We start from the raw sequence: 283,802 nt of genomic DNA, 5'->3' as shown, positions 1-283,802 counted from the left end.
CTTTACTGATGTGTCTATATGACCTTGGTCCCATGTTCGTGTCCATGTCATCAGGCTGATGACTACTTGAAATGTGCATTTGTGATACTGTTCCTAGTAAAATAATTATTCCCACAGAGCAGAAACTTTTATGTGCTCATTGCTCAGTAACTCCTTGTTCTACCAGATATGGTTCAAGCACTACTGGCCTCAGAGAGGGTGTCTGCCATCGTATCCACAGGGAAGTGTGGAATCCACAATTACAACCCAACACGTAGGGGAACGACTTATTCCTTTGGAGGAAAACACTCCAGTGTTACCAGAACCATCACATTTCGAGCTGGGCATTAAACACTTTGATTTGGAAACAGAACACAAAGAAGAGAAATGAGGGGTCATTCCTAAGTCACCAGGCACCAGGTGCATTTAGCAATGACGCTGGGCTTGAGAGCAACCGTTAGACAGGGGTTCTCCACCTTCCTGATGCCGCGACCCTGTGATACGGTTCCTCACGTTGTCTGTGGGCGTGTCTGCATGTGGGCGGACCCGCCTGGAGACGGACAGAGGAGCGGTGTCTCGGTTCCTAAGACCAACGGAAATATGTGTTTGCCGATGGTCTTGGGTGACCCCTGTGAAAGGGTCGTTTGACCCCCAAAAAGGGGTCGCGACCCACAGGTTGAGAACCGCTGTTAGAAGATTCTGATGTAATAACAACGGTAAGGATGATGGCTATTGATGGAGCGTGGACTCTGCAAAGTCAGGTGCTCCACCCATAGGAGCATTTCCTAACCGGGGTGACTTTGTGCTGCATGGGACAATGTGCTGACATTGTCTAGGGCATTTGGGGATGTCACACCTGCAAGGTCAGGGGTGGGGGGCAGGGCTAGTCTGCAGAGGCAAGGATGCTGCTGAATACCTGCAACACCCAGCACAGCCCCCCCACCACGGAGCATCCTGCAGCCCAGAATGTCAACAGTGTGAGGGTGAGAACCAAGCCACCTGCTCTCATTTATTTAACCCGGCCTACAGATAAGGAGACGGAGTTTCAGGGACAATAAATCATGTGCCCCCACTCCCAGGGCAAGTTTGAACTCCTTAGTATGTAGGGATAGAGAAGAAAATAACAATCGTTTACCAATAATAGGAACCTGGAAATGGATTCCAGACAGAGAGAATCTACAAATACCCTTGGTGTTGGCCAGCACGTGAACATGATGTGGCCACGTTCGTGTACGTGCCTCCGGCCGCTGACCATGAGGGGATCCCAGGACCAGGGGGAAACACGTTCCTTATAACCTGCTGACCCGAGTCTGCCTCTTCTTGGATTTTTTTCTCTGCTTTATCATCCATAATTGGATAACTTTTCTCCCATTTTCTCCTTGGAACAGTGAAGATAAGGTTTCTGTTTAATCATCCTCCTCTAAGCACTTGCAATCAGGCAGGATATTGCTGCTTTTAAAATAAGACGATGACATTTAATGACTTTCATTTCTTCCTATACAAAAGATTAATTTATATGCGGGAGTCACTGGTTCATTGGAAAACTGAACCTATTCTTTGTGAAATGCTGCAATATGATTAACAACTTAATCCCTCCCTTATATTTTTTAATTTTGTGGCTTTCTCTGCGTACATTTACCTTCCCAGTCAAATTCAGCCTTTGCTTTAGCACCAGGATAATATGAGCAAATGGGGCAGAGGAGGAGTCCGTGTCCCCTCAGGACCATCCGGGAACCAGCCTTCCCATCTCCAGGTATGGCTGGTGCATCAAGGCGGGGTGGTCATGGGGACGACTGGAGTGTTCGGGACTCTGCTTGAAATGCCTGCTCAGCCCAACAAACCAAGGCCTCCGTTGACCCTACATGAAATCCCGCCTCCCATTGACCCTTCCGCACACCCTTGGCTCTGGCCACGCCCGGCAGCTCCTTCTCCCAAAAACATCCAACATATCCTCACAAGTCTGCATCTCTTCTCCAGACGTTTTCTTCTTGCCAAATGTCTTCTCGCTCTGTTCCTCCATCAAAACCCTGTTACCCTTCACAGTTCATCTAAGTGTCTCGTCCCTGAAGACTTCGCCGAGTCCCTGTAGAACGATTCATTTCCTCCTGGGTCTCGTGGTTCTCATGGCTGAGGTTCCTGTCTCGTTTGCTTTTGATGATGATACGAACAGCCACCACCTGCTGACCACTCTCGGTGGCCAATCACCGTCTTGTCGCGACAGCCCAGAGCTACCAAACCATTTGTATTTCTTTATAGATAAGGACGTCAAACTCTCAGCCACATGCTCAAATCCACACAGTTATTATTATTTTTTTTAATCTTTTTAGAGAGGGAAAAAAGGAGAGGGAGAGGGAGATAGAAACATCAGTGAGAGAGAACATCAATGGGTCACCTCCTGCATGCTCCCCAACTGGGGATTTGGCCTACAGCCCAGGCGTGTGCCCTGACCAGAAATTGAACTGGTGACCTTTGGTGCATGGGTTGATGCTCAACCACTGAGCCACAACGGCTGGGCATCCACACAGTTATTAAACGGCGTAGTGAGCTGTGGTTTTAAACACCTTGAAATGTGTTTCTCCTTGTAAAACTCAACAGAAAGCCCCTTGCAGTACAGAGAGAGGGAAGGGTCTGAAAGTTCCCAGCAGAGAGGGGTCACCATGGCTGAACCCCGATGCCTCCACCAGCAGTGTGGCCACCTGTCCCAATTCACAGCAAAACGTGGGCCACACCTCCCCCAGGTCCCCTGTGGACCTGATTCCATTTAGAAATGATCACGTGAAACACGCAAATGTGAAACCGTCTAAAACTTCTAAGATGGTGCCATGAATCAATGTTTGTAAAATATCTTTATTTATCACCTACGACGAGATTTGGCCCACCAAAAAAAAATCACATCACTTTGTGTCTCAAGCAAAGGGAAGGATTTCAGCCCATCCTCAGCCCAAGTCCTGGCCTCAGCATGTGCTTCTAACTCTTCCTGATGTTAAGGGAAGAGGGGCCCTTTGGGGATGGTGCCTCCAGTTCCCATTGTCCCAGCGCTCACAGATGACTTGATCCACTGTGACTTCTCGGTGCCCCCAAAGCCATACACTGCAGCAATTAGGATTCTTACTGCACGAGGGTTGAGTACATGCTGGCAGGAAACAGGAGACCGTGGTCGTAACAGTTTCGCCTGAGAAGAGAGACGGACTGACCTCCGAGGAGCCCTCACCACCTCTCTGCTCACAGTCCCCGGAGATGGCAGGGAGAAGAGGGGTCCCATCTCCCCTTCCAGCGCCACCCCACCCACCCTCTGTCTGCCACAGACTGCTTCAGACTCTGTCCACCCCGACTTGGCACCCAGCGTGCAGTGGGCCTCCCCCAGATCCACTGCGGAAGCCACAGCGGGCAAAGGTGTATGGGCCTGAGGGTGATCGATCACTCCCGTGGCTTTCAAGCTCTGAGGTTCAGGACACCCCGAAGAACTGGGTAAAAGCTCGGCCCTCGCCCTGGCTGGTGTGGCTCAGTTGGTTTGACTTCTTCCCGTGCACTAAAGGGTCTTGGGTTCAGTTCCTGGTCAGGGTTCGATCCCCGGTTGGGGTGTGTATGGGAGGCAACCCACTGATGTGTCTATCTCTCTAGAGTCATTGAAAAACACATCCTTGGGGAGGATTATAAAAAGAGCTGTAGCCCTCGCCCCAGAAAAGTACGTGTGCACAGGCTAGCGGTTCCCAGTTTCAAGGTGTCTGCAGACAGACCTGCAGAGCCCATCCGTGAAGCCCGGGGGTTGAGAACCCACCATCCAGTCCAAGAGAGCCCCCAAAACTGTCACACTGGCCCAGGTCCTGCAGCTGAGGGCAGAAGGTAGGTGAGAGTTCAGACCCCGTGTCTCAGGCTGCCCCCCTCCCCAGGGTCCACCCTCTGCTCCTCCCTCCCTCATGCTCCCCTCACACTGATCCAACCAGACCTTTCCCATGATCATAGGAGTCACTCATTAAGCTCCTTAAAGAAAACTCCCTCATGCAGAACAACACACATACAGACAAATACACAGCTCAATGAATGATCACAGAGCAAACTCACCAACCAAATCAACTCACAGACCACGGGGCATCCCACAGACCCCTCACCCACCATGGCAGCCGCCCCACCCGTGGAGATAAACTCTATCCTGACTTCTTATCACTGTAAGCTAGGCTTGCTGAGTTTGGAACTTCATACAAATGGAATCAATCAGTATGTACCTTCTTGTGCCTGGATTCTTTGAAAATCACGTTCGGCAGTTCCATCCACGTTGTAGATAAGTGTAGGTTGTTCTTTCTGATCCCCGTAGTCCCGCAAATTAATTATCTGCCCCATTGTGGATGGATGTGTGGGCTCCGTCCAGTGTGGGGTAGTGCAGCCTGTCTGAACTCGCTGCTCTGAACTTCCTCACACACGTCTTTAGAGGAGTAAATGCCCTTAACTACTTTGAGCGCACACCTAGGAGTTGAAGCACAGGGCATGTGTATGTTCAAATTTAGTAGGTGATGCCAACATGTTTTCCAAAGTGGGTTTCCCAAATTACATTAGTAAGCGTTCCTGTTGCTTCACACACTCTCCAACACGCGGTGATGTCAGTCTTTCTCGTCTCAACCGTTCGGATGAGTAGCTGTGGCTTTGCTATGCGTCTTCCTAGTGACTGATGAAGTGAACACCTTTTCAGAGGTTAACTGCTTATCTGGGCATTTATTGCTCCTTTGTGAAAGATGTATTCAAGCTTCTTGCCTAGGTTTCTCTTGGGTTATTTGTCTTTTTCTTATTAGTTTGTGGGATTTTAAAAAATATATTCTGGTATGAGTCCTTAGTCAAATATACATATTGCAAAGATCTTCTCCCACTCTGAGAAGACTTCCTCTTCTCTTCTTGGTGAACAAAAATGGTTCATTTTAATGTATTCCAACTTATTAACCCTACCCTAGATAATCGGTCCCTTAGTGTGCTGTTTGATTTTTATTTTATTTTATTTTTTTAGAGAGAGAGAGAAACATCAATGAGAGAGAACATCGACTGGCTGCCTCCTGCATGCCCCCGACTGGGGATCGGGCCCACAACCTGGGCATGTGCCCTGACCGGGAATGGAACCGGCGACCTCTTGGTGCAGGGTCAACGCTCAACCACGGAGCCACACCGGCCGGACTAGTGTGCTGTTTTAGAAATCTTTGCCTAGTCCTAAGGTTATGAAGATATTCTCTACATTTTTCTTCTAGATGCTTTACTGACTTATTCTTCCCGCTAGGATGAATTGTCATCTGCGTATGGGAGGAGATAGGAGTCAGGCTTCCTCTGGTCCATGTGGACAGCCAGCTGGCTGAGCACCACTCACGGAGAAGGCTGTTGGCCCCATGCTGCGTGGCAGTGCCCCTCACCTTGACACGACAACTCGCCTTGACACGTGGCTCTGCTCCTGGACGCTCCTCTTCCGCCACACAACTGGTTCCCTCAGGCCAGCACCACGCTCCCGTAGTTACTGCAGCTGGACGATGAGTCTTGCTGTCGAGTAGGGAAAGTCCTCTGACTTTGTTCACCTTCTGCAAGATGGTCTTGGCTATTTTAGGCTCTTAGCATTTTCATCAAAATGTAGGAATCAGACTGCAATGTCCATAAAAATCACCCTAGAATTTGGACTCAGATTGCATTGAATCTATACTTCAATTCAAGAGAGATTTAATAGCTTTACGGTATTAAAGCTGTGTAATTCATGGTATATACCTCTATTATTTAAGTCACCTTTAATTTCGTTCAATAATGTTGAATTTTCAGTGTTGAAGAGTTACACATTTTTCATTAGATTAATTCCTGGATATTTGAAGTGGGGTTTTGGATTTTGCTTTTGTGTGTCGGGGGGCGGGAGGTAATACTACTAGAAATCATTACTTTATTTTATGATATGTTTTGTTATTGCTATAAAGAAATATAATTTATTTTATACATAAACCTTAAATCCAGACCTTGCTAACTTATTAATTCTAATAATTTATAGATTATTTTGTATTTCCTACAAAAACTGTCATGCCATCTATGAATAAGAATAGTTTTTCATTTATGTCTTTGTTTTTAATTTTTTTGCCTTTTTCTCTTTTTCTTGCCTCGTTACACTAGCCAGCAGAGTGTAGAAGTCGTCACAGAGACATCCTTGTCTCATGCTATTTCAGGGAGAAAGCTTTCGATATTTCACCATTAAATGTGATGTTTTCCTGTAGGATTTTTATCCAAATTAGGAAGTTTCCTTCTATTCCTACGTTTAATGTTTACTTTTCATCAAATGCTTTTCTTGCATTTAGTTTTTCTCCTTTATTCTACTAATGTGTGGTTATAGTGATTCCTGTTTAATGCTATACTAACTGCATTTCTGCATAAACCCAACATGGATAGTACATCTCACTATATTCTAGTTAGAATATTTTTGTTTAAGATTTTTTTGTTATATCCATGAGAGAAATTCACTCATAATTTTCCTTCCATTATCAAGTTTTGGTAAGATTATGCCAACCTCATAAAGCAAGTTGGGGAGGGGTTCATTTTCTACATTTTGATACAACTATTGGGCTGTTTCTTTCTTAAACATTTGGAAGGATTTTCTAGTGAGGTCATCTGGATCTGGGGCTTTCTCTGTGGGAAGAATTTAACGACACGATCGCTTTCTCTAGTAGACATCGGACTATTCGGATTATCGATTTCTTTTCGCATCACTCGTGATGTGTTATTTTTGTACCATGTGGTCTGTTTTGCCTAATTTTTAAGTGTATGGGAAAAAAGATGTTTATAGTATTATATTATACTTAATAAGTGTAGGATCTATGGGGATCTATTTTTCAATCCAGATTTTAGTACATGGTGCTCTCTCTCTCTCTCTCTCTCTCTCTCTTTCTTTTTTTTTATTTTTTATCCTTACCCGAGGATATTTTTCCATTTTTTGTACAGATAGAGTGGGAGGGAGAGAGAGGAAGGGAGAGAAAGAGAGAGAGAGAGAGAGACATCGACATGAAGGGACACATCGAGTGGCTGCCACCCGCACGACCAACCAGGGCCGGGGACAAACTGCAACCGAGGTACGTGCCCTTAGCGGGAACCAAACCTGGGTCTCTCCGGACCGCAGGCCGACGCTCTAACCACTGCGCCAAACTGGCCAGGGCTCTTTCTCTCTCTTTCAATCTTCCTAGGGTTTTATCAATTTTATTTTTTCAAAGAAGAAACAAATGTCTTTACTAACTTATTCTATTATTTGTTTGCTTTTTATTTTCATTTCTACTCCTATATGCCTCATTTCCTTCTTTCTACATTTTTCCAGATTCCATCAGTCATTCCTTTTGTAACTTCTTGAGATGGATATGCAAATCACTGATTTTTAGCCATGTTTGTTTTCTTACTTATTCTAACCATATAAATGTGCCCCGAAAGAGAGCTTGAGCTGCATTCCACAAATTTTGATGTCTTATTTTCATTTCAGTTTGTTCAAAATATTTTATAATGTTTATTGTGATTGCCTGTGTTTTACCAATGGGTTGTGTAGAAGGGTATTCCTTTATTTCCAAACATTGGATAGTTTCTACTTAACTTTTCAAAATTGGTTTCTAGTTTACTTCTGCTCACATTAGTCAGAGATCACAGCTGGCTCGCTCTTCAAGCTTTAGTCTGGGCATTTTCTCCTGACCTGTCTTCCGGTTCACTAATCCCTTCTTTAGTTGTGTTAAACCTGCTATTATATATACCTTAATTTCTTAATTTAAATTATTGGGCATTTTCTTTCAGTTCTAAATGTTTCATTTGATTCTTTTTATGAATTTCAGTTTTCCGAAGAAATTCTCTATCACAGTATCTATTTTTTAGCATATCAATTATAGCTATTTAAAGGTCTGTGTCTAAAAAGTACAATATCTAGTTTTCCTGAGTCTGTTTCTATCATCTGCTTTTCCTCTTTCTGATCCTGTTTCTTGGTGTGCCTGTGAATGTTTGATCGGCACGCTGTATGAAGGAGTGGACACATTCTAGATGGTGGTATCTTCCTCCAGAGAAGATTAGCCCCACCATCTGGCAGGCAGCTTGAAAGAGTAAATTACCCCAATCCCAGCAGGGGCATTACTGACCCGAGGCTGCATTACAGTCTTTGTAAAGCTCTAGTTTACCCTACCTACACAGGTAGCCCTTCAAGGGTTCGATCCAGAGCTTGGAATATTTACCAGGGCCCCTCATCCTGGGTGGCTCCTGAATACAAATATTTGTTGCTGAATACCATAAAACTGGGACCCTTAGCCTCTTGCCCTGTGTAACTATGACTTGGTAGGTGTCTGAAGGTGAAAACCACCAAGCATTAGGCTCACTTACTTTCATTTCTTTGTGATCTAGATTCCTTAAATTCTGGCTGCCTAAGCAGCTCCAAACTCCCATTTTTCTCCCCCAGTCCTACAAGACTGGCACATTTCTGCTGGCTTCTTTGCCTCTTAGCAAGTGCCTTTGCCAGGTTTTTCATTCTCTTGTTATAGCCAAATATCAATCAGGTACCCAAAAGCAAAAGTGACATATAGAATGCTCTGCCCTCAATGATCCCTTCAATCCAAGATCTTTGCCCCTCAAAGGCTAGCTCTACGACCTCCAAACAGATGTGTTTGAGGTCTCAGGGTTTGTTTGTTTTTTAATTTAATTTTGTGTGGATTTTCTAGTTGTCCCTGTGGGTCTGTTGGCCTGATACTAGCTTCTCCATCAAACACTGAAGGGGAAATGGGAAATCGTATTAAGTTCTATTCCAGCGTGGAACTCGGGACCTCAACCACGACTGTGCTATTCTCCCCAGCTTTATCTCCTCGCTCCCCCCTGAATGTTAGCGCACTCTCTTTCCCCAACAGCTTTGGCTTCCACTGGTGCTTTGCAAGAAATGCCACCATGTGCCAATTTCACCTGTCAAATTCTTGGTCGTGGTCCTAGACTCATCACAGATGCCACTTCTTTTATGAATTCTGTGCTCATCCTCTCCACAGAATGTGATCTCTCCTTCCCTGACCACCACCCTGCACTGCCTTGTCTGTGAGACCCGTGTCCCTGCCCCACCTGCAGGTGCCTCGGGGGCGGGGCCAGGACTCATTCATCCACCTGCGGAGCGAAGCGTGGGACTTCGCCGGTCCCCACAGGCTCCGCAGCAGTGGAATCCCAGTTAGATCTCCGCGTTGAACTGAAACTTTGTATCACTGTGGTACTCAGGAATACTGAATGTAAGTGGCAGAATCCCAAATCAAACTGGCTTAAGAAAAATAAATGTTACTCAAAAAACTATATATGATAAAGATATATATTCAAAATACATGTACATGAAAAATAAATATTCAAATAATCAAGAACTCCGGGGTTAGCTCTCCTGTTTGTCTGGGTGCAGGAACTCATTATATCTTCAGAAAGCATACTTCCTTATCCCTGTGTTCTTACACCTCCCAACTCTCATGTCAAAGAACATTTTAAAAAAGAAAAGCACCTTTCAACAGTTGCTCAAGCAGAAGTTCTGAGATTCACTCTGTGGATGAACTTGGGCAGGTGCCCATCCCAAGGTCAAGGGTCAGGGAACCGGCATAGTCTGATTGTCCGGTCTCGGTGGTGTCATCTCCTGAATCCTAACCCCTGGACTGAGAGTGGGCATAGTGGTCACTCAGAAAAGTGAGGGGCTGTTAGCAGAAGACACGAGTGGGGGGCTGCCTGCTGGGGAGGCAGAAACCACGGCCTCCTGGGGTGGTGGAGGCAGCCCATTAGGACACAGAGTCAGAACCAGCCAGTGAATGACACCTGGTGGTTCAGCTGTCCCCTAATGAACCGGAAAGAAACAGCTTTGTAGCCAACCTGCTGCTCCCTTCTCAAGCTGGTGTCCCACAGAATTGACTCCATGAAAACCTGACACTCTGTAGCCTGGCCGACTGAACAATGCTTCTGGAACCTTCCATGCACATGCTTCTAGCCACGGGGCTGCTGCAGCTCACCGCCTCAGCCTCGTCTACACAGCCCGAACTCGGTCACCTTTGGCAGGTGGACTCACTCCCCACCGAGGACTGCCCGCCGTTCGGGAAGGAGTGGCTGTTTCCTCCCGGGGGAACTGCGGCTGCAGGGTCCCATTGTCCCGCTCCGTGCGGTCTCCGGGGGGAGAGGCTGGTGCCACGCTGCCGCCAGCCCTTGTCGGGAGAAGTGGTCAAGGGAACACCACCACAAGTGCGCAGGTCTGTCGTGAAGCAACTGTTCTTCTGACCAAGGACCGTGCTATTTTTTTTTTTATCCTCACCCGAGGACATTTTTCCGTTTTTTGTTCAGATAGAGTGGGAGGGAGAGCGAGGAAGACAGAGAGAGAGAAACATCGACGTGAAAGGGACACATCGAGTGGTTGCCACCCGCACGACCCAACCAGGGACAGGGACAAACTGCAACCGAGGTACGTGCCCTTAGCAGGAACCGAACCCGGGTCTCTCTGGACCGCAGGCCAACGCTCCAACCGCTGAGCCAAACTGGCCAGGGCGGACGATGCGATTTCTAAGAGGAATGAGTGCTGATGTCCACCTTGATACAAGAGCCCGTTTCCGAGAATTTACCTCCAGGAAATGTTAGCCGACCTGGACAGAGACACCCAGAGGAGGCTGTTCACTGAAGCAGCAACCTTACTAGTAAACTTTGTTTTAAAAAAGGAAAGCGCTGTCCTGGCGGTTTGGCTCAGCGGTAGAGCATCGGCCTGAGGACTAACAAGTCGCAGGTTCGATTCTGGTCAAGGGCATGTCCCTCGGTTGCCGTTCGTCCCCAGCCCTGGTCGGGTTGTGCAGGAGGCAGCCAGTCGATGTGTCCCTCTCACGTCCATGTTTCTCTCCCTCTTTCTCCCTCTCCCTCCCTCCCACTCCATCTGAAGATAGATAGAAAAATATCCTCAGGTGAGGATCTTTTATAAAAGGAAAGAGCCACAAGTTCATCAGTAGTTGGAAGACCACAGACGCCGTGGTCTCTGCTCAGTGATGGAAACTTCTGCAGCGTGAAAAATCACCTGCTCAACTATTTGAGGACTGGGGAAAGTGTTTAAAAAGTGGAGTACATGAGAAGAAAGGTGGAAATACTAAGTTCGGTGTGCTTTTCAGAAGATTCATCTTTACATATAAAATACCGACGGAGCGGGCCTGAAAGACACACAGGGTGTGACCGGTGGTTGCGCTGGCCAGCGGAGCCGTGGTTGGTCTGGGGTTTGTATGTGCGCGGCCCTCATCTCACTTCCTGCTGAGGAGACGTGGAGCTCGACACCGTCCCGGTCACTACCGCCTAGTCCGCAAACACATCTGTTTTAAAGACGTTGCTTCTGGCCCAGCCGGTGTGGCTCAGCGGTTAGAGCGTCGGCCTGTGGTCCAGACAGACCCGGGTTCAGTTCCCGCTAAGAGCACGTACCTCGGTTGCAGTTTGTCCCCGGCCCTGGCTGGATCGTGCGGGTGGCAACCACTCGATGTGTCCCTTTCACGTCGATGTTTCTCTCTCTCTCTCCCTCCCACTCTATCTGAACAAAATATCAAAAAAATAAATAAAAAACTAATAAAGACGTTGCTTCTGGCCCAGCCAGTGTGGCTCAGTGGCTGAGCCTTGACCCTGCACCAAGAGTTGGCTGGTCCCATTCCGGTCAGGGCACATGCCCAGGTGGTGGGCCCGATCCCCAGTAGGGGGCGTGCAGGAGGCGGCCAGTGGATATTCTCTCTCATTGATGTTTCTCTCTCCCTCTCCCACGCCCTCCCTCTCTTTAAAAAAATCAATAAAGGAAAATATTGAGTAAATAAATAAATGGTGCATTCATAGTAGCCCTGGACATGGTTTTATTGGTGGCCAAAAAAGAAAAAAAAAAAAGTCAATGATATAATGTTGGGGAGGGACCCACTTTCACAACCAGCAGCAGTCTCGGGGCCACGAGCCGCAGCTTGGACACAGACGCCGAGGCAGCCCTCAGGCCTCGGAGCCGACCCCTTTTCGGGGGCTACGCCGGGGGCCCGTTCCCTCCTGTTTCGCACACTCTGAGATGCTGTTCCCTTGTCTCCAATCACACACTTCCAAGGATGAACTATGTGACGTAGCCGAGACTCCAAGCTCCCTTCCCAGCCCATTCTGCTCAGAGACGACACAACCCTGACGGAAGCTGAGCCACCGAGGGGAGGTGGAGAAGGACTCAGACGGCCGGTGCCCCAGTCCGCAGGGGGCGCGAGGAGCCTCGTTTTCTCCTCCCTTAAATATCTGACTTCGACTCTCCCTGGACCCTTTATTGTTTGTTTTTCCTGCTGCTTGCTGCATCTTACATGTGAGCATTATTTTAAGCGAAGTTGTGGTATGTTAATTTACTTTGCCAAACGCACACAGAGCCGTCCCGAGAGCGGACGTGATGGATGGAGGGGGGCCGCCGAGTGGCCCTGAAGGCGGTGATTCGTGTTTAGAAACCCCTTAATTACATATGTGCGCAGAGACTCCAACAGCCCCCCAGAGGCGCGGGCTGGCCGGGTCCCTGAGCACTGCCCCCGAAACAGGAGTAAAAACTTATGAAGAAAGACCCTCCATCAGGGATGGGGATAAATCATATTTTAAAAGTCTGTGGTAGCGTACACATGACATTCTAATCACCACATCTATGATTACAAAGAAGAGTAAATTACTAAAAAAAAAATTAAGTGTCCTGGATACAATAAAGAAGAAGAATTAACGTTTGACTCGGAGCTGCCACGCTGATGTTGGATGGCTTTGGCTAGCCCCGGGAGAGGCAGGATGGCAGAGGAAAGCCGCTTCCAAAACTTGAGGAGCATGCCCGTGGCTTCCACGGGGGTTCGCGTATTGTCTCTTACACAGCGAGACAGATAGATGAGCAGCGACAACCCCCCAGCCCGGGAGACAGGAAATGAGCAATTCCGACCCACCGTGTGCGGGCGTGATTGATCAGTAGTGCGCACAGTACGTCCTCCCAACGCACAACGCGTTTCCACGTCCCTCTGTTGGCGTGGGCGCCCGACAGCCCCGTGGGACCAGCTGGGCAGACAGTGTGGCCCCACTTTACAGACGAGGAAACCAGAGCTCAGGGGCTAGAGCCTGGTGGACGGTCTCCGTCAGGAGTGATGAAGCCAGGACCAGACTCCAGGCCTCTGAGCTTGGAGGGCCGTCAGTGCAGAGGACAGGAGAGAGGCCGTGTGCTGGTCACCTGTGCCATGGGCACCAGCCCAGGGACGGTGGATTTCAGGGGGGCCCAAGGGCTGGAGCTCAGAAACCACCGGCCAGCCCGCTCCTGCTCCCTGGGCTAACTCTCCTCAGGAGGCAGTAGCAGCACCCCGGGGACAGATCCCAGTCTTGCCATCTCTTCTTGGCAGCACACTTAATCCAGGTTCGAACCAGAGGCCCCTCCTCGCAGGCAGGTAACTCACAGGGTCACTGCGATGATGAAAATTAGAAAATTCGCCCCGAGCATGGAGGTCGGGAAGAACCGTTGGCTTCATCCGAAGAGAAGTCACGGATGATGAACTGCGTGTGGAGGTGCCTGCGAGCTGTCAAGTTGTCCCGCCAGGAAGGGCTCTTGTTATTCCTTCCGCCAGTGGTATTGACAGCTCGTGGCGCGCTGCACTGAGCGGGGCACCTAGCAGGTGTGCAGGGTTGGTGACACCCCACCCCATGGGAGCACAGCTTTCTGCCATCAAACAAAATGTCCTTAAAGATCAAAAAGTGGCCCTGGCTGGTTTGGCTCAGCAGTTCGAGCATCGCCCACGTACCAGAGAGACCCGGGTTCGGTTCCCGCTGAGGGCATGTACCTCGGTTGCAGTTTGTCCCCGGCCGGGTTGGAGTCGTGTGTGTGGCAGCCAGTTGATGTGTCTCTCTCACATCGATGTTTCTCTTCCCCCCTCTCTCCCTCCCACTCTATCTGAAGATAAATGCAAAAATGTCCTCGGATGAGGATAAAAAAAAAAGATCAGCCCTGGCCAGTTTGGCTCAGCGGTTGGAGCACCGGCCTGCGGTACAGAGAGACCCGGGTTCGGTTCCCGCTAAGGGCACGTACCTCGGTTGCAGTTTGTCCCCGGCCCTGGTTGGTCGTGCGGGTGGCAGCCACTCGATGTGTCCCTTCACATCGATGTTTCTCTCTCTCTTCTCTCTCTCCCTCCCGCTCTATCTGAACAAAAAATGGAAAAATGTCCTCGGGTAAGGATAAAAAAAAAAAAAAAGATCAAAAAGTGTGAGCAACAGAAACCACAATACCAGACTCCATCGGGCCCGCAGGATAAAAGCCTTAGAAAGAGTTTCAGAGGTGGATGTAGGAGCCGGTCCCGAGGAACTGAGGGGTCCCGGGATAAGGCAGCGCCTCACAGGTCATCTGGTCCTTGTGACTCGAAGGTGGGACCTTGCTGGCGACAGACTCTCAGGCTACCTTGCTGAGTTGGGGTCCGCACTTGGACAAGACCCCTGGGGGCTCGTGGGCACCTTGCAGTCTGGGAAGTACTGGGCGGGTGGAGCCCGACCTCTGCAATCCCGGGCTGGGTGCTGGGAGCTTCCCTAAAGAAACCCACCGCACTCCACGGCCTCAGGTGCCCGCCTGGCATCGCGAGGGGCCCGTTGAGAAGAAAGTTGGCCCCTCGCAGGCTCCGTCCTGACTTTGGGCTCAGGGCTCATATTTGAAGGCACCATTCTCTGGCTGCAGTGTCTTTTTTTATTTTAATTTGTTTTTTCCTTTATTGATTTTAAAGAGAGAGGAAGGAAGAAGGAGAGAAAGAGAAACATCGATGCGAGAGAACATCAACTGGCTACCTCCTGCATGCCCCCCACTGGGGATCGGGCCCACAACCTGGGCATATGCCCTGACTGGGAATCCAACCGGTGACCTCCTGGTGCAGGGTCAGCTCAGCTACTGAGCCACACCCCGGCCGCAGAGTCTTAATCGTAGGTCTTTTTCGCTAGCAGTGGTTACAGGGGCTTCCCAATGCTGAGCTTGGCTCTTCCAGAGGTTCGGTGCTCAGTTATTTGAGGGGGCTCCCCCTGGTTCCCCCTAAATAAGTTTTAGACCAGCTCCATAGCCTCTGGGTCAGACCACTACAAACACACCCTTCAAATACGGGGAGCGTCCACACAGCCGCTTCGCACCAGGCAGTCACCAGTGGAAGTGGGTTGTGCTAATGAAGACGAGGAAGCTGCCACGCAGAAAGCGAGCCACACTTAGTGACAGAGCTGGGGCCGTCTAGCAGCAGTGTCCACCTGGCCTCCGCACATGCCCGCTCATGGCAGCAAGAGGAGCTTCTGCAACAGCTGCTCAGAGGAGCGAGCACCTCTGTCCAGACCAGCTCCAGGGGCCTGGCAGCGTGGCGGGGGTGGCAGGCACTGGGCTCCACGAACGTGCCCTCGTGACCTGAAGTGACTATAGGGACATCTCAATTCACACCCAGCGGGATGGCTGTTATGAAATTCTAACACAGCAAACAGAAGTGACAGGTATCGGCAGAGAGGTGGGACCATCGGAGCCCCTGTGTGTCGCTGGTGAGAAAGCAGAATGGACCGGCCATGGCGAAGATGTCTGGCCATTCCTAACAAATCAGCAGAATTGTCATGTGACCAGCACTGAATGAAAAGCAGGGTCTCAAGCAGCTATTTGCGTGTTCGTGTTCATAGTTCGTGATAGTCAAAAGGTGGACACAACCCGGTGTCCCCTGCCGAATGAATGGATAAACAAGACGTAGTCCACAGGGCGGGCAAAAGTGGGTGTGCAGTGGTGAGTGCACAAGATGGGGCGCGTTCTTGTGTTATTATTTATTAATGATTGCATTATTTTCCATACGAACGACTACACACCTACTTTTGCCCCACCCTGTATCCATATAGTGGAATATTATTCAGCCTTAAAAAGGAATGACGTACCCAGCCGGTGTGGCTCAGTGGTTGAACGTTGGCCCCTGCACCAAGAGGTCACTGGTTTGAGTCCCAGTCAGGGCACATGCCCAGGTTGTGGGCCAGATCCCCAGTGTGGGGTGTGCAGGAGGCGGCCGGTGGATGTTCTCTCTCATTGACGTTTCTATCTCTCTCTCCCTCTCCCTTCCTCTCTGTCTAAAATCAATCAATCAATAAATAAAAAGGAATGACATTCGATTACCTGCTACAATATGCAGGAACCTGAGAGAAGTAAGCCAGTCACAAAAGGACAAATACTGCATGATTCCATTTATGTGAAGAACCTAGATGGTCAAGTGCAGAGTCGGATATTAGAATGGTGGTGGCCAGAGGTAAGCGAGGGGGGTCTGGAGAGCTGCTTAATGGGTCCAGAGTCTCAGTTTTGCAAGATAAGAGTTGTAGAGATGGATGATGGTGATGGTTACCTAACTATATGAATATACGTAAAACTACTGAACTGTACATTTAAAACGGTAAATTTTAGTTATGTATATTTTACCACAATTAAAAATGTATATATTGCAAATTTTTTTTAAATACGTAGAAGAGCCCAGCTGGTGTGGCTCAGTGGATGAGCGTCGACCCTGCACCAAGAGGTCGCTGGTTTGATTTTCAGTCAGGGCACATGCCCAGGTTGTGGGCCTGATCCCAAGTGGGGGGCATGCAGGAGGCGGCCAATTGATGTTCTCTCTCATCAATGTTTCTTTCTCTCTCTCCCTCTCCCTTCCTCTCTGTCTAAAATCAATAAAGAAAAATATAAAAATAAATAAAATATGTAAAGGACATCTAGTTCCACCACACCACCCTAATGACAGGTAAAAAGCTAAAGAAACTGAATTATCCACAACTCTTCTTAGACCTGTAAGAGCAGTGAGGTCAAAGGGCAAACTGCTGCTCCCCAAATTAGACAGACAGAGGGACAGATACAGAGACGCGCCAATCTCCATGGGAACCCAGCCTGTCGCTGACAAATCGCCGGAGGCTCAGAACGAGTCTGAAAGGGCAAACCCCCAGGAAGACCCGGCCACGAGAAGGCCCCACACTGTCGTGAGCTCTACCTCCAGGAGCTTGACCAGGTTCTCACAGCGAATATCAGAAAAAAATCCCCTCGTGCTTTTGGTAGCAGGAGGGGAAATCAACTTTTTCGAAATACATCAGAACGCTCCGTTCTTCTTAACAAGGCCCGCGCTCCAGAGGAACGGGTTAACCAGAACCCAACCTGCTGGGGTTTGATCCGAGCCAGACTGACCTGCAGAAAGGGAATGACCCAGGTGCAGCTCCCCTCGCCACGCTGTCCCACCGACCGGGGAGCAGACGAGCTGAGAAGCGTTCCTGAAGCACAGGCTCACCCTCGCCCCACCTCCCCGCCACACTGTTCCAGGCCTGTTTACAGCAAGCAGTTCCCTTGACTCAGTACATCGTGTCCAAATCTCGGCTTTAAAATGATGAGGCATACTACCAGGCAGAAACACAGTGTGAAGAGACAGAGCAAGCATCCGAACCAGACATGGCAGGGGTGTTGGGATGATCAGGCTGGGAATTTAAAACAACTATGATTAATAGGATGAGGGCTGTAATGGATAACACAGACAGCCTGCGGGAACAGATGGGCAATGTAAGCAGAGATGGAAATCCTAAGAAAGAACCCAGAAGAACTGCTAGAGATCCGAAACACTGAAACAGAAATGAAGACTGCCTCAGATGGGCGCTCAGTAGCTTGAATATCACTGAGGAAAGAATCCCTGAGTTAGAAAATATGACAAAGAAACTTCCAAAACTGAAAATCAGAGAAAAAAAAAGACTGGAGAAAAAACAAACACTGAACAGACTATCCAAGAACTGTGGGACAGTTACAAAAGGTGTAACAACATATAATGGGGAGACCAGAAGAAGAAAGAGAGAAAGAAACAGGGCAATATTTGAAGAAATAATCACTGAGAATTTTCCCAAAATTGATATCAGATGCCAACCAACAAATCCAGGAAGCTCAGAGAATACTGAGCAGGAAAAATTCCAAAAGGTTATATACCTAAGCATTCATTTTCAAACTCCTAAATATCAAAGATAGAGAAAAAATCCTGAAAGAAACCAGAGGCGAGAAAACCTTACCTACAGAGGAACAAAGATAAGAATTACATCCAGCTTCCCTGAACCATGCAAACAAGAAGCAAATGGAGTAAAATGTTTAAAGTGTTGAAGAAAAAACCACCAATCTAGAATTCTGTACCCTGTGAAATTATCCTTCACAAGTGAAAAGAGATAAAGACTTCTGCAAACAAAGACAAATCGAGGGAATTTATTGCCAGTAGACTTGCCTTGTAAGAAATGTTAAAAGAAGTTCATTAGCAAGAAAGAAAATACTATAGATCAGAAACTCTGATCTATATAAAGAACAGAAGAGCATCAAAGAAAGGATACGTCCAGGTACAAGTAATACATCTTTTCCTTATTTTTCCCTAACAAGTAACTTTTTGTTCAAAATAATAGCGACAATGTATTAGATTATGTGTATATCTATGGGCATATTTATACTTATATATAAGTGAAATGAATGAATACCATGCAAGGGAAGGAAGGGAGGAGTTAGAATTATCTTACTATAAAGTACGCACACTTCCCAGGAAGTGGTATCATGTTCCCCGAAAGTGGGCTGGGATTAGTTATGAATACAGTCATGTGCCACACAACATGTCCATCGATGACAGGCCGTGTTACAACAGTGATATACCATGTAGCCTAGGGGTGTAGTAGGCTGTACCATCTAGGTTTGTGTGAGTACACGCTATCATGTTCACACAATGCCAAAATCGCTAATGACGTGTTTCTCAGAACATATTTCATTAGTGCTCCAAACATGAAATACTTAGGTACATATCTAACAAAATATGTACAAGATCTCTATGAGGAAAAGTATGAAACGCTGATGAATGAAATCAAAGGACTAAATAAATGGAAAGATATTCATGTTCTTGGATAGGGAGACTCAACGTTGTCAAGGTCTCAGGTCTGTCAACTTTGTAGATTCAGTGCCATCCGGATCAAAATCCCAACGATTTATTCTGTGAATACCAGCAGGTTGCTTCTAACGTGTTCGCGGAGAAGCATGAGACAAGGACTAGCCAGCACAGTACCTCACCGAAGATTCGGACGGCAAATGCATCCATGGAAGGAGGCTGCACGGCACATGTCGCCAGGGAGCCGCAAATGAAAACGACGAGAGACCACTACTCACCCACCAGAGTGGCCGACATCTGGAACACTGACAACACCGGATGCCGGTGAGGCCGGGGAGCTACAGGAGCAATTGCTGCCGGTGGGAATACAAATGGCCACTTCGGAAGACAGCTTGGTGCTTTCTTACCAAACTCAACATGCTCTTCCCATGCAATCCAGCAACTGAGCTCCTTGCTATTTACCCGAAGGAGCTGAAAACTCATGCCCACACAAAAACCTGCGCACGGATATTCATAGCAGGGTTACTCCTGAAATGGAGATGACAGCACAGAAAGGGCTGTGGAAGGGTCCACTTGGGTGGTGCCCAGTGTTGCCCAACAGTTGGCGAGTGTAGCTATCAACTCAGCCCACGCTGGGCCAGGAGGGAGCTCCCGTTAAGCAACCCATCCAGGCCCTTAAGGGCAGGGTTGCCAACCTGGGGGAGGAAGAGTGTGACCCAAATAGGTCACACGGAAGCTGGGGTGGCCAGACCAAGGCCAGCTAAGGTCAGAGGCCAGAGAAGGACCGATGAGGGCAAGGTGGGGCAGGGCCGACCCCAAGGGAGCCCACGGGCACTGAGACCCTGCCGGTACCCAGTCTCTGAAGGCTGCCTCTCCCTGCCCAGACAGCACACGTGCGAGCAGTAAATCTGGTGCTGAGGCCCTGGGTCAGCCCCAAGCCACCTGGCAGCTCAGGAAGGCCAAGGTTGTTCATACCCAAGCTGGTGCATGAACCAAGATCCACCCCGGCTATTGGCTGTACAACACGTGTGCAAGCTCACTGGTGTGCACTGACCTGTCTTGACTGTGAGGCTGTGCAGCCAGAGCCTCTGCCCATTTCTCTCAGATACCCCCCTCCCCAGATATATCCCCATGCCCACAGTGCCTGGCACCCAGAATACCCCACCAAAGGCTTGATCAGCTTAGGCAGGGTGGCCTGTGCCAGAACACAAGAATTCAGGGGCAGAATCCAGCCCTGAGGCTCTGTATGTCCCCACCAAGGCCACCTCTCCCATCCCACCAGGGGCCTGGCTGCCATGGGACCCAAACCCAGAGACCTGGGAGCCAGGTGGCAGAAGGTGCTGATCACATCGCCGGCACAGCTCTGTCCGTCTCATTGTCCACCATGGTGGAGAAAGAGCGGAGGACAGAGCTGAGGGGAAGGGGACGCGCTCCTGCGGGAAGGGCAGGCGCTTCCCTCGGAAAGGAAGGGATGGATGTTGAGGACGAGGATCAGAGCACCAGCTGCCTAACGAAGCAATAAAGGCCTTTGTCCTCCCCACCGCGCGCTGCCCGGCTCTTCCGCGTACAATTATTGCAGAATCGCAGAGAGGAATGTTGCCCTGAGATATGATTTCCATATCGGTGTGGGTTTTATTACACACGCAGCGCCACGCGCCCCATCATCGTTCCGAGCGTGTGTGCCTTTCATCTGCGCGATTGGACCATTATCTGCCGCACATCCATTACGTTGCCAGGAACTGGAACTCCGTCCTCCAGACGAATGGTGGAAAGGGGTTTCCATCGCTGCAGACTGATGTTTCGGAGGAGCACGTGAAACAGCAAACATTATTTGCAAAGTTTTTTTGTTGTTTGTTTTTAATGTAAACTCTTAAAAGAAGGAAATAACCCTGATATTTCTAGCAGACAGAAAAGCCCCAGGCTAGATGGCGGCAAGGATTGAGAGGCAGGATGTGCGAACTGGTAGAGGCCCCTGATTAGGCTGCAAGTTCCCGGGGAGAAAGGTGAGCAGAGGCAGCTGGGAAGTCGGCCTGGTGGTGCGGAGCGAGCAGGTCTCGGGCTTGGAGAACGGAAGGCGTGGTGGCTCTCCCCCTGCGCTCCGGACGGGGTGAGACTCAGGCAGAAGGGACTGTTCTGAAGGGGGGGCGGTTATCCCTGAGTCTGGCTGGGACGTTTGACGTAGCTGAGCTCATTTCTCCCATGGAGAGACCCCCGGAGTAGGAGCCCCTGGTGGTGACTCAGGAGAGCCCGGTGAGGTGCCCAGGGAGTGGGCCGGAGAGCACCAGCATCAGAACCCCGGGAAGGGAGGGAGAACCGGACGGGACAGCAGACAGCAAGAGCTGCCGAAGGTGGGTGCCAGAGCGCGCCCCACATGGCTCCCGCGCCCTTCGCCCTTCGGGGAGCCCGGCCTCCAGATTCCTGCTGCGGGGCTCCCCGGGGACTTCCTTCCAGGCAGACCCACCCCAAAACTTGGCTCTGCCACAGCCTGGGAGCTGTGGGCCCTCGGACAGATCCTTTACCCGCCGACCCTGTTAGCTTCCCCGTTGATAGAGGGCAGCTAACATCGCATCTAACGTGGTCACGATGAGCTAGAGGGCAGCTAACGTCGCATCTAACGTGGTCACGATGAGCTAGAGGGCAGCTAACATCGCATCTAACGTGGTCACGATGAGCTAGAAGGACCCAGTGAAGCTCCGGGAGGGCAAGCCTTGAGAAAGATAAAACGGTGCGTTATATTAACAATAATAATATAATGTATGCCCTACTGCAAACATAATTAGTCTTCCTGACCCAGTAATTAGTCTTCCTGTCTCAAGTGCAAGCATCAGTCTGTCCGTCATTCGGGGCCCAGCTCAAACGCTGCCTCCTCCGTGAGGCCCTCCCTGCTCTCCCAGCCAGAGCCCCCCGCGCACCCCCACCCCGGCTCCCTCAGCAGGTGCTCGCTTTCTGCTGCATCACTTTCACGGTGATGCGCCCTTCTGCCGCCGAGTCTGGTCAAAGTGCTTGAAAGCCTCTTCACAGGGGAGTCTGAGCTCCCTGTGGGCCCAGCCCCGAGCTCCCGAGCGTTCTGTCTACCCAGCCCAGAGCAGGTGCGCCTCAGCAGGGAGTCCGTGGCTGCTTGTCCAGTGAATCTTTGCTTCTGCAGCTACTGCACAGTGGACCAGTTAGACTGAGTGGGGTCAGGGACTGTGCACACCTGCGGTGCCAGCCGAGGGCAGGCCCAGGTTGCTCCTCTGTTCCTGCAGAAGCCCTTGGATTGCCGTAGGAGGGTCTGCACCCGCCTGCAGGCTGGCCCAGGCCCCCGCCCCACCCGCCGCAGGCCTGGGAGGACTCAGCAGCGCCTCCTGCCTGGCTCAGGCAGCGCGCCCTCGGCGGCGGGCTGACTCCATCTTTGGAAGGTCCTGCGATACACCATTATATTGATTTTTAAAACATTTTTGTCGACACAATGAAAAGTCACCCAGGGGTCTTCCTTCAACTTTGAGTTGAAATCCATATCTTAACCCCTTACTGCCTGGAACCGACCTGGCCCCAGGGGCCTCCAGAGGCCGCGGCAGGACGGGCCTTGACTCGTGTGCTTCTCTAACCCCTTTTAGGAGAAACATATTGATTTTTTTTTTCCATTTTTTGTACAGATAGAGTGGGAGGGAGAGAGAGGAAGAGATAGAAAGAAACATTGATGTGAGACACATCGAGTGGCTGCCACCGCACGACCAACCAGGGCCGGGGATGAACTGCAACCGAAGTTCCCTTAGTGGGAACCGAACCCGGGTCTCTCCAGACCGCAGGCCGACGCTCTAACCGCTGAGCCAAACCGGCCAGGGCGAAACATATTGATTTTTGAATAAACATTTTCACTTCCCGCCCTGGCCGGTTTGGCTCAGCAGTTAGAGCGTCGGCCTGCGGTCCAGAGAGACCCGGGTTCAGTTCCCGCTAAGGGCGCGTACCTCGGTTGCAGTTTGTCCCCGGCCCTGGTCGGTCGTGCGGGTGGCAGCCACTCGATGTGTTCCTTTCACGTCGATGTTTCTCTCTCCCTCTCTGTTCCTCTCTCTGCCTCCCACTCTACCTGAACAAAAAATGGAAAAATGTCCTCGGGTGAGGATAAAAAAAAACAAAAAAAAAAACATTTTCACTTCCCCACTCTCTCCAGCTTCCTAATTGCTTGACGTGGAGCCTCTTGGGTTGTGTTACATGTTGATCTTTACCTTATTTTAAAATAAACCTGAGAGTTATTTTTAGAGTTCATAGCTCTTTATTTATAAGAATGTACGTCTCAAGTGCGAGTTCATCAGTTACTTTAATTCCCACTAAACGAGGAGTCGGATTTCGAGCGGAGCTGGAAGGTGAACGCACCCCGTTAGTCCTCTCCCCCTTCTGCATGCCCAGGGCCAGGCCCAGGCTGCGAGAGTCTAACCCGGGGGGAGGGGGCTGGTGGGGAGAAGGCAGCACTGCCCCCCTCTGCCTCTGGGGCAGCTCATGCAGCTTCAGCCCTGCCCAGGGCAACAACCCTGCACAGACGCCCAGGCTGCCCACCCGACGGGGTGCCCGGCTGCATTGTCCACTTTCAAAGCCACCTGCCTGGTACCAGCCTCCCCTCCACGTCCACCTTGGCCTCCGGAGCCCACCTGAGGACCTTCCCTGCCCCACCTGCTCCTCTGCACAGCGAGTGGAGACCCAGAAACTGTAGGCAGCCAGAGATGAGGAAGGAGGAGGATGCTGATGGGGGGGGCTGGAGACTCCCGACCACCCAGTTACCCTCACCCACCATGTGCCAGGCTGCAGTGGATGGAGAGGCATAGACCCTGAGACGGGGGCCGGTGCTCCGCTGGAGTGAGCACAGGGCGCCCCGGAAGGGGCAGGGAGGCTCCCAGGACCGGTGGCCCTAAGCTGAGGCTGAGAACATGACAGAGGAGGGGCATGGGTCACGCCAAAGGCCTCTCGGACTCAGACAGGAGGGTGACGAGGGGTCTGGGGTCTGGGTGCTCAACAGACCAGCTGCATCTCAGGAGAAACCGTGGGACCCCAGAGTTGGGCTTCTGCGTGGAGGAGCCCCTCCTCCCCCCCACCAGGAGACTAACCAGGGAGCTGGGCGGAGGGCTTAGGACAGAGGCCTGAAGAGGCGCCGGGCTGGTGGACGGGGGCAGCAGCCAGGAGGAGGGGCACAGGAGGAAGCCGGCAGAGGGGGACAGCCTGAACCACAGACACAGCCGAAGATGCCGCTGGATCTGGCAGAGGGCAGTCCGACCTTAGCCAGCATGTCCGGAGCACGGAGAGCAAGAGCCGGCTGCGGGGCTGCAGGGACACACGCCCTCAGGGAGCTGGTCTGTGAGCAGGAGGGAACCAGCCGCCCAGGACAGGTCTTCCAGGGAGGGAGTGTGGCTTCGGGTGAGGAGCGGCCAGGACAGAGGAGGCGGAAGGTTCGGAGATGGAGGGGGCCCAGGCGGCGCCGGGCTGGTGGCAGGACGGGCAGCCATCCCCGACCAGTGTGTCTCAGACCCTGGTCCTCGGTGCGTGTCCACTTGTCAGCCAAGAGCAAGGAACAGGGGCTGCCGAGCCGCTGGCTCTCTGTAGCAGGACGAGCGTGCTCAGGACCCGCTCAGGCACCTTGGGCCGGCCACACGCAGAGAACCGGTGGCCTGACCCGGACAAGGAGGAAAGGGAGAGGAAGGGGCAGGGACAGAGAGGGAAGAAGGAGGGCGATGGGAGGGAGGAAGGGGTGGGAAGGAAGGAAAGAAGGAGGAGGAGGAGGAGGAGGGAAGAATTTAATTCTCCACTAAAAGTCCCGGGGGGGGGGGGCACTGCAAGACTTGGCGGGTGCTCTGAAGAGCCTCTTCCCCACCTGGCTGAGTCCTGACCTGCGCAGCTGCTCCCTCCGGAGTCTCTCCCTTCCTCTCTCCTCTTCCTGCACCTACAGGTCCTCCCCATGTTCATCCCCAGGGGCCGGCCTCTCGCTGCCCAGCTTTCTGATCTACGTTCTCCTCGAGCATTTTGGGCCCTTTCTAACCTGTCCACCCAACCTGTCCCCTGCACTTTCCAGTAGAGAGGAGGGGCGGAGGGTAGCACGTCGGTCTGCAGACGGGCCCCCTGAGGTTTAGGTTCGGCTCACAGGCCCCTGTGCACGCCTACCTCTAGGAGGGCTGCGCGTGGGCACCGGTCTGCAAGCCTCGTGGGCCGAGGGATGCTTTCCCCGCTCACCTGTTGCTGAGCGCGTGTCCTGCCGATGGCCGTTTAGGGACAGCTCTTCAACAACCAATTAAGGCGATAGAAAGGAAGGTGGTCAACCATTGAAGGGGTCCCCACCTGTGGACCCCACTGTCACTACGAAATGGGTGGCAAGGCCCTCTGTCGCAATCTCGTGGGAGCTCGTGTGGGAGGACACTGCCCAGCTGAGGACTGCCAGGTGGGTGGACCCGAAACCACCGCAGAGGCCCGTTCTGACCCAGTCGCTGGGAGGACTTCCTGCAGCAGCGCTGAGCAGGGCCCGCTAGGGGCGCAGGGCCAGGCACCCGTTCTACAAGCAGCTCACCTCAGGCGTGCAGCCGCAGCCTCCGAACCTCAGTTTCCTCTTCTGCAAGCTGGGCTCAGTCGGGCCACCCTGGCTGCCACCAGGGGTGTGGCAGGACGGCGGTGCTGTGGGTGTCCCCAGCACCCACACTGTAAAATAGGGACAGGGCTTTGCTGGAACGTGGGCCGTCTCCTTTAGGTGCTCATGGGTCTCCAAGTCCAGAAGTAATTCAAGCTGTTTCTGATGGTGGTCATCCCACCAGCATCACCAGAGAGCTGCCCCTCGGACTGCTGCAGTGCCGACGATGCTGTTGTCCATGGGTCCAGCCCCCAAAGCCCGGTCTCCGTGAAGGGGGCGGAGGCCGAGCTCGGAGCAGACCTGCTGTCCCGGGACGGCTCACACAGCTCTGAGCAGAACGAGGGACCGCTGTGCCGTTCCTAACCAATCTGGGCTAAGTCAGAGACAGAGGATTTTTCCCCACCTCTGGGAAGATTGTCAAGTGAAACAGTGTGGCTTTGAGCTTCCGACAGATGCTAATGAGTTGTTGTTTACATTTTTGATTTACTGCCTAAACAAAGATAAGACACGCTCTTGAAAACACATCCGATGCACAATCCAAACACATCCATTAACTCCGTCACAATAAACATGACAGCTTTCTTCTAACCTAACAACTGGCAGGCCTCATTTGCATATTAATGAGAAAACAGGGATCAGCCTGCACGAATTACTTATATCTCACGAAGGGGTAGTTCCTGAGACAGCAAAGCAGTTGGGGTGTAAATACATCAGGTTCACCCGGTCTTGATGCCTTTTCCGTCTCTGTGCTTGGGCAGCCCTGAGGCCTGGGGCCGGTTACCTCTGCCAGGCGTGGGGTCAGGGGACCCGAGGTGGGGGTCTGTGTGCACTCAGAAAGAGCTGGGTCCACCTCTAATCCTGTTGACACTCTGGGATACTCACTGAGCGTCTACTGTGAGCTGACCAGCACTTTCCAATCAGGGTTCTAGCTTGATCATCAGTGGCATCAGAATGACCCAAAAGAAAGACGTTAGATACTTACTGATTAGCAACCAGGCGTGAGGAACTTCTCCATGTGTCATCACACTCAAGCCTCATAGGAAGCCTCGAACAGGGTTGACAAGAGGAAAGGTGTCCGTACCCCCATGACTTCCCTCACCTGTGGCAGACATAACTAATCGATGCAGAACCTGGACTCAAACTCACAGTCCTTCCCAGCAAAGATTCCGGGAGGCTGACACCACCCACAAGGGTCCACACAGGCAGTGAAGCCCACTGGGGTCGGCCTTTGGGTGGGTGTCATTCGAAAAAGGAGGACGGACTCTCTCAGAAAAGTAGGAGACCTGCCCAGGCCACCCAGGTGGTAAGAGACATTGAAATTCAAACCTGGACCCTCCAGCCACCAACCCAGTTCTCTCTTCACTGATCCGTGGCTCCCCAGAGCACCTCACACCCCTACTCTTTACATGCACACACATACACACCCCTCCCCCGCTCGTGCTCTTGGGTAGGAATTGGTTGGTTATGATGGAAGAAGGTACCAGCAACAAGATAATTCAAATGTAAATGGCATGTCCGGGAAGATAGTGCTTCCAGTAGGGGCTGGCCCCTTTCCAACTCGACCCCCCCCAGTGATTTCCGGGGGGGGGGGGGCACCAGTGCTGGAAGTCTGCAGGGAGCTCTGCCCTCCTGTCCCTCCCAGACAGACTTGAATTTGCAGCCGCGCCCTGGGTGACCTTGGCAACTCGCATCCTTACTCTGAGCCTCACCTGTAAAAGGGACACAACAGCTCTCACTTCCTACCACTGTTCTGAACAAAAAAAAAAATAAACAAACGAAAAAGAGGTCTTGCTCTAAAGAACTTAGCAGAGTACCTGGCACATAGTAAGTGCTCAATAAACTTGGCTTTAAAAATGCCAAACCATCAACGCCCATGTTTTCCCTAAACCATCTCCTCCAGCTGGGTCCACCCCAGATCCTTCCTCCTTGATCGGAACCAGAGTCAAGGGCACGGCAGGTGCTCTCATCAGAAGGAGCCCCCCCCCCGCCCCCCGCTTTCCTCCACACCTCCTGTGTCTTCTCCCCGCAGGGCCCTTCTCTGAGCCGGGAATTCCAACTGAAGGCAGCGCTGGCCCTGACCACCCTTCCCCCTTCCCCTGGTTTATCCCTTTCCAAGTCCCCATCTTCATCCACACTGTACAGCCAGGCTTTGGCCCCAGGCATTGAAAGCCCCCGAGCCAAGGTCTGCTCCAGGCCAGGGGCCGGAAGCTGCTGACTGTAAGGGCCCAGCTTGTACGGTGGAGCCAGCCAAAGGCATTCCAACGGAAGGTCGGCCCCCGGCCCTTCTTCCAGCTCATTCTGCTCCTGCCACCTCACAAGGAGAAAGGTCTGTTTCAGTCGAACTCATATAAGTAGGAACACCTCTAGTGTGGCGATTCTTTCCCTTGAATGAACCTTTCCTGAGACCAGGGTGCCACCTTGCAGCGGGCAGCTCCTAAGATGAGCCCCGGTGTCCCCTGCCTCCTGGTCTTCACGCCCTTGTGTGATCCCTTCCTTTGAGTACGGGCTGAAAAGCTTGCTTCTAACATAGACTATGGCAGGGGTGGTGAAGGTCACTTCCAAGGTTGGGTTATAAAGAGACTGCGGCTTCCATGCTGAGTGCGTGTTCTCTCTCCCTCCCTCTCAGATCGCGCACCCTGGGGGCAGACGCGCACATGGGAGGAACCAGCCAACAAGAAACGGGGCCCTCATCCCGTCCGCTCCTACCCACTCCTTTGCGAGTGAGCCCACCCTGCCGTCAGCTGTGGACGCCCCACTCAGTCGAGTCTTCAGATGAGACCACAGCCCTGGTAGCAGCTCCCCTGCAGTTTTATGAGTTTTATGGAGGCAGAGCCTCCCAGCTCAGCCACACCTGGATTCCTGACTCACAGAAACTGTAAGTTAATGAACATTGGTTGTTCTCTGTTGCTAAATGCGGGGCAATGTATTATGCAGTAATAACTAACTAATACATGCTCGGTGGAGCCATAGGAAATGGATATTTATTAAGTTTTTTAAATAACGGTTCAATATCAGCAATTTCCCAGGGGTCAACCTAAATACTTGATGCATTTTATTGCCCATAACGTCCTGGAAGCTGCGGGCTATTTCACCTCACTCCAAGCACGTGGCAGTGGCCCGAAAGGTCGAGTCCCCTAAGGTTCACGTGGCAGTGAGCTGCGGTGGGGACCTGAGCCCATGACACTGGGACCCACCTTCCTACCCGCAGCACGGCGGGACGAACACGGCACACCTGCTCTGTGCCAGGACCCGAGCTGGGCACCGCGGGACTGATGAATGGGGAACAGTCACTGCCATGAGAGAACCGGCTTGGGACACAGAGGAAGTTCAAGCCACTGCGACAGGTGGATTCAGAGACCCCTGCGAGGCCCCTGGCAACCGCAGGGTGGACCTGAAACACACGGACACCCGATGGTGGCGATCTCGGAAAGACTGACCTGGGGCATTTCTGCAAGGAGACCGAGTCCGTCCGTTAGTCACTCTCGCACAATCGTTGTGCCTTTTCTAATCAGCAAGCCGGCGTCCGAAGCCCTTTCTTAAACACGTTTATCATCTCCAGTACGATGTGGAGAGACTCGATTTTATTTACCCTCGGCGAGCCTCCCAGGATCTCATCTGGAACCGGAGGAGCGCGCGTGGGGGAGAGGGTTTGTGTCCCTAAATTAGGTCAGCCGCGCTCACCCTTGGAGCGAGGGGTTGTCTGTCACACGCCGTCGCTGCCAGCTGCGGGCAGGCTCGGGCTGCTGATCAACTTTTCATCAACATCCATCGCTCTCTTTCCTAAGTCGCCTCTGGGGTGGTCTCCTGGACAGGGGTCCCCCGATGGAGTCGGGTTGATTCACAGTATGACGAATCCTTGTTCCAACTCCCTTTCCAACCCTGTAAATCCCCCATACAGAAGTGACAGCTGTCTTGGGACCACGTCCCTTACCCCATCTTTATTTGGGGAGCATGCCAGGAAGGGAAAAAAAGGAGGCACGCCCTCTGACATCACAGAGGAGAGGACCAGCCGGAGGCGGCGCCCCTCCCCCACTGCCCTTTTCGCATTAAAGGCGTACCTCCCGGTGCACCCCATGGAGAAGCCTCATCAAAATGAAGATGCTCCAGATATTCTTAGGGAAATGAAACGGTGAGGAATGGCTCCCTGAGCTGAAAACGGCGGAGCGTGTGCGGAACAGACTGGAGCCCATGTCTAAAAGCCTGGAGTCGTAAACGGGCTCTGAATGGATGGACTGCGGAGCTCCGCCGGCGGACTTCATTGATGTCAGCGTGAATGATGGGTGCTGCCACTCTTTCTATATATAACGCGAGACAGCCACGGCCCCAGAGCTCACTGCAGGAGCTGTCGGGCCCTGCGCGCGGCGTGAGCTATTTGTGCCGCCGGGAGACGGAGGCTAAGAGATCTTTATCGTGCTGGGACACTGAGGAAGCACACGGACGACCTTGCAGATAACCCGTGACATTGGGGAGCTAAGGTGCGATGAACCGTCGGAGCCGGGTCTGCCTCCAGACTGTCTGTTTACCCCGACGCCTCAGCCCCCCAAACACAAGTGTTTTCTCGCTTTCCGTGTGCCTCACCCACTCAAAATTTTATAGATTCACGCATGATCCGACAGAAGTTCACGCTCCCCTTCCAGAGCATAGAGAGGTCGCCGGGAACAGATGGCCGGGTAGGGAGCAGGTTTCCCTCCCCTTGGCCCCTGGCGTGGCTGTGGGCAGTGTGAGGGGTCAGCTCCAGGCGCCCGTTCTTTAGAAGCAGCTGTGCTCTCTCCAGACTCTTCTGTGCCTGGAGGCAGACTTCCTAGGCCCTAAAAGAAACTGCTTCCACCAAGGAACCCCGAGCCCCAGGTCATCCCTGGAAACATGACTCCCCCAGTCCCGGACCACCTACATGGCACTTAACAAAAAGAAGTGAACTTCTGTCCGGCCGGTGTGGCTCAGTCGACCCTGCACCAAGAGGTGGCCAGTTCGATTCCCGGTCAGGACACATGCCCAGGTTATGAGCCCAATCCCCAGTGGGGGGCATGCAGGAGGCGGCCAATTGATATTCTCTCTCATCGATGTTTCTCTCTCACTCTCCCTCTCCCTTATTCTCTCTCTAAAATCAATAAAGGAAAAAAAATTTAAAAAGAGGTGAACTTCTATTTCACTGTTAAGCCAACGGAAATGCAGAGGTTTGTTGTTATAGCAACTGGTGTTATCCTCGCTGGTATAATTTGGCACCTTCCTACGGGTCTCATTCACGCAGTTCTCCGTGCATGCGTTCAGTGAACGGGAAACACGGCAGAGCGGCCTCTGGCGGCTTGGAGGTACAGAGCAGTCCTGCAACTTCGGGCACTTCAGGGAAAACTGCTTATTTGCAGCTTCCATGTCCCTTTTCTGGAAAACAAAGATTCTAAAGATCCTGACCCTGACTCGGAATAGGGCAAAGGTGGATGCCGTTCAAGTGTCCATCCACAGGTGACTGGGGAAACAGGACGTGGTCTGTGTGCGCCGTGGAATCCTGCACGGCCACAGCAGGGAATGGAATTCTACACCTGCTGCACCGTGGGGAACCTCGAAGACATCGCCCTAAGTAAGATAAGCCAGACACGAAGGACAAAGAGTGCACGATTCCACTTACCGCACGTGCTAGAGCAGGAAAGGTATAGAGACAGGCAGGGAACGGTGGGAGCCGGGGCCGGGGGAGGAGAGCGGAGAGTTAGTGCGATGGGGCCCGGGGCGTCTGTTTGGGAAGACGAAAGAGTTCTGGGACAGGGTGGTGATAGGTACAGGAAAAGATGATGGTACTTAATGCCACTGAAATGTACACGCAAAGGGTGGAAATGATAAATTTGTGTTATGCACGTTCTACCACAATTTTAATCCTAACCTTATGGGGTTGGGGTGACTATTAAGTCAAATAATCTCCGTGAAGGGTTTAGCGCAGAGCAAGGCAACGGAAGCAAAGCTCTTGAGAAGTGGTAACTACTGTACGCATTAGGTGCCTACTGTGTGCCTGCACCTGGCTGAGTGCTGGGGGTAGAACGGTGAACAGTACGAAGATTGTCCCTGCCTCCGCGGGGTTGGGAGGGGACGGCCAGGCCAGTGAACAGACCACAGGTGATGTGGCCTGCTCCAAAGAAGGGCATGCGGTGGGCAGAGAGGCCCATGGCCGGGCACCCACCTCAGCCTTCCCGCGGGGACCTCAGCACAGGTTCCCGGGGAGAAGAGGGCCCCTGGTTCTGGGCGCAGGTTCCCAGCCGCATGGGGACACCGGAGGCATTGTAACACGTTTTCCTCTCTGTTTGCTTCTCTGCTGGCCTCACAGAGTTCTCAAGCCTGTGGCAGTCCTTAAAAGCAAGACTGAGATTTTCAAATTCGAGCTTTGGAAGGAAAAGTCAGATAAATGTACACAGAGGCACGTGGCATCCGTTGCGAGCACCCCTCCTGAGCCAGAACTCAGACCCTCCTGGGGGAGAGCGTGGAAGGCCAGCTCTGTCCGCCAGGCCCTGCAGGGCTCACAGGGTAGGAGGAACAATTAAAAGGCTGTGAGAAAAGGTTTCAAAAAGGTAACAGGGTGCCATGAGGGCACAGAGGCACACGCCCAGCCCGCCCTCGGATGGACCGGGGTGAGGGTCCAGGGAAAGCACAGACCTGACAGATGAGCCGGGTCCCTGCCGTCTATGCTCAACCACCATCCTCACTTCCACGCAGTGATCCCTGGGGGCCCTGTCCCCCCAGTCCCCGTGAAGCTGACTGTGCCCCTGGATGGAGGTTTTGGTACATGGCCCAGGCCAGGACAGCCAGGCAGGGAGACCAGTCCCCAGGGACCTTGCTGTGCCTTTAGGATAGGGGAGGGACCCCCTTCCACAGGGGGTGCTGTCCTCACAGCAGTTCAGCTGCCATCTGTCCCTGCCCCTCCAGCTATGCCTGAAAGAAGGCAGATGCTACCACTTGGGTCACCCGAGCCAGTAAGTTCCCTTTCGCCTGACTATTTAAGTTGAGTTTCCATAATTAGCGTCAATCTCTCTGTCTCCCTCCGTCCAATCCTGTTTCTTCCCCGCCGGAACTGGCTCAGGGACATGGGGCTAGAAGGCACAGCAGAGATGGTCACACGAGGCATCACCTTTGCCGGTCACCAGCCATCCTGGGTTTCCTGGGACGAAGGGGTTTCAGTGCTTAAACCCAGACAGACCCAGGCACACCGGGCCAGCCCGCCCCCGGAGCTCACTCCCGTTTCTCCTTGCCCTGTGCCTGCTGCCCTGTCCCAGCGGTGGGCCCTTCCAGGTCCAAAGCAGTGGAAACCAGAAGGCCCAGGCCCAGAGAGGAAGTGCTCCAGAGAGCTCCTTCCAGACCCAAGGCCACATCTGAGCCCTTCCTCCCAGGGACCCGCGTCTGGGAGGCTCCAGCCCCTGCAGAACTGGGTGTCACAGGTGAGCACTGGGACGCGGCTGAGCACGGCCAGGACCATGGAACAGGACCTGACACCAGAACCCTGCCCACCACAGGTGCACCCATCCACAGGTGTGCCCGCGCCAAAGCAGTCTCTCTCCTCGCGGGCACACCCAGCCTGTGCATGGCAGCCAGTGCCTTCCCCCTGCAGATGGGCAAGAAGTTTCCAGAAAACAAGGTTCTTTCTGGCCTCGTGGTGTAGCACCAGCCTCCACTTCAGTCCGGATGAGTGTGGCATCGGAAGAAGAGTCCCCTTCACATTCTCCTCTGGATTCCTAAGGAATCCCCTCGGACCACAGCCCCCAGACACGGGCTGGGCCCCCGCGGAGGAGCAGGGGCCGCCTCCGCCCCGGAGACAGTTGTCCGAGCAGAGGGAGGAAGAAGCGGCCGACGCTGGCCGACAGGAAATGAGTGTGGATTTCCTGCTGGCAACCTTCGCGCCGAGAGGAGCTCCCACTCACCCACCTCCCTCTCGCTTTCCCTTTCTGTCAATACGCTTTGTCTCCAGTGACTCCTGCCCTCCCAAGAAAAATGAGGCAGGAAACAGACAACATATTGTTTCCTGTCAACGAGCTGCCTCCCTAATAGATCGGCGGACGAGGATTTTATTAGGACGATGATTATGACAGCGAGGGTGTTTCCAGAGACACGCGGGGGTGGATCGGAGTTAGAGGAATGTGGAGAGGCCTTTTCCCCAAGAAACATGGGTTTGAGGCCGGGCTGCGGATCTGGGAGCCGGAAACCCACCCGCTCGAACCTGAGATGGGGCTCCGATCACTGTGGCCGTGAGCATGGATGTAAACATCTGTCCGCTCCCTTCCGCCTCTCTGCTCGGAGGTGGACGAAGCCCCCACGCCTCCTTCCCCCACCGCCTGAGGACGGGGAGTCCAGTTCAGTCTCTGTGACCATACGCTATGGGCTGAGAAACGGGCAGTATATTTCAGATGGCTTTTCCATGACAGGAGCCATTGCCACAAGCTCATGCACAGACAGGCCAGCAGCAGTGGATCACTAACACTGTTTGCTGTCATCCACCCAGCATTTCCTTAAAAACAAAAATGAGCCAGTGGGTGACGCTGGGGCTCTGAGCTCTGCCTCCTCCACACGGGTCCCATGCCACCCGCGGAGCAAGCCCGGGCTCATCCAGCTTGCCTGCAGCCCACGTGGATGGACCCCGTCCAGGGACGCAGATGTCTTCAGGGTGCGGTGGGAGGGGACGGAAAGGGCACAGAGTTTATGAAAATGCTTCCCTTTCCATCCCTGGAGCGCCCGGCCTGCCTCCGAAAGCAGCTGTGTTGTCCCCATGTCGGGGACTCTGCAGAGGACCCGCGATGACGGGGCCACGCATGCCCACGGCCGAATTCAGGACCCGAGCCCGTGACCTGGGGCCCACAGCTCCATATCAGTGCTTACCATAGTCCAAAATACCATTTGTGGGGTTTGCATAAATGCCCCCATCCTCCCACACACAACCCCGTGGAACTGGCATTCCATGAGGACCCCTCACCCTCCCAGAGTCTACAGCAGCCCCTGGTCCCTAGGAAGGGCTCAGTAAACATTTATTGAGTGAATGAATAAGTGAATGAATGAATGAGTCGTCCACTGAGCGACTGCCCTGGTTTGGTTACAGTTGGAAGCAGAGAGTCTCCTATCATCTCACAGGACAAAAATCTGCCATTTGTCCCCAACCCAAATGTTCAGGGTCCAAGTGCTTTTCACCTGCCCCAGAAAACAGAGGGAGGCCGCCTTCTCCGATGTGGGGGAGGACACAGATCCGGGCACCAGCGATCTCTGCGTTCTCTCGGCCTCTGTGGATTAATGATCTGGAAGGTGCTTCTGTCGGAGGAGGTGAGAGCCAACGAGGTGGAATGGGGGGCCCGTTTTCTTCAGCATTTAGAAGGGCGAACAAGAGACAGACGCACGCTGGATGGTGTCTGGGATCGAAACGGTGAACAGAAGTGGGGCACGTGTCTCATGAGTGCCGAGCCAAGGGACGAGCAGAGGGCAGAGGACTGGTCAAGTCCACAGGGTATCTTAATTTTCTTAATAGCGCATTTCTTTAAAATGCTTCATCATGAAGTGAGGACGGCCTCTGTGTGTTCAGTTTCAAATTTCATCGGATTCCAGGGTGAGAAAGCCATCCATTTAGCAAAAATATGAAAAGGGATGAGGGAGATGGTTTGAGGGTTTTACAAAAAAAAAAAAAAAAAATGGCAGAAATGTAATCTCCAGAGCAGGGTCTTTTAATATAATAGACCCCAAAAAAAAATCATCAAGTGCCCCAGCAGGTGTGGTTCAGTAGTTTGGCCAGCAGACCAAAAGGTCATGTGTTCGATTCCCAGTCAAGGGCATGTACCTGGGTTGCAGGTTCGATCCTCAGCCCTGGTCGAGGTGAGTGCAGGCGGCAACCAATCAATGTGTCTCTTTCACATCAATGTTTCTCTCTCTCTCTCCTCCCTCCCTCCTACTCTCTCTAAAAATAAAAAAGCAATGGAAAAAATACCCTCAGGTAAGCATTAACAACAACAGAAAACTCAGGGAGCCACAAAAATTGAACGTTACGCAACAATAAAAGTTCTTAAAAAACAAAATGAGTTTGCGCGGCAGTCAACTACTCAGCTTACGGGACGTCCCCAGTGAGTAAACGGAATGACCAGAACCGAGTTCCCGCCGAGGACTGGTGGCCCGTGCACAGTCGCTGATACCAGGCACCCTCCCGAGACCCCAGGGCCCCGGGGCTGATTTCAAAGAAAGCCCATCCAACCCCTTTAACTAGTTAACAAGAAGATCCTACTATGTCGAAGGATGGATTGGGAATTTAGGGGGCCCCTAAAGTGAGCTAAAAACAAAACCAGTCCTTCAGGGCATTTATTGTCGAATGGAGCCAAGTGCCCTGAACCCTGTACACTGTAGCAGGAGCGTGCCCCCTAAGAGACAGAGCAGCGCCCCGCGTCTCTGGAAGAGACAGGAGTTTATTTATGACCATAAAGGCAACACAGATAGAAAGCTAGGAAAACACAGAGGGGCATAAAGAAACAATGTTGCATGACCTGTAAACCACCAACTAGAAGTAATCACTGCCCACCTTTTGACCTATTTCCTTCCAGCCTTTGCCCATTCACAAAAACATTTGTTTTATAAGCTGCCTACCTGGTTCAGGAATTGTGACACGGCAGGTGACCGTGCCCCTGGGAACTCTCTGAAAACGTGGCGTGTAAGAGGTTGCAGAGGACATCCGTGGCCTCGCTCCCACGTGGCCTCTCCTGATGGGCGTCTCGAGTCTAGACGCCAGGCTGACTCCATGTGGGGACCACAGAAGTAACCCTTCAGGACATCTCCTTACGTAGGCGTCTCTGATAGCAGTTCCGATGTTTCCATTGTGTAGATGTTCACAAGAGGGCTTACCGGGAAAAGGGAGAACATTCTAAAATCTCCTGATACTTATGCCAAATTGGATTCTGAACGACTGGATTAGTTTCGACTCCCCAGACAAGAGAAGAGGTTGCCTGCTGGCCAGCCTTGAGTGTGCTCATCTTGTAGAGTGTCTGTCCTCTGAGACTGTAGACACAGAAGAGGCCCTTCCCAGTAGGCGTACCGGGAGTTTTCCTGGAGAAAGTGGGGTCTGCCATGGGGAGGAAGGGATGATGATAGAGGAGGAGATGGTGCTGCAGGCCGAGGGGGTTTCTGAGCACAGGGTCCAGGCAGGACTGGGCCTCCACGGTCCATGAACGGCAGCAGTCCCATTCTGCTGTGAGGCAGGGGTGCAGGATGAACTAGGAAGAAGCTGGACAATAAGAAGAGGCTTGCCAGCCGGTGTGGCTCAGTGGCTGAGCGTTGGCCCTGCACCAAGAGGTCGCTGGTTCGATTCCCGGTCAGGGCACATGCCAGGTTGTAGGCCCGATCCCCAGCGAGGGGCACGCAGGAGGCGGCCAGTTGATGTTCTCTCTCATCGATGTTTCTCTCTCTCCCTCTCTTTTCCTCTCTCTCTAAAATCAATAAAGAAAAAAAAATTTTTTTAAAAAGAAGAAGAAGAAGAGCCTTGAATGTCAGTCAGTGTATGTGACAATCTGTGGCTGATGCACCAACAGTGGGGAGACAAGAGCTGGGAGGGCCGATGTTCCTTCAGGAAGACTCCTCCGGCAGTGTGCGCTGGAGACACAGGAGCCGACAGATGCAGACCAGCTCTGAGCTGCCCAGGTGCTGCCCAGGAGCGGTGGTGACAGCCAAGTCTTCAGGGATGAGCATCGGAGCCCCGGCGTTTGCACGCCAGCCTGGGGCGTCGATGTGTGTCCTCCCCACAAAGCGGTCAGCTCCCAGTGGGGTCGGTCTCACGCTCGGTCATCAGGAGCTCCGAGCATCATGCACGCAGAACGAGCCCAACACCCCCTCCACCTTGTTTCATTCACTCAGCAGACACGAGAAGCAGCGTGTGAGCCAGGCACACCCCGGATCCCTGAGGACACGGACACAGCCTCAGCCCCAGGAGCCGACCCGGGAGGCAGCATCTCAAGGCCTGCACATCTGCTTCCGGTCGCTCTGCCAGGCAGGAGCGGAGCGTCGGGGAGGGGTTGGCTGGCGGCCCCTTGCAATGGCGACGTGCTCATCAGCCTCGGTGCGATCTTCCTCTGGGGAGAGGCCGTGGCCAGGGAGACGCTGTGACTCTGGCAGAGGTTTGGGAGGAGAGGGGTGCTGATTGGTGTTTGTTGGCCAAGGGGAGCCACTCACTATCCCAGATACGGCAGTCATGCAGGGGCCCTGAATCGTGGGTGACAGCCATGAGCAGGTCACGCAGGGCCGATGCAGAGGGAGTAGGAGAAGGTGGGAGGAGGGTGAGCTACAAGGAAGGAAAGGACAGAGGACCCAGCAGTTAGGTCCCAGTGGAACTGGGTGCAGGGAGGGCTGGGGACCATGAGCTGCAGACCTGGGAGACAGACTAGAGAGATGAAGGTGGGCATGCGTGAGGCCTGAGCCTGCATGGGCAGTGCTGACGCCAACTTGGGAGCCACAAAGCTTCCTAGGGAGGTCACGGAACACAAAGGGGATCCCTTACTGGGATATCTTGAGGAAATCCTCAACCTGTCCCCCAGGTTGCTGCGGGGCCCAGCCTGCATGGGGGGGGGGGTACGGTGCACCGTCCTGGAGTGGTCCCCGGGAGCCCACTTCTCAGAACCACTGCTCTCGGCCTTTTAAGGCAGTGGCCTGGCTGCACATTCAGAAGAGGTGGCGTTTATTAGGTGTCTACCTGTGCTGAACATCAGGCTACACGCTTTACACACGTTATTCCTACGGTCCTCACAACAGCGGCGCGTTGTCCCCCATTCACAGGTGAGGGACTAACACCAAGCGAGTCACATGCGTAGAATCATCCTGTCACTGCATCACGTCCCAGCAGGGCAGAGACCCCGTTCAAATGGGTCATTTCAGGGGAGTTTATTAAAGGGCAAGTTCACAAAAGTGGGGGCAAGGTTGAGGGAGACCAACAAGAAATGGTGCTGTCGCTCACCGAGGGAGCCCTGAGCACCCTGGGCCTGACGGAGTGAGGGGTGCGGGCCACGGGGACCCACAGAGGGCAGCTACATGCAGAAGGCCTCTGGGAAGGGGCCTCGGTCTGTGACGGGGGAGGGGCGACGCAACCAGAAAGGAGGAAGCTGAAGAAGCCTCCTCCCCCTCTCCTCCGCGGCCCATCTCTGGTCACTGCCCCCAATGGCTAAGGTTGGCCAAAAGCCAGAGGGCAAGGGAGCCCATAGATGTGAGCACACAGGCCAGCCTCCAGGGCACAGAGTAGGTGTGGGGGGTGGAGCGAACCTGAGAGCCAGGCGGGAGGCCGAGGACCCCCCCCCAGCCAGCAAGCGGCAGAGGCAGTGACGTTGCATCCAGACCCTCCCTCACTGCCCTGCTCCGTCTGGTGCCTGCAGGAGCGCGTGGTACCTGGTAGCCCACGCCTGTCATTTGCACGAACGAACGAACGAACGAATGAACGCGTGTGGACATTGGAATCAGACCTGGGTTTGAGCTTCACTACTTAGGACTATGTGACCTCATGTCTCTGAGCCTCAGTTTCCTGGTCTGTGAAATGTGGGCGATCACAGTACCTCCCTCGCAGCTCTGAGGTGAGGAGCACGTGAGATAATACACACAAAGCACCAGCGACTGTTGTCGTTGATGACACAAGACATCGCTGAACAGATACATTGTGTTCAGTGACCTGGACTGAGCCTGCTCACGGGCTGTGTCACCTGATGTCCGACATGCGGCGGGCGGCTAGACAGGTGCGGAGGGCCAAGTGGAGGAGCGTCCCCGACGTCCAGGGCTGCCCGACCCCCGTGGCTCGCTCTGTGTGGGAAGAGCGCCCTCGAACTTCATTAGTCATGAGCGCGGCATCAAGCAATAAGTTAATTTCTAACTGTGGCACTTGATAAATTTTCCATTTACCTCATTAGTTTTTACTGCCTGCTATATTGGTGAGAACACTTCCAATTAACCATATGGGGAGCTTCAGTATGGAATCACAACAGCTTTTTAAAATGTGTTATTTAACCAAATAAGAATCACAGCCCCCAGGAATAAAGATGCCCTAGACCAGCACAGGAGTCCCCGGGAGAGCTGGTTCCAGGAGACCTGCCCATCAGGGGCTGAGGCTGGCTCGCCTGGAGGGGAAGGGGCTGGGTCGCACACCCCTCCTCTTCCCTAAGGGACCCCGGGAAGGACCAGCAAGGGAACCCAGGCGCCTGGCATCAGGCCAGACCACGAAAGTGGGTGTCAGGGGACTCCATTCGGAAATGTAACCAACAGCCCCACTCGCTCTTTCTCCTTGGTTTAGTTAGGAAGCATTTCTCAACATTTTATCTTGTTCACGATCAGAAGGCGTCTATGAGATATAGGTGGTCTCCCTGGCTTGTATCTGGGGACCCCCAAAATCCGAAGAGATGCCAGGACTTCCGAGATCAAATGGAAGCACAAGATCCAGCTGACCCCGCTCGCTCCATCACGGGACCTAGAACAAGCACAGGCTGGAAGACCGGGGTCACTCCTCGCGCCTTCCCAGGGGTCACGATCGCATTCTCTGGTGTCCGCCCCGCCCCCCAAGTCCTGACTGAGCTGTGCCGAAGGCTGGGCCGTCAGACATCCCAGCCCCCTGAGGCTGTGAGCAGCCCAAGCGCTGGGTGTAGGACCCACGTGCGGCCCCAGGAGTCTGCAGCCTAGACGGAGAGAGGATTTGGGATTCTGTCCTTGAGCTGAGCTGGAGAGGCCAGTCTGGAGACCCCGGCAGCCGGTCTTGACTGTAAGGAGAACGCAGTAACAGGGGCTGAGACCGCCCAGCAGGGCGGGCCGGCAGCTGTGGGTGGGTGGCGGCGGGGAGAGGAGCCGCCTGATCGTGCTCTGGATCCAGCCATCCCTGAAACCAGCCTGCCCTCCTGTCCCAGTGTTGTTAGATGAGCCACAACCCCTGACCTTACCCTGAGTAAGGTCTCTGTCACTGCGCAGCTCAGAGAAAACCCGTCTCCACCTCCTCAGCTAGAGACAGGCTTGGGCGCTCTCACACTGTTCCCTGCGCACTGGGGACTGCAAGACTGGGGTGCAGGACGGAGAGGGGTGCTTGCCCCCCCCACTTTGGGCTTCCAGGCAAAGTCTTGTTTGATTCTGAATTTTGACAAAGTGTGAAAACTCCTGGCCCAGGTCCCATCCAGCTGACATCCCAGATTCCACGGACTGGCCCCAGGAAAACCCGAGGGTTACCCCTGCGGGCCCCTTCTGAGTGGTTCTGTTTAGGGGCCACCAAGCTCCCTTCCCCTTCCTTTCTTTCTTTGCTGTGAGTTCCTCAGAGCAGGTGTTCTTTTGGGGAACTGGGGGTGTGTGTCCCTCCTGCTGACTCAAGACCAGAGCTCCACCCTGGCCGGTCTGGCCAGCGGTTAGAGCACCGCCCCGCGGAGCAATGAGTTGCGGGTTTGATTCCTGGTCAAGGGCATGTACCTCGGTTTCGGTTGATCCCCGGCCCTGGTCGGGTCGTGCGGGAGGCAGCCATGCGGGATGTGTCCCTCTCACATCAATGTTTCTCTCTCTCTCTCTTTCTCTCTCTCTCTGTCCCTCCCACTTTACCTGATGATAAATAGAAAAATATCCTTGGGTGAGGAATAAAAAAAAAGACCAGAGTCCCCCAGGATCTCACGTGATCACTTTCTCTACTCTGCCTTTGCCTGAGAGTGAGCGTCAGACTCAGCTCTCCGGCCTCGCTGCTGTTTCCCCTGCTGGAGCAGCCCAGACCACAGGCTGCAGGGGGAAGACCGGGGTTCTGGTCGGATGCAGCTGCAACAATCCGATCTGCCCAAGTCCCAGTGGCTTTAAGAATTTGGACCTTTCTTATCCCCAGTGTCTGGGCTTTTATCACATTCCTTCCTCCTCTGTCCCTCCAGTCCTGCGATGACTAACCTCCAGGATGGCGGTTGGGGTGCCTCACCATTCCCTTTGACTTGTCACCTCTTCCATCACTTCTGTAAGCGATCTTTGCACTAATTTCCTCTGTGCAAAGCACGTAGAGTGGCTCATGTTTCCTGGCTGGACCCCAGCTGAGACAATGGTCATTCTCAAGCTTCACTTGCATGGCTACAAGATAGCTGCCACAGCTCCAGCCATCACATCCTTACCACTGCCACATTCGAAGTCAAAAAGAAAGTTAATTTCTCCTTGCTTACTTCTTGCTGCCAGGGAGGTCCCAGAATTGGGCAGAACTGAGTCAATGCCCATACTCTAGCCGGAAGAGGGGGTGGGGAAGTAAGTAAAGCAGCATTGTTAACCCCAGTAATGTGAGAGGGGCACTTCAAGCAAGAAAAAGGGAGTTGGGCAATGTTTGCTGAGTGAGAAGCCAACCACGTCCACCATATTTACGTAGCACGTGATCCCAGTCAAGTCACTTCCTCCCTCCGGGCCTCAGTTTCCTCATCTGAAAAATGGGGGAGTTTGGTGAGATCAGTGGTTTCTGAGCCCTTGAATTTCGAGGAGGTGACTTAGGGGCCACTGAGGCACAGGGAAGCAGGTCTGAGTAGGTGGGATCCTGCCCCAACTTCAACGAAAACTGCCTCCTTCTGTCTTTGTGGGAATGAATGAACTCTGCTGGGTTTGCTGATTTCTTGCAGCCCTCAGGGACCAGGATTCGACGCTATCGGTCCATTTATAATAATGAGGAATTAACCAGGATGATGCTCTTGCTGAGAATGATGCATTGACTTTGGGGGTGATTCATAATAAACTTTGGAGACTGGTGCAGCTCCTTGGATTTTTGCCCGCGCCCGAGCCGTCCACAGGATGCTGCAGACCCTGGGCCGCTCACCCTGACTTAGTCTCGATTCCTTCTGTCCTCTCCAGGTGGGAGAAGCAAGCCCTGTGCAGACGGTTCCTCTAACCCATTTGTCTTGCACAGAGGGGTTCACCCTCGCGGGTCTTTCTCACTAGTCCGGACACTGACGGATCGCCTCGGTGGTCGCAGAAAGGGGAGCTGTGCCCTCGACGGATGGCTCTTCTCATCTCCAGTTTCTCCCCAGAGGGCTTCTCCTTTGGAATCTTCCTTCCTGCCCTTTGTGGATCTAACTCTGCAGGTGCCATGCTGGGGACAACACCCTTCTGCTCCTGACGTCCCAAGACCGCTTCTGGGTCGAAGGCTCCGAGGCACGACGGGAAACCCCAGGAGGCTTGGCCTTGGCCACGGCTCGGTCCTCCGTGGAGAATCCCCAGCACGCAGACAGGTGTCTGCGAGGAATGGTCACCGAGCAGCTCTCTGCAACCCGGACACTCCGAAGACAAGTGGAGCCTCCTGGGCTGAGGGGCCCTTTCACACGCCCCCCGCGGGCTCCTTGAGGCGGTTCTGTTCCGGGGCCCCTGCACGCTGCCTGACATACGTTAGGCGGGCCAACTGATACTCCCATTTTACACATGAAGGACCTGAGGCCCAAAGAGACTCAAGGATTAAATGTCTCTCCCAGGGTCACACAGGTGACAAATGACAAGGTCAGCCCAAATTGCGCTCTGATGATTCCAAGTTGAAAGTCCACTCAAGGACAGACCCTCACGCAGGGTCTGACCCGGAAGAAGCGCCATGCATCCCTCTTCCCTCCCCCACCCGTCTTCCTCTCTCCCCGACTCTGAGTCCCCTCTCGGATTCAACACAGATGAGCCAGGTGGGCCCACGTGGGCCCCGCCGAGCTCATGGGATTCTCTGGAGTCTGGGTCACAGGCCAGCTTCTCTTTCTCATTACGCCACGTCGAGTAGGGCTACGTCTGTCTGGTTCAGGCTGCTGTAGCCAAGGGCCCCCGACGGGGGGCTCACAGACAGCGGGAATTCACCGCTAACCCTTCCGGGGGCTGGGAGCCTGAGGTCAGGTGGCCAGCACGGTGGAGTCTGGGGAGAGCCCTCGGGGCCTCGAACTGCCGGCTTCCTCTTGGATTCTCGCATGACGGGAAAAACAGAGTTGAAACCATCTCTCTTCCTACAAGGTCGCTAACCCCATTCAGGAGGCTCCACCCTCGTGACCTAATCACCTCCCAAATGCATCTCGGATTAGGATTCAACACATGAATTTTTTTCTCTGGTTAATCTCACCCAAGGATATTTTTCCATTGATTTTTTTTAGATAGCATGGAAGGGAGGGAGGAAGAGAGAGAGAGAGAAACATTGATGTGAGAGAGACACATTGACGGGTTGCCTCCCGCATGACCCCGACTGGGGCCGGGATCAGGCCTGCACCTAAGTACATGCTCTTGATCAGGAACTGAACCTGAGACCTTCGAGCCAGGGCTCAACATGTGAATTTTGAGGGGACACAAGCATTTGGTCCATAACACAGTCTTCTTAGGAAATATTTAAATAATGTGGATAGAAAAATGCAAATAACTAAACTCAAGTCCCCTGGCGGGTCTACCTGCAGTCCCAGGCTCTTGCCCGGAGTAACAACTGGCCTCTGTGGGTGTGGAGCCCTCCAGACCTATCTCTATGCACTGATGAAACGTGCACGTAGTCCTGGCCGGTTTGGCTCAGCGGTTAGAGCGTCAGCCTGCCAACCAGAGAGTCTCAGGTTCGGTTCCCGCTAAGGGCACGTACCTCGGTTGCAGTTTGTCCCCGGCCCTGGTTGGGGTCGTGTGGTAGCGACCACTCGATGTGTCTCTCTCACATCAATGTTTCTCTCTCTCTTCTCCCCTCTCTCCCTCTTGCTCTATCTGAAGATAAATGCAAAAAAAAAAAAAAAAAAGTCCTTGGGTGAGAATAAAAAAAAAAAAATGTCAAATGTGTAGCTGAGGTTTGTTTTATCCTCTAGGGTGTTATTAATTTGAGTGGTATACCATCCACATCCAACTTGCTTCACACACTGTCCCGACACTGCACACGTTGGCCTCGTTGTCTGTTCCCTGCCGCTTGGTGGTCCACTTAGCGTGGATTGGGGGGGGGGGGTCCCTCACGGCAGGGTTGTCCCAGCATCTCTCCGCTCCTAACAGGGCAGCGATGGGCTTCCCGCCCGTGAATGAATATTTTCTGGAGAAAGAAGGTGAGTATTTCCGTAGGAAGAAAGGAAACCCTAAACTAAGTTCAAAGAGAAGTCGACCGGGAGAAAATATTTGCAACATGCATATGACCAGATTACATGAAGAAATGCTTCCATTTGCTAAAAATGGACCCAGTAGAGAAATGGGTGAAGAATACAAGTCAGTTCCTAGAAGACACACGAATGCCGTGTGTGCCAGGAAAAGTGCTGCATCTCACCAGTGGTCAGGGAAAAGCCAACCTGTGCCTCAGTCAGACGCCTTTTCACTCCCAGAAGGGCCCAGTTTGCAGCTGCATAAGCTTAATCATTGGCGAGCGTTTGGGGGACGGTCCTGTCGCACCTGTCAGGCGCACATTGAGCCGGTCCCTTTGGAGGGCCGTTCAGAAGGGTCTCACACCTCCAGAGGTGCCCACCCACTGGCCGCCAAGCCCCCTTCTGGACTTTACCGTGCAGAACAAGTGTTGTTTGTTTGTGGGCACTACACAAACGTGTGTCCGAGCCACACACAGCCTGCCATCCAGGTCAAAGCTGGCCCCGTGGGCCCGGAACGGTCACCGCAGGAGCTGGGTGCTCTGGTGACCGCGAGTCAGGAACGGTGACCCCCAGTTCCGGTCCCGGGGCCTTTGAGCAAATTCTTCTTGTTCCCAGGGCGGGCGGTGACACCACGAGGTGGCAGAGGCGTCTCGTGGGCTGGGTTAGGTGGTTCTGAAGAGACCACACACACGACGTCCTTTCCTGAAAAACCCGAAGTGCCCCAGTCCTGCCCTGGCGACAGGCCTAGGTTCAGAGCAGCGGGTAGCACTCGGCTCCTTGGGCAGAATGAGCAGGGCTCCCAGGCACCCCCAGGCTCGGGCAGTTCCCTCGGGTAAAACGCACCCTACCCCCATGGACAGATGGCTTTGACTTGATGCCCTCCCTGTCTCCAGAGTCTCTGTCCCCTTACAAAGGACTCGGCCAGGCTGCAGCTGGGCTGTGCCACCGGCGTCTCTCCCTGGGGCCGTTCGATCCCCCCTAGCCAAACCCCGGAGGATGGCCGTCCAGCCTGGGCCATGCAGCAGTCTTGCACACGTGCTCCATGGGGGCCACATCAGGCCTCTGCGGGGCTTCAGTTTTGAACTTGAAATAGTTGTGTCAGTGACTCAGGGAGGAGCGGTGAGGAACAGCCTGGCTCCTTGTAGATATTACAGGTCTTTCCAAAGGACCAGCAAAGGGAAAAGCTAGTGGAGGCCACAGAGTCCATTCGTGTGAGTGGAATGACAACCCACGAGGTCAAACAGGAATGAACGACTCAGAGTCAGACGGACGTTCTACAGCCATAAGGATGTGGGGTGCGGAACGGAAAGACACAGGACTCCAGGAAACTTCTTTCCTGGGTTCCCAGGACTAGGCTGGGGACGCCCCATCGTGCCCAGCCCCCTTGTTCTGAGGCTTCCGCAGCCCCCCCCAAGCCTCCCCTCCTTGACCAGGAAGCCAGAAATCTGGATTTCACAAGTATCCTCACAGCCAACATTAGGTTCTCTATAAAAAAAAAAAAAAAAACAAGAACAAAACCACAATGATCTGAAATATCCCTGCAAATATTTCCTATTTTCAATAACATGGTATCAATTTGCAAACAGAGTAATGATCTCTGTTACTTTTCAGGAAATTATGTTTAATATACTTTACTAGAGCGAAGGAAGAACAATCTAATTGAAAGAGCCGCATTGAACCGTATTTAACCTCAGATGTACTAAATGGAGTGTCTCGGAGATAAGTTATGGTTTTTAATTTAACGTAAACTATTCTGTGCATAAGCACTGTGTTTTTGCCACTCTAATAACGACTGGTTTGGGTTTATGAATTATTTTTTCGATCATCTCTCTGCTCCCTTGAATACTCCTCGTGAATGTTAAAACAGTCCAGAGGTTTTCCCACACAGAATCGGGAACGAAAGGCCCTACCCGCCAGGCGACTCCGTCGTCTGGGAACAGCTGTGCCTCAGTGGGCCGCATCTCACCCCGGGTGGGGGTCCCCCGGGTTTTGAGAAGCGCCCCTATTTCACCTCTCAGACTGGTCCTGCGCCTGGCTGGCTTCTTCACCCCTTGGACTGATGGATTCCAGCCGCCGTATGAGTCCTTTACATGAAGTTTCTGCTCACCAAGATTAATTGCTGAATGAAAAATATCGGAACTTTATTATTCATGTAATTCACTTGCGGGGATGATGCAGGAGAATGCACTGTGCCCGAAGTTCATCATCTGACAGTGACCAGAGGGAAGGGAGGGAAGGCAGCGCTGGGGGTGCCCAGCCTGACAGCGTGTTGCTGGGTCCCAGTGAACCACTGGCCTCAGAGAGCTGCTGTCCGGCCCATCGCGGTCTGCAGGCCCTGGCTTCTTGGGGGCTCCCTCTTCCCAGCACAGGCGCCGGTGGCCGGTTGGCTCTTTTGCCAGCAGGGCATCTACGTCCCCTTATTTGGGTAAGACTGCCAATATCCCTTTGGGAAGCTGCCCCCCAGAGCTTCAGAGGGGACTCATCGGGGAGAGCATGTGAGCAGGTGTTAGCCAATGAGATGCCTGCATTCCTCTGGCCACCGTGATTGGTTCAGAAGGGACACGTGACCTCATCTGGGCCAAGGCTGTGCGCCAGTCTCTCCCAGGGAGGGGCGGGGTGCGAGGCCCTCGCGCCCTGCAGCCAAACAAAGGGGACAACGAGCAAAACCACAAGGCACGCCCGAGGGAGAGATGGGAGAGAGAGCGTCCTGGGGACGGCCTCTGGGCCCTGATCAAGCCATACCTGACGTTGGCTCTCCTTTTGGTCGTTGGACGCTTTAGTTATGTGAACCATACAGTCTGTCTTTGCTTAAGCCGGTTTGAGTGAAGTTTTCTCCCAGGGACTTTGCATCGCAGGTGAGATGCAAGATGCAAAAGAACAAAGCATGTCAGCAGGAAGGCATTCATCCCGGTGGCTTCATGTGAGGCTATGGATAGGTTCCTGCCCCCCCCCCCCCCCCCCCGCCCTGGAACTGCCCTGTTACTGCCTGTTCGGGTCTGTTCTTACATCTGGTTCTCTTGCCTCCCTTCAATAATTTATGTGACCTGATAGCCTGTCAATAAATTCATTTTCCGCTTAAGTTAGCCGGGTGTCGGCTTCTGTTGCTCACGACCGGAGATGCCTGATGTAATGCAGAGGGGGGCAGTGTGGCGGATTTCTGGCCGCTGTCTCTGGCGGAGGGCCGGGTCCGCGTCACCCGGCCCATCTGCAGACCTGGACCGCCATCCCGCTGCGGGCCGGGCGCAAAGACAGACGGGGACGGGGAGGGGAAGGCTGCAGGTGACTCCACTGGGGCACATTTTAGAAACACACACCACTCGCAGTTGTTCCCAGAGGCAGGCGTGTAGGGAAATGACTACAAAGCAATGGGAAGCCCTGGCCAGTTTGGCTCAGTGGTAGAGCGTCGCCCGCGGACCAGTGAGTCGCCGGTTCAATTCCCGACAAGGGCACGTACCTCAGTTGCGGTTCGTCCCTGGCCCTGGTGCAGGAGGCAGTGTCCCTCTCACGTCAATGTTTCTCTCTTCCCCTTTCTCTTCCTCTCTCTCTACCTGACGATAAATAGAAAAATGTCCTTGGGTGAGGATTAAGAACAAAAAAAGGCAATGGGAAGGTGCTCAGCCAATTCATGTCAGTGGTCCCCTCTGCGGAGGCAGGAAGGGGAAGGCACTAATAAAACCTAAAATCCAACAAAGCCCCTGTTTTACGGTACAGGGAGTAGTTGGCTGAGATCCTGGCTGGGCCCCAGTGGGGACCTGCAGGGTACAGAGGGGGACCTCGGGGTCCAGCAGTTCACAGACTATTGACTGACTGTCACTCAGGCCGGGACAAACCAGCAGGCAGAGTGTCTCACCGGGAGATCAGAGAGCGCGGGCAGCCGGGGAGAAGATGACCACCAGGAGGGCAGGCCTGGCGAGGGGCAGGAGCTGGGCAGGACTCCCTGGCAGCATGACCGTGGTCTGAAGGACACCCAGGCGGCATGCTGGTTTGCAGAAGGCTACCCCCACGGGCTGGAGCTCCTGCGTCCTCCTCTTGTCTTTGTTTGAACATTGCCCATTTTAAAAACAAAGACCAAGGAAAACTAAAAACTGTGAAACAGACTGAAAAAGACAAAGAACAAAATGACCACCCATAATCTCATCACGCAGATGTAAATAACCCCTCGGGGCTCCAGTGAGGCCCCCCGCCCTGCTATACGGACAGATGTTCCTCCCTGCGTCAGGGAGCCGCGGGGACTAGGGCGTGTTGGCGAAGTAGGTGGGTTTTTCTCCAGAGACACGTGTGTGGCCACGGAAGGGACAGAAGTGACGGTAGCAAAGACGTGCAGTGGTGACTGTGGACAGCATGCTCTCAGCACTCCCCGGAGCTGGCGCTCGGTTCTCGCCTCCCCCGCCTCACAGAGACACGGCTGCGGCCGCGGAGAAGAACCGGCCCCCGGTGACACGGCAGATGTTCACATTCAGGTTTCAAAACTGGCGGGTTGGCTCCAGTGGGCTCTCCCGTGATCACCCCACCCCGGGTACCGCGCCTCAAAGCTGACTGGCGCCGAGCCTGTTGTACAGGTGACATTCAGAGGAGCCCTGATCTGCCCGGTCACACTGCTGAAGGGCAGGCTTGGACGGCTCGGTTCGCAGTCCTTCCTCTGCCTGTCCACCAGGCCCAAGGCCACAGGCCTTCCGGGCTGGCCCTCCCTCGGTCCACCCAGTTCAGCAGGCCCAGTTCCCGCCACCTAAGGATTTCCCACGCGAGCCGGGCAGCAGAAGGCCCTGTATCCCTCTCACATTCTCCTCGCTGCGGGTGTCACAGACCCCTCCGTTCCGGCCATCCCCGGGCCAGCGAGTTCATCTGAGCACAACTCCAGGCATCCAACCAGTGAGCGACAAATTTAATAATTAAGGAATAATTAATCACACCTGGAACTTCTCACCGGGGGGTACAACTAGCCTCTGGCACCTTCAGAATGAGTTGCCAGTGACTAATTGTGCCCTCAAGGAGGCATTTGTAAGTACAATTAATTGTGTGCAGAATGGAACCCATGAATACTTGGGAACATAAAATTTATTCCCACAAAGAGAGTTTGTTCACAACCCAGGCCTTTTTTAAGCCCTGTGGTGGGTTCGCCAGAGCACTCCAGATGAGCCAAGGTCTCTGTAGGAGGCCGCCCGGCCCCCTGCATGAGGTCACCTGAGCCTGGAGGGAACCCCCAGGCAGCCCCACACCGGTGACTTGAATACTTGCCCAGCTCACACGGAATCATGGAGACGCAAGAGCTTGCAGGACAAACCAAGAGCTAAAGTGCAACTTCCCAGTCAACGTCAGAGTCGCCCAAATTGGAGGACGGGTCTTCTGGGTCTTCCCCTGGCCTTCCGAAACGCACCTGCCCGTGGCCGGTCTGGGTCAGCCACTGCAGGGCAGCGCTCGGGGGGGGGGGGGGGCGTTGGTGTTGGACTTGGACCTGCTCTGGCTGTGTGGCCCCCTTACTCAGAGCTTCAGTGACGCCCAGAGCCCAGAGAGTCAGTCTGGTTCCTCAGGTGTTCTCCAAGGAACGAATGAACTCAAAGACTCCACCATCTGCTCCCAAACCCCACACCGTTGGCTAACACCAGCCCCCACCAGCCCACAATGACCCACCGAAAGCTCTCCATCCCGTCCACAGGCTGTTCCCGTTCACTGTGCCCTTCCGGCTACACACACATGAACACACACGACATACACACATGCATGCCGATGTGCCTATACAATGACATGCTCCTTTACACACATGCAAATTCATGCACATGTACACACATGCACATATACACACATGCATGCTCTACTCATACACATATACATGCATGCATACCCTCACACAGCTCTGATGCCCCTCTGGGCTGGGAGCTCCTCGGGGCAGGTGGTGACAGTGCTCTCTGTACCCCAGCTCCAGCACAATGCCCGACATGTGGGGAATGTTCCGCAGGTGTTCGATGAAGCATGAATGACAAAATGAATGAGGAAGGAGTCTGAGTCCTTGTACTTGCATTGAATCCCTCTGAAAAGGCCCTTTAAACCATACCTGTGGGGGACACTGAGGAGGGACACTGTCTCGAGTGTCCCGATGAGTAGGAGGAAAGAGCAGTCAGAGAAGCACTGGGTCATTCCCCCGACTCGGGAAGGGGGTCTGAGGGCTGCCCCGTGCTCCCCCAGCACAGGGAGGCAGTGTCTGACCCCTGGGGAGGACTCGTCCCGCTGGGGGATTGCTCCAGCATCCACACTTCCATGGGTGCCCACGGCTGGGTGCTGACGGGGCTGCACGGTGACTGCAGTTAGTCCAGTCTCGTGGGAGAGAGAAAGAAGGAAGCCCTCAGCAGAGGTGGAGGAGGAGAACATTCCAGACAGAAGGCAGGAGTCTGGGGTCGTAGGAGGGAAGAGATGACCGATGCATGTGTCGGGAGGAGTTATACCTCCCGGATGTCCTTGAATGTGTGTGCTAGGAGCTTGTACTGAGCTTGGTAGCAGTGAACTGGGGAGCCATTGAAGACTCCAGAGGGAGTGAGCAGCCCAAGTAAGAGGCCTTCAATGGCAACAGAGGAATTTGGACTGACTTCGATAGTTAGGGATCAGCACTGATCCTTGGCATTCTGTTTGTGGTCTTATTCTTCCTTGTCACTGAGCACAACCCTATCAATGCATCCAAATGCCACTCAGATGTCCCTGCCCCCATGAAGCCTTTGCCCTTGCAGGCGATGGGGTACCCCTCCGGGAGTGTCTCGGAGCCTCTGAGTTACTGCAACAGCTCTCCTGTGTCTCTTGCAGCCACTGGCTCCTTGGGAGGGAGAAGCCTGTTCACCTTCTCTCCCCGGGGCCATCAGTGTTGGGTAAGACATTTCTGATAGCAAAGGTGGAAAGAGCTGGTCGGAGGAAGAGGGTGGCATTGCATCACTGCCTACAGCCCAGGCAGGAACAGCCAAGGGTAACAATGTTACAAAGCCCAGTGCGGATCATGGCTATTTTTCTGTTCTTTCTGGAAGCGAACCCGCTTCGAGGACGCCAGCATTTTGTGCCCTGGTCTCTGGTTCAAGGCATTTGACATTCTGTTTGATGATCCCTCAGTATGTCACCCCATTGTTTCCTGGTGCTAGTGTGGGGTCGCGAGGGCCGCCAGTCATCTAGAAGCCCCAGGACACGGACCACAGAGCTGGATCGTGCGGCTTGTTCCTGGCTTGCAGTTTCAGGGCACTGGGGTGGCCTCAATGAACCCCGGGACAGGTTCCAATGCAGAACGGGACCAATAGCTTAAGAAAGCCTGATGCCCTTCACCATGTCCTCCTTCACTGAGCACGTAGGACTCACCTGTGCAATGACAGGCCCTGGACAGGATGCTTCAGACACAGAGATGAGGTGGGGCGACCAAACCTCTCCCCGGACGCTCCCAAGCTTGAGGGGATAATTCCAAAGTGATAGAGCAAGGAGCACCTACCTCTGCTCATTGAACTCTGACTCCCCTCCCCCAGCCCTTGGCAGCTCCCTTTCTCCTTTGTGTTGTATGAGTTTGACTCTTTTGGAGACCTCGTGTAGGGGAATCATACAGCATGTGCACTTTTGTGACTGGTTTATTGCACTGAGCACAGCGTCCTCGAGGTTCATCCAGTTGCAGCAGGTGTCAAAATGTCCTCCCTTTCTGAGGCTGATATTCCATTGTGTGCGTGTACCAGGCTTTCTTTCTCCACCACTCATCAGTGGACCCTGGGTGTCCCCACCTCTGGGCTGTGAGTCTGGTGCAGTAACGCGAGTGTCCACCCTCCCTTCCAGACCCGCTTCCCACCCCTTTGCGTACGTGCCGGGAGTGGAGAGGCCGGGTGGTCTGGTAATTCCCCTTTTGACTTTTCAAGAAGCCCCCATACTGTTTTCTCGGAGTCTCTGCACCACTTTGCACCAGCAGCAGCAGTGCACAGGGGCGTCCCTTCTCTGGGTCCTCACCCACATGTGTCCTGTGCTTCCGACAGTGGGTACAGGCCGTCCCAGAGGGTGTGAGGTAACAGCTCATTGCGGTCTGACCTGCATTTTCTCTGACGGTGAGTGATGTTGAGCATCACCTCATGGACTCAGCCGTTCTGTGAGCCTTTGAATACATGTTGCCACCCCCTCCTCCCACCGAAATGTTGGACCAGCTGAAACTCCCATCAGGAATGTGAGGGCCGTTCTCCCTCCCAGCCAACACTGTGGGCCCCTCCGGTTTTCAACTTCCCCCCAAATGATGCAGATGAAATACCAGGCAAGCCGCTCACATCTGCCTTGGAAGGGTAACAGCAACCCGCCGTCCTTGACAATAACATTTCCTTGAACCGGGCAAGGGACTGAGCTGACCTGCATTCCCTTCTACCAAAGAGCCCTGGGATCCACGTCTCTGTTCCGGTGGGTTTTCAGAATCCTTTTCCTGTTCTGGTCGTGTGGCTCCGGAGCTTTATCACGAAGCCCAAACGGCCATGGCACTCGGAGCCTAGGACACACCGACATCAAACGTGATCCAGAAACAAGCCCCCGGGTTTGAATGACAAGTTCAAGAAAGCCCGGCCTCGTTCCAGGCCCTCCGCCACGGCCATTGTCTCTCCGCTCTTCCTGCCAAGTCTTCCATAACACAGGAAAATTCAAAGCTCTGAGTAATAGGAGGTTATTTGCAAATGGTATTCTTTTTTTTTAAATAGAGCGGTTCCTTGTTAATACATGAAATTTATTGAAAACCCTTTGAGAATCCGCAGGGGTAGCCAGAGGCTGGACAGCCTGTTCTCAGCCACCAGGGCCCAGGAGGACAGCCAGAGCACGACCCTCCGGCTCCTCACATTCCTCCCAAGGAGCCTCTTTTCAACGATGGGCTCTGCGCAGTTCCCAAGTGGACCTTCCGTGTGAACCTCGAAGTTGTGCCCGCCTCTCAGCCTGGCCATTTGCTAGGAATGCCATTTATATTGTCCTGACCGGCTCCTTGCAAGACGTGGCCGAGGGCCAGGCTGTCCCCGACGGGGATGTCCAGAAATGGCCGGGGTGGAGGGCGTCGGGCCCCCCATGAGTTCTCAGAATCACTTAGTGACTCGCTAACAGGCAAGGGCTCTGAGGAAGAGCCACCCACCATGTTTCATGTCATCAGCAGACCTATTATGCATTTACTTCTGTCCCCACTCATCATGGAAAAGTATGGGAGCCATATTCTGGAAAGTCACACGACATATACACTTTGGGCGAGGAAACGGGGTCTCGGTCAGAGTCCCAACGGGAGACATAGGGTCATTTGAGGAGGGTTTATTTGTAAAAGTGGGCGTGCAGGGCCGCTCCGGAGGTGCCGCGGAGCCTGCATGAGCAGCAACAGCCCTCCAGTCAAGGGCAAGGCAAGACAGAAGTTACTAGAAGACCCGAAGAGAGACGTCAGGAGTGTCAAAGGAAGCTTGAAAGAGGGTGGCACAGACATGCGCTACTGCGTGGTGCCTCTTTTATTTATTTATTTTATTTTATTTTTTAGAGAAAGAAGAAGGGAGAGAGAAACATCTATCGGCCGCCTCCTGCACGCCCCCTACTGGGGATCGGGCCTGCAACTGAATCGAACTGGGACCTCTCCATCCAGGGGACGATGCTCCATCCACTGAGCCACACCGGCCGGGGCCACGGTGAACCTTTTAAACACAGTTATGCACAGTGGAGGCAGCCAGGCAAAAGGCCCCGTATTACGTGAGTCCGTTTGCAGGACACGTCTGGAGCAAGCAAATCCGTAGACACGGAAGGTAGATTCGAGGCTGCCCAACCCCGGGGAAAACGAGGGCCCCGGAGTGACTGCCAACTGGGTCCAGGTCTCTCTGGGGGTGATAAAAAGTTCTGGAATTAGGGAGGGGTGATGCTTACACAGTCTCATCCATGTCGGCACACTATGGACCATGAAAATGGTGCGCTTCAGAATGGTGAAGTTTATGGTATACGAGAATTATATCTAATAAGGTTCCAAAAGGAGGGGACGGCGTGGTCTCTGGTGGGGAGGCAGGTCAACCCAGGGCTACAACGGGGTGGTGGTGGGAGCGGGTGGAGGAGGATGGGGAGGAGGGGAGACCAGGGAAAAGGGCCCGACTTCCTTCCCCTCTCCCCCTGTAGTTGACTATGGCTCCCATTGGCCAAACCCACCGTCAGCCAACAGGGGAGCGAACGTCGTCGTCCATACGGTCAGCCTTTCGGGCAGAGCGGTGTAGGAAAGGGTGCGGAGTGGGTCTGGGGGAACGGAAGGCAGCTGGGACACCAGGGTGAAAGAGATATAAGAGCACGTGAGCGAGACGAAGCCAGCAGTAGAGCGTTTATGAAATGCACCCTTTAAGGTCCTCTAGTTGCTGGACTGAGTTCAGATTTGGGGATGAGCTTCCCCGACACTGGCACAGAGGGGGAACTCGACCAGAAGGGAGACGTGTGGTTTTCGTGCGGTAAAAACAAGCTCAGGGGAAAGTCAGTCCACCGAGGGACGGACACTGAGATGCTTTGTGTTGGACGTGTTGCCGTTACAGCGTGGGAAAGATGCCAACAGGGAGTGGGCGAAGAACCACGGCCCTCTCAGAAGATTCACGGAGACTCGCAGAGACGCCCCTCCCTGCACTCGCCTGGTGGGCTGCTGTTCCCTCTGGAGCCACCATGCCCAGGGGGCATCTGACGCTCTGGTGAAGGGCTCCACCCTGGGGTCAGACCACTGGCGTTTAAACCCCAATGGAAATGGACTTGGTTACTCTGTGCCTCAGTTTCTTAATCTGTAAAATGGGAACAACTAAAATCCAAAGCTTAGCCCTGGCCGGTTTGGCTCAGCCGTTGGAGCGTCAGCCTGTGGACCAGAGAGTCCCGGGTTTGGTTCCCGCTAGGGGCACGTACCAAAAAAATAAAATAAAATAAAAATGAAATCCAAAGCTCCTCAGGTGGTCATGACAATGAAATAGAAGGATGCCTGGCAGGACTTCGTGCTGTTCCTCACGGTGACTGCTGAGCAAATGTCTCGGTTGGCCACAACGATGCTATAAGAGTTTACAAGCCCTGCACGATGATCTCCCTTCATCTCAATTTTACAGAGGAGAAAGAGGCCCAGAGAAGGCTGTGATTTCTCCAAAACCACGTGGTCAGAAGAAAGGCAAAGTCAAGGAAGGAACCCACCTCCAGTCCCAGCGCATCACGGTCATTCTCAGCGGGGCTCCCGGGCAGCCTGTTTGCAATGTGGCAGCAAAACCCTCGGAACCAGTTTGTGCTGTGCATGTAGCAGGTACTCAGTAAATGCTCATGGCACGAACTTGTGGATTTTTGTTACCATCCAGGACATACCAGGAGCTTTTTGAGGGCAGGGTCTGTGCTCGATTCTTCTTTGTCTGTTTAGTGGCTGGCACAGGACCCTGGCATAAATTAAGTACTTGATAAATATTTCATGTGTATTAATTATTAACATCTGAGGCTGTGTGTAAACAACTATGTGGGAAAAGCCCAGATGGGATTCCGGCCTGTATCAGAAGCTCAGGTCTCGGCCCGCTTACAAAAGGGCCATGTGAAACAAGCCGGAGAATCCATCCTCCGTGTAATGACAAAAGTGAAAATGTCACTTAAGGTGACGTGTGACCTGATCCCAGAGGTACAAATTTTCCTTTGGCCTGAGCTTGATCATTCTGCTGTTTTATCCAGGGAAAATTAAGCCCGGAGCCCACCTGTTATGCATTTATTTTGAATAAATTTTAATTTCCATCTGCAGTGGGTAGAATGGTGTCTCCACCCCCGCCCCCCCAAGCATGTCAGGTCTTAACTCCTGGCACCTATGAATGTGACTTCTTTGAAAACAGGACTTTGCAGATGTAGTCAGGTTAAGATGAGGTGGTGCTGGGTGAGGGTGGCCCTGACCCAGTGGCTGGCTCCGTCCTGAGGGCGGGGACACAGATACAGACACACAGGGAGATGGAGCCAGAGACTGGAGCGATGCACAGGCAGCCACCAGACGCTGGACAAGGCGAGGGAGGACCCCCCCAGGTCTTCAGAGGAGGCACAGCCCCCCACACCTTGCTGGCAGATTGCTGGTCTCGGGAACCGTGAGAGAATAAAGGAATTAAGAATGGACACGGTCCATCCCTGTCGCATGAGTCTTTACGTCTCCTATCGATGCAGACACTGATGCAGACACTGGAGAGGTAGGGCAGGAAGTCCTAACAACAGCCACCGCGCAGAGCGCCTCCTGTGGGCCAGGCTTTGAGCCCGACGCTCCCTGACTTATCTCCTCGACTCCTGTCACTTGTCCTTTGAGCTCAGTGCTCACTTACTCATGCAGCTCGTTTGTGGGGCACCCACTACTGAGACTGTTTTAGCATCTAGGGTTCCCCGGAAAGCAGGCCTCAGGGGAGCAGAGGGTTTCTTTGGGAAGAAGAGGTGAGGGTGGGGGCAGGGGATGGGACCCAGGGGCTCAAACCTCCTGGGATCTCTGAGAAGCGCACAGAACACATTTCACAACTGAGTGTCCAAAGAGCTGGAGCATTTGCCCCCTGCTCCTGTCCCAGTGGTGACGTGGCTGGTGGGGATGCCCCCCTCCCCCCGCAACCTCCCAGGCTGTACCTGAGTGCAGGTGAATGGGAGGCAGTGTTGAAGGAGCTCAGGGGCGGATACGGAAAGGCGCGCTGTGTGTACGTGCATGACGTGCGTGCTGTCATCACGCGGGCCCCCGGACCGTGCCCACCATCCGCCTCACCCGCTCCGGAAACCAGACGTGGGCCCAGCAGATCTGGGGAGTGATGGCACCAGCTGCATGATTTGCAAACGGAAGTGCGGGGCTCCTGGCTTAGAAATCTCCAGGAATTCAAGATGACCACCGTAGAGCATTACACCAAGCAGAAGGCCCTTCTTTTATTTCTTCTATATAAACATTTTTTCATTGATTGATTTTAGAGAGAGAGAAGAAGGGAGAAGGAGAAGGATCGAGAGAGATTTGTTGTTCCACTTATTTATGGTTGATTCTTGTGCCCTGACTGGGGATGGAACCCGCAACCTTGGTGCACGGTGGACAACTCTCTAACCACCTGAGCCGCCCCGCCAAGGCCCAGAGAGCCCTTCTAAGCACAGGCCCGGGCAGCTGGTTAGATTGCAGCCTGAAGCCAGCGTGGGAGGGAGCCCAGTGGCATTTGCTCCAAGTGCCCACGATGTGCCAGGTACCATGTTGAATGTATTCCACGTGCAGTAATTGTTAGTTGTTTGCATCAGGCCTTATACCAAGCACCTTAAACCTCTCTCTTTGGCGGTCACGAGTTCCTGGCCGAGGAATCCCTAAACCCACGCTGGGCCTGTGACCTGCGAGCTGAGATCCAGGAGCGCACACCTGATACCTTGTGATCTCTGTGCAGAGGTCTCCAGCCAAAGCCCCAGCCTGCAGAAGCATGTTGTTACGGTTTTCCTGACGACCCTCTGCAACATCAGAACATCACACGTCTCTGGTTTGGCCGAGACTGAGCACAAACACAGGTTTCTCCTCCTTACCCGATCAAACGGCCAAAATGCCACATACATGTGCTAATTTTCTCCTATCATCAAGAAACCATTCATAGCCCTGGCCAGTTTGGCTCAGCGGTTAGAGCGTCGGCCTGCGGTCCGGAGAGACCCGGGTTCGGTTCCCGCTAAGGGCACGTACTTCGGTTGCAGTTTGTCCCCGGCCCTGGTTGGTCGTGCGGGTGGCAGCCACTCGATGTGTCCCTTCACGTCGATGTTTCTCTCTCTCTCCCTTCCTCTCTCTCCCTCCCATTCTATCTGTACAAAAAATGGAAAAATATCCTCGGGTGAGGATAAAAAAAAAAAAAAAAAAAGAAGAAGAAACCATTCATATAAAATTGAATGATGATTTATCAGGTCGTTGGCATCCGCTGCCATAGCTTTAGGAACAATCGTTTCTACAGGCCTCAGAGAGCTGCAAACCTTCCCCGATCCAGATGCCCAGACACTGAAGTTCCTGGCTCTTCACCGGGCACATCCTCAAGTTCAAAGGGAAGCAGGAAGATGGCCCAGTGCCGACTCAGAAAGGCCGCGGACCTCGTGACAACCCCAACTCGGTCCGGGATCGAAAACAATCTACAAAAGATGTTTTGAGACAATTGGGAAAATTTGAAAATGGTCCGGGAATTGGACCTGGCTTCTCAAACTGTCAGTGGTGAGGGACTAGCTTCTGCTTTTGTTTTGCAGGGTGCCTCGGACTGACGCTTTTGCAAACCATAGTAAAAGTGAATTTCTTGAAAAAAATGTATAACATGCAGGCCCAGAATGTTTGCTATTAAACTTCACAGGTTTCAAATGACTGTCAAATTGCTTGCTCTCAATTTCAGAGTCGGCTTGCAGACCTGTACCACTGGTCTGCAGGTTGGTCCCAGAACACTGACTACACATTGAACAGCACGGAATTGACAGCCCTTGTATTACGAGGTCCTGCTGATTTTCACAAGTGTGCTGAGCTATTAAGGTCTCGGAGTAGGCAATCTTTCTTCTTAGTACGTGCTGAAGTATTTCGGGGTTAAACAGCAGAATGTCTGCAACCTACTCTTAAATCGTTCCAAAAAAGTATTTATGTACAGATAGAAAAGAAGAGCGAAAGCAAATGTGATAATACGTGATCAAATGGTCCCAGTAGGGGGCAGGCCTATGGGTGTTCACTGTACGATGAAATCAGCTTTTCTATAGATTTGAACAATCTCGAAGTGAAATGTTGGAGCAGGGAAGAAACACGAGCAGGACACAGCTTCATTTCTTCCTAGCACAAATGAAACGTGAGGGCAAGTCTCCAAAGATGCAGGCGCCCGGGGGCCAGGGGCCCTCACCTGTCCACATTGCGGTGAGCAAGCAAGACAGAAGAGCCAGGGAGGCCTGGGAGGCCCCCGACCTGCAGTTTCCACCCGGGCTCCATGGCTTAGCTGCTTGGAGACCTGGGCAAGTGACCCAACCTCAGCAATGCAAGGGCCGCCCTGGGTCACGTGAAATAATGATGCGTTCCCAGGACAGTGCGTGCATCGTGAATGGTGGTGAGTGACGAGCACAGGCTCCAGGCCAGCTGACCTGATGCACATGAGCCTTTTGTGTATGTTTTCAGGGAAAAGGATGGATGAATTATTTTCTTTGAAAAATGCAGAGTTGCCCTGACCGGTTTGGCTCAGCGCTTGGAGCGTCGGCCTGCGGTCCGGAGAGACCCGGGTTCGGTTCCCGCTAAGGGCACGTACCTCGGTTGCAGTTTGTCCCCGGCCCTGGTTGGTCATGCGGGTGGCAGCCACTCGATGTGTCCCTTCACATCGATGTTTCTCTCTCTCTCTCTCTCCCTCCTGCTCTATCTGAACAAAAAATGGAAAAATGTCCTCGGGTGAGGATTAAAAAATAAAAAAGAAAAAGAAAAATGCAGAGTTCCCCAGGGAGGACCGACTCGCCGAAGTCAGCTCCGTGGTTAAAGCAGGTGCCCGAACTGCTGGCTACATCGCGAAGTTCAGACCTCAAGCCAGTTCTGGTTGGAGCTGAAAAATGTCCTTTGACGATGGATCTCCTGTCCATTTCCAGTCTGCGCTCTCACTGGCTATTCCCACCGTGGCCCCACTGTGGCCTGGCTGCGGGCTGAGTCACTTCAGTACCTCTGTGACTCCGGTGTTAGTCATGGTTGCTCACACGTCTGAAGGTCTGCGTGCCACGGGCCTGCCCTGCTGTAGGAAAATGAACATTCCAAGAGGAGCGTCCAGGGCTGGGCCTTCGACGAAGTGGCCTCACAGGAAGCCAAGGGACGTTTTGAACTCACGTTGGCTTCGATTTGACCAGGTGAGCCACTCACAGAGACTTCTAGGCTGTTCCAGTTTGTGTTCTGCTGTTCACAGATTAAGCACGTTTTATCTAGTATTTAGATTAGTTTCCCAAGGAGGTTGAAGTACGGTGAACTTGGAGGTTTGAAGAACCGCCCTGCATACTAGGCCTGCCACTGGCTGGCTGAGGGACCTTCAGCAAGATGCTTGATCAGATCCATCTACCTAATTTGTGGGCCCAGTGCAAAATGAAGATGCCAGGACCCTTGCTCCAAATTGTTCAGAATTTCAAGACAGCAGAGCAGTGAACCGAGTGCGGCGTCCCCCTGAGTGCAGGGTAGTGTGACTGTACCCAGCAGCCGTGTGAGGGCCCTGCACCTAACCCTCCACCTAACCCTCCCGCCTTCGCCTCTCAGACACCGGGGTTTACTCCCTGCTGATCTGGTGAGCATTAAATGAGGGCATGCTTGAGCCCCTGCAGTTTCCCTGAGATCCTGTCCTGGGAGGTAGCGACCAGCTCCGGTCCATGTCTGTCCGAGGGTGCCAGCCTGGCCGGTGCGGAGCAGGCTCTTTCAGTGTTTGCTGAATAGCCCTAGATCAATCCGTTTGTTCATTTCCTCCACGTGTCACACTGCAGACGCGCATTTCTGCTGATCCGCCCGCTTGTTTTGGTTTTCCTGGGACCAGAGTCACTGTGGATTTACTTAGGCAGAGTGTGCATGTGTGAGTGTGTGTGTAACTAAAAACTCAAATCCATGGGCTTAAAACCAAATGCCATTAAGTCCCGAAACAGCTTCCACCACCGACCTGTGCCCTCACCGCGCAGACGCGAGCGCACGGCTGCAGCGGAGGCGAAGGGGCCCACGGCCTCGGGACAGGCCCTAGTGCCCACTGATCAGGGCTGAGCATGGCACATGGTGACTGCTTTGCAGCCGCCGCGAGTGCAGGCGTTCTCCAAACAGTGCGTGCAATTCCCACCTCCACTCAGGACCGCGGCGGAGAGCCTCAGATAACCGCGGAAGCAGAGACGGTGAGTGGACAATGCGGTCAACTCCAGCCCCCGCAACCTCGAGGCCGAGGCCCTGAAACCCTCAAGGGCGCACAACTGGTCCACTTTATCGCATAGAATGGGGAAAGTAAAAGGACCCCTTATTATCTAGCGCCACTCTGTTTTTGACAGCCGTGGGTTCCGGACATGAAACAGGGGAGCTAGGGAGCGGGAAGGGGCCTCATCGGAGAGGGCTCGGCAGAGGGAAGCTCCCTGCGCTCCTGCGCGCCTGGCCCAGGGCCTTTCCCAGGCCGCCCTCGCTCCCGGGAGGCACAGAGCAGGGAGGGCATCATTTCGCCTTCCTGCTAAACGGGTGAAAAGAACCTTACAAATTCAACACTTCACACGGGGGCTGTGGATTTTTTAATAACAACTTTTGTTTTTAAATAGTTTATAAAGTTACTGCTAAGTTGTTAGAACTCCCATACGTCCATCTCCCCAGTTCACCAGTTTTCAACATTTTGCCACATTTGCTTCCTCTACAGATTTTTTCTGAACTCTTTGTTGCATAAGTCATTTCCATTTGCCCCTTTATTTTTACAAATTATAAAAATAATAAAACAAAGTATAGGTTAAACAAACCTTTAAAGAGAAACTCTCTAATACTACTATGTTCAATTAAAATTATTCTGTCTGTTTGCATATATAACTTTTATGCAGCTTGAATCACTTGAAATATAGTCACTGAATAATTCATCCATTTATCTATCCATGTATCCATCCTTCCTTCCATCCATCCTTCCATCCATCCATCCATCCATCCATGCATGCATCCAAGAAATACTTAACCAATCACCTCCTACCGCCCAAGACCCTACAAAACTGAGTAAACCATCACGTAAGTTCACAGTTACAAAATGTGATAATTGCCATTGAGGGCAATTCTTGTTCCTCTGACCATTTGTCCCCTAAAAAAAAGTCCCTTGCCCTAAGTCAGAGATGTTCACATGACTGGGATTTTTATGTATTTATTAATACTTTCCCACCTTCTCCAAAAAAACTATTTTAAGTGGTTATAGTAAAAACATATACAACACTCCAGTTGATTAAAAAAAAGTCCAAATGGGCATCAGAAATGCCCCCCAAGTCCCGGAAGTGAGCCCCAAGTCTCCTGTATGTCATCACCAGCCAGAAGAGTTTATGGAGCTTAAGGTTCACAATTTTAACGTTAGAACAGGTGGTATTTTGTTCTCCAGATGTAAAACTACATAAAAATATTTAGTATGCCTTTTCCAACAACCCAAGCCACTCCTCCCCCGCAGCAAGGTCTCAGTCACTTTCCACGGAGGAAGCACATGTCGCTTCCTGGAATGTGCCAATAGGCTGGCTGGCACCCTTGAGCGCTCCATGTGACTCTGAGCTTCCTGTCAGCCAAGGTAATGAGGAATCGTGATTTACCCAATTTTAATGATCTGTTCAAAGCAAACCATTAGTTCTCCAAGAGATGCACTTTGTTTTCTTCCGACGGAGTGCAGAGCAGAAGGCCGAGGGGACATCTGGACCAACTCTTGCTGTGCCCATGCTGCCACCTCACTGTATGAGTGCGTGCATGCGTGTGTGTGTGTGTGTGTGTGTGTGTGTGTGTGTTGGGGGATGGTCGAGAGAAGTGACTGGACCAATGGCCTGTGGTAGGAGTTCTCCCCTATGCTGTGGCTTGGATGGAACCCAAGGATTCTTGAAGGACAGAGAAGTCACCTGTAAATTAAGAGGTACTGTGCATTCATGAGCGAGGGAGCCGTTTGGGGGGCTGGGGAGTTTTGGAAGACAAGGCAGCATCTTAGAGAGGTAGCTGCGCCAGGTCAGCAGGGAAATGGCTGGGCCCCCAGAAACAAGCCCTGCCCTCTCTGTGCTGAGAATTATACCTGTGCCAGGTGTAAACCTGCCCCCTCACTGCAGTACTGGGGTTCCCTGGGCCAGACCCCCAAACTGGAGAGCTAGGACCTGCCCACAGAGCATCGGGGCAGAAAAACACCCCCTATCTGAACCCCAAATTCTAGTACCCAGAAAGGAGAAGACAGACTCCCTGGAAGGGGGAAGAAATCACTTTGACAAGGAGTTTGAACTTTATGTGCCAAAAGAGACCTGTTAACAGGCCGGTTAACCCGGAAGAAACAGAATCCAACCAGAAGACATGAAGTCCTCATTGGCAGCATTAAGTTGGAATGGAGGCTCCTGGGCAGCTGAGCTGAGTTCCCCAGAGCAGAGAAAAAGCCTCTTTTCCACACAGCGGTGCCATGTGGCCTTTTCAGATTCCTCTCACGGAGGAAGCTCAAGTCACGAGAGAACCTAACCCATGGAGTGTTTGGGTGATCAGACTTTTCTACTGAATTCAGGCCATCAGGAAAAAGTGATATGCATCTTTTCCAGGAAGTCAGATGCAATCTCTTTGAACTCTTTGAATTATTTCTTTTTCCTCAATATGAAAGTACTATGGGGAACCTTGATTCTCAGTAACCAATCATTTATTTTCTGCTTTCTTATTATCACAGCTTTGCTGTTGTTTTAAAACGGACTCTCAGGAGCTTTAAAATCCACCATGCCCGTACCTACCTGTGTTTAAAATTTTTTTTTAACGTTTAATTCTTGGGCTTTCTTTCTTTTTCTTCAATCTAAGATTAGATTGAAGGCTTACTACTAAACAAAGAAAAATTTTCCATAAAAAGATGCTAGTCTGGCTGGTGTGGCTCAGCAGTTGAGCGTCGACCCTGCACCAAGAGGTCGCCAGTTCGATTCCCGGTCAGGGCACATGCCCAGGTTGTGGGCCTGATCTCCAGTGGGAGGCATGCAGGAGATGGCCAGTCGACATTCTCTCTCATGGATGTTTCTATCTCTCTCTCCCTCTCACGTCCTCTCTCTCTAAAATCAATAAAGGAAAAAGAAAAAGATGTTAAAAATTTGTTTCAGAAGTAACTAATTTTACCTTTTCTGAATCTAGACTAATAATGAAGATAAGGGTAGGTAAACAGAAACCCTTCTTGAATTGGGGAGGGGTGTCAGAATCAGATAGGAAGGGGTCCAACCCCAGGTCCTTACTGGCCAGCAGTGTGACCTTGGGGAAGTCACCCAGGTTACCTCCTCTGTAAAATGAGGAGGATACTATATTTCTCTTCAGGGACTGCTAGGAAGAGTGAAGATGCATGTCAAGGGCTCAGCCCAGGACCAGGACCTGGTGAGTCATGGACAATCATGTGTGTCTACTGTGACACTTCTTTTTTGTGACTGTCATAGTCCATGTTGGGACACCAGAAACTGAACCTGACCAATTAAATAGGACCAGATGGGAGAAAATCAGATGGGAGAAGACTGCAAAATGGGCATTTCAGCACTATAGTCTACAAAGGTAACACAGTTAAAAATTAGTAAAAGGTGTTATTCTGTAAACGAACTGAAATGTATTTAAAAGCAGAACATCTTGTCTTTATCTTATTTTTTTCTCATTAAAAATTACCTTTTATGTAGTAATAAATGTGAACCAAGAAGTTTGCAAGGCGAAAGCTACTTTGCAGTCTTGTTATAGTGCTCCGGTAAGACATACATAACATCAGCCATTTTATTCAGTGTTAAGTGGACAGTTGTGTGGCATTAAGCACATTCACAATGTTATGCAACCTTCACCAGCATCCACTTCCAGGACTTTCCATCACCCCAAACAGAATTTCTGTGCCCATTAAATAGTAACTCCCTTTCCTCCCCTCCCCACAGCACTTGGTAATCTCTATTCTACTCTGTATGAACTTGCCTATTCTAGATGTCATACAGGTGGAATCAAACAATATTTGTCCTTCTGTGTCTGGCTTATTTCACTTAGCGTAATGTCCTCTAGATTCACCCATGTTGTGGCAGGTGTCAGCATGTCCGTCCTTTTTAAGGGTGAATAATATTCCATTGTGTCTATACCACATTTATCCTTTAAAGGACATGTGAGTCATTTCCACCTTTTGGCTATTATGAATAACGCTATGAACATTGTATGTACAAACTGGCTTCCATTCTTTTGTGTATATACCTAGAATTGGAATTACTGGGTCATATGGTAATTCTGTGTTATTTTTTGAGGAACCTCCATACTATTTTCCGCAGCAGCAGCACCAATTTACATTCCCACCAGCAAGGCACACGTTTTCCAATTTCTCCACATCCCTACCAAAGGTGGTTCTTTTCTGTTGTTTTTCTCCTGAGTTTTTGTTTGTTTGTTGTTGTTGTTGTTTTATAACAGCCATCCCAATGGACATGAAGTGGTATCTTACTATCTTACTATGGTTTTGATTTGTATTTTCCTAATGATTGGTGATGCTGAGCATCTTTTCATGGGCTTGTTGATCATTTTTGTATGTCTTCCTTTGAGAAATGTCTATTCAATTCTTTGCCCACTTTTGAACTGGGCTGGTTTTTGGTTTGTTTAGATTTTTGCTGTTGTTTGGAGCATCTTTTAAAAAATACATAATTGTAGTTTAAATAATTCACATGTTGGGGACAAATGAGCTTAATATTTTAAAATATGGGGTGTTGCCCTGGCCAGGTGGCTCAGTTGGCTGGAGCATCGTCCCATTCACCTAAAGGTTTAGGGCTCCATTCTGTCAGGGCACTTACCTAGGTTGCTAGTTCCATCTCCAGTGGGGAGCATACAGGAGGCAACCCATAGATGTTTCCCTCTCACATCAATGTTTCTCTCTCTCTCTCCCTTTAAAAATCAATTAAAACATACCCTCGTGTGAGGAATAAAAAATATACAGTGTCAAGTTGAAGTGAGAAATAACTTTTGGCTCTGAGGATGCTACCTGTTTAACATTCTCAACACAAAGAACAGCATTTTCTAAGTTAGGTCAAATTCATAGTAGACATTCAAGTTGAATATAGAAAAAAAATCAGCTGACTTTTTGTGGTTTCTGGGTGAGAATAGAGGGCCACTCAGAACCAAAGGTCATCTTTGAAATAAGGAAGCAGAAAATCTTTATTTATGGTGATTATGGCTATAGTTTATGCCAAGATCTATCTTAGGCGCCATGACCTTGAAGCAAAACTGCTGGAGAGAGGAGATATTTTCGGGGATACCGGGTCATCAAGATTTGGGGACACTCGACAGGCGCGTAGCTGGCCCGGCCTGGGCCTGTTAAGGCCACGTAGAACACGTGCTTGGGACGTCTTAGTAACCTTGTTACGCGACCTATCGGGTGAGTTGCCCGAGTCCAGCGCTGACATCGCATCTGAGAGGTCCTCAGTAGAGTTTTAAAACCTTACTGTTTTATGATGAAACAACCCTCAGGAGTCACAGCCCCCACAAGGCCGGTCGCACAGGCCACAACCTAGCACATTAGCAAACGAGAAGGGAACACCTACTCCCTGCTGCGGGCCGGAGCACTAGTTCTTAAAATGTTAATAGACAGGCCTGGGGAAGCGCTCTTTGGGATGCAGAAGGGGGCCCAGCAGCTCGGGGGCCCTTCCTCTGGCCCCCAGGCCCTAGCGCGCGTTTCCTCCGCTCGGCCGGGTGTGGTGCACTCCCGGGCCACTAGGCTCCCGGAATGGCCGCAGGGAGCGGAGGCCGGACCTCACCCCCCTCCCCACGCCTTTCCTGCTCGGCGTCTCAATCCGGCTCCTAACATCTCAATATGGTTTTTAAACAGTTCGAGACTGAAGGCTCAGTTCAGCCCACACAGGGGCGCTTGGAGGACGCGCCGCCAGCCTCGGGGAAGTGAGATGAGTTTGGGGGTCTCGGGCCCAGCCAGAAAAGCCCCCCGACCTCGCAGCCGCTGACTCTCTTCCGCAAACCCAGGCACGGAATTCGGTCCAGGTGCGGCGGGCGCTCGGCCCGGATCCCCAGGTTTGGTGTCGGCCCTAACCTCCAGGCGCCCGGAGGAGCGGGCGAGGCGGCGGAAGGGCACGCGCGAGCCCCGGACCCCGACTCTCAGGACCCCCAGGCCGCAGCACGCCTCTCCCGAGAGGCCCGGAGCTCCCGCCCGAGACAGCTTTAAAAATAGCCGGGCGAGATCCAGGCAACAGAAAGGAACATCTTTTCTAACGTGTAAAAATGTTTTGCTTCTCATAGGGAACACAACCGCTTCAAGTTCCAGCACACAGGGCCCCCCCCGGAGCACCCACAGCCAGTCCGACTCCCGGGCAAGGCGCGGGCACCGTCTCCCGGATCCGGTTTTGGGGAGCGCAAGTGCCCCCTGGGGCCGGCCCGGGGCCTGAGAAGGCTGAAGCGGAGGGCGCGGGGGCCCAGGAGGAAGTTGGAGCCTCGGGGCCGGTAAGGGGGCAGGTCGGCGCCGCGGCCCTGGCGGGGGCCTGATGGGGCCAAAGCCACCCCGGGGCGCTGCGCCCAGGCTCGCCCGGGCTCGCATTCCCCCATGTGGCCGGCCGCCCGGGGCCCCACGTGGAAGGGGCGGAGGAGGAAGAAGGGCGAAGGGAGGGCCGGAGTCCGGGCCGCAGCGGCGGGACCCCCGCCCCTGCCGCCAGGCCCCCGCGCTTCTCGAGGGCCTCCCGGGCGGGGCCGGGCCGGGGAGTGCCCGCCGCGCCAGTGTGCACTTTCGCGGAGCCACTAATCCCCCGAGAGAGCCGATTTGTAGTGAGGAGTAGCTCTAGGGGGCGAGGCCGGCCCATGTGGGGTTGTGTCATTGGTTTGCAAAGAGAGACCCCGCCTTAGCCAAAAAAAAAAAAAAAAGGGGAGCGAGGAGTGAGCGAGCGGCGACCCTCACCTCGCCTCCCGCTTCGCTGCCGAGCCGCCGGCGGGCACCGGAGACGCGGCCGCGCAGCTTCTTCCCCTTTCCTTTTCTCTCCGTTTTCCTCCTCCTTCCCCGGAGGAGAAAACAAATAAAGAAGAGCAAATAGCCGGGAGGCGCTCGGCGTCCAGGACGCTCCCTCCCCCGATCCAAGTTGGAATTAGCATCCTCTTGGGGGTGAGCGCGGCTCGGGGCGCGCGCGGGCCGGGGACCCCCAGCGCAGCCCCTCCGGGCGGGCGGGCGCGGGGCCCGGACCTGGGTGGGGAGGATAGGGAGCCGGGTGGGCGGAGGAAGGGGGTGGGGTGGGTGGGGAAGTAGGAAGAGGCTCGGCGGCGAGGGGAGGAGGAGGAAGGGAAGGGGAGGGGTAGGGTGGGGAGGGGAGAGCTGGGGAGAGCTGGGGAGAGCAGGGGAGGGAAGGGCGGGAGGGGGAGGGGCGGGGAGCTGGAGAGATTAAGTTTTTGTGTGTGTGTCCCTGTGTGCGTGTGTCATTTTAAGGTGGCCCGGGAGCGGCCCAGAAGAGCCGGCAGCGGCCCGAGGAGCTAAGGACCGAGCCGAGAGCCATGCCGCGCTGAGAGGGGGACCCACACAGCCACCGCCACCGCCACCGCCGCCGGGTGGGGTGGGAGGGGCGGGAGCCGCCGCCGCCGCCTCCCGGGTGGGCGCCCTTCGCCGTGGACGCCGGCGGCCCGGGACGAGGTAAGAGGGGCCCCGGGGGAGGGCTGGGGCCGCTACCGCCCCCGCCTCACCTGCGGCGGCGGGCTGGGGCGCCGCGCCGCGCCTCACTGCGCCACTCGGGGCGGGGAAGGAGGGCGAAGGACACGGAGCCGGCATCCGAGGACATCTTTGGTCTGCGCCCCCGGCCCCGCGTCCCTGCTCGGAGCCCAGCGGTGGACGCCGGCCTGGGGGGTCCCGGCTTGCCGCCCCCCGCTGCCGGTCGCGCCTGCTGGCCGCCGTTTGCGCCAGGATTTTTGTTGTTGTGATGAGAGTTGATGAATGCGAAGTAGGCGGTCACCTTCCTTCCCATCAGGAATGGCAAAGCGAAAAAAAAAAAACAAAAAAAAAACCGAAACCCCGAGCGCGGCGGCGGCCGGAGGGCAGCGGTAGCGGCGGCTTCTCGGCGACGGTTTCCTAGGCGCCCCCGGCTCCTGCTCCCCGAGGCCGGTGGGTGCGCGCACCGGGACCGCCCGCGACCCAGGCCGAGCGCGCGGCGCGCCGCAGGGACAATATGGCCGGATCCCCCGGGACCGGGAGTCCGAGCGCGCGGGGCCTTGCGCTTGCGGGGCGGGGGCGGGGGAGAGCGGGGGTCCGCGGGGAAATCGGGGCGCGCGCGGCGAGGGGCCCCCAGGGGAGCGGCCCCTACCGGCCGTGGATTCCGCGCGGCGCCCCGGGAGCGTTAGCTAAAGACGGGAAAGGAGGAGAAGTGGAACCCTTTTGTTTTGCCGGCCCCGCATTGTTGGCTCCTCCGGGCAGCCGGGCCACATCTGCCGCCGCTGCCGCCAGCACTGCCGCTCTGGGCTCGGCCCGCCAAAGTCGCAGCGGGGCGGGGGCCCGGGGTGGGCCGGGCGGCGGGCGGGGGCCGGGCGGGCCGGGCATTTCCTCTGCCCGGCCGCGCTCCCGCGGGCACCACTTCCTCCTCGCCAGTCGCCGCCGCGAGCCCGGCCGGCCCGCCTCCCCCGCTCGGGCCGCACTTTTCGGGTGGGGCGAACCCAAAAGAAAAAGTTTCGCAGGAGGGGCTGGCGAGGGCGCGCCCTGGGCTGCGGGGACCCGGCGCGGCGCAGCTCCGGCTGGGCCGCGCGTCGCCTCTTCCTTCCCGTGCTCCGCAGCCAGGACGGACCGCGAGGCCGAGGGGAAGCGCCTTTCTTTCTCTGCCTCGCGCTCCACCAGCGCCCGGGGCAAGTTGGGCAGAGGCGCGCGGGAGCCCGGGCGCGCGGGGCCTTTCTCCAGCGGGAGGCCCCGCGCCGCGCGGATCGCCCGCAACCCACGCAGCGCCTTGGTGCCGTGAGGCCGCGCGGGCCGGGCAGCTCCGCGCGGTCACAGGCGGCCGCGGCGACACACACACGCGGACACATGCTGCCCAGTGCCTCGCTTTCCGCCGCCGCGGACGGTCACGGGCACTGAGTGTGCGTGTGCGCGAGTGTGGTGGTCTCACCCCTCCCCTCCCGGCCCCCGAGGAGTTTCTCCGGAGGCGGCCCGAGCAGCAGTTGGCCCCAGGGGTCCCCATGCTTAGTATTTTACAGGGAAAAGGAGGGATTTTTCGTAGAAATCCCAGTTGCTCTGCGTCCTTACGGGGGAGGCGGCTGCCAGTGGCCTACGTCGTCATGCCGGGCTCACTGGCGCTCTCCGGGCCAAACAGATCTTTCTGGATTTTTCCCCTCGTTTTTCTTTAAAGATGGGAGATCGGGTTAAGTTCTTAGAGAGTCAGATGTGAGTGGCTTGAAGGGTAGACAAGAGAATTCTATTCTATAAATATGCATTGGGAATTTAAAATGCTAAGTGCCTTATTTGCAATTCTGTTGGATATTCTAGAGACTAGTATATTTTTATCTGACATGGATAATTTGGAGGGGACGTGTATTTTGGTTAGTTTACACAGGGACTGTGCCTCCTAACTTTGGTAAAATATATCAAACTCTCCTACTAGTCTTTCAAAGAATATCTTCCCTGCTAGGTTCTTGGGTTCAAAGGCGTTTTAAGAATTACCTCGTGCTCAGTCCCTGAGACTGCTGCTGTTCTGCCTCTAGGGTTCTCAAAGTAGAATTAGTTTCCTTGTACTTCGGAGAATTGCACTGTTTTGAATTTTTTTTTTTAAACAAATCTTTCACGTTTTGAAGTAATGGGACTTTAAAGGATCTTGTTTTTATAGTCATTTGATTTCAAAGAGCACTTCTTACCGCAATTATCAAGCGATATCCAAAATGCTAATCAAACACTTTTACTCAGAGCAGCTTTAATAGTGAAACAGGGTTTTTTTTTTCCCCTTTATTGTAGGTAACAGGGGCTGTGTCCTAGAGTGGAAACACTAAATATGCTTTTGTCTGGCATCAGATCTCCGAGCTGCTCTGACACTCTCCTGCGAAAACCCCTGGTGCCCTTTTTATTGCCCCCCAAAGAAAAGTTAATGAGACGGTGGGTTTCGAGCAAGAAAGCAGACCCTCCTTCTCGCAAAATATGCTTACAGTTGCCATTGAAGTTGCATGTTAGCCGTGAATGCACTTGCCTTTAATGAAACCAGTTTAATCGTTCACACTTGATCAAGTGTAACAGGGCCAAACAAAGGAAATAAGCCAGCATATTTCTGTGGAGCATTGAGGGGCTTAGTGTAAGTGTTGATGCTGGGTCACCCCCTCCCCCCACTCTGCCCGAGTACAAGGGAGTGAGGCTTGAAGGCAAAGGGGATTTATGGCTCTGATTGGTTCTCTGTGCCCCAGGGGTAGGGGACCCAGTTTGTCCCTGTAGAAAGTAGTTATTAGAGGGAATTTAAAAATCTTGGGTTTGGAGCTTGCTTTGAACCTGCCAAGGTGCTTTTGGGTTTAAATCTTTTTCCAGTTTGGAACGATAAGGCTAAGGGAGGGGGTACGTGGTCGCCTTCCTTCCTAATTGTACCTTAATGAGGCTGAGTGGAGGGAGAGAGGAGGCTTTGCAGACTGTGCTCAGGGCCCTGTGTTATTTACGACGGGGGATCTTTGAAACTGGCCCCGGAATGGGTGTTCTCCTGGGGGAGGGGCAGGGTAAATTACCTTTACTTACTGTGATTTCATAAAAAACCTCTTTGTCTCTAAAATATATTTTTTCCCGCTCAGCACGAGTTTCAGCTGATGTCTAGGACTTAGCCATTGACTTAGAGAAGAAGTATCTTGCAATGCTTGCGAAGCGTGTCTTTCTAAAGTTGAGAAAGTAAAAAAGTTTGGCCACTTAAAAACAAACACTCCTAACATTGTAAAAAGACACCAGTGACATATTTTGGCCCTTTAAGACTCAGGGCACACCTGTTCCTGTCCCTGGCATTGTTCATCTGGTCGGTACACAGGATGAAGGAGGAAAACTCGCTTATCTGTGTAATTATTAACCAGCCCCTTGGTTCCCCTTTCAGGGAATAATCAATAGCTTTGCTCTTGACTCTTAAAGCTCCAAACAGAAATCCTATTCATAAGTCTGAAAAGCGAGATGAAACGAAACAAACAGCCACCACCACAACAAATAAAACTACAAAACCAGTGCCACTTTGTCAGTGTCTATGAGTAGCCCGCCCCAAGGTACAAAGTGGGAGAGTGTGAAATACCCACAGACCGAGCAAAGCGCTGGATTTGGAGAGGCTGTTGTGCTGGCCGCAGCTAAGATCTGTCTGCAAGCAGGGAGCTCAGGATGGCTCCCACCGTTTAGATCCGGCGATCAAAAACAAAAAGGGCTGCGCCTCCCAGGAGGCCCCGCTGAGACGGAGTACCAGCCTGCCATTGGCCAGCAGCCCTCTTCCACCATGAATCATTTCTGAAGGCAAAGTTATACCCTTCGCACTTAACGCTTTCCCTAAATGGAAAAAATGTAAAGAGTTTACAGCTACGCTAGAATGGCCACCCCGGTTGTCATTTTTTACCTCTTGTCATTTCAATATAGAAGGCTGTCACCATAATGTATGTGAGCGCAGCCTGGGTCCCTCTGTTAATAATCTTTCTATCAGTGGAGAGCAGCAGCCCAAGTGTCCCCTGTCCCTGATAACAGGCCACAAATAGAGAGTCACACAGTCTACGACTGGGAAAGGAAATTTATCTGTTAGGGCACTACTCAGGTGCGCTTTCCACCGTGTCTGGCTGCTGGTTCCGCTGCAGAGCGTGGGACCCGTTTTTGTAGGAATTAAAAAATTGGAGTGTGGTTTGCCTGACCCCTTGAAAAGACATACTTGTCCTTAACAGAAGCGATACCCTATGGTGAAATGTTTGGGGGGCGGAGGGGGTGGCTCATTTCCCTGCAGTGTTTCTGTGAGTCGCTAGCTAAGGAAGGCTTGTGTGGACTCAACTGAAAACTTCCAGCAGACACATAGAAATGCTGGGCTGGATGGCTCTGAGGCTGTGCTGCGGACACAGATCCGTTCCCTGGCACAGCTGGTAAGCATGCCCTAATTTACAGTGCTACAGTTACAGCACTTTGGGGGAGAGGGAAAATGCAAGGCTTCTCCCCTAACCTAATCTTTTGAAGTTAATTTTTATTCAAGTCCGTGTTTGATGGAATATGTATCAAAGACTTATGAAAGGTTTTTGTTTTTTTTTCCTTTTTTTAAAAAACCCTATCTCTGGGTTTGGGAAATTATACGTAATAATCGCTAAAAACTTCAGAACCATTTTTAAGGTGTTCGGTGTTTCTTTTGATCCTGGTTTAATGGATAGTACCCAGAAGCCATCGGTGTGGCTCTAATGACGTTCACAAATTAATGTTTGGGCATAATCTGGAGTTTGCTTTTAGCTATCATTATGAACGTTGAAAGCCTCAATGACGGCTGCACTCTGGCGTCCGGGACTTGCCCAGTGAAAAGAAGGGCTTTGCACATTGTGCAGAAAAAGAGGGATTCACGAATGGATACAGAATGGACAATAGGGAGAGAGCCAGGCCATTGTTTGTGGGGCATGTTGACAATGGGAGCCAAGGGCCAGCCCCGCAGCCTTCATCCTTCATTCTTCTGGCCGCAGGAGCACAGAACTCCAGGAGCTGCAGCCTGGGTGGGAGCCTGGCACCCCTCGCAGCGTGGGCCACAGCCCTCTCCCCTGCCCGCTGTTCTTCGAAGGTGCTCTTTCTGGACTCTTGGGGAACTTTTCTTGAGGAAAGGTTCTCCAAGCAGAGAGGAGGCTGCTTCAGAGAAAGTGTAAAAGGCAGACTCCCCCCCCCCCAAGTGCAATTTTAAGAAATATTCACCGTTTCCCAGACATGGATGCATCCCAAGTCACGGGACGAAGTCGTGTTTACTTGTATGACTCCTCGCGTTCAAGGCGTCCGCAGTCCGTTTGTAGTGTCCGGGAAAGTGCACTAATGGGAGGGTTGGTTGCATTTTGGTGTTTTGTGCCACAGCTGCTGCCTTTTCTGAAGACGCTCATCGGTGTGGCAGCTCCCTCCTCCGATCACCAAGCACCCCACGTCCACGCGGGAGCTGAGGTTGCAGAATGGAGCCAGCTCTAGCCAAAGGGACAGGCCCTCCTGCTCCCTTTCTTCACCCTCTCCCCTAACTGGAGGCAGGGTGGACAGGGACCACTGTTGGGGGCCCATGCCAGCCGGGTCTGATTTCAGCCAGGTCCACTTGGTCAGAACTTGGGGGGCCAGCGGACCTTCCCATCTGTATCTAGCCTGGCCCCTCCCTGGGTGACTGTTTCAGAAATGACCTGGTTTACCTGTTTCAGATTTAACAGATGGTTGCCTGTTGGTTTAATAGTCACAGAAATGTTGATGAAACAGTTGGGTTCTTATTCATGAGGCAAGTGATGCTTTTGGGTTTATGGAGAGCAGAACTGACTTCTTTCCCGGAGAATAACAGCCTTCCTTTTCCCCAAAGGTCAGGTGGTGTTTAGAGGATGTTAATCCCCAAGGGCTCTCCTCTGAACCTGGGCAGTCTCACCTTCGGCTGTTTTCTAGGAATTTAAAACAGGTCGGGGAGGGGGCGGGGTGCATCCCTGTGGCTCTTAAAAAAAATTTTCCCACTTGTAAAATGTAAAAGTAATACACCTTTCATGTTGTTGCTTTTACGCCCTTCAGAAGCGCTCTTCTGATCAGAAACGTGCTTTTTGCATTAAAGGAAATCCTTAATTATTACTTGAAAGATACTGTTATCTGGCTTGCAGGGTGATTGGAAATAATGGCAATAATTCTGTGTGGCATCCCAGCCTGGGTTGTGGCAGGAACCTGGAAGGGCCCTTTGACAGGCTGTGTAACATAGATGGTGTGCGGGTCTTTCTGCAGCTAGCCAAGGGGTTGTGGGCTCACTGCTGGCCTCCAGCAATCTGTCCCCAGCCCAGGACAAACAGAAACTTCATTATGGAGCCACGGAATCCCAGGAAGTTTCTTTGGAAGCAACCATAGACCTAGATCATAGAGTTCAACTCCTCTGGCCTAATGGGATCCCCCCCCCCACCCCAGTATGGCAATTTAAAAAGTCTACCTAGTGTCTAGGCTAGCAGACTGTGTAACCGTCCTCAAACCTGAATGGTGTGTACCCCCCCCCCCAGGTGTAGTGGGGGGGGGTTGGCGAGGAGGGGGAAACAGCAGGTGAAGCTCCTTTGCTTTGGAGGTTTGAGAGGCCGGGAAAGGGTTTGTGCACCTTTCCTGTTGACTGCACTCGGCTGACGCATGTCTTGAATGCTGTCCTCCGGAAGTGCAAACAGTCAGTTTGTCCTCTGCTGTTCAGGCCCAGTGGGTCTAGGGAAGGCTGGGGAAGTCCCACAAGCCCTTTCGGGTGGTGGGGACCAAGGGATGTTGCAGCCCCGGGCCCTGGCCACCTGGGGTGAGCGGGGAGGGCCCTCCCGAGCTCTTAGAACCCAGTCCAGGAATGGTCGAGGGGAGTGAGAACGGCCACCTGGACTGGAGCGGCCTGGCCTGGTCACTGGTGCCTGTGCTTGTTCTGCTGGTGGTGGCAGCAGGGGGGCCTCGCACTGGCTGAGCGCGGCTGCCCTGGGTCCCAGGTGGGGCAGAGCTTTCCAGACACGGAGACCCCGAAGGTGTCCCGCACTCTACCTGATGAACTGGTGTGGGGTGTGGGGAATGCTGTGTTTTTTCCAAGCGGGGGGCAGATATTTTTTTAAGATTTTCCTGCCCCTTGTCCAGAAGTCTGCACCTCTGGCGGGTCCATGCCCATCTGCCCTTCAGGGCCTGGACGGAGCAGGAGCTGGGCGGCAGCTCAGTGGGAATGACATTTCTGTCCCCGTTCTCTGGTGTCACAGGAGCACACAGGTGAACCTTTTCCTCAGCACTTGCAGGTTATGGGCGGGAAGTCACTCCGAGTCCATTTTTCGGTGCCGTTATCAGTGTGCACATATAAGTGCCTACAAGTGAAATCGCAGAATGTTTTTGATCTTAAAAACATTTCACAGTTGTTCATGTTCACGACGCTCCGCGGGCGGGTAAAGAGCGATTCCTGTGCCACGCGCGGAAGAGCTGGAGCTGCCGCGAGTTCTGGAGAGGCTGTGCTCGGCCCGGTCCGGCGCGGGGCTGGGCCCTGGCGGAACCGCTGCGACCGTCCAGGCTGCAGCCCGGGCGACCTCGGGCGCCCTGCGCCACCTTCCCCGCCCTGCGCCACCTTCCCCGCCCTGCGCCACCTTCCCCGCGGAGCGGGCACACCTGGCGCGCTCTGCCTGCGGGGCGGGGCGGCTGCGTGCGGGGTTCCAGGACCCCGGGCTGCAGGGAGGCTGGAGTCGCCCTCCCCCGCCCAGGCCGGCTCCCTGCCCCCACCCCTTTTCCTGGCTCCGCGGGAAGCGCCCCTCCCTTGCGGCCCCCTTTTCACTTGTAAATCGGCATCTCCTCCCGCCCCTGGAAAGTCCTCCAGGGTGGTAGAAAGCCCCCTCCCCCACGAACCCCCCACTTCCTTTCTCTGAAGGGTCACCCTGGGCAGACGGTTCAGGCCGGGTGCCCTCGGGGTCACCCAGACAGGGAAGAGGCTCTGAGATGGCAGCACCTCCAGGTGGGTCCAGAACCAGGAAACGGGGGCACCCGCCTGAGGCGCACCTCCTGATCCCAAGCCTGGGGACGCTTGTCCCTGTTGTGTCCCCGCACCAGCCTTTCCCGGTGACACGAATGTTCGCCAATCAATCGCTGGACGATGGTCAAGACGGAGCAAACGGCGGCAGCGCTGTGGGCACCGGGCCCTGCAGGTGCCGAGGCGGGGCTTCTGCGCCCCCTCAACACGTGGAATTGCACGACAGGCCGCCTGGTCGCTGCTGCGGGACATGGCGGGGGTACCCGGCCTTCCCCGGGGTCTGCGCCGGGACAGGACGCCAGCGCACCCGCTCTGCCCTTCGGGTGCAGTGCCTGTCGGGCGGGGAGCGCGGGCAGCCGTGAGTAGAAGTTGCCCACCAGTGAGTGGTAGAGCCCGGACGACCTAGGGCGTTTGCAGCTGCTGGGCCCTGGGAGGAATTCCTGTGTCCACCAGGCCATTTCAGTCGTCCTTGCTGTGAAGGCTGCAGTGCAACGTGCAGTTACTGAGCACTTACTGACTTGGTGTCTGTGTCACGCTTTCACGAAACACTTGGTGTGTGTTGCGTAGGATTTTCACTAGGGGGTGTGAAGGAGGCGCCTCCAGGCTTGCCCATGGCACCCTGTGTCCCAGGGCAGCAGAGCCGGGATGGGAACCCGACTAGGCAGTGAGGTTCCAGTGGGATTTCCTGCCCCGAGAACCTCTCCTCTTGCCACCCCGAGAACAGGGAGGGGAGAGTTTTCAGTGGCCCCGGAATCTAGCATGTTCTCCTCAGGATTCAGATGGGCCACTCAGAAACAAGGATCTGTCGTGTGTCAGGCCCTGAGTTGCTGTCCAGGTCACCGGGGCTCCGAGAAGTCTGGCTTCTTTTCATTTCCTTCTTTGATTAACGCTCTTTTGTCAGGATCTCACCATCACGGCCAAGGAGGGGTTTCTAGATAGTTTCCCGGGCCAGGCCTGTTTTAAGTTCACGACACTTTCTGGGTTAACGAACAGCGTGGCTCCTGGTCCGCAGCTTGCATGGCTGCCTCGGTGGACGGGCCGGCTGGAGCGCGGGGTGAGGGCGGCCCTCCTGGATCGCAGGCTTCCCACGTGGCAGGACCCAGGCACGGTGTGTTGCTCCAGCACATCCTTGTTTGTCCTCACATTCTCCCTGAGGTGGAAGTGAGTTGCTGTTTGACCGATGAAGATGCTGAGGGTCAGGAAGGTTATGCAAAGCGAAGGAGCCTGAAGGGTTTCCAGGTCTAGCTCCATGTGGCTCTCTCTCCGTAACTGAGAAGTCGTTTGGCTTTGGGCTGGCACTTGGGTACATTTGGGAATGGTGTTGCCACACTAGGCAAGAATTTGCTCCCTGTCCCTCCATGTGGCTGTCCGATGCACAAACCCCCCCCCCCCCAACACACCTGCCTACACCCTGGGATTGTGTGGATGGCTTTCCCAGTGCTTAGGGTTTTGTGGATCAGTGGCCAGGTGCCACGTTATTAGTAGATAGACTGGAATCCCGTTTGTGGTCAGGATTGGTGAACTTGTCTTTGCAGCAGGCTCTTCCCTTCCTGTTGTGAGTCCCTCCCTTGGGGGAGGGGCTGCAGGTGGATGGGATGCTCCCCTCCCTCCTCTCCCTGGCTGTTGCTCACTTTCCACCTGGACTCGCTTTGTCCGTCTTACAACGTGAGTAGGTTCCTGTGTTGAACATTAGGGGTTTGGGGGGAAGAGGCAGGGAAGACGGTGAGGATTTCACCTAAGGGGGATGGTCTGCACCGCTCTTGTCAAAACCAGCCAGGAACTCGATTCAGCCAGCCAGGTCAGCCTCCTCTGGGTTGCTGCCCTGCCTGTGCCTTGGCCTTCGAGAGGAATTCGAATGAATGCTCTCAACAAAAGAACAGCCTTCTTTTCAAAGAGGCGATCTGAATGGGAGGGCAGGGCGCAGAGTTGGGTGTGTCTCGAAGTCTGGAGTTGAGCCCTGCTTGGGTGATTAACTCACCTGAAAGGCACCCAGAGCAGGTGATGCCGGAGCTCTCCGGCTGACCTTGGCTTCCTTCAAGGTAAGGTCCCCACACGGTGGAGATTTTCCTGAAAAACAGGCTTGCCTTTAATTACGAGATTACCTTCCTGCCCTACAGTGCATCTCTTCCTTTTTCCAACACGTGTGTGCTTGCAGGCGCAGGGGTGCTTGGGAAATCCTGAAGCCTTGGCTGGTATCCCAAGGCCCCACAGGGGCTGGGGGTGGAGGGGACACAGTGTACACGCTGCCTGGGCCTGTGGGTTCTGCCTGGTCTTCTGGAGGGCTGAGGGGACGGCCAGGGGTGGGGGTGTCTCTTGACCAGTGAGTCATGTTCACCCCCATGTGCTGGCTCGGCTCCAGCTTGGGTAATGATTATGCTCTTTGAAGCCCCACTGTGGTGGGCTGCAGGGTTTCAGGGTCAGCCCTGGGCGGCTCCCTCTCACTTGTGCTCCTGCAGGACTGAGAAGGGAGGGCTGCCCTCTGGGCCTAACTGTCCGGACAGTGGAAGTGAAAGGGTCCGAAGGCATCTAAGCAAGGAACGCTCTGACATCCGTGGCGGTTTTGTCTTCCTTTGCTGGCTGGCCACAGCACGCAGGTTCTTGATGGGAGCCACGGTTTGTGGGGGGGTCCGAGATCCCTCTGGGTCTGTGGTGCGGGAGGTGGGGATCCCTGTCCCATCCCGGATTTCAGGGATCCCTGGCTCTGCAAGAAAACCCCTGCTCTTGGCATCCCAGCTGCTCCATTAGGACCTGAGGGCACGCTGATAGGTTCCCCGCGTGCCCACGCTGGTGCCAGAGGAGCCCAGCGTTGCCCGAGACCCTGGTTTTCTCGCCCTGGCTTTTGTGTGCTCCTCCAAGGTGCTGGTGCTTTTCACTCGGGGCTGAGGGGTGGGTTTTCCCCCCACACACACACCATCCTTTCTTCTCATTTCTCCACTAAGCCTGGGATTAAGAATGTGGCTCCCACTGACAAAAGCCAGGAGATTTCAGCATTAAAGTTGGAATTCTGTCTGTAATGATGTCTTCCTGAGTATTTAAGGAGGACTTTGAACGGTGGGTGATTTTTTTTTTTTCCTCCCTAATCTGGCCAGATGTGCTCCAAGTGGAGTGGACAAAGGAGGAAGCTTCTTTGCGGGAATTGTAAGCTCCCCTTGCTCGTGTCCCTGGTCCCAGGGCGGGAAGGGAGCAGGGTTGTGCCTAGCAGTTTGGATTGTGCTCTTACTGTGTCTGCCAGGCCTGAGAGCTTAGCCCCTCGGAGCTCAGCAAAAGCACTGGAAACACGCACTGCAAATGTAACTCTGGTTCTTTAAAATGTCTCTGCAAGGGAGATTAAATGCCCCCCCAATCCCTTTCATCTTCTAAAGCAGCAGTGGGCAAGTGGGGGTCTTAGGGAGAGAGACTGGGGGGTCGGGTTCCGTGTCATTTGTGGGAAGGGGGCGGGTCAGCTTTGGGCCATGTCTGTAGTTGGGACTACTTGGCAGGTGGGGCTGCCCGCTCAGACCCACGCTCTGGGTGCCCCTGCTGCCTTCTTTGAGCCAGTGGGCTGACCTCAGTGTCCTCTGCACTTTGGCGAGGGTGAGGTCCCACCGAAATATCTGCCCTCAGAGTGATTCCTACAAAAGGCACACGGTTTTATCCTCTGCACAGCAAGGATGAGCTGTGCGCAGCCCCACGGAAGGGGAGGGGCATAGTGAGAAGGTTGGGGTGGGAGAGGGGCACCCAGTGCCCGGGCAGGGAAGGGGCGGGCCTGCCCTCGCCCCAGAGCCGCCCCTTTGCTCCTGGATTCCTGGGGCCAAAGTGATGAACTGAAAGCCTTTCGGGAGGTTGTTTTTAGACTGTGGAATGTTACTTTGTATTAGGTCACTCAAGAAATGCCTAGTAAAATATTTACTTTCTATTTCAGACCTGCTTTCCCTTCCCAGAGAAGAAAGGGAGCAGTTGGTGCTGCCTGCCTTTGTCTGAGGGCGGCCAGGTGGGGCCCAGCGCCGCCTCCCCAGCTCCCCTTGACACACAGCTCTGCTGGGGAGCTGGCTCAGCACCCTGTTTACAGAGCAGCCAGAGGGGTGGAGGGGGCTTGACCTGGCCACATTCCTAGGCAGGGTTTGTTTAGAAAGAGGCGCTGTATCTGACCCCTTCCTCTCTCCAGTCCGTGTGTCCGGAGTGGCTTGTTGGGTTTGTCTTCCTGGCGTGTGGTGGGCATTGGGCATCAGCAGGTCTGGTGACGGCCCGGGTCGCACTGGGTGGCCAGTCTGCGGTGGGTGTTCGTGAGTGTTCCTGGCCCTGAAGATGGGGGTGCTTAGTCACCTCCAGGGCATTCATTCAGTCGCGGGGGCTGACCTGCGCAGTCTGGGTGCCTGGGTGCTGGGACTGGTCTGCGCTCCTTGTTGGGCTCCAGGTGCCCTTAGTGGGCTCCTGTGAGTGAAATGGGGGGGGGGGGCGCTGAGGGGACGTGTTTGGGAAGATGTCCTTCCAGGGTCTGTGGAAGAGACCGTTTGTCTTGTCTCCTTCAGGGCGGGCTGGTCATTTCATGGACCAGCAGTTTCTTGGGGCTGAATTCATGCCCTTAAAGAAACCTCACTTGGAAATCGAGATGATCCATGGAAATGACCTTGGGGAGGTAGCTGCAGTTGGAATGCACAGGCAGTGGGGGTCAGGGGTCAGGATGCCCTGGCTCCTCGGCTTCGGATCCTGGGTGTGTGCACGGACGTGTACGCGGATGCAGGGGAGCTGCTCCGATGTCCCTGTTTGTTACCGTCATTGCTGGTATCACTGGAGAGCAGCGGAAATGGGGCACAGCAGCGTTCTGGGGAGTCCGGGTGATTGGCCCCCACGCCCCCTTCCCGCCTCCGCCTTGTCGAGCTCTACCTCCCTCTAGAAAGGAAAGTTGGGACTCGGGTCTCCCCGAGGACATGGAGAGGTCCTTGCTGCCCCGTTTCATCAGGAGGGAGCTGGCACCCCTCAGCCGCCCAGCCCTGCCCTGGCGGAGTCCCCACGTGAGTTTAGTGTGAGACACTGGCTGTGGGCATGGTGGTTTTCATGAGTGACTCACCAGTCTCTAGGGAGGAGCCCAGGTGGTTTGAGAGGGTGGCTTCTGGAGCAGGGGGGATTCCCAGGGCACCCCTGGCCAGGAGTGCGTCTCCTGGGGCTCCAGCCAACGCCCTGTTGGAGAAGCTCCAGCTGGGACCAGAACATCTGTCCTGATCACATCCTCCGGGTGGCTTTGTGCAGCCAGCCCCGAACCCGCCCGGCAGCAGGCAGACTGTTCCCTGCAGAACCAGCTGCTCCCAGCACACACCCACACACCCGGGGCTCAGTTTTGAACATTTGACACAACAAATGATTGAAAGATTTTACATAACTCGGATACCTCCCACCCAGCCGAAATCTGAATGACTACGATTTGAAAGTGGAAATAGGATTTCTGCCCGACCCAGTCTCTCTCTCTTCAAGAGGGATTCTCCACCCCCTCGAACAGCACCAGGCATTCCTGGGGACACGGATCCCATTCCATGCGTGTCCATGAACATCGCTGGGTCCGCATTCTGACACACTTGACATTTAACTCTTCACCAATGGGCAGCATTTGCTGAGAGGGGGCTGGGCTGAGTGTCAGCCAGGAGAGAAATCGTCTTTGCAAAATCAGTTGTCAAATACGGGCCACCCTGTGCCGCACAATTCGTTTTGTTTTGTTTTTTTCTTTATTGGTTTTCTTAGAGAGGAAGGGAGAGATAGAGATGGAAACATTGATGAGAAAGAACATCGATTGGCCGCCGCCGCCTGCATTGCCCCCACTGGGGATCAGGCCCACAACCTGGGCATGTGCCCTGACTGGGAATCGAACCTGCGACCTCTTGGTGCCTGGGTGGATGCTCAACCACGGAGCCACGTGGGCCGGGCAGCACACGTTGAAAATCTATACTCACAAGTCCAGAATGGGTGCGGTGGTGTCTGACCACCACCAAGCATGAACTTGGGATCAGCACAGGGCACATCCACCTCGTTGTGCAGGTGGAGGGGGTCCCCCTCCAGGGGCTCACTGGCACCGGTAGCATCATTTCATCGCCGTGCCAGACTTGGATTTGGGGGCGGCACCTTCCGTCTCAGAAACGAAAATAAACACATTTTGCTGCAAACCCTCTATCTTGATGGGTGATGTTATTAATTCGGAGGCTTCAGCGAGGCCGATAGCTTTCGATGCCCTCTGACCTTTGCTCTGTGGGCAGAAAGCCTCTGGGGTACACGCACTCATTTTGTTTTTCGTAGCAGCCCTGATGTGAGACAGGGAGGCCCTGTGGTCACTTCCGCTTAGGAATCGACAGACCAGCCTCCCCCTGTGTTCGTGGGCTCACAGTTAATGGATGATGGAGCAGGGTCTGAACGGGTCCTCCTCCAGTACCAAACTGGGACATAGCCCAGTTCTAGGGTTGAGGGGGTGTGTGTACAGGTTTGAACGCCGGGAGGGGCAGGGAAGTCCATCCAGTTAGGAGTCTGGAGCCTTCCTTGGGAGTCATTTCTGCTTGTTGAAGGCAAGCTTAAAGGTGAGTTTGAAAGGACATGCGTGTTGTCCTCAGACGAGAATGGCCTAAGGGGCCTTCATCTACCCTCTGATACGAGCCCGCTGTCTTGGGCACAAAGGATTTGCCCTTTGTGGTTTGGGTAGCTACTTCTGGGGGAGTTGAGGTACTCTCTGGTACATGCAGAACCATCGACTGTGAGAGAAACCACTGCCATTCCCTTAACCGACACCTGGCAGAGGGGCGCAGGGCTGAGTGGGCAGGGCCACAGGTCAGGAGGCCCCCAACTCGGCTCCAGGATGAGGAGCAGAATCTTTTGGGGCCCTAATACTTTCTTTCGGGGTTGCTTTTGGACTTGGGGTAGCAGAGAACGGACTTTATGACTTACGGTGTTTATGAAGCCTCGCATGCCTGTCCATATCCTTCTAGACATCTTAACAGAGGTTAGATACAAAGTAAAGCAGGGCGCAGGGACGGAGATACTCCCATAAGCAGTATCAGAGCGTTAGGCAGTGCAGTTACATTGTGTCTACTTCCTAGTTAAGCAGTTATGCGTTACTGAAGAACCACCTGTAAGAGATTTAGGGAAGCTTTATAATTTAGTAGGCCAAATAAGAATAGATGTTTTAGACTTTGACATTGTGGTAAGGGGATCCCGTTTGGATTGACCTGTGGGAGTCTGTGCAGTGACACTGAGGTAGATTGGCGTCTTCGGAAAGCGTCCTGTTGAAGGAGAAGGTGCTTCTCCAGCACACACAGCTACGCCTGCGTGCGGAGCCAGGAGGGTTCACGCTGAAGTTCGGCAAAGCACTAAGGGTGGGCGAGCTGGGTAGGTGGCAGGTGCTCAGGTGCGTGGGTGGAGGGCGGGGTGTTCCCGGCTGAGGGGCGGGGAGGCTGACCACTGAGCGCTGGAGGAAGCTGGTTGCTCCCCTGTGATGGAGAAGTGCAGCATGACGTGTGAGAAAGCAGCATCCGAGGGCTGTGCGCTGATGGTCCCAAGCCCTCCCCCGCCTCCATCCTGACGAGCTGAAGGCCTTGGGCAAGGGACCCCACCTCTGTGTGCTCTGTGCCCTTGTGGGTGGGTGTCTGAGGGTTCGCTGACAGTGCGTGGCAAACCCTCGAGCGAATTCTCAATGTGGGCATTACTGTTTACGTTGGCGTAACGAGAATGGGGTGTGGGCAGTGGGAGGGCTGGATCTGCAGGTGAAAGGGTGCCACAGGGTCACGGGGCGGCCCTGAGTTCAGTTACCACCATCAGACACGCCACCTGAGAGCCACTGACAGCCGTGGCTCCTGGGAGAGGGAACCAGCCATGGACTCCGCGTGGGTGAGGGCGGAGGGCCTGTCAGGCGTTTGGGACACAGACCCACAGTCCAGGTGCCCAGCTGGCTGCGGGCAGAGAGGGGGAAGGTCGGGGGTCAGCTCAAGTACTTGGGTGCGTGGTGGGTCAGTCACCATTTCCACCCAGTTTGTCTCGCGCGGAAGCTTGAGTTTCTGTCTGGGTACCTGGGCATGGTCCTGCCCTGTCCTTCAGCCCAGGTGGCAGGGCGGGGATAGGTCATTGCCTGGCTCTGCCTCCCGAAGGTCCTCTGCGGGGCAGGCGGTGGGGGCAGCCCTCTAATGGAAGGGACCAGTAGGGGAGGCTTCTCTGCAGCTCTGATACTGGGTTCTCTGCACAAGGCCCTCCTGGGCAGGCGCTCCTGGGCGTCAGCGCCACCGGACGGGGGACCTGCTTGGCTGGGTATGGCCTCTGGGGGGAGCTCAGAGGGGATGCTGGTGTGGCCCATGCACCCATGTCCCGGACTCGCCCGGGATGACCACGGCGGCTGTTAGCAAGTGTAGGGCCGGCGGGAACCTGTCCCATCTGCTAACACGTGGGTTTCGGGTTAGGTTGAAGGGAGAGTCAGGAGGCTCAATGTGATGCATGCACCCCGAGGTAAGAGCAACTGAGGAACAGTATTTGAGGGGAATCTCATTTTTCACTTCCTGGCCACAGGCTGCTGCAGGTGCAGGGTCTGGACCTCGAGAGGACACACCCCTTTCTGTCCCAGGCTGGTTCCGAGGTCTCAAGGCTGGTGGGCTGGGCTGGGTGTCTGCAGGGGTCGCCCGCCTTTGGTTGGGGTGCTCCCCTGGCTGCGGCGCGGTCAATTTGCTGCACAGGGAACCTCATTTGTTTTCATTATTTGTTTTGGTCCTTTAAAAATTTTTTTTAAAAGCTGATCTTTATTGTTAAGTATTACAGATGTCCCCCCTTTCCCTCCCATTGACCCCCCCCCAGCCCGCTCCTACCCCAGTTTACACACAGGGCAGTGAACCCCGACCGTGTGCCGTTCTGCAGGTCTTGACAAGCGGTGTGTGAACACCACGTGGTCACAGAACAGTCCTGCCACCAAGGAAAGTCCCCCGCTCCACCACTCCTCAGGTCGCCCCTTTCTGAGTAAAAAGACTGGCCTCGGACGTGTGGGGAGGTAGGCAGATGCTGGTGCGGTGCCAGCATTTTCTGGGACATCTGTCCTAGGATTTCGCGTGGCCTGGGACGACGCTGCAGTCACAACAGGTGGACTTGTTTGAGTGACACCACCCAGGCCATCCCGGGGGTGCCTGAGGATGAAGGAAGTTGGCCTGGGCTGGGCACGTTGGCTGGAAGACCAGCACTGTATGGGCATCTTGTCTGCCCCGTTAACAGGCCCCTCCCCCACCCCGCCCCCAGCCGGGGCAGTTCTGGGTCTACATATTCAGGCCTCAGTGCATCTCAGGCCATTCTCCCCGGGCCTCCTGGGGACACGGCAGCTGCTTGCTGCGTCCTCCACACAGTGTCCCGCCAGCCCCTCTTGGACGGTGCCTGGGAACAGGTGCCTCTGTCCCCCGGTGGCAGGTCCAGAGAGCTGGGGAGTGACCACGAGGCCACTGGCTGCTTTCTCCTTTCTCCATGGGGACGTGGCTGCGGAGAGCGCCGCGCGGTGGACTCACTGTGTGCTGTGTCCTGCGCCCGGTCTGTGTTCCTGAGACGCCCCCGAGGCGCAGAGCCGCGGGCCTTCCTCAACCCTGTGTTCCTGCAGGGAGAGGCCAGCGCCTTCTGGGGGCCAGGAGGGTGGTTTGTGCAAAGCCTGCAGGACTGGAGAACTTGGCTGCGGGGAGGGCGCCTGGCTCCGGGTCCCCCCCTGGCATCCTGGGTGTCTGGGTGTCAGGATCGCGGCTTCCCTCGGGTGGAGCTGTTTCAGGAGAAGGTGCGGGACGCTCGTGCTTGGCAGTGTGTTCCCTGCTGCCCGCTGAGCGAAGCCACCCACTCGCTTTCTCATCGTTTCTAATATTCTCTTATTTCTATTCAGTTGGGGGAAATTTTTTGAAATGAGTCTCGGAAATTTTTAAATTGGTATCTGGGGATCGCTGCATGTATTAATTTTCTGGTTGTTGCTGGAAATGTCTTCGTGGTGCTGGCCGTGTGTCCTCCCCGCTGGCCCCAGCGCCGAGGGCAGGCGACAGCAGCCCTCACGCTCGGCGGCTCATGGTGCGTCTTCTCTCGTGTGGACATTCGCTGTGAGGAAACCTTTTACGCCTGTGAGCTCAGACTAGATGCGACCTTGGCTTCTGCCCTGAAATTCATGTCTCAGCATCCGTGGCCTGGTTGGGGTGGCCGTCTGAACTGCCACGTGGCCATTGCCGTGGCGATATGGTCGCATGGTTCCCGGAGTTGGGGGTCTTCCAGGTTCAGGGGGCTGGAGCCTGGGTTAGTAGCTGAAAGGTTGGCACCCCGGCACGTCCTGAAGGCTTTAGGAGACGGTGGGACAGGGCGGTTGGAACCGCCATCCTGGACCCTGAGCGGAAGGGGTGTGTGTGTGTGTGTGTGTGTGTGTGTGTGTGTGTGTGGCCTCCAGGCTGCTCTCCGGCCGTTCCTACCGCTACAGCCGGTGGGCATACCCAGGTCCTCCATGGTCCTCACCAGGGAGAAAAGCTGCCCAGAGGCTGGAGTTGATTTAAACATAAGGGAGACACATGTTTGATGTCCGGAAGGGCGACCACAAGCGTGTTCCGTAGTGCCCTCTACACAGTGAAGGCACCCGTGGGTGCTCAGCAGCTGCTGTGGGCACAGCAGGGGGCCCCGCCCCCGCCAGGCCCTCGGTCAGTGCCTCCCCTGGGGCCCCACGCCGGTCTCCACAGGGTCACTTGCAGGTGGGCAGCCGCTGCCCCGGCCGAGCAGCTTGCCGCCATGTGCCCAGGCCCGTGCTGGGCTGGGAGAGCTGAGGCGTGCGAATCGTCCAGGGGCGTCCGGAGGCCGCGGGTGGGAAGGCCTTTGTTTCAACCAGGGATGATGATGATAATGTTCATAATACAGCTCCTTTCTCTTGAGTGCCAGGAGGGTGCCAGGAGGGGAGAAGATACAAAGTGTTCGGTGTGGCCATCGTAGCGGCGGATGTGCCTGTCCCTGGCCCGGGGCGGCTCGCTAACTTGCCGACGCAGCTCTTGGGTCCCAGCTGCTGCCGGGGGGCCTCAGTGGGGCTCGGATCCAGATCCCGGGCCTGTGCACCGCTCAGCGACCTCGCGACTCTGTGGACGCACCCGAGGCCGTCTGGGGCTCGCAAGCTGCGCTTCTCGCCCCCAGAACCAAGGTCTCGGGGTGAGGTTTCAAGGCTCCGGAAGCCGACAGGCGTTTCAAGAGGCTGGTCCTTTGTGAAAACAGACATTTTTGTTTACATGTGGGTGGTGGTTGGCTGGTCTGATTTTTTTTTTTTTTTTGAACCTCTGGCTTGGAGAAGTTTTCCCTTTGGTGATGGTAATTATCCTTTCCTGGTTCGTAAATTGATTACAGCAGCTCGTTCAAGTCTTGCACGTTTGATTATCCTCCAGCCTCCTTCTGCCTCTTATTTAAACTTATTTTTAGCTCAGTCTTTGAAACCTCCACGGTGAGACTGTCCATCTTCTGGTGTTTTCCGAGCTGCCGAAGGCCGTTGTAATCAGCCCCATCCAGGGTTGCCTTGTGAGTCATGGAAGCCTGCTGGGACGTGGCCGGCTGGACGAGGCCTGGGTTTGGGCTGGACGTGTCCATGAATGAGCTTTACCAGGAGCCACAGGGATGACGAGGGGGTGAGGTGTGACCCCAGCCTAACCTGGGTGGAAGGAAGTGGGGCAGCCTGTCACTCTTTGCTTCCTGAGGTACCTGCCCAGGGCTTTGCTAATGGTTTGCTGCAGGTGAGTTAGTGCTGTGTCCTGTGGCTGTTGGGGACCCTGGTCCCCAAGCTCGGTTTTGCAAATCAGTGAGAGCAATATGCTGGTTTTTGGGGGGTGCAGGGGTACCCTGGTCTGGGCCTCCCCTGCCTCTGATCTCAGAGGCCCCTGAAGGCTGCAAGCCCCGCGGACTCCCGGATGTTTTCTGAGCCTTACCTCGAGAAGAATGAAAGCCTCTTTGGTGCTTGATTTGATTTGTTTGCTGGAAGTTTTAGCACAAAAGCAGGAAGGAAAACGAGTGTGTTGGAGGTGGTTGCTGGACGGGCAGGAGGTTATTTACGGATTTTTGCTGACAGTCCTTGTTTAAAGGAATTCCCTGTGAGATTTATGAAGCCTTTCCAATTTATTGTCTTTTCAAGTGTAAGGTAAGCAAATAAATAGGTTATTCTCTTTTATTATAAACCCAGCCAGTGTGAGATTAAAAATGGGAGGAAGCGGGGCTCCGTTTTTCCAGCCCAGTGTGCTTCTGGAATTTGGAAAGCATCTTGGAAAAGCTTTGTTTGGTTTTTGGCTCGAGCACATTGTGCGTTTAAAAGATAAAATTTGACTCTTGATATTGTGTGCCGTCCCCTCCCCATCCTTGAAGGGAACCGGCTGCTGCCTCCGGGGACGGCTGGGCCTTGAGGACCGGCCGCCGTGGTCAGCAGGGACACACAGGCCCCTTGGGAACCGGGATGACGGGTTCCCAAGACCCTGCTCTGGGTTTGGTCCCAGCTGCTTCACCCAGAAGCGACACCCTCCGTGGGCTGGGGTCATCGCCCCTCGTAAGAAACAGCCCTTGCTGATCAAATGGTGAACTTTTCCCCCCGGACCCGGCTTCCCGTCTCCCTGATTTCCCCGTCCCTGTCCCTTTTCTTTTTAGACCCCACCTCTGGAATTGCTGGTGCTTTCGGTGGATGGTGATTTGGGTGATTTAGGTCGAGAATAAGCACAGGAACACGAGACCTTGTAAAAGATAAACACCTCATATCCTGGTGGTGGCTTCGGTGCTGAAGATCAGGGAGAGTTGGGTGACCCCCCCCCAACTAACTACAGACCCCCCTTCACCCGGAGCCCATTGACCTCGCTCCTGCCTCTCCCACCGCCGCGGGCAGCCCCATGGAGACACCCTGCTAGTGCGTGAGGACCTGCGGTCTCTGTCCCGGGACGCCAGTGGCCTGGTGAAGGTGTTCCGGGGGCACTGACCCTCAGTGCCGAGGACAGTGCTCTGTGCAGCCTGGGTGAGGTCACCGGCCCCTGGCATGTGCTGGGTGCACTCGGTGGGTTCAGGGACGGAGTTCTGTGCGGGGCTGTCTCAGGAGGGAATCAGATCTGGGTACGGTGGCCTGAAGGGAAGAATCCTGCAAGAGGGGTCTGTCCTTGACACCTTTCTCCCCGGTGGCCGCGGAACAGTGGACCTTTTGTTACCTCGAGCCTTGGGGGCGGGGGACAGAGCAATATGACCGATGCTGTGCGGCACCCTGGGATGGTGGCCTGAACAAGCCTGGCCAGGTCCTGCCCTCTGAGAGGACCACACAACCAGACAGTGGTGACCAGGGAAGCCAGGCATAGAGGGTCGTGGTGATCCCAGACTGGCGACCCGGGGTCCCATCTATACACGTTAACATCCAAGGAGGCCTCTGGAAGCGACTTGGGATCTGGGCTGTGATGGGGAGGGGCCCTCTGGAGTCCCTCCAGCTCCTCCTTCCTAGGACGCTGCCCCGCCCTCCGCCCGACCCTCCAGCTTCTTCTCCCTCCTGTCTGGACCCAGGATCCCCTGGGAGCTCTGAAGGAAGACCGCGGCCCTCGGAGTTCAGAGTCGGTGGTCGTGGGTGGAACTTGCCCAGGGTAGTTCTAACAGCTCCCAGATGAGCCCTGGCCGGTTTGGCTCAGTGGTTAGGGCATCGGCCTGCGGTCCAGAGAGACCCGGGTTCGGTTCCCACTAAGGGCATGTACCTCGGTGGCAGTTTGTCCCCGGCCCTGGTTGGGTTGTGCGGGTGGCAGCCACTCGATGTGTCCCTTTCACGTCGATGTTTCTCTCTCTCTCTCCCTCCCGCTCTGTCTGAATAAAAAATGGAAAAATGTCCTCGGGTGAGGATAAAAAAATAATAAAAGCTCCCAGCTGAGGGCGCTCTTCTTTCTGCCCGTGGCCAGGAGGGCACAGGCCCCGAGAATCGGCAGATCCTAACTTCCCTGTCCTTCCAGCTGGGGGCAGGGGGAGGCTGGCCCCTCGAGCACGTGCCCGACGTGGCAGGTCCGCTTCTGCAGGCCCCAGTGCCAGGTGACCCAGAGCCGGTCACCGGCGAGTGTCACGGACAGGACCCCCGTGTTTCCCAGCAGCAGCTGAGGCTCTTTGGGGCTGTGTCATCAGCTTTCGAGGCTCTCCTGGAGCCAACGTGGAATCAGCTCTGCGGGAAGGTGCCCGTGGGTAGGTGAGGGCGGGACAGGTGCCCGTGGGTAGGTGAGGGCGGACAGGTGCCCGTGGGTAGGTGAGGGCGGACAGGTGCCCGTGGGTAGGTGAGGGCGGGACAGGTGCCCGTGGGTAGGTGAGGGCGGACAGGTGCCCGTGGGTAGGTGAGGGCGGACAGGTGCCCGTGGGTAGGTGAGGGCAGGACAGGTGCCCGTGGGTAGGTGAGGGCAGGACAGGTGCCCGTGGGTAGGTGAGGGCAGGACAGGTGCCCGTGGGTAGGTGAGGGCGGACAGGTGCCCTTGAGTAGGTGAGGGCGGACAGGTACCCGTGGGTAGGTGAGGGCGGACAGGTGCCCTTGACTAGGTGAGGGCGGACAGGTGCCCGTGGGTAGGTGAGGGCGGACAGGTGCCCGTGGGTAGGTGAGGGCGGACAGGTGCCCGTGGGTAGGTGAGGGCGGGACAGGTGCCCGTGGGTAGGTGAGGGCGGGACAGGTGCCCGTGGGTAGGTGAGGGCGGACAGGTGCCCTTGAGTAGGTGAGGGTGGGGCAGATTGAAGGTGGGCAGCTGACCACTGGGGGTCCTGCCCCCCACAGCACCCTCCGGTGCAAAGGAGGAAAGTTGGTGTGTCCGCCCCTTGAGCAGGAGCCCCGGGAGCCCCAGAATCTCCCTGCCTGGGTCAGTGTGCCGCTGGAGGGAGAGTGTGGCTGTTGCCTAGGAGACCAAGCTGGGGCCCGACTCGGGCCTGCAGGCCTGTTGGGGCTCTGCGGCGGAGTGGGGTGGGGAGGGTCCTGTGTGCCTTTTTATAGGGAAATAATCCAGCTTATGCAAGTGTCTCTTAGGGAGTGTGTCCTGACATTGTTCCGAGCCCTGCGTGGGCTTCCTTGGCCTGGGGGGGGGGGTGCTAATGTGTTCTATGGATTGGCCAGGAGAGGAGAGAGGGAGAGAGCGAGGGAACCAGGGGTACGAGGGGTGCAGTGGGTGCTGAAGGGCAATAGAGGGACCCCTGGAGGTCTTTCCAGCAATCTTGCTTGTGGGTCAGTGGGCCTTTGTGGAAGTCTGGGGGAGGGCAGATCGGGGGTGTTGGCGACCCAGGGAAGAAGAAGTGAGCCCACAGTAATAGTGCAACACCTGGGCCAGGGGAGACTCCTCTAGCTGCACCCAAGGGGCGGGGTGTCCCATGGCCTCCGTGGCCCTGTCTGGCTTCAGCCTCTTAATTACAAATGAGGAAGAGGATGAGATTCTAAAAACCACAAATCAGGTCCCGGGTGACTGGTTGTTGGGATGACCCCTCAGGGTGGTCAGTGTAGCCGGGGCAGGGGTATCTAACCACCAGGCCCAGAGAGGCCTCAGCTGGTGGGGGGTGGGGTGTTGAGTTGAGTCCAGGTGGGGGAGGGAATGAGGGACAGCGGGAGGTTCAGACTGGAGGTCCCTCGGGGATTCCCTCCCTGAGCACCTGGAGGGGGCACCTGGCTGCTGCTTGGCCTCCATTCATCAGACGGGTTCTCCGTGCTCTACGGTGGCAAGTGGCAGATTCCCAGCCAGGTTCTCCTGGGTCCTTTTGCCCTCTTGGGAGCTTGGGTCCTTCCTCACTGAGGGAGTCTCAGCGCCGATTTCCCAGCCCCCGGGGGCTGCCTGGATCAGCCCTGAGCTCAGAGCTGCAACCATGCTTGGTGTCCCTCTGCCCTCCTGGGTGAAGGGGGGCAGGAAGCGCAGCATCCCCAGTACTCCACGAGGTTCATCTTGAGGCCCAGCCTCTGTGGGCCTGCAGGTCACGAGTGGTCTTCCAGGCACCCTGAGTTCGGCGCGGTGGGGTCTCTGCTGCTCCTGCCGTGGACTCTGGCATGAGGCCGAGCTCCGTCCCCACCCGTGACTCGGGAGTAACGGCAAGTCCTCGATGGAGTGACTGTGGCATGAAAACGGGTGAAGGGTCTGGCCACTGGGGGCCCTCACCTTGGTGTGCAGGTGGGAAGTGACCAGGGCTTTGCATGTCTCCCTCTGGCCACATGCTTTCAAAATCTGACGTGGAGCCGTTGTTTCTCTGTAGTCTTGGTTTCTTGCTGGCGAAGTCTGGAACTAACCAAACTTTATTGCCTGTGCAAAAAAAAAACAAAAAAAAACAAACCTCTAAGCGTGGGGCCAGGAAGTGAGGACGTGTCTGCCAGACACTCCGTCAGTCCCCACGCTTTCTGCGCGCGTGTTCCGCTCGGGAGAAGGATGTTGAGAACAAGGCGCTTCCCTGTCCCCAGGGAGCTCGCGGTCCGGAGCGATGGGTACGCTCGTGTTTTCAGGAAGTTAGGGGGCTTTGGGGTTTGAACAACTCAGAATTGGTTTATTATCAACATAGAAACATCAGTTTGGAAGATCCGCCTGGTCTTTGTATGATTCACAGCGTACAGTTGTGTGAGGATTTCAGCCTCCAACCAACCACCTGTTTTCAGATGAGCGAACACAGAGCTCAGATGCAGTGACACCCAGACCCCCTGGGAGAGGTGGCCTCGTTCCCCTGCCTCCAGGGCTGTGCACACTGTAGTTGGACAAAGTGGGAGTCAGTCACTGTTGAGGTTTAACTTGGGTACCACTTTCAGAGTGATGATAAGATGGAGACAATAGAGGGTGGGCGGGCAGGTGAGCAGGCTCTGGGGGAGTCTGGGCCCACCTTGCCTTGTATCCCATCCCCATCCCCATCCACCTCCCAGTGGGCTGCCCTTGATGCTTTATTCCTACTGAGATTACCCATCTCTTTATCCAAGACAGGAGGCTGCCCTGGGCATGAGCTGGACCAGAAATCTGTCGTGTGTCGTGGGTGCTGACCCACATACTGTACCCGTACTGGCACACACCAGACACCTGGTATCGGGGTGCCTGGCAATTGGAGCAGGACCCCGGCCGCCGGTTCCCCTCTTATTGTTTCACTCACAGTCCAAGGAGCTTTATACGGGGAGCGCGCTCGGGGCCAAGCTCAGACCCGTGGGCCACAGCGAACCCTTGGAACGGAGTGACCCCTTCTGGTTTTTCTTTTTTCTGGTATCTGTCACCGGCTGAAAAAGAGTTTATTTTCTGGGGCCGTCACTCAGAGTATCATTTTGCACCATACCATTAAAGTTTCCAGAGTGTTTGCTGATTTGTTTATTGAAGCTAAATCCATTAGGGCGATGTGGAAACAGCACTCTGCTGTTTACCCGATCCGATTCTTGGTTTTGATATTTTAGTGCCTCGTCTGTTCTCACTTGCATGTTGTGGAATTTGTTGGTAAAGTGTTATGCAGATGAAAATCCATATTTCAGTGAAGTTTTGTTTGCTTAATTCAAATGGGTTTATAAGAATATTACAGTGAAGGTTCTTGACTTGCCGCGGGAAGCAGAGTCTGCATGAAAGACACTGGAGAGCGGCGTGGTCTTTGAGAGTTTGGGGACGGGCTGGGATCTGGACCCGGATCTGGGTGCTAAGTCAAGCCGGGTAGAAACCCCCTCTGCCAACACTGCCCCTCACCATCTGGGTGGCCTCTGGCAAGCCACCCAGCCCTGGGCCGCAGTTCCCCATGTATGAAATGGCGATTTCTGCGTTGTTGTTGGAAGACTTCGACAAGAGCGCCATATTTCACGGGTTTTCGGCACTTTAACATCTCTGGAATGGAGTTATCGTAAACTTGATTGTGTGCCATGTGACAGTGTTTTTTCTTTTCCTTTGTTTTCTTCGTGGCTTATACAGTCATTCTGGGATGTGATGGCCTCTCAGACTTGTTAGACGCAGAAGCGTTTTGCAAACTCGAACGTTTAGAGTTGGGCATTCCCCCAGAAGAGGATGGTTGCTCAACTTTTTAAGTTGCTCAGGGAAAGTCCAGTTGCGACCAGACTTTCACTTCAGTGCCTCGGCTCTGGGGCAGCAGGAGAGGTTAATGAGATGCATTTCTGAGAGCTGTTGGCATCTGTGTTCAGATTCGGTCCATTGGTCAGATGACCTTGGATTCCTGTGTTCAGAGAGACCTGGAGGCCTCTGCTGCCTCCAAGCAAAACAAGCCTGCCCCAGACCAGGACGGGAGGTGCCTGTGGTAGAGCCCCCAGATGTCCACCAGAGGCCACGCCCCCCTTCGCCGTAGGGGGGGGGTGTTACTGCTGGAGGGGCTGTCCAGCCTCCACCCAGACCTCTGCCCAGGAAGGTCCTCGCAATGCAACTCTGTGGGAATAGGTGTCCCTTCCTGGCAGAAGTGGGTAGAAACAAGTGTGTTCTACCAGGTTCTTCCTTGATTGGCACCTGTATTCAGTGAGTCCACCAGAGATTGCCCACCATCCCGGGTCCCTGAGTCGCCTACCTGCCCACTCGTCAGGAGCACCGACCTTCTCATGATACAGAGGTAAACTCGGGTTGTGTTCAGCTGATCCTCCATTTGGGGTTTGATTGTTAAAGCAGGTAGCTTTGCATGGTGCTAGCTGACGTGTGAAGGTGGCCCCTTCTCAATCGCCAGCCCCGCCACGTGGCCTTCCCGTCTCCACCCACTCGTCTGTGTACTCACGGAGTCCTGGAGATGCACTCTCCTTCCCTCCCTGTTTGGGTGGACATCCCTGCAGGGCTTCCTACCTCACACCTGTGAAATGACATCCCCCCAAATGGCTGCGAGGTACCAGGTGGCCCCGAAAGTCTGATTGTCACTCAGGCTTTGGAGAAGTTCAAAAGCGTGGCTCTGGTGGCGGACTTGTAGCCATGGCCTGGCCTGGCGTGTCCACCGTGAAAGGTGCCTCGGATCTTCTGGGAGTGGAATGGACTGGTGGCCCACTGCCCTGGTCTGAGCCTGGAACCCAGGACTCGTTCCCCAGGCCTGAGCCTGCGGGGGGTGCTGGGCTGCTCCTGCAAGACTGGGAACTCCTTCCCGCAGCCCATCGACGGCCCAAGGACGGATTCCCCGCCGCCTGGAACTGCCCTGCAGGCAAAGGTTCCTGCTGCCCACCCCCTCCTGTGTCTCCTACAGGAGCCTGGCCGGGTCGCCCTCTGGCTCCCTCTTCCCACCCCCGTGGCGTCTCTTGCACAGCTTCTCTTGGCTCGGATCCTTTTCCGAGGACCCGGACTAACAGGTGGAATTTGAAATAAGGTAGGTCCGAGAGAGACGATGCCCGGGGCGTCCCTCCAGTTTGGGCCGCAGGCCCTGTTACTTTCTGTCCCGGGTGGCGGCTGGCCCGGGCTGAGCTCCCCAGGACGAGCCCAGACCGGGGAGCTGGAGGGCGCCTTCAGGCGCGGTCCTGCGGCCCTGCTTCCCGGCACCGCGACGCTGGCGAGCGCTCCCTCGTGGCCTCCCCGCAGCCGGGCCGCGCGTCGTGATGGAAGGGGAGTGGGTGCGGGGACCGTCCCGAGTGTCCGCGCACCATTCGAACCGGGAGGCTGCATGTGTTTTCTACACTTAATACTTTAAACGCCTCTTGGGTGACGCGACAGGTCGCCGAGTGTGGCCCGTGTGTGGCCCGCCCTGGGAAACCGCTTGGGCAGAGGTCTGACTTGCACGGGGCACAGCCTGAACCACAGCCCCGTGGAGTCACGTGCATTCGGTGGTGCGTTTCCAGTGGACCCGTGGTCATCGGTGTGCTCTTTGGAGCTGTTGTGGCCGAAAGGCTGCACATCCCCTGAAGTTGCGGAGAGGAAGGGTCGGGAGCCAGTGGGCTGCTCCCGGGTTCTCTTCGGCCACCTCAAAGCCCCGGAACCCGCACGGTGCAGATGGGCCTGCCCCGGCGCCCGTTCCCACAGGGACCTGACCCCGCAGTGCAGGGACCTCCTGTCCTGAGCCTGCGTGACCACCCACCTGTACGAGGCCTAGGCCTCCTCGGGCTCACAGGTGTTCACGGAAAGAGTGGCCCGCACTTGGGTTTCAGTGGCGGCTCTGTCTGGGTGTCGGGCTCCCAGCGCGCTGGGGAGGTGGCACCTGCCTCGCGGAGCTTCTCCGAGGCAGGACTCTGGACTGACCCGCGCAGAGGTGCCCAGAGTGGACGTGATTGTATAGTGGACATGCACACCCACCCCGGGCCTGACACCGAACGCTGTGTCCATCGGTCCATCTCTCCCTGGCAGCGTTTTTCGGCTGCATTCAGGCCTCGCTCAGCTCCACCCCTGCGTCCTTCAGCAAGTGTCCCCTTAGCCGGAGGTGATGGTGGTGGTTCCCTTTGCTTTGTTTTTCATCGAGGTCCAGCACGGGGCAGGTGTTCAAGGGGCTGGCGTGGGGGCATGCGGTAAACTCAATGTGTAGATCCTAAGCATGCCAGGCAACTTGTGTTGGCCAGTGCTCACACCTGTGCACCCCAAATCCCTGTGAAGATGTAGAACACCCTATAATCCAGAGAAGAAAGTCCCCCCGTGGCCCTCTCCCGGCAGCACCCACTCCTATCATCCTGATCCCATTAGACAACCACTTTTTACCCCAACATGATGGATGTTACCTGTTCCAGAAGGTAATATCATGTAAAGTATACATACACACACATGCTACATACACATGCCTGTGTGTGTGTGTGTGTGCAGTATTACACAGATGTATATTACACCATCTGTACCTTTATGCAAACGCTTTTTAAATTCAGCACGTTTGTGTGTGTGTGTGTGTGTGTGTCCGTCCCCCGTGGTTTAGCCTGGACTGATTGCTCGTCCTTCTTCCTTGGTGCGTCGTACTCCACTGTGGGAATCCGATCACCCCCGCGTTGACTCCCCTGTGGAAGGACAAGGGCTGTTTCTAGCCCTCGGCTCCTGAATACAACTACTGTGAACCATTCTTGTACATGTCTTTTTATGGACATATGTTTTCATTTCTCTTGGATAAATTCCTAGACGTGGAATTGCTGAGTCGTAGAATTAGGTGTATGTTTAGTTTTATAAAGCAGCTATAAAATTTTACACTGCTACCAATCATGTATGGAAAACGGAGCTATTATTTTAAACCATTTAACAGACAGTTGACTTTCTGCTTGAGAGGTGGGTGGGGGTGGGTAGGGATGGGTGGGGGCGCCCTCCTGCCCTTGGCTCCTGCTGGGGTGGGCTGTGGAGTTCACCCTCTCTGTGCAGATGGGCCTGCTTCTCAGCTCTCCCTAGACATCCAGAGCGATGACTGGGTTTTCCTGGCCCTGCCTCTCCCTCTCCCGCCTGCCTCCCTCCCCAGTGTCACTGGAAGGGGGTGTCTTTGCTTCCTGGTGTGCCCCTGGTCCTCCCTGCCACCTGCCCACCTTTCTGTATTCGTGACTGACAGTGGCTGGTTCTTGGACCCCCGATAACTGGAGTAGCACATGCATTTCTGAGTTTCACTGTGAGGGTGCTGGCTAAGCGTGTGTTCTAGGCGGCTACCTACCCATCAGCCCCCGCGTGCCGGCCACCCCACAGCCCAGCGGTCTGGGGATGCTGGCAGCGTCTCCAAGCCTCTCTAGGGCCGATGCTCTTGGAGACACGGTTAATACGGCCACCAGCATGGGCTCCATCTCACTGCTTCCTGTCCCACCTCTTCCGAGTAGGTGCTTTGAGGAGCCAACACAGTAGGGCTCTGTAGGGAGACGAGACTGGGGAACGGTCAGGGGCGCTCAGATAGGCAGATGCCGCGACCGCGCGTGTCCGGGGAGACGCCTACTTTGAACAGCTCTCCAAGTTTACGGAGACAGTGTGGGTCCTGCTGACCACAGAGAGATGATCCAGTGGATGGCCATGCTGGGAACACGGGGCAGGCCTGGGTCCCCACCGCTGCTGCTGGTGCTGAGTCTGCGGCCTCCGCCAGGACCAGTGTTGAGGGACAGTTCAGGGGACAGTTCTGTGCGGAGCTCTTGTAGGATACCATTTGATTCGGGGTGGGTTTAAAAGACCCCAAGGACTCAGACGATCGATATTGACCGATTGGATTAGATAGGCCCATCTCTCTTCCCAGAAATCCCTGACGTGATCTCAGCCAGGTTTCTGATGGGTTTTGGAGACAGTGGTTGGCGTTTCCTTCCTGCCCAGGGACTGCCTGCTGGCCTCCAGATGTGCAGGTGGGCAAGAGCAGCGCAGGGTCTGGTTGGTTCTGCCTGGAGGCGAGGGACCCCAGGGGTCAGGCCAGAGGACAGTGGTGGCGGTGGGCAGCTGAGGTGGGGGCGGGGTGCAACATGCTGTGGGAGCGGAAGTGGGAGAAGGCAGAGGGGCCGAGCACCCGGAGGCCTTGGGGGGCTTGGCAGGACTGGACTTGGGCATCGGAGTGGGGGCTTGCCTCCAGCACGCGGTGTCTGGGCTGTTCCTCTTGGGAGCTCCTCGAAGATTTCGTTCACCTGCAAATCGGCCTGTCAGTAGCACCTGGCTCTGAGCTGGTGTGTTTTCAGAGTGGATGCCGTAGAGAGGTGCGCGTGTGTCCGCGTGCGTGGGGGCACGGCTGGGGGGACAGACGGCAGCTGAGAACAGGATGTTGACGTTGACCGGCAGGAGCCCACGCGAGCTCTTGGAGTTACGGGTACACACGTATGTGGAGATACGTAGGTAGATGTGTCTATATGAGGCCACGGTGCAGAGAGAAGGAAGTCTTCTCAGCTCAGAGCAGCCTTGGCGCCCCGGAGAGCTGACTTAGGGGGACTTGGCCGGTCACTTCCGCAGGCTGAGGGATGGGGTGCAGAGGCCGCGTGGAAGGGCCGGCGCGGCCAAGAAGGAGCAGCACGTCTCCCTTATTGAGAGGCCGCGCTCCACACCCTGCTCACCCGCGCCCCGGCTGGAGAGGCTTCTGATGCTGTGTCCAGGGGCCTGGCCCCCTGAGTGGTGCTGACCGGCCCTTCCCATCCAAATGCTGGGAGCGGAGTTTGCCACCCACGGCCGGGAATCGACCTCCCCGCGAGAGAAAGAGGAAGTCCACACTCTTGATTCTTGATGTGTTTCGAGCCCTGGTGACTTGGGAATGGCCTTTGCTGGGTCTCACAACGGCCTGTTTTTATTGTTATATTTTTAAAATATATATTGATTTTTTTTTCTTTATTGATTTTAGAGAGAGAGGAAGGGAGAGGGAGAGATAGAAACATCGATGAGAGAGAACATCGATTGGCTGCCTCCTGCACGCCCCCCACTGGGGGTCGGGCCCACAACCTGGGCATGTGCCCTGACTGGGAATCGAACCGGCGACCTCTTGGTGCAGGGTCGACGCTCAACCACTGAGCCACACCGGCCGGGCTCACAACTGCCTGTGTTTAAGCGGAATCAGAACTTGAGCTGGAAAAGGGTGGTGCCTCTGGGTGGCATTCCTTCCTCTCTTGCACCTGTGTGAAGTTGGTGACTGAGGGGTGAAGTGACTTGCCCAAGGTCACATGGTTGGACAAGGCAGGGAGTGTGTGCCGCTGAGGTTCTCGAGCTCTGGCCCAGGCCCAGGCTTTGGTTGTGAACTGTGTCCCCCTGCCCTGGCTTTCTCCCAGGCTGCCCACTGCAGTCTGTTTCCAAGATCCCCTGGAGTCGGGCCGGCACGGACCTGGCTTCGCCCTGCCCTGCCCCCATGTCCCCCAAGGGCAGCTCCTGTCCGGGGAGGAAGGTACCTCTTGTGATGGGCAGGGATGGGGCACATCTTCTGTGTGGACACACATTCTGTGGGGTCCGGCCAGTGTGGCTCAGCGGTGGATCATCGACCCCTGCACCAAGAGGTCGCCCCGGTCAGGGCACATGCCCAGGTTGTGGGCCACATCCCCAGTGGGGGGTATCACAGGAGGCGGCCGGTCGATGTTCTCTCTCGATGTTTCTCTCTCTCCTTCTCCCTTCCTCTCTCTCTAAAAGTCAATAAAAATAAATAAAAGTAAAAATTCTGTGGGGCTTCTTTAGAGGACTTTAGTTTTCGTTTTCCAACATCGGTGGCAGGGTGGGGGCACTTAGCTTGATCCAGTTTGGGCAACATAACGAGATTGCAGTGAAAAGCCCCCCCACCCCCACCCTGAACAGACCCTGAGAGGTCTCTGTGCCTTTCGCTATCACCTCTGCTGGCTCCAAGGTTACATGGGTGTTGGTCCCAAATCCCAGGGTTCAGCAGTTAGGAAGCATTTCCACCTGCTTTGGATACTTCCTCTGTGACGCGCTTGTCACCTGTGCCTCACAGACGGCAAGGCACTCACTCAGGCCGTTTTCTCGCTGAGAACTTGCCGTTTGCCTGGATTTGGGGAGGCAGGGTGGACCAGGCTTCCCTCTGCTGGTGCTCTGGTGGGGTGCCACTCCTGTTGGCCTGTTACAGAAATGACACTTAGTACCTTCTCAGTACAACGATGGAGACGTGGACCATGCTGTTCCCTTCAGAGTTCCCCAAACGGGGTGTCGACAGGGCTTACTTACATCCCTTAAGCTGAAGGAGAGGAAGGCCGAAATGTAAGGCTTATCTGTATCTAAGTGTTTCAGAAGAAAGATATGTCTGTGCTCTGTGTTTAAATATAGCACGTGTTTGCTACCGAGTCGGAGAATAAGCAACTGAATATGTAGGTCATCGACTTGGGAGAGTGGGTTCTGAGTTTTCCTTGCATCTGATCGAACGCGGTCTTGCAGCTGGGCCGTGGCGCTACCCCGAAGTCGGGTTATGCTGAGTTCCGCGGGGTATCCGGGAGGGACGCTGGAGGGGTCCTCAGGGGTACCTTTGCCCCCTTAAGGCACGAGGGGTGTGACTTGGTGTTGGGCCCTGTGGTGCGCGGCCAGCCAGCCGCAGGGGGACGCACCGCTCTGGGGTGCACAGGAGAGATGGGCCGGCGCCGCGCTCCGGAGCAGAGCGTCCGGGGAAGGGGAGAGGGCTGTGCTTCAGGATAAATGCCAGCTGCGGATTTTCATGCGGGCTTGATTCAGACGCACTGCTTGGAATTGCATATTGAAGAGGAAGCTGCCACCCCCTTTTGAAGGTAGGTGACATTTAAAAGATCCGCCGCGCGAGATAGGTTTGACAGCTTCGAATTATGTTTGAAAGAGTTTTTCTTTTAAGAAAGAAAATGATTGCTTCTATTTTAAATGTCATTGCAAAGACATAAACATGTTTAATCAAATTACATATTTAATTCATGTAGAATGTAATTTTTATTCCTGTGGAAGCCACTGTTCTTTCTTTCTCAGCCTTGAAGCTGGGCACTGCCGGTGATCTGAACGCAGTTTCGTTGTTTTGCGTCGACGGCTATGGAAGGGTTTATGGAATCCGGGGGTAAAGAAGTATTATTATTGAAATATGTTTGTGTCTGCACACGTGTACCTAATGGCACCTTTTGGGGAGAAGGGAGGCACTTTCGTGATTGTCACCGGGAACCATCAAGGAGGACTCCTGTCGAATGAATTGAAGCGGGTGACCCTGAAGACAATAAAGGCAGAAATAGCGAAGACGCTTCTGTAATTTTCTTCTTTTGGCTTCTTTGACTCAGCAGGGAGCTATGGGGAGAGCTGGGGGCTGTGCCAATGTCTCTCCTTAAAAGGGAGGCCACAGGGGATCTCGGAGGACAGACAGAGCCACAGAAGGATTTTCAGGTTGATACAGTGCGATTAAGTTTTATCACAAACGCTGACAAGGGTTCGAGGGCACCGGCTGGGTCCCCCGGCCGCTGGATGAGCAGGACTTAGCTGTGGGTCAGCCCCGGAAGCAGGCTTGCCTGACCCTGGTGGTCTGCTAGGACACTCCCGAACCTTCTCGGAGGGAGCTGGGTGTTGGACGGTGGCCAGCCCCAAGCAGAGTGTGTGCGTCAGCCCGGAGGGCCTCGGCCTGTTCCAGCCTGCTGCCTGTAGTTTCGATTTGGCCCGGCTGGGTCCGGGAGTCCTGGAGTTCAGTGCCAGTGTGCCCACTTGCCCGCACAGACCCGCCCCGGGACCTGGCTTTCTCTCTTCTCCGGGGCTGGTGGGAGAGGAGGCGCCCTCGGTCAGATGCGACCCTGGGGAGACTTCCCCGTCTGGCAGCAGCTGGGAGCAGAAACCAGCTCGTGGTGCCCATTCCCAGGAAAGAACTGACGTAGCAACTTCTGTACCCAGTGCAGTGAAGGTCAGGGTTCAGGCGCCGGGCTCGGCCTCTGGAGAGGAGGGACAGGCCCCCGGGCCCCTGGCAGCCAGAGAAGGCGGATCTGGTGGCAGCAGGGTTCTGAGCACCAGGCCCCTAAAGGAAGGGTTGCCCTATTTATTGGTCCATGCTAGCCAAATAAACCCCAAAAGGGGCAAACCTCCCTGTCATTTTTGTAATTGAAATTTTTTGGAATCGGGCATAGAATTGCGGGTCGTTGTAAGGGAAGTGATGCCCTTTAGCTAATCGCCCCAGCGATTGAGACATGGCAGCACATTGGCATTGATGCTCTGATTTCCCGTGTTGCACGGATTCACTTGGGTGTGTGTTTACTTCTGTGCAGTTATATGGTGTGTGGGTCCCGTATGCACCACCACAGCCAAGACACAGGACTGTCCCGTCACCCCAAGACCCACTGTTGGCCATCTGTAGCCACACCCACTTCAGGTGGCCAACACACACGGGTGTACACAGAGCTGGCCAGCTTCCAGGACCCAGCTTGCTCAGAGAAAGTTCCAGAGCTGGTGGCCCAGTCCCTAACCCCGACAACCACTAATCTGTTTCCTGTCTTTGTTACGACTGTTACATAAATGGAATTGGATGGTACGTAGCCTTTTGGGAGGGAGTCTTTTTCGGTCAGGACAATTCCCTTGGAGGCTCGGTCACGTCTTTGCAGGTATCGCTGCTTTGTCCCTTTTTATTGCTGAGGAATAGCCCCCCTAAGTTTTGGACCCTGTTTTAGCCCAGAACTCGGGGTGAGAGAACACCCGTCCTGGAGGCCTGGAGTGGGAAAGCGACCCTCCTTGCTTGATGTCCGGAGGAATCTGGCATCTCTGGCCTCCGCCTAGCTCTCCCCACTTCTCAGCAAGTGTCCGTGGGGTGATTTCGGAGCAGTGCGTGCCACATCAGCTCGGCTGGTTGGGAAAAAGAGCAGAAAGCCTCCACCTCGCGAGCTTTGTTGGTCTGAGTGTGGTTTTCCCACGGTGCCTACTGACAGACACTGGAGGAAGTAGAGTCGCCGTTCTGTTCGGTGGTCAGGCTGTAACGGAACGGGGGTGGGTCTGGGTCCCTCGGAAGTGCAGCTGCACCAGCCTGGCTCCTGGAGCAAGCCCTGGGTTCGGCCTGCCTTCCTGAGACATGACCAGTGCCGAGCGTCGAGTTTCAGGTTGAAACCTGGGGCAGTTCTTCCTCCGGGAAGCACCTTTGCGCTGTGCTGAACGTACATGTGTGTGGGTTGTCACCTTCACCGCATGGGCGAGGGCGGCCTCTGTGAGCCACGACCCCTGTGAACATTTCTGCCAAACACTTGTCTGTACTTTGAAAATTAATGAAATGCCCCGAGGGCTTGGGCACGGGTGGAAGTTGGTTCAGGATTCCCAGGCTTACTGACTGGATGCCTGCGATCAATACAGTGTTTACCTGCTCCTTAGGGACCCTGGGCTCTTTCTCTAGATCCGGACTGTTCAGCCGGGGCTTCTGGGACCTGGGGGGTGCCTGGGCTGGCGTTTGGTTCTTCCCTCTGTGCCCTGGACTTCTGGGTGAGGGCGGTGGGCAGCGTCAGTGCCCAAGGCCATCGTAACGGGGTGGTCTGGCTTCGGTCAGACAAGAAGGGCTTGTTGGGGGTTCACACCACTGTGGAGTGTTTCCGACTGTGTGTTGGGGTGGGGAGTAGAAAGGACCAGGTCGAAACGGTTGTGACCTTTGCCACTGAGCTGGGTGGGGGGCCTGGGCCTCGGTCTCCCCGTTCCTGGATGAGACACTGGCTGGAGTCTCACCTGGTTGTGAGATGCTCTCCTGCAGCGGCTGCGCCTCCAGGACATGCCTGTGGACCCGCGACTCCCGCGTGAGCTCGGCACGGATGTATTTGCCCTTCGTCTGCGCTGTTGTAACAGACCCGGCCCTGCGAAGGGGTTTCACAGTGAATTCGTCCCTGTGTCTCAGGGACAGCCTCAGCCCCATGTGTTGGCAGCCACGCACTTCATGTCAGACCTTGAGCTTCGGGGTCTTGATTTAGTTTGAAACAAAACCTCGTTTCCCTCGGGGCTGTCCCCCAGGATTCCGGGTTCTGAATTCACCTGGCCGTGTCGGGCGATGGGCTGTGGGGTGTCTGGGGTGCCAGGCAGCGCGGCACGCAGGTCCCACGGTGGCGCAAGGAGGTACTCGCGGGCACCTCCTGGGTCATGGTCGAGGAAGCGAAACTGACGGCAAGGGGATTTTTCTAGGCCACACACAGCCTCGTTCTCATCATCTTCGCTATTAGTTGCTCTCAATTCCCCGAGGGGAAGACGGACTCGGCCCCCGTGGCCAGGGGCTGACCGCCCGAACCGCTGCCGAGCTGACCCTGTCGGGCACCGCGGGCTGGGTGAGGGCCGGCCGGCAGAGCAGGGTCCCAGGGCCGCGTCCAGGCCCCGCACGGACTCGGCCTCGCTGCCCTGCTCGGGCTTCTGCACGGAGCCAAGCGGTCAGTTATGCTGATACCTAAAGCTCACCCCTCGTCGCGGCGTAACGATTCACCTGAAGTCCTACTGCGTGTTTACAGGGCTTCTCCCCTCTCCTCCTGCAGCCTCATCCGTGGCCAAGACCTGGGCTGGAGGCTCCGCAGAAGCCCGCCCCCCCTCACGTTGCCAAATGCCATGCTCTCCATCCCCCGCCTCCCCGCACGGGTGCCCACGGCCCCGTCCCACTGTCCCAGGCCGGTGGCACTGGAATTCAGACTGCACATTGGGATCCCAGGAGGGACCCCCTTCTGTGGGCCCGGCCGCCCGGGGAGGGAGGGGATGCCCGCCTTCTTCAGCCCCCCTGGGCCGTGCAGCGAGGGCTTTAGGACCTGCATCTGGATGGAGCCGCTGCATGGGGCTGGGCTGGGACCCCAGCAGGGCACCCGCCACCACCCCGAGCTGCGCTGTGTGGGCATCTCCCAGGTCGTAGTGAATCTGTCTCTTCGCAGAAAATGGAGACATACAGGGAAACATGAAGGAAATGAAAATAACAAATAGTTTTTCTGATCTGAAAGACGTAGTTTAAAAAATCACCTTTAATCTTAGTATGGAGAAAAGACTTGTGACACTTTGGATGCAGTTTGTTTCGGGCGTATGTGTATATATCAGAAAAAATGAAATGAACTGCTTAAGGAATAGTTTAAAATTTATATAAGATGTGGATTTTTTTTTTAAATCCTCACCTGAGGATATTTTTCCATTTATCTTCAGATAGAGTGGGGGAGAGAGAGAGAGAGAGAACACAAAACATCGATTGGTTGCCTCCCTCATGACCCCAACCAAGGCCTGGGGCTGAACTGGGGCTGAACTGCAACTGAGGTCCGTGCCCTTGAGCAGAATCGAACCCGAGACTTTTTGGTCTGTGGGCTGACGCTCTAACCACAGAGCCAAATCGGCCAGGGAAGATTCGGATTATTTTGTATTAGTTTTTCCATTTAACCTATAAGTATTCTTCCTGCGTTGATAAATGATTTTGAGTTTTCTTTTAAAACACAATCTGTTGAGATACAGTATCGTAATAGATACTATGGTGTAACAGGACAGCTATACATCTCTGTGGTGTATCAGGAGAGGTAGTTATCCAACCATTTTCTTTTTCTTTGGCATCTTACCTGGTTTCTTTTTATGTAAATACTGACCACTCCTCTCACTCTGCTTCGGGGTGGAATGGGGTGGGGATGGAATCTTCCGGAAAGGTGCCCCTTCGCCACTCCGAGTCTTCATCACTCCGGTCATCCGTGGGGTTGATTTCCAAGGTCGTCCGCACAGAGCTTTTGTGTCCCTGTGCCGAGCATCGGGAGTCCCTCTGCTTACCGCCTAACCCCATTCTTGTCAAGCGGGGTGTCGATGGGGGACCTGGCAGAAAGCACCCCTCCGCACCGTCCTCTTGAAAAGGGGGCTCCCAGGCCAGCACACTCTTTCCAGAGGCCCTGATGGTTAGTGGGGCTGTGGTCGCCGCACCCCTCTCTCCTTCCACTCCTGGCAAACTCGGGGCGCTCACAGAGGTGATTGGCTGCTGTTCGGAAACAGGGAGGCCCCTGAGGAGACACCTGCAGTGTCTGAGTTGTGACGTGAGTTTACACCTGTGTCTCTGTCGCAGGGCCTGTCCGGCCGCCAGGCTTCCCTCTGAGCCGGGCTGATTTCACGGGGGCCTGGCCCCCGGGCGAGGACTCTCGCGCCTCCGGCCTCGGCAGGGTTAACAGGGCAGCTGCGTGGCTCCCTGGCTTGTCTACCGACACGTGGGACACAGCCAGGCTTCTGTGCGCCGAGGGTCAGGCTGCTCAGACCAGCTGCCTTCACTTTCCCGGCCAGCTGGGCAATTCGGGGTGTGGGAACACAGCGTGAATTCACAAAATGACGTTGTTGTGTGTGTGGGTTGCTGCTCATGGAACCTCTTTTCTGCTTTCTTTCAAAACTTGGCCTGTGTCGGGCCTGATCAGCAGAACCCATTTATTGATTTTCTTCTGTGTTTATTTTTCTAGTCCTTTCCAAGCCCCCTCCGCCCCCCAATCTGGCATCCTCGTGTCTTGTTTATTTCTCCTTTGCTGGAGCCACTCAGAACGGTTCACCCGCGGCCCCGATGCTTCCAGGCTCGGCCGCCCCTGCTCACCTCCCAGCTTTCTGGGGCAGAGGGACAGGCTGAGAGATGGAGCAGAGGACAAGTTAATGGACTTCATCTGGGACAACACAGAAAATAGCCTGTTTTGTTTTTCTTTAAAAAAGTGGCAGAGTTCCAAGACTTCCTTTACCGTTTTCCACTCGCTGTCCCTATATTTTAAGACAAGGGTTCTAAAATCCTGGCTGTTGGGTCTTTTCACATTTTTAAAACTTAAAGCCAGCTGAACATAATTAATATTACAAAATTTCCATAAACATGCTCCGTCCCGAGACCATGTATGCACGGTCTCTTCCTGGGGGGCATTCTTCTTACTGAAGTTGAAACTCTCGGCCAGGGGGTGGAGGTGGGAGTCTGGGGGGGGTGGTAATGACGTGTTGCTTTGACCCGAAGGGTCTCGACGCCAACGTGGGCTGTATGGCCATGGAGGGAATGAGCTTTCAGGGTGGTGGTTCCCCCCCCGGAATAAAGGACAACTGTTTCTAAGCTGATGAACGTGGTGTGTTTGTTGTTAGGCAGCAGGAAGTGGAGCTGAACCCCGGAAGGGACAGCCTGGCCGCAGCAAGGTGAGGACCTTGGATCGCACTGAGTCAGCTCTGTCCAGCGCGCAGGGGGCAGCTCACTCCTTGGCAGACACGGGCTCCTTGATTTTTTTCACGTGACAGCCGAACCAGCTTTCCACACTGCTTCCTGCCTGGGGGGCTGGGCCCTTCTGGGGCGAGTTAATAATCACAGGCCGGGCGGTTGCTTACGTAACATGGGAGCGAGTGGGGGCGCCGTCCCCGGTGATCGGGCCTGTGCGGTTGCAGGACCTGAGGTCCTGCTGAGAGGTTAAGATCTGACCTGCTGCCCAGTGTGCTCAGCGCTCGGACAGGTGGGGAATGGTCTGTGCAGCAGCTGCCAGCCCCCCCCCCCCCCGCTTGTTGCTCACAGATGCCCCCAGCAGTCCCCAAGCTTGCAGAGCACCTCTCCCTGCCCAGCCCCGATGCCATCCCACTTCTTGTTGGGGGTCGCTGGCATCGCCCTTCCGCACAGTGACTCTGAAGTCAGGGCAGACGGGGGTGGGAGCGGAGCTCAGGAGGTGAAGGTTACCCTCCCCGTGAGGGCGCTGCTCAGGGTGCCAGGCTGACCCAGGGCTGGTGAGCGGGGGGGAGTGGGGAACACGGGGAGCTGAGAGCCCTTCCCTTGTCATTTAGCATCAGGGGCCCGGGCTGCTCTTGGTGCCCCGGGAGATACCCTCCTGTGCTGCCGCTGCCTTGAGCACATGTCCGCCGCGCTCTGTCTGTGCAGATGTCTGTCTGTCTGGCCGGACTTCTTGCTGACGCAGGCAGGTCGGTTTTCAGGGAAGGGCATTGGGTTTCTCCGCGAACTTCTGGTTTCCACCCGCCATCCTTGAACTTGGGACCGTTGTGAGGACCTGCTGTGCGTGCGTGGGAAAACCCCCGGTGCCCACTTCCTGTGCCCTCACATCCCTGTCTGGTCCTGTCACCCAGGGCCCTCTGCCTCTCGCATCAAGCACCCAAAACAGTGCTGTCGGCCTGGTGTCTGGCAGGAGGGGTGAGCAGATGGACCTGGGGCCTGTGTGGAGACCGACGTGTAGGAGTCTCCAGGTCATGTCGGGGCTCCGGGGCGGCTCAGCAGCGTGGGGTGAACCTTCTCTGGAGCTGTGGCTCGGGCTTTGTTTTTGTGGGTCCCTCCTGAGGGCTGGGTGGCCCTGGCCTGAGGGACCCGTGTGTGCCTCCTGCTAGCAGGGCTTCGCAGCACGTGTGATGACAGGTGCCTCTCGGGAGGGCCTGCAGCAGCGTCTGTGCCGAGGGCACTCGTAAGGGAGTAGGCTGGGTTCTAGAAGGTTCTTCCTGTGCCCCTTGTGCCCTTCCTGCACGCAGGACTCACTGAGGCAAGGGCGAGGCCACCCTTCCTGGGCGGAGGGAGCGTGTCGCTCAGCTCGGTGACCTGGTCAGGAGTATTGGACATTTATGCCAAATACGCACCACTCATCCCAGGATTTGGGCAGAGACGGGTGTGGTTCTGAGAAGGATGACCTGGTCCTGCAGTTGTGTGTCACGTCCCATGATGACTCGCCTTCACCGAGGACCTGCTGTTTGCAAGCCTGGGGCTTATCTCTTTGGAAGGGCCCTGCCCCCTGTGATACTCACCTGGGGATGCTGTCTGCTCCACCTGGGAGAGCGCGGCGTCCCGGGGAGTTGGTCAGCGTGACCCCCGGAGCCTTCCTTTCTTCTGTGTGGCTCCTGCTGAGTCTGCCGATGCTCCATCCCTCCCCGGGAGCCCTTCACTGCGGTGGATTTGGGATTTCCTAGGGTGATTTTGCGGATTACTCTCTAAGACCTGTGGAAGCCTCAAGCAGGCTCCAGATGAGGCTGGTGCTCTCCGGAGCCCGGGCCTCCTGCTCTGCCACATGGGCCCCGTGGAGGCCCTTGTCTCCTCTCGAATGGCCTCGCCAAACCTGGAGGTGAGGGGCAGGGGCGCTCCGCTTGAATGCAGTGGGTCAGGCAGTCCCCTCTGCCCGCGATGACACGGGTGGCATTTTATTTACTTTTTTGTGTTTGTTTCTTTATTTTTGTTAATCCTCACCCAAGGTTATTTTTCTGTTCATTTTCAGATAGAGTGGGGGGGGGGGGCGTTGACGTGAGAGACACATCGATTGGTTGTCTCCGGCACGACCCGACGAGGGCTGGGGATCGAACCTGAAACCCAGGTACAGACCCTTGAACGAGAATCAAACCCACAGCCCTTGGTTGGCGGGCCGACGCTCTAACCACTGGGCTCAAACGGTCAGGGGGGCAGGTGGCGTTTTAAACCCTACATTGCCCACGGGTGCGTCAGCGCGCGGGGAGCCAGGCGGGTTCAGGGGGCCCTGGGTGGTGGAAGGAGCTGGCCCTCGGGCTCAGGCGCAGGAAACTGCCTTGGAAACACTCGTCACGCACAGCAGCCGCGCCCGCAGCAGGGCCTGCCTGCCACCCAGGGCACAGGCGCAGTTCCAAGAGCACGCTGAAGTTCACGTGTGGGCAGGACCCTCTTAGGCTCTTCACAGATCTTCCAGGGGCTCATCTTACTCGATTTCAGAAAAGTAGACTAACTTACGCACCTAAAATGTGATTTTCATATGCCCAGCTTAGTACAGGAAGAAACGGACAGTCCCGGCGGAGGGGCCCTCAGGCAGCATGTCCTGAGTTACTTCCTGGATGTAGACCCGAGCCCGGCTCCGGCTCCTCCAGGCTCTGGGTACCGCTGCTCCTCTCCTGTCAGGGGTTTTGGGAGTTGGGGTGTGCACCCCTCATTGTCGTCACGTATGGGCAGGACACATTTGCCAAGTGATATTTACCAGATACACCCAGGTTGGTAGTACGGGCCCAGAATAGGGGTCCTTCTCCTCCTTGGCCAGAAGCAGCCGAGTCCACTTGGAGCTGAGCGCACGTGTCGGCGGGGCCGGGCCACTCGGAACAGCCCACTCGGCTCCTGGCTGAGGAGCAGTGATGATTTTAATCAGCTGAGCTATTTCTGCGTCTTGCTGTGTAGCCCTGAAGTTCTGAGAGAAATCCTGCCAAGAAAATGTCCCCCGGCGATCCACGGGGGACCGTCCCACACGGCACTGGCCTCAGCATCTGCAGAGCAGGTGTCTCTGAGCCCTCTGCCTGCGTGTGCCCTCCTGGCTTGATAAGGACTCTCCCTTCGGTAACGCCAGCCACCCCGGCCACTCTTCATCCGGCCTCCGAGCCCTTCAGTGTTCTCCATCCACCCAGCTAGCTGTTGGTGTTGGCCTGGGCAGTCTACCTGAAGAGGCTGGGCACGCTCAGGGTGGAGCGGCCTCCGGCCTGGGCAGTCTCTCCGTAGGCTCTCAGGTTTCCGTCTTGAAATTCCATCAGTGGTCACCTCCTCCATGAAGCCTTCTACACAGGCAGTTGTCTGTGCCCGGGCTCCTGAATGTTGCTGGGAAGCATCTCAGAGTAAGACTTTGCCCCCCGCGAAGATCAGGTCGAAGTTCACAGATCCATTTGTCTTCAGATCTTCGTTTAAAAAGACGAAGTAACATCACAGGCAGTGCTACGTTTTACTTCACATGTGTATGAAGTGAATATTCCGAGCGTATCAGGACACGTTATATATGTATGAAATATCCTTAAGTAGTTGAAAACCCATTGCTTACATATATATACATAATCATAAACATTGGAGTGTCGACTGTGGAAAGCATGAGAAATAGAAGGGAAAAGGAAGCCCATGGCCTGCTGAGACCAGCCATACTAATCAGGGAACATAAATTCCATTATGTAGTTAGTTAAATATTTGGTCTCCTACTGTGTTCCATTTAACCTTTAGAAACTTAGAGGTGGGCTGGGTAGACAGCAGCCTGGCATTCAACAGGGAAGGTGTTACAGAAGATACTTAATGGGTTTTGAAGGGTGCATAGGAGTTTTCTGGGCAAGCTCTCATCACTTCAGAAGGATGGTTCATTGGCCATAGTAGATGCTTAGTTAATGTAAAACTGTTGTGTTATCAGAGGCTTGGGACTGCTGAGAGGCTCTGCCCATCCCTCCTTTCCTGGCACTAAGAGGCTGGGATGTCTCTGCCCCCTTTCCTTGAACTGGAAAATTAGGGGTGTAAAGTGGTATAGGGGAGCAGATTCCTTCTTGAACTTGGGTACACGATAGTTGTGATTACAGAGGCGCCACCCTGTTCCTGAGTAGGTCTTCAGAGCCATTCCTGCCGCTGGCTCACCTCTGGCTGTGAGGGATGAACTGGTTTGTGTCCGAGCCCCGAGGGTTCTGCTTCCTCACATTAAATAGAAGGACGCGGGGGGGGGGGGGGCAGTTTAGCGGTTCCTCTCTGATTTGCTACGTAACCCGGCAGGATGTCACAGGACTGGATCTCAAGGTTGTTTTGAAAAGAAGAAACTGTATTAAGAAACTCTAGTTTCCTAAGGTTTGAATGGTTTGAAAGTAGAGTGAGGCTGAGAAGCTGATGCAGTAATTGCAGACCTTTTGAAAACATGAATCAACCCTCGGACCTCCTGGTTGCTTATAAGGGGGGCTTGGCAGTGGCCAGGGTGGGCTGCAGCCATTCATTTTCACAAGCTGCCCGGCTCCTCTCTCCCAGCACTGGGGAAACCCTACCTCACAACACGGACTCGCCAGTTGCATGGCAACTCTAGTGTTCGGTGGGGAAGCCGCAGCAAAGACACCTGGCCATGCTGCTTCCCAGGTGTTTGCCTTTTCTGTCCGCCCCGGGCTGAATCACTTCCCCTCCTGCCCCCTTGCCGCTCTGGGTGGACAGGAAGTGGTTCCGATGGTGTGGAAGTCCCCATGCATCTGCTCTTCATTCCACGTATCAGAAAATAAATGAGGGTCCTGTTTAATGCATCACCTCTTTTCATATTGCATTTGCCAAGAAAGTGCAATTTTATTGAACATTAGGATTGAATTCTTAACTGAGTAATCAATTTTAGTAGTAAGTTAAAATGCCTCCTATTAATGGACAACTGCAACCGTTAATCAGCGTTACAGTGGATTAACAGTTGTCAGCATTTGCGCTAATGGAACCTGCAAACCATGGGCTCGTCGATTGCACTGCAGACCGCCACCCTCCTCCTGCAGTTGGTGATACTTTGTGATACTTGCTGCTTGGCGGGATATTGATTGTTTGGAGTTCTCGCTGGCGACTTGGAGCTGCAGAGAAGCTCAGTGCCATTTTCACGGCGACGGCGCAACGTCCCCTTCTGTTTTGCACACTTGGGTTCCGTGTCAGAAGAGATGGGAAGGTCCATTTGTTCTGCTGCTCCGCTGTTTAATTTCATCTGGGCTGTGACTAAAGCAAGACAAATAGTATTTTTAATGAAACCATTTAATCACCTCTAGTAGCTTCGAGTGGAAGGCATTGGGGAAAAAATGCAATTAACGGATGGCTAGATGTAAACAACAACAACAACAAAATCACTGCTTAGCATCACTGACCCGATTCATTTTGCTTTCAGGGTTTCGTCGTCGTAAATGGTCTTGAACCAATGAAGCCAGATTCCCTTCAAAAGACGGACAGCCCATCGCGTGAGCTCTAGAGTCTGTGGACAGATTTATATTGGTGAGTTACTGTAAAATACCTCCAGGTAAAAAGTTCAGGTTTTCTGAAACCCCCTTCGGAACGTGTTTTCAATTAGTGGAGACTGCGGATGTTTCATTGGGATGTCTAATAGCAGGACCCTATTGATTGCCTTTCAATTAATTGCATCTGGTATTTTCATTTATCAGACGCAAAATACATGTAATTAACTCTGAAGCAATATAGTTCAGTGCAAAGCGATGGCTGCTGCTGCTGCTATAAAGATAAGTCGATGGAAATTGTGCAGCACGGAGCTCAAGTCAGAATAGAAGTCGCGTTAGGACTTCCCGACATATTAATTACAAAGAATAAAGATGAGTTAGGGAAACAGTCTCGTGTGTGCCCCCGCCCCCCCACCCCCCTGTCGACGGATCACAGTGGTGGTGGATGGGCCTCTGTTAGGGAGCAAGGGGCTTGCTGACGATGGCGTGTCCTCAGTGAGCTTACGTGTCCGGTGACAGCCTCTAGACGTCTTGAGCAGGTGGCGATGGTTCTCTGGCGGAGTCGATGGGGAGCGGGGGGAGTGTGCGGCGGACGGAGTGCGGTGGAGGACATGCCGGTGGACGGAGTTCAGTCCTCCACCGGAGGCTCGGGTCCTGAGTGTTTCAGTGTGCATTTAGCCATTTTTCACAAAACCTGGATCTCACTCCACGTCTCCAAGTGGCAGCTTCTCAGAGTGATTGATTTTTACCTGCTTTAAAATCGGTTTCCCCCTTGAGCTAACATCTTTTTAAAGCAAGAAGAAAGCGTGTGAGCGAATTTTCTGTCTTTCTGTCAACCCCGAAGCTTGTTCTCTGAAGCGTTACAAAGCTGTAAGGAGGGGCGGCCCTCGGGGCTGTGAGCAGGACGGGGCCCGGGGACAGGCTCACTGTCCCCGTGTCTCCCTCTGTGTTCCCACAGAGGAGTGTCGGCTGGGGACTACCAGTCACCTCCGAGCCATTTGGAGGCTTCCTTGTGAGCGGAGCAGTTGGACTGGGATAGTCTCAGAGATCCCCGCCTCTTGGGGTTCGATGGAGAAGCCTGGACATCTTTCCTAGGAGTGAGCTCAGAGTGACAGAGCTGGCCAGTCGGTGCGGACCGCGTATCACGGGAGGCCGATCATTGAGCCAATCCAAGAACCTTAGCATTGGAGCTGGCGAGAGACTACAAATACCATTGGACCTTTTGGGGGGGAAACCTGGGAGTTTTTATTAGTACGTCGCGCTGGCCCCTCTCGACTGTAGACACTCAGCCTTGCCTTCAAGGCCAATGCTCCTTTCTTCTCTGGCCTCTCCAGGTGTCCTGGTACAGACCCCGTGTGCGGGGATTGGCCGGGGCTCGGAGACATTGTTTGCTGGGTGTTAGTTCCCTGAGTTTGGTGGGTGTTAGTTCCAGTTTTGGGTGCTGCCGTTGAAGATGTTTTCAGGGGTGATGGAAGTAAAACCAGTGGACTCCCATCAGCATGAGCCCATGGACGTCCATTTCCGTGTCCGAGCCCTGGCTGTGCCCAGTGCCCGAGTCCTTCACCGAAAAGTGCCCGAGGCTCCCCTGCCGGCCAGGGGGTCCCATATGGAAGGGCAAGACTTGGGAGCACTGCTCGGTGCAGTTTACAAACACTGTAGGTTGGAAAACTATTTCCTCTCACGATGCGAAGGTGGACATTCATAGTGCAGGGATGAAACGGGCTTGCGACACAGCAGCAGTGGTTGAGGGACAGCATTGTCGTTGGACTGAGCCCACGCGCCGGACCCCTGTGGGTGTCGTGTCGCGGTGGTTCCGATCTCGGGAACCCTGACCTTGCAGAAACGCGTCTGGCGTCAGGACCGGGTTGCAGCACTTCCCGACCGTGTTCCTGAGCACAGCGCCCTGCCGTGGGCTAAGCACACGTAAACTCTCTCTTCTCCGTGGCTCGTCACCGTGTCCAGTAAAGTGGACCCCACTTTTTGGAGGCCCCCACAAAGCAGCTGTACCTTGGACTACAGCCTGAGGAAGGGCCCCATGTTGACTTCAGCTTGGTAGCACACCTGCTGAGGGCTCTGGTCTAGACAGGTCTTTTTTTTTTTTATTCCTCACCCAAGGATATTTTTCCATTGCTGTTAGAGAGAATGGAGGGGGAGGGGGGAGAAAGAAAGAAATATCAGTGTGAGAGAGACACATCGATTGGTTGCTTCCCACACGACCCCAACTGAGGCAGGGCTGGGGATTGAACCCACAACAGAGGTACGTGCCCTTGACCGGGAATCAAACCTGAGACTCTTTGGTCCGAGGGCAGATACTCAAACTGCTGAGCCAAACCAGCCAGGGCTAGACAGGTCCTTTTCTCTTTCTTTTTTAAAAATTAATTTATGTATGTATGTATTTATTTATTTTAAGGGGTGGGGGAGAGAGAAACATTGATTAGAGAGAGAAACATCGATCGTCTGCCTCCTGCACACCTCCCACAGGGGATCAAGCCTGCAACCTGGGCATGTGCCCTGACCAGGAATCGAACCGGGACATCTCAGTCCATGGGATGATGCTCTATCCACTGAGCCACACCAGCCAGGCTGGACAGGTCATTTTTTTTAATCCTCACCCGAGGACATTTTTGCATTCATCTTCAGATAGAGCGGGAGGGAGAGAGGGAGGAAGAGAGAGAGAAACGTGGACGTGAGAGAGACACATCGACTGGTTGCCACCCACACGACCCCCACTGGGGCTGGGGACAAACTGCAACTGAGGAACATGCCCTTAGTAGGAACCGAACCCGGGACTCTCTGGTCTACGGGCCGACGCTCTAACCGCTGAGCCAAAAAACAGGTTTTTTGTTTATTTTTTTAATGAAGGGCAGAGGGGTAGGAAGGTCAGTGAAAGACACAAAAACTCCCGAGGTCCCAGCCTTGAAAAGACAAACCTGGGAGGTGCTGGAACCTTTACACGTCACTGCTGTCTCCTTGGTCATTCTGAGTGTGTCCTCACTCTAATAGCATTATGTATCTATTAGTCTAGACTTGGCATTTTTTTATTGTGGCTTTTTTTTTATACAATAACTCCAAATCAGACACTTCCGCTTCCCCCCTCAGAGAGGAGAGAGGGTGCCTGTCACGGGCCGCGAGCAGAGGGTAGATCTGCTTCCTCTCCGCTGTGCGTGTGACTTGCGCCGCACACTCCGGTTTGCTTGCCGCCGCCTCCGAGCCAGAGGCACGTCTCCCCGGGCGCAGGTGCACTGCACTGTTTGTCTTGAGCGGTTTGTCATCAAGCATTAATATTGATAGCGGCACCCGGTTACCTTGTAATTTTAACAAAAGTGTCAGGTGCGAATACATGTATTTTTTTTAAAAAAATGTCTACACACGAGTGGAAATGGAAATCAAAGCCCTTGGCTTTGATTCTGTAAGATGATGGCGGGGTAGCGGTGGCTGTGGTTTGGCAGAGACGGGGCGGTGTATCCGGCCGCCTGCACCCAGAGGAGCTCCTGTGCTGTTGTTTTGATAGATCACGCTAATGAGGTAGAGGCTTGACCTGCCTCACAAGGCCCCAGGGAAAGGCGGTCTGAGGTCCCAGAGCGCCTGGGGGCGGGGGAGGCTTGCCACGGTCTGCCCTGGGGACCAGGCTGCCAACCCTCTGAAGCATGACTTTAGTGGGCCAGCAGGGTTGGTGAAGTCTGCACCCCAGTCCTTAGGGCCTCACCCTGTTCCTGCCAAGACAGACTTCTTTCTTGAAAAGCAGAAGGGAGAGTATGACCTGGCCTTAGACACAAAGAGCCAACCTTGGGTGGCTCTGGCTGCTGAGGTGGCCGAGCTGGCCCTGCCTGTGGCCTCCTGGCCTCCTCCTGAGCTCTCGGCCTGCCCGGTACGCGTGCCCACGTGCCCACATGAGAGCCACACACCAGAGGCAGACTCGGGGCCTGGGTCTGCGGGGAACTCTCTGGAAGAGAAGCAGCCCGGAGCCGCGGCGGGGAGGAGGCTGGAGGGGAGCAGGCAGGAGGGGCCCCAGCTGGAGCTGTGGGTTCTTGGTTCTTGTTTGGATTTTGTTCCTGAGCCACAGATCCAGGGTCACGTGGGAACCATTCTCTGGAAGGTGCTGACTCAGCTCTGTCCTTTCCTCCTGGTGAGGACCAGAGAGATCACCCACCCCGTCCCTTTGTTCTGTCCTCAGTGTGTCCTTGCCCTAGCCTCACAGGGTCGAGCCCCCAGCCCTGACTCCTCTGGGTGGGCTTTTTGCTGCTCTGTTGGTCCGTTCCCCTCCTCCTGCCCCTCAGGACTGCTGGTTCTAATCACAGTCGGTTTGCCGGCCAGGGAGGCACAGAACCAGACAGAGGGTCTTAATTTTCTCTCTGTCATCCCTGTGTCTGGAGAAAGCCTGCCTGAACTTTCCCTGGCTCCTGGCCGGGGGCGGGGGTCTCTCTCTGCTGCACTGTGCTCCACTGCAGGGCCCTGCTGGGGAGGGACGTGGCCCCCTCTCCCCTGTGTGGGGTGGGAGGGGTATAGTCATCGAGCACCCCCCCATTGAGATGTGATGCTGGGTAACGTAGGCGCGAGGTCTCCACCTCCTTCCCGAGATTGTCCTGACGCTGGCTGGGATCCCGTATTAGCCACGAAGGACGTGATGCTCAGATCCATTTACTTGCCAGCACCTGGGGCTCAGACAAGGCCGCCCTGGTCCCCTGCTGAAACACTGCCGTGGTGTGACCTGCCGGGTCCCTTTGTGGTCAGTGATGGCGCCTGGGGTCCATGGCTCCTTTGGAAGTTCACACTCTCAGGTGTGTGATGGACTTGGTCCCCGCCTCAGGCATTTGGTCTATGCACACTGGGGCCTGACCATGGTCTGCTGTCCCCAAGTGTATGGCCTGGATGCAGAGAAAGGCCCCCTAAGGCCAGCCCCAGACAGAGGCGTTCCTGCCCCACCCCGGGTCTCCCCGACAGACTGAGGAACAGCAGCCAGGTGAGGGGACAGCCCGAGGTGAATGCTGGTCGCCAGTCTGAGGCTCAGAACGTGCGTGTGTCACGGGAGGAATAAGGAGGGTCAGGGCCACCCTTGTTGCAGGACATGCTTGTTTTCTACTCACTGTGAGTCGGGTTGAGGGTGTGGGGGTGTGGGGGTGTGGGAATGGGCAGGAAATGCGCTTTCTCCTACGAAAAGGGCGGTGTCCGGTCCGGTGTGACGGATGAGAAAGGACAAGGTGGTTCGTGCGTGTGACCACTGTTTAGTGCTGACACGTTCACACGGCCGTGGTCACTGCTCCCTGGTAACGTGGCCTCAGTTTCAGGCCGTGCCTGTTTGTACTTCCGTCGGGGTTTCTACGGGGGGATGCACAGCACCCCCCAGGTTCCAGTCACCCCAGAAGCCGCCCGCATGGTGTGGACAGCACCTCTCCAATGTCCGGACCCCGATTCCATCTCCTCCTAGAGCAAGGCTGAGAAGCCCGTGGTCCCCGCGGGGAGCGTGTCCCCACGCCCGCTGCCCATGGCTTCCTTCTCGCCTGACATTGAACACCCGCTGAACTCATCGGCTGGATTCACTGGTCGACTCATTTATTTTTGGCAAACTTGGCAACTCCCACCCGGCCCCCATGCCGTTAAAAATAAAGCCGTCTTGGTTAACCGAACGCCGTGACAATTCGTTCCTGCCACGTAGCAATTAAGATAATTCCCCTAGACTTGTACCAGTTAAGGATAAGTAGGAGGTTTTAGAAGAAAGTGCTGTGTAACTCATCGGGGTTGTGTGGGCGCAGGGGTAGCACGTGGGAACATCTGGGCGGACCCCGTGTACGCAGGTAGAAGGAAGCGTTCGTTTGAGCTCATCCTAAGCAGCAGCCCGAATGGTGACATTTATGCATATTTCATGATGCGGTTTCCTTGGGCACCGGGCGCAAACAAATCAATTTCTCAGCAGTATACTATTTAAAAGAAACAACAACAACCTGTGGGGTGGGTTGCAGACGCTGTGAAAATTAATTATATATGGCAGAAAGATAGAACAATAGGAAATAAATGTGGGGGGGTTAAAAAAAATACAAAACCCAAACCCAGGGATGAACAGCAGTTCCGGGCGTCTGATTACCGTTTCATTTCCGTTTCTTCATAACTGTACCCTGAGGAACAATGGCTCTCACAGGACACCCCCGCCCCCCGGCCGTCTTCTCCAGGCTGACGGATCAGATGTCCCCGCGCGCTCCCATCCCGGCGGATCTGCGGGGAGTGGGCCTTGATTTACTGGGCTGTGTGGCTGCCTCCGAATCTAAGGAGATATGCAGAAAACGTGGCAAAGCTATCTGGTTCCCCTGTCCTGTAACCCGACACCCTTTCTGTGGTCGCCTCCCCCCTTCCGCTCAGCTATACATTGTTCAACTGAAAGGAACCCTTTGTTGGTCTGGCTGGGTGTAACCTGCAACTCCTTGAAAAATTCAGCTGAAGCCCTGCAGGGCGATGGGTTTCCCTGGGTCTTAGGAGGAGGCCTTCAGCTGGGTGGTGCTTTCTCCGCCCAGGGACCCAGAGCCTCAGAGCAGACCTCGCCCCTCTCCAGAAGGAGGGAGCTTGGGACTTGGACTGGGCAGTGCCGGTCACCTTCATCCAGGCCCTTCTGTAGGCTGGAGATGCACGTCTGCTCCCACGGTTCAGGGATGCAGGGATGGACGCGTCCTGGGGGCAGCTCTGTGCAAGGGCGGTTCTGTGCCCAGATGTAGATCGGGGGCCCTCGGCCTCGTCTGCATGGTATTGGCAATGTGCTGGGGTTGGCGCTGCTGGGCCCCTGAGCGCGGGAGGGTGTCCTGGGAGCTGGTGTGGCCCCTGTTCATTGACCCAGAAACCCAGGGGGGGCGGGGTGTCCTCCATGGTACCGAGCTTTCTGACTCCACGGCTTGAAAGCAGGTAAAGGTGTTACAAGCAGACTTGGCTAAAGGAGCAATAAATACTCTGTTAACAGAAACTTCCCGAGTGCTATCCGCAGGCTCCCTGAGGCCGAAGCCCTGTGTGTCTCCCTCACATCTCCTTATTGTGGACCCGCACATTCGGGGAGCTACCCTACTGGAGCCGGGGTGGACGGAGTGGCGGGCCCCTCCCGGCGCCTGTGTGGAAGGCAGGGCTGACGACGTCCACTGGGGCCGTTTCCTGACGACAGAAGGCGAAGCGGCAGGTTTCATTACCTGCTGGGGAAGGTGGACATGTTCTGAAACAATAAAGCATGTTCCTGAGCTTTCTGAGGCCCGGAAGCAAAGGCGCACCTCTGGCCCCCCACCTGCGGGCAGGGCTGGGAGTGTGAACACGGAGGAGCTTGGGGACCCACTGTGGTCTTGTCACCGGGGTGTGGTGCTTATGGGGAGCAGCCTCCCGGGTGGGTGAGGGGTGTTGTGGTCCAGCTGCGTGGATTGCATGCGAGCTGGGATTACGAGGCTGCAAGGAGGCCCCACTGGCTCCCAGGCCCACCGCCCCAGGTCCCTGGGGACCGAAGGACAGATGGCCTGTGTATCAGATTCCTTTGTGACCCCGTCTCGGGGGCCGCCTCCCTGCCCCCCTTGGCAGATTCGGGAGCTGGTATCTCCCGCGTGTGTGACGCGTGGCCCCAGGCCCACGTTTGTTAAAAACCTTAACTCCGAGGGGACTGTACCCCTGGCTCTTCGTAATTCAGTGAAGACTCTTCTGCTTCCCAGCCACCGCCGAAGATGACCTCCAGACCGCGGCTCAGCTTCCTCTCCGAGGGCGGGTTCCTATTGATTCGTGCTCTGATCTCCCGCCGGCTTAAACGGCAGCACCGCGGAGGCCTGTTCAAAGCCCGAACGCCTTCTGCCTGCGTTTCAACAGCAGATTGACACCGCTCGGCTTGGGCAACGGCCCGGCTTCAGTCTGAACGGCATCAACGGCCGCTCCCTCCGGCAGCCCCGGGGCTCTGGCACCTCTTCCTGGTGTTTACACGGGGAAGGTGGAGCCTTGGCCGGGGCTGGGGGGGCTGGGGCAAGGTCCTGACCTGCCTGCAGCGTGACCTTGGCCCCTCTGCTGGCACTGACCTTGGGCCAGCTAGGCCCCTCGCTGCTTACTGCCTCAGGTTCCCCCTGTGAAATGGGGGTGCACGGCATTTCCTTATCACACATCTCCAAGTTGTGTGGGTTCAATGAAGCTTAGCAGTCCTTGAGGAGGGCTTAGCAAGGACCTGGTCCCTTGTGAGGGCTTAGTAAGCAGTGACCACTATCGGCATCACTGAGAGCGGCAGAAGATGAGATGGCGGAGCTGGGAGGGGGCAGGGCTGGTGACCTGCACATGGCTGGAGGACGGATGCGGATGTGTCTCTTCTAGGAGGCTCCTGGGCTCTGGTCTGTGTGGCTCGGGGTTGGAGCCTCAGCCTGCAGACTGCAGGGTGTTGGGTTTGATTCCTGGTCAAGAGCACGTACCTGGATTGCAGGTTGATCCCCGGCCCTGGTCGGGGTCATGCTGAAAGCCAACCCATCGATGTGTCTCTTTCACATCAATGTTTCTTTCTTTCTCTACCCCCCTTCTCTCTCCCTCCCTCCTTCCCTCCCTCCTTCCCTTCCTTCCTTCCTTCCTTCCACTCTGTCTAAGATCAATGGAAAAATATCCTCATGTGAGGATTATAACCCCCGCTCCCCGCCACCAAAGGAGACACCTGGAGTCCGGTGGTAGAACTTGCAGATGAAACATGACGGTGATGCTAGACTTCCTTACTCATAGCAGACAGATCTGTCCTGTATTCCTCCTGGGACTTTGGGATTTTTCTGCCGACCTGGTACTGATGTTTCCTCATCAAGTGATGAAGGGTTTGGGGTCCCCGAAGCCTTGTCCTCGAGAGGGAGCTGATCCCAGCCGCAGGGGTGACCAGGACTGGTCCAGATGTGACTGCTCCCTGAACAACTGTTTAAAAATGTGCTTCCTTCTCTGGAAGCAGGTCCCCACTCTCCCGTCGACGGCTCCAAGATTCTAGTTTGCCCCGACATTAAGTGTGACCAGGGGGTGAGGCCAGCGCAGTCCCGTCTCCCGGGCGGTGACCGGGTCACCATGGAGAGGCCAGCGGGGGGCTTTATCCTGAGAGCTGGGCTGGGAGAGGCCCGCCAGCGTGGCCACTTCACTTGAAAGGCTGTTAGATCCAGGTCACCGGGTCTGGACTCCTGCATTTTATGGCAAAGTCTAAAAATGCAGATTTGTAACAAGCAGTGGTAATGAATTCAGACTGTTTGAATTTCACACTGAATAATGGCTGGAGTTATCAGAGCCTGGGGCTTATGAGATCCTTGGATCGCTGTAATCTTTTCTCAAGATTCCGTTGATAGCATGATGTAATATCGCATTACTTTTATTAACAGTCCTGGCCGTAAAAGAAACACACCTATTAGGAGAGGAGACTTCAGTAAAAATAGTAGTAATAACCAGACAATTTGGAACATGTAACCTACTCAGTAAATTTCGGGAAGCGGCGTCTTACTTAAAATGCAGCCCTGCACTCAGAGAGACTGGACGCAACACCTCTGTACCCCGGGGCTGCTTCTCTTCCACCTCAACTATATGCTGTTTAAATGCAGGTTCTGCCCTGGCCGGTTTGGCCCAGCGGTTAGAGCGTCGGCCTGCGGTCCAGAGAGACCCGGGTTTGGTTCCCGCTAAGGGCATGTACCTCAGTTGCAGTTTGTCCCCGGCCCTGGTTGGGTCGTGTGGGTGGCAGCCACTCGATGTGTCTCTTTCACGTCGATGTTTCTCTCTCCCTCTATCCCTCCCGCCCTGTCTGAACAAAAAATGGAAAAATGTCCTCGGGTAAGGATAAAAAATATAATAAAAAAAAATTAAAAATTAGGGCAGGTTCTGATTTGCGATCGAGGAAGCGGGTTCGGGAAGTCTGGGAAGAGGGACAGCGCGCATCTATGAAATCCGTTTGGGTCTTGTGTTATTCTTGCTCATGTTCTGCCTACCTGCTCCTCCCCCAAGGGGTGATTATAAACATCCAAGTAAGCACCATGCACAAACTTTCAGCGGATAATAGTGTCGTTACACCTCTGTCTGTCTTACAGTTCTCCACCCTCCCCTCCCCAGAGAGCCAAGTTGAAACGCAGAAGGGTCCCCAGACAAGCTGAGAACGCGTCCTTTTAAAACTTGATTGTCACAGGAGGGAATGAATACGCGTCCTAAAACTCCGTTACTATGTACACACATTTGGGGCACTTAAACTTCTTAAATTCTAGAATGTGTTGTCATTCATGTGTGCGTGGGTGCACTTCCCCCGCCCGAGCTCCAGCCTGCCGTGGCTTTTCCACGTGGTCTGAGGCCCCTGCGTGGAAAGCCGGTGGAACAGCCACCTTGCTGGGTGCCAGCGTCGGAGACGCCAGGGCCTCCCCCCTTCTCGGTGCAGAAGTGGCTTGTTTGATGTCAGTCTTCGGTTACCAAAGGGATGGATTTATAGCTTTTGACATTTTGCTCTTAGAATTAATTAGGTGGCTAATCATTATAAATACCATTTTCTTTTGCCGTTGTCTGCGTGTCACAGAGCCTCCCCGGCTCTGCACTTCTCAGTTTCAGACTCAGCCTTGTGTTTTGGCTTTTATGATCTGTCAAGGGAAAGGGAAGTAAATCCTTTATAATATGCTAATTGATCTATTTGGGAATTTTTAGACGGAGACAACATCTGTGCTTGCCAGTAACACAGCTAATGGCTTCCGCTCCTCCGCAGATGAGGAGGGTTTCACAGGCTGTACGTGACCTTGCTGGGTTGCCCCGTGTCCTCCCTGGGGTTTGGCAGTGTGGAATTTGGGGGCCTTTTCCTGGTGCCTAGGGACCGGGCCCGAGACCTCGCAGGGTTCTACTGCGAGGGCACCTTGGCCAGAGTGGGCTGGTGCTGGGAGGAGCCGGGATGGCCAGCTCTAATCTTGTGCCCATCCCACCCCCAGCCTAGACCAGGCTGGCCGGAGTGATGCATTCGGAGCTGGTGGCCTTGGTCCTGGGCAGTCCCCAGAATCCTTCGGCCATTCCTGCTGATGCCACATTTTCTGGGAGCTGGGCACCTCTGAACTCCCCCTCAGGGCCTAGGCGCTGTTTTGAGCGGCTCAGGAGCCGGTTTCGTACCCCCCTGAGCCGCCAGGAAGGGGCTTTTCCTGCTCAGCACCCACGGCTGCACCTGGGAGCGTCACCTCCTGAAGGAGCTGGTTCCCCAGCAGCTGCTGAGAGATGCTTCAGGTGGAGTTGAGGAGTGCGGATCCTTCGTGAGCCTCGGTTTTGGGGTCCCAGGCTCTCCCTGGTTGTCGGGGGCAACGTTGACAGCAACTTTTCTTTTCTGGTGGCCCAGACTGGTCCAGCACTTGCCCTGACTGAAATGGAAACTCATTCCATACCCTGTATGTGACGCAGTCCTGCAGGCTTGGGGGGGGGGGTCCTTATTTATTCTGACTTGAATGGATGATAGGGGTGGACCCACACACCCAGAATGCTCTGTTTCCTCACCACTCTCCACACAGTTCAGGTGATGTTGATGTCACGAGATTTGACACTGACTGCACCTGAGCAGCTGTTGACTGGCTGGGTGTTCTGTAGGCTATAGACTCCCAAGTTTGTTGACCGACAGCCTCTAGGAAGAGGGAGGCTTCCCGACAGTTGAGGCGCAAGTGTGGGGCTCGGAGCTCTGTCCCCCACAGACCAAGCCTGGCTGGGGGTGGCCCTAAGCTGGACTAATGTTTGGGGAGGAAGGTGGGGGTGGGGGGGTCAGTTCGTGTGTGTCTCTCTCTGTTCAGCACAAGCAGCCCCCTCTGGGGTCACTGCACTGTGAGGTGTGGCTGGGGTGGGGGACAACTCAGGACAGGAGTGAACAGGAGGATCTCCCCCACCCTCAGAAGCCTCGTCCACTCATCCCCCAGGTCCTGGGCTTCTACAGGCTGTTAGACACGACGACTCCAACTCAGCGACGTATTCAGGGCCGGCCACGTCCCAGGCACCCCACTCAGTGCTGCCTATTCTGTTACCACTAGTTCTCGGCCACCAGTGACCATGTGTGCGAATGTCCAAATGATCAGCGTACGTAAATAGGCTGTGAGTCTGGGGTAACCTGCCCGGCGCCTGCAGCCTGTTCCCAGGGCTGAGCACACACTACTCACGCCTGGGCAGCCCCAGTGTGGACAGGGTGCTATGTGGATGCCGTTGGCATTTTTCTCTCTCTCCTTTTGGTTGCTCCTGTCAACCCTTTGGTAGAGGCAGTCACTACACGGGGGCTATCATTGAGTCACCAGCACCCTGACCTCATCTCCGGCCGAACTTGCACACTCAATCAAGCACACTAAGATGCGTGCGCGCACACACGCACACACACTTGTGCATGTACTGATACTGCACGTATGCACACATGCACACGTTGGGGGTATGGACCTTAATAGTGGCATGTGTGCCCACGGGGCACCTGCCGCTGGGCGGGGCGAGGGACTTCTTGGACCCCCATCCTCATCTGGGTGCAGCTGCTTTCGTAGATCCCACGGGAGAGAACTGAGATCTTAGTCTCCCACCTTCTCTGTTGGCCGACATGTTAATAGGCTTGGGGTTCGGGGTGACTGGCCTGTGCTGCATCTTCCTTTGCTCCCCAGGCCCGCACATTTGACTTGCAGACGAGTCATCTCGATGGCTGGATTGAGAGGGACAGCCAGTGGACCGCTTTGCCCAGTCCCATGACCACGTGCTCAGCAAGAAGGGCTCCGACTGTCTCATGACGCCGACGTTAATACTGGGGGCACACCGTCTAGTCAGCAGGTTCATACACTACTATCTCATTAAAATTTCAGGCAAAAGCTGCAAGAATTAATTGGAGGCGTGTAATAGTTTAGAATGTGACTTGGCTTATGGTAATATAAATTACCCGACGAGAGGACAGTTTTATATACTGAGAGGGAAGCCGGTTTACTTTAATGAGATAGAAGTGCAGGCTGTTTTTCCATTACGGATGCGCTCTGAAGGGTTCGGACTGAGCTGATGAATAGAGTTAATTCACCCCTACAGTTCCAATAATTCACGTTGCACAGTTTAACGACTTCTAGATAAAAACAGGAGTGAACTGTTAATTCCTCCGAGGCAATGGGGCACTTGTGTATCAGGCCTTACCCCCTATTAAACCACGAGTTAGTTTCGCTAAACAAGTCTCGTGGAGATGTCTCGTGCCGCGGGGACTTCCGTGTTTCTTCCCTGAGTTTGAAGTAGTAACTTTCTGTGGTTTGAAACCTTGGTGTCTGCGAACCGTCTTAGATGTGAGTTTACCAGGTGGAGTTCCGTCTCGATCACTGGACCCAGCAGAGTCTCCGCACCCTCAGCTTGGTAAGCGGCCGCGTGGCCTACTCTGCGCTCTGGCGATGGGGACCCTGTTTTCCTTTGCTTTCTTTGGCTGCGGATGGGGGTGGGTTTTGAGCTGGGAAATAACAGGTGCGGATCCCTCAGTGTTAGGTCCCTGAGGCTTTGGTCTCGGTCCATGGAGGCATTTCAGGGTCACTGTGTTGTTTTAATTTATTTTACATTTGTCTTTCCCTTTCTCCTCAGTGTGCTCCCAGGAAAGAGGGCGGGGCAGGAAGTACCGGGCACAGTGACAGAGTATTAACTGACTGTTCTGGGTCTTACAGAATGTTCACATTTTCTTATTTACTCCCAGATATTTTTTTTGTTATTTTGATAAACATTGTAAACACGCATTACTTTTTTCTTTTCTTTCTTTCTTTCTTTTTTTTTTAACAAAGGGCACAAAACCAAATCTGCAAGTATTTAACGGGGGGGTGGTAATGGCCCACCTGTTCTCCATTCTCCTGGTTTGCCTCTAGGGGTGCTATTCAGGGGGCTTCCTGGGGAGGGGCTGCAACAGGGCTGAGGAGGTGGACACCTGGCGAGACCGAGCTCAGCCTGCAGCGGGGAGCAGGCCCTCCTGCCCCTCACTGGTCAGCCCCACCCAGCTGTTGGTGCTGGACTCAGGAGAGACCACGTCCCGAGAGCGGGCTGGCTGGCACCGGTCATTGGTCTTTGGGGTCTGATCTGTTGGGCTTGGCTTTCTGGGCCCCTCCATCTCTCTCTTAGCCTTTGTCACTTAGGGTCCTTCTAACCGTTGCCACCTGGTCTGTTTCCTGAGGTCTGCGTAGGTGTGTGTCCCGGCAGTTGGCGGCCCGGGTGGGTCATGAGACGTCCATTGGAGTAGGTTGAGATCCCCTCCCTTTGAGCCCGGGCTCTTCTCCTTGGCTCCCCAGACCTCCGAGTTCTCAGTCCTGCTGCAGCCGCCCCGGGGTAGATGAGCCCCTTGGAGTCGGCCTTCTCCGGACGCAGCACCTCACCCGGACCCTTGGTTACCTCCTGTGGCAGGGAGCTCACTTGATGCTCGTCTGCTCTGCTCACTTGGTTTCATGGTTCCTGTCAGTAGCTGCCTCCACGTTGGAGATGTTCCTCGTGTCCCTCGTGGTGGGAAGTCAGCTTGCACATCATCGACCCGGCTGTGGATTGGCATTTCTGTGCCTTTGAAACCACAGGGCTTCAGTTCAGGGCTCCTTTAAGGGGATTTCTGTCTTTTCTCTGTTAACGTTTTGCACCAGATCATTCCTGTTTGCGGGACTGTCCCGTGCATCATAGCATGTTTCGAGAAGCCCCCGACTCTACCTGCCCACTGGCCGCCATCAGCACCCTCCCTCCTGCCCCACACTTGCCTTGGGTATAAAGTGACCCACTCAACATCTGCCGATGGGTTTGCGGGTTGCTGGCTGTCACAATGCTCGGACCACAGTGACCGACCCTGTTGGGGCTGAGCCTGGAGTGTCACGGAGGCCACGTCCTCAGGCAGGTCTGCGTCCTTCTGGGATGTGGGTGGGCCCAGCCTCGCCCCCAGGAGACTCGCACAGGTGTTTGAGACGGGCAGCAGATCTGTGTGGGGTCACGGCCCTGGTCATGGCCACACCAGGGTGGCTCGTCGCTCCAGCGTCGCGGGCACGGGGCTGTCTGAAGCCAAGACCCACCTCCCTAGACGCGACACAGGCATAACTCACCGCCTGCTTTTTCCTGTTTCTTTAACTTTTAATTGAAACCGTTTAGTTACCACCCCTGCTGCTAGGAATCTGGGGACAATTAGGGAAGTCCCATCTGTCCTTTGAACCGCGTTCTATTGCTCTCCGAGCTCTCTGTCTCGGGAAGATGGCAGGTCCTAGCGGCCCTGCCTGTGTTGGCTGCTTGCTTGAACGAATCATGGCAACTGTTTAATTCAATCATCTCTGCAGCGGGGGCTTGGAGATGGTTCGGGTGGGCGCGGACGCCCGCCGTCTCCAGCGTGAGGCGGCCACTCCGCCAAGGCTGTGGGTGAATTTGGAAGCTTTCACTCAGGGTGTGGGGTGCCACTCACACTGCCCCCCCGAGCCTCCTGGCACAGGCCTCTGTTTGCCATTTCAGAACATAGATTGGAAATGGCAGATGCCATGGGCTTGCCAGTCTTCCCCCAAGGCAAGGAATTATCTGTCCAGTAATATTAGGTCAGCGAGTTCCTGCCCAGCTGTGTCGGGGTGGGGGGCGGGGGCCTGGGTGCCGGGAGGCCCGTGTGCAAACCTCCGGCGTGCTCCACCTCCTCCCAGCTTCGGTGTTTGGCTTTGAGCTAAACAGTGTCAGGAGTGGGCGTGTGCTCTGCAGTCATGTTAGCCAGTGTGCTCTCTAATGTGGAAAATCTGCCTAAAATAGGACCTGCCGCTCGGCTGTCCCGTGTACTGGGCGGTGGGGGTGCTGTCTGTGGAGTGGCCCCGGGTCAGGAAGGACGGGCAGAGAGAAGGTGGGCCTCCCTGGGTGAGGCCTCTGTTGTTGAGCCTGTGTCCTGCTTCCCTTGTGCGCCCCAGGGTCCCCGTGGACGTGCCCTGTCCGCAGATCTCAGGACACTGGAGCGCATTTTCCCAAAACGTTAGGGTGTTTGTCACCCAGGTGGGGCTGAGAAAGGGGGCAGGTAGGTCGCAGCACTTGCGGGCTTGCTCAGTGCAGGTGAGGGAGTGGAGGGAAAGGGGGGACAGGGACACCGAGGCAAGAAGGAGCCCCGCCAGCTCCTGGGGTGCCAGGTACAGGCAGCACCATCCAGCTCTGGGTGGCATGCACACATCACCCGCCCCAAACTGGGCCCCTCTGGAAGGTGGGCTGTCACCTGGTGGCGCAGTGCTGCCCCTGGAGTGAGCTTCTCACTGAATGTCACCAGTGTACAGAGAGGGGTGCCTTCCCCGTGTCCTGACTTCGAAACAGAGGCCCGTGCCCACTTCCGGCGCTTGATGTTCCTGGAAGAAGAAACCGGTCTGTTCCAGGGTGGCCTGTCCTGCAGCTGCACACTGGACACTGTTATTGTCACTACCTGTGCTTGACTCCAGGGTGTCCAGGGGCTTGGCTTTGGATCTACATTCAGTAGGACAGGCTGCCGTGTGTGTGCGTGCGTGTGTGTGTGCGTGCGCGTGCGCGTGTGTGTGTGCGCGCGCGCGCGCGCGTATGCCTTCACACACGTGCGCCCATGTGTCTGGGAGAAAGGTTGATAAGATACTGTCGGAGTGTGAGGACCAAGTCGTCATTCCGAATCTTCAGACTCGGAACCAGTGTTGGCCTCCCCAGACAGCTTGCGTGCCCTCTGACCTAGCGTCTCCTCCGCCGGCGCCAGGAAAGCTTGACCACATCGAGGGGAGAGTGGGAAGGAGCTCAGTCTCCCGGACGATGCCTCCCCGGTGCGAAGGGAGCCACGTGGAAGGCTGGTCTGAGTGGGCAGACGCGCGCTTCTCAGTCTGAACGCCTAGAAAACCCTCCGGGGGGTTTGACGGCGAGTGTTGTTCAGCGGCTGTCTTTAGGTGGGAGACTGGGGATGACTCTGTTTTTAATGAATATATATATTGCTCTACTTTTTTTTAATCCTCACCTGAGGACATTTTTTTTTGTTTTTGTTTTGTTTTGTTCAGTTAGAGAGAGAGGGAGAGAGAGACAGAGAGAGAAACATCGACATGAAAGGGACACATCGAGTGGCTGCCACCCGCACGACCCAACTAGGGCCGGGGATAAACTGCAACCGAGGTACGTGCCCTTAGCGGGAACCGAACCCGGGACTCTGTCGTCCGCAGGCCGATACTCTAACCGCTGAGCCAAACCGGCCAGGGCGCCGCACCCCACTTGATTCAGTGACTGTGCCTGGGTCTCGCTGGAGGTCTGTGGACCCAGCGTCTCCTCTGATCGTCTTGGGAGCACGTGCAGACACGGACTCCACGGCCCTGCGTCTGTGCCCACGGTGCCTGGGTTTTCTGAGTTGGAGGTTGTGTTTGTTCTGTTTCGGGGGCTGGTTTTTTGTTGTTTGTTTTTTGGCAGGTCGGTGGGTGAGTGTCCAGCTGCCACCGGTCGCTGTGTGACCTTGGGGACATGGCGGATCCTCTCTGTCGCAGTTTTCTCCTCAAACGGGGACGGTCGCGCCTGTTTGGTAGGCTTGTAGGGACTGTGGTGAGCACATGGCCGACACTGTGTTTGGTGGCCGGGTGCCCCCAGCCTCTCAGCCACTGCGGGTCCACGCGGGCTCCGTGCTTGTGCTCCCGTCGGCCCGCCCTGCTGCCAGCGCGTCGTCCGTTCACAGCGCACGTTCCGCCCGGGACATCAGCAGATCCCCCCCCTGCCTTCCGCAGATTCTGTTTCTAACGGAAAATCTTGATCTGGCTTCTCTGTGGACTGCCCCTGCCCCTGCCCTGCCCCTGCCCTGCCCCTGCCCTGCCCCTGCCCTGCCCCTGTCCCTGCCCTGCCCCTGTCCCACCCCCTGTCCTGCCCCTGTCCTGCCCCTGCCCCTGTCCTGCCCCTGCCCCTGTCCTGCCCCTGCCCCTGTCCTGCCCCTGTCCCTGTCCTGTCCCTGCCCCTGTCCTGCCCCTGCCCCTGTCCTGCCCCTGTCCCTGTCCTGTCCCTATCCCTGTCCTGCCCTGTCCCTGTCCCACCCCATGTCCTGCCCCTGTCCTGCCCCTGCCCCTGTCCTGCCCCTGTCCTGCCCCTGTCCCTGCCCTGCCCCTGTCCTGCCCCTGTCCTGCCCCTGTCCCTGCCCTGCCCCTGTCCTGCCCCTGTCCTGCCCCTGTCCTGCCCCTGCCCCTGTCCTGCCCCTGTCCTGTCCCTGCCCCTGTCCCTGCCCCTGCCCTGCCCCTGTCCCTGCCCTGCCCCTGTCCCACCCCATGTCCTGCCCCTGTCCTGCCCCTGCCCCTGTCCTGCCCCTGTCCTGCCCCTGCCCCTGTCCTGCCCCTGTCCCTGTCCTGTCCCTATCCCTGTCCTGCCCTGTCCCTGTCCCACCCCATGTCCTGCCCCTGTCCTGCCCCTGTCCCTGCCCCTGCCCTGCCCCTGCCCCTGCCCCTGCCCTGCCCCTGTCCTGCCCCTGTCCTGCCCCTGTCCTGCCCCTGTCCTGCCCCTGTCCCTGTCCTGCCCCTGTCCCTGCCCTGCCCCTGCCCCTGTCCTGCCCCTGCCCCTGTCCTGCCCCTGCCCCCCACCCACACAAGCAGCTGCCACCTCTCTGGAGCCACGTGGCTCTGGTTGCGATAGTCAAGCACCTACATTGGCACTGCCAGGGAGGAGCTCCTCGGTGAGGCTGCCTCCCCCACCTCCCAGCGGGCAGAGGTGGAGCCCAGCTGGGCCTTCCCCAGGACCCAGTGAGTGCTGACTGGGGGTGCGGCGTCTGAGCCCGCAGAGTCCGGGTGATAACCCCTCACACCCTGATCCCACCCATTGCGGCTTCCCCTGAGCAGCCAGACTACATGGCAAGCAGTTTCTTTTACTGAGAAGGTGTTCGCTGAGCCCGTGTCCCCAATGGAGCTGGGGCCCTGCGGCCGGTCTGGGGCTGCTGGCCTTCCGCCCGGTGGGGACTGTCCGCCTGCTCCCTCCAGGCTCGGGCTCCCGGGCTGTGTCTGATCTGCACATTGTCCCTTCAGAGCAGGGACCGGCAGACGCCGGCGGGACAGTTCTGCAGAGGCCCTGTGGGTGACAGGCTCTGGGTTGACGACATTGTCATCGCATTACCCGACGGCCGGCACTGCTCACGCGCACCCGCATCAGACCGCGCAGCTTCGCGGACGCGCTCACTGACTGTGCCGGGCATCTCTGCGGTATTGACTGGAAATGTTTGCGCCGGCTTGAGATGTTTGTTTTCCTTTTCAGTGCCCTTGTGAAAAGGCGGCTTTCGTCCTCGTCTAGAGTTTGTTGTCAGGAGCAAACATCCAACAGCAGACATCAGTGTTTCACAGCGTAGCATAAGGTCAGGCGCGCTCCGGGCGGGTGTCGGCCTTAGAGGAACGTGGGCTGACGCCGCTGTGCGAGCTGGGCTCCCGGACAGTCTCCAGGTCTCCGGTGCCCGTTCACGTCCCCACAGCCGACCTGATGGGCCTCTGCTCCAGTGACGGGCACATCTGAAGGGCTGTGACGTGGTCTGGTCCGGTATTTTATCTTGATGGTTTTGCTCGGAGCAGTCGATCACTGCTCTGTGGGGAAGGCTGGAAGACCCCAGGTTGACATCGATCTTCCTTCCACGTGGGTTCACAGCACCGAGAAGTGCGGCCATGAGGGGTGTTCTCTAAGAGAGGAGAGAGGGAGAAACGTCGATGTGGGGGAGATACATCCCTCAGCTGCCTTCTGCACGCCCCTCACCGGGGATGGAGCCCACAGCCTGGGCGTGTGCCCTGATAGGAGTCAAACGGGACCTCTCAGTCCACTGAGCCACGCCAGGCGGACTCTGCTCCCTCTTTGTGTGTATTTGAAGGAAACTCCACAGTGCGTGGCCTTAGGCAGGGCTGTTCTTTCTAACCGTTGGAAACAGTAAGTAATTTCCAGGGAAGAGACCTTTTCCGATTCTCTGACTCATTCTGTGCAGTTCAGAAGGCAACGGGCAGCAGAACTAAGCCCAGAGGTTGTCGGGGGGACTGAACAGGCCCCAACGCTGGCCGGGTTCCTTAGCCTGACTGAGGGGCAGGCGCTGACTCTCCAGGCGGAGGGCACAGGTGGTACCAGAAGCGGCTTTGTGGACGCTGCCCGTCGCTGGCTGAGTGGCACGGAGGCATCGTCTGCATGTTCTCGCTCTTCCCCTGGGTCGTGGTTCATCCTCTGCCACCGTGGACCTATGCACGCCCTCGCCTCCCCCGTTCCTTGTTTGGAACCGGCAGCGACCCACACCCCTCGCCAACTTCCTGCTCGTCTCTCTGGGCTCTTTCGTCACCCCCACTACTAACCACCGCTGTCCCGCTCTGGGGCCTCGCGAGAGACCTCACTGCCTCCTGGCACACAGTAGGTGATCAGTACGCTCGTCTTGACAGGAGTTCACGCGGCTCTTTGCGCCCCAGGCAGGAGGAGAATGAGGCCCGCTCTCGGCGGGCTTGTTGCAGCCTGGAAGGCTGGGGTCCGATTCCAAGGCCAGGCGTTGACCCCAGAAGAGCTCACAAAAGCAAGTTGAGGTGGGGAGAGCAGGAAGGGCATTTTGGGGACCTGGGGCTGATGAGCAGAGAGGAGAGACACCTGTCCTCAGAGTGTTGTCCTGTGAAGAAGGAGGACCGCTTCAAAGGCCACGAGTTCCAGAGGTAGAACCGGGCGGGACACAGGCGCGGAGGTCCCTTAGGTCCGATCACCTATGAGCTGGTGAGCTGCCTGGCATGCACCTAACCTAGCCCGAAGGCTCACCACAGGTTGCGGAGTGTGGGACGAAGCATCCCAAAGATCTAGATTCAGACATCTGAGTCGTTGGCACTGTCCTAGACGTGGGATCTGGCTTGTGAGTCAAACAAAGACTCACGGGCAGGATAACTACAAAGAGCAGGTGCAAGGTGTGGGCAACGGGACTTGCCGACCTGGAAGGCTTGAGACCCTTCAGCAGACAGACCTCACCCCCGAGGGGCCTGCCAGGATGACGATCCCTGGCGTGAGTGGACACTCCATCCCCAGGGGCTTCTTGTTTCCTTTTACCTCTGCAGGACTGGCCCACTGACCCTCGCGGGTGCTTCTGTCTTTGGCAAGGAGTTGCCCAAGCCCATCTTTTTCAGGGTTGGGGCTGGGGCTGGCCAGCTCTCGCTCTCTACAGACTGTTGTTCACTTATTGAAAAGTCGTGTGTGTGCCCGTGCGGGACTCTCCGAGGCTCTGTGTGCACAGTGGACGGGCTGGGTGGAGCTTGTGTTCCAGGGGATGAGACGCTCGGGTCATTTTCTTGCAGAGTGTGTAAGTGTCGAGCTGAGAATATGTCTTGGACGGAGCAGCCCTTTGGTGACGTGTTGAGAGCAGGTCTCCGAGCAGGAGCTGACAGTGCCTGGGCGGGAGGCGCCAGCCAAGAGGAGATGGGGGAAGGGCCTCTGGGGAGAGGGGTTGGCACTGGGCCAGGAGCAGGTTAGGTTGGCCCTCCTGATGTTGACCGTGACGGCAGTGGGAGCCATTTGGAAAGGTTCAGTGACGGATATGACCAAGTTTAAGTTTTGAAAAAGATCCTCCCTACCCACCCCCATCCAAAATGACCCCTAGGATTTCTGGAAAGGGGCTTGGAAGGAGCAAGAGTAGAAACAAGGAGACCACTTAGGTGCCACCTGGTGGTCGTGGGTCCATGTCTCAAGGTCACTGGTATCCAGGCGTGTCCCCCTTGCCTCCGCGGGGCTGTCCTGGAGCCTGCGGGAGATTTCCTGCGGGCCTCCTGCTGGGGGCCGCGTCCCAGGACACTGTGCAGGCTCTTGGCCCTGGTTTCCGAAGTCAACCTGCCACCTCTCCCGAGTCGGAGATGGCGTTGTCTCTGGTCAGTGGGATCTTGCAAACCCTCGTCAGTAGAGAGTCGGAGGAGCAGCCTGGAGAGGGTGGGGATCCCGCGGTGATGACTTTGTCTTCACCAGCGTCCCTCCGCCGCTCCGCTTGCTGTCAGGGCAGCGTGCGCGTGTGCGCGGGGAGGCTTTTCTCGGATGCGATTATGCTGTTTGTAAAAAAACGTCGGCGCCAGCCCTGGCCGGTTTGGCTCAGCGGTTAGAGCGTCGGCCTGCGGTCCTGAGAGACCCGGGTTCGGTTCCCGCTAAGGGCATGTACCTCGGTTGCAGTTTGTCCCCGGCCCTGGTTGGTCGTGCGGGTGGCAGCCACTCGATGTGTCCCTTTCACGTCGATGTTTCTCTCTCTCTCTCTGTTCCTCTCTCTCCCTCCCACTCTACCTGAACAAAAAATGGAAAAATGTCCTCGGGTGAGGATAAAAAAAAAAAAAAAAAAAAAAAACGTCGGCGCCTTTTCTCCACTTCCCGCCTTAGCCACTAAAATAAAACTTTATCTTGGAGCTCGGCAGCTGTTTGCAATCTGCCTTGTGTTTCCTCCTGATGTATCTGTGGAGAAGCTCGGGAGGTGGGTGGGGACGGGGCGCCGAGGCGATTTTTCTGCCATGGTCCCTGGAGGTCATGGTCGAGACCCAGGGTGCTGGCCCAGCTCCAGGTTGGTCGTCGGGTTCCACCCAGTGAGCCGTTGCTAAGGAGAGGCTTTGTTTGCACGGTGCCCGGGGTGCTCAGGGCGAGTGTGCTTTGGCAAAGACTTGCTGATGTGGCAGCAGAACTCTCCGGGCTTTTGTGCCCAGCCCGCGGTGACAGGTGGAGAAGTGGGCACCTCGGGTCAGAGCGGGGGCAGCGGCGGGGTCATGTTTGTTTGGATCACTAGGTGCCTGGGTGGGAAGGATTCCTGGTCAGTCAGCAAGGCCGAAGGGCTGAGGGGGGAGGAGGTAACAGGCAGGGGGCCTAATGGTATTGCTTCATGGGTGGGGTCAGGACGTGCCCTGTGTTCACCAGGCCCATCGTCCACCAGGGAACAGAGGATGGAAGAGAAAGGGTTGGAGGCCCCTCTGAGAACCTCACTGGCCTGGGACATCCCTGCTTAGATTGGGGCCACCTCCGCCTTCCGTGGCCGAGAGGCTGAGTGCAGGTCCCAGAGCACAGGAGGTGGTTTCAGGACCCGGGCAGGGGAGGCAGGGTGGGCACCAGCAGGACTGTAGGAATTCCACCGAGCAGGCACCCCAGAGCGCCTTCCTCTTAGCCCTTTTAGGAAGGTCACTCTTGACTCATTAGTGACCTTCCCTTGTGGCTGCTGTGGGTCCCCGGTAGGCAGGTCACTGGACTGACCTACACGTGGTGCCCGTGCAGTGGCCTCGGTGTTCTGGGCTAGCTCACAGGCCTCTGAGATTGAACAGTCGGAGAAGCTGCACCCACGGCTGGCCCCTTGCTCCGTGTAGGACGCACCTTTTTACTCCAGGCAGCCGTTTTCAACCGTGCGCCGCAAGAGCTTTTAGAACGTGCAGCAAGTATGCGTAGTCGGGCCCTGACCTCTTTTCCCTTGGATTGTCTAAAACATGACAGCAGCTGGCCCTGGCTGGGTGGCTCACTTGGTTGGAGCGTCGTCCCATACACCAAAAGGATGCAGGTTCCCCGGTCGGGGCACATAAGGGGGCCATCTGATTGATGTATCTCTCTCTCTCCGCCCCCCCTTCCCCTTTCTAAAGTCAATAAACATATCTGCAGGTGAGGATTTAAAAAGAAATAACAGCCAACACAGCAATAGCCATCCAGTGAGAATGAATGAAATTATACCTTTTTCTTTTTTAGTCAGATTGGGCGGGGGGGTGCTGCAGAATTTTGACAGTTAGTTTGTGTGCTGGTAGGTGGAAATAGTTGAAACGCGCCAGCTTATAAGAAGCGCTTTCCGGCTGCTCTTGGGCGGCTCGGGGTGGCCAGCGTCGCTGCTCTGGGCTGGGCCATCACGGAATAAAGTGAAGGTCACTGGAACAGAAGCTTTGCGCTACCAGGACAGCCGATCTGATGACCCAGGCGGCTGCTGAGAGGCTGACGGGCGGGGAGTGAGCACGGTGTGGGGACACCGGACACAATATGATTCCTGTCCCGAGTGGGACGGAGCGGACAGCTCAAGGTCTCATCATGTTTCTCAGGATGGTGCGCGATCTTAAAGTTATGAATTGTTTATTTTTGGAATGTTCCATTTAACATTTCGGACTACGGTTGACCATGGAGCGAGAGGCCACAGATGGGGTGGGGGCTTCTGGACAGAGTGCGGCGACCCTTGCGCAGCCTCCTCAACTTCGTCACGGGTGCGGAGGGGGGGGGAGGTTAGCTGGAAAGGTTACCCGAGGCCAGCAGTATACTGAATTTTTATAAGGGTCCATCGAACAAGGGAAAGTCGAGGTTAGTTACAGACTTAAGATTTTGTGGAAGCTGCTGTGGTCTCCAGAGGGTGGGTCGTGGGGCAGCATTTAAATGGGGGAGGGTGTCAGTTGGCTCCGAGGAGCTGGGGATTTTTTTTCTCTTCAAATGATAAGGGAAAGTTTATTTAGAAAGTTACAGAGGTGGTAGAAGTGAGCCAGCTGGGCCACTAAAGCTCAGGGAAAAGCAACAGAGGCAGAAGCAGCCTAGGAGAGAGACGGGCACAGGTAACGCACCTGGGCGGGGAGGGGTGGGGGCCAGCTCTGCCCGGGGCCTGTGGCTGCTGCACCAGGGACAGAGGTGGCCCGGCCTTGCCCTGGGGCGCCAGGCTTGCCGTGGGCTGGCTCCTGCCTTCACTGTGGCCCTGTGGAGCTGTCCATGCAAAGTGGAGCCAGGGCGGAGGGTCCGTGGATTCGGAGCGCGGCAGCCTCAGCATCCACGTCCACTCGCTGTCCCTCAGCCTCGCCTGGCAGCCTGAAGGCCTGGGCCTCACCACCTCAGCTGACGGCAGAGACTGGGCCCGAGGGGCTGTGCTGGGTTGGGGTTCAGGTACTTGCATTGTGGTTCGAGGATGGGTACTCGGGAGCCAGTTCCTGCAAGCACCCCAGCTCAGTCGGGAGAAGCCGGCGAGGAGATGGCTGTCCCTTTCTGGCTGAGATTTCCGGGCCCCCGCAGAGCCCTGGAGCTCCCTGGAGGCCTGAAGCCCGGGTTGTAATGCAGGGCAGAGGGCTCTCCTGCCTCTGTCTTGGCTCCTCGCCCAAACTGAGGTCCACCACGGGATGGGCCCCTGTTCCCTCTGACCTCACCTGTCTTTCCACCTGAAGCCCTGAAATAGAATGATCGGGGTCCTGTGGCAGAAAGACCCATTGGTCTGTACCCCCTTCTCCTGCGCCGGTTTCAGGCTCACGGGAGATGTGAGGGCTGGACAGGCATTTCTGGTTACCTTCACCTAGACACTCTCTCTCTCTCTCTCTCTCTCTCTCTCGGCATTTCTGGTTACCTTCACCTAGACACTCTCTCTCTCTCTCTCTCTCTCTCTCTCTCTCTCTCAGGCATTTCTGGTTACCTTCACCTAGACTCTCTCTCTCTCTCTCTCTCTCTCTCTCTCTCTCAGGCATTTCTGGTTACCTTCACCTAGACACTCTCTCTCTCTCTCTTTCTCTCTCTCTCTCTCTCCTCACCTAGACACTCTCTCCCTCTCTTTCTCTCTCTCTCTCTCTCTCTCTCTCTCTCACACACACACACACACACACACACGGAAGCCTTGTTTTTCTGGACCCTCCGAGAACCATTGGCAACTATGTAACACAGAAGTATTTCCAGGTAAAGGAGTTCGGGTTTCCTCAGTATCAGCACATTCTCTTACGGCCAAGTGCTCAAAGCCAGGAATGACACTGATGATAACATTATCTAATCTTGGGCCTTCTGTAGGCTTTGCCCGCTGTCCCGGTATCTTCTGGGGCACCGGAAAGCTTAGTTGGCTGAGCTCTTCGGTCATCTTCAGGCCCGAGCACCTCCTCCTCCGCCTTGGTCCCCGGCACGGCTGTGTTCTGAGAACAGACTGGGCGTTTTGTACTCTGGCCCTCCGGTGGGTCTGTCTCGGTCGGGTCCTCTCCTGCTGAGGTCCGAGCCTCGTGCTTTTGGCAGGAGTACGCGGGCAGCGACCGGTTCTCTGTCCTGTCGGGAGGCACGAGCCTCAGTTTATCTCGGTGCTGGTGAGGTCAGCCCGAGTCACCCAGTCTGCATGTGTCCCTGTTTTCTCCCCTGGAAGGCTGTTCCCTGTCCCACGGTGACTGCTGAGGAGGCCGGGAGGTCCTTTGAGACGCTGTAGACGTGCTGTTCACCCACGGGCTCAACATCCATCGGTCACTCGCCTGCGTCAATCATTGTGATGTTGGCCAGGCGACAATCTTCTGGGTCCATCGTTTTTCTACAAACGTTTTTTCATTTGCTTTCTACTGTTCACAGGAAGCTCCCCCCTTTTCTCTTACATATAATAAGAACCCAGGAGAGAGAGAGAGTGTGCAAAGAATCCTGGGTTCTTGTCTCATTTCTGGCTTCTACCCTGTTACTCGGATTTTTCATTTGGGTGCTCGCGTGGGTTCGGGTTTGGCCAGTGGGTGCCTCTTCATGCCGGCTAAGTCATCTTGTCTTTTTTGACATGCCTCCATCTTTTGCTGAGCATTTCTTTGCTTTCTGGCTTAATGCCCGCCCCCACCCCCCCACCCCCCATGCCCAAGTCATTGTCCTGTACATGACTGTGTGTCCCTGTGGCGGGAGGGACTGGGGGAGGGCAGCGTTGACTGTTCCTAGTCCGTGGGTGGGACACCGGTGTGGTTCATGCTCCGAGCATAGACGGACGCTCCCGCACCCCCGGGTTCAGAGCCCACTGCCTGGAGCTTCTCTCAGGCCAGCAGAGCCTCCCCCGTGTTGACCTTTGGGGCAAGTTCGAGATCCAGGGCTGGCCCTTCCATATGGCCCGTGGCTAAAGTTCCCTCAGTTCAGTACATAATTGATGACTTCAGCTGCTGTGGGTGTGGGTTTCTTCTTTTGCCCATTTTTTTTTCTTAATTTCTTGCATCTGGAGACCTTCTTGGCATTGGAGGCTGGAGTTCATTTCAGAAAAGAGCCAAAAGAGATCACGTTTCTAACGAGGACAGTCGGGATGGCACAGATGTCAGCCCTGATGCCGTCGGGGTGGTCTCCATCCACGGTGTTCCTCCATTCGGATGGCCGGGGAGCAGTGACCAGAGGTTTGGGAAGGGGGCCTGCCCTGGCCCAGGGGAGCGGTCGGCTTCTCTGTCCCTGGTGAGGAGAAGGAGGCCGGGGACAGAGGGGGACTTCTGTGGACTGGGTGGGTATGTTTTCACCCCCCAAGTCAAGGCATCTGGGTGGATGTATTTCTCTTCAGAAGTGTTTGACTGCTGTTTCCGTAAGTAAAATTACGTAGGCGCTTGATTTATCTGCTCCAAAAATCCAGGCCCCTCAGAGAAGTTCAGCGGAGTATGCATGCCTTCATGGTAGTTGAATGCACACTCTGTTGGCGGGGTCTGTGCACGTGGCAGAGAGCGTGTGTCTGCAGCAGGGTGAGCTTGGAGGGGAGCGTTCCGTTGGACGCGGTCAGCCCGACGCGCAGGTGCAGTATCGGAACCATTCAGCACAGTTCCCGGGATGTTCGGGTTCTGCCTCCGACACTCGGGACCCAAGGGGAAGGATGCCAGCCCCCTCCGCGGAGGGCCCTGCGCTGCGAGACGGTTGTGGTTCCCAGGCCCACCTCCCCGTCGGAGGACACGCCCTGGAACTCAGCTCGCTGGGGACCTAGTCACTTGTCCCCTTTCTGGAACTGGTTCTATTCGAACTGGCCACCGGTCTGGATAATTTGGTCTCCTCTTGTCACTGAGCATCGGTTTCCCCCGGGCAGGCGTTCGGTCCCCAGGGGGCCACGCCAGGAGACTTAATGACGAACACCACCGCAGCGAGGCCCGCCCTGCATTGGGAGCCAGGGCCTGATTTAACTTTCTATATATAATGGGCTCTTTGAAAATGATCTGCCATTGTTTTTTCACTCTTATTGAAACCAGCCCGCTATTTGTTTATCTCCGTCTGGGAAGGAGGAGCCGGGGGTATGGCGGCCATGTGAGGGGATGGCCGCCTCCCAAGTGGGAAGGAGTCCAGGGGGCACCTACGTGATCGCTGGAGGCGGCGCCCCCGTCCCTGGCCACCTGGGAGGGAGGCTGCCTCCCCCGGGACCCAGGGGACCCACACCGGGAACCCCGCTCACAGCGTTCACACTCCCGCGGAGGGTGGGAAAGCAGCCCATCGGGCTGAAACTTTGGATGCTTTGCCTCCGTTTTTTTATTGGCCCAGAAGGACTATTGCAGCCAAGATCCAAGAAGGAACATGCTCACTGGTGGGGGCAGATTGAGCAGTGGGGGGCCGGCCCCTCGAGGAACCTACAGAAATGCTCACAGGCTCGGTCCCCGCCGTGCGCACCAGCGCTGCCTGCCCGCCACCCTGGCCCTGCAGCGGCGCCTGCCGGCTCCTCCCGTGTGCCCGGCTCCTCCTGTGTGCCCGGCTCCTGTCTGGTCCTGGCCAGGGCGCTTGGGTTAAACATCTCAGGGCGGCTACAGATCATCTCGTCTGGGTGATGGAGTCTCCTTGTGAATGTAACAGGTTCAGCTGCCACAAATAACTTGTGTAATCATTGATAGAGCCCGGGCTGGTTCGGCTCAGCGGTTGGAGCATCGACCCTCGGACCAAAGAGTCACGGGTTCTATTCCGGTCAAGGGCACCTACCTCTGCTGCGGTTTGGTCCCCAGCCCTGCTTGGGGTCGCCCAGGGGGCAACCATTCGATGCTTCTCTCTCATATCGATATTTCTCTCTCTTTCTCTCTCTTCCTCCCTCCCTCCCACTGTAGCTGAAGATAAATGGGAAAATATCCTTGGGTGAGGATTAAAAATAAAGAACCACGCACGTGACTTTAACAATAATAATAATTGATAGTGAGGCCCTGTCTCTGACGGACGAGGGACAAAAAGCATCTTCTCTGGCAGTGTTTGGGCCCCGCCTTGCCGTGGGAAACACACCTGGGCCTCCCCGGATTGTTGATCTGAGCACCCCAGCTGTGGCCTCCCGCGTGCAAGGTTCTGCTTCGGGTCTTGGGGTTTCCTGAGGGTGAGGTCAGAACAGCTTTTCTTATGTGGACGGCAGAGCAGATGGCGCCAGGGTGGGCGCCACCCCCACCCCCCACCCCAGCAGGGATGTCACCTGTGTCCGGATTCAGGCTCCTTTCTTTAAACCGAAACCCAAGAAAATAGCGGTGCCAAGTGTGGAAGTGACAGCAGGGACTCCAGGTGGTGGCCCCCTCAGACTCGGTGCTGAGGAGGTGACCCGAGGGTGAACACGTGGCACTCGGGGATGGGGGACTGGGGGTCTGGTTGGGCTGGGCACCGGCCACGCCCCTCCCCCACGGCGCTCGGTTTTCCAGGGAGGCTCCCACGGTCCCAGAGGGCCCTTTGTTGGAACTCGCAAGCCCAGGACTTCCCACGGTGTGCCCTGGACACAGCTTTGTCCTTTGATCCCTGTCGGGGTCGGCTGCCAGGGGAGATTGTTCTCTGGACCCAGGGAGCGGGGAGCCCCGGGCAGGGCGGCTCCTTCCTTCCTGTCTCACTTGTGCTGCTCTGAACACACAGGCCAGGGAAGCATGCCCTTGGCCACAGTGCCTCAGTTTCCCTACAGAGGCCAGAAACGAAGGACTCCCCCTCCTGTGAGCTCACACGCGGCGGACGCACTGAGCACCCTTTGTGCCCCTCGTCTCCGTACACGTGTCCTGCAAATGTGGCTTTTCGTGACGTCGCCAAGCCCACGTTCGCAGCTTTGCACAGTCGCTGGCTTGTCCCCCTACAATAGCTACATTTTGGTGGTCACGGTGCCCGGCGCACGTTCCAGTGTTATTTAACGTGTGGCCCTCTGGGGCGCGTGGGAGCCCGCGCTGGCACACACGCCTTCACGGAGCCCTGGCTTTTCTCTCCAGGGCGGAGGCGAAGCCAGGGCCTCCCAGCCGGGCTGCCGACCTGGTCCTCCCCGGCAGGAAGTGGCGGCTTGGATGACATCACCCCGGGGTTATTTCTTGTTGTTGTCATTCATGGAGCGGCAGGAAGTAGCGAGACAGATGATTCTTGGCAGAAATGGCAGTTTCGAGGGGGAAGGATCAAAAGGAGGGTCTGGGAAGGAAGAAACCTTTCTGGATGTTCGAATTCTCCTGGGGAGGGATCTGGGAATGCGTGGACACAGCCCCCGAGGACTGAGCTGCCTGTGCCCAGCGTGGACACACGAGTTCTCACCCTGGCACAGCCTCCTCCGCTGCCATCTCGCAGCAGGGCTGCCCTGGTGGCCATCTGGGCCTGTGCGCTTCGTTTGTGCCCGTGTGTCTTGTGTGCCCGGTCCTGGCGGGAGGGCCCGTGGACAGGAGCCTGTGCCGCGTGGAGGGGCCGCCTCTCCAGTCCCGTGTGTTTCCTTCGTGAGGCGTCCGGGGAGCTGGAAGGAGTGTGGGTGAGTGAAGGAGGCGGGTGGCAGAGTTCCCGGCGAGGAGAGCCGTGGTGAGGGCAAGCCCGGGCAGGGCTGAGGCTCCCAGACCGGAAAGAGATGCTGACTCTGTCCAGGTTAGGTTGCTGGCAGTGTATGCGCGGACCAGGCGAGGGTGGCCGTGCTGAGGACACAGGGCGAGGGCGCTCGAACCCAAGAGTTCCGCCTGTACCACCCTCTAGTGACAACCCGGCGCCCAGTCCACCTGAAGGTGTGTGGCCTGGGCAGAGTCCTGGCAGACACTTGCTCGGGGTCGTCTGGGCTGGGAGGTGGGAAGTGGCCCCTGTGGGGGTGCTACGTCTGGTCTGGGGGTGGTGTCTGGGTAATGGGGATCGAGTTGGCTGGAATGGGGGGTAGGGGAGAAAGGAGGCTCTACATGGTGGGCGGGGTCCAGAATGAGAGGTGAGACTCAGGGTGGTCTTTACGTCTTGCTAAGTGCTAATGACCACAGAAGTTGCACGCAGGACGGTGCGCAGATCTCAGGCGTACAGCTCGGTGAACGACGCAGTGAGTACCCCCGTGTAGCCATCGCCCCTACCCAAGGCAGCTTGTAGTGCCGGCCACCCAGAAGTCTCCTCGAAGATCCTCCGGCCACGTCTCCCTCTCCCCAAAGGCATGGTTCAGACTTGCCTTGGGTTAGCTCTGCTCGATGTTAATTGAAAGGAGAATCGCACACTTCGTCCTCTGTGTCTGTGAGATCCAGCTGTGTTTTGTGTGCATGGTTGTTCCTTTTTCACTGCTGTGTAATACTCCCTTGTGGAAATACACTTCCCTTTGTAGACCCGTCCTTCTGTTGGCATCTGGGACTTGGTACCCTTGGGCCGTCCCCAGGTGATGGGCCTCTCGGTTTGGGCGACACCGACTGTGCAGCTCTGACGTGTCACCTAGTTGGACCTCCGTGTGGGGCAGACCTGTGACCGGTGAGGACCTGCCCCAGGTGACGGGGTAGGAGCCGCTTCTGTTTAGAAAGGGCTGGGCAGAGAGAGGTGCCACACAGGAAACGGATGAGCAGACCGGCCACGCACACCCGCGTCACATGTCGGTGTCTAAGGGCAGTGCTATCTGTGGTCCTCGTGATCACTGCCAGCGAGACCCCCATGGTCTGTCACCGATGGTGAGGAGTCTCTTGTCACCTGAGTTGACGCTGGAAATTCGCATGTGGGTCACATTCTTCACTGTAGTCACTGTGGTCTTGGCGACACCTCCGCCTGCTGGTGTGTGACCTAAAACTCTTGCCTGGGTCGGAACCGCGCGGAATGGCGCCCCCAGAAACTGCCCGGGACGCACAGAGTGGTCCCGGAGCGCGTGTCCGCGCTTCCCGCTGTGTTCTGACTCATCCTCACGACCGACCGCGCCGCCTGGGAAAGTCACACCTGGGAGGGTTGGCAGGAAGCTTCTGGAAGCCACAGGGGTGAAACGGAGGCCCCGCGTGTGGCTCTAGGGACGGAAAGGATCAAGTATAAACTTGGATTTAAACCGTTTGCTAAATGGTTCTTTTTATTAAGATTCTTGTGGGTCATGGGAGGGAAAGTGGAAGGACAGTTACTTCCAAGTTTCTTCCCGGGGAAAAGGCGAGAATTCAGGGCTGATTCTCCCTGGGGTGACCCAGCCCCCCTGTCCTCGCGGTGGCCAGTGACACAGGCCGACTGGGACGCTGGCTGTCCCGGAACCATCAGTGAGGATGCCGCCGCCCTCAGCCCTGTGGGCAGCGTTGAACTTGTTGTCAAAGAAACTTCTGGCCTGGCCGGCGTGGCTCAGTGGCTGGAGCGTCGTCCCCCCGTTCGATTCCCGGTCAGGGCACTTGCCCGGATTACGAGCTCGGTCCCCACGGCGGGTGTGCAGGAGGCAGCCGGTTTATGGTTTTTTTAGTTTTTGTTTTTTAATACAAACAAAAAAAAGAAAAGAAACTTCTGTTGGGAAGAAAGGCCCCAGTGTTGCCGAAGTTCCCCAGAGGAGAAGCTCTCACTAGACTGTTGACATCAGGAAGGCACATGTAGATTTTTATGCTTTTAAAGGACAAATGACCATCACATTGGCCCAGACTTTCTTCAGCCTAAAATCAATGACCATTAGGGTAAGTTCTCATGTGTCCAGCCAGATGTCCTCGGCCCTGCAGGGGCTTCTCGGAACCTGGGGGCTTGTCCCTTTGGTCTTGAACGGTCCTGTCTAGAAGGACAGGCTCGTGCTCATTGGGGAAGTGCCCGCTGACCACTTCCTGTCTTGTGCCCCGGAGACAGGGACACCGCCAAGGTCACCAGTAAATTCTCAACCCCGGGCAGCCTTGCCGCCCCGGGATCTTGTGGGGTGCCCGGACATGGGGGTGGGGGTCCGCAATGCTGTTTATGTGAAAAGCCAACTTAAAAAGGACGTGGGAGCCATTGGAGAAGTTAGATGCTTTTGAGCTTCGGTTACGTGGGCATCACCAACATTGGGATTGAGAGGGAAAACACCATCGAAAGGGACATGGCAGCCCCGGGGTGATTTACCAGGCGGGACCGGGGTGTGAGGAGACACCGGGCTTGCTGTCTCTCTGACAGTGACCCTGACAAGCCTCTGTCGTCTCTGTTTAGTGGGTCCGATCGTTGAAGGAACGGCTTAGATGATTGCCAAAACGGGGGTCGACGTTTCCGTTCATGAGTTCGGGGCCTTGCATGGTGTGCAATTAGTCCGGAAGCACACATCAAGGGGACGGCAAGTCACCCCAAGTCTGCTCAATGTGTCCCTCCAGAGACTTGGGTGCCAGTGACTCCACCGAGCAGCCAGTGGTGCATGTGTGACGGGCCCAGGAACTGGGTCGTACTTGGCTTCCTGCCGTCCCTCCCAGTTAGTTGTCCGGTTGTGCAGGACAGGAGGGCGTGCACGTGCTCTGGCCCTGGGGGAGGACCATGTCCCGGGACGCCGGCCACCCTCAGAGCTTGGAGAGGAGGTGCCTGCCCGACTTCTTGCCTTCACCCAGCCTTCTGCCTTCCCCTCTGCACACCCCACCCCTCAACAAACAGTGCTGGGTTCCGGGTCCTGTTGTCGCTGTCTCCGAAGCCCGGTCTCTGAGACCCTTTGCACAGGTGTGGTTGTCTGTCCGTGTGGGGAGCCGTTGGCAGTGTGGTCCGTTGTGGTATCTGGGAAGCTGATTTTTACTAGTCAGTTTTGTTACGGGAGGAAAAGTTACTGGAGAAACATTGACTGGTTAGCTCTGGTTTCCAAGCCCTACGGTCCGGTCTGTTGGGTTCTGTGTTCCGTGATTTTCCTCCTTGCTGTCCTGAGCCTGGCTTCTCTGAAGGGCCGTCTACAACCTGGCCGGCGGCTGGCCCGTGCCTTCGCCGTCGGCTCCCTCTTCATCAGAGTCTCTGGTCGCACTTCACCTCGGGGCGGGTCCCGCCTCGTTCCGGGAATGCTGGTCTGCAGCATGTTCCACATGGGCCCGATTTCCTGTTCCACATGGGCCCGAGCGGGCCACACAAATGACGGGCTTGTCAGCAGGCCTTACCACTTCCTCCGTCTGGGGCTCTGCGTCGACTCCCCAGGTTTTCCATTCATTCCCCTGAGCCCCTGCTTGGCCCTTTCGGCAAGCCTTCCGCAGGTTCCCAGGTTTAGGGAGCCCTCCGCCCCCAACTGCCCTTCCCCGTCGTCTGGGCCCCGCCATCCTGACTGCACGGCCCTGGTGCCCCCACGCCCCGCAGCTGAGGAGGCTGCCGGGGCACCTGGAAGCCACCTTGAACACCTGGAGCTCGTCTGCCCAGAAGGGCTGGGGCAGGCGGTGGTGCCAACGGGGGGGGGGGGGTCTTCTTTGCAAGGATGCAGTGTTGGGAAAGTGGGTAACGTTGTCTCTTTGATTTAAAATTTCCATTATGTTTTGGAATAGTTTTCGACGTACAGAAAAGGTGAGAAGATGATAAAAGACCCCCTGTCCTGCGTCCGTTCTCCCTCGGCTGCACAGCTTCCCCGAGTGACAGGCATTTGTTACCCTGCGACCTTCGCTGATTTGGAGAAGGCGACTTTTCATCCTTCTAGTACGCCGTCCCTTCGGGGTGGTTTCCGTGCGTTTGCGACGCGGCGAAGGAGATATTCCGCATCTCCGGTTTCTAGCTTCGGGGAGGGGGTGTCAGGGAAGCAGGTGAACAGAATACTCTCCGAGAGAACAGTCCACAAGTGACTGTCACAGCTCGGGAGTTCATTCCACACTGGAAAGCAGAATGGTCTGCGTGGAAACGCGGAGCAGGCCCGTGCCAGGCGAAACTGGTCGAGGTGGATGTTTGATCGGACTTACCCTGAATCTGGTTTGGGGATTTTTAAACCCTACAGAACTTGAACGAAGCTACTCTGTCTGCAGAAGAGCCTTGAGTATCGGGAGCCGGTGGGTGGGTCATGGGGGGCCAGAGAGTCCTGGTCACGACGGTCAGGTGGGAAAGGACTAGCCTTGAGGCTGTCTTCGGGGAGGATGGTGGGCATGATGGTGGGCACCCGCTGTGCCCAAGCCCTTCCTCGGCTTCGCTCTATTTCATTCTTGCAGCCTCTCTTCTTGATCAGGGGCTGGAGGGGCAGAAAGACGGAGTGAGTTGTCCGAGGTTAAGCGGTGGTGTGCACAGGAGAACCCGGGCCTGTGCAGAGGGAGCCGGCCAGCTGTGTTGCTGAAGGGGAAATGGGGGGCAGAGGGATGGCAGGGCAGCCTCGTTCGAGAAACCAGGGCCTGGTCCTCACTTGAGGGCCACGTGAGCCTGGGCTCTAAGTTGGAGGTGCCATGAACACCTCCCGAAACCCTGGGCATCCCAGACATCCTCTCCAGGGCCTGGCACTCGGGGCCGAGAGCAGTAGTTCTGTGTGGGGGCCGGTGGTAATCCAGCAAGGCCCCCACCCGTACCAGCAACCAGTCTGAGGAACCAGGACCGCCAGGCATCCAGGGCACGGGAGCCCCAGAGCTGCCCTCCTCCGTCCAGCCCCGGGCGGTTTCAGCACCTGCTAGAGGTGCACCCCTGACGCTCTGACGCTCTAACTGTGCTTCGTGTTCCGTTGAAACTTGTGGCCCGCCTTTTAGGAGAGGTTCTTGTTTTCATCGACCACTGAACCTTGGTTACCGAAACGTCAATAACAGTTTCTCTGCATCCTAGGTTTTTACAACTTACTATTTTGAGAGAAAGAGGGTGGGTGTTTGTCCATGCGGATTAACTTTTTCCTTTGGTTTCTGTTACTCCCTCTGCATAGCTTGGGTTTATTTAATGCAGATGAAGTTTCCGGCTCTTGGATTCGGGCGGTCATTCTGTGCTGCTTGACCTGTGCCCGGCAGGGGCTCAGCAGACATTTGTGGACAGGATGGACACCGGCCTCCTCACACCAGGAAGGCCATCGGGCCAGGACCCGGACTCTGCCATAAAGTGTCCCTGTGCCCTGGAGTTGGGTGGGCGTGGCCTGTAGGCAGCTTTCCTCACTTTTTCTGGCTGCTTGTGGGGTGCACCAGCTGAGGTGGTTCACAGGTGCCCTTTGATGTGCTGATGTGGTGGGTCCTAAGTGAGTGGGCAGTGTGAGCCCTGCCCCCAGAGCTGGAGGGACATCCAGGAGAGCAGGCCCCGCACAGCGCGAGTCTCTGTCCGCCCTGCACCAGGAGCTGGAGGGACATCCGGGAGAGCAGGCCCCGCACAGCGCGAGTCTCTGTCCGCCCTGCCCCCGGAGCTGGAGGGACATCCGGGAGAGCAGGCCCCGCACAGCGCGAGTCTCTGTCCGCCCTGCCCCCGGAGCTGGAGGGACATCCAGGAGAGCAGGCCCCGCACAGCGCGAGTCTCTGTCCGCCCTGCACCAGGAGCTGGAGGGACATCCGGGAGAGCAGGCCCCGCACAGCGCAAGTCTCTGTCCGCCCTGCACCAGGAGCTGGAGGAAGGGCCTGGAGGACAGTCCCCGCACAGCGCGAGTCTCTGTCCGCCCTGCACCAGGAGCTGGAGGGACATCCAGGAGAGCAGGCCCCGCACAGCGCGAGTCTCTGTCCGCCGGCCCCGCACAGCGCGAGTCTCTGTCCACCCTGCACCAGGAGTTGGAGGAAGGGCCTGGAGGACAGTCCCCGCACAGCGCGAGTCTCTGTCCGCACTGCACCAGGAGTTGGAGGAAGGGCCTGGAGGACAGTCCCCGCACAGCGCGAGTCTCTGTCCGCCCTGCACCAGGAGTTGGAGGAAGGGCCTGGAGGACAGTCCCCACACAGCGCGAGTCTCTGTCCGCCCTGCACCAGGAGTTGGAGGAAGGGCCTGGAGGACAGTCCCCACACAGCGCGAGTCTCTGGCCGCACTGCACCCTCGTCAGCATTGGGGCCCGGAGGTACTTGACCCAGTACATTTATTGAGTGGATGGAAGAAGACAAGGGTAAAGGGAACGAGACGTGACCTAGAACAAGCATGATACCTGTTTTCACAGAAGACGGCCACCCCCAGGCTCTCCCTCAGCAGGAGGAGTGAGCGGAACCCGTGCCGCCCAGGCAGCGGAGAGGCATGTTCAGTGCACCAGGCGCCCGGCGGACACTCGAGGGGCCTGAGCGCAGGGCCTGTTGGGGCTGAGCCTGCGCTTGGGGGCTTCAGGAGGGGCCAGGGTGCCAGGGCAGAGGAGGCCAGCGATGGCCCCTGCCGGGGGTGCACCATTGTTTGGGACACGTACACCATATTCTAGAGGCTAAAACACGGGCTGAGGTTGAATGAAGTACGACGTTTGAGAAACGGCACGTTTAGGAGCAGTTTCCTTCCTTGTTAAACAGGCATGGTGCTGTAGGACGCTTTCCAGTTCGCAGGGAAGTTGAGAAGGCAGCACGGAGTCCCCACGTGCCGCGCGCCCGGGTTCGCCATCACTGATGCTTGGCACCAGCGCCGTGCGGTTTCACGGTGACGGAGCCGGCACCGGTGTTGCTAACCTGAGCTCATCGTTCTCTCGTGTCACCTGCTGCCCTTTTCTTCTGTCCCGGGACCCCGGGACCCACACCGACTCAGCCGTCCCGCCTCCGTCATCCCCCTTGGCTGTGACTTCGCGTGTTTCGCTCCCTGTGATGACCGCACTCCGGAGGCACGTGGCTGTGTTTTGTGGCGAGTTCTTTGCGTCTCTGTTGTGGTTGTCTGGTGGTTTTCCCGTGGCCAGGCCGGGCTGGGGGTGTGTGGGAGCCAGTTCCCGAGTGCTTTTCAAATGCAGAGCGCTGCAAAGGTGAGGCCGTGCCGGCCGGTAACGAGCTGCCCGTGTAGCTGGTGGACGTGGGGAGTGACACGCTGTCCCCGGCCGCGGTGTGGACGCGCCGCTGCCCTGGGTCTGAGGACTAGAGGGATTGAATGGCCTCGCCTGTGTTCAGGTTCCCACAGACTTTCCCGGACTGTCGGGGAGGTAGAGGCAAGTCACTGCGATTGACCAGAGCCGCTGTTCACAGGCACGCAGTGGTCTCCCGGAACCTTCTGGAATTCCCTCAGGTCACCCTCTGAGGTCTAAGTGAGGCATTACTGAGGGGCCACTACATGCTAGACCATTTCTTGTTTATATTTTTATATCCTGGAGAGGGATTTCCCTTTGTGGGTAAGAAGCCAAGGTGTAGGAGCTCAGGTGACAGTCACAGGTCCGCCAGTCGGTGGCAGGGCTGAGTTGAAACTGACAGCTAGCATTCCGCCCTCCCTGTGTTCAGGTTTCACTCTCCTCCACCCTTCCGACCTCAAGTCCTGGGACAGAAAAGGGCCACCCCGGGGTGGTCCCCGTTTTTTGGCCATCCCTGAGCCTCAGGCCTGCCTCCGCCAGGAAACCACACCCACAGCAGGGCCCGGCAGGGGGGCTCCCCCTTACCCCCCCCCATGGCCACCTGGCAGTGCACACTGGGCATGCCCACCATGAAACCACGCCCACAGCAGCCCCCCCACCATCACCTGGCCAGTGTCACACTGGGCATGCCCACCATGAAACCACGCCCACAGCAGGGGCCCTCCCTCCCTGTGACTACCTGGCAGTGTCACACTGGGCATGAAACCACGCCCACAGCAGCTACCCCCATGACCACCTGGCAGTGCCACACTGGGCATGCCCCCCACAGGCTCTGCATCCTGTTCCCTGGTCCTGTGCTCGCCAGCAAGGCTCTGTCTCCTGCTGGGCTTAGGGTTTGACCCATTGCTCGGCAGCCAGGCTGTGCCCAGCTGTGGCGGTACCGATGGGAGCCCACGATCCTGACGCCCCTCTACCGAAAGCCTTGGGTGTCTGGACAGCCGGGCGTCAGCCTGGGTATTGGAGGAAGTTCGTGGTCAGATGGGTGGTGACCCTTTTTTTGAACGCCTATAAGGCAAGCGAGCCTGGACCACATGTCTAGAAGAGGAAATGAACTCCACCTTCTTTAAGTGGAGCATGAGTGAACATCAGTGTCTTAGGTCTTGGCAGGGTTTCATTTCCGCGGGGGCTGGCCCCAGGGCCAGCATGTTACTGCTGCGGGCTCCTCCTTTAACTTAACTGCCTCCTTCCCTGGGATCCCCACTCAGTTTACAACTCAGAGACCCACCGAGAAAAAGCCACCTGAGAGCCGGTGGCACAGGGGGCGGATTTGGTATCTTTCACTGATCCTGACATCCTTTAACTGTAGTCTCACCTCTTCCTCTCTCCAGCCCCCCAGCCGGCTCCAAATCTCCCAGCCCCTGGGGGCTTCAGGAATCTAGTGCCGAGACCAACGGCTGTGGTTCCCTCCATGTATTTTGCTGAAGTTACTTGAAAGCCAGGCATGAATTGGATTAAGATGTTTGACTGTCTCTTGGATTGTTTTTAACTTTTAAAAAAGCATTATTATAGCCTCAGACAAGTGTGTACAGTCATCTCTCAGCATCTGCAGAGGTTGGTTCCGGGACCCTCACAGACACCACGATCTGCAGATGCTCAAGTTCCCTGTATAGGAGGCAGTATCTGCATGGGGCCTGCGCAGACCCTCCTGTAGACTTTAAGTCATCTCTAGGCTACTTGTTACACCTGCTACAATGTAAATACTGTATCAGTAGTTATTATACTATATTGTTTAGGGAACAATGACCAGGAAAGTTTGTGCATGTTCACTACAGATGCAACCATTGTAGCCCCAACTACGTAGTAACTACGTAGTACACGTCTACAACAATGTTGCATTTAAAAACTCTCTGATGCACTATTGGTCGGCTCTGGCCCGTGGGCGCAGAAGGACAGCTGTGAGTCTAACAGTTACAGGGTTCGTCGTGTCCACAGGCCCTTGCTGGGTTTGGGGCACAAGCAGGACTTCCCTTGGTCCTGACGATGGCTTGGCCTGTTGGAAGGATCAGAGCCCAGACTCGGGACATTCCAGGGGCGAGGGGCTTCCCGTGTGGAATTTGTGTTAGCGTGAGACCAGTTTGTCCCGGTAGGCGACTGGTGCGGCCTCTGGTGCTTTCTAAAGCAGTCTCCTGGAGGAGCCCCAGCTCCCGGAGGAAATGGGTTCGCAGCCGGGCACTGGGGACAGTTCCTGTGTATCTAGTGCGAACCTTGTATCGCCAGCTCGGAGCTGCTTGGTGTGTTCCGGGCATTTCATGTTCTACACGAAACGGTTGTGGTTACCTGTGGGGATGTTTAAGATAACCATTAGAGAATATTCTCTGCTCATTAAGTAGTAAAACCAGTGAGGTGGGGAGACCAGTGAAACAAAAACCCTAAATATGCAAAACTTGGCCAAGAAGAAATAAAAGAACAAAACCAGCTTTGAGCTGAGTAACCAAACCAGAAAGTTTTCATTCTTCCCGTCTTCCTGTGACCTTGACCACAGCCCTCGCCTGTGTCCCCAGTTTCCTCGCTCCCGGGGCCGGGAGGGGCCAGACGGGGAAATCAGGCGGCTGGATTCTAGAACCTCTGAGTGGCCGGGAACTAACTTCCAATTCTCCTGAAGAATAAGATACTAGAATGGATTCCGAGCATCTACTTTGAATAGAAGCAGATAGAAAACAAAGCAAACTCATGCATGGATTGTGATACTGATGTTTTTTAATGTCACTAAAAGTCTTTTTTTTTTTTTTAATCCTCACTCGATATTTTTCCATTTATCTTCAATGGGAGGGAGGGGAAGAGAGGGAGAGAGAGAGATACATTGATTGGTTGCTTTCCTCACAACCCCGACCAGGGCCGGGGACAAACCGAGGTATGTGTGCTTGACCCAACCCACAGTCCTTTGGTCCGCGGACCGACTCACTAACCCAGGATCTTGATCCTACGTTGGGGTGCTGCTTGTCCCTTGGGAGTTAGAGCTGTTACCTTCTGAAGAAGGATCCTCAGCCAGTGCAGTGTTCTCTCCGAGATGCCCTCCCCCAAGCATGACCCCAAAGTGGTTTTTCTCTCCAGAGGCCTGAGTTTGGAAGGAGTGCTATTGGCAGGAAGCTGACCTGTTTGTGCCTGGCCCAGTTCCAACACGAAAAAGACCAGCCCACCACTGCCCACCAGGTGTGGGATTAGGGTGGGGAATAATACCCACGGAGTGCTGGCCCCCTGGCCCCCAGGCTGATGCCTCCAGCTAGAACTGACGTGTCTTCTGCCCCTGAAAAGCATGGCGCTTCTGTCTCTCTTATTTGGCCTTCGCAGAGTTGCTGTCCATCAAATTGTCTGCTGCACCGTGTAAGCTATTTATGAATTCATTGGCCTGGATTAAAATAAAAAAAGCAATCGGCAGCGATTTATTTTCTAATGCATTTTAAATTACTGTGCTCCTATAGGAGGGTGGAGTGGGATAATTCAATTACAGTGGGCTCCGAAGGTTAGGGTGCCGAGGTTTCAGGGTGCCTGGGCGGGGTGGTGCTGAGGCCTGGGAGGGCCTGATGATTCTGGGGAACCTCCCGGGTCCCCACTCCACCCCACGCCTGTCCTCGAGGACACCCTCTGCCTTTGAGAGTCCAAGACACAGCTGCAAGAGAGCTGTGTGTGCTCCGTGCCTTTGTTTACTCTGGAATTTCGTCCTATGTGAGTGAATTTGCAAAACTCATTCCCAGCAAAGCTGTCACCGGTACAAAACGCAGCAATAACTCAGGTGATGTAGTTCAACCACTATCGAGTTTGCGCCATCCGTGAGTTGATAAATCATAGAGATTAATTTGGTAAGAATCAGCAACTTTGTGGCAATTAATTTTTACCGCTGGCGGGGAGCCAAAGGCCTAGAGCGTTCGCCCGGTGTTGTGTGTGGAGAAAGACGTACCAGTTCTGCCGCAGCCGGAAAGGACCCTGTGTGAGGCCTGCTGAGCGAGGGGGACAGACCTGGCCACGTGCACGGGACGGACCTCGCTGCGTGCGCGGGATACTCGCGCTCGTGGCCTGCAGAGGGGCGAGTTATCGGAGGAGCACGTGATTAGCTTCCCGGGGCTCCTCGTAGGAGGGAGGAGGTGAACCCTGGCCCGCTCCTGTCTCAGTTCAACCAGCGTTGCTTCTGTACGGTCCCTGGAGGTGAGTCCAGGTTCTGTGTGGAGGGCTTGGCATTGCTGTCGGGCCAAGCTGCCTTCCTGCAGGGCCTGGTCTGCTTTCTGGAACCCGGAACCGTCATCAGAACACAGGTGTCTGTCCCTGTGCCCGCCTGCAGGGCCGCAGGGCAGCAGAGGCACTCAGCATCCCGACTTCTAATAACAGCCTTTGCCAAGTGCCACTGTGTGCCGAGAGGTGGCTGCCTGCGGTCCCCACAGCTCTGCCCCCATCGTGCAGACGGAGAGCTTGAGTCAAACAGCGTTGCAGACAGTGTTGGATGGACATCGTCCCCGACGTGCACCCCACCCCACCAGGCTGTTTAACGCAAGGCCTCGCATCGGGTAAATCCAGGTACCAGTGAACGTTTCCGCTTACATTCCTAAGGGTAAGGACTCCGTCTAAAAGTAGAGCAGAAGTAGCATTCTCGCGCTCGAGGGAAAGGTGACAGTCTGTGGCCTGGCCGAGCCCCTCCTGTGGGGCTCCCCGTTCTCGTTCAGAGTGCCCTTCTCTCTGACGACCAGAGCCGAGGGGTGTGGACTCCGGGCCCAGCTGCCCCGCCCCCCCCGGCCCTCCCCATCTTCCTCTGAGACGCTACTGCACCTTATCTTGGTTTGGGTCCACAGGCCTGGCCCTTGGAAAGTCTCCCCGAAAGTCACGCGCTTAGGTGCCATCCCAGAGGCTGGTGGGCGACAGGCGGGGGGCCCGGCCTGGGCCCGGGGCCACCTCTACCACCTGCTGCACCTCCTCTCGAGTCGTTTTCTGTTCTAGCCTCAGCTTTGCCGCTTTAAATGATGCCGATTTCAATGATGCGAACAGTCCTGTTTCCTAAGACTGGAGAGGGCAGCTTGGCCCACGCAGTGCCCAGGGCAGTGCCCGGACTGTGAACAGCTGCCCCTCCCCGTAGAGCTGCTAAAGGTTGTAGTGTCCCTGAGGGGCCCGTGACCTGGCCAGGTGTGTGCTGGGACCAGCTTTGCTTTGATACACCCCCCTCTCCACGCCCACGCCCGGTCCCCAGGGGCTGGCCCCCAGGCCCCCCTCATAAGGATTGAGGGGTCCTCTGTAGCAGAGCTGAAGACAGTTGGTATTTGGTTTCACACCGAGCCTGTGCCTCGGAGCTGGGGGCCGGAGGAGAGGGTGCCCCAGACCCTGGTTCCAGCGCTTTCCCCCGAAGAGTGTGGATGCCAACAGCTCCACCAGAGGGCGCAGTGCCCCTGGCTGTCCCGTCACGAGGTGTGTTCACAGAGCCCGCCTGATCCAGTGGCCGAAACTCGGAGGTTTGCTTACGGTCAGCTTCGTCCTGGAAACATCTGGACAGTGCCAAGGCCAACTCAGAGCAGTCTGCTCAGCTTGCTGGGACGGTCCCAGGAAGGGTGTTTTGAGTGAAAACAAAGGGCCACATACCAGGGCTGTTTGTCTGCAGGAGCCTGGTGAGTGCAGGCTCACAAGGCCCACCGGCAGCTGGAGCCGATGGGCTGACTTCGGGGTGCCCTCGGCACACCTGGGCAGGCTGGAAGATTCTAGAACCGGGGGAAAGCAAGTAGAGGTGTGAGGCTACACTCCCTCCCCCACCCCCTTGCGCCAAGCCTCCCCTGTGCCCTGGGTTGAGGGGCCTCTGGCTGTGGGCCCCGGCCCTGGGCTGGACTCCACGTCCGCTAGGGTGGGGGTGGCATCCAGGGGAACATCCTTCCTTGACTGAGTAGCTTCTTCATCCATCTGAACTCGCCTTTGGCTGCCGGGTGGTCCTTGGTCCCGGCTCTGCCCACGGAGAAGGCACTCAGTCCCGCCCTGCACTCCATGACCGGCGGGGGGCGAGGCCCCAGAGCCTTCTGGGGCATCACCACTTCCTTCCCAGCAGCTTCAAGTTGGTCACTCGCTCAGAACCAGTGTTGCAGGTGAGAGAGAGAGAGACACACACACACACGTACACGTACACGCACATGCATGAGAGGGGCGAGGACATCACAGCCGGTCCTGCTGAGTTAAGAAAATTGCATTTATATTTAAAAGCCACTTGTGACCTTTCCTTTAAAAAAAAAAAAAATGGAGCTCAGATCACATCAAGTATCAATGTGATGCAGTCTCTCCGGGAGGGGTGGCGGGCGGTGCCCGTTGCGGGAGGTGGGAGGCCGAGGAGCCAGAGTAGCTGCGCCCACTTGTCCGCCGTGGATCCCCTTGGCAGTGCGGTGGGGGGTAAAAATAGCACTCGGTGCCTGAAAATAAATGTCCGTGTGGAATGCGTGTGTCTCAGCTGCAGGCTGCCCATATGTTCAGACTCTCCATAGTGTTCGCTCTTCGAGAGTGGCGTGGGTGCGTGGTCTGTGGCGGCGGTGTGCTCTGCAGTGACGTGGGCCGGGCATGGCCTCCGGGTTGATCCTGAACCCCATCTCACCCTCACTGACCCCCAGAAGAGCAGGCCCCGCCCAGACTCCCTAATGGACCCTTTTCCTGGTCTTTGGCTCCCAGTGAGCCCAGGCGGGCTGGCGGGGTCTCCGGCCCCGGGAAGCCGCTCATGGGGTTGGCTGGCTGGGTGCTCCGAGGGCCACGTTCAAGGGGTGCAGGGGGCAGGCTGTGGCTGGCCGGCCGGGGCGGTGCTGGCTGCATGGCCTTTCCTGGGACAGCTGTGAATCAGGGTGGGTCCCTGACGGTGGGTCTTGGGGCCGAGCTTAATCTCACGTAAATCGTGTTGTTTGTAGAAGTTGTGCCTCTGTGTCTCCTCCGTTCCTCACCGCGGTGTCCACACACCTGGACTCTGGCTCTGTGAGTGGCCCGCGCGCCTGCTGCTCCGTGCGGCGGCGGCAGCTGACTTTCCTCCTCTGTGAACACAGCGGGCCCTGGAACGGCCGTGTTTTCTCCCCGAGCCTGGACTTTTTATGCAGTTCCCCTTTGGGTCAGCAACTGCCTCGGAAGTCACTCCGTGCAGTGTTCCAGAGTGGTGTGCAGACCTCGGCCTCTCGTGGTGGCGGAGAGCGTGCTGCGGGCCACGGGCCGTGCGCCTGGACCTGGGCGGCGCCGACGTCTCCCAGAACCTGGGCCGCTCGCAGCTCCAGCCTCTCTGTCCGCGGCGTGTGGTTCTGGTTTAACAAGGGTCTGATCACGACGCCCCTGTTGGGCCGCGGACGCCGCCCTCCTGGTGCTCGACGGTCAGTGGGGAAAAGGCACAGTTCGTGGGAAAGGTGGGGCGTCAGCCACAGGGTGGCCCCCGGGGAGCCTCAGACGGCGCTGCGCACGGTGCTCACGGGGCCACGTGGCTGCCCGGCGAGGGAGGTTCTGGAACCCTTCTCCGGGAGTTCAGTCCTGCCCGCGGTCTTGGAGGAGCGGAGACTGAATCCCTGGATGCTTCCTGCCTTGTCCTGACAGGGGCTCATTCTCCCAGGCGTGGGGACGAAGCTGGCCCCCTGCTTAGTCCCGGGGACAAGTCCAGGTAATGGCCCGGGGATTCCGGCCCAACAGTCGGACAAGCAACACTCGTTCCGGGGGCCTCTGCGTTTCCTGGGGCTCCCATTAGAAGCCTGCAGCCACCGCGGTAGGGCTTGCTTATCCAGAGACCCTCGGGGCTTGTGGATAGGAGGCGGGCCAGGCCCGGTCAGGCCCCCACCCTGTGGCCTGTGTCAAAACAGTGACAAAGACCAGGCCAGCCTGTGGCCCGAGGGAACGGGATACGTTCCCGAAGGATTAAAAGGTAAGTTGGATCTCGAACAAATCAGACCGACAGGATTTGGAGGCCAGGATTTTGTCAACAAACGGACTTGGCCCTATTTTAAGCTGTGCATGTTATGTACCAGGACTTCCTGTTTTTCCAAAGAAGCTACTTTTTTGTTGTTTTTGTGATGGAGGATTTATTGAAACATTTGCTATTCAAGTGACCCAAACTGTTTTCCACCCAGAAAGTAAAGCCGGAGGTTTGGTGACCCGAGAGGCAGTGGACACGTGGACACGCACAGCAAGGACGTCTTCCCCAGGCTGATGGGTGAACGGACAAAGAGCTAATTGCCGGTCGGGGTCCTAGCCGGAGTCATGGCTCAGCATGGCTGGGGAGGGGGGGGGCTCGGAGGACAATTAAAGGGGTTTTTTGTTGTTCTGGAGGCTAAGTGGGGCTCTTTTTCTAGGAGCCTTGGTCTGGCCAATCAGAGCCGAGTAAATCCCACCCACTTCCTGCCAACCTTTTGACACCGACAGATGTTTTTCCTTACAAGTGTCATTGGGCCCCTACTCACTGACCTCATCAAATTGTACTGGGGCCATTTTCATAACTTTTGTTTCTAAAAACCCGTTTAACCCTTCCCAGGTTCCTCCTGTCTCTGCTCATCTCTGTTTGCCCCCGGACCTGGTGGGGTGGGGTACTGAACCCACCCCGGATCCGGTTTCCACAAGCTGGGCAGCTCCACAGCTGGACGCTGCCCTGTGCCCCGTGAATACAGGGGAGCTGGAGACTGCAATGCAGGGCCAGCGCCTCCTTGAGGGAACGCCCAGCATTTGCAGGTGTGGTGCATGGATGGGGACCCCAGGTGTGGCTGGGAGGTGGGCCCCAGTGAGCATACCTCACGGCACCTGTGTGACCTGGACTCGTCATTGCCTGCGGTGGGGCTGGGAGTGATCGAGCTGGAGGTCCTGCTAAGCCTGTGGAAGTTTCTGGAGCTGACACCTCTTGTCCAAGAGAGCAGAGCACCCTGCGGCCGGGGGCCTCTGAGCCGGGCAGCAGGATGGTGGCGGTGCGCTCGCTTTCACCGGGGATGCAGAGCGCCGCTAGCAGATGCCTCGGGGCGGGGGGGTCCAGCTGGCATCCCTGGCCCCTTGGAGCTCTGGGTTGTGAGGTCACCTTAAAGGACCCGGACTCCGTCCGGGCAGTTGTCCCTCTGCCCTACAGGCACCGGGACTGCAGGAGACTCCCTGCGGCCTCACCGGAGCAGGTTTGACAGAGAGATGGGCGATCGCGCTGGTGGTTTTCCGCGGTGTGGGTGCTGGCTGACGGGGTTCCGTGCAGAGACGAGTTTGTGGGCCACCACGTACGAGCTGGGGGCGTTGAGCGCAGAAAGCCCTTCCGGTGGCCTGCCCCGCACCAGGCGCTCCGTAACGTGTGGGTCAGACACACTGCAGCCGCTCGGGGACGCCCCCAGCTGCCCATCCCGTGGCCACTCACGGAGCCCCTGCCGGTGGCCGGGGGCGTGTCTGCCTGGACTTACAAGGCTGCGCTTGTTTTCCTCTCTGCTCGCTGACCTGTGCCATGGACTCCGTGTGCGGACACCCCCTCTCGGACCTGGCGAGCTCCACCTTTGCAGGGTGTTCGTTGGGGTTCGGGGGCAGGGGTGTGTCTCAACAACATGTCGCGGGCACATTTCCGCCTGGCGGGTGTGGCTGCAGCCGGCTTCTGAGCTTCCCCCCTGTAACACCTTTGCGCAGCTGCTGGGGATGACGTGGGGTCCTGGGGGGTGAGCAGAAACTCGGGCTGGGGGTGACCCAAGTTGTCTCAGGTTCTTAGTCCATGCCGGCAGCAGTTGGGTCTGGTAGCTTCTCAAGTCTCAGAACGTTCCAGAAATGCCACAATTCCAAGAAGTTGTCAAGGGCCACAGAAGCACATGTGCATGTGTGTGCGGTTTCGTGTGCGTGCACCCACAGCGACACGCCAAGCCCCTTCTGCTCCTTGGGTTCCCGGCGGGAGCGTTGCTGGCATCCCGGAGCGCCCCTCTGTCACCCCCCGCCGCGGGAAAGGGCTGCATTTCTCCTCTGGGACTCGGCAGACTGCCTTACAGGTGACCTGCCTCCTGTTGCCTCTGATTCGGGGAGCTCAGCGTTCATAGCAGCTGCCGTTCAAGGACCCCTTCTGAGATAGAAGGCTGTTCCCCGTGTGTTGCCAGGTGGGGGTTGGCCTAGCGGCTGTGTTCTCATGCGGGCCTGGCCTCTGGCAGGTCTCTGCCGCGTGCCCGGGTTTCTGGGCGTGCACGAGTCCGCGTGAGGACCTGGGTGCCTTCCTTCCGTCTGCGTGTTGAGCACAGCCCTGGAATGTGCAGTGTCCGGACTAAGCGACAGTCACTCGGACCTGCCTTCCTCCAGGCCTGTGGGGTTGCCGGTGTTTGGGGGAGTTTCTTGGGGGTTTGCAGAGCTGGGTGTGTCGCAGGCCTGCGTCACTCTGGGCGCTCAGAACTTACGGCATTTTGGTGGCTGTCAGCATCTCTGGGTGCTCAGAACTTAGGGCGTTTTGGTGGCTGTTGGCATCTCTGTCCTGTAGGTCAGTGGACCTGGTGCCACCGCAGCTAAGATGCGTTCCCGCTCATCTCCTGTTCAGCTGGACCGTCCCCTGACCCAGTGGGTCTGATAGGCTGGGTAAAGGGCTAGACAGACGGCCCACTTTCCAAAGGTTCGTTTGACGCCACTTCCTTTGCTTTTACCGAAGACCTTCTGCTGATGGAAGAAATCTGCAGAGGACTCACTGTCACCGAAAAACCCTAAAAAGTGAAAAACGGCATTTGTCGAGCCCTTGCCACGAGGGCGCACCCCGAGAGCGGCGTGGCCTTTCTTGCACCCGTGTTCAGGTTCCAGGTGCCCTCCGGCAGGCTGTGGTGGGTCGCTTTCTGGGTGGGAACACTTCGACGTTTTCCGTATAAATAAATAATTGCGTCTTTGCTTTCTGCTTATGAAAGTTTTCTTTTTTTTTTTTTAATCCTCACCCGAGGATATTTTTTTCATTTTTTTGTACAGATAGAGTGGGAGGGAGAGAGGAAGGGAGAGAGAGAGAGAAACATCGACGTGAAGGGACACATCGAGTGGCTGCCACCCGCACGACCAACCAGGGCTGGGGACAAACTGCAACCGAGGTACGTGCCCTTAGCGGGAACTGAACCCGGGTCTCTTCGGACCGCAGGCCGACGCTCTAACCGCTGAGCCAAACTGGCCAGGGCTGCTTACGAAAGTTTTCTGAGCGTACTCTACTTCCAGACAGCCAGGGGACTCTGATTTTGACTTGCCATGTGACAGGGGACCTCGGAACGTGTCAGGGTTTCCTTGGTCACGAATCCAACCCCACTTAGCTGGGTGCCTGGCGGGGTCTCATGATGCTGCCATCAGGCTGTCGGCCGGGGTTGCGCCTCAGCGGAAGGCTTGGCTGGGGCAGGGTCCTCTCTCCAGGCCGCGTGCATGGTTGCTGGCAGGATTCGGGTCCTGGATGGACACGGATCAGAAGCTACCCTCATTGCCACCTGGACCTCTCCAGACAGCAGCTCACAACGTGGGCAGAGGCTCTGGTCTAACCTGAGCCGTGACATCCCTCAATCCATCACCCGCCTGTTGTTAGAATGAAGTGTGCGCCAGAGAAGCAGAGATTCCACAGGCAAGGAATCGCGGGAGGTGGCCACGCTGCTGGCCACAGTGCGTCGATTCCTTTTCTGGCTTCAGCAGTGAGGAGGAAGTCTGCCCTGAGCCAAGAGAGGGCACGTTCTAGGCCTCATAGGGGAAGGCTTGTGGCTCTTGAAATCCTCCATGGACCACGGAGAATTCACACACACACACACCATTCCACAGGCAGGCCTGCTGTGGGCCCCCGATGCAGAGTGCTGCGGTGGGGAGCTGGCCGTCCGTGGGGTTCTGAGTCTGGGCACTTCCTGTAGGAGCTGGGTGGGTCACTGAGACCTGTCCCTGCTGCCTTAGCCAGGGGCCTGTGCCCCCACCCCACACCCAGGGCAGCCTCTCAGCTCCCTTTAGTGTGACGTCGCCCCCCCCCCTTCCCAAATCTGCAGGCCCGCCTACCCCTCCGGCCCCTGGGCCAACCACAGCCCTGGCCCAGGGCAGGAAGGAGCCTCCTTCCCCCAGAAGTGTCTGCTCACCCAGCCCTCACCAGCAGCCGGGAGGTATCTAACCTCACCCTCAGGCTTTTCAGAGACCAGTGCCCGTCCCCCAGCTCGTGGGGCGAGGATTCCCACCTCCGCCCCCAGGCCAGCCGCCTCCCTACACCCAGGGATACTTTAGCCGTGGCTCAGAACATTCCGGGCTCCGGTGAGCGTGACCATGGCATCACCTGCCACCAGAGACCCGGACGCCCCCGGAACACGGGGAAACGCTGCGTGAAGCCTGGTTCACCCAGGAGGGCCCTAAAACAGGATGATGATCAAGGGTGGCTGTGTTCAACACCCCGGCGTCACCCACTTCTCCGGCCCGGCTGGTCGCAGTCGCGGGTACACACCAGGCCTGCCCGCCCTCTGGGTTGGCCCGACACGCCGATGGGATAGCCGCGCACCGTGTTATCTCATGTTCGAGCACGTGGCTCAGGGTGGAAAGGGGGTCTGGGGAGAGCCGCCCTTCGACGGAAGAGGAGCTGGAGTGAGGGGTGCGGGACCCCTGCTCACAGAGAACGGGGGCCTGGCACTCAGTCCCCGGCTCTGTCCTGGGTCTGCCTCTGTGCAGGCGACACTTCCTCCGCGGCATGGCCCTAAAACCGGCCCCTCGGATGCGGGGCGAGCTGAGCTGTGCGGGGCGGGGCGCGCCCCTGGGCCCTGCGGCTGGGCTGCGGTTCTGAACCCAGCTGCTCCGGTTTGGTCCTCGACTGACTCCTCTGATCCGTCGGGCACTGCACTTGGGGGGCTGGGTCCCTCCTGCCTCAGGCAGGTGGGTGGTTCGGCCTGAGCTCTTCTATTTACTGTTAGTGTTCGGGATAATCTTTGCAGACACTCGCTTTTTAAAAACGGACCGAGAGCCCAGCCACCCACCATCTCGTCTGATAACTGGGCCACACCCGCCGCGGGCCCTCCTAGCAGCTTCTGACCCTGGGCCGCGCCTGCTGGCCACGCTCGCTGGCCATGTGCCTCTCTGGGTTGTCTGCCCTCCTCCAAGAGGTCAGAGTTAGTCTTGCCGACTGGTTTGGAACAAGGCGGGAGGGGCTGGTAGAGCAGAGAGGCTTCCCCGGGGGCTTCCTGGAGAAGCTGGCATCTCAGGGGGGGAACTTGGCTCTCCACTTGCGGGTCCTTTCAAAGGCATCACCTGCCAAGTCAGGCCTGGAGGAAGCCATTTCCTTAGTGGCATCTGTTGCTATGGCAACCTTGGCTTTGCGTGGCAGTGAGGGAAGACGCTGGCCCTGTGGACATGTGGGGGCTGGCAGGACACGATGTCCCCTATTTTACCGGCGATGGGCCAAACCAGCCCCTCCTCCAGCCTGAACCCCGTGGGTGCCCCTGTAGCTGGGGGTTGGCGTCTTAGAACTTGGTGGTCAGGAAAGACTGGAGAGGTTGGCTGTCCCTCTGCTGTGGTCCTCTTGACAGGTGCCCCAGCCAGACAGGTGCACGGTCCTGGCTGGGAGGCGGAGAGGACGCCCCGCCTCTGGCCAGTCAGCCCCTGCTGAGGTTGGGGAAATCCACTTCTTCCCAACTTTTCCCCCAGAAGCTGTGGTTTGTCCTGGAGGCCCGGTCACACCTCAGCCCTGTCCTTATAATTACGTCTCTGCCAAGTGTTCATCTTCCGTCGCTGTGGCTCGTTGATGTGTCTGAACGAGACACACAGGCGTAATGGAAAACACCCTTCAGGACGGCCTCTGGCCCTTCTTGCATCGGGGACCCCCAAGCCTGGAGCCACCACATCTCACTAGGCTCTGAAACTGGGTGGGGGTGGGGGTGGGGGAGGGAGCCGCCACCACGTCCCTGTCTCCTGGCTGGTCGTGTTCCTAAAGCCTAAGGATGTTTTCTGTGAGGGCGGTTGGAGGGATCGTCCCTTTTGCATCCTGAGATGGAGGGGAAATGCGGTGAGTCACCCTGAAACCGCCCCAGACTCTTCCTTCTGGGGGTGTCTGGTCTCTTGCTCCAGGTTCTTGGAAAGTTCAAGTTTGATGGAAACAAACCAGGCCTGTCCTGGCAAAGCAGCTCCTGCAGCCTCCGGAGGGCGCCCAGGGAGTGCAGGGCCCTCTGCTGGCCGAGGGGCCCCACTGCTGGGCGCCCGGCGCCTCTGGGAGGGGCTGATCCGAAGGCCGGCCCCCCAGACTGCAGAGCATGGACTGGCCCGAGGCTGCCAGGAGAGACAGCTGGGCTGGGTCCCTCCCTGAGGAAGGTGGGTGCCCTCCAAGTCTGACATTAGGGTTCTGAAACTCTGAGATCTCATCGTTGCTATTTGTTTGATAACCAACCGATTCCTGTGACCGTCTCTATTAGACACTCAAATACAAGTACAGTTCACGGGTCAGAATAAGCCAAATAATCCCAAATTGCCTTTCAAGGTGTTAAGTCTTTTCTAATCCCATCCTCCACACCCCCACTCCTATGTGTTTAAAGTGTGGGCCTGGCCGGTTTGGCTCAGCGGTTAGAGCGTCGGCCCGCGGACCAGAGTCGCGGGTTCGACTCCGGTCAAGGGCATGTACCTCGGTTGCGGTTCGTCCCCAGCCCCTGGTCAAGGTTGTGAGGGAGACAACCAATCGATGTGTCCCTCTCACATTGGTGTGCCGCCGCCGCCCCCCCTCCCCCCCCCCGCACCTGAAGATAAATGGAATATTCTCAGGTGAGGATTTAAAAATAACTAAATAAAGTTGAGCGCAGGCTTCGCGGTGAGTCCAGAAAGCTGTCTCCTGGTGGCTCCTGCCTCGGTTTGCCCCGGGCCAGGCCCCTAGTGGCCATCAGTTATCTTCATCTGTGGTTTGACTCTGCACCTGAGGACAGATCGTATCACAGGCTGCAGACAGCACCCTTGGGTGACCTTTGGGGCCCTGGAGCCACCTCCCCGTGGGGGGGCCTTTCCGCAGACATTGTCTGGAACTTTCTAACAGTCTGGATGCTGCCTCTGAACGGTGTTCACGTCCCTCCCTCGGACATGAGCCTTCTGCAGAGAGGTCTTGCTCTCGCCAGGTCAGCGTGGGGACGGGACTTCTGTCCGCCCAGGACTTGAGGTTGCCGATTCCTCTGCCGAAGGGGAGGATGGGGTCAGGACATTGGGTCAGGAGAGGTGAACCCTTGTTTCTGTTTCCTCCGCCCAACACCATGCGAGTGGAAGGTGGTGTTGACACCTCTTCACGTGCGTGGACGTTTGTTTGCCTTTACCCTTTCTGTGTCACTTTGTTTTGCGTTTATTTTTAGAGACTCTATCAAAACAATATTGGTAAGTCAGGTGCTTTAAAAATGTGTGAAATGTCTTCCCACCGCAGCGTCTGGCTCTCTCGGCCTGGGAGACCAGCACCGAGTTTCCGTTACGACAGAACGAGTCGGACAACCCGAGTCGTTCCCGCTCGGGCCCTGCGCTGGGCTCAGAAATCTGGATTTCACACAGGTGAAGTGTGTTCGGGTGCCGAGAACCCTAAACGAGCAGGATTTGCTCCGTGTCCCTGGTCCGGAAGACCGGCCCAGCTGAAGCCAGGCCTCTGCGTCGACTCCCTCCCGTGAGGGCCTCTGACCTCACAGGCCACCCCCCAGCGCGGGGCCTCCACGCGCCTGGACTTGCCTTCTGTTTCCTTTGACATAATGAGGTCTCCGTAGCCAACGGGGTCTACACATTTCCTTTCTTTGTCTCCCTCAAAGCCCCAAAGAGTCTTTTGTGGGGTTAGATGCAAAGAAGATCGCAGGCCCACAGTTCCTCACCGGACACTCACCTTTGAAACGCTCTGAAAACTCGAATTCTTTCCTAACCCATCGGGTGGCAGATCTGACGTGGCCTGAATCGTCGAGTATTTTTTATATTCGCTACACTGTTCCAGTGGGGTGAGCCCATTTGCACGTCCTGGTGCACACATGGTGGATGGGGTCTCTCCGCAATATGGTGCGGACCGCGCTGGCTTTTAAAACTCTGACGCATTTGGATTCTTGGGCTTGCCTGGCGCTGGGTGTGGGGCAGGGTGGTGGGCCTGCGCTGGCTGGCCTGGAGCCGTCTGTACTTCTGTCTGGGACAGTGGTTGCATCAGCCTCAGAGACCAGAGGGTGGGGCCCACTGAGCCGACAGGGCGTGTGATCAGGGTGTGACGGCCACCCTAGGGCTGGGCTGCTGCAGGGCCTTCCCTGGGGAGAGGCAAACAGCTGTGCTGGAAGGGGGGCCAGAGTGGAGCCTCTGTGCAGGGGAGGGTCCTGCAGGTCACCTCACAGCGAGGGGGGGGGCGCTACGCTGCCCTGTGCACCTTTTCGCGCGACTCGCGTCTCAAGCATGCTCTGTACCTTGCTGAAAACAGGTGCATACATTGGTCTGCAGGCTGCTGAGGAAGTAGCTGGGGAGCAGTGGTAGTTTGGGGATTGACCCACTTGACTCCAGTGAACTCATTTCCTGCAAAAGTCTCATTTCGTTCCTAATGTGGTGTTAGATCGGCGATGTAACGCCAAGGCCAGGCCAGCGTTCTCCCCGCTGACCCCTGACCCCCGCAGAACACTTCTGGCTACGTCTAGGTTTTAATTGGTTCTTCAGATCCAGGTCACTAAGCAAAACCTGTTTGGAGGACTCTGCCCGGGTGCCTTCGTAAGGACGGGACCCGTCACTCCTGTTTCTGAGACTGGGGGGCAGAATCTCTCGGGGGAGCCCGAGGACCCGGGGCTCTGTTTGGGACTAGACGAGGATCCGAGAGGGTGTGCTGTGCAGTTGTCTGTGGCCCGCGTTCTCCGGCACCTCGAGCGTGCTGACCCGCCGAGGCCAGATGGCACCCCAGCCACTGGGTCCTCCCGGAGCTGAGTGCTGTTGCCGCCCGAGCCTGTGCCCCTTGTAGAGCCTTGCAGGCTGCGGTGCAGGAGCCCCCCCCCAGGAGTGGCATCACCCTCTAGGGGTTTCAGGCTCGGAAAGGGGGGAGACCTTGTGCCCAGGCCGGCCAGCCACTGGGAGCCTTTGTACTTCTGTTGATCACCTCAATCTCCCAAACTGGAAACCTGCCCCCCTTGCAGGTTTGACGAGGAGGTGTGTTCCCAGGTCTCCCGGTCCGCCTGTTAGCAGTGAGCATGTTGACTGGTCAGCGAGTGGCAAAGCTCGGGCCCCTCGTTAACACGACGCTGAAGTGGTCTCCGGGGAGGAACCGAAGGCTGTCCTCACCTCTGACGTCTCGGAGGAATTCTCGCTTCGAAAGACGGCAGGCACTTTGCGCGAACGCCGTCATGTAATCTGTCCGAAGGCTAGGACCTGGAACACAGAAACTGGGAGAATCTGGAACACTGACGCGAGGTTTCCGAGTGCGCCGCGGCCAGGCCCCAGTCTCTGCCCTGGCGGGCCCATTGTGCAGGCCGGCGGTCAGCTTTGGTGGAATCCCCTGCCTGGGCAGACCTCCTCAGTGAGGGGGCCTCCCGATTCTTCGTCTTCACTTTGGGGCGCTTCTGTTTTGTATTTGATCCTAAGCGAGAGGTTGTAAATAAAATGGTTTTTCCACTCTGTCCCTCTTTCTTGAAGCTCAGACTTCCCTCTGAACCCCACACGGACAGAACCTTCCCTACTGTCCGAGTCGGCTCTCTCCAGGCCTCGTCCCTTCTCGGAGTTGAATTCCTGCCGCCGAGCCTTTCGGCCCGGGTCGCACCCTCGTCTCCAGCTAGTAAAACCTCAGCTGGGCCTTCTCTGGGCAGAAGGCGGTGGTTTGCTTGGTCGGTTTGGCACCGGTGCCCCACTCCTGCTGATGGAGAGACCTCACTTGCCTTTGGACCTTTCTTGAGTTTCACTGAGACTTATCGCCCAGCCTGAGCCAGAGGGCGTGGAGGCTGCTGGGGACCTGTGTCCGAAGGGGGTGTCTCTCCGAGGGGAGGCCTGAGTGGCTGCTGGAGGCCCGCCATTTCGCTCAATGTTTTCACGTGTTGGGGAGAAAACAGGTTCGTTCTTTCCCTCCTGGGTTCTTTGGCTAATCTAATAATTATACTGACATAAGAAGGATTAACTGGGGAGAACAGGGTTTTTTTATTTTGTGTGTACAGGAGCCCCCATAAAAAATGTGGGACCCGCCCTGGCCAGTTTGGCTCAGCGGTTAGAGCGTCGGCCTGCGGTCCGGAGAGACCCGGGTTCGGTTCCCGCTAAGGGCACGTACCTCGGTTGCAGTTTGTCCCCGGCCCTGGTTGGTCGTGCGGGTGGCGGCCACTCGATGTGTCCCTTTCATGTCGATGTTTCTCTCTCTCTCTCCCTCCCACTCTATCTGTACAAAAAAATGGAAAAATATCCTCGGGTGAGGATTAAAAAAAAAAAAAAATGTGGGACCCAAGGGCAAGGCGGGCTGTTGGGACTTAATGTCACCCTGAGCTAAGGAACGGGGCAGGGCCTGGGGCTTCAAGAGGGTCATTCAGGGGTGGACAAGGAGAATGATTAGTCACTGGTTTGGTGATTATGTTCTTCCAGGGTAGTTAAGGGAGAAGTAAGAGTTTTTCTTCATCCTGCTGGGTCTTCATTGCCCTCAGCTCCAAGTAACCCCCATGGCCAAGTGGCACATTGTGGGAGTCACGTGCTCCCTTCCATGTGCATGTTCTCATGGGACCCTCGTGGCCGCTTTGGGACGCGGGGCCTGCTCCTCCACGTTCGTTCTGCAGACAGGTCCTGGGACCCTGCTTCTACTGCTAGACCACCGCTCCCACGACAAGGCCACGTCCGGGCTCGGGACAGGTGGGGGGGGCGTGGCCCAGCCCCCGGCTCTCGTCCGTGCGGGCCTTGGTTGGCTCGCTCAGCGGTGACGGCGTCACGTCGGGTGACGGCGGGGTGACCGATTGCGTGAATGCATTCCTGGTCTGTAACCAGCACGAAGTAAAAGCAGAGCTTGGCCTTCACAGCAGGGTGCTGCCCAGGGAGCCCAGGGCCAGCGTGGGTGACGGGGTGCTGGCTTCTCGGCCTGGACACCAGCCGGAGGCCGCTGCTCCCAGGGGCCGTCCCTGTCGTCCGGAAGGGCTTACATTAATGACGTCCTTGCCGGCAGAAGACAGAAATTGCGTGTTGCGTCCATTCCTGCTTCGAAAGGAACACCGCAGCGGGGACGGCAGCGTCATGGATCGAAGTGCTGCCCGGACCCGGCCTGGTGGGTCCCTGAAGCACAGGTGGGGCCACCGCTGGAGGGGACCCGCACAAGGGCCCGCCATAGGGGAGTCTCCCTGCCCCACCTCCAAAAAGCCAGACACGGGCGTCACTGGCTTCAAAAAACAATTTTTTTTAACAGTGGGGCACAGTTTGTGTAAGCCGATGGCTGCTATCGCCTCTGATTGCGTCGCGATTCTATTTGTCGATATTTCAGGAAGCCGTCTCATTATGCAAATTAAAATTCAGAGGAAAGCAGAAAGAATAATGACTCCTCGCTTGGGGAGTTGGGGGGAGGGCGTGAGACCATCTCCCCTCACACCATAATGCTGCCGTTTTTCATCTCTAAGGCACTTGACAAATATTAGCCAGTTCGTGCTCCCTCGTCCGCTGAGGCTGCCAACGCGGGTCTCTGGCTTCACCGGCCGCTCAGCGCCTTGACCAGAGCTCCGACCCAAGCCAATGGAAATTGGCTGCCCAGCTCTGCGCCGGCCTCCTGTGGGCACCAGTGTGCGGATCTGGGGGTCCTGCCCCGTGTCGGTTACTCTCATCCCAGGTTGGCCAGAGTGAGGACCCCCCCACACACACACTCATCTTCTTGCATAATTGCCCTTCCCTTAAGTCCAGCAAAAGCAAAATCAGAATTTGAAAAATGTGTCCACTACACTTTCGTCCACCCGGGTCTTTTGGTGGGTGACCCAGCTTGCTTTGGGACGACCTTCGTCATTCCAGGCGTGGGGAACTTCTCAGGTTTGGGAACGGTTCTGGTATCTCTTGCAGGTTGCATTCCTTATTTAGGTGACCAGGATTGAGCTTTTGCGTAGGTCTTTTTTTTTTTTAATCGCATAATGAATTGCGATAACTCTTCGGGGGTGCTCTTTCAGCCTTGCTGCTGGGAAGTTAGCCATTACCTGCCAGGAAGTCACCTGCCTTCCCACAGTCAGACCTGCATCCTGACCTGTGATGGGGGCCTGCCGAGCGTTTTTGCATAATTGATGACCATACGCAGCCGTCCTCACTATTAACCCGGGGCCTCACTTACGTTTCCCGTCCCCTTCGTCGGCTGGATGACTGAGGGCATCTTTTTTCCTGGTGTGTGTCCTTGTCCACATACGACCGCAGCGATGGCTCCAGAGCTAGGAAGGGCATGGGGGGTGCGGATGACAGTCTGTGGCCTCGGCTGTACATTGGATGAGTTGGAAATGAGGGTCCCGGCCTCCCAAACAGGCCGCCGCGGACGCCGTGCACAGACCAGCTGGGTGGCATTTGGGTTTCCGTATGGAGACTCCCACATACCCCAACCCAAATGGGAGACCCTTCCTTCCTCTTCGGCCTTCTGCCTGGACCTTGCGGACTATGGCTCCCTCCAGGCACAGGGCGGGTCCGGAGATGGTACTGCCAATACCCCCCTTCTCCTGTGGGGGGAATGGGCTCTGATGCCTGACCCCTGGAGGGCGGTCTGGGAAAGTTCTCTCAACACCTGAGCCTCTCCTGTAGCCCCGGGCGGGTGTCTGCATCCGGGTGCCAGTGGACCTGGGACCTGTTCCCTGTGGGTGGTCCGGTTGGCCTGTGAGCCTGCCCCCTGTGGCTCCGCCCTCTGGGTCACAGCAGTACAGGCCCAGCAGGCTGTCACTTGGGCATTGAGTACACAGTATTCCAATTCAGGTTGGTTGGTGATTGGTGTTCACAGCCCTGGAGTGAAAAGCTAGGGACCCAGATGCCACCTTCTAGCGCTGTGGGAACAAAGGACCGAGGTCCTGTGGGTGCCCGTGCACTCCCGCCACAAGACAGGCAGGAGGATGGCCAGGGGACTTGGAGAAGCCCCGTCTCCGGTTTGAGGGCGGCGGGCGTGCGCCCAGATGGCCAGCCCCTTGGAGAGAGGGCAGCCCGTCCTGAATGACCTGTTGTCCTGTGCCCCAGGGTGTCCAGAGAGTAAGGATTGTTTTCTCCTTGTTTCAGGGTGCATAGTGGCGTAATGCCCACAGACTCCTGCGCGTTCCCCTAAGTTCTTAGAGGACCGCTTTGCCTTTCGAGTCAGAATCGCAAAGTCCGGTAAAGAATGGCCCTTGTGGATAAGCACAAAGTCAAGCGGCAGCGATTGGACAGAATTTGTGAAGGTAAGAGCCAGCGTGATTGGCGGTTTCCAACCAGAGACACGTCGTCCCGCCCTCGATTTTGACCTGCTCCTGTCTCACCTGTCGGGGACTGGTGCCCTGGTCAGACTGCGGGTGTCCCACCACCACCCCCAGCCAAGGCCCCTCGGACCCTAGCACCTCTCACCATCAAACAGCCCTGGCCTTGTTGAGGGCCTGAACTCACACAGAACAAAGCCTGGCTTCCCTCCGGGGCGGGGTGGGCCAGGAGGGAAGTTGGGGGGAGGCAGGCCCGTGCTCCTTCCCCCACTTACCTAAGATCATCTTTGCACATGAAAGACGCTGTCCCTGAGCACCATCCTTGTCACTTTCCGAAGCTTCTGGGCTCGCTCTGATTCGAACTGAGGTGTTTCTCAGGACGATTACAAGACGGTTCCTGAAGAGCCCGGCGTTGCCCTTGTGACGTGTTCACGTCCCTGGTATCCGAAAATGCCTGGAAGTGCTTTATTCGGGAAAGGAAAAACAAACATAATTAAAATCTAATGGAAACCTGGGGACAGAACTCTGAAATGTTGATTAAGCACCATCCTCTCCTAATTAGAGAGTAGCAGGGAATCCGGGGCGCCGGGGCCCGGCCAGGCTCAGCGTGGCTCAGCATGGCTATTGGTGACTTCAGGGCAGGGTCTGTCGCCGAGGTGACGGAGGGGAGCCCGCTCCAGACCCCTCCGTGTGCTCGCACACTGGTTGGCCCGCCAACGCGGGGACAGGAATGCGTATCCCGCCAGCCGGCCATATGGAACTGTTTGTTCTCCGAGTAGCTGTGGCCCAAGCCACGCGGGGTGGAGGCATCAACGCCATGTTCTGCCGTGGGGGTGCGTGCCCCGCCGGGCCCCCGTGCTGCCAGCATGGAGGGGCACAGCTGCCCCCCACTCCCCGGGGTGCTGCAGGGGACGGAGGTCAGGGGTTAAGCATTTGTTACAAATCACAGCATTTCACATTTTTCAAACCTACAGAGAGGTTGCTAGAACAGAGCGACACTCCCTTCAGCTGTGTCCCGCTTGCTGGCTTTTTCTGGATACGCAGACGGAAACGCACACGCGTGTGAGCGGTGGGAGGTGGGAGGTGGACTTCAGGGCCAGCCGCGAGGAACCTGGGTGCAGCAGCTGACTCCGAAGGGCCAGCCTTGTAGGACGCCTTCCTGCACACACAGCGCCATTATCACCCCAGCCAGTCGGGCCTCCTTCCGGTGCCCGATCCAGAGACCGCGTGTCCGCCTGTGTCCAGCGGTCTGTTCGCCTGTGCAGAAACCGACCCAGCAACCTCTGCACTCAGTCAGCCTCTCCTCTGGTCTTCCCAACCTCGATCAGTTAGTTCCCTGGCCTTTTGGCTTTTAAAAGCGGTGACATCACCCTGGCCAGTTTGGCTCAGCGGTTAGAGCGTCGGCCTGTGGTCCAGAGAGACCCGGGTTCGGTTCCCGCTAAGGGCACGTACCTCGATTGCAGTTTGTCCCCGGCCCTGGTTGGTCGTGCGGGTGGCAGCCACTCGATGTGTCCCTTTCACATCTATGTTTCTCTCTATCTCTTCCTCTCTCTCCCTCCCACTCTATCTGTACAAAAAATGGAAAAATGTCCTCGGGTGAGGATAAAAAAAAAAAAAAAAAATTTTAAAGCGTTGACATCGTGAAAGCTCCCAGGCCTGTTGCTTTGTACGGCGTCCCGTAACCTTGGTTCCCGACGGTGTGGGAAGTGACTTGTGTTCCCTGTTCCAGAAAGCCGTGGCGATCAGTGTTCCGGGGCTGGCGTCCAGGGGCGGGGTCGGAGCCAGCAATGGGGCGGACGAGCTTTGCAGGGTCCGGCTGCCGGCGAGGGCAGAATCGCGGACCATGTCTCGGACCCTCTCTCCCAGGCGGGGTTCACCCACCTCCTGCCCATTTCTTACAAGAGAAGTTCAGTATCGCCTTCATCCGTGAACAGTGATCCTGAGATAGTAGCAGTTACACGTTTTTAAGTTTCTCCGTCGCCACTCAGACACCCCACAGGAAGTCTCGGCCCAAAGCACTTGCCGAGTAAGCGCAGTTGCGGGTCCACCGACGCCTCCTTGTGGCTGTGAGCTGATGGAGCGCCGTGTGCAGGAGAGAGCGAGCCCTTTGCACGGGAACCTGGGCAGTGGGGGCCCGGGGGTGCTCCGCGGCGCCGCTGTCTGCCCAGACTCTGCCCGCGGCGGCGCTGCCCGCGGCTCTCGTGGTGCGGAGGGTGGCCTGCTCCTCCCCAGCCAGTCTCTTGGACTCCGTCCAGCTCAGCTGGGATGATGGTCGTGCGAGATGACCTGAAAGCTGGTTGTAATTTTTGTTTAAAGCTACCCTTCTATCTTGACACGTGTCTTTTATTCGTTGCTCTCTCTCTCTATGCCTCATATCAAACCCTCGCAGGGTGGTGGTGTGTGAGAATTCCATGGAGCTGGGTCCGACCCAGGCGGCAGGCTCCTTTCTGACATGGCCTCCAGGTCTTGGTGTCCCCTTCACTTAGTTCCCTGGCGTGATTGATGTGTTGCGTGTGTGATTTGCACCAGCGCGATTTGGTCCGTCACTGCGCCGCGGCAGAGCGGGTCTGAGGGCCCAGGTGCCTGCCGGCCGGCAAACAACTGGCTGGTGCTCAGCATCACAGACATGTGGCCGAGGAGCCCGGGTGCGTAGAGCTGGGATTTCCCATGGGGCTGTTCTGGTGACTGACTGTCAGAGCGTCTTGCTGTGGGTTACGATGGAGTAAGTCACCAAACACCAGCCTTTCCTGCGGCCACGAAGAACATAACGTGAACAGGTAGAGATTTCACTTGACTTCCTGTTGTCCAAACGTCTCTTGCATGTGGAAAAATGGTGGCCGGCATGTGTCCGCTGAGCGGTGGGGAGCCAGCCCCGTCGTCACGTAACCCAGAGAGGACCTCTCGTGTCCTCCGCAGGGGAAAGGGCATGAAGGTAGATCTAGTAAGTGAACAGCTGGATTTGACGTCCTCACCGTGGGGCGGAGACCGGGAGGTGGTGAGGAGGAGGACCTGTTGGATGGACCTGGGGAAGTGGAGACACACTGGGGACTGTGAACATCTGTGAATTCAGGGGGTGCCTTCTGCGCCAGCTCTGTCGCCGTGTAGGACAGGGTGTCAAAGAAACTGCTGCGGGACGGGGTGGGAGAGTCTGTCCCCGGTGCTATTCTCTCCCAACGGGAAAAGCTCATCTGTGCCACGGCAGGTCTCCGTGGCACATTCGTGGTCCCAGGATGTTCAGGAGCTTCAAGGCAGCCGCGAGGGCAGAGGCGCCCCCTGCAGGGGGCATGGGGTCTCCGTGCATGGCTCACACCCCTGGGAGCCCATAGAGCAGGGTCGGCCTGCTCTTCCTCACAGGTCAGACTTGGACCCTGTGGGCTAGTTTGCTTTACTTCTCTTTTTAAAAATGCAGCACAGCCCTGGCCGGTTTGGCTCAGCGGTTAGAGCGTTGGCCTGCAGTCCGGAGAGACCCGGGTTCAGTTCCCGCTAAGGGCATGTACCTTGGTTGCAGTTTGTCCCAGGCCCTGGTTGGTCGTGGGGGTGGCAGCCACTCGATGTGTCCCTTTCACATCGATGTTTCTCTCTCTCTCTCTTCCTCTCTCTCCCTCCCACTCTGTACAAAAAATGGAAAAATGTCCTCGGGTGAGGATAAAAAAAAAAAAAAAATGCAGCACAGCCCAGCTGGTGCAGCTCAGTGGTTGAGCATCAACCCTGCACCAAGAGGTCACCAGTTCGATTCCCGGTCAGGGCACATGCCCAGGTTGTGGGCCTGATCCACAGTGGGGGGCGTGCAGGAGGTGGCCAATCGATGTTCTCTCTCATCAGTGTTTCTCTCTCTCACCCTCTCTCAAAAATCTGTAAAGAAGAAAAATATGTTTTAAAAAATGCAATACAAAATCAAACTCGTTTTGTTGCGCTCTTGGTAAAGCAGCAGTGCTGAAGCTGGCTGTCTACAGGTAGTCCGGAGCCACTTGTCATAAATGTCTCTAGATAGCCCCAAAATGTGGATTTTTAAAATGGGATTCATAATGTTGCCATACATTATAATTATACGTTTGGATCAGGCAATTATCCGCATTTCCAGTAATTATGTGATTAGGGATAATTAGCTTCGCTGTGTAAATAGACAATAGTCAACTAGACAAGTGTTAAGACTCCGCAGTGGAAATGAACTCGCTGGAGCACAGTGCTCAGGTCGGAGACCAGAGGTCAGAGACCAGAGGTCGGCAGGGAAGGGAGAAGGGTCAGGTTGCAGCGCCGCGAAGTGACCTGCAGGGGATGGAACGTGTTCCGCTTTGCCTGGTGGTGGTTCGAAGGTCTGTTTGGAGGAGCAGACCCTCGCTCTCTGCAGGCGAGAACCAGGTGGATGTTTTATTAACTGCGGTCTCGCGTCTGAAACGCAGGCCCGGGCTCTCTTCACACCTGTCAGGGTGCTACTCCGCCGCGGGCTCCCACGCACTCGGCAGCTGTGTCCAAGTTCACCTGACTCATCGCAGCTCCAATTCCACCCGGCGCCCGGGTGAGGTGCGTTTGGTCAGGGTCGGGGTGGGGTCTGTGCTGCGGCTGCTGCGCTCGCCCTCACCACCCCCTGGGCGTCCCTCTCCCCCAGGTTGGCGGCACCCTGCCCCTGTCGATGTCTGGGGTCAGACCCCCCGCCGCCTGGCTTGTCCCCCAGCCTGCTGTGTTCCCGGGGCGTCTCCGCTGCTCCTCACAGTAGGTCCCGGGCAGCCCAGCCGTCCAGGCTTGAAGCGCCCCGACCTGCAGGCAGCACCCACACAATATCCAGGACCCCGGGCAGGGGCACCTCCCACACAGCTCCACCTGCTGACAAGTGTCTGGGGCGACTGTGAAGCCAGAACCCCAAGACTGCTGTCGGCGGCTTCCCTCTGGCCTTTTCAGAACCTGTGAGTGACACACACTGAGAGGAGATGACGCTCCTGTTTCTGGTCAGTTTCCACTCCGCCCATCAGACCACCAGTGTCCAGAACAGCGATGGACTCTTGTCAGTGGGCTCAGCGCTCGGGTCGCCAGAGGGGATGCGGGTCGCTCTGCACACCAGCGGGGCTGTGAAGCGGCTGGGAGCGGAGCGTGTCCGTGTGTGGACAGCTCCTGGCTGGTGGTCTCCACCTCCCTGTCCCTCTTGCTTGCCGCTCGCTACTGGAGGGGCTGGGACACCGAGTCCTGGTTGCAGAGCTGTGCGTGCCGAGGGTCCTTCCCTCCTCTGCACGCTGCGGTGGGTGAGGCCGACTCTTCCCAGCAGGTCGGCCGTCAGCCCCTCCATGGAGAGCAGGGGTCTTCCTGCCCCATCAGCTTGCTGTGCCCTGGGGACCCAGGGCCGTGGCTCCTTCCCTGCTGCCTGACTCGGCGGGCACAGGCCTTGCAGGGAAGGAGCCAGGGGTCAGGCCTGGCGGTCCTGGGAGGGCTTCCTGGTGAATGTGTCCCCATCTGCCTGACTGGCGGGCACAGGCCTTGCAGGGAAGGGCTGCTCTTCATCCTGAGCCTGGGGTCGGGCCTGGCGGTCCTGGAGGGCTTCCTGGTGACCGTGTCCCCATCTGCCTGACGGGGGGCACAGGCCTTGCAGGGAAGGAGCCAGGGGTCAGGCCTGGCGGTCCTGGGAGGGCTTCCTGGTGACCGTGTCCCCATCTGCCTGACGGGGGGCACAGGCCTTGCAGGGAAGGAGCCAGGGGTCGGGCCTGGCGGTCCTGGAGGGCTTCCTGGTGACCGTGTCCCCATCTGCCTGACGGGGGGCACAGGCCTTGCAGGGAAGGGCTGCTCTTCATCCTGAGCCTGGGGTCGGGCCTGGCGGTCCTGGGACTGCTTCCTGGTGACTGTGCACCCATCTGCCGTTTCAAGGCCTGGGCGAGCTTGGGGTCCCAGCCACATTTTTCTGCTTCTCTGTACAGTCAAAGCCCGCCGTATGGGACTTCTTACCCCATAACCAATGGGACGTCAACCTAATTTTCACAACATGGCTCTCGTTAAGTTTTATAATCCGGTCTGGAAGACGCGTCGGGGGCAACACTTAAACATGGCTAAACCTTGGGCCCCGGGCAGACGCAGCTGACTGGGAAGGGTGGTTGTTGATAAGATCGCGCTCCTGACCTGTAGCCTCCAGCTCCGAGCTGGGACACAGGGAGCGCGTGGGGAGCCTCCGGGGGCCGAGAGCGTCCCAGGACACTGGGTGCCGCGTCGCTTGCTCCTTCGGCGACTGAAATGTCGTCCGACAGCTCCGACATTCCCGTGTACGACGAGGCTGCCTGCATCTGCTAACATACAGGCCCACCGGGTCCCACCCGAGGTGCGTTGTCCGTGTGAGCTGCTGTAGTGGGGACGCTCCGGGGACAGAGGAAGGAAACATTTTAAAGACGGAAGCTGTTCTGACATAAATTCTAAAACACTTGACAGAAACAAGCCAACAGTCTGCACACATTTAAAAGTAGGAAGTGGGACTCGGAGGCCTATTTTTGGCCGTCTCTGCCGGAGAATGTGCGACCCACTGACCTCGGCAGCATGCCCCGGAGACGCCACCTGGGAGGCCCGGGGTGCTGCATCCTGGGGGCGTCTCGCTTCCGCCTGCGCACTCAGAGCTGCTTTGGGCTCCTGGCCCCAGGACTGGAGGGCTGGCCACACGCTTTCCTAACCTTGGGCCTGACTGTCCCCCGAGAAGGAGACCCACACAGCAGTCAGGGCCCAGGCGGCGAGGCCCCGTGGTCTCCGTGCGAGCCCAGCCTTCAGATTCAGCCATCCCACCCACCAGACAGCCCAGCTTGGTTTTGTTTGAGTAAAGAAGAGAGGATTTGACCCCAGGGCCACACTTCCATTTCCCGTTCTTTCCCAGGGGTCTGGTCGTCGTATTGACTGACGTGCTCGTGGGCGTTTTCCCAAGGACTGGCTGCTCCGGACGCGGTGACCACCCCTCCCTGACGTCCCCGCTCTGCCGGAACCGTCGGGTCCGTCGCAGGGTTGTCAGGGACCGCGGCCTTGTGCTGCCCAGAGCACTGGAGGCTCGGCTTGGGGACGATGCCCTCACCCTGAGCTCCCCGATCGGACGACCGAGTGGTCAGCTTTGCCTCGGGCTCATTTGTCCGCTAGCAGATTTGGACTGTGTATTTCTGTTTTCAGAAGATGTCTTCTTGCTTTATACAACTTCCTGTGGTGGGGAGTAAGTCTGTGCGACTCATTCCCCCTTCGGAAACCGGTCCCCTCTTCTTTAGTCCACGTGAGGCTTCAGAAAAGCAGTTCTTTCCCCAGAATTGACGTGCTTCAAAATCTGCTCCTGCGCGTCAGTCACAGGTGTTTTTACTGAGCACAGGAAAAACCTGTCATCGTCCCCGGGCGGGTTGCGGGGCCCAGGCCCCGTGAGGTGGGGTGGCTGCCAAGAGGGGACGGGCTGGGAGTGGGTGGGTCCGGAAGCTGGGCCTCCTGGGGCCGTCCTCTGCCCTGCGCCGGCCCCACACCTTCGGGCCATCTCATTCCCTGCCATTGCTTTCCTCACGAGCTTCGGGGTCCCCCTGCTTCAGAGCGTGACCTGAAAACTAGAATCCAGAGGCGTGGGTGGCTGCCCAGCAGACCATCCTCACTGGTCACACATGCCTCAAGGGACCTGTCTGCACAGCCTGTGGGTCTCTGAGCATTGTCGCCACCTGCTGTTCGGTTTTTGTATTACAGGAAGAAAGGGGGAGGGGCTGGCTTGAGGGCGGAGGCTGGGCCCTGGCTCAGACAGGGGCCCCCTGCGGCCTGTTTTGAGGGGTTGGAGCGGCCATCTCTTTAGCAGTTACTTTGTGATGCTCAAGTGGTTAATTTTACCAGGGACATCTTCGGTGATATTTTGGGGTTTGGAAACTTTTTGGGAAGCGGCAGAGGTCCCCCCTTTCCCAGCAGAGTAACCCCAGTCGGCTCAGAGAATTCTGGAAAGCAGGGTGCTGGTTTTGGAGCTTGACCTGGGTCCCTTGCCCTGTGGCCCTGGACAGGAACCCCAACCTCTCCTCCCCAGTGTCTGGGGCGACATAATCCCAGCTACCTTCCAAGTCATTTGTAGGCGAACACCTCCACAGGGCCTGGCACCTCCGCGGTCAGCAGGCTGGAGGCCGTGTGTTAACTGCCCTGCAGGAGGACGTGGTGTCAGAGACGCCCCGCTTGTGGTCAGCTCTGAAGGGCCAGGACAGCCACATTCTCTGGCAGTGGAGGAAGGGGGGTGGCAGTAGAATCCCTCCCCAGAAGCCTCCACAAAAGGCCTGAGCCTGGGAGAGGGGAGAAGATGTGGGTTGGAGGCTGCTGGGGGCTCTCTGAGGTGTGGCCTGGCCAATACGCCAGGGTCGTCTCCACGCAAACCCGTCTCGTGCTCATCCTTGGGGGGTTAGCAGCGAGACCGCCTGTCCGTGCGGCCCTGGGCTCCTGGGGGAGGTGACCTCGGAACCGGGGCCAGAAGACAGCGCCCCCCGAGGCTGGGCCTGCGCGCCGCCCGCTCCCCGGCCTCTCCGGCCGCCCGGCGGTGCCAGAAAGATCTGTGTAACCAGAGAGCGCTGTTTCCATTTCGTCGGGGTTCTGTTATGTTTCCCTGCCTTTTTGATGTATCTTCTAAGTGAACACGTCCCCGGGCTGTTGGGGAGACGTGTAAATACTGTCTCGTGTGTGGCCAGGCCGCTCCGCCGTGATTGCGAGCGAGCAGCACGTGATTGCGAGTGAGGACTCGCAGGCTGGGCGCCGGCAGGAAGCCCAGCATCCCTCGGGGCGGTCTGTCCTCTCCGGCAGCCGCGGCGGAGGCCGGGGTCTGTCGCCTGGCAGGGCATTTTCTCAGATAACCTGAGGACTTGTTGGCATTTGGGGGTCAGAAATAGGGGCCAGTGTTCGACTGACAGACTGGGGTCTCTGGGCTGTGTCCCCAAGTCGGACTTGGGCCAGTTCCTCAGCAGTGGGTGGTCACAGGGCTCTGGCTTCTGGAGACCAGCGGTTTGAGGGGAATAGTGTTGGTTTAAACAGTTTGTCCCAAAATTGAATATGTGCAGATGAGGACGTGGGGAGCCGGGCGGGCACTGCCCTTCACCCTGCCTGGTGCCGTGTGCCTCCCGTTCCTGGGGACGCACCCACCCACTTTCTGCCCTCGGAGCAAACCTTCAGTGTTTCTCTTGTCAGAAGCGGATCCTTGTGAATGACTGGCCTTTTTCTTTAGTTAAAGATTCCAGCTGCATCTCGGATCGAGAGAGGCGTGGGTGAAGACGGAACACCCCTGGGTGTACCAGGCACCTCGTGTCGTTCTGCGGGGCTGTAACTGAAGGCCACCCTGGACCTCCCTGACTCCAGCTCTCCCTGTCCTGGGCCCCCTTCGCCATGGAAATCCTGCGGCAGTGGGGTTGCGGCTTCGGGGCCCATCCATAGGTTGAAGAGCCGTCTCCAGGCTCCTGTTTGGACCTAAGTCCTTAGTGGACCTAAGTCTTTATTGGACCTAAGTCCTTAGTGGGCCGTAAGAGCTTAATCTGTGGGAATGTGGGAGAGACCCCCACAGTCTAAGCCAGGCCCCGGCGGCTGCAGTCATTCCCTTTCAAACAGATTTTGGGGAGACGCGCTCATAGGCGGCCGTGTTGTTCGGGGGTTTGTGTCTCCGGGCAGCGGGGGCCCTGTTTCAGGGGAGTAAGGAAGAGACTCCTCTTGGACCCGAGTGTGCAGCTCAGTGGGTCCGTCCTCGAGGGGTCATCCCAGAGCCAGATTTCGGGGTCGGCTGCAGGCCGGGCTCGTTTCTCGGGGACCCCCGTGTTCTAGAACCGCATGAGATTGTTGTCTTTTCATCCTGCCTGCCCGTCACATTTAATTTGTTCTTAGCCGTGTGCGATGGATTAACATTTCATCAGGGTGGATTAAGATGGAGTCGACATTAAAGCCATCTTTTGCTCCTCTCCTTCTGTCACTCTGAGGCGATCGGAGGCAGGGTGGGAGCAGGCCCCTCTAGGGGGGGAGGGGGGCCCACCTAGGAAGCACCCTGGTGAGGACGAGGGGGCTAGGCCAGGGCTTTCGAGTGAAAGTAATTCCCACCCCCAGGTCGGGAGGCCTGGGTAGGGCCGCGGCGGCCGCAGTCTGGAGATGTCACGTGGAACAAAAGCTTTGGGGTTTTATTTAGCCCCTAATCCGCAGGCTGAGCTCCCCGAGGGCCATGTGAGCCCAGCGGGCGGGGCTGCGGCCCGGGCAGCCTCCTCTCTGGGACTGAAGAGAAAAGCCCCGGCCCCGCGGTGGGAGGGAGGCGAAGTCCTGCGAGGGCCGAGTTCTGTCTGCCGCGGTTTCGAGGATTAATAATTTAGGCCGCCCTTTGCAATAGGAAACCCGCAGTCGGTTGTTCCTGCCACAGCGCGAGGGCTTGGATGCAGCGGGCGGTTTTCAGTGTGCGCAGCTGAAGATTCGTAAAGGAAGCCCTCCTCCGCCTGCTTGGCCGGCGCTGCCTGCCCATGCCGGTGCCCAGCAGGAATGTCAGCATCGGCCGTTCCCAGAGCTGGGATGCCGCCGGCTGGTACGAGGGCCCCTGGGAGATGGCCAAGGCTCCGGGCCGGAGCAGCTCCCTGACCGACGGAGGCAGAGAGGGGCCCTGGTGTGAACCGGCGCCCGACCTGTGCCACGAGGCCTTCTATAGCTCGGTGGCTGGCAGGAAGAGCTCCGTGCCCGACTTCACCTTTTACGACAGCAGGCAGGCGGTGATGTCCGCGCATGGCGCCCTGCTGCGGCGGGATTACTACGGGGACCCGTCCGGAGCCGCTCAGGTGCCTAGAGAGCCGCACCACCTCCGGGACGCCGGAGTCGGCCGCTCGCTGCCCGGCCACGGTGTGCTTGGCAACAGGGTGGCATGGGGGCAGGTGCAAGGCCAGGCCCCTGCCCTGCAGGATGCGGCACACCTGTACCGGGACCCCGCAGGTAGAGTGATCGCCCTGGGACAGCGGACACAGAGCAGGGCCCCCTCGCCTGTGCCCTACGCCGGGGAGCCGGCCCCTGGCAGGTATGGCACAGAGGCGCCCACCTACCCCGCTGGCCAGGTCTACAATGACGTTGGCGAGAGGCCTGTGGAGCCGGTCCCCACCAGGCAGGCGGCCCCCACGTGCCTGGTCGTGGACCCCACCGGGCCTGCTGCCTCTGACGGTGGCCCGGGGGCAGCCCCAGGTACCCTAAATCGAGGCTACGGGCAGGAGAGCATCCCCTCCAAGATGGCTTACGGGAACTGTGAGGCCGACCTGACCTTCCAGGGGCCCGGGGGCAAGAGGAGCGTGCTGCCCGAGTTCCTGGCCCTGCTGCGGGCGGAGGGCGTGGCGGAGCTCACCCTGGCGGCCCTGCTCCAGCAAGGCTTCGACTGCCCGGCCGTCCTGGCCACGATGGAGGCTGCGGACATCAAGTGTGTGGCACCCAACCTGGGCCAGGCCCGCGTCCTGAGCCGCCTGGTCAGCAACTGCAGGACCGAGATGCAGCTGCGCAGGCAGGGCCAGGCGGGCGGCGCCCTGCCCCGGACTCGCTCCAGCAGCTTCAGCCACCGAAGCGAGCTCCACGGGGACGTGTCTTCTCTGGGCACCGTGGGCCTGCCGCCCCAGCAGGGGGGGCCCCTGCCGGCAGCTGCCTCCCGCGCTGGAGACCCCTCCCGCCGCCCCTCCAGTGCGCCCTCCCAGCACCTCCTGGAGACGGCAGCCGCCTACTCTGCTGGGGTGGCTGCCCAAGCCCCCCACTTCTCCTCCAACTCTGGGTACAGCTCTCCCACCCCCTGTGCCCTGACAGCACGGCTGGGCCCCACGTTCTCCCCGCAGGCAGGAGTGGCCTTGACGAACCCGGGCCCCGCGGCCCCCCTTCACCCAGGCCCCAGAACAGCCTACTCCACGGCGTACACGGTGCCCATGGAGCTGCTGAAGCGGGAGCGGAGCCTGGCCGCGGTGCCCCTGCCCAGCCCCCACGGCGGCACCCAGCCCCAGCGGAAGCCCGGTGTCCCCCTGGAGCCGGCTGCCCTGCCGCCAGCCAGCCAGAGCCTGCACATGCCTCACTCGCCCTACCAGAAGGTGGCCCGGCGGACGGGGGCCCCCATCATCGTCTCCACCATGCTCGCCCCAGAACCAAGTAATGCGCGCGCCCCTACCCTTCCTGCTAAGGGGTGCTGAGGGGACAGGAGGGCAGGGGTCTGAGCACACGGTGGGTCCTTGCATTCCTGTCACTGTCAGGCCAAGCCTGGGGACCGCACACCCTGACGCACACACACACGCGCACAAGCGCACACCCCGCAAGGCACCATAGCCAGCGCCCAGTCCAGCCGGTGGACACGGGCCCCCTGGGACCTCCTTGCCTTCTCATTCTCTAGTGGAGCTCAGGCTGGTGTGTGGATTTCCCTTTACGGTGACGACGCAGGGCTGTGTTTCTGGGGGAAACTTGGACAGCGTTCTGGACAGACCCAAACTGTCCGCTCCTGGGGTGGCTTTGGGGAAGGCAGGGCACTGCCCGGCGCCTCCCAGGAGGGGTGCCTCGTGGGGACGCCCCGAGGGTCTGCACGGTGGCAGAGGCAGGGCTAAGGCTCGTCGAGCTGAGGACGGCGGGCGTTCAGCAAAGCAAGATGTTGAAATCCCTGCAAACTCCCCGTTTCAAAAGCAGTTAGTCTAGCGTGTTGGCAGATACACGGGGAAACCCTGCTTTCTGGTGGGGAAGACTGGATTCCCAGCTGAGGAAATAGGGGGTCCTAGGTGGTCCTCGGAAGGTGGCCCAGGGCGATGCATTGTGCGTGCCCTGGGCATTGTGGGTAAACTTCAGGTGTCTTTACCGACTGTCGAAGCTATAAATTTGCCTTCCTTTCTTCCCCAACATAATTTTGTAAAATTGGTTCCTTTTTAAATGAACTTTTTTTTTGAATGTTGTTGTAGGGTAAAATCAGGGTGAAAAGACCCCTCAAACAGCGTTGGGTGGGTCCTGGGAGCCAGATCTGACAAACCTGAGACTGTTCCTCGCACATGCGGAGCTGGTAGCATTTTGGCTTCTAACAGACAGAATGGGGATCGTCTGGGCCGGGCTGGCCTCGGGCACTTTTCTTGTTTCCAAAGGGAGACGGAGGGGCTGGCTGGGTTTTCCTGTTGTCTCTCACTGTAGATTCTGGTTTTGTCTTGTGTGTGGATTTCTTTTGCTTTATTTGCCTTTCAAAAGAAATCCATACACGATCGAAGGGAAGTCAGATAATTTTTCTGCTTTTTTTTCCTCCCAGTCAAACATTCTGTCTCTTCAGCCAACTGATTTGCATGGCGGTGACATTTGTTGCTCCAGTAATTTCATCTGATAATGGCCGGGCTTGCACAGCGGATCTGAAAACATATTCCTTAATTATGTGTTGCTAAGCAACGGGAGGGTTTGGTCATAATCACGGAAAGATTATCTCCTCGTTGAAGTCCTGGAAAGGTTTTGCTGAAGGAGGACCTGCTAAATTGCCCCGTTTCCTTCCTTTTCTGTTGATTTTTGCTGCCTCTGACAACATTCCCTGTTGCATGGGTGTGGAGCGGGGGTGCTGTTAATTTAAGTTGTCCGGCGTGTGATGGTGAGCGCACGGTTTTGCGGACCGAAAGCTCTGGATTGTTTCCTCTGCGTGGCGCGAGCCAGTGCCAAGGGGGTCGGAAGTCGGCCCGCAGAAAAATTCCTCCGTGAAATGGTCTGCGCCACAGCCGACGCTGTCCTTCGGTGTGTCGCCCTGACCCTCCCTGGGAGCAGTGTGTCGGGGCAGGGGGGCAGAGCTGGGCTTCCCGGGGAGCGTTCAGCCTGCGCAGACCGTGCTTTGCACGCCGGGCACGGAATCCATCAGTAGCCAGGTCTGGACTTGCGGGAACCTTCTGTGTGCTCCCAGCGAGCCCGCTGCCCCCGGGAAGGCAGCATTTGCGTGTCGGGGAAGCATCACCGACCTCCAGTCTGGAGACCTGCACCTCACCGCCCAGCTGAGCCGACATGGGAGGTGGCGGCCTGTAGATCGAGCTGCCCCGTCCCTGCTGGCTCAGCCAGCACCAGTAAGTCTTCAGTTCGGTCTGTGCCCGACTGGAGGGGCAGGGAAGCCCCGGAGGCGGAGGCTCCGCGCTCCCTTTGGAGGGACGACCAGTGTGCCTGCAGGCGGCTGGGGTGCACCTGTCTGGTTGTCTTCTTTTGCACTTTGGCTATTTTAACATGTTGGTTTGTCCACGAGCTACCGGCTTCATCCTGGTGGCTTTCTTGGTGTAAATAACAGGCTCCCGTTTGCTGGTCCTTGGACCTGGCGGGGCAGGGTGGCCAGGCGAGGAGGGGCCCATGGAGTCACCGGCGGCTCTGCAGTCGCTCGCACCTGACCTGGTTGACTGGTCAAGCTGCAGGCCCTTCCGGCAAGGGCGTCACGTGGCACCCCTCCCCCCCACGTCACGTGGCTCGGGTGGCCAGGGGTTTGCTGGCACGGAGCCCTCCCTGTGCTGGTGTGGCAGGGATGCGGGCTGCCCGGTGTCCAGGCTTCGATGGAGAGCTGCAGCCCAGCCCACTCGCTCTGCTGGTGCCCCCCTTCCAGCCCGTTTTCTGGGTGCCAGGGCGTGCTGCCCAGGACCCCAAGGCGGGGGGCGGTTGTTTGTGGCTCCTTCCGTCCAGGCTGTGGTGGGGAGGCTGGTGGCTGGGACTGTCCTGTCCCCACCACGTGGCCTTGTTTGGGGGGCTAGAACTGCGCCCTGGTTTGTAGCACCGGCAGTGTGTGCATGCCTGGTCTGCTGGGTGGGACATCCCCCCAGGAGAGAATCGAGTCCCATCAGAATCAGAAGAGAGGGTGGCACCTGTGGGGCTCGTGCACACCTGGTGACTTTGCCTGTGTCTTTGGCTTCCTTGAGGATCTGTGCTGGGCGTGGGGGACAGGTGACCCTTTCACCATCAGGCTGAAGGGAGGCTGGAGAAGGCCCTGCGAGGTCCCAAACACCCTCCACCCCCAGAGCAGAAGCAGCCTGAGAAGGGACGTTGGGGTGGGGTCTGGGGCCGAGGCCCTCCGCTCTCCAGCTGCACGGCCTCCCTTTGTCCAGGCTGCTCCGGCCCAGGTGCCCACATGCCGTGGTGCCCGCGCAGTGCATCTTCCCATTACTGGCTGGATACGAAAAGGTCGCCTTGTCGGGCGGGGCAGCAGCTGGCCCAGGTTCCTGTGCACCTCCCCCAGGACTGCAGCTGATGGACCAGCCTTGAGAGATTCCAGGGCTCCCCCAGCCCCATAGCAAGAGCAGCTGCCACCATTCGGGGGTATTTAACAGGGTTTGTCCCATCCATGGTCCTGGGGGAACCCTGGCGTTTCCCCCTTTAAGCTGAACTGTCTGCGGCTCATGTCCCCAAGTGTGACGTTGGGGTGAGGGCTCTGAAGACCACATCACACCGTGAACTGGCGCACACTCTGTGGTGCCGCCTGTTCCCAGCCGGTGCCCTGCAGGGCTGCCCTTGGGCTCGTGGTGCCCCACCGAGCCCCTCCCCTCCTCTCCCCTCCCCTCCCCTCCCCATCATGCTGCCTTCAGGGAGAGTCAAGGAAATTACTTCTTCTGTGTGATTAAGCGGAATGTTCTTTGGTCCTAAGTGGCTTTAAGAAGCCTGGCTCTCAGGAATGGCTCCGACCCAGGGGCAAACTGCATGAATGGAGAGAGGAGGCTGGGTGGCCAGGTCCACAGCGTCCATCCCCCGCACCCGGTGCACAGGGCAGGCAGGGCGCTGAGCTTCCTGGCAGCCAGAGTGAAGAAGGAAACAGCTCACTTGAAGACTTCACACTGTGCCTGAGATGGGACCTACCAGCCCATCGCTCAGGAGCTTTGTCTGAGCAACTCAGAAGCGACCTTCTCCTGCTCTTGACCACTGATCTGAAGCAGCAGCATGAGTTTGCAGTCAGCTTTCTTATTTTCTCAACCTGTCCCTTCTGTCCCTGTCCCTCAGCTGCCTTGTGACAGCGCCCGGCATGTCCTCTTCCAGTTGTTAACGTTTCCACCAGGGCCTCAGCCAGTCCACGTTGTGTTGGGTTTGGGTGGGCGGGGCTTCTGCCGCCGCTGACAGTGACTTCCTGTCTGGGGGAGGGAGCCCCAGGCCCGGGGAGGGCTTGCCAGGTGAAGAGGCTCTGCTGGAGAGTTGAGTGCTGTCGCCGGCAGCCCAGCAGGGCCGGGCCGCTGCGTTTTCCCTTCATCAGCAGTGCTGGAAGCTGACCTCTCCGCCCAGCGACTTCCCCACTGGGGCTGTTCTGTTAGATGCCTTTTATTTGAAGGGATGAATACGGCTTTGTGGTGGGCTCTGCTGTTTTCCTGTGAACAGGGCTGTGCTTTCGATGTCATTCAGCTTTGAGGAAAAGGTTGTGGAGGGAAAGCGCCCGGGGAGGGCCATCCGACCAGCTGTGGTACTTGGGAACTCAGCTTCCTGGCCACTCCGGGGCCCGCGGGCGGCGCCTTGGGCCAGCAGCCCACTGGACAGCGAGCCTGTTAAAGGGTCCTTAAGAATCACTTTCCTGCCCGGCCGGTTTGGCTCAGCGGTTAGAGCGTCCGCCTGCGGTCCCGAGAGACCCGGGTTCGGTTCCCGCTAAGGGCACGTACCTCGGTTGCAGTTTGTCCCCGGCCCTGGTTGGTCGTGCAGGTGGCAGCCACTCGATGTGTCCCTTTCACATCGATGTTTCTCTCTCTCTTCCTCTCTCCCCCTCCCACTCTACCTGAACAAAAAAAAAAAAGAATCACTTTCCTGCCCGGCCGGTGCGGCTCAGTGGTTGAACGTCGACCCTGCACTAAGATGTCGCCGGTTTGATTCCCGGTCAGAGCACATGCCCAGGTTGTGGGCCCATCCCCAGTGGGGGGCGTGCAGGAGGCGGCCAGTCAGTGTTCCCTCATCCATGTTTCTCTCTCTCCCTCTCTCTTCCTCTCTCTCTAAAAATCAGTAAAGAAAAAGAAAAGAATCCCTTCCCTTTTGGTTTTAGGGCTACGTGGAAAGCAGTCTGCTAAAAGGCTTGGCCGTCTCCCATCTCCAGCCCGGCCTTGGTGGCTGCCGGGGCTGGAAGCAGGGAGGGCTGAGCTGTGTGTGTCTGGGCACTTGGCCCTGGCAGCAGAGTCAGGAAAATGATCCGGGGGCTGCCAGGGAGCCTTCGGGAGGGGCTCTTGTTCATCCGTCAGGGGCGCCCAGGGCCTTGGTCCACCTGATTCCAAGGATGAGCCGGCGGCTGAGACAGCCAGGAGGCTCCAGGTGGCCGTTCCGTGGCCCCAGGAGGACAGTGGTGAGGCGCACCTGAAGGGCAGGGCTGTTCACAGCTGCTGGGGTGAACGGGACAGCTGGGCATCGCCCTTGGCTGCTGCCACTTCCTGTGCTCGGGAAGCGGGGCGTGTCCTCGGCCTGTCGGGCTCTTCGAAGGGCCTGCTGTCCCCAACCCACACACCCCTGCACATCCCAGACCGTGCCCGAGGACCCCTGCGTGCTCCCATGGAGGGGTCGGGTGGGCCAGTCTGGCGGAGTGGGGTGCTGCAGGAGCCAGGAACCCGCGGCCAGCCCGTGGGCGTGCAGCGCCTGCGTCGCCAGGTCCCTCTGGCCCCTGTTCCTTCTCTCTGTTTCATTTCATTTTTCTCAAACATCCCGTGTGGTTGCCATGGGCACATTTTCAGAACTTGAGAAACACTGAAAAGAAGCACCCAGCAGCTGCCACTGGGGGTCCCCGTGCGGGGGTGGGGCGGGAGCGGGCGGGTGCGCAGCTTCCTGGGTCCCTGGCCACTCAGGAGAGGCTCCAGTTTGGAGAACAGACTCTGCTCCGTCCTCGTGGCCCTCGGCGTGGCTGCTGGGTGGGTGGCAACACGCAGTCCCCAGAGAGCGGTGGGCGGTGCTGGGGTCACACGCCTGTGAGGCCTTGTCCACCCTGCTGGCCTGTCACCGGCTCGGCAGTGGTTGCCTGACCAGTGCGTCTTCCGGGAACCGGGAGTGGCGAGCAGCTTGTCCGGGCTGCTCCGCGAAGCTGTTCCAGGCTGCGCCACACGCCCCCGGCTTCTGCCGCAGGCCGCAGACACCTCGCCCCCTCGGTCTAATCGAAAGCCCAGGAAACACATGGTCATGGGTAAACACTCCGGGTATTTTCTTGGAAAATGCTTGGTCATGGGTGCTCCGGTCAGCCAGCTCTGTCATCTCCAGTGAGGCCTGGTGGACTGACTCTTTCTGGTTACTGTTGAGAAGGGGCAGGATGTCCGGCCGGTGTGGCTCAGCGGTTGAGCGTTGACCCGGTCAGGGCACATGCCCAGGCTGTGGGCCCGATCCCCAGTGGGGGGCATGCAGGAGGCGGCCAGTCGATGTTCTTTCTCATCGATGTTTCTCTCTCTCTCCCCCTCTCCCTTCCTCTCTCTCTAAAATCAACAAAGAAAACCAGAGGGACAGTCCATCATCCGTCCTTCCTGGCTAAGGTGGTTAAGGGGTGTGAGGTCCCCTGGGCCCAGCTTTCTGTCCTGTCCCCAAGGCCTTGGGGTCACTTCCTACTTCTGAGCGACCCTGCCTGGCCAGAGGGGACCTCTCGGGACGGTTTTTAAACAACAGAAATCGATTTCCCCGGCGTTCTGGAGGCCACGGGTCTGAAATCAGGTGTCTCAGGGATGACGACTTGGCTGGCAGACGGCACCCTTCTCACTGTCCTCACGTCGTTGTCCCTCTGTCTGTCTTCTGTCCTCTAATCTCCTGTTCTTACAAGGACAACGGTCATACTGGATTAGGGCCCACCTTAATCCCATTTACCTTAACTTTTTCTTTTTAAAAAAAATCTCATCTTTATTGTTGAATGTATTATAGATGTCTTCCTTTCCCTCATTGACCCCCTCTTCCTCCATCCCGCATCCTTCCTGTCTTTCCTACCCTATTGGTGTGTCCATTGGTTATGCGTATGTGCGTAGAAGTTCTTTAGTTTATCTCTTCCCACCCCCTGTCCCCTTTCCCTTTGAGGTTCATCAGTCTAACGACCAGTTTGTACTTCTTAATTACTTTGTCTTCTTCACCCATCCCCCAGCCCCCTCCCATCTGGCAAGCAACAAAAACTTATCTGTATCTATAAGTCTGTTTCTGTTCTGCTTGCTCATTTTGTTTGTAGATTCAGTTATTGATAGATATCGTATTTATTGCCATTTTATTGTTCATATTTTTGTTCTTCTCCTTCAAGGAGACCTGTCAACGTTTCATATAATACTGGTTTGGTGGTGATGAACTCATTTAGCTTTTTCTTGTCTGGGAAACTCTTTATATGGCCATCGATTCTAAATGATAGCTTTGCAGGGTAGAGTAATCTTGCTTGTAGGTTGTTACTTTTCATCACCTTGAATATCTCTTGCCACTCCCTTCTGGCCTGCAAAGTTTCTTTTGAGAAATCCGCAGACAGTCTTATGGGAACTCCCTTGTAGGTAACTAACTGGTTTTCTCTTGCTGCTTTTAAGATTCTTTCTTTGTATTAGACCTTTTGCATTTTGATGGTGATGTGTCTTGGTGTGGGCCTCTTTGGGTTCATCTTGTTAGGACTCTCTGTGCTTCCTGGACTTGTATGCCTGTTTCCTTCACCAAGTTAAAGAAGTTTTCTGTCGTTATTTTTTAAAACAGGTTCTCAACTTCCTGCTCTCTCTCTTCTTCTGGCAACCCCTGATGCGAATGTTGGCACGCTTGAAGTTGTCCCAGAGGCTTCTTACACTATCCTCATTTTTTGGATTCTTTTTTCTTTTTGCTGTTCTGATGGGGTGTTTTTGCTTCCTTATATTCAAAATTGATGGTTTGCTTCTTGCCTTCACTTATTCTACTATTGATTCTCTGTAAATTATTCTTTATTTCAGTTAGTGCCTCCTTCATTTCTGACTGGTTCTTTTTTATGTTGTTGATGTTCTCGCTAAGTTCCTTGGAGTTCTCCTTAAGTTCCTTGAAGTTCTCACTAAGTTCCTTGAGCATCCTTATAAGCAGTGATTTGAACTCTGCATCTGTTAGATTGCTTATCTCTCTTTCATTTAGTTCTTTTCCTAGAATTTTGTTCTGTTCTTTCACTTGGGACATGTTTCTTTGTCTCCTCATTTTGGCTGGTTCCCTGTGATTGTTTCTATGTATTAGGTAGAGTTGCTATGTCTCCTGAGCCTCCTGGGGTGGCCTGTTGCAGTAGGTGTCCTGTAGGTCCAGTGGCACAGCCTCCCTGATCTCCCAGCTGGGCCCTCGAGGTGCACCCCTCGTGTGGACTTTATACCCTTCTGTTGTAATTGAGTCTTGATTGCTGTTGGCACATCAATGGGAGGGATTTCCTCGGGCTGATCAGCTGCAAGGACTGGCTGTGCCCACTGACCACTGGCCCCTGACTACCTTGGAAGACCAGCTGTGCAGGGCCCACCACACAGAGCAGGACTTCATCAGGGCTCTGGTACCCACTGAGTCCACCCACTCATTGAGTGTGTCACTTGTGGAGGTGGTTGGGTGGTGGTGCTTCAACGTGGTCTGAAGCTGTCCCCTGGGTGTGCTGGCTCTGGGGCCAGGTCAGCCACTGCCCAGCGTAAGCTACAGTGGCCTGGAGACAGCTGCTTCTTGTGCTGGGCTTGGAGGTGGCCAGGAAAAGCCAAGCTGTGAACCAAGGCTGCTTCTAGTGCCAGGCCTGGCGCCACTTAACGAGAGGTGTGGGGCTCGCTGAGACCAGATGCTGCTTGTTTGAGAGATTTTAGGAAAATCTGAAGCAGGATCCAAGACTGGCCGATCCTATGGTAAAGCCCCTGGGAACAGCTGGGGTGGGCCCGAAGGTCAGGTGGGGCGGGGCCTCTGAAATCGCCAGGGCGGGGCAACCAGGGTGAGCCTGGTGCTGGAGTCCCAGACATGGGCGTCATCGGCCTCCGCCTGCACCTCTGTCCAGGAGAAAGCTGCCTCTCCGGCTCTGGCCCCTGATGCCGCACCACTCGGTTCTTGCCGGTACATCTCTAGTGCCTCTCAAGCTGCCTCCCCCACGCTGGAGCCTGGAGGGAGTGGGTCCGAGTAAGTCTGCGCGCGGGCCCTTTAAGAGGAGCTGCCTGGGGCTCCCACAGCCTCAGCCTCGGTTTCTGCTGCTTTTACAGCCAGAAGTGATGGGGACTCTCTTCCTGGCACTGGAACCCTGAGCTGGGGCCTGCTGTGGGACGGGGACCCCTCACTCCTCCAGGAGGACCAGCCCGTCCCCTCCGCCCTCCTACCCGTCTCCGTGCGGCTTCTTTAGTTCCGTAGTTGTAGGACTTCCATTCAGCGCGACGTCAGGTGCTTCTGAAGGATGTGTGTGCTGTAGTTTGCTCGTGGTTTTGCTGTGGTTGTGGGAGGACGCGATTCTGCGTTTATCTACCGGCCACGGACCAGCGTCCTGGGCCAGGTTGGGGGGGGTGCTGAGTCCTGGGGCACTTTGGGAAGTGGGGACTCGGCACCCCACAGGTCAGTCACCATCCCGTAGGCTTCTCCGACTTGCCTGGGGCGGCCGTACGGTCTCCGTGATTCTGAGGGCTGTGCAGGGCCACCAGCAGGCCGGAGGGACTTGGGCCAGCGCCGGGGCCGGGCAGGGCTCGGCCAGGAAGGTCGGGGGTCTTTCCTGATGTCTCAGAGTCGTCGTGGATGAGTTCCCCCCCAGCTGTTCCAGCGTTGACCCCCCCCAGGGGAGGGTCTCCCCTCCTGTGAGAAAGCCCAGGGGAAGGTTCTTGATTTTGTGCGTTTCCAGCTGCCTGTAATGGATGGACGGCCGGGCTGCAGGAGAGGGGGGCCTACCTTTGCCCACGGAGGGACCACCAGGGCCGGCCAGCTGTGCGGCTCTGTCCAGGGCACCTGTGTGCAGTGGAGCTGATGGGGTAGAAGTGGCGAAGGGACATGGAGTTGCTGTCCCCAGTTGCGGGGAGTCCTGGGCCCACCCTGCTCAGTCTGATCTTGGGCGTGTATATCACCTCCCCGTCCCCAGAGAGTCGGCTCAGGGTTGGCTGAGAAAGGGCCGGAGAAGCGCCCGCACAGCTGTGCTCCAGACGGGCGCCAGGGGCAGTGTGAGGCTTTGCCTGGGTGCCACCTGCTGCCCTAATCTTGGTTTCCACGTGTCTTCAGGTTTGGGGCACACGTGGTTTTAATGATGCGGTCCAGTGTCGGAGTCAACTAAGGACAGGTGTCCGGGATCAGCAGTGCCAGCCACGGGGTTCGGTTTACAGCCCAGGCCAGTCTGGGTGCACTGAGCCTCAGTGGTGGTGCGGGAGACCCCCGGGTGCAGAAAGCAGGTGGGTGTTGCCGGCGAGCTCTCTCGTGGGCAGCTCAGGACTTTGAAAGCTGGGCCCTGGAGTTTATAATCTCAGGGTCCCCGGATCGTGACCCAGAACCAGAGCGGCAGCTGGACGCCCATGCTGACCTCACGGCCTGCTGGGGTGGGGGTCCCGGCCAAGCAGCAGTGGCTTAGCTTGACCGGCTGCGCCCTGGCTTGGCAGACAGGGTCCTGTCAGCAGGCGGCCTGGGGGGCCCCGCCTCGGCGCAGGCTTGGGGGAGCTGCCACCGGAAAAGGGTGCACGGCAGGAAGAGAATGTGTTCTGCTCCGTTCCACCGGACCCTTTGGTTAAAGAAGACGCAGAGGGCGTGTCCAGCCAGAGGGGCAGCAGAGGTGGTCTCCAGCCCATGTACAGGATACCAGTCACCTGTCCCTCCACGGACTGCCCCCCATTTGGGAGTTGTGCACCTCAACTGGTCAGGAAGCCAGTGGGACCCCACACACCTGGAGGTCGGCTGTCCCCCAAGCCCCAAGGCTACAGCTCTTCCTCCCGAGCTCTGTCCCTCCTGTCTTCCCGCCGGGGCTCCAGGACCACCCACGTGAAGCCAGGCCTTGGGGGAAACAGCATTTTACCAAAAATAGAAGCAGAGCCTCGCCGTCTGGGCTGCTTCGCTGTGTACTGGGCTTGGATCGGTGATGTCCGTCGTGGTTCCTCTTGCTGGTCAGTCCAGACGGTCTTTTGTGCCGGGTCTGCGTGGGTGGTGGTCAGCCTGCCCCGGGGGGTGGAGAGCACCTGCTTCCGCAACATTAGGTGCTGCTTTCATTTATGTGTTTTTATTTATTTATCTTTTTAGAGAGAGAGAAACATTGATGTGAGAGAGACATTGATTAGCTGCCTCCTGCACGCCCCCTACTGGGGATCGAGCCCACAACCCGGCATGTCGGCATGTGCCCTGACTGGGAATCGAACCAGGACCTCTCAGGCCATGGGGCTGAGCTCAACCCACTGAGCCACACTGACCGGACACATCAGGGACTTCTTCAGGGCAAAGGACCTCACCAGGGACACAGGAGGCTCCCTTGGGGCCAGTGAGGGTGGTGACGGAGGCTGAACACCAAGAAGCAGGGGCCGTGTGGACAGGGCCCGTCCAGCAGGCAGGCAGGGGTCCTTGGTGTCCAGGCAGCCAGGGGCCAGTGTGTGTGTATAAAAGAATGATTTCAGCCAGTGATAAACGGTGTTTGTGTTTTTAGTTCTGTCGGAGAAGTGTCTGCCCCTTTCATGGTTCAGGGCCCCAGCCTGGCGTGGGCTGTGCATCCCGGTTCGGGCCCCAGCCTGGCGTGGGCTGTGCATCTCGGTTCGAGGCCCAGCCTGGCGTGGGCTGTGCATCCCGGTTCAGGGCCCCAGCCTGGCGTGGGCTGTGCATCCCGGTTCGAGGCCCAGCCTGGCGTGGGCTGTGCATCCCGGTTCAGGGCCCCAGCCTGGCGTGGGCTGTGCATCCCGGTTCAGGGCCCCAGCCTGGCGTGGGCTGTGCATCCCGGTTCAGGGCCCCAGCCTGGCGTGGGCTGTGCATCCCGGTTCAGGGCCCCAGCCTGGCGTGGGCTGTGCATCTCGGTTCGAGGCCCAGCCTGGCGTGGGCTGTGCATCCCGGTTCGGGCCCAGCCTGGCGTGGGCTGTGCATCCCGGTTCAGGGCCCCAGCCTGGCGTGGGCTGTGCATCTCGGTTCGAGGCCCAGCCTGGCGTGGGCTCTGCACCCCGGTTCGGGGCCCCGCCTGGCGTGGGCTGTGCACCCCGGTCGGGGCCCAGCATGGCGTGGGCTCTGCACCCCGGTTCGGGGCCCCGCCTGGCGTGGGCTCTACACCCCGGTTCGGGGCCCCGCCTGGCGTGCGCAGTGCGTGGTCCCGGCTGCGGGAGCAGGTCCTGGTTGCTCTGGGAGCCTGTTGGAGGGACAGCGAGTCTCTGGAGGCCCAGCTGTTCCACATTGCGCTGAGCTGAACAAGCAGCCCCCAGGCTCAGACGGCTGCTCCCTGCGTGGCCTGCTCACCCGAGCCACAAGCAGGTGGCCCGGGAGTGGCTCTCGGGGTGGCCATGACTCATTAAGACCATGTTTTCTTTAAGAGGCTAATCTGCTTAACAAGGCCTTCCGGTGGCCGTCTCTCCACCGAGCCTCCAGCTGCTTTGCAGAGAACCCAGACATCGGAGCCGCCGGGTGGCTTAAACCAGGCGTGCCGTGGGCCACCCCAGAGCCCCTGCCCAGGGCTCGGGCCCGGGGCGGCCAGCTTCCCCGATGGCTTTCTTAGCATGTCTGGTGCGGTGGTTATTAGTCTGTTCGCGGCTCAGGTCCCCCTGGCCTCAAACTGCCAGGTGCTGGGGCCCTCGCGGGACAACGGGGTGGGCCGGGTGCCGAGGAGGCCGCAGTGATGTCTCGTTTTAGGACGTCCTGGGGTCGCCCTCAGTCAGGGTCGAGGTAGATAGCCCCGTGCCAGGCGGGGTCCGAGGTGGCTCCGCTGCTCACCCACCCGGCGCCCAAGGACCCTGTCACCTGCCCTGGCCTCCGCCCTGAGCTTCCTCGGGAGGGAGGGGGGTCTCTGGCACAAGGTCAGATGGGGTTCTGGCACCTTCCATGGGAGGGGCTGAGAGCAGGCGTTTGTCCGGGGAACGTGAGAGGAGAGGACGCAGTTTCGGCGAAATGGGGACAAGGATGGGACTTCCAAGGCAACTGCTTTTTTTTTTTTTTTCATTTTTACCTTAAAATTGTGCAAACTCAGCAACACTTGAGGGATCCCTCGGAGCCGCCCTCGGGGAAGGCGAGGGGAGCTTCGGGCGGACCCCAGCCCCTCCGCGGCCGCCTTGGGGCGTCACCTTCCCGGGGCCTCTGGAGACGGGTGGGTACAGTCACTATGTTTTTATTGATTTTTTTTTTTTTTTTTTTTTTTTGAAAGGGAGAGGAAGGGAGAGAGAGTGAGAAACATCGACTGGGCGTGTGCCCTGACCGGGAACTGAACCGGCGACCTCTTGGTGCGTGGGTCGACTGCTCAGTGAACACTGTGCCTTGGTCTCCCCTGGATTTCTGACTCTAGGGAAAATGGGGCACTCCCCCACACTGGGGTCCAGCCTGAGTTGGTGCCCCATTTTGCATGGCCCCTGACCCACACGTGTCGGCTGTATCCTGATGCAGTCACAGTAGGAATCCACGCAGGACCCGCACGCCCAGTCCCTGGGGCCGGGGCCCGGTCAGGGTGCCCGTGGGTCTCATGGACCAGCCCTGGCTGCGTTCTTGCCCAGCCTGGACCCACCTCGGGAGGGAGGCGATCACTAGGCAACCGGGAGTCTGTTTCCCAGGGAACGGATGCGCGCACCGTGCTGTGGATGGCCATCTTGTGTGACAGCCCTCAGCCTCTCCAGACGCCCGGCAGTCGCGTTTCCTGTGCAGTCACTTCTTAATGAGCCACCTGGGTTTCTCGCGACTGTGAGCTCTGCAGACCTTGTCCCGTCGACCCTCCTGCCCGTGCCCGGCGAGGGGTCAGGGTGCTCTTCGCCCTGCAGACACACCCTGGGGGCCCCCGTGTGTGGGAGGGACGCCCCAGCTCTCCGTTTCTTGGAGGAGGGGCCTCAGTGTGCAGACCCCGAGTTGGCATGTGCCCCCCCTCCCAGCTGCCTCCCCAGTGAGGTGCTGGCCATGCGGCCTGTGCCCTGAGGATGGCAGGAGAGGGGGGTCCCCCGGGAGGGACCATGATTGCTTGTGGGCCTCGGGACAGGGCCACGGCACGATGTGTGGGCGCCAGGGCCTCTCAGCTTCGCACTCGGGTGTGTGGTCCCGAGCCCAGGGGTCGGATTGCAGCAGGGCCCTTCAGGAGGGTGCGAGGTGGGCCGGTCACACGGAGGCTGGCTGGGGCCATGGGAGCCCGTCACGCCTGGTGCCCAGGTGGCCACCAGAGATGAGAACCGGTGGACATTGTGCGGGGGGAAGGACGCAACAGGCGGAGCCCGGCCGGGGCAGTGGCCAGTCAGTTTACCTGGACACCTGGAAGTGGGGGTGCGTGGGGAGCCCTTTGTTCTCACCTGCCATCTGCAGTACTGAATGTTTCTGATTTCACGAGACGCACGGAGTCGCCCCGTCCTGGCCATCCAGTGCCGGGGTCCCTCCCAAAGCCCAGAGGGTGGGTCGTAACTCGACATGGGGTCGGCAGTCAGGAGGGACCCACAAGACCCAAGGTCGACCACAGTGTGGATTTGAGGGGTGGTTTGCTTGGAAAGAGGCTGCTTCTCAGTCACGGGGGAGGAAGTGCCCAGGCTCCTGCTGCCTCCTGGGCGGTGTGTCCCCCTGTCCGGCCGCCTCCTGGTGTGGCCGTGCCCAGAGGGCACACACCTGCACCACTCAGTCGGCACGGGAACCCTGGAGGGTCTGCCCTGTGCCCCGGCTGCCTGGGTCTGCTCTGGGCCCCATGCCTGGGAGCACTGTTCTCTCTGTGGTCCTTCGGAAACATGGGAGCTCCCTGGATTCAGGGACCTTGACACAGCCCTGCCCTCGTTGCACCCCATTTCCCGTTGCACCCCATTTCCCGTGTGGAAGGGCAGGGTGCTGGGGAGCAGGGAGGGCAGTGCTCCGGCCTGAGCGGCCATGGCCTGGGCCTGGCTTGTGGTCCGGGCCGCAGCAGTGTGGCCTTGAACGGGTCCCTTTGCCCGAGGACCCCATGGCGACGGAGTCAGGTCCACCACACTCCTGGTCGCTGCACGAGGTTGCCATCTAGGCCCTGGGTCCCACCTCACAGGCCCAGCAGGCAAACGGGCATCACAGAGATACTCACTCGGTGTCCTTGGCTGGGCCCAGACCCATCCTGATGGCTCCCGGGTGAGCTGTGCTCTGGTCCCGGGACAGCCAGGGGGGAGCAGCTCACAGGGCCCTGAGGCAGGTGGGGGTGCCCTGGGCATTGTCCATGACAAGGACAGGCCACTGTGCCCACCCACCAAGCCCTCCCCTCTCGCAGGTATCCGCCCCCAGATCATGAACGGCCCCCTGCACCCCCGCCCCCTGGTGGCACTGCTGGACGGCAGAGACTGCACCGTGGAGATGCCCATCCTGAAGGACCTGGCCACGGTGGCCTTCTGTGACGCCCAGTCCACGCAGGAGATCCATGAGAAGGTGGGCCCGCCCGTGTCCACCCTCAGCTCCCCCGCTCGTCCCTTCCGTCCCCCCCACATCACCTCCTCCGGCTCCCTCTGCACCCAAACCCCCGTTGGTGACCGGAGCCCCCCGGCAGGTGCTGAACGAAGCCGTCGGCGCCATGATGTACCACACCATCACCCTCACCAGGGAGGACCTGGAGAAGTTCAAGGCCCTCAGAGTGATTGTGCGGATCGGCAGCGGCTACGACAACGTGGACATCAAGGCTGCGGGCGAGCTCGGTGAGTGTGGCTGGCAGGGCCTCCTGAAGCCGGACCGCCCGGCCCTGCCCTGCAGAGGGGCCGGCAGCCTGGGAGCCCGTGCCGGGCACGCGCCCAGGGCTCCTGGGGCAGCTCTCCGAGGAGCCCGCGCAGGCCAGCAGGTGGACCACTGCCCGGCCCTCCTCCGCCAGCCCTTGCCAGTAGGGCGGGGGCGGGAATGTCCGGCTGGGGCCACGTAGGCCCTGGAAACCAGTACCAGCCAACGTCCCAGCCTCAGCAGACTGACCCTGACCAAACAGCAGGGTAATGTTTAAGTTGATCGTTTTGTATGGCCCGCAAATGACACAGTATCCAAATGGCCCTCCCCACCCGCGCAGGAGGGGATTCCAGAGACGCAGCTGCTTCCCACAGCCCTGCTGGGGGCGCCCCGTGACAGCAGCAGCAGGGGCTCAGGTCCCCGGCTGCCCTGCCCTCTTTGGGAGGGCACAGGAAGGCCCTAGGCAAGCCCCTCTGGCCACCATGCTTGCTCTGGTCTTGAGATGGGGCAGCTGTGTGTGTGTTGGGGGGTGTGCTCTGCTCTGCCTGTTGAGCAGAGGTGCCCTGGCTGCACGAGGCTGCTAGGGGTCCCTTTACGGCCCCCAACCCTAAGGCTGTGCTGCCACCCACCCCACCCGGGCCAGCCTTTCAGCCCCACCAAGCTCCAGGGAGGGCTGGATGAGCAGCTGAGCGTGGCTGCTGAGGGCGTGACTGTCGCTGACCGCCTATCTGGAGGGGTCTGGGCAGGAGCAGGGTGGGGGGCTGGGCCCGATGGGGCCTGTGAGACCAATAGCTCAGGAGACGGACATGGTTTTTCTGGGTCCCCCTGGCGGGGTTCCATCATCTCAGCCCCCCTGGGGGACGATTTGGCCGTGCACAGGAGGAGGGGCCACCCCAGACCAGACCATAGACTCCACCCCAGCGCGCCTGCCCCTGGCCTGGCAGGACCTGGCCCCCCTGTCGCAACAAAGGAACTCAGAGGAGGAGTCTTCAGGGGCGAGTCTTATATAAAATAAAATGTTCCGTTTCCCCTGGCACCAACAAGAACGTTTCTGTTTGAAAACAGACGTTCTTTGTACTGAAATCTAAGCTCCAAGGCAGCAGGTGATGGTCTCACGCGCCGAACGAGGTGCCCCAAGCGCGCTTCCCTTTGCTGCCCGTGCCTGCGCCCACCCTCCAGGCGGCTCCTGGCAGGGCCCCGGTGGCGTTGCCGTGGGGTTCCCTGGAGGGAGCAGCCACTCCTGTCCAGGCGGGACGGAGGCCTGGGCGCGGGGCTGTCCCCGGGGCCCTGCAGCCACGTGGGCGGCCAGGGCCCACAGCCCTGAAGAGGTGCATTTTCTCTGTGGCATTTCCACTGATCTGGGTCCCATCTGATAAGGGAGCTGCTTGGAGAGACATCTGCTGGGCCGGTCTGAAGGGCGGCTTCCCGATGTGGAGGCTGGAGGAGACTGGACGTCCGTCCAGCAGACCTTCGGGGCTGAGGGCACAACCGCAGGGCCTTGACCTGGGGCCACGTGTCAGGCCCAGGGCACCTGCGCCCAGAGGGGCAGGCGACGCCAGCACCTGCGTGGGGGGCCCAGCGCTCCCTGCGCCTTCCCCGCAAGCCGCTGTCCTGGGGTCCGGACTGGTCACCGCAAAGGGCAAAGGCACTGATGGGGAGAGGCTGTGCTGGGCTCAAGCCTTGGCCCGTGGTGGCTGCCGGTCCTGCTCTGGTGCTCGGCGCTTGCCCTGGGGCATTGGGAGAAGCGCCCGGGGGTGGACCGCGCCCTCGGACAGGAATGGCTGAGAAGGTTCCCCTGGGGGGAGGGTGCAGCGCCCTCGGGGTGGACAGTCCCTGCTGATGCCGCCCTCGGTCCTGGCTCTCCGTGCAGGCTGTGGGCCCGGGTCCCTCACCCAGGGTCTCGTCCTGTCGCCCAGGGTGCAGCCACCCTGGGCCTGAGCGGTGGGCACCGTGTGCTGGGCGCCGTCCCAGCCGCCCGAAGGGTTTCCTCAGGCCTCTGGCACCTCCGTCTCTCCAGCAGCAACCCCGAGGCTGCCGTCCGGCCCAGACTCTGCTTGGTCACAAGGAAGGAGGCCCGTGTGGGTGTTGACACGTGGTGGCTTCCAGCTCGCGGGGCCCGGTCCGTCCCGGTCTCACTCAGTGTGTGTCCCCCGCCGTCCCTGGCCAGCGGGCCGGAGCCTTCGCCGAGCTAACCCTCCATGCTTCCCTCTGAGCCGCCACCCCGTGGCCGTCCCTGGGGAGGCCCCTTTGCCTCCTGGTTCCCGGCCTCTGCCGGGTCCTCACCCCTCCGGGCTGGAGACACTGCCTTGTTCCCCAGCACACCCTCCCTCCCGGCAAGGCCGAGGCTCGCCCTGAGCAGCTGCCCGCCTGGGGCGCTCCTGTCGCGAAGAGGTGGGCACCGGGCCTGCTCCGTTCGTTTCCTGCCGGAGGAGGGCGGTGGCGAGGGCGCGGTGTGTGGACGTGGGGCTGGGCTCTGTCGTGGGCCCCGTCTCGGCCCACATCGGGGTTGAGGTGCTGGTGTCATTTCTGTCTCCTTTTTTACAAACAAGCCGACACTTGTTCGTTCCATTAGGCTCTGAAAGGACCCAGAACAGAAAGCCAGTGTCCCTCACCCAGCCCGGGAGGGGGTCCTGGAGGCGCCCTGCACCCTGGGCTGCTCTAGGCCATCACCCCGCCGTCCCATGCATGGCAGGGGCCCTGGGCTGTGGTCGGAGCTGGCCCTCCAGCTAGCTGCCCACTGCTCATGTCCCAGAGACAGGTGTGAAAGCACAGGGTGGACAGCACGTGGGGTTAGTGGGGACTCGGGGTGAGCCACGTCCTGGAGGGAAGTGGGGGGCGGTGGGTGTAGGGGCTGCAGGCCTGAGCATTAGGACCAGAGTCTCCGCCCCTGGGTGACAAGCAGGCCTCACATGTCCTGCCTGGTCTGCCTCCCTGCCCCTCAGCTGGCTGGGCAGGTCCCAGGTCTCCCCACAGAACTCGGGGTCCTCATCCCAGGCCCACCCTTGTCCTCCCAGGGATCGCCGTGTGCAACATCCCATCGGCGGCGGTGGAAGAGACGGCGGATTCCACCATCTGCCACGTGCTCAGCCTGTACCGGAGGAACACGTGGCTGTACCAGGCCCTGCGGGAAGGCACACGGGTGCAGAGCGTCGAGCAGATCCGAGAGGTCGCCTCGGGGGCAGCCCGCATCCGCGGGGAGACGCTGGGCCTCATCGGCTTCGGTACGTGCGGCTGTTCTGCCCGGCCCCCCGGGGGCGGCCCTTCCCTGGGAGCTGAGGTTCCCTGCAGTGGACAGAGGGCCAGCGCCCGCCCACAGGGTGAGGTCGCGGTAACGGCTGAGCAGGGAATGGCCCGGAAGGAAGGTCTGGGTTGCTCCTGGAAGAACGGGTCTCGTTGGGGGTGCTGGGCAGCAGGAAGGTGCTGTGCCTGCCAGGTGCCCTGGGCAGAGGTGCTCTGTGGGACCATGAGCAGGCTCCGAACTCGAGCAGAGTGTCGGTTGAGTGGAAACCTGGGCAGTGGGTGAGACCCGGAGGCCTCCAGTGCCAGGCTGGGGTGGCAGCGGTGTCCCTGAAGGGTGTCAGAGGTGGTACGGCCAGGTCATCGGCTTGGAAAAGCTCACCCGCAGGTGGCTGGGCTGTCCCAAGGCGAGGTGCAGCTTGTGGCCGTGGAGGACTCGGGGCAGGTCTCCAAGGCAAGACCAGCCCAGGTGGGAAGCAGCCTCCTGTCGGCCACGCGGGCTTGATCTCTCCGCCGAGATCCCGACCTGGAAACTGGCTGCTTCAGCCTCAGCCCGAGCTGCTTCCAGGAGGCTGACCTGTGGGGCCTCTGGGTGGCCTGGGGCCGCTGGGAGGAGGCAGGAGCCGGTTCTTCCAGGAGCGCACCCCTCCCCGGCTCCGGGTCAGAGTGCAGCGGTGGTCACGCTCAGGAAGCCCCGGTTCCTCCTCCTGCAGGGGGCAGGACTCCAGGCCCAGAGGGATGTCTGCGTGCTGAGCGCCGCAGCGCCCTCTGCTGGGAGCTCCGGGTTTCCCGCGCTCTGGGAAGTGGCTCTTACTTGGATGGTCCTCAGACCCGCAGCTTGGGCAGGGGCCTTGGGTGGGCTCTGGCCAGGACACAGGGCCTCGGGATGTGCGTGGCCTGGTCACGTGACGGCAGGCCTCGCTGGCAGGACGCTGCAGTGCCTTTGGACTCCACCATCACAGTGAGTCCTTCCTGGGGTCACTGCTTTGGCCGTGCCCGTCACCGTCCTTGTTTTTGGAGGACCTTTCCAGTGCATTGAGGCCAGTCCTGCGCTGTCAGCACTGCTGACTCAGACTGGGACCCGGGCACACGCTGCCACCCTTCCAGGCCTCCCCGGCCTTCCAGAACCGAGGCAGAGCCCCGGCGGCAGCAGAGCCCCAGGTGGGCCGGGGTCCCAGGCTGGGCCCCTGTCCAGGAGTTCAAAGGGGAGGCCGGCCAGTGGGAACGGCATTGTGCAAAGGCTGTGCTGGGCACAGAACTGAGTCTTTGGGTCTCACGGTCTCACGTTCGAGTGTGCTGAGACGTGGAAGTAAGGACAGCTCGAGACATTGGGGGAAGGGGCCTTGCTGGGCCTGAGCTCCTCGCAGCCGCGTGACAGGGTCCTTAGTCCCATATTCCACGTACATCACAAGGGGACCGGGTCACTCTGAGGTTCCTCCCCTCCACCTGTCACCATCCGTCACACCCGCTCCTCCGCTTCTCCACTGGGGTGTGTGGCTGTGGGCCCCCGTTGCTGGGTCAAAGGGGTGACCTGCTGATGGCCCTGCGGCTGTGCCTCTTGGCACGAATGTCCTTCACCTGTGCGGGCAGGTCACAGGTGGTGGCTCAGCAGGCGGGGGATGGTTCACCCAGGCACCCTCGGGGTTTCCTGTCGGAGGCGGCTGTCTTGTCCTCCCTCCCCGTACATTTGAGCACTGGATTTAGATGCAGACTTATTCTGTGCTCTTCCCAAGTCAGCCCGTTCAAGCATCCAGCTATTTTTGTTTTCAAGTTGAAAACTGTTCTGGGGAGCAGGAGGGGACCCGGGGTTTGTGCAAATGGCCACTGGGGGATTGGGGAGGCTTGGTGTCCTGTTAGGTGACACTGGTTTCTACCTTGGAGGCCCCGGCAGCGGGCAGGAGGGGCAGGAGGCCCCACCCTTGAACCAAAGCAATGTCCGCGGTGACTGGTGCTCGGGCCGGATAAGGGCTCAGATTGGTTTGGCTCCTCCCTCGCGCACCGGGTGGTGATGAGAGCGTTCCATCAGACGCCGAGAGCAATAAAGACGTGAAGCCCCGGTGAAGAAGGCCATGGGCACAGCACAGAAATGCACATGGAGAGAATACTGTGATGGGCAGGGCTGGGGGAGGAGCCTGCAGTTCCCTAGGAAACAGCTCTGGTGGCCAATAGATATGATGAGCGCTGCAGCCTCGGCCAGGAAGCTGCCCCGGTGAGACCTGGAGAGCAGTGGTCGTGGGGCAGCAGCCTCTGGTTGGTCCCCCTGCCCCTGGGGACGGCAAGCACGGGCCGGGGTACCCGCTCACCTGCACACTGTCTCTCTGCACAGGTCGCACGGGGCAGGCTGTTGCTGTCCGAGCCAAGGCCTTTGGATTCAGCGTCATCTTCTATGACCCCTACTTGCAGGACGGGATCGAGCGGTCCCTGGGCGTGCAGAGGGTCTACACCCTACAGGACTTACTGTATCAGAGTGACTGCGTCTCCTTGCACTGTAATCTCAACGAGCATAACCACCACCTCATCAATGACTTTACTATAAAGCAGGTAATTGGGAGCAGCCACCCTCGGACGCTGGCAACTTCTGTCAAAATGAAAGGGGATGGGAAGAGTCCCCCCAGGGGACAACAGAGCTGGCGGACGAGCAGGCCTAACCAGACCTGGTCTTCAAGACGGGTCCCACCTTCCCACCAGTCTCCAGCTGCCGCCAAACTCCACCCCCACCCCAAACAGCTGCACGCGTGAACAGCAGACCCACGGGACGCCCGGTCTGCTGCCGCCGTCTTCCAGCCTCGGCGCCTGCGCCTCCCACCCGAGCCTCTGGCCAACGAGCCTCTCTTCCCTCCCGCAGATGAGGCAAGGGGCGTTCCTGGTGAACGCGGCCCGCGGCGGACTGGTGGACGAGAAAGCCTTAGCCCAGGCCCTCAAGGAAGGCAGGATACGAGGGGCGGCCCTGGACGTGCACGAGTCGGAGCCTTTCAGGTGGGCCTGGAAGGTGGTGCGGTTCACACCTGGTCCCACGCTGTCTGCGACGCCTCCCCAAGGGGCCTGCGTAGGAAACGAGACCAAGCCACAGACCCCGTTCTTCTCAGGACTGGGGTTTCTCACTAAGCGTACAGGGGCCGGGTCCCCACGGGAATCAGCAAGGGCAGGCAGGAATGGTATGGCGGGTTGGTCTACTAAGTGTGGCTTCTGCCCTCGGGCCAGCCCTGCACAAAACCACACTGAAATTGCCTGGCTACTGTGGCTCACTGGTTCGCCGGTTCGGTGCCCGGTGGGGGCAGTGCCCGGTGCCCAATGTGGGGAAGGGTTGCAGGGGGCAGCTGGTCAATGTTCTCTTTCATCAATGTTTGTCTCTCTCTTTAAAAAAATCAATAAAGAAAATACTAAAACTGCACTGAAGTTGCAGAGCGGCCCCGTGGGAGCCTGGCCCAGAGCCTCGTGGGCCAGCGGGCCGGGGAGGGTGTGGGCAGCTTTCTCATCGCTGCTTTTACCTCCGTGTAGCTTTGCTCAGGGGCCCCTGAAAGACGCACCGAACCTCATCTGCACGCCGCACACAGCCTGGTATAGTGAACAGGCCTCACTAGAGATGAGGGAGGCGGCGGCCACCGAGATTCGCCGGGCGATCACAGGTGAGCCCCCCGGCCCTGCTCTGGGCACAGCGGGTCCAGGCCGCGGGGCTTCAGAACGAGGCGGCCCCTGTGTGCATGTCCAGAACCGCGCTGTACCCCTGGGGGGTGGCCCTTCCCCCGAGGGAGCAGGAGTCCGCCTTCTGTCCTGGCTGAAGCCCTGTTGCCGAGCTCAGTGTCTGGGCTCCGGAACCTTCCCCATTTCGTGAGAGCCGCAGGGCCGGCCCGCTGGAGGGAGACGCGCCGTCGGGTTTCTGGCGGTGCAGCTGGTCTCCCAGAAACGCCGGCGCGCAGTGTCGAACCCACTGCCGCCGGACGGAGCACCTGAGTAACTGGGACCCTCTCGCTCCAGGTCGCATCCCCGAGAGCTTAAGGAACTGTGTGAACAAGGAATTCTTCGTCACCACAGCTCCCTGGTCCGTCATCGATCAGCAGGCGATTCACCCAGAGCTCAACGGCGCCACATACAGGTGGGGAGAGGAACGGCGGGGGACAGGAACTTGGGGCTCTACCCCAACCTAAAGGCACCTCCCCCCTTGGTGGGAACCCCTGCCTTGTCCTGAAAGCTCTCCCCAGGCCTCAGGGCCCAGCCAGAATGGAGTCGAGTCCTGTTCGGAAGGGGGCAGTGGGGAGCGCACGGCCGACATGTCTGAGCACGGGGACCCGCTTCAAAGCTCGTTTCGGGGGGAAAGAGGAGCCTGTTGGTGCATCCGACCAGCCAGAGTGTGGGTCCAGAGTGACTACGTCGCTTCCATGCAAGGGGCGCAAGCAGGGGTTTCCCAGGGCTCTCCCCCCAACACTGCTGGGTTCCAGAGAAATAGCTCCTCCCCCATAAAGGCAGAGCTAGGGCCTCAAACCCCGAAGGAGATGGGGTCTTGGCCAGTCCCGTGCACTGTAAGGGGGATGTGTGGTCAGCAGCCCTGGCCTCCACCTCATACCTTCAGACAGACCAGGATCACGGCTCCTGAACCATAGCCATGTCTGAGGGCTCGCAGGATCCTACCCGTCAGTCCTCCTGGGCACCCCCGGGTTCCCGCCCCATAGCACTGAAAAGCCTGGAGGGGTGGAGTGGCTCCCGCAGGGAGAAGCACCACCCCCTGGGCCCCCAGTGTAAAGAGTTTGGCGACAGTAATTCTAAGACACCCTGGGTCTCGTACATAAAAAACTGTATGTTCTGTAGGTGGCTAAGTGCCGCATGTCCCCACACAGCGACTCCGGCCTCCAGGTGTCCTCGGGGACAGGGCCCACTGCCAGCTCGCACCCCCACGCTCTGTGCATGCTGGGCGGGCGCACACCTCGGCAGCCCAGGGAGCCACACCGAGGCCGTTACTATGACTAGCGATGACTTTGTACAGACGTTTCCCGAAGGCAGGACAGAACCCACGCAGCAGAGTAGGGACTGTTCAGTTGTGGGAGAGCAGCCCACTCATGTTCACTGATTGGACCAACTAGGTTTTGTTGTTCACGAATTAGATACCCTGTTTTAGACTTTTTACATAGGTGCCTCCTTGCTTTGGGGGTAGGAAGGTTGGCAGATTATCTCATTAAAAAAGACCAGTAGGCAGAGCCAGGAGCATGGCAACCTCTACCCTGGACTTACCTGGCCCCTTCTCTGTGCTCCTTAGATACCCGCCAGGGATCGTGGGCGTGGCCCCAGGCGGACTTCCTGCCGCCATGGAAGGGATCATCCCTGGAGGCATCCCGGTGACTCACAACCTCCCCACAGTGGCACACCCTTCCCAAGCACCCTCTCCCAACCAGCCCACTAAACACGGGGACAGTCGAGAGCACCCCAACGAGCAATAGCAGAGGATGACAGAAGGTCAGATACACCCGGGACCAAGAGACAGTGGAATAGATGAACTAAGGAAAGGATGGTCTTTTTAACTGACTCTGGACATGCGCACCATTGACATTGCAGTGTTAAGACGCCGAGGCGTGGGAAAGCTGAAGACGCCTTCTGCTTGCGGAGGCCCCGAAAGACTAGGACGTGACTTATAACGACCAACTTCTGTTATTGTGTGTTAAGTTTTTCATCTGTGCTTCAAATCACAAAGAATAAATAGATCTTTTCCCTTATCAGTCCCTTGGGCACAGCAGGTCCTGGACTCCTTGCTGTAGAATGTTGCGTCAAGAATTCCAAACATCAAAATAAAACATGTTGAGAGGCAACCCCCATCCTGTGACTCTGGTCCCTTCGGTCCACGGGGCTGGTTGCCTCTTTCACTAATAGGAAGATTAAATCGCTGCAAAGCGGAGAACCCTGTCTGCCTGTGTCAGACAGCTGACCGCAAGCACAGGACGAAGACCGCCCGCTTGTAGACAAGTCTCCCACCGGACTGCACACTGAGCGGGCGAGCTGGTTGTGAGTTCAGTGATACCCTCTATGATGCAAAAAAAAAAAAAAAAAAAGTATTAAGTTTCACAAGCTGTTTGTACTCAAATATATTTTCTCAGTTCAGATCCTCAGCTATTTTATTGAGTGGAAAGTCTTGAACTGAAAGGGTTCGAGAAGAATAATGTTGCATTTCCTTATGTCTCAGGAAACACTTTTTATGGTAACTTGTCAGATTGTCTATGAACAAACCCACTTTTTTAGACATTGATAAAGTCTTCTTTTCTTCACGTGATATTTTATACAAGAACACGTCAGGTGTGTTATTAGATGTGACTGATTTTAACAAATCCTATTAGATTTGTATCAACTAGTTACATGTTATATTCATAGTCTTTTGTGAATCATCGCCTTTTTGTTTAAAAGATGGCCTATTTTGAGCCTTTGTATAGGTACATTCCTGTTTTTGTGACAAAAACCTTTAAAACTGTCCCAAACAGAAAAATGACGGCTGTCAGAAATGTTTTGTTTTAGTGAGTTACCGTTACTGTATTTGTCTGTTGTAAAGGTGGACATTTAGCGGTCAGTGCAGTTTTCAATAAAAAGTAATAAAAATTTCTGTTCTGAAATTCAAGTCCATCTCACCAACGTAGAGGTTCTCTGCCGGAGATGTGGACAGGCGACGCACCCCAGTCGGCAGCGCTCCATCGCCGGCCCGCAGCCAGAGCCCGCATGCTGACAACGGCTCGTGTGATGAGAGTTTAATTGAAAAGTCAAAACCTCACAGAAGTCCAGCATTAGCAAATCATGCCGTTCTTAAGATGAAACTGTGGTTTAGAACTAAGTCAGTTCAAGAAACAGAATTGGTCAAGTCCGAGAGTTGATTTTAATTGACTCAAAAACAAAATCACCTGGCTCAAGCATTATTGCAGGAAGGAAGATGAATCTCAAAATTCTTTCTTTTAAAACAATATTTACAAAGAAATGTTGCAAAATAACATCAGCCATTTCCATATGTGACGAACTTTTAAGTTGACTTAACGGATCTCCCTTGTTAAACAGCATCGAGCCCCTTGGTGCTAGTGGCATCTACTGGGCGATGCGGTCCAGCAGTGGCCGGCGCGCCCTTCCCTGACCTTCCCTCACTCTTCCCTTACATTTAAAAAGAAAATGAACTTTATGGCATCTAACACATCAATCTCCCGGCCGGTCGTAAGGTAGTGGTCCCACCTCGACGCTGCCAGGAAACGTCACGCTGAGAACCTCGCAAGGGTGGAAATGGAGCGCACGGTCCATGGGGGTGACAGGTGCACAGAAAGGAGATCCCCTCCCCCCAGGAACAGCAGGATCCCCTTAACACAGACCTAAGTCAAACAAGAAGGCAAATCCATGGTGCACCTGGGCTTTAATTAGAACACAAAACACCACACTGTATTCTCCCTAGAAAAAGAACCATCAAGTGAAGTCCATACAGTTTCGGTGTTACTGTCCAGTCAGCCGAAAGACACACACACGCCTGCCACCCAGCCACATGGACGTGAGCTGGGGAAGGACTGCACACCTCGGGGAAACAAACATGGCTGTTTATAGTTCAAGAGCTTAGCAGGGCGCCGATTCACCCCACAGCCTCACCAGCCAGCCTGCCGGGAGGCCGTGGAGCCCCACCTGTGTGTGGGGCCTGGGATAACGTGATCTACGGTTCTTTCCCACAGGGAAGAGCACTGTACCCATTAAACTAGATGTAGAGTCACTGATCATAAATAAATAAATAGAGGCACCTCGGGGGGACACGGCAGCCCACAGGCTGCTACTGGGCAGGTGACCCTCTGGAAGGCGGGGACTACAATGCAGGCCATGGTGACCGGATGCTCTGACCTCACACACTTCTTTGGCTTCTTTGGTTGGGAGGGTAGTTTCCGCTCGCAGCCACTACAACAGGGTCTCCGCCCACTAAAGAATTATTCAGGAAGTCTGAGAGATGCTTTAGTCAGAATGGCAGCCTGCTAAAAAAACTTCATTAATTACTGACCAAAATAAAAGCAAACCACAGAAAGTCAATTTGTAAAAAAAAAAAAAGCTAACCACTTGGAACAGTAACATTTACTGTTCTAGCATACTGAAACCCACTTCAGTGGACTCCAGCTGCAGGCTGCTAAGTGACCTTTCACCCTGGGCACACTGACAGTGAGCATGCAGGGGCAATGGAGACAGGACATCTGGGCACTTTCTAGTTTTAGTATTCAAATTCAAGGTGTGCACATTTCAATGCCATCTGAACAGAACTTAGAAGAAAACGAGAAGCAAATATTTAAAGGTTTTCACAGCCTTTTCATCAAAGGGAAGGAAGTGTGTGAGTGAGTGTGTGTGTGGTTGAGCCTCTTTCCAAATCCTTGGCCACGTCAATGTCTACAAAGTGCTTATCAGGACACTAAGTCTTTGTGGTCCTGAGACAGGTCTGAAATCTTTACCCATATTGAATGTATACCTGAAGTGGTCAAATTAATACTTCTTATAAAAAGTCTCTCACCTAAGATTATAGTTTTAACTTTAAATAAGAATGGCCACAATTAACCAACATGCAAAAATTCTCATACTCCTCACTGAGAAACTCATTAATACAATGCATTTACACCTTGCGTTTCAAACCTTTATTCCGCACTGAGCTGACATCCCAGCCCGCCCAAGCGAAGGCCTTTCTAACACTCTGCTCGAGGCAGAGCTGATGGAGGACACGGCCCGCGGGCAGTGCGGGCAGCGGGCCCAAGGCTGGCAGCTGCGGCAGGCGAGCTCCGGCACAGCCCTCGAGCACGGCCCTCGTTCGCGTCCGGGGAGAACGGCTCAGGCAGAGCCTGCTGCCCACACGGCAGAGAACCCTCCTTTCACGGGCATTCTTCCAAACAAATAAATACCTAAATACTGAGGGGCATAGAAGAAAAACAACAAAAAATAATCATAGAGACCAGAACAAGGGAACAATGTCTATATGACGTTCACTCAATAAAAAACTTACTTTCCCATTTTATTGGGCACAACAGGAACTAAATTAATAAAATAAGCTTTTAGGTTTTGCTGTGGACAATTTGTACAAAAATTTCCTAAATCTCTAAGGAGTTCTAATGCGACAAGAAATAGAATGCCAGGTTCTACTTAAAAAAAAATCTCAAAGGAACAGTGTCATCTGCCATGTGCTTCTGGAGGTGCCCATGCTGGAAAAACTTCTCAGTGATATGAAGATGCTGGTACAACTTTTCCTATTACACAACTTCTTACACAACCACATGCGTTACATTTATAGACAGATTTACGGTTTGAAAGGAAAAGAGTTCTGTCTCAGTGAAATTAGTTTTTTACAAACTGTAGTCAAAGTTCTGTGTCCTCGCTCGGCAGGCGCACCGCTCCACTGGGTGTGGATCAGAAACCCCTCCGGGCAGGTCCTGCTGGGCTCCTGGGGTCCATGCCATGCACTCCACTTGAAACGCCACACTGACTTTGGGGTCACCACAGAGCCAGTACCTTGGTCTTCTGCTTCGATTGTTCATTCATCTTCATCATCCTCATCTTCCTCTCCATCAGACAGGGATGTGCAAGGCCGGATCTGCCGGTAGCGGTCAAGCCACTTCTCCACCATCTGCGTGACCAGGGGGTGGTTGCGCCTCCGCGAGCTCTTCTGCATGGCCACCAGGACGCCGCCCTCGGTCACGCAGCAGTCCAGCCACTCGCGGAGCAGCTTCTCCTGCTGCTCCTCGTTACCTAGCTTCAGAGCGAGTGCAGAAGGGGAGAGAATACGGCAGATCAGAGACTCAACAGGAGAAACTAATAGAAACCTACAGCTGGTATCCCTGATAAAAAGGCCAAAGCAACAAACTGTTTTAACATGTTTCAACCTCTCATCAGTTGTGTAATTAAAACCCAGCTGCCTGTGGTCAGACAGAAAAACATCAGTAGGGCGATCGGCACAGAAGTCTGAGGGAAACAACCTAGTAATCATCTGTCTGATACAATGTTGTCTAACAAATTAATCCTGGCAGAGAAAGCTAAGAAAAGTCACAGCTTCGAACACAAAGCAAGGTAAGTCTCCTTAGTAAATTACGTACAGGCTAAAGCTACAAAATTTATGGTCCGTGAATTTTTCTTAATGTCGTTATAAACGTTTTATACTCACTAGCATGATAAATAAAAGCAATAATTTCGTAAGAATACAGGTTTCTGAAGAGTGCTCTTTCGCATCTCTCACACCTCCTGCCTGGTCGACTTCCACCCCTTCCTCCCCGATCTGCACTGGTCTCTCCTACCTGAAGAGGTTCCTGCTCACACCACTGCCCCGGTGTGGAGTTTCACCGAGCAGTGTGCCCAGGGCTCATCTTCTGGGCAAACTGGCCCTTGGCATCCCAGCACACCCAGAGTAAAACCAAAGCTGTAGACCATGATGAACCCCACCCTCACCGTGCCCCTTTGCCCAATCTCCAGATTCTGACGATTTCCTTCTCCACTGTGAATCCAGGTGTCACTTCCTCAGTAACACCTTCCCCTTACCACCTTATTACAATCGGAAACCCCAGGTCTCCCTGCATCCTCCCATCCCCCTCTGCTCTCCCCACACAACACACCCTACGCTGCAGCTCTGCCCAGGGTCTCAGACAGTGACCACTGCTACCACCAAATTTCACAATTTAACGAGTACCACGCCCTGGCCCTGGCACAGTGTTACCACTTTAAGTAGTTAACAGGAGAAACACGCTTGGCTGCTTACCTCCTGGGCAGAAAGAAAGTGCACGTGGAGTAACTTCCTCTCGCTGTCAACCAAAGGCAGAAAGGTGATGGTGACATCGTCATCGGTGTTCAGGTTAGCACCAGCACCTCGGTTGCCATAGCCATCATTTTCCATGGCAACCAAAGCAGAGAAGTGGCCCCTTGTATAGCCCAGAGCAATTGGACTTTTCCAACAAAAACTCTGTTCCCACAACAAAGGCAAATACACACCTGGAAAGAGGGAAGAAAGGAATTGGACTTGCAGGCTATGTCTGCACACTGCATCATCATCATCAACCAAAGACTTCAAATGCACTCTCGATTAATGGCTCACCTTGAAACCGAGTGTATCCTAAAGTTTCTCCCCGGAAACTTTTGTAATACTTTACTCCATAAACTATAATTGGTCGTCTAAGAATATGTGCAAGTACAAAAATGTGTGTCTGCTCCAAACTTGCTCCAGGCTGCACAGAACAAAATAAAAGTAATTTCTCTTTAAAACATTTATTACCACACCCTGGAAAACATAAAACACAATGCCACCTTCCTTCGGTATACTGTCTCAGTGCATTTCAAATAGATACAGAGTCAAGCTAAAGCAGCATATGATTCCTCAAACAGCCAAGTACGATGAAGCAGACAAATCCTCCACTATCCAAACTCAAGAACCAAACACATCTGGTGAATACCGACCTCAGGAACAAGAGATTTCAGACGGCAAGGGATTCTTGATTCATAACTGCCTTCCAGTTAAGTTACCTGTGAAAGTACTATCTACAAGGTCCTCCTGCAGTAAAAAGATGAGTTTTGTTATTTCCTACAAACCAAATGGCAGCATCACCTAATTCAAAAATACAAAACAGGTCTACCTTCCCCTACACTGATTCTGACAACATATATTCAGAAAGTACATGCCGTAGCTATAAAACACCCCATCCTATACAAATCATTTATGACAGTTCATTCCCAAGTTCATTCGAAATTACTCTCGTCTATGGCACCTCCTTGGCCTGTGTCACGTGGAGAGAGCCTCACCAATGGGGAGCCTTATGAAGACCTCGACTTGACAAAAGAACGCCACCACAAGCTCGGTGACCTTGGGGAAGTCTTCCCCCGAGTAGGAACTAACCTGTACATAATTAGAATAGGCACAGCCACCTTTGTCAGAGGACAACATAAATGAAAAGCAGCCCCAACAAACATATAAACGCTTAGAATCAGTACAGCACTTCCGTTTTGACAGCATCTATCACTAATAAGAAACATGCACCCCCCGCTCCGCAGTGAGGACTTGTACGGTTACAGGTTGGTCACACCGCAGTCGCAGTTCGTGGAGGTCAAGGGTGCGGGCCAGGTGGCACACTGCTTACGGAAGCAGCACACGCTGAGGCTGTTTTACCTGACTAGCGAGAGACAGTATAAATGCCCAGTCTTCTTGCCACTGTTCTTCCCGCAAGGAAAAGTGTAAACCAAAGCTCTGCGAATACCACGACTCCCAGTCTTTCCAGCGCGTGTAAAACCTAGAAGAACAAGGCAGTAAAAAATAAGCCTTCTATAAACAGGATGTTTGATGTTCCAATCATTTATTTAATGTAATCTTGAAGTAATTCATGTGAAAAGATTAATCTTATTAATGTTGCCTGGCTTGTGATCTATTTTTCAAATTAAAATGCTTCCACTTGCCCTGGCCAGTTTCTCAGTGGTTAGCGCATCAGCCCAGGGACCACAGAGTTGCGGGTTTGATTCCGGTCAAGGGCATGTATCTCGGTTGTGGTCCAATCCCCGGCCCTGGTCGGGGTCATGTGGGAGGCACCAATTGATGTGTCTCTCTCACATCGATGTGTTTCTCTCTCTCTTCTTCCTCCTTCCCCTCCTCTCCTTCCCTCCCACTCTGTCTGAAGATAAATGGAAAAACACCCTCCGGTGAGGGGGCAAAAATGTTTCCACTCTGCTCACAGCCATCTTTCAACATATCCTCAGACATAGTTTGGTTCACCACCCACCAAACCTTCATCAAAACTTCAAACACTAGTGATGAGAACACAGTTCACTTCAATTGTCTACAAATTAAAAAACAAAACAAAACCCACTCAAAATCATCTGAGATGCTGAATACAAAGACACTAACGTTTCTCTCCATTGATGCATGGTACGCAATGCCTGATCACTGTATCAACAGCAGACTGGAAACAGCCCACGTGGTTCATGAGAATATCAAAGTCACTTCCTTAAGATTTCTTGCATTAAATAAAAATTATTTCTCAATGATTATCTACAAAAAAAAAACTTATGTTTTATATTGAATACTCCCCTAAAAAGTTCAGCCTAATAATTTATGAAGTTTGAAAATAAAACTGGGTCATTGATAGATTGAATTAGTAAAACAAAATCTATTATCGTTCTTTATATCAAGTGTCAAATTAAGCAAAACCAGATATAATTATACTCAAAATTATGATTAACAGTCTTACAAAACAAGCCAGCAAAGACCTCCAAAATGAAGACATTTAACCTGTAACAACACATTCCTTTCTTTCATAAAGAACTAAAAGTCCCGAGTACTTTCCTTTTCTGTATATGAATTCTAGGTAAAAGATAAAAAAACAGCCCGGCCGGTGTGGCTCAGTGGTTGAGTATCGACCCATGCAATAAGAGGTCGCAGGTTTGATTTTCAGTCAGGGAACATGCCCAGGTTGTGGGCCCGATCCCCAGTGGGGGGCATGCAGGAGGCGGCCAGTTGATGTTTTTATCTATCTCTCCTCCTCCCTTCCTCTCTCTCTAAAATAAAGAAAAAAAATTTTTTTTAAAGATAAGAAAACATTCTGGTGCAATTGTTGAAAAGTTTCAGTACAAAATAAAAGTTAAATGTGTCAGTGTTACAAGTTTCTTTTTTTTTTTTTAATCCTCACCCGAGGACATTTTCCCATTTTTTTGTTCAGGTAGAGTGGGAGGGGGAGAGGGGAACAGAGAGAGAGAGAGAAACATCGACGTGAAAGGGACACATCGAGTGGCTGCCACCCGCACGACCGACCAGGGCCGGGGACAAACTGCAACCAAGGTACGCGCCCTTAGCGGGAACTGAACCCGGGTCTCTCAGGACCACAGGCCGACGCTCTAACCGCTGAGCCAAATCGGCCAGGGCACAAGTTTCTTTACAGTAACTTAATGGAGGGCTCTGTAAACAGTAATGTATTTTAGATTTTCTAAAAGGACTATAACAGAATGTTACAGAGGTTTATAACTCTTGGTCGATTAGAAAACAATTCTTCTATTCCAGGTAATCAAGGTTTTTTTTTAAATCAGGAGTGTAAGTTTCAATGTCAAATGTTTTATAAATAAAATATGGATATCCCTTTTTAAGAAACACACAAAAAATTTTTTGAAAAGTTCAAGGAGAAATATCACAAAACATTAAAAGTTGTTATAAACCAAAAGATGTGCGGTTAGAAATTTCTTGGTTAGTGTCTAGAATCATTTTATAAATGAGATCACTAACTCTGCCAGAAATTAAATGATGAGTACTCATAAGTCCTGAAAGAAGACTGCAGAACAAGGAAGCTCAAAGCGTTACTTTGAAAGCAAGCACGTTCAATAACATGCCCACCGCACAAAGACCTGAACACTCTGAAACTGCCTGGCTCACTAAGGACAGACAGCCAAACCAAGTCCAGGGACATACAGCCCAAGTGGGGCAGCAATACAAGTTTGGCTTAACATTCAAAAATAAATCCTACGTGCATGGGTTATAAGACTCAATATCATCAACCTGAGAATACTCCCCGACTTAATCTACAGATTCAGTGCAATCTCTATAAAAGTCCCAAAGGACTTTTTTGTAGACATTGATAATATCGATCCTGAAATTTATATGAAAACCCAAAAGATTCAGAATAGCAAAGAGAATATTTGGGAAATAGATAAAGTTGAAAGACGTACATCCTGATCTCAAAACTTACCACAAAGCTACAAATCATCAAGATAGTCTGATGTAGGCAAAAGACAGACATACAGATCAACAGGAAACAAAACACAGTCCAGAAACAAACCTTTACTTTCATGATCGAACAATTTCCAGCAATGCCAGGGCAACTGAATGGGGAAAACAGCAGTTTTTTCAATAAATGGTACTGGACAATCAGACAAATGAAAACAAGTGATTTTGTTACCTCACACCTTAAACAAAAATTAGCTCAAAACAGATCACAAACTGTAAATGCAAAAGCTAAAACTGTATAATTGTTAGACAAAAACATAGGAGTAATGCTTTAAAATTTTACTATTAAAATTTAAAACTATGATTAATATGCCAAGGGCTCTAGTGGGTAACGCAGGCAGAGAGGGAAACCCTTAGAAAGGACCCAGAGCTGCTGGAGATCCAAACCCTGCGACAGGAATGAAGGCCGCCTCAGATGGGCTCGGCACTCACACAGCTGAGGAAAGAGTCCCTGGGCTGGAGGGTACGACAACAGAAACTTCCCAAAATGAAAGCAGAGAGCACAGATGGAAAAAAGAAAAGAGAATTTCAAAGAACTGTGGGACTACAGAAAGAATATAACATGCAACATAATGGAAATAACAGAGGGGGAAAAAGAGAAAAAGTAACAGAAGAAATTACTTGAGACAAAAATGACTGATACTTTCCCCAAACTAATGCTGGACCACACCACAAATCCAAGGAGCTAAGAAAACACCAAAGAGGAAAAAGGCCAGAAAAACTGTACCTAGGCACACTGTGTTCAAACTACAGAAAATGAAATATAAAACAGACCTGGGGCAGAGTCACATGAACTAACCCCACAAGGCAGACCTACACAACCACAATGCCCAGAAACCACTATCACAGGGACAGAGAAAAGAATTACTTCTGACTCAGCCTCAGAAGCCAAGCAAGCAAGAAGAAAATGGAGTGAAATTATTTTTAGTTTGGAGGAAAAACAACAACCTAGAATTCCATCCTCTGTGAAATTATCCTTCAAAGGTGAAGAAATAAAGACTTTCTCAAACAATAATGAAAAGGATTTGATGCCCTACACTTGACTCAAACTAAATGTCTAAAGTTCTTTAGAGAGAGAAAACACATATTTATATAAATCAGAAACTTGGAGCTACACAAGAGCATCAGAGAAGTGGGGTGAAACAGCCTCTACTCTGAAGGGCACACTCCAATCAGGCTCCCATTCAGGCTTGCCAGCCAGGGAGTGTTTTTTTTTTTTTGTCAGGTGTCTACAAATTTTTACTACGTTGCATTATGCTTTGAGCTATAATTTGCTCTCAAGAAAGTAATTATATTGCTCTTATTTTCAAACTCTAGAGAGTACTTTCATTCAATAAGTATTTACTGCATACTTACTATTTGTCAGGCTATTGTAGGCACTAAAAACTAAAACTTCCACAATGAAAGACAACAAAAATCTCTCATGGAGTTTATAGTCTAATGCACTTCATGTAATCCCTAACTACTGACAAAAAAATTTACAACTAGTAAATAAGTGCTCAAAAGGTATATAAAGAAACTAAGGCAATAAAGTTATTTGGAGTAGGCCATTATTATTATTATGATGTAAGCATTCAATTAGGTGTAAGAGGAAAAAAGAAAAAGCACATTTTGATACTGATGTAGGGAAAAGAGTACACATTTTTAAATGAGCCCTGCTACTTACTAACTCCTACAATGGGAAGTTTAATTTAGCCTCTTTCAGCCTCAATTTTCTCATTTATAAACTAAATGACAATGTATATGATAAACCAAGAAAATAGCCTAAGTAAATGTAAAGAACAAACTACTGATTCACAAACAGGCATTGTTTCCAGTGATTGATCCTTCAATGGGTAAATTTATAGTTCAAGACTAGCCATATATTTTATTAGATGCTGTATTGGGAAATAAAAAATGTAGTCTTAAACTACCTGTGCCTCAGGAAGAAAAAGAGCTCACCGTACAATGTCAGCTAATCTCCTGAAGTTGAATGAAAATATGATTTCATAACTACTTTAAAAAATATGAGCAAAGACTGTATTGATGTTTAAGCCTACTACTATAACTCAAATAGTTCTAATTTAAAGCTCAGCAAAAAGGTATAAAAACCATTGAGTTGTTCAAAGTGTCTCAATATCCAAAACCAAAGCTTTTCCTTCCCTGATTTCCACAGCAACTACACCAGACGCAGTGCCCAGCACTATGGGGAACAGACTCAGCAAGTGCACTTGGAACTTAAGAAGCAGGAGGTGCAGCTCACCAATGTGAACAGTCGTGCAGGCTGTCATGCAGGGCTTTCCGAAGCACCGAGTCCTTGTCGTAAATGCCCCAGGTCGCCTGCAGCACTGAGTCAAGTAGGCAGTCTCCTGCGGTCCGGTTCCAAAGTGCATACAGTCGACTGTCCAAGCGTGTAGCCAGTTCCAAGGACCAGTTTATAATTGGAGATTCTTCTTCTAACTCTACATGAGGAATTTAAATAGCATGTTCATTTTCACACCTATGCAATTAAGAACAATTCAGTGGCCCTGGCAATTTGACTCAGGGTTGGAGCACTGGTCCACAGATTGAAGGGTCGCAGGTTCGAAGGTTCAATTCTTGGTCAAGGGCACATACCAGGGTTGCAGGTTCAATCCTCAGCCCCAGTTGGGGATCGTTCAGGGGGCAACCAATCGATGTGTCTCTCTCACGTCGATGTTTCTCTCTGCCTCCCTCCCTCCCTTCCATTCTATCTAAAATCAATGGAAAAAATATCTTCAGGTGAGGATTAACAAAATCAAAAATTCAGCGGAGGAAAGAACCTACTCAAGATGCTAATAGGTGTACGTGTAATTTACTAATAGACATCTAAATAAATCTGTCAATTAAAATATAAACCTTCTGCCCTGGCCAGTTTGGCTCAGCGGTTAGAGCTCGGCCCGCAGACCAAAGAGACCCGGATTCGGTTTCCGCTAAGGGCACGTACCTCGGTTGCAGTTTGTTCCCGGCCCTGGTTGGGGTCGTGTGGGTGGCAACCAGTAGATACCCCCCACACACACTCTATCTGAAGATAAATGCAAAAAAAAAAGTAAAATATGATAAACCTTCTTAATATCTGAAACGGCTGTGACTCTAGAATGATTTACTGCGCTTTTAATTTCTTTACAATTAATTTTCTAAAAATGTTTAATATGAGAATACACTCAGTTTAGAACAGGAAGTAGAAAACCAGTCTAAAAGCTTTGATACCTTTATTTGTTCACTAAATCACAGTAAAGAGCCATGGGTGTGCATTTTCCCCAGTTCTACTGAAATACAATAACAGAATGGGGATTTTTTAAAATGTTTTGATTTTTTTTTTTTTTTTAGAGAGGGGATGGGAGAGAGAGAGACAAAAATATCGATCTGAGAGAGATGCATTGACTGGCTGCCTCCTGCACGCCCCCTACTGGGGATCAAGCCCGCAACCTGGGCATGTGCCCTGACCGGGAATCAAACTGGGACCTCTCAGCCCATGGGCTATGCTCAATCCACTGAGCCACACCGGCCAGGCCAGAATGAGCATTTTTTTTTTTTTAATACTCACCTGAGGACATTTTTTCATTTTTTGTTCAGATAGAATGGGAAGGAGAGAGAGAAAAAGAGAAAGAGAGAGAAACATCGATGTGAAAGGGACACATCAAGGGGCTGCCACCCGCACGACCCAACCAGGGCCGGGGACAAACTGCAACCGAGGTACGTGCCCTTAGCGGGAACTGAACCCGGGTCTCTCTGAACCACAGGCTGACACTCTAACCGCTGAGCCAAACCGGCCAGGGTAAGAATGATCATTTTTAACAGCACAATATGACATTCTTCTTAAGGGCTTTACATTTCTAATTTAAAGTAAAAATAAAACAAGTTGACCATACACTAAACTACTGCAAACCAAATTAAACTACTACAAAACAAAGAGTTTATTGTAATCAATGAAAGGTAAATCACACTCATTGTTCCAGCCTACCTTTTTGAACATCTCTGTCCAGCACCTCATCAAACAATTTTTCTTGGACTGTTGGAGGCAAGTCTTCAATATCTACAAAGAACGAGAGTCTTAAACGATCTTCCTATGTCTCACATCAAACCACCATGATGAGCACTTCAAATATCAATTACACCTCAGCCAAGATGAAACAAAAGGACAGAAAAGAATAAGGCCATCTGACACTCAGGTCAAGGCAACAGTGAGTACAGGCAAGTACGTGTCTGTTCTCTTCCCACACTCAGCCTCTGCTCAGGCCTGTTACCTTCAGACTTTAGAATCTTCTTACAAAAGTTACTGAACCATTAATTTTGGCACACAGCTCTCTGTTTCTGTCATCTTCCTCAAATTCTCTATGCTATATTCAGTGTACTATTTGAGTAAAAAACATTATCCTTAAAAAATGTTTCTAATGTTTTAAGCTATGTTCAATGCAAAATAAAAATCTAATCATCAATTAGGGTAAAGCTTAAATACAGGGGTGGGAAAAGTAGGTGAATGTACCAGCATCATTACCTGAAAGATAAATTATATGTAAGGGTACAAAATAATAACAATAAAAAGAAAAATAATACAAATAAATAATACAAGAATTAATAATACAAGAATAAACTCTTTCGCAGACTCACAACTGTAAACCTGCTTTTGCCAACCCCTGTATATAGAGAATATATTTCAAGTGAAATCTGTCTAATTTTAAAAGGCTAAGATATTATTCCCACCACATGCAAATGATCCTGTTCACATCTGAATATAAAAGCTCAAAACACTGAAAACCAAGATGGAAGATTTATTTTGGAAACGTGTGGTGTTTAATGCATTTTGCCAACTAACAAAACCATCTAAGACATTTCCCAATTATCATTGAATTAAAAAATGAAAAGCTGCTTTACAAATACAGTAGAAATCAATGTAATAAGAAAGTAATTATACTCTCAAAAGAATACCAATATTCAAACAACTTGATTCTATCCATCAAAAGCCCATGTTCTAATGCTGTCTCCATATGCCATATAACCAATAGCTCCCTAATTTCAAAATAATTGGCATGAGAAGAAAAAAAAAGGAGACTGATAATATTTTAAAATGAGACCAAAGGGAAAAATCAATGTGTTAGACGGATTTTTTTAAGTATCTGAGGCCCACAAAGAAGTCAATCATCAGCTGCCGCCCACTAGACGCAGGGGAAGTGCTGAGGACGGCGCCCTTCCAGCAGAGAGGGGAGCCGAGTCCTCTAAGATGCACGTGTAGTAGCTGCTAAGTCATCTGCATTCTAACTGAAACATTTTCTAGACATATAAAAATAACTGTAACGGGAAATTTGTGTTCCCACCGCAATGTGGAGCTACCTGCTGGCAACGTGAACGTCACAAGGTCCGTGAGGAAGTAGCAGGCGAAGTCCCCCTTCCTCTGATGGAGAGAGGCAGCTATCTCTCGCCGGATCTGCTCGGTCAGCTCAGGACACACCATTGCTGGAATACACTTGGCTGCCTGTTGAGACACCTTAAATACAAAAGACACATGCCTCTGCATCTCACTCGTCGACACAGCAGAGAACAACAGTGTTTAAAACAAATTACCAATGTTTCCCAGTAACTCAGGGTGGCGTTTTGTTTTTAATTTTTAAATATGTTGGGTAGGGTATTATTTCTTACCAGTAGAAGGAAGTAGAACACCATTCCAGGAAAACAGCCACTTTAGCCTGACTCAGTAATTCTACTTCTTAAGAATTTATTGCCAAGGAAATACACCAAGATGCACATGGAAACTTTGTAAAACGGTGGTGGTCCCCAAGGTTCACCGCAGGAAGAGGAGGGAGAAGAGTAAGCGACCTACATAAGACTAACCACGCCCCCAATGAAAGGTCTGTGAAGAGCAGGGGATTCCAGCTCCTGGAAAACAGGTACAACCACTCCCGCCCCCCCCCCCGCCCCGCCCCAGTTAAGAGTGTTTCCAGCACCCTAACCTGGAATAAAGAAAACGCGATGTTTCTCAAGGGGTAGTTCCTGCGGACTGCAAACCCGCCCCACTTTCTATAATTCTGGGTTTGTAGCAAAGTCTCTGGCTTCCCCAAGTGTCGAGCAGACGAAAGCCTCGCAGCGTGGCCTCGAGGGAGGAGACGCGAGCAGTGGCCCAGGGAGCCCACGAGGAGCCTCGGCAGGAGGAGGAGGAACCTGTCTCTCCTTTTTCCATGACCAACAGCAACAAATGATAGTTATTATACATTTAAGCTGTATTCCTTTCATGGAGCTCAACGAATCCGTGTACAGAGAATCTGAATCAAGGGTGAGCATCGCGAGAGAGGAAATGAGTCTGGTGTGACCGTGCGCAGTCGGCTCTGTTCTCTGCTTGTCACTGCGGACTGCAGCCCCGAGCCAGCTGGGCTCCCGAATGGAGGCTTCTAGTCGCAACTGGGTTTTGAGCAGATCTTCCCATTAGCCACCCAAAGAATAAGCTTTACAGATACTGTCACCTACATAGTATGTGTGGACAACTTAACCATACTTGCCATTAAGGGAAGATAACAGCTACTAAAATCCTGCATTCCCAACACAGTCATCAGACGTCATTCTGAAACTCCAACATGAACACCCAGTTCCACTAACCTTGACTGGCCAGGATGACCAGTAACAACAAAATTCTCACGGCATCTTTACTCCATAAACTGTATCTTTACTGACACTCTAATTACAGAAAACCAAATATTAAATATTTTCAGAATTGTCTATTTCACACCAGTGTTAAAATGGATCCCAAAAGTAAAGTCAAAATTAGCTTATTCCAATCTGCTAACCATCAGCCCTTTTCCAAACACCTGGGAAAATTTTTTCCAGAACAACTTGGCCTGAAACCTGAATACTGCAGACATGCCAGAGAAACTTCACAGACGGTGACAGCCTCCCAGCCTTCCCCCTCCCACTGCCACCCTCCAGCGTGACATGTCCCTGAAGCCTCTGACCTCTGGCCTTTCAACCTTGGACTCTCAGCCACCTCCTCAGGCCAGTCCTCAACTCAGGCATGTGAGCCTGGGGAGGGCCCCAACCTGAAAGGAATTCTAATCCAATTTAAACTTTCATTTTCACTGATCTCTTGATTATACTTAAAATGCATTTTCTTGTATATCACAAATTTACCATTTTGATAACTATTTTTCAATATACAGTTGCCCTTGAACAGCACAGGTTTGAACTGCGTGGGTCCACATATTTCTGTAAGAACTGTAAATATATTCTCTTTCTTTGATTTTTCACTAACATTTTCCTTCCTCCAGCTTACTTTATTCTAAGAATACATTATATAATACATATAAAATACAACATGTGTGTTAATCGACTGTTTGTTATCGGTAAGGCTATTAGTTCACTTTTCGGAGAGTCAAAAGTTATACTTGGGCCCTGGCCGGTTTGGCTCAGCGGTTAGAGCATCAGCCTGCGGTCCAGAGAGACCCGGGTTCGGTTCCCGCTAAGGACATGTACCACGGTTGCAGTTTGTCCCCGGTCCTGGTTGGTTGTGCGGCTGGCAGCCACGTGATGTGTCCCTTTTGCGTCGATGTTTCGCTCGCTCTCTCTCTCTCTCTGCCTCTCTCTCCCTCCCACTCTATCTGAACTAAAAATGAAAAAGTGTCCTCTGGTGAGGATAAGAAAAAAAAGTTATACTTGGATATTCACCTGCCAGGAGAGGTGGTATACCCAAACCCATGTTGTTCAAGGATCAGCTGTAACTAATTTCCTTTGCAATTCTATTTATTTTATTTATTAGAAAATTGTTTTGAGCCCTAGCTGGTTTTGCTCAGTGGTTAGAGCATCAGCCCGTGGACCAAAGAATCATAGGTTTGATTCCAGTCAAGGGTATCTCGGTTGCGGTTCAGTCCGTGGCCCTGGTTGGGGTCACAGGAGGCAACCAATCAATGTATCTCTCACGCCGATGTTTCTTTCTCCCTCTCCACCCCCATCAGAAGACAAAAATGGAAAAATGTTCTTGGGTGAGGATTTAAAACAAAATATTTTTTAAAAAGGAGTCCATAGGTTCCACCAGACTGCCAAGCAAACGGTCCATGACCTAAAACCCCTTCCCAAGATACATAACCCCGAAATCTAATGTTGTCCTGTTCTTATCCCCAGACTAGACTCTGTGCTCTCTCTGCAGACATGTCCCTTGGTCCAGACTCAGTCTCTCCTTCTAGTCTCCCTATGGGCCCCTTCAATTCTGTGCTTTCTAGTACCTGTTTCGTTGAGACTAAATTCCATTACCAATTTTGTTCTTTACCTGGAACAAGCCCCTTCCACTTCTCCCATGTTGTCAGGGTCGGTCTATGCATCCATAGAACAGGGCAAAAATGACAGGATGTCACTTCCTAGATTACATTACATATAACTGCTGCTCTCATTTGGATCACCACCCTACACCTTCCTCTCCCCCTCTTGGATCACCTGCTCTTGGTGGAGGGGCCCACGTGACCTGCATTTGAAGCCTCCAGCCCCAGCCCATACTTTGATAACTGCAGCCATGGCCTGAAGTCTGCCTGCCACCTCCCGAGACCCTGAACCATAACCACTCGGCTAAGCCGCTCCCAGATTCCTTATTCTCATAAACGGTGTGAAATAACAAGTGTTTGTTGTCCTAAGTTGCCGAGTTCGAGGTGATCTGGGCACAGCGATAACTCACACACTAGGGTTCTATCCTCTCCCCTGCCCGAGTGCGAGGTGATCTGGGCGCAGCGATAACTCACACACTAGGGTTCTATTCTCTTCCCTCTGCCGGGCCCCAGGTTGCTCTTATGACGCTGCTGACTTATGCCGGCCCCATCCACAACCTATGCACGGTCCCCTACCAGACTGAGGGGAAGTGGGACTCCCTGAAGACTTGAGCCTTAGTTCACAGCTGTGTTCTCTATCCTGTCTCCTGCCACCACCAGTACTGTAACTCCACATGTCAGCCCTGCTAACACACAACACAACTGGGCATCACCATGCGAATTGTAGCCAGGCCTTGGACACTACAGAAATTACCTGTAAGTTCCATCCCGTTCCAGAACTAGGGCCCCTGTAACACATGGCTACTTCTCGAACAGTCTCCTTCTCCCTTATACTCAGGACGCCTGCCCTTTGCCTTCATCATACTGCCTTGCAAGCCTCTCCTTCCTCCGAGTCTCAGGTGCCCGGGCTCCACTGGAGTCTCACCGAACTGAGCACCACGACCAGACTTGTCATCATACTTTCATCTCACCTTCAGGCTTCTAATCCCCTACAGTGCTTTTGTACCTACTGGTTCCCAAATACTGGCACATTTAAATAAACAATATGCACAGGCACACACAGAAGATGTATACTGACAGCATGTGCATCCACAGTTGAGCTGCCTTTCTGCACTTTTACCCTTCTGTCATTAAAAAACTCACCTGGGTAATACCCGGAATAATTCCTTTGCAACCTGTATCACTGGTAACACCTGCCTAGGTATCTAAGCCGGAACCTCAGAATCCCATTGCTCCCCGTCCGGCCCACCCTCACCCACCCACAGGCCGCACCTCATCTCTGACAGCTCTTCTCTCCACCCAGCGCCAGCCACCCCCAGGCAGTTCCGCCAGGCCGCTGGCTCACCCCTCTCCAATCCACAGCAGCCCGAGCACAAGCTGACCTTGTCACTTCCCTGTTCCTCTACCGGGCACTTTTCAAAGCCTTTTTACTGCTCTCAGAATAGTCTTTGAAATCCTTGGCCAAGAAGGTCCTTCGTGTCCGCCCCCTGCTTTTCTCTCAGGCTCCGGCTCTCAGTTCTCAGCCGCCACAGCCATGCTGAGTTACCTGCAAGTTTCTGAATTCACCTCGAGTACCACCACCCTGGCCTCCAAACAAATGGTTTCCTTACCCTTCCCCCACCAACTTTATGCGATTAACTCCTCCTTCTTCAGATCTTAACTAAAATGCTACCTGCTCTAGGTGAGAAGGTAAGGCACCTCAAAACACTCTCTCAAGCACTTGCCCAGGGCCTGGCTCTCACGCCCAGGAGCGCACGTGCTCTCAGCCCCCCAGACCCCCGCTGGCTGCTCCTGACCTGGAGGTCAGTGACGGAGGGGTCGTCTTCACAACCACAGCCCTTTTTAGCACAGTGCCCGGCACACAGCAGGTACTCAATGCATATTTGGTAGTGGAATGCATGAATAATAGATACATCTCATTTTTTTAAGTCAAACATTGTAAGAAAAACAACATCAAAATAAAACAAAATAACACATTTCTGTCCCACAAAGAAAGCTTAACCAACAGGCCGCACGCACCTCCGTGAGCAGCACGGCCAGCATGTCCTGCCTCTGGAAGCGTATGGCCAGGTGCACCAGAGTGTAGCCGACGTCAAAGGCAGAAGGACGGCTTAGCAGGCGCACTTCATCCGCAGTGAGCTGCCGCGCGATGTCCCCTCCTGATGACTTGTACGCTTCTATAGCAGCTAAGTCACCTTCTACAACCCCTGAAACAAGCAACAAGATGGAAAAGAGTTTAATTCTATTTTTCTTCAAAAAAGTATAAACCTGTAGCACTCACTCTAAACTCTAAATGTTTCTCTGTGCTTCCTGGATCCTGGGGCATCATGTAATGCCCCAAAGAATGTAAGTAACATTAGTTTATTCCCCTCCCTGTCATTTCTTTCCAGAACCAGAACTGCCTTGTTAGGCACAGGCACTTACCTTCACATCAGTGCTAGCTCCGCGCTCTTGTGGGGTCAGAGCAACTATTACAACATGTTAATTGGATCAGAGACTGGTAATCTAGTGTGGGAAACTAGACTTCACAGAAGACACGAAGCTCCTGTTCTGGTCCTGACTCTCAGAAACCAAGGACACAGCTTCCCATTGCTACTGGGTGCTTTTGCCCTTTATGCTGCATTTTTAAAGCTGACTCAAAACAAACGCTGAGCCTTCCACACTGCGGTCACTTTGAAACAATTTAGAACAATTAAAACCATTTTCAGTGTTAAGTGAAAGTTAGCAGTATTTTGATTTCAGAACCTCTCAAAGCCAAGTCTTTCCTACACCCATTAAGAATTATTAATATAGCCCTGGCCGGTTTGGCTCAGCGGTTAGAGCGTCGGCCTGTGGTCTGGAGAGACCCGGGTTCGGTTCCCGCTAAGGGCGCGTACCTCGGTTGCAGTTTGTCCCCGGCCCTGGTTGGGTCATGTGGGTGGCAGCCACTCGATGTGTTCCTTTCGCGTCGATGTTTCTTTCTCTCTCTCTGTTCCTCTCTCTCCCTCCCACTCTACCTGAACAAAAAAATGGAAAAATGGCCCTGGCCAGTTTGGCTCAGCGGTTAGAGCGTCGGACTGCGGTCCGGAGAGACCCGGGTTCGGTTCCCGCTAAGGGCACGTACTTCGGTTGCAGTTTGTCCCCGGCCCTGGTTGGTCGTGCGGATGGCAGCCACTCGATGTGTCCCTTCACGTCGATGTTTCTCTCTCTCTCTCTCCCTCCCACTCTATCTGTACAAAAAATGGAAAAATATCCTCGGGTGAGGATAAAAAAAAAAAAAAAAAGGAAAAATGTCCTCGGGTGAGGATAAAAGAAACAATTATTAATATAATAAAACTTGAACTGAATGAGTCTGAACAAAATTGTGCTAAAGCAAAACATTAAAAAGCAGGTAGAGTGATAAAATAAGTATCACCTTTTTAAAATCTATAAAGAACTTTCCATTCCCAATGAACCACACTATTAATCTTAACACAAATTAACATTAGGTGAAGACAGACAGAAATCCTATTTACTAAGCCTTGGCAGCAAAAAAAAAAAAAAAGGTGCTGGAGAGCTTCAAATGTGCCACAAATAGTGTTTAAAAACAAAACAAAACACCAAGACTACAGGACCAACCAAATAATTTTAAGTGTTTCCTAAGTTACATCAGTAAAAATGTGTTTCTTGAGAAAATACTAACACTAATTAAAAGTATTCTTAGTGTATTTTTAAAGGTGTTTTAATTGCTATCTTGGATTAGGAGTTAGGTAAACGAGAGCTATTCCCGGAGTATGAGATCGGTCCGATGCAACAACTTCCCAGTTACTAAAATAACAAAGCTGGGACGTGGCCCCTCAGTCCCATCACTGAATGCCCGTGACTGCACGGCGTCACTCTAGGCATGGTGAGAAACAAGACGGTAAAAATATGATTTCTAAACTCAGAACAGTCCTTTTTCATCACATTTGTAAGCCATAAAAAGCCAGCATCAAAAGTTTCTGAACTCCAAGATCAAAAATTCTTTCTGGAAATCTAGACTCTGTCCCCAGGAAAATGACCCCCGGCTCCAGTCACATACATTTTTCAGGTTAACAATCCATGATATCCCTCAAAGGGCAGGGGGGAGAGGCGGAGGGAGGGCGGGATGAGATGAACCAAAGAACTTCTATGCATATATGCATAACTAGTGGACACAGGCAACAGTGTGGGGAAGACAGGAGGGGGGCGAGATTGGGGAGAAGGGGGTCAATGGGGGAAAAAAGAGGGGACATCTGTAATACATTCAACAATAAAGTTAAAAAAGAATCCATGGTAACAAATGAGAATGCCTTCTTAAAGGCCTGCTGACTGTCCCAGCAGGGGAGATTAATACATCCCTCAAGACAAACACCTGAGTACGGCTGGAACTTCCACGCCCAACACAAAAAGGGCCTTAAAACACCTTTATGAGGCAGTGTCCTGGACAAGTCATCTGGGCTAAAATGTCATTTGGGTGGCATGAGACAAGGGGGATGAGTCTTCTCAAAAGGGCAAGCCTTAAGAACAGACACAGAAAGCACTACTTGAAATAAAAAAGTCTGTGATCAAAGAGTCAACTACGAAAGAACACTAAAATTTCTGTTCAGCTTGTTTTAGTGAACAGGTGAGAGTTTGGTGGACTCCTGACTTGTTGAATAATTTCCCGCAGCTCGTTTCAGAACTGAACTGGGCCTACTGCGCTCTTCCGGGTGCCTGCGTTTCCGTGGGAGGACACCCGCGGTCACTCCAGGCCGTCGGACTCTGCCGCGGCTGCACGCAGCGCCACTGCGCCTTCTTTAAGTGCTCTAAGTCCTGCCACCAGCCACGCAAGGACAAGAAAGTCCGAACGGCTGTCCTGAAAACATGAGACTTCACGGTATCTGCATGAGTGCGTGTGTGTGACACACACTCACATCTATTTTAACTTCCCAAAGACAAAGATGAGGTTATCTAAAGCTAAACACCAACGGATTTCATTCTTTTGGCTGGAGAAAGGGTAGATCTTCCTAATCACAATCTCCACTATTTTTAACTAACTTACCATTTAGCTGATGGATGGGAGAATCTCATCTTAGATATTCTTGCTTAAGAATTCATTTCCAGCCCTGGCCAGATTGGCTCAATGGTTAGAGCGTTGGCCTGCGGTCCTGAGAGACCAGGGTTCAGTTCCCGCTGGGGGCATGTACCTCAGTTGCGGTTTGTTCCCAGCCCTGGTTGGGTCGTGCAGGTGGCGACGACTCGATGAGTCCCTTTCACATCAATGTTTCTCTCTCTCTCTCCTTCCACTCTGATCAAAAAAAATGCAAAAAATGTCCTCAGGTAAGGATTTAAAAAAAAAAAAATTCATTTCCACTCTGACCGGTTTTGGCTTAGCAGTAGAGCGTCAGCCCTCAGACCAATGAGTCTCAGGTTCGATTCCAGCCAAGAGCACATACCTAAGTTGAAGTTCGTCCTCAGCCCTGGTGTGTGTGTGTGTGGGGGGAGGGGGGGGTGCAGGAGGCAACCAATCAATGTGTCTCTCTCACATTGATGTTTCTCTCTCTCTCTACCTGAAGATAAATGGGAAAATATCCTCGGGTGAAGATTAAAAAAGAAAAGAATTCATTTCCTAATGTTTCTGAGGGATTTCTGTAACTAGAAATTAAATTAGCATGGGAGGGGGAGGGGTGGTTTGGGGGTGGAGTACAGACCAAATACCAAACAGCCTGACCAAGTTAGAAGCTGTGCTTTGGAGTGATGATTTACAATGTTACCCAGTCTGCCTTCAGATAAAGTGTTTTGTAAAAATGTAAACAGAACTTCAAATGGTGAATATATATCAATAAAGCTGATTTGATACGTGTGCAATTTCTATTAGGCCTAACCCAACATACCAAAACACACTTACTTAACTACCTCCCCAGCTGAAGCTCTGCATTAAACTGCAGGTATGGTTAGCTGAGCACACTCAGCCTGGAGTAAGAAATGAAGTCAGCAAATGAGGACACACAGAATCTGAATGGAGATGCTATGCTGTTCTCTAGTCTTCACAGCATGAAATTCTCCAAATGTCCCAGAACATGAAAAACACAAATTTAAGTATAAGCACAAAGTAATATTGAAAAGAAAAGCATTTTATTCTCTAATGTTTTGGGAATACATATTCCATTCTTTTAATTAACCATAATTAAAAGCTATAGTTCAGTTACTGGTGAGTTTTCAGCTACAAAGATGAGTAAATTTATTACAAATAAAATTTCGTGAGAATATCACTGAACTGTACACATTTTGGTATATCACTATTACACATCGTTCAAGGGAAACTAGTAATTAAAGTTTAGACAGTTTCCTGATAGATGGATTTTTACTGTATACATGGTGTTCAAAAGGGTTTGGCCCCTACTCAGATAATTTAAACTTTTAGCTACCACATGTTTTCTACTTGGAGTGAAAAACATCAGATATATACAAAACAACTTACAAAATGTCTTTGGGTTCTTCATATAACATTGCATTTCCACCACTTTTTAATATTAGGGAATAAGAGGAAAGTATGGAGGTAGAAGAGTTGGTAGGTAGCAAAAGAGAGCAAATGAAAGTCAGTGGAAAAATCTCACTTAACATAAGAGAACAGGAAACACCAGAAAAGTTCTAGCAGAAAAGAAAGAGATGATGTAGCCCTGACCGGTTTGCTCAGTGGTTAGTGTCAGCCCGTGGTCCAGAGAGACCTGGGTTCGAGTCCCATTAAGGGCACATACTTCGGTTGCAGTCTGTCCCCAGCCTGAGATGGGGTCATGTGGGTGGCAACCAGTCGATGTCTCTCTCACATCGATGTTTCTCGCTCTCTCTCTTCCTACCTCTCGCTCTATCTGAAGATAGATGCAAAAATATCCTTGGGTGAGGATAAAAAAAAAAGAGATGATGTATACATGCTTTCTAGGTTACTGACATCTCATAATACCTCTAAGAGTAACTGAAGCATCATTCTCTTAACAAATGATTTTACACCATCCTTCCCTTCCTCGTGTACACTATGAAGGACAGCTGAAGGCACTCTGAGAAGATGAACTTTCATCAAACTAACCTGCAGTTTCATCATCCATTCAAAACTGATAGAATGAAATACACGACTAGCTTAGTAGCGGTGCATAGTTACAGATAAAGGTGTTAGTATACTTTTAAAAACATGAAGACCTGAGAGTAAATGAAAGATAATATATTATATACTACAAACTATAAACTTGTTTTTTTTTAAAAAAAAAAAAAAAAGCATATTATTGTTGTGTAGGCTGGGCCAGAATTTAACATACAGGGTGGGCAAAAGTAGGTTTAGAGTTGTGAATACACAAAACCACTTACTCTTATGTTATTATTTACTAATTATAGTATTCAATGTGAACTGTAAACCTACTTTTGCCCACCCTGTATTTTGAAGCCACAGGTCACAGCTCCCTGGGGACTTCACAGCTACAATGGAACTCCGTTGGTCAGAATATGGAGCTGGCTTATAGATGTTTAGAAAACAGACTTATTTTTTTCCCCCATATATGGCACAGTTTTCAAAGTTTTGCCTTATTTTCTTTTATGACATAAAATCATGTTAACTAACTTTGAAAAGAATGCCAAATGGTTAAAAAAAACGCCAGGACTTACCTGAGCCCACCTGGGCCAGCCCAGCACTACCCTGGAGTTCTATGGTAGCTGTGACCGCACAGCATGCTTTGTGCTGTGGGTCGGGGTGCACCTGCAGTCAGCTTGCACAATTTCAGGAGCCCTTAAAGAGAAAAGTTAGTTTTAAGTGGTAATGTTCAGAATGCCCTTCACCGTGGCCAGCAGAAAGATGCAGCTGTGGCTGGCTATAGTGTCTGGATACCTTCTTTATCAGAGTTTAATTTCTTTCACTGGTTTTGCACATACAAAGGAAACGACACTGCCTTGGCCAGTTTTGTCCAGTAGTTAGAGCGTGGGTTTGGTTCTGGTCAAGGACATGCACCTCAGTTGCGGTTCAATCCCTGGTCCTGGCTGGGGTTGTGCGGGAGGCCGACAATCGATGTTTCTCTCTCACATGCATGTTTCTCTCTCTCTCCCTCCCAATCTGAAAATCCATGAAAAAATATCCTCAAGTGAGGATTAAACAAACAAACAAAAAAGGAGCTCGGCAGGTGTGGCTCAGTGGTTGAGTATCAACCCATGCACCTAGAAGTCACCAGTTCAATTCCTGATTGGGGCACATGCCCAGGTTGTGGGCCCAATCCCCAGTGGGGGGCATGCAGGAGGCAGCCAATCGATGCTCTCTCTCTTTGATGTCTCTGTCTCTGTCTCTCTCTCTCTCCCTCCCTTCCTCTCTCTCTCAAATCAATAAAGAAAAAAATAAGAAGAAAAAAAGGAAATGATACCACCCTATAATACCTTTTCTCATGAACTTAGATTAGTCACAGCAACCTCTTTCAATACTTAAAACCTAAGCTGCTTTTAAAATAAAACGACCAATATTTTTGAGTATCTTCAAGTTGGAGCAAGCTCCGTGGCAATCCCACAAATAGTTTGAGTGGACAACACAAATCCCCTCTAGATGTATTTTTCACTCATCTACAATGAAACAAGTTAAAATCTACCATTTCTATTCCTGGAACAATAACCATTTCAAAAAGCCACGAAATGAAAATTACAATTGGAAATAAATCCTTAATCCAATCTACTATACTCTATCATGATGAGTTTCTATTCAACTCATTCAATAAACTCACTCCATTATGAAAACATCTTTAGAAAAATAACATTCAGTCATGGGGAAGTCAAATAGTCTCTCATTAAGGCTTTTATAAATGTTCTAGTATCGATCATGACAAACTGCACCCAACACGGCCTATCCTGTGCAGTCCTGACCTCCTTATCGTTGATCAGGCTGTTCAACCAACCAACCGCTCTGGAAACATAACTTCCCCAGTCACGGAAAACAATACCTGAGCTGCTAGACACCTTGCTGAGAGACCACGTTCCCAAGCAGAGCCCGCGCTGAGAGCACAGTGGGAGGGTTTAAAGGGACGTGTCACAAGGTTACCTCTGAGAAAGTGATCAGAGACGAGGACAAACATTAATGGGTTAAAAAAGATTAACATGCCCTGGCCGGTTTGGCTCAGCGGTTAGAGCGTCTGCCTGCGGTCCGGAGAGGCCCGGGTTCGGTTCCCGCTAAGGGCATGTACCTCGGTTGCAGTTTGTCCCCGGCCCTGGTTGGTCGTGCGGGTGGCAGCCACTCGATGTGTCCCTTTCACATCGATGTTTCCCTCTCTCTCTCTTCCTCTCTCTCCCTCCCACTCTGTCTGTACAAAAAATGGAAAAATGTCCTCGGATGAGGATTAAAAAAAAAAAAAAAAAAGAATTAAAAAAAAAAAGATTAACATGCCCTGGCCGGTTTGGCTCAGCGGTTAGAGCGTCGGCCTACGGTCCAGAGAGACCCGGGTTCGGTTCCCGCTAAGGGCACATATCTCGGTTGCAGTTTTTCCCCGGCCCTGGTCGGTCGTGCGGGTGGCAGCCACTCGATGTGTTCCTTTCACGTCGATGTTTCTCTCTCTCTCTGTTCCTCTCTCTCCCTCCCACTCTACCTGAACAAAAAATGGAAAAATGTCCTCGGGTGAGGATAAAAAGTAAATAAATAAAAATGATTAACATGAATTCAAATTACAAAGTTCACTTAAAATATTGCCAAAAGAGACAACCAAGGGGATAGCTACGGTTTTTGAAAACTAGGGTCTAATCATATAAAATGGTGTACATCAAAACCACACTCACCCCTAAAATCAAGTCCCAAACTTTTCTCTGACTTCAAGTAAAAATTTCTTCTGCTTCCTTGCCAAGTTATCATGGCTAAATTTGAAATCAAAATTTGGATTTTTAGAAGTATACTATTTAAAGTAGGCCTAGCGACAGAATAGTCTAGCCCACTCTTCTCCAGGTGAGAAAACTAGAGGGTAAATAAACACCAGCGGGTGGGAGGGGGGGCGTCAAAGGAAAACCTGTGACTGAGCATAACTTTATATTGTTCATATTAAATCCATATAAGTCTTCTAGCCAAAATACAATAGAATGAAGCGAATCATCAAATTGGAGGAGATGTTAAAAAGCTACTTCAGCACCTGGCCAGTGTGGCTCAGTGGTCAAGCGTCGAACCATGCACTAAGAGGTCACCAGTTCAATTCCCGGTCAGGGCACATGCCTAGGCTGTAGGCCAAATCCCCAGTGCGGGGCATGTAGGAGGCAGCCTACCGATGTTCCTTTCATCGATGTTTCTATCTCTCTCCCTCTCCCTTCCTCTCTCTCTAAAAGATCAATAAAATTTTTTTAAAAAAGCTTTGAGCCCTGGCTGGTTTGGCTCAGCAAGTAGAGCCTGTGGACCAAAGGGTTTCGGGTTCAATTTCCAGTTAAGGACACATACCTGGGTTGCCCGGTGGTTGGGATGGTGTGGGAGGCAACCAATCGCCGTCTCTCTCTCACATCAGTGTTTTCCTCTCTGCCCCTTCCCCCTTCCACTCTGTCTAAAAGCCAATGAAAAAATTTAACCTCAAGTGTGGATTTTTTAAAAAACTAATTGATGAAGTCCCCAGGTATAAGCACAATATAAGAACGTCCCTATATTTGCCACTATAAAAGAGGGTCCCAGTCCTGGCCGGTTTGACTCAGTGGTTAGAGCACTGGCCTGCAGTCCAGAGAGACCCGGGTTCGGTTCCCGCTAAGGGCACGTACCTCGGTTGCAGTTTGTCCCAGGCCCTGGTTGGGTCGTGCGGGTGGCAACCATTCGATGTGTCCCTTTCATGTCGATGTTTCGCTCACTCTCTCTCTCTCCTTCCCACTCTATCTGAACAAAATATCGAAAAATGTCATCAGGTGAGGATAAAAAAAAAAAAAGATGGTCCCACAGATTCAGTAAACTCATGGCGTCATAGTACCCAAATAAGCTGAGTGGCAGATTTTCCCCAAAAGTTTCAGGTCCATACATCTAGCAACCCAGTAAAAACGTCTAAAAGCGAACTTCACCATCTCCTTTGTTTGGGAAAAATGATACCGCTATTCAACCAAAGGGTCCAAACCCAGAACCTGGATAATATCTTTTGGAACACCTCCCCTCAGCCCCAACAACAATGCTTTCAAGTTTCGTCGATCCTACCTCTTAAGTTTGTCTCAAACGCAACCCCCTCGCTGCATCGCCACTGCCTCTCCCTTAGGTCAAGACTGTACTCTCCCCTGGACCGCTGTAATTTCTGCCTGTCTGATCCGCTTGCCTCCACTGCTGCCCCACCCCCAAACTAGGTCTCCAGGCTGCCACCAGACCACAAGCCTGCTGACAGCCATGACTTATTTCACAGTGCTTGGGAACAACTCAGTAAATATCTGAATGCATAAATGAGTGGACAATCAATCAAGAAAAAGGTAAAAACTAAGAATTTTGAAAAGCAATGGAAAGGCGGAGCAGGATAGACATTTACCTTACCAAGTTTTAAAAGATCTAATAAAGCCATAATTATTTAAGCAAATGTGACACTGATGTTAAAACAAAAATAAAGAACCTCAAAATAAATTATGTAGAATCATTTAATATGTGATAGAACCATCCAAATCAATGGGGAGAGAATTTATTTAATAAATCATGTTAGAAAAAGTTACTTTAGAAAAACATTTAATCCTTACTTCAATCCAAAAAAAACTGTAAAACAAAAACAAAATGTATAACTCTCCTCACCAAATAAAGGAGAAAGAAAATTTCCAACAAACATGACTAGCACATAATCTTAATATACATATGATTTATACTTATATAGACTGCAAGTAACCTGACAGAGTAACAAGAAAATGGACAAGACATGAATCAACAATCCACAGGAAAAACACAATGACTATAGGAGACAGCATGCCTCCCTTCACAATGAGCACCAGCAAAGACAGGCTACCCAGGTTCTCTGCTGTGCCGATGGGGACACAACTGGCACAGTCTTTGCAGGCAGCAGCTGACCAGTGTGCTAACGTACCTTTACACATTCGTGTCATCTGTTCCTATAGTCCCACTTCTGAAAACCCAAGAAAATTGTTAGAACTCTTAACAATTTTGGTCATCAAAACAACTACCCGAATAAAAAATTTTGAAATAACTCAAAGGGCCAATAATAAGGGATAGTTAAAGTACATCAATTCAATGTCATATTACATATTCATTCTCAAAAGATGAAAATATTTTAATTCAAAATGTGAAGTTCAACAAAAATGTAAATATAATTTCAATTACATAAAAATAAATGTGAGAAAAGCTGAACACACACAAAAATGCCATTTCCTCTAGACAGTGAGAGTATAACCTATTTTAACTTTTTTATAGCTTTTCGTATCAGAAATATTTTACAATGAATATGCTCTGCTTTTATTATTTTCAATTAACTAAACTTTCATATACTGTTACAGGAAGTCAGTAATAGTGTCTAAATTTGATGAAACAAGAAAAAACGGTATGTCCATCAACAGATAAATGGATAAACAAAATGTGTCATGTACATGTGTGGGAGAGGGGAAATTTTCCTATTTCCCCTCTAAATTCTGGCTAACAATCAAATCGATACGACAGACTGACATAAGAAAGTAACGAAGTTAGGTGTGCATGTCCAGCTGGGGCTCCAGAAGAACGGGGGACAGGAACAAGCCAGGCAGTCAAGACATCCTGAGCTAAAGAGCAAGTGGGGTGACAGTCTGAGGCTGCAAAGGGGAGGAAAGCAATTTAATTTACATGGAGATGGAAAAGCAAATGTGTGGTAAACAGATGTTTGCTGGGCCGTCTTTAACAATGGGACACAGAAGATTTTGATCAATATGAAACTATAGCAGAATGATAGCTTCCCCGGGAGCAGGTCCCCCTATCCTAATTCTTTCCGGCAGCTAGGGAGAGGTTCAAGGTTCCTTCTGAGTCTTCTGTTGCTTAAAAATAACCAGCTTAAAATAATCAGTATCCCTAAAAAAGGCATATTTGTGGGTGGTAATGTGGTTCCCTTTGCATACAACAGAATATTATTCAGTCTTAAAAAGGGAATTCTGCCAGGCCAGTGTGGCTCAGTGGTTGAGCATTGACCCTGCACCAAGAGGATGCCGGTTCGATTCCCAGTAAGGGCACATGCCCAGGTTGTGGGCCCGATCCCCAGAAGGGGGCGTGCAGGAGGCGGCCAGTCGGTGTTCTCTCTCTCTGATGTTTCTATCTCTCCCCCTCTCCCTTCCTAAAATAAATAAAGAAAAAAAAAATTTTAAGGATCCCTGACAGAGGCTGCAACATGGATGGACGCTGACGACATTACACTCAATGACGTGAACCAGTCACAAAAGAACAACTACTGTCGGGTGCCATTTATTGAGGTGCCTAGAATAGTTTCTCAGAGACAGAAAGTAGAACGGTGGCTGCTAGGGGCTGGGGGGCTGGGGGCTGGGGGCTGGGGAACGGGGAGTCAGTTAATAGACAGACTTTCAGTTTTGCAAGATGAGAAGAGTTCTGGCAATGGATGGTGGTTACAGGCGCAAACAATGTGAATGTACTCCACTGCACTGTATTGATTTTTTTTTTTTAGAGAGAGAGAGAGGAAGGGAGAGGGAGAGAAATAGAAACATGGAGGAGAGAGAACATCGACTGGCTGCCTCCTGCACGCCCCCTCACTGGGGATCGGGCCCACAACCTGGGCAAGTGTCCTGACCGGCAATCAAACGGGGACCTCCTGGCGCGTGGGTCGACACTCAGCCTCTGAGCCACACTGGCCAGGCCGTGCTACTGCACTGCATGTACACTTACAAATGGTCAAGATGGCAAATTCTGTTACCTACCCTTTGCCACAATTAAATTTTTAAAAATGAAAAAGGACATTATTCAGATATTAAAAATGTTTTCAAAAAATGTTCAAGCCCTGGCCGGTTTGGCTCAGCGGTTGGAGTGTCGGCCTGCGGTCCAGAGAGACCTGGGTTCGGTTCCCCCTAAGGGCACGTACCTCGGTTGCAGTTTGTCCCCAGCCCTGGTTGGTCGTGCGGGTGGCAGCCACTCGATGTGTCCCTTCACATCGATGTTTCTCTCTCTCTCTTCCTCTCTCTCCCTCCCGCTCTATCTGAACAAAAAATGGAAAAATGTCCTCGGGTGAGGATAAAAAAAAAAAAATGTTCAAATAGTATCACCTATGTAGCACCACCCCCCCAAAAAAGATAAAATATTTAAATGTTATGTAGCCATATCCAAATGGAGAATCATTCTGTAAAATAAATGGCCTAGACTCTGAAAATGTTAATGTCATGAAAGAGTAAATAAGAAAAAGAAAAAAACCCGCCTGAGGCACTGTTGATAGGAAACTAAAGAGATAAAACAACTACACAGCAAGTATAATCCTTGACGGAATGGGGTTGGAACAGTAACTACCAGTGTAATTATTGGTAAAACTGAATATGGACATTGAAGATTAAAATTTTCTGGATAATTATACTGTATAGTTTTATAGAGAAAATGCCTTTGTTTTGAGGACATACATGCTGAAGTACTCAGAGGCAAAATGTCATGAAATCTGCAGCTAGCTCTCAAGGGGCTCGGGAAAAACTCACACAGCAAGACAGACAGAGCCAGAGCCAGCACAGGGAGAGACCAAAGGCAGCAATGTAGTTAACAACTCTAAAATCTAGGTCAAAGGCATGTGGTATTCCATGTACTATATGTCACTTTCCACAGGTTTGGAAACTCAGTATAAAAAAGTTGATGGGAAAAAAAGAGTGGTAGTCTCTGCACAGGATTAAGGGTGGAGAAAAAACACTTGCTTTTCTTTATAAACTCTTCTATCTATACTGCTTGATTTTTTAAGCCATGTGCACAGTTTAATAAATGTTTAGTTACTTTATGATAAATAGTAAAGTCCTCCAGAGTCTACACTTTTTTTTTTTTTTTTATCCTCACCTGAGGACATTTTTCAAAATTTTGTTCAGATAGAGTGGGAGGGAGAGAGAGAGAGAGAAAGAAACATCGATGTGAAGACACATCGAGTGGCTGCCACCCGGACATGACCCAACCAGGGCCGGGGACAAACTGCAACCTACACATCTTTTTATATTTAATATTTAAATGATACATTTGGATTCCATAATTCAAAGTGTTCATTTAATATAGTGCTTTTAATAAATGAAAGCCTTTACTAAATAATGATGCATATTCAAATGTCAGTATCATATAATCAGGAATCACCAGACACCAACTAATCACATTATTAGTTGGCAGGCCTATGGAATGCATCATTTCTAAAAGCCAGAAACTATGTCGCCGACAGATGAAAAGCAACCAGAATACTGCTAACCTTCTATTTCTGCTATTGCCGTCCATTTGCCTTGACACACCCGTTCCTGGAAGCTTCTTTGTTCCTCAGGTACCTCAAAGCACTAGCAAAAGCAAGACTGAACTGGCCGCGGGAAAGAAAATGTGTGTGCATTCCCTAGATCAGAATCTTTATATTGCTGAGAATCACCACAACTCACTTCAAAATCATGACATAAATGCTATTTTACATCCAGAGTTCCAAAATCACACGAGGAAGTCCTTAGAAACCAAAAAGTATCTGAAGATAACACAGTACTCCTTTCATGGTGCTAGAAATAATTCTACTACTAGTAACAACCACCACCTTGGACAGTAAGGAGATCAACCAGCAAGGATGGGTATGGAGTGAAAAGACCCGAGTTTTGTTTTGTTTTATCCTCCCTCACCCAAGAATATGTTTTGATTGACTTTTAGAGAGGAAGGGAGAGAAACATCAATGTGAAAAACACCCATCAGTTGCCTCCCTGCAACATGGTTATGAGGCCTGACAGAAATCAAACCCACAACCTTTTAGGTGCACGGGACAACACTCCAACCAACTGAACCACCCAGTCAGGGCAAGACCTGAGTTTTGTTTTTTTTGTTTTTTTAATCTTCACCGATGGACATTTTTCCATTTATCTTCAGACAGAGTTGGGGGGGCGAGGGGGAGAACACACACATCACTTGGTTGCCTCCTGCAGAAGCCCAACCAGGCCTGGGGACCGAACCGCAACCAAGGTACATGCCCTTGACCAGAATCAAACCTGCGACACCTTGGTCTAAGGGCCAACGCTCTAACCACTGAGCAAACCCGACCAGGGCAGGACCTGAGATATTTTTAGTATTTTTTCTTTATTGATTTTTTTTTTTTTTTTTTGAGAGAGAGAGGAAGGGAGAGGGGGAGAAAGAGATAGAAATATCAAAGAGAGAGAACATCGATTGGCTGCCTCCTGTATGCCCCCTGCTGGGGATTGGGCCCACAACCTGGGCATGTGCCCTGACCAGGAACCAAACCGCTGACCTCTTGGTACATGGGTTGACGCCCAACCACTGAGCCATACCAGCTGGGCAAGATCTGAGTTTTTATAGCTACACACACATCCCAGGAAGAGTGTCACACAGTGAACCGAGGACGTACAAGGCACTGCCAATGTGCTCGCACTCTGCTTACCTTTTACAGGTGCAGTGCCAAAGATCTGCTGCAGGAGTCTGTACACTTGAGATTCTACTAAAAGCTTTTTATAGAATATTTTAACTCAGAATTCTAATGGTTTTAAATGCCTACGACTCAAGGTCTTTTCTTCAGGCACTACCTTTATTCATAAGTAAAGCAACATATTAAGGAAATAAGGGCACTGAACAGAACAGTATCTTTCAGGAAAACACTCAGTCAAGTTCATAATCAAACAAAATGGCCCATTACCATCCTAGGATAAATCTAGCACTTAACTTAGCCAGACTAAGTATTGGAAATATCAGGGGGACCACTTTGTAAAATATATAGTTGTCTAAACACTATGCTGTACACCTGAAACTAATACAAAATAATACTGAATGTAACCTGTAATTGAAAAAATTTAAAGTTCTTTTCAAAAAAATAACAACCATAACATAAATCGGTAAGAACAGGGAACAGTTTCATTAGCTTCCTCTATAAATTTCCAAAAGATGACCTCCAAAAATTAAATATTAGAACACAGATCTGCTACTGGGTTAGTGACTCAGAAATGATAATTACCACACAGCGATTCCATAGGGCAGAAAAAATTCTAAACATGGAAAATTGATTGTGCAAACAGCTGTGGTATACCAACTTGAAAAAAACAAACACAAGCAAAGAAAACAGACCAAATACTACAGAAATGCCACACTAAAAATCAAAGTCAAATATTGTGGCCTCACCATGAAATGTTGGGAAATAGTAGTGGATAACAGATTACCTTGAGACATAGCAATCACCTTCATTTTGGCATATTTATCTAGCTGACTTGGAATAAAGACAGGACTGAAAACATTAATATTCACAGATATCAAATGTTATTGAAAAGTTCAAGTAACAGTACTCCTTTCAACCATACTGAGCAGAAATAAACACTGTGGTACTGATTTATAATAAAATATATATGTGTTTCATCCCGTTCCTGGCACATAGCTCCTAAACCCTTAGATTTCCTACATAAAAGCCATAAAGGTACCTTTTGTAGTAATATTTAGTTTTGTTCCAATTCCTTTTTTTTTTTTGGTACGCACCCCTAGCAGGAACCGAACCCAGGACACTCTGGTCCGCAGGCCAAAGCTCCAACCGCTGAGCCAAACTGGCCAATTCCTGAAATAGCTTCAAATAAAGGTGAAATGGGTGTCTATTATTATTCATATAACAAGCCCCTTTTAAGCACTTTGGGTTTATGTTAATGAGGTGAGTTGTGGAAAGCCCCTAAGGACGGGCTGGCTGGTTACCAGGGAAACAAACTGTGAGTGGGGGGCTGAAACTCTAGTTGCACCCTGCCTCCTGGGAGGGAAGAGGGGCTGGAGATTGAATCAAATTAACAATGGCCAATGATTTCATCAACATGCCTGAGTAATTAAGCCTCCATAAAACTCTCTGAACTATGGGATTCGGAGGGCTTTGGGGTTGTGAGCACAGGGAGGTGCTGGGAGAATGGCAGCCAAGAAAGGGCATGAAAGCTCCAGGCTCATCCCTTGTCTTGTGCATCTCTTCCCACCTGACAGTTCCTGAGCTACATCCTTCTATAAAAACTTCTGCCCTGGCCGCTTTGGCTCAGCGGTTAGGGCGTCGGCCTGCGGTCTGGAGGGACCCAGGTTCGGTTCCTGCTAAGGGCATGTACCTCGGTTGCAGTTTGTCCCCGGCCCTGGTTGGGTCATGTGGGTGGCAGCCACTTGATGTGTCCCTTCACGTCGATGTTTCTCTCTCTCTCTCTCTTCCTCTCTCTCCCTCCCACTCTATCTGAACAAAATATCAAAAAATGTCCTCAGGTGAGGATTAAAAAAATAAATAAATAAAACATAAACTGGTAATCTAATAAGTGAAGTGTTTTCCTGAGCCATTCTAGCAAGTCAACTGAACCTAAGGAGGGGGTTGTAGGAACCTACCTGACCTTTAGAATGGCAATGAGGGGAGGGGGCTTGTGGGACTGAACCATTAACCTGTGGGATCTGATGCTCTCTCTAGGTTGTGTTAACATTGACTTAAACTGTAGGACACCCAACTAATGTCTGGAGAATCTGAGAATTGCTTGGTCTAAGAACTGCTTGGGTTGGGAAACAACCCCCCCCCCCCCACACACACACACACACACACACGGTGACTAGTAGTGCTGGAGTGTGGTGTAAGACTAGAAAGACACAGGAGTGAACTGTTCCTTACAAACACATCTACATCTTTGTCTAGAAAAAGATAACATGACCACATCTTATCCAGCAACCCATAGCCTCTCTGGGCTTCAATTTCTCTCATTTTAACAAAACGACTCTGACCCCTCTAGGAACTGATGACAGTTAAGTTAAATGATTCTAAATTTGTCAAATTCAGATACTTGTAATTTTTAAAAAGATATCTGTATTGATTTCCCATTACTGCTCTAACGAATTACTACAAACTTAGTGTCTTATAACAATACAAATTTTCTGTCTTACAATTCAGGAGAGGCCAGAAGCTCCACATGGGTCTCCTGAGCTAAACTCAAGCTCCTCCTGAGGGGGAAGTTCTAGGGGAGACCTGCCGCCCCTTCCAGCTTCTAGAGACTGCCTGCCGCCACTGCTCAGCTCGGGCCCTGAGCGCGCCGACCTCCGCTCCCCCACTCCCACATCTCCTGCCTTAGGCTTCCCCTCTTTCATGCCCAAGGCCCTTATGGTCGTGTTATGCCCACCTGGACGGTCTGGGATAATCTCTCCATCTTGGGGTTCTTAATTTAATTACACCTGCAAAATCCCTTGTCATATAAAGCAGCATATGCACAGATTCTGGGGATTGGGATAAGGTCACTTTGGAGGGCCGGGAGGGCATTACTCTGCCTGCCTCACTATTTAATCAGTTGTGTAAACCAGAAAGAGTACCGGGGAAAAGCCTGTAAGACAGTCAAACAGTAGGCCAAGTAAGAAATACTGATGTGAACACTGTGACACATCTCATTAACAGTGCAGTGTTCAGATGCCTCATGTTCTGTGCCTTCACATAAGTCAGCAATAAAATATCTGCGGAGCAAATTAGTTTTTAAAGCTAAGAAGTACCAAACTAGAGAACAGAAGTCTCTTGAATTTTTTTTTTTTTTTTTTTTTTTATCCTCACCCGAGGATATTTTTCTATTTTTTGTACAGATAGAGCGTGAGGGAGAGCGAGAAAGGGAGAGAGAGAAACATCAACGTGAAGGGACACATCGAGTGGCTGCCACCCGCACGACCAACCAGGGCCGGGGACAAAGTGCAACTGAAGTACGTGCCCTTAGCGGGAACCGAACCCGGGTCTCTCCAGACCACAGGCCGACGCTCTAACCGCTGAGCCAAACTGGCCAGGGCTCTTGTATTTTTTTCTTTACAATAATTTATGCCGAGTTTCCTCTAAAGTTAAAAGGTCAGTCACAAAAGACATCTTAATAAATGAGTAAAATCACTATTGTATCTTACAGCAAATTTGTTTTGTTTTGAAGCAGCAGTTTCCTTAATATCTATCACCTTACTATCATCTAGTTTATAATATTACCATTTTTCAAAACCTAATCTGTGACTTTCTTCCACTGAAGTTAATTTAATTTTATGTGGTTTGCTGTACAACTCCTTTCTTTTGCAGATACTATCTCAAAACCAGGAAATAAAAAAGTCACCATGGAGATTACATATTACAATAGTTTTTTTTTAAAGAAAAATAACACTAATACAACCTTAATGGTTTACTTCCTTGAGAAAAACCATCCTTATACATAATTTTTAATACTGATACCAAAATAAATTTTTAAAAATTTAATATATTAAACGTATAAATTGCTAATTTCTGTTAAAATGAAAAAAAGAGTGTTTGATGAAACCAAATGGACAAATACACACTGACATGTTTAACACCAGACAAGTTTTAGTTATTTTTAGTTACATCTGACTCTCTGGAACGGAATTTATATGATACCATATAAGTTTCTAGCAAGGAGGCTAAAATACAAATAAAATTAGCATCACTATAAAAAATAAACCCTAGAAATATTGGTTTTCAATACAAATAAGTTATGAGAAAAGGAAATATTAGATCACATATTACAGTATTTTTGCAGACAACTTTAAAGAAAAAGTTAATTCTAGTACGTGTTGTTTTAAGAATCACAGAAGCTTTGAGAGACATCAAAATTTTGCCCAGGAGTAATTAAGACCACAATCCTTACAACCCCATTTCAGCACGCTCCCCGACAAGGACATTTTGGTTTAGCCTGTAAGTCAGTGATTCTCGACCGGTGACACTAGTGCACACTGTAGGTCACTCCGCAGCTGGGAAGCAGCAGGGGATACTACTGATGCACATGTTCTCTAGAATGCCACTGCATGGGCAACTGAACACATCAGCATAAAAGTTAGTTTCACAGGGTGATCACTTCATAAAGTGTGTGTGTATATATGTGTGTGTGTGTGTGCGCGCGTAAATGTCTAATCATAATGTTGTACAACTGAAACTAATAATATTCTATGTCAACTGTAACTGAAAACTAAATTTTTAAAAATACCTTTTTTTTTTTTTTAATTCCACTTTTGCCTAGCTGGAGTGGCTCAGTTGGTTGTGCACCAAAAGGTTGCCAGTTCAATTCCCCAACAGGGCACATACCTGGGTTGCAGGCTCAATACCCAGTAAGGGAACTTACGGAGGACAACCTATCAATGTTTCCCTCTCATCAATGTCTCTCTCTCTCTCCCTTTCCCTTCCCCTCTCTCTAAAACTCTATTAAGAAATAAACAGATAAATCTAGTTTCAAGGTGTACTGGTTATACAAGCCTGATTCTTCTTCCCCTGTGCCTTCAACACCCACTCTCCCCCAATCTCAAATCCTTCCCATCTTAATCAGCAGGGTCACTGGACAAGCTAATGTAAGAAAGATACAGCTATTGTTTAAGGCATGAGACAAAATGCCCAATAGGATGCATACATTTCAAGAAAATATTTTGTTTGATTTAGGACTTTAGGTATAGCAAACACATAGAATGATTTTCTTTACATCATATATTCATCAAATTATCAAATATTCACCAATGAAGGTGGGAAGATAGAGAAATTAAAGGTAAAGAACTCTGACTTGAAACTTTTCATATCCAGAGACTGCCTGGTGAAAAACTGGGGCCGCTCTCCTCTCCAAGACCCTTTCATATCTACTTGCTCTGCCTTCCCCTGCCGGGGAGAAGTTGACTAGGCTCCCATTGGGGGGGACCTCGGGTAGTCTGTAAGATGAAGACGACAGACAGCAAAGAATCTAGAAGTTCAGAAAATGAGCAGAGAAAAGGTCTATCTGTCCAGATCCCAATTTCCACAAAAGTTTATTTGCTGAGCAATTTAACAAACATTTGAATGTCTGTTATGTACCAGGCACTGTTTTAGGTACTAGGATACAGCTGTGAACAAAGCCCTCACAAAGCTTCAAATTCAAGGGAGAGAGAGACATATAATAAGGGGACGAAGTGTGTCACTGGGGGTGACACGTGCTGTGGAGAGGAGGGCTGCACTTGCAGACGCAGCATCAGGGGCCTCGCTGACAAGGCAGCATCTGAGAAGGAGCTTAAGGGAGTCAGGCAGCGGAGCCTACAGCCGGGACAAGGGCAGTCCAGGCAGAGGGGAGGCCAGCACAGGGCCTGAGGTCAGACACAAGAAGGCGGCCAGAGTGAGTGGAGTGGGCAGGCTGAGAGCAACAAGTGAGGCTGAGGGGCACACAGTGCGTGGAGTGAGGCTGAGGGGCACACGGTGTGGAGTGAGGCTGAGGGGCACACTGTGCGTGGAGTGAGGCTGAGGGGCACACTGTGCGTGGAGTGAGGCTGAGGGGCACACTGTGCGTGGAGTGAGGCTGAGGGGCACACAGTGTGGAGTGAGGCTGAGGGGCACACTGTGCGTGGAGTGAGGCTGAGGGGCACACGGTGTGGAGTGAGGCTGAGGGGCACACTGTGTGTGGAGTGAGGCTGAGGGGCACACTGCGTGGAGTGAGGGGTGTGGGACAGAGGGCACGGGGACTCTGGTTCTTACTCTGCAGGGCACACGGAGTCACTGCAGGTTCTGAGCAGGTCTCCAAGAGTAGCCCATATGGAGAACAGATTATACAAAGGGGAACAAGAATAAAGAGGGGACCATGGTTTGGACCAGGGCGGTGAGAAGTAGAGCCAACATTTTGAAGGCAGAGCCAGTAAGATCTTTCTGACAAATAGGAATGGGTGTAAAGGAAGAGAATCAAGGATGGCCAAGACTTCTGCACAGCAAGTGGAAAAATAAAGTTGCCATCAATCAAGAGGGGGGACCGGGAGAGAATAGTATGAGGGAGAAACCAGTTCAGTTTTAGTCTGAGTTTGAAATAAGTTCATGTTACAGACAGTCCCTGATTTATAGTTTGACTTACAATTTTTCGACCTTACAGTGGTACAAAAGCAACACATATTCAGTAGAAAGCACACATCTAATTGTGAATTTTGATCTTTTCCCAGGCTACTGATATGCGGTATGGATTCTCTCTGGTGATGCTGGACAGCGGCAGAAGCCACACTTTCAGCAGCCAAGCGATGGCAAAGGACACTCAGTGGAGCTGTAACTCTGTTGCCAGTGGGGGTTGTTTTTTGTTTGTTTGTTTTCTTTTTCACATGTCATAATGTCTACAAAACGCCCATCTGTGTCTTCTGTTCCTGATGGAGGAGGAGGAGGAAGGCAATGACTTTTTTTTTTTTTTATCCTCACCCGAGGATATTTTTCCATTTTTTGTACAGATAGAGTGGGAGGGAGAGAGAGAGAGAAACATCGATGTGAAGGGACACATCGAGTGGCTGCCACCCGCACGACCAACCAGGGCCGGGGACAAATTGCAACCGAAGTACGTGCCCTTAGCGGGAACCGAACCCGGGTCTCTCCGGACCGCAGGCCAACGCTCTAACCGCTGAGCCAAACTGGCCAGGGCAAGGCAATGACTTTTGAGAGGAAGGAGGTAACTGCCTACCCAGCAGCAAACTGTTAGTGCTCAGAACACGTTCACTGTGGGCTGTGTGTTCCGTAGGCTCCGTGTATTAGATGCATTTCCACTCGTGATGGGTTTATCAGAACATGACCCCACCACTCGGCTGAGGAGCACTTGTACGTATTAGATATTTAAGGGAAGATGTGGCATTGATTATCTGGATATGAGTCTAGGGTTCAGGAATACAAGAAGTTATTACCCAGATTTAATTTGACATTCTTATCTGACCCTGTCTCTTCTGAAGGAATCAACTTGGGTCACAAATGTAAATGTTCTTTTTGTTAAAGGACAAATGATTCAGTACAGAACAGAATTAAAATGCTGTGAGCAGTGCTGCCCTAGTCTCCAGGGACATTATCATCCATCCAGTGAAATGTCGTCTATCATCAGCACTGACGTGACCTCCCCGAAAAAAACACCTGGCACCAGAGTACAGACATTGCAGAGTCGACTGCACATATATATTTTTTTAATCTTCAGATAGACCGGGAGAGTGGAGAGAGAGAGAGAAACATTGTGAGAGAGACACATCAACTGGTTGCCACCCACACAACCCCAACCAGAGCGGGGACAAACTGCAAACAAGGTACGTGCCCTTAGTGGGAACTGAACCCGGGACTCTCTTGTCCACAGGCCCATGCTCTAACCACTGAGCAACTGGCCAGGGCTCAACTGCACATTTAGATTCACAGCTCTGCCATTACCATGCCGGCTACCCCCCCACTCCACTTCTACTGAAGTCAGGTTTTGCCCCTGCTGTCCCCAACGTCCTCTCACCATGTAAGATTGTATGACTTATATGAAACTTACACCAACCAGTCATGTAAGACTGTTGCTCAATACTGTTGAGGCTCTAGTTTACTTTTTGCCTTCTCATCAACTCGATCGTCCTCATTCCTGTTTTACCAGCTACAAAGCTGACCTGAGGTTGAGTTTTTATTTTTTTAATTTCATATTTCTTACATTTTATGCTTCCTGTAAGTTTTATAATAAGTATACATTTTATACTTAGTGTGCATACTTCGGAGATTTTTTTTTTGTATATGTGCTGCTGATGCGAGTGCTGAAATGATTTGTTTAAATGCGTAACATCAGCAAGCAATAATATAACATTCTAATGAAGTCTGCAGAACATAGGCAGAAAAGAAGTAAAGATTACTTTCAGTAAATGTGTACTTCTATTAATTAACCCAACAAAATATAACAAAGAAAAATTTTCTTTAGCACATTACAGAGATCAGGGCATGACTGACCATAATCTTCCGTACAACAGAGTCTGGAACCATATCATGGGTTGAAGAGTAAAAAATATTTGCTGACAGAAAAGAGAGAATCCACATTACCATGTATAATCAATCCTTGGCCCCTAAGAACCTAGAAACTCTGGAGTGAATGGGGATAGGAACTTAATGACAACGAAACTGTTTTCTAAATAAAACAAGACCAAATCCAATATTGGTCCTGCTGGTAGGAGTTTTTGTTCCACCTTTAACATCAACTCATAGCTCTTAGAACTTGAAGAGGTACAAGGATGGTTGTTCAAAAGAATACGTGGGAATAAGTAAAAGGTAGCAGCAATAGACAGCAGTCATATAGGCAAGAAATGATGGCCAGAAGGACAATGTAACACTGATTGGTCTAACTTGTGTTTCAAGGAGAGAAAACATTTCAAAGCAGGAGTTCTTATCCTGAGGTCCACTAACTTGAAAACAATGAACCTGATTCCTAAAGAATTCAATGACCCCAAAAGAGGTTAAGAATCCCTGCAATGTGGTTCATTTCCATCTATAAATGTACATGTACTATTAACACCACCTTGTAGTAAACATATGCAAAGTATACTACTGCTTACAAAAAATAATTTTAAAAGTGTTCCAAAAGGCATACAGCTAACTTAAAAGACAACAATGCCTAGATACAAAAGGTCACATCACGTAAGACTCCCTTTATATGGAAATATCCACAATAGGTACCATCCACAGAGAAAGAAAACAGACTGCTGGTTACCAGGGAGAGGGGTGGGAGCGGGGTGTGTGTGTGTGTGTGTGTGTGTGTGTGTGTGTGGTAACTGCTTAATGGGCAGAGGTTTCCTTTTGGGGTGTTGAAAGTATTTCGGAACCAGATAAAGGTGGTAGTTGTACAACACTGTGAATATACTAGATGCCACTGAGTTGTTCACTTTCAAAACAGTGAATTTTGTTATGTGAATTTGACCTCAATTAAAAAATAATAAATAAAACTCTTTTTTTTTTATCCTCACCCGAGGATATTTTTCCATTTTTCATACAGATAGAGCGGGAGGGAGAGAGAGAGAGAAACATCGATGTGAAGGGACACATCGAGTGGCTGCCACCCGCACGACCAACCAGGGCCGGGGACAAACTGCAACCGAGGTACGTGCCCTTAGCGGGAACCGAACCCGGGTCTCTCCAGACCGCAGGCCGACGCTCTAACCGCTGAGCCAAACTGGCCAGGGCTAAATAAAACTCTTTAGTATCTCCTTATAGAAAGAAAAAAGACAACCACAACCTAAGTGTTAACCTGATTTGGGGAGGAAAAAGGAAACATGGGGTGAAATGGAACAACCAGACAGAAGACGGCTTAGGGAGCTTTCATGCCCAGTACTCAGGACAGGAATCAAGTGGAGCTAAGTTACTAAGCGTCACTGTACTTGGTGTTCAGACAGCTCATCTACTGAGACATTCTTTTTGCCAGGGAAAAACTAAAATAAAAAACTTCATATTTTTTCTTAATGCCCTCTTAGGACTTGCAGGTTCATATAGTTATGTCTTCCATATCCTTGGGGCTACATTCAGGAGGATAAACAAAAGAAATTAATACTGGGAAAAATAGCCCTGGCCGGTTTGGCTCAGCGGTTAGAGCGTCCGCCTGCGGTCCGGAGAGACCCGGGTTCGGTTCCCGCTAAGGGCATGTACCTTGGTTGCAGTTTGTCCCCGGCCCTGGTTGGTCGTGCGGGTGGCAGCCACTCGATGTGTCCCTTTCACATCGATGTTTCCCTCTCTCTCTCTTCCTCTCTCTCCCTCCCACACTGTCTGTACAAAAAATGGAAAAATGTCCTCGGATGAGGATTAAAAAAAAAAAAAAAATACTGGGAAAAATACATACACAGCTAAGCCACGTTTAAAGCTTAACTATTGTTCCACAAGATATTTACCTTTAGTAGTAACTCAACATTTCCTTTACAAAACTGAACGTCAAAGTATGCACAAATAACTGAAATCAAATGCAAATAGCTAACCTATTCACACACACACACACAAAAAAATTACAGGCCCGCGCCAGGTGGCTCAGTTGGTTGGAGCCTCATCCCACACACCAAAAGGCAGTGGGTTCAATTCCTGGTCAGGAAACATGCCCGGGTTGTGAGTTCAATCCCCGGTCGGAGCCAACCAATCAACGTATGTTTCTCTCTCTCTCCCTCTCTCTCCAAATATCAAATACATATATATACACATCCCCTTGGGTAAGGATTAAAAAATAAAAATTAATTAATTTAAAAAAGAAAATATAGAAGAGTCAAATAACTGCTTTTGTGATTTACATCACAAATAATTAACTCACAAGATGTGTCTATGAACAAACAGCTCTGAGCCAGTTACTGGGACCAATATCCAGAACTCCTTTAGAAAAGCAATAAAACCACAAAACACGCAAATGGTAAGTGGACCTATGGAATCATAAGGTTTGCTAGTATTTACTACATGACATTCATGTTAAATTAACATCAGTATTCTCAAGGTCAGTATCATGTTTGTTCGACTTCTTGGAGTCATACAGTTCTGTGATATTTTTAACAGCTGACTAAAGTTTCTATCTATCATCACAAAATGCTCAAACTGTTTACAACTGTTCCTGAAGCAGCAGTTGGTTTTTCTCAGTCACATCTTGTTACAGTAAATCAAGTAGCAGTTTTAAACTCCAGGTATGGATTTTACTACTGATATGTAAAAAGCTTTATTTTAACGTAAAGGTCTTTCTCCCTAGTAATGGGAGAAATGCAATGAAATGCAGGCAAGTTAGGAGAAAGTTATAACAAGCTCACAAACCGATTCTCAAGCATGCATACTGAGAGTCTACTATCATGCTGAAAGAACTGGGTGCTAAGTATTATTGACCCTGCTTATATCTTTCATGTCATTTTCAGTATCTTCCCATCCATTCAATAAAATGCAGAAACTTACCAACACAAGCATTGAGGAAGAGCCAATCGGTCTTTTTCATCCTGTTTTTAATTTGCTTTAGTTTTTTAAAGTCCACTTCAAGCTCCTCCTTGCTGCCAACAGCACCAGCCAATTCAATCCTCTGAAAATCCATCTTCATCTCGGAGTCGCGTTTCGTAGTAGGCGGCGATCTTCTTTGGCTATTGCTACTGCTGCAGCTTCCCCTCCATCGGGCTCTGTCTTGCTCATTTATTATTGAAGAAGCCTCTTCAGTCTCGGCCAACTCTATTGCTTCAATATTATTAGGTCTGGGATGATCACAAACAACACATTTTTTAGCCTTGGCCCAGTTTTCATATGTGCAAACAGAACAAGTCCAATGCTGGGTCCTTGTGTTCAGTTTATTTCTGTCATTGTATTCCTCACAAGGATCAACAGAAAAAGCTACTGGTCTTGAGCCAGATCCTGAGGACTGAGGAGACTCTGTGGGACTCCTGGTCCTACGCTGGGATAAGCACTGGGTACATCTGATTGCTCTTGGCCAGTTCAAATATGTGCACATGTGGCAAGACCATTTATTTGCATTTTCCATGCTGTACGAAGACTTAACCCTCGGTCGTGCGCTAGAGTCTGGGCATATCAAAGGACTACTTCCTCCTTCGGTGCTGGAAGGATCCCAACCTCGACCAACATCACTTGAACCACTTTTAAATGGATCTTCTGTAATAATAGTTCCACTAGGTCTTTGGGCACGACACATAGTACACTTGATTGCAGACGGCCAGTTTTCATACGTACAATATTCACAAGCCCACTTAATTCCACGTTCTGACATCGTGCACTTCTTGAAGTGAGTTATGTCAAGCAGGAAGCTATAAATAATTAGGACATAGTTATTAAAGCAATAACTACATAATTCCACCTCTGAAAATATGCCCCCAAAATAAAAGGATGCTTCCACTTATGAAATATAAATTTTTCAAAAGACACAAGTAAGATTTCATATTGAACCATCCTCATTTTATATTTTGATTCCCATAGACTCCGAAGATAAACTCCTAAAAAAAAAATCTTAGATCTCTTGGGATTTAATGGAATTGTATTTCAGAATACAGGAGATAGCAGAACATAAAGAGGTCTGCTATAAGAGGGAAAGAGATTAAAATAGGGAAGCTGCTAATAAAAATGTCTCATTTCAGCCAGTCATCACCATCAATTTAGAAAAGCAACCAACAGTTAAGAGACTCAAAGGGATGGAAAAGAACACAAACCAAATCTCTTAAATACATAACCATTCTCAAATTATGAAAAGCATAGATTAGTTAGGATGCTATCTAGGTATAGCATCATAATGTTTGCTAAAGAATTCAGAAGATCAAAGTCAATTCTATCATTCTTGCTAAGGGAGAAAAGCAGCTTAAAAGTACTAATTATACAATGCTCTTAATAAGCACAGGTAAAAAAGAAAGATGTTGAGGAGTTAATCCTTACAATTAACAAAGTAACACTGAAATAGAGATAAAATTGCTTGATAGCCAATATATCCTCACAATCTAGTTCTGTCTGAAACACACAAAAAGTGCCAATCACCTATACTCGGGACAATGAAACTGATGGAATGTCACTGAGATAGCTGCTATCTCATCACTCCAATAAAATTGTGAATATTCATACTCAAAATATTCAATATTTAAAATATGCTTGAAATTCATATTAAAAAGTCATTCACTATCTAAAAGTTCCCTAGGATTCTACACTGGGCTTACTAACACTATACTATAGTGAAGACTTCATTATTTAATGACAACTAATTTATAAATGAAGCAACTTAGATGGCAAATTTAATAATGACTTTTATCCTCACCCGAGGACATTTTGCACTCATCTTCAGATAGAACAGGAGGGAGAAAGGGAGAGAGAGAGAGAAACATCGATGAGAGAGAGAGACATCGAGTGGTTGCCACCCACATGACCTTAACTGAGGCTGGGGACAAACTGCAACCAAAGTATTGTGCCCTCAGCAGAAACAGAACCCGGGACTCGGTCTGCGGGCTGTCTCTCCAACCTCTCAGCCAAACTGGCTAGGGCAACGATGACGTTTTTTAATGGTTTGAATTTAGGCAATGGCTACTAAGCTAGCCTTTCTGTTTTCTTAAATCCCTTCTCAACCAAATTACTATCGTTTCCACCTATTTTTAACCTGAAAAGTAAAAGAGATCCTAGACAGAGTAAGGAAGCTCTCCCTTTCTCAGGATTTTTCCTGAGCCTGAAAGCTCACTCTTTCACTTTATAAGCATGTGTGTCTCTTCTTGCCAAGTCCTCACTCCATTTGTAGTGTGAACTGTTAAGAGGACAAATTCACTATAAAAAAGGCTACTATTTAATAGCTAAAATAAAAACCACTTACTAAGATTTTAGTTTCCATGCTATGACCTCCACCTTGCACATGATCACAATAAAAGTATGGTTTATAAATCAGACCAAAGACAAGATTCAGTCTTCGTGCTGGCTCAGGTTCTGCCTTCCTCAGGAGATCCTGCAAAACGTGGTAAGTGGTCCTGACTGTGAAAACCTCTCTTCCTGTAAAGGAGACCAAAACTGAATTTCACTTGAAGCCTGCCACTTTATTCAAATATATTTTTAAAGGCTTTATTTTTCATCATTTCTCTATTTTAAACCTACTAATTTATTTTAATAATGAACTACATTTATAATTTTAATTTAACACAGTAGTGAAAGTAGCTGATTGGGCTGGTCGAATTAGACAATGAAAAACATTTTTCTATGAAACCTTCAACATATGTGCACTAAGAAGCACATTAAGTTAGTGCTAAGTCAATTCCTATCTGCACTGCATGTTATTACTCAAGGGGGAAAGCTGGTATAAACCAAGTTTAAAATACATATATATAGATAGATATCTATCTTATATTTACCTTTGAAGTCTTTTTTTTTTTTTCAGCAACTATATTTTTTCCTGACCCAGTTAATCTATATTTGCCTTTAGATATTTTTTCTTGTATTTATCTTGAGATACAGCAGGAGGGAAAGAGGGAGGAAGAAAGAGAGAAACATCAAAGCAAGAGAGACACACATCTAGTGGTCGCCACCCACACAACCCCAACTGGGGCTGAGGACAAACAGCAACCCAGGTACGCATCCTTAGCGGGAACCAAACCTGGCTCTCCGGTCGGTGGGTCAACGCTCTAACCGCTAAGCCAAACTGGCCAGGGCCTTTAGATTTTTAAATTTAGTTTGTACACACTGATTACATACAATGTGACAAGTGTGTTGAAGATCAGGGAACGATAATCATACAAGCATCCCTAGAAAGGACAATTGAGGTTTAATGGCAGTTTTCATATTCACTAGAGGTAGTTTCTCAGGAATAAAATAAAGTACTTGCTCATGCTATTGGAAATTAAAATGAGCAAGTGGAAACTTATCACAAGAACAAATGACATAATAAACATATCCAGGGCTACTATAAGTAATTTCAATATTTCACTTACAATATTCACATTAAAAAATTCATTTGTCGGCCTGCAGTCCGGAGAGACCTGGGTTCAGTTCCCGCTAAGGGCACATACCTCGGTTGCAGTTTGTCCCAGGCCCTGGTTGGTTGTACAGGTGGCAGCCACTCAATGTGTCCCTTTCACGTCGATGTTTCTCTCTCTCTCTCTTCCTCTCTCCCTCCCACTCTATCTGAACAAAAAATGGCAAAATGTCCTTAGGTGAGGATAAAAAAAAAAAAAATTCATGTGTGCTTGGATTACATCTTACTTTGACATGTTTGTAGGCTCAACTAAACAGCTTACCTTACACTACACTTAGCTATTCTTCATGGTACAAATGTGCCAGCATAACATATTTAAATGTCCAGGTCTGACAAAAACAAAAAAAAATGTGGCATGAAAAATAAAGAATCACTGTCACATATGCCTCATAAATGGTCTATCCCTTCCAAAAACCCAAATAACTAAGCAACACCAAAACCAACTTCAAGAGTTTTAAGATAAGGGCATTATATTAGATAATGATGTATACAGTACAGTATCCACTCTGTGGATAATTTAGACTTTGTAGGAATATTGCTTTTTGACAACAGAAAGCTAAAATTCACTGGAGAGGATTATCTGAGAGAGCCATTTATACCAGTGGTCATCAGTAAATGAAATGTTAAGAGTAGAGATAACAGCTCAACTATGTGATTTTGCATTATTGAGATGAAATTAACATTAGTAAGTACACGTTTTCTTCCAGATGATAAAGGTTCCTAAAAGGACATAAAAATCATTTTTTTAATCCTCATCCAAGAATATTTTTCCATTGATTTTTTTATCCTCACCCGAGGATAATTTTTGCATTTATCTTGAGGGAGAGAAGAGGGAGAGAGGGAGAGAAAGAGAGAAACATAGACGTGAGAGAGACACATCAAGTGATTGTCACCCACACGACCCAACCAGGGCTGGGGACAAACTGCAGCAGGAACCAGACCAGGGCCTCTCTGGTCCATGGCCTGACACTCTAACCGCTGAGCCAAATTGACCAGGGCTTTTCCAATGATTTTTAAAGAGTGGAAAGGAGGGAGAGAGGGAGGGAGAAACATCAATGTGAGAGAGACACACTTGATTGGTTGCCTCCCAAATGACCCAGGTATGTGCCCTTGACCAGGAATTGAACCCTTGACCCTTCTGTCCGCAGGCCAACGCTCTAACTGCCGAGACAAACCAGCCAGGGCCAAAAAATAACTTTTAATAGCAATCAGCTATTTGTATTACATACTGAAAAAAAAAGTTACCAAATACCCTTTAAGTTAGGCTATATAGTTATATGTCCTTTAAATTTAATTTACAAGTCGGATTTTGCATTAATTCAGATTTCCAATTCTATCTAATGAATCGTACTTCAATTAATTGGTACAATAAAGCAACAATAGAATCTGCATAATCTGGACCTTATATTTAAGGGGAACCAGACACAACTGCTACTCTTAAATATATATCCCTTGGTTCAAACGCAATACCAGTAGCTCCCATCCTGTGAAGCTAAGTCCATGGATCCATTTGTACACCCAGCTCTACCTGCAGACAGGCTGAACGACGTTCCCAAGGATATCAACCATCTCCCAGTATACTAAATTCCTAACTGCTTTTGATTACATCTTTCCCAGTTCAAATAGTAATAAAAGCACAAGTATTATGGGTATATAGATTAATGGCTGGGGAAAAGGGAGGGGCTAGTAATTGGACGTCTTTTATACTGTCATGCTTAATAATGAATTAATTTGACCTATTTGCGAAGCATTACTAAACATTGTAGAAGACATATCTATATTGAAGTTGTTCCTCAGAATTGTAGCTATACTACAAATTCCCCCAACCACCTACTAACACCCCATGAAAGAGAACTGGAGAAGTGAAATGACCCTCAAGTACAAACTCCTTAAAAAACAAACTGAGAGAAGCTCAGCTGCCAGTTTCAGATGACAAGTTACCCAAAGAAAGGACTAGCAGCAGTCCTTAAGGTTCTAAATTAGCTTTGTTAATATAAGTATATATTAAGTAACACAAATATTTATTACTATAATTGTTGAGGTATTAATTAATATAAATCTGTAGAGATTTACAAATGCTCAAAAAGCATCTTAGGGGAATAAAAATGAAGCTAAAAACTAAAAGGATATTCCAAACATGTTAAATTTTCGGGTTCTGTTAAAATGTTACAAGGTAATTAATTGTGAATTGTGACATTTATATAAAGTATGACTTAAGTGTTGAGCCAACAATTCCAGTAATTTCCTCTTTTCTCCTCAGTGTTTCTACATCACTGTCTTCCTCACAAGTCAACAAAAAATAACTGGTCTTGAGCAAGATTCTGAAGATTTGTGATATGGTGAACCTTCTATCTATAATCTGACCTCATTTCAGGGCTTATCACATCCTACATTAAACCTCTTATCTTCCTCTCACAACAAACTCCTATCCTGACTTCTCCAGTTTCCATTAAGGACAGACACCATCAATACCCCGCACTCAGCACAAACTCAAAATCATCCTGCATTCTGCCTTCTCCCGCAGGTTCTCTCCAGCGGTCTCTATCCTATCAGTTTTCTTCGCACTCCAGCTGCCATGAACCGTCTCGGGACAGGTCAGAACTCCTATAATAGCCTTCTAAGCTCCTTCGCTTTCCAAATCCATCCAGGTCATGTTATCAGAATAATTCTCCTAATAACAAGGCGCTCTTTCTGAAGCTCTTCAGCAACGGCATAAACTCTGAACTACACAGACACACACACACACACTCACGCCCAATCAGAACACTCATACCCCAGACTCAAGAAGGCACTACCTGAGAAAAACAAGTACAACTTCTGGTGAATCCCACCCATCCTGTAAGCCTCGGTCCAAGTCTCATCTCTCTCTTGAAACTTTTTTCAAGTCACTGGAAACCCAAGCAACCACACTTCTGTACTTCCTCAGAACAAGCTGAGTTTTGAACACTGTGTGTTTTCCCTGTATCATTCCCTCCCCTCAATTTTCAATCACGTAGCCAAGCTTTCAAACACTTTGGCTCAGCCCTGGCCGGTATGGCTCAGCTGGTTGGGCGTCATCCTGTGCACCAAAGGGTTTCAAGTTGATTCCTGGTCAGGGCACTTGCCCGGGGTTGCAGGCTCAATCCCGGGGGGTCGGGGGTGGGGTGTGTGTGTGCAAGAGGCAGCAGACTGATGTTTCACTCTCACTCAATGTTCCTCTCTAGTAATCAATAAAAATCTTTGCGGGGGGTGGGGGGGCTGGCTCAGCAGTTCAAGTAGCGTGGAATGTGAGCCAGCCCCATGTTTAGTAATCTCCACTGAAGACACCACATTGAGTACTTAAAGAACGAAGACTGAAGCTTTGGGCAATCTCAGGAAAACAAAACAAATTCTAGAGGATGAGGGGCTCTCCTATGGCAAGACCTCAGCAGAAAGTGCCTGCCACCAACTAGGTGCCCAGCCGCACTCACAACGTGGTTAACTATGTAAGTCCTGTAATGTCAAGAGTGCAAGTACAAAAGCTTTTACAATTGTCAAACCCTCTGAAAGTACTAACTCTGTGTGAAATTATGTGTATATAATCAAGAATGAGCCCAGCCGGTGGGGCTCAGTGGTTGAGCATCGACCCATGTACCAAGAGGTCCCCAGTTCAATGCCCAGTCAGGGCACATGCCCACCCAGGTTGTGGGCCAAATACCTAGTGGGGGGCACGCAGGAGGCGGCTGATCAATGTTCTCTTTCACAGATGTTGCTAGCTCTCTCCCTCTCTCAAATCAATAAAGAAAAAAAAATGAGATCTAAAAAACGTGATCTTCCTTCTATACAGAGGTCACTGTCACCTGTTAGTGTACCTAATGAGTGGATTTGAACTAAACAGATTTGCTAAGCCCCTTCCCAGGAATCTATGGACAAGTTACACAGACAATGTAAAGTTAGTTAAAACAACAAAGACCAAGGTCACTTGTCATGTGACCTTGAATAAAAATATAAAGAATATAAAGTTTACATTGTAATATGTCAACATTGTGGGCAACATTGTGGTTTTTAAAAAACTTTAATAAAAGTTACAATTCTAGCCCTGGCTGGTTTGGCTCAGCAGTTAGAGCGTCGGTCCAGAGAGACCAGGGTTCGGTTTCCGCTAAGGGCAAGTACATCGGTTGCAGTTTGTCCCCGGCCCTGGTCGGTCATGCGGGTGGCAGCCACTCGATGTGTCCCTTTCACATCGATGTTTCTCTCTCTCTCTCTCTCTCTCTCTCTGTTCCTCTCTCTCCCTCCCACTCTACCTAAACAAAAAATGGAAAAAGTGTCCTCGGGTGAGGATTAAAAAAAAAAAAGTTACAATTCTAATGGTTTGTCTTTTAAACCATGACACAATTAGCAATCCATTGATTGTAAGACCTACAGACACAAAATTAATTTAGTGTTGTGAAATGACAGGAAACAACATTCTAGTCATTTCAAAAGGAATCCTACATCTTTACATACTAGGGCTCTATCTGTAATTTTGCCCACTTCCTCTACATCAACTCCCTCAACTTCTTCAGTCCCCAGATAGTAAGTATAAAGGAAGGAGGAACACGTACGTACGTATGTACGTACATACATACACACATACACATCTCGAGCTCCTGTTGAACCTATTTTAGCATGGTTTCTTTACAGTTTCAGACACCACAGGTCACTCACACACCCCAAATTATAATCCCAAACAAAACTAATTTTATGTAACAATTTATAACAAGTTATCAAAGATAAAACTAGATAAAATATTGCCTTGTGCCCAGAGCACCTACAATCTAATTAGATGAATGACTACAGTTTTCTTTTTCGTTTTTAATCCTCACCTGAGGATATTTTACATTGATTTTCGGATAGAATGGGACAGAGGAAGAGAGGGAGAACAGGGGAAAGGGAGAGGGAGCGGGAGAGAGAGAGAGAGAAACATTGATGCGAGAGAGACATGTCAATTGGTTGTCTCCTGCACGACCCCAACTAGGGCTGGGGATCGAACTGCAACAGAGGTACATGTCTTTGACCAGAATCAAGGAATCAAACCCGAGACTCTTTGGTCCTTGGACCAAAGCTCTAATCGCTAAGTCAAACTGGCCAGGGCAACTATAGTTTTCTTAAATATAAATGGAATTGCAGTGATTATCTCCAAGACTATGTATCAACTCAGCATTTAAAAACTAATAAAACTGCCCGAGCTGGTTTGGCTCAGCGGTAGAGCATCAGCCCGAGAACCAACGAGGTTCAGGTCGATTCTGGCCACGGGCACCTACCTCAGTGGCAGTTCGTCCCCGGCTGCAGCTGACCCCCTGGTCAGGGCTGTACAGGAGGCCACCAGTCAGTGTGGCTCTGCAGTGTCGATGTTTCTCTCTCCCCCTCCCTCCCAGTCTATCTCAAGATAAACAGAAAAATATTCTCAGGTGAGGATTAAAAATAAATAGATAATAATAAAACTTTTGTAAGAACCATGAACATGCTACCTCACTCAGAATTTGATTTGTTTCATTATCCTACCCATTCTCTGTTCACATTGAACAGATTAGTCCCAATTAATAAAGTATTCTTAGAAACCAAGATTCATTACTGTACCTAGCCCAACTAAAAGCCATCTTTTTACCAAACACTATGGATGTTATCTGTGTGATACAGGATAGATAGAAACTTGTAACTTTTAGGTAACCAGTGAGTTCTGATACAAAAGAAAAGAAACTTAAAAAAATAAACTTGTTACCACGCATTTCACTCAAATTTTAGATTTTTAAAATTGCACAGATACCCGGCCGGTGTGGCTCAGTGGTTGAGCGTTTGACCCATGCACCAAGAGGTCGCCGGTTCCATTCCTGGTCAGGGTACATGCCCAGGTTGTGGGCCCGATCCCCAGTGGGGGGCATGCAGGAGGCGGCCAATCGATGTTCTCTCATCAATGTTTCTATCTCTCCCTCTCCCTTCCTCTCTCTCTAAAATCAATAAAGGAAAAAAAATCGCACAGATGTACTTCACAAAGTACATCTAGATTGCGAACTACTGCAAAACCTCTATTAAATTGAGCAAGTAAAGCAGGACATTAAAACAACATACTATATTTAGCATCTAAACTTGACCGAAAAAAGAAAACTTGAACTATTCACCACGGTTTTAGACTATACAATACCTTAAATATTTTTCATTTTGGAGGCAATCACTGAAAATATTAATAAAAGTCAGCCTGACTTCTCCGGACCGCAGGCCGACGCTCTAACCGCTGAGCCAAACCAGCCAGGGCAGCCTGACTTCTCTTAAACTAATTCACTAGCACAGATAACTGAAGAAATTACAGTATGTCAATTAAAATAAAAAGAGCCTTCCATTTTCATTCCATTTAAAAAAGGGAAAGACTCACCAAATGACACGTGTATGAATTACAGTACCTACAGACGGCCGTTTTCAAGGAAAGCAAAGAATGCATGACTGTGAGAGAGCAAGCAAATCATTTTCTCTTACAGCCTGAATTTTCTCATCTGTAAAAAAAAAAAAAAGGAATGCACCCTGGCCGAGTGGCTCTGTTGATTAGAGTGTTGTCCCACACACCAAAAGGTCTCAGGTTCAATTCCTAATCAGGGCACATACCTCGGTTGTGGGTTTGATCCCCATCAGGGCACATACAAGAGGCACATACAGATCGATCAATGTTTCTTTCTCTCTCTCTCTCACTTCCTCTCTAAAAATCAACAACAAAACTTTTTTAAAGTTGTTTTAAAATATATACTAATATTGAGTTAATAACCATTTAGTAGATCTAAGCAGTATCAAAAACCTATTTTTAAAGTAAAGCTACCCCTGAAACACCCATCAGAAAGAAATATATGTACCCTTATGTTCAGAGCAGCACTATTTATAATTGCTAAGATCTAGAAACAGGCCAAGTGTCCATCAATAGATGAGTGGATAAAAAGCTATGGTACATATACACAATGGATCTCTTATAATCTGAGATGACATGGAGGGACCTGGAGAATATTATGCTAAGTAACATAAGCCAAGCAGAGAAAGACAAATATCACATGATCTCACTTATTTGTGGAATATAATGAACAAAACAAACTGATGAACAGAATGGACCCAGAGACATGGATGTTTGTCAGTAGAGACTGACAAACCTTGGGGGGGGGGGGGGGAGTTAGACCACAGAACTTATATGCATGTATGTGATGTATGTGTAACCAATGGACATAGACAACTATGTTGGGGGTGGTGGGCAGAATTGGGACGAGGGTGTCAATGGGAGGAAAAAAAAAACCATTTGTAACAAAAATAAATTAATAAAAATAAAGCTACCATACATCTAAACACCATACAAGCTATGAGTTATTTGTGCCAAATAATAATAATAGTTCTAAAAACCAAATTTGATCGCCCTAGCGATCGCCCTAGGTTTGGTTTAGTGGTTGGAGCTTCGGACTTCGGAACAAAGAGCTACAGGTTCAATTCTTGCCAAGGGCATGTACCTTGGTTGCGGTTCAGTCCCAGCCCTGGCAGGGGTCATGCGGAAGGCAAGCAGTTGATATGTCCCTCTCACATCAGCGTTGGTAGTATAGTGGTGAGCATAGCTGCCTTCCCTCTCACATCAACGTTTCTCTCTCTCTCTCTGTATCTGAAGATAAATGGAAAAATATCCTTGGATGAGGATTAAAGAAATATATATTTATAAAAAACAATGACTATGATCAAGCTTCTAATCCTAACTACCAGCTTAGAGCACTGCAGGAGACAAAACACATGCAGAAAAGGCATTTGACAAAATTCAACACTGATTAAACTCTCAGCAAGCCCTGGCTGGTTTGGCTCAGCTGTTGGAGCATCGGCCTGCAGACCAAAGAGCCATGGGTTCGATTCTGGTCAAGGGCACATGCCTCAGTTGCAATTCAGTCCCTGGCCCTGGTCAGATTCATGCCAGAGGCAGCCAGTCAATGTGTCTCTCTAGCATCGATGTTTCTCTCTCTCCTTCACACTCTGTCTGAAGATGAATGGAAAAATATCCTCAGAAAAATAAATAAATAAATACATAAATACATAAATAAATAAAAGAATTTACAAATTAAAATGAAAACAACTTAAAAAAAACTCAGCAAACTAGAAATACAGGGAAACTTCCTCAACTTGTTAAAGAGCACACACACACACACACACACACACAGTACACCTAACATCATACTTAATGGTTACAAACTTTCCTTCTAAGAGCAAAGATGTCTCCTCTCACTATTCCTTTTCAACATCAAACTGGAAATTCTAGTTAATGCTATAAAACATTAGAGCGAATAGGTAATTACAGCCCGGCCAGTGTGGCTCAATGGTTGAATGTCGACCCAGCACCATGAGGTCACCAGTTTGATTCCCAGTCAGGGCACATGCCCAGGTTGTGGGTCAAATCCCCAGTGGGGACCATGCAGGAGGTGGCCAATCGATGTTCACTCTCATTGATGTTTCTACCTCTCTCTCCTTCTCCTTTCCTCTCTCTCTAAAATCAATACAAAAAAAAAGAAAATTTTTTTAAATAAATAGGCGAGTACATCAAGGTTAAAGAATACAAGGTTAATATACAAAAGTTAATTACCTTCCTAATACCAGCAACAGAATTTGAAATTAAAAATATATTACTATTTATATTAGTACCCCCCAAATTTTAAATATTTAGAACTAACTTGATAATATGTACAAAATATATTTAAGGAAAACTAGAAAACTCTAATAAAAAACATCAAAAAAACTATATAGAGAGATATTCCATGTTCATGGATAGGAAGACAATATTGTCAAAATCTCAGTTCTTCCCAAATTGATCAAGAATCCAATGCAATCTCAATCAAAATCCACAAATCATCAAACAAATTCTAAAGTCTGCATAGAGAAACATAAGACTCAGAATAGCCAACAGAGAGTAAGTACTGAAGAAAAAAACAGAGGACTGGCTTCCCTGACCTCAAGACTTAATATAAAGCTACAGTAATCAAGGCTGCGATAGCAGTAAAAGAACAAACAGGTCAATGGAATAGAACTGAGAGCCCAGAAATAGACATATATGTGTCAGTTGACTATACACATATTTAGTCAACTGATCTTTAAAAGCAGTAAAAGCAACACAATGGAGAAAAAATAGTCTTCTTGCAAAAATAATAATAATAATAATAATAATAATAATAATAATGGTGCTGAAGTGGACATCCACATGCAAAAAGAAAATGAGTCTAGACACAGACCTCATACCCTCACACAAATTAACCAAAACTCTAGCACAGGTCTAATGTAAAATGAAGAACTATAAAATTCCTAGAAAGAAAATCTAAATGACCAATGCCTTATTTTATTTTAAATATGTTTCTATTGATTTTTTTAGAGAGAAAGGAAGGGAGAGAGAGAGAAACATTGATGTGAGAGAGAAACACCAATCAGCTGCCTCCTGTACGCCCTCCCAACCCAGGATTGTACCTGCAACCCAGACAGGTGCCCTGACTGGGAATCAAACCAGGACCTCTCAGTACATGAGACTGCTCAATTCACTGAGCCAAACTGGCCAGGCAACCCATGTTTTTTTAAATAAAACAACAAAGGCACAACCATGAAAGAAATAATTGATTAGCTGGACTGATTAAAATTAAAAATTGTGCCCTGGCCAGTTTGGCTCAGCAGTTAGAGCGTCAGCCTGTGGTCCAGAGAGACCCGGGTTCGGTTCCTACTAAGGGCGCATACCTCAGCTGCAGTTTGTTCCCGGCCCTGATTGGTCGTGCAGGTGGCAGCCACTCCATGTGTCCCTTTCACGTCGATGTTTCTCTCTCTTTCTCTCTCTTCCACTCTATCTGAACCAAAAAAGTCCTCGGATAAGGATAAAAAAAAAATTAAAAATTGCTCTGCAACCCAGCTGGTGTGGCTCAGTGGTTGAGCACTGACCCATGCACCAAGAGGTTACCAGTTTGATTCCCTATTAGGGCACATGCCGAGGTTGTGGGTCTGATCCCCAATGAGGGGCATGCAGGAGGCGGCCAATTAATGTTCTCTCTCATCAATGTTTCTATCTCTCTCCCTCTCCCTTTCTCTCTCTCTAAAAATTAATAAAGAAAAAAACTTTTTCCTAAGTAACAGTTAAGAATTTTAAATCACTGAATAAGATAAAACTCCACATCTACACACATGTGAATAAACACACAAACAGAAAGAGAAAACTTTTCTTTACAGCAGAAATCCATCTAATAAATGGGGAAAAAAAGAATAAGTGGATTAGAAAATCACCATTTGTCAATCTTCACAACAGATTCAGAAACAAATCTCCGCTGGATGTTAAAACCAGTGGGCAAAAGTTAGAATATTAACAGAACACTTAAATAGCCTCCAAGTGTCCCTCCTCAACAACAAATGGTAATGATACAAGATCTAGTAGACATCTTAACCAAACAATCCAAGTTAACCACACCAGTAATCACACCTTGATATGTTGTACTAAGAACACATCACTTCTGTGTATTCTTGCCCAAAAGTGCATACTGTAACTCTAATCATGAGAAAACATCACACATACTATATTACGAGACTTTCTACAAAATAATTAGTCCTATATTCTTCAAAAACATCATGAAAAAGAAAGACTTTATACTGTTCCAATTAAAAGAGCTAATAAAAACATGGTAACAGCCCTGGCCGGTTTGGCTCAGCCGTAGAGCGTCAGCCTGAGGACCAAAGAGTCATGGGTTCGATTCCAGCCAAGGGCCCGTACCTTGTACCTCGGTTGCGGTTCAGTCCCCAGCCCTGGTCTAGGTCTTGCAGAAAGCAATCGGGGGGGGGGGGGGTGCGTGCATGTGTGTCCCTCCCTCCCACTCAATCTGAAAATAAAGGAAAAAAATATCCTCGGGTGAGGAAAAAAAAAAAAAAACATTAAGGGGCCCAACCAGAGGGACTCAGATGGCTGAGCGCTGTCCTGTGCACGGAAAGATTGCCAGTTCAATTCCTAGCCAGGGCACATACCTGGGTTGCAGGTTCAGTCCCCAGTCGGGACACTGACAGAAGGCAACAGATCAATGTTTCTGTCTCACATCAATGCCCTCCACACACACCCATACCCACACCTTCCTCTCTCGAAACATGTCCTCCAGTAAGGATTGAAAAGTAAAAATAAGCCCTGGCCGGTTTGGCTCAGCGGTTAGAGTGTCGGCCTGCGGTCCTGAGAGACCCGGGTTCGGTTCCCGCTAAGGGCGCGTACCTCGGTTGCAGTTTGTCCCCGGCCCTGGTCGGTTGTGCGGGTGGCAGCCACTCGATGTGTTCCTTTCACGTCGATGTTTCTCTCTCTCTCTCTCTCTCTGTTCCTCTCTCCCTCCCACTCTACCTGAACAACAAAAAAAATGGAAAAATGTCCTCGGGTGAGGATGAAAAAAAAAAGAAAAGTAAAAATAAGTCCAGCCGGTGTGGCTCAGTGCTTGAGTGTCGACCCATGCACCGGTTTGATTCCTGGTCAGGGCACATGCCAGGTGCCCAGGTTGTGGGCCCAGTCCCAGTGGGGGGCATGCAGAAGCCGGCCAATAGATGCTCTCTCTCATCAATGTTTCTCTCTCTCTCTAAAAATCAATAAAGAGCCTGGCCAGTTTGGCTCAGCAGTTAGAGCGTCGGCCTGCGGTCCGGAGAGACCCGGGTTTGGTTCCCGCTAAGGGCATGTACCTCGGTTGCGGTTTGTCCCCGGCCCTGGTTGGTCGTGCGGGTGGCAGCCACTCAATGTGTCTCTTCACGTCGATGTTTCTCTCTCTCTCTCCCTTCCTCTCTCTCCCTCCCACTCTATCTGTACAAAAAATGGAAAAATATCCTCGGGTGAGGACAAAAAAAAAAAGAAAATAAAAAAAAAAATCAATAAAGAAAAAAATTTAATAAAATAAAAATAAAAATTTGTAAAACATCATTGGGACAACTGACAAAATCTGAGTAAGAGTTGTAGAAACTAATTCTTATTAAGAATTACATAATAACATACAATGTTAATTTCCTGATTTTGATCACTGTATTGTGGTTATGTAAGAGAAAGCCATTGTTCTTACAAAATACATACTGAAATTTTTAGAGATAAAGAAGTATCAAATCTGCAAACAACTTTCAAACAGTTCTAGAGAAAAACATATCTGCATATATCTCCACATCACACAATAACCCTAACAACTTACAAAACACTTGCAGAGCCTTACACAGAAGCCAGATGAACACTTAGAAGTGTAAAACAAGTCACAACACAGGGACCTGAAATCCTCTAATGGCTTCCCAATCCACTCAGAATAAAATTAAAATTCCCCAGGCTTTCTTGCAAATCTTCACATACAAGTGGGTTTTGTTCTGCTCCTCACGTAGCCAGCTCACTTCCACCCTGAGAATCTGTCTCCGCTGCCTAGAAGGCTCGTCCGTTCTGACATGGCAACTGTCACTGAGACCTAGGTGTGTGCGGCACCTTCTCAAACAGACTTCCCTGACCACTCAAGTCATCCTCCACTCTATCACCCTACTTCCACTATCTGCACAGCACTCATCACTGCCTGGCTCCCCCCGTTTTTTCTTATTTGATCCTTGATTCTCTCTCCACACTAGAATGTAAATATAAGTAACAGACTGTTATCTCAACATCTAGCACAGTTACTTTCTCAAATGCTTAAGATTAAATGTTTTAACTTCATAACTAAATGTTTTAACTTCATAACTAAATGTTTTAACTTCAGTAGCCTTTGTAACAGTGTTTTTTGGAATGTACTTTTTGAAAATCCTAAACAACCTCAGATCACATAGTAGGTACCAAATAATTAGTAACTTAATTTGCCTAATAAATTTCTATAAAAACAATGACCTCAGATTATCAACTTAATACAATACCCCCCAACATAAGCACCCACCCCCGCCACATACACACAGGGCGGGGGCCCTCTCACCTCTTCCGGTCTGTAAAGATGCCCCACTGCAGAGGCTCGCTCCTGCCTCACGTCCAGCCTGCACAACACTGGCTGTGGGGAAATGAGGGTCAGGGCCTGCAGGAGGAGCGAGGCCACAGCCGGGCGCTAGCAGTGCCCTTCCAAACTCCGCGCACATTAGCCACACCAAACCCTCTGCTGGTCCTCAGACATGACACGGCCTTCCATTCTCCACGCCTTCACTCGTGTGGTGTCTGCACAGGATGCTCTTCCACTAATGCCTTCTTAGCATATGCCAGCCTGGACTGCAGTTTATCTCTGCATGTCCTTATTGTTTCCCTATTAGATTCTTAAGATCTCTGAGAAATGAGTATGAACCCTAAACCTTTAAACTATAGAGACCATATATTATACCCAGCACTAAAAATATGCAAACCTAATCTGACAAAGCATTTCTGGTTACAGAGCTATTCTAGGATATGCAGTCTGTACTCTTAAGTATTGGAGTTTCTGGGACTTTGATGATTTATGAGACAAAATATTTGAAATTATGGCTGTCTCTAAGAAATCTGGGGGGTCTGTAAGTGTACACCTCATCCCATATAAACACAACTCAGAACTATCATAGTTCTATGTGTAAGAGCTAGAATTCTCAGAGGAAACTCAGATGTGAGCCTTCTTGACCACGGAGGAGACAATGGCTTCTTTTTTTTTTTTTTAATCCTCACCCGAGGATATTTTTCCATTTTTTGTACAGATAGAATGGGAGGGAGAGAGAGGAAGGGAGAGAGAGAGAGAAACATCAACGTGAAGGGACACATCGAGTGGCTGCCACCCGCACGACCAACCAGGGCCGGGGACAAACTGCAACCAAAGTACGTGCCCTTAGCGGGAACCGAACCCAGGTCTCTCCAGACCGCAGGCCGACGCTCTAACCGCTGAGCCAAACTGGCCAGGGCGAGACAATGGCTTCTTAGAGATGACACCAAAAGCATGACTGACAAAAGAAAACAGATAAATTGAAACCTTTTATGCTGCAAAAGCCACCACTAAGAAAGTGAAAAGACAAACCACAAAATAGGAGAAAATATTTGCAAATCATGTGGATACCTGACTTGTATCCAAAATATATAAAGAACTCTTACAACTCAACAAAAAGACAAATAACCCAACTGAAATACGGGCACAGAATTAGAATAGACACTTCTCTAAAGAAGTAAACAAATGGCCAATAAGAACATGAAAAGATGCTCAATACCATAAAGAAAATGCAAATAAAAACTAGGAGGTGCTACTTCACTACAACAGCTATAATAAAAAAAAGACTGACAGGCCTGGCAGGTTTGGCTCAGAAGTTAAGAGCATACATAGGCCTTCAGACCAGAGGGTCAAGGGTTCGATTCCGCTCAAGGGCAGTACCTAGGTTGCAGGTTCAATCCCCAGCCCTAGTTTGGGTCGTGCAGGAGGCAACCAATCATATGTCTGTCTCACATCAATGTCTGTCTGTCTCTCTCTCTCTCTCTCCTCCCCCCCTTCCTCCCTTCCACTCTATGTGAAAAACTATCCTCAGATGAGGATTAAAAAAATAAGGCTGACCATCAAGTTTTGATGAGGATGGAGAGAAATGGAACCCTCATTCATTGCTAGTAGAAATGTAAAATGGTTCAACCACTTTGAAACAGTCTGGCAGTTCCTCAAAGGTTAAACATAGAGTAACCTTATGACCCAGCAATTGCACTCCTAGGTGCGTATACCCAAGAGAAATGAAAACTTACGTCCACACAAAAACTTGTACACAAATTTCATGATAGACAGAAAGTGGAAACAACCTAAATGTCCATCAACCAATAAATAAACATACAGTAGAATATTAATTATTCAGCCATAAAAATGAAGCACTGATACGTGCTAGCTACAATGTCATCAAAGACAGACATAAAAGGTCATATATTGTATGATTTCATATATAAGAAATGTACAGAACAGGCAAATCTACAGAGACAGAGAGTAGATCTGTGGTTGCCATGAACTTGGGCAAAGGAAGAAATAACTACTAATGGATACATGGTCTCTTTTGTGGGTGATGAAAATATTCTGGTCACACAACTTTGTGAATATGCTAAAAACCAATGAAGTGTATACTTTTGGTTTTTAATTTTTTTTCTTTTTTTTTTTTATCCTCACCCGAGGACATTTTTTCATTTTTTGTTCAGGTAGAGTGGGAGGGAGAGAGAGGAACAGAGAGAGAGAGAGAAACATCGATGTGAAAGGAACACATCGAGTGGCTGCCACCCACACAACCGACCAGGGCTGGGGACAAACCGCAACCGAGCGGGAACCGAACCCGGGTCTCTCAGGACCGCAGGCCTACGCTCTAACTGCTGAGCCAAACCGGCCAGGGCTAATTTTTTTTCTTTATTGGTTTTTTAGAGAGAGAGGAAGGGAGAGGGAGAGAGAGAGAGAAACATCGATGAGAGAACATCCACTGGCTGCCTCCTGCATGCCCCCCACTGGGGATTTAGCCCACAACCTGGACATGTGTCCTGACCAGGAATCAAACCAGCAACCTCTTGGTGCATGGGTCAACGCTCAACCACTTAGCCACACCAGCCGGACCCAATGAAGTGTATACTTTAAAAGCGTGAATTTCATGATATATGAAATAAACCTCAATGAAACTTGATCTAGGAAAAGACACTGTGGAGGCCAGAACAAGCCCCTGCAAGAAGACCTCCATGGTAGCAGATTACTGTGGGCTGAAGTCAATTTTAGCTCCAGGCTCAAGAGAAACTTCTACCCCCACCCCATCCCATTTAGCTACCTAGAAATTTTGAATGAGAGGTCTTATCCGTTGGAAATTATCAGAGATAACTTCTTCTGACCTATCTATAGGGCAAGGAAAACTTCTATTTACCAAAGATCTGCTCTTCTCATCCTGCAATGACCTGTTGAAGTCCCCAAGGCACCTTACCTAGCTCAGGATGTCTTATATACCTCAACCTCCCTTTCTATCGCTGAACCTCTCACGCAAGTGGGGTCTCTCTGACTCTCCTGTGTATGTGGGGTTCCCATGCAAACGAGATTAAATTTGATCTTCTAGTGTCAATCTGCCTCCTGCTGATTTACTTATTCATACAGCCAAAAGAACCAGAAGAGGAAAAGGGAAATTTCTCCCCTGCCCTACAATATTCAACTGATTGCCCTGGCCAGTTTGGCTCAGCGGTTAGAGCGTTGGCCTGCGGTCGGTCCAGAGAGACCCGGGTTCGGTTCCCACTAAGGCGCGTACCTCGGTTGCAGTTTGTCCCCGGCCCTGGTTGGTTGTGTGGGTGGCAGCCACCTGATGTGTCCCTTTCATGTCGATGTTTCTCTCTCTCTCTTTCTTCCTCTCTCTCCCTCCCACTCTATCTGAAAAAAAAAAAAAAAAATTCAACTGATTTCCAATAATGCCTTATCCATCCAAATATTTTTTTAAATACTTTTTTTTTTACATTGATGTTAGAGAGAGAGGAAAGGAGGGTGAAAGAGAAAGAAACATCAATGAGAAAAACATGAATCAGCTGCCTCCTGCATGCCCTACTGGGATCAAGCTCACAACCCAGACATGGGACTACTCCCAAGCAACTGGGCCACACCTGCCGGGGCCAAATATTTTTTATTTATGTGAATTCTATTCACATAAAAATCTGACTTGCCACCCTGGCTAATTGGGCTCAGCAGTTAGAGCGTCAGCCAGTGCGGACCAGACAGCCCTGGGTTCAGTTCTCGCTAAGGGCACGTACCTCAGCTACAGTTTGCTCCAGCCCGGTTGGGGTCGTGCGGGTGGCAGCCAGTCCATTGTGTCTCTCTCACACCGATGATTCTCTCTCTCTCTTCCTCCCTTTCTCCCTCCTGCTCTATCTGAAGATAAATGCAAAAATATCCTCGGGTAAGGATTTAAAAAAAAAAATCTGACTTGCCAAATGGGTGAAAAAAAAATGTGTTGTGTTGGTTGAGGAGGAGATGGTACATGAACTCTAAAACTACAGAAAATTAGTATTTTTCATTACTAGAAAGTTCCATTTCACTAGGCAGCTGAAAAATTATCAACTTTCTATTAAATTTACCAGACCAACCTCCATTTTAAAAGTCAAACTAATGGCTCTTATCAAAAAGTTCATCTTAACCAAAATTCCACCCTCCCAGACAGCAAAGAATGCTAACTGATCCAGATTTCTCAAGAGGTGAAATTACTGATATAATTCTATGAAAGTACTTTTTACAAGTTCAGGCAGCGTATGTAAAAATATCTAGCATTTCTGGAAAATTTGTCAGCAGACTATTAGCTTCAATTATGCTAAAAAAGTTTGAGGCTTAAAAAGTTATGTAAACTACTTTCTAAAAAAATTAGTCAATTTCAAGGGGAAAAATATTTTGATGAACTGGAGGAAGAGGACAAGTTTTACACTAATGCATCAAGATGGTTTACTGCTAAGAGACTATGTGTCCATAAAATACCCAGCCTTTTACTCACACACACAACACAACAGAAACACACACACCTATTTTTCAAGAGCATCGCATCCACCCATGGGCTCCACAATTACGTGTATCGCCCATGCTGTACAGAAGCACTATGGGCCAGCTTGTTTGTGTTTTCTTCAGTGTTGACAGGTACAGTGAATCACACATTCTCCCGAGTCTCATCTGCCTCGTGATCAATGACACATGCTGCCAACATCTGAGGCTAAGGATGTAAACTGAGACTACAGATTATTTTCTCTTTCCCATGAGGCTAAATGTCACCTTATACTACAAATATGGAATGACCACCAAGTGTCACTGGTGCCAAATTCAAATGAAGTAACTGCCCCAGACTCAAAACTGAAGTAAACTATGGAACTGTGTACTTATTTTATTTAAAAAAGACACTATGATTATCAAAATGTTGAGCATCCTCTACAGAAAGAAAACTGTGGTAATAGATGTAAACACACTGACCCCTAAAAAATTTTTAGAGACAGCTATAATTTCAAACCTTTTGTCTCACAAATCATCAAGGCCCCAGGAACTGCAGTACTAAGAAGAGTACAAACTGCATATCCTAGAATACCTCTGTGACCAAACATACTTCGTCAGACTAGGTATGCATATTTTCAGTGCTGGGTCTATGACATATGGTCTCTACTGTCTCAAAGTTTAGCGTTCATACCCATTTCTCAGAGGTCTTAAAAATCTAATAGGGAAGCAGAATACAGACATAAAAAGAGCCCGGCCAGTGTGGCTCAATGGTTGAGTGTCCACCCAGGCACCAAGAGGTCCCCAGTTTGATTCCCAGTCAGGGCTCATGCCCAGGTTGTGGGCCCGATCCCCAGGAGGCAGCCAACTGATGTTCTCTTGCATTGATGTTTCTCTCTCTCCCTCTCCCTTCCTTTCTCTCTAAAACCATTAAAGAAAAAAAAATGTTTTTCTGTAAAGACATAAAAAGATAAATTGAAATCCAGGCTAGCATAAACTAAGAAGAGAAAGAAAGATGAAAGAGTCCTACACAAGAGAGGAGTGAATGGATCCCATGGGGGTTGAAGTCATCAAAAAGATTTCGGAGGAGACAGGAATCAACTGAACTCAAAGTAAAGAATACCCATGAATACAAGCGGAAGAGGGTTAAAACAGAAAGAAGGGCATAAAGAAAGACCAACTGGAGGTACTTCACAGAAACAACAAGTTCATTTGGCCGGAACTAAGGATTCACAAAGGGAAGAAGTGTTAAATCTGAAGAATGGATCAGGGCCAGATTATGAAGAAACTTGAACACCACACCAAGGAGCTTAAACTTCACTCTGAGAATAATAAGGAGTGTTCTTCAAGTTTTTGTTATGATGTGAGGAAGTGAGAATGTTAAGATGTGCAAGATCTTATTTACCCAAAGCATAAGCAGAGCAGAGCACGAATATTCCAAATGAACACCACATCACTGGGGAAAACCTGTTCCAAGCCCGGGTACAAGGGACTATTGGAGGAGGAGGAACATGAGCAGCAATCCTCAAAAAGTAACTGTGGACGGAGCTAAATAATGAGTTTCAGTGCTCTACTTTTGCAACTCCCATTTATTTCACATTTCCATTTACTAAGGTGAGCATCAAGCACGTGATGTCAAATTACACATAAGGAGACAATCTACCTCAAATATTGTACAACTAGACTGTCAATTCCAAAATCCTGTTAATCCTCAGACTTTAGATGTGATGTGCCATAACCCGTCCCTATCAGTGGACAGAGCTGGAGCAAGACCATGGCTTAAAATCATCCCATTAACCTAAGCATATTTCAAGAGTAAAGAAAGGGGTGTCTCAATGCTCTGAAGCACTAACAGAAGATGCTGAAACATCAACTGAAACAGGAATCCCTCCTGACAAATAATATCCTCCCCAACGATTAAGATATCATCACTCTCCTTAGTCCCCCCAATACCCCAATAAAAACGATGTTATGAAATGTTAGTATAAGGTGGTTACTGACTGCATACCTTGTCATAAGATCCAAAAATCAAAGAGAAACATGGTTCTAAATTTCCTTAAAAGACTTCATTTGATGAACAATAACGAGGAGAGATCCAGCTTCATTTTCCACATAGTTTAGGTGACGTCCCCAAGGCTCGTGGCACAAGCCAAGATCAAAATTCCTTATGGTTTCCCCTGGCTTAGGGCTTGTACACTGAGTCACCCACGTTTGATGCAAACAGGGACCTGAGGTCACCCAAGCAGTCAAGAAAGTTGACTTGGAAGGGGCCACTAACAGAAAAAGCAAAGATTTCTCTTCCACTGCGTCTCGATTTACAACAACACTTTGGTAAGTTCAATTTACTGACACCCTCGTAGCTCACACAGACCAAAGCACTGGGCAGAAGGGACAGCAAGGACCTGACCGTCGACGGAGTTTCGGAAAAAAGGAAATAAACCAACAGACTGAACTTCAGAATTCCCAGCGAGAGAGTTCCAAAACACCGGGGTACCCCCAAGATGATGGGCCGGTGCAAACTTCCAGGCCGACCCTGAGCTGCCGGCCCCTGGTGCTGCACCGCCGATTCATGACAGTCCTTTTGTCTGTGGGGCGCCCCGCACGAGCTGCACCCGAGAAAACCGCCCGCTCGCCCGGACCGCCGCCAGCGGGAGCGCGCGGGAGCCCCGCTCCCAGGCGCAGCGCCCCTCCCAGCGCCGACCCCCACCTTTATTCTCCTAGAACAGCCGAGGCCGCGGCCAGCTCCCGCGGGCGGGGCGCGGGGGAACGCCGGGGACGGCGGCGCAAGTTCCGAGCCCAGCCCCGCCCGCCCGCCCGCCCGCGGCGGGGACGCGGGACCCGGGGCCTGCGGCGGAGCGGGAGCGACACCCCGCTCGCCCACCCGCGGGAGGCGGCAGGAAAGCGCGCTGGGGGAGGGGCAGCCTGGCGGAAGAGCGGCGGCGGGGCCGGCGCGCGTCCAGCCGGCCGATCGACGGTCGGTAAACAAGCGGGGCGGACCCGCCCTCGCAGCCCGGCCCCGGCCCGCGCCGGCGGCGGAGCGCGGCCTCCGTCCCGCCCCGCGCCTGCCGAGGGGCACGGCGGCGGCGCACACCCCGGCGGCCCGGCCGGGAGCCGAGCAGGCCGCGGCGGGGCTGCGAGGGGCCTGCGGCGCGCGCCCTCCCGAGGCCCGGTTACCTGGCGGCGGCGGCGGCTCCTCCTCCAGCTCCTGCTCCTCCTCCCCGTCCGGACCTCGGCGCCCGGCGGCGGCGACTCCCCGAGCAGCCCGCGGCGACGAGCCGAGCCCGGCCCCTCTCCGCCTCCCTCCGCGCCGCCTCCGCCCTCTCCCCTCAGTCAGGACATGGTCTCCGCGGGCCCGCGCGCGGCTCCCGGCTGCCGGAGGCGGGGACAGGGGGGCGGAGAGCGGGCGGGGGGGCGCCGGGGGGCGGGGGCCAGAGGAGGGGGGACGACCTCGGACGCTGCGGGATCGTAATGGCGGCGGCGAGGGGCCCCGGAGCCAAATAAACCCCACAGCGAGCAGCACAACGTCAAGGCCGGACCCAGCCTCTCGCCGCACTGTCATTGGCCCCGAGGCCGCCAGCGGCGCAGCCAATGGGCGACCGCTTCTTTCCGGGCGCAGGAGGCGGGCCGCGGAGCGGTGACGTCACGCCGGCGCCCGGCCCTGATTGTGAGTCGGCGGGCGAGCTCGGGCTGCGGCCCCTCGGCGGCGTGCGGGGGACGCCGGGAGCGTCTGGAGGGCGCGGGGGCGGGGCTTCGCGGGGGGCGGGGCTTCGCGGGGCGGGGCGGCCGGCGCACGCAGACGGCGCGGCCGGGGGGCGTTCCCGCGCGGCGCCGCTCCCTGACCTCTGCAACCGGCTCACCTGCGCGTCGTCAGCCCCGAGCCCCGCGGCGGCCAACTGGCTGCATATAGCAGGGCCGCTTCCCTTTTTCTCACGCGGTTTGCTCGCGGGCTCCTTTAATTTCTGTGAACCTTTCCTTTCCCCGTGTTTTCTAGCCTCCGAGGCGGTGTGTGCGTTTACGCTGTGTTCCATGTACCTGTACGCATGTGCATGATGCAACGCCTTGGAGTTACAGGCCAGTTGTGTCTCAAAAAGTAATTTTCTGTTTTAAATAAAGCTTTTTTCTCCTGCTCAACTTGGAGATAGTTACCTTTCTGTAAGTTGTACATTTAAGGCAGAGGATAAGTTACAACCATGGGAAAAAATACTGCCAGAAGGAGTCTCAGAGCACAAGTCCTGCAGGGAACGTGCTACCTGGTGGTGGTATTTTGTATGTTTCTTTAACTTTTGTAAATATGCCCGAAGAGTCGGTCATTTGCTAAAACCCCACAGGTTTGTCGCATGCTTCCAGCCAGAGAGCTTTGTCTTTTCCCAGTGGGATGTCACCTTGCATTTTTCATACTTCAAATTTTATTTCAAGAAGTTGAAAGACCTTAAAACATAGCAACACTTTAAAAGTTGTCAAGCTTTTTGAAAGCTACCTGTTGAAGAATTACAGCGCTGTCAGAGGGCACTGGGCAGTTGTAACAGGAAGGTGTGTCACCCAGTTTAAATTTTTTGTTTCTTTATTGATTTTATTAATTTTTTTTAATCCTCACCCGAGGACATTTTTTCGTCTTTTGTTCAGATAGAGTGGGAGGAAGGGAGAGAAACATCGACGTGAAAGGGGCACATCAAGTGGCTGCCACCCTCACAACTCAACCAGAGCTGGGGACAAACTGCAACCGAGATACATGCCCTTAGCAGGAACCGAACCCGGGTCTCTCTGGACCGTAGGCCAACGCTCTAACCGCTGAGCAAAACCAGTCAGGGCTCTTTATTGATTTTAGAGAGACAGAGAAACATTGATTGGCCACTGCCTGCATGCCCCCCACTGGGGATCTTACCCACAACCTGGGCATGTGTCCTGACCAGGAATCGAACCGGCGACCTCGTGGTGCATGGGTCGATGCTCAACCACTGAGCCACACCAGGTGGACGGTGTCACTCAGTTTCATTGGATTTTTAAAACTCGGATGGAGACTTAGTAAAACTATTCATATTATTCTGCGTCTCTCTTTGCATAAATATGGCACAGGTGTGTAGACAGCTTCACTATGGGCACCGAAGAATAAATGATACCTTACGTAGCCTCCCATCACCAACGACCTCTTTCATAATCCCTGATGTATTTTATCCTCACAGCCATTCCTGTGATAGATATTTTCAATAATCCCCATCTTCCCAGAGCAACATTATTTGCTCTAGGACTCCTCTATAAATCGAGTTTAAATTGCCACAGTCATTTGCCTATAAAACTCAACACACATTCCAACACATAATTAATACAATTGTCCATAAAATTAAATAGCACATTATCATGTAAGAACAATGGTTCAACCAACATTTCACTTTGAAAATATTTTAAGAGCTTCTGAGCACCTCGGCTTCCCTTTCCTGAACCTCAGTTGCAAAGCGTCTCACCTGCAAGTTAACAAGAACCACAGAATTAGGTGTTTAGTTTGAGTAGTAGTTGATTTTGCTCAGGGAAGAGGATGCTGTTTGGGTAAGGCTTATTAACTCTTTGCCTAATTTAACAAACCTAAAGTAGGTACCACGTGGGGAGGACCGAGAAGCTCACAAACATGAGTAAGTCTGTGTGGGGGAAGCCTACAGCCTAGGAAAGAGGGCCAGACAGGAACAACCATAATTATCCTATGAGGAGGAATGTGCTAAGTACCTTCAAATGGAAATTATCTTGCCACTGAGAGGAAGAGCAAATCCCAAAATGACTTTGTTAAAGCTGAAAAGACACGAGATGCCAATCCAGTGGTTCTCAGCCCTGGCTACACATTAGAATTACCAGAGGAGCTTTCTCAAAATACCAATATCTGGACCCCACCCAGACCTACTGAAACCATCTGAGGAGGAGAGCCGGAGCCTGGCTGTTTAAACACTCCCCAGGACTATAATATGCAGCCAGCTACTGACAGAGTCCCACCCAGCCGTGTGCAGATGTGGAAACTCGTGCCCAGAGATTTGAAGTGGCTTACCAAAAGCCAGACCAGCTAGGTCTGGAATTAGGAAACAAAGCTCTTGATTTCCCAGTCAGATCTTTCCACTGCACCCTATTCAAGGGGGGGTGAAACGTCAACAATGCAGCAGGCAGCATTGGCCCAGTTAAGGAGCCGATTTGTGCTGTTTGGCAAGCAGGTTATATTGTTCTCCTTGCAGTTACTTCTGAGAAATACTTCATTTGGAAAACAGTATCCACTGGTTGGTTGGTTGGCTTACTTTCTTCTTAGAACCTTGTTCTAAATTGTAGTAGGGACAGTATAGTTTTCTTGACGATTCGTTTCTTTTGGCTTTTATTTCAGGTGTTCCCAAACTACTTGTAGGAGATGCAATTCCATTTTACCTTTTCTGCCTGATTATGAAGGTCTTGAATGCCAAATTGTGGATCGGGATACTTGATTTCATTACTAGCAGAAAGCTATACAAAGGTTTTGAGCTAGAAAGTGCCAGAGCTATACCTTCACCTGGAGTGTCTGTGGGACAAATCAGGGTAGAATTAGAAACAGACAGAGAGACCAATGAAAGAGACAAGGACCTAAAACCAAAGTAGCCGTGGGAACGGAAAGGAGAGGGCAGACGTGAGACGGGGTGACGGGAATGGTCAAAGTTTGTTGGTGTCTGAATCTGGGGCAGAAGGAAGACCCAAACGTCAGAGAACTCTAAACGACAGTGATTACGGGATCTCGGAACAGTCAGGAGGTGAAGAGGGCATGTTGAGTGCTGAGCAGTGTGGGTGTCCTGGGGTAGGCAGGCAGTGTGGCCTGTGGGGAAAGCTGGTCTGAAATCTGATAGTCTGGAGCTGGGGATAAACCTCAGGGAATTCTCTACGTAGACGTTACCACTGAGCCCCAGGGGTGGGAAAACCCCTTAAGGAGGAGAAAAAGATTGGTCAAGAAGACAGGAGATGGAAAAGGTATTGTGGGAACCCCGGGGCGCGAGCCTCAAGTACATGGTAATAAACAATGTCAGAGTCTCAGCCTCGGGAATTAGAACGGAGAAAAGGTCACTGGATTTGACAAACAAGAGGCTGAGTGACCTGCCAGAGCACAGTGTTCAGTGGGACAGTGGGGAGGGCAGCCAGCTCTACAAAGCTGACGGCATGTGTGGGGCAGTGATTACAGACTACTGTCCCAGAGCCTGGCAGGGAAGGGACACGGGAGATCCGAGAATAGACACAGGGCGCAACAAGAATGAGGAAAAGGGGTGGTTTGTTTTTTAAAGAGCGGCATATCGAGCAATTTTGTAAACAGAGGAGAGAAACTGGAAAGAAAAAATAAAAGACTGAAATCCGAGCACAGTGATTTGTCTCAGAAGGAAGACATGGGAAATGCAGACTCTGATGGGACAGACAGCTGATGGAGGGGACTTCATGTCCCTTCTCCTCCGGGGAGCATGGAGCACAGCTCACCTGCGGAGGGTTGGGACGGAAGCTGGAAGGGAACAGAGGGACTTTGGGACAAGGGTTGTGGGGAAGCAAACCAAGAAGAGGGAGAGCTAGCATCCACTTTCTCCAACGAGGCTTAGAGGCCCAGAGTCAGAGAGGCCAGAGATGACCTAGAGGTGGACATTTTCCAAATAAGAAAAGTTAAAGGCTCTTTGCTGAAGAAAATGACAGGTCCTGCCTGTTTAGGCTTTGTGTGTGTGTGTGTGGGGGGGGTGCGCTTGTATGAAGCAAGTTTTAGAAAATCAGTGTGCTTCCCGCAAAAGATGTGCTAGAAAGTTCGATCGTTCCAAGAACAAACTCTCAGCCATATTTCAGAAAATGTCAGTTGTATAAATGGCAAAATATCTTCATTTGTTGTGTACAATCGACGTGATTCCTTAGCAAAACAAGCTGTTTACAGTAGAAAATGCAGTATGATAACACTGCCTGATCCGCTCTCGTGCGGTACATAACCCTGCTTCATGGAACACAGGCTTATCCTGACACCAACCACAAACCTGCCCGGGACAAAAGTTCTCGCCCAAGGGCAGGCATCACACAGGGCACAGCTTCTCTGCCTTATCCAAGTCTGGGTCGGTGCTAGGATCCGTCTCCTCTCCGTGGGTAGGAATTTATGCTCACAGTTATGAAATCACCCTACATTTAGATTAAGAAATTTTCATAAACCTGTAAGTATCCTTGCCAGCTAGACTCACTGAGTTGTGAGAACAAAGCTGAAGTGTTAGTGAGTGTTTTTAGGAAGTTTGGGGACATCCGATATCTGAAACAACTTCCCCTGGGTGCTTCTCTGGACCTAGAAAAGCTTCGTAAGAGGCAGCGATGTGCAATGGGAAGAACGTGGGCTTCGGAGCCGCACAGACCTGCGTTTAAAGTCTGCTCAGCCACACAGCTGTCCCGAGTCCGTTTCCTCATCTGGGACACACAGCGTAGTATTTCTCTGCCAATCATTGAAGATTCCATGAGATAAGAGGCAAAAAGGCCTGGCGGGAATCATAAGTACTGATAAATGTCAGTTCCTTCCTTTGTGTTTGGCTTCATTCAGACGACATGTACTCAGGGTTACACCGTGTCAGGCACTGGGCTGAGTGCTGGTGTGCAGACACACAAGGCTGTCCCTGCACCAGGGGGCTGGCAGTCCAGTGAGGGGGGGGGGTCTCACCTACCCTCTAGGGGTCTGTGAACTCAGATGGGAAGAAAATACATCTTTATTTCTACTAATCTGTAACTGAAATGTGGCATTTACATTGATTATCAGTGAGTAAAAAAAAAAAAGAAACAACCCACATAGTATTAACAGACCTGTGGCTCTGGCACCTATAGAAAGCATAGATTTCTTTTTTTAATATGTTTATTGATTTTCTTCCAGCCTGTGTGGCTCAGTGGTTGAGCATCGACCCATGCATCAAGAGGTCACCGGTTTGATTCCCAGTCAGGGCACATGCCCGGGTTGTGGGCCGGATCCCCAGTGAGGGGCATGGAGGAGGTGGCCAATCGATGTTCTCGCTCATCAATGTTCCTATCTCTCTCTCCCTCTCCCTTCCTCTCTCTCTAAAATCAATAAAGGGAAAAATTTTTTTTAAATATGTTTATTGATTATAGAGAGAGAGGAAGGGAGAGGGAGAGAGAGATGAAAACATCGATTTGAGAAAGAAACATCCATCTGCTGCCTCTTGGGTGCCCTACACTGGGGATGGAGCCTGAAACCCCGGCATGCACCCTGACTGGGAATCAAACCAGCAATCTCTTCGTCCACGGGACAACGCTCAACCCACAGAGCCACACCAGACCAGCCGGACAAGCATAGATTTCTTAGAACAAGGGTGTAGAAATCTCAAAACATGGTCATGCTCACCGTGACTGCAAACTCCTGGAGGCCATCGGACTTGCCATTGACTTGTTACTTAATG

General features: G+C 53.2%; 2 protein-coding genes across 10 annotated transcripts; one reads left to right on the top strand and one right to left on the bottom strand.

The window, feature by feature from the left end:
• Positions 1 to 68,423: 68,423 nt before the first annotated feature.
• On the top strand, positions 68,424 to 209,428 carry CTBP2 (C-terminal binding protein 2). Of its 5 annotated transcripts, none has more exons than XM_036265879.1 (11): positions 68,424 to 68,641; positions 113,293 to 113,396; positions 171,870 to 172,027; positions 199,182 to 199,336; positions 199,455 to 199,599; positions 202,630 to 202,836; positions 205,179 to 205,393; positions 205,698 to 205,828; positions 206,351 to 206,478; positions 206,828 to 206,945; positions 208,101 to 209,428. In XM_036265879.1, exons 3-11 carry the CDS (start codon positions 171,970 to 171,972, stop codon positions 208,279 to 208,281), a joined length of 1,338 nt encoding a protein of 445 aa, XP_036121772.1. In that variant the 5' UTR covers positions 68,424 to 68,641; positions 113,293 to 113,396; positions 171,870 to 171,969; the 3' UTR covers positions 208,282 to 209,428. The 5 variants fall into 5 exon arrangements, with proteins under 5 accessions (XP_036121772.1, XP_036121775.1, XP_036121774.1 ...); XM_036265881.1 differs by lacking the exon at positions 68,424 to 68,641 and adding an exon at positions 69,034 to 69,106 and having other exon boundaries at positions 208,101 to 208,887; XM_036265880.1 differs by lacking the exon at positions 68,424 to 68,641 and adding an exon at positions 101,501 to 101,559 and having other exon boundaries at positions 208,101 to 208,887.
• Positions 209,429 to 211,870: 2,442 nt separating this feature from the next.
• ZRANB1 (zinc finger RANBP2-type containing 1) lies at positions 211,871 to 264,522 on the bottom strand. Of its 5 annotated transcripts, none has more exons than XM_036265884.1 (11): positions 263,385 to 263,479; positions 255,869 to 256,041; positions 253,483 to 254,333; positions 227,807 to 227,994; positions 222,882 to 223,035; positions 221,515 to 221,586; positions 219,796 to 219,994; positions 214,959 to 215,079; positions 213,894 to 214,023; positions 213,561 to 213,790; positions 211,941 to 212,564 (listed from the first exon to the last, which is right to left on the bottom strand). In XM_036265884.1, exons 2-11 carry the CDS (start codon positions 255,907 to 255,909, stop codon positions 212,346 to 212,348), a joined length of 2,205 nt encoding a protein of 734 aa, XP_036121777.1. In that variant the 5' UTR covers positions 255,910 to 256,041; positions 263,385 to 263,479; the 3' UTR covers positions 211,941 to 212,345. The 5 variants fall into 5 exon arrangements, with proteins under 5 accessions (XP_036121780.1, XP_036121776.1, XP_036121777.1 ...); XM_036265885.1 differs by lacking the exon at positions 263,385 to 263,479 and adding an exon at positions 257,280 to 257,294; XM_036265887.1 differs by lacking the exons at positions 255,869 to 256,041; positions 263,385 to 263,479 and adding an exon at positions 257,280 to 257,302 and having other exon boundaries at positions 211,871 to 212,564.
• Between the last annotated feature and the right edge of the window lie 19,280 nt (positions 264,523 to 283,802).

This window comes from Molossus molossus, unplaced genomic scaffold, assembly GCF_014108415.1.
Source record: "Molossus molossus isolate mMolMol1 unplaced genomic scaffold, mMolMol1.p scaffold_m16_p_17, whole genome shotgun sequence".
Classification (NCBI taxonomy): Eukaryota; Metazoa; Chordata; class Mammalia; order Chiroptera; family Molossidae; genus Molossus; species Molossus molossus.
This window is presented reverse-complemented; position numbering and strand designations above follow the sequence as displayed.

Bases quoted from the DNA above. Each gene is read 5' to 3' on its own strand.
- CTBP2 (XM_036265878.1), top strand. From the start codon at position 182,473: ATGCCGGTGCCCAGCAGGAATGTCAGCATCGGCCGTTCCCAGAGCTGG. The intron at 184,112-199,181 runs GTAATGCGCGCG...CCCCTCTCGCAG, and splicing joins CATGCTCGCCCCAGAACCAA to GTATCCGCCCCCAGATCATG. The intron at 199,337-199,454 runs GTGGGCCCGCCC...GCCCCCCGGCAG, and splicing joins CGCAGGAGATCCATGAGAAG to GTGCTGAACGAAGCCGTCGG.
- ZRANB1 (XM_036265884.1), bottom strand. From the start codon at position 255,909: ATGTGCAAGGTGGAGGTCATAGCATGGAAACTAAAATCTTA. The intron at 227,995-253,482 runs GTAAGTTTCTGC...TGCTTGTTTCAG, and splicing joins CTTCCTCAATGCTTGTGTTG to GGGTTGTAGAAGGTGACTTA. The intron at 223,036-227,806 runs GTGCGTGCGGCC...TTTGTATTTAAG, and splicing joins TGGCCGTGCTGCTCACGGAG to GTGTCTCAACAGGCAGCCAA.